The 277,500-nt window shown below is 44.7% G+C and overlaps 1 protein-coding gene and 2 long non-coding RNA genes across 11 annotated transcripts; 2 read left to right on the forward strand and 1 right to left on the reverse strand.

Moving 5' to 3' along the window:
• The first annotated feature begins 39,650 nt into the window (after nt 1-39,650).
• LOC135178900 (uncharacterized) lies at nt 39,651-41,480 on the forward strand. 2 transcript variants are annotated; one of them, XR_010303780.1, is made up of 4 exons: nt 39,651-39,683; nt 39,847-39,986; nt 40,279-40,335; nt 40,917-41,480. It is a non-coding gene; the product is annotated as an uncharacterized LOC135178900 (long non-coding RNA). The 2 variants fall into 2 exon arrangements; XR_010303779.1 differs by lacking the exon at nt 40,279-40,335.
• Nucleotides 41,481-57,163: 15,683 nt separating this feature from the next.
• LOC135178899 (cadherin-19-like) lies at nt 57,164-206,225 on the reverse strand. 8 transcript variants are annotated; one of them, XM_064150293.1, is made up of 12 exons: nt 206,104-206,225; nt 147,761-147,984; nt 141,354-141,648; nt 137,317-137,436; nt 136,439-136,603; nt 134,697-134,881; nt 132,862-133,119; nt 129,101-129,233; nt 124,656-124,777; nt 119,834-119,951; nt 117,758-118,009; nt 57,164-57,221 (listed from the first exon to the last, which is right to left on the reverse strand). In XM_064150293.1, the coding sequence occupies exons 2-12, from the start codon at nt 147,953-147,955 to the stop codon at nt 57,199-57,201; spliced, it is 1,866 nt and encodes a 621-aa protein (XP_064006363.1). In that variant the 5' UTR covers nt 147,956-147,984; nt 206,104-206,225; the 3' UTR covers nt 57,164-57,198. The 8 variants fall into 8 exon arrangements, with proteins under 8 accessions (XP_064006363.1, XP_064006364.1, XP_064006361.1 ...); XM_064150294.1 differs by lacking the exon at nt 57,164-57,221 and adding an exon at nt 93,318-93,479; XM_064150291.1 differs by lacking the exon at nt 57,164-57,221 and adding an exon at nt 93,318-93,521.
• Nucleotides 107,549-108,709, forward strand: LOC135178901 (uncharacterized). Its single transcript, XR_010303781.1, has 3 exons — nt 107,549-107,728; nt 108,019-108,075; nt 108,657-108,709. It is a non-coding gene; the product is annotated as an uncharacterized LOC135178901 (long non-coding RNA).
• Nucleotides 206,226-277,500: the final 71,275 nt, after the last annotated feature.

The following is a 277,500-nucleotide window of genomic DNA, read 5'->3' on the forward strand; positions in this document are numbered from 1 at the left end:
CAATAATTTGGTAGTACAGTGGCTTGTCAGGCAGATCTGATTAAAGGTCTTTCAGGCTTGAGGGACCATTTCCAACCATTGATTTCCAACAGTAATTTCTAATCTGTATAGATAGGGCTGGGTAAAGGAGTTGAAAGGTTCCTGATTTTTCTGTTTGTTTGTGTTTCAACCTAGATCCATTTATTGACAAAATAGTGTCATGGAGTTTTTATTGCCATGAAAAGAGAGGAGGAATGTTTTCAAGCATCTGTGATAGAGGGCTCAGGAAGTTGGCAATCATCTGCAGTTCTGGCACAACCTTTTGTGCATGATCCCTTCTCTTCACCTTAAACTGAATTTCTGAGGACCTGCAGCATGAAAATCAGCATTATCTAAACATGACAATGATGTTGCACTCATATTATTGTGTTTCTGGCTAGATGATGAGATGATTTGCTAGTTCCTCCATTTCTCACTTTAGATAAAGGTTAATTAATTCACATTTAACTCCTCAGTTGTTATTTTGTCTTAATTGCCTCATTCAATCACACTCTTCAATGTATTTGTTTGCCATATTTAAAGTGTGCTTACAGACTGTATTGAAACTGGATAAACAATTCCATTTTCAAACGTGGGGAAATGTTCACTAAATGTTGAGATTAAGCCAATAGCAGGTAAATAAATGAAGCATTCTCATTCCCCCCCCCCCCCCCCCCCTTTCTTTTCTTTCTAGTCCTGATAATAGACAAGATGAGCTAAGCATCAAGAAATTGCCTTAGAGGATGAGCAATTATTAAAGGATATTTCTCAAGTTAATGTGTTTCAGGTTATGTGGGATAAAGTAAAGCTTTCTCTTTCCTTTCCCCCCCTTGCTATTGTAGTTGCAGTATTAAAATCATTAATGTCTTACTGCAGAGTTTGTGAAGGGAATGGTAAATTGAGTTCCATTCAGAACAGCTTTCCTCTCTCAGGTGTTTGTTAGCCCTCACACACCTTTTAAATGCATTTGAATGGGAAGAAATAGATGACTTCAACTGTCAAGATTTTCCAATCAAAGGTTATTTGGGATGAAACTCATAATGGTCTTCAAAGTTCAAGGAAAACATACTTGATTCTCACATGATTGTGCAGGAAACTTTATGGATGTTAGTCTCTCTGCTAATTGATTGTATTCCTTGCAAGAATGACTCCTAATACCCTGGCTAATTAAATTAAAAGCAAAAAGCTTCCTTTTCAGATTGTTTTCCATTATCTGAAAGCTGGGAAAAAAAAAAAAAGTACTTACAAATCCATACTAAAAATGTTTTCCTTTTTGGAGGAAATCACAAAGAGAGTGATTAGCATTGGAATGGGCTGCCCAGGGAGGAGGTGGAGTTGCCATCCCTGGAGATGTTCAAGAAAAGCCTGGATGAGGCACTTAGTGCCATGGTCTAGTTGGTTGGCTAGGGCTGGGTGCTAGATTGGACTGGATGAGCTTGGAGGTCTCTTCCAACCTGCTTGATTACTCTCTCTCATCCCTCTTTCCATGCTGGTTTGTGATATGTAGTTACCAGCAAGATGCAGGGTATCATACAGCAGCCAGGTCACACACCACCTAGGTGGTGGTGACATGGAATGGTTTAGGTTGGAAGGGACCCCAGATCATCTAGTTCCAACCTCCCCACCACAGGCTGGGACACATCACAAGTAGACTTGGCTGCTCAAGGCATCATCCAGGCTGGCCTAGGACACTTCCAGGGAGGAGGCAGCCACAACCTCCCTGGGCAGCCCATTCCAAAGCCAATCACTGTCTCTGCCAACAACTTCCTCCTAACACCCAGCCTAGACCTGCCCTGGCACAACTTGAGACTGTGTCCCCTTGTTCTGTCATTGAGTGTCTGGGAGAAGAGCCCGATCCTCACCTGGCTCCATCCTCCTCTCAGGGAGCTGTAGAGAGCAATGAGACTCTCCAGGCTGAATGACCCCAGATCCCCCAGCTGCTCCTCAGACAGATGTGTTCATCCAAAAGCTATCAGGCACTTCTAACTGAAGAGACACTGAGAAGACAACACCCAAGTGACAAATAAAACCACCACTGCCTGTACTCTTCTTTCAGGCACCAACAAGTAAATATACTTGCCATGACCATAGGTTTTCCAAAGGGATAAAGTGTCAGATAACATAGATAAGTTGACAGGATCTTGCCCTTCCTGAAGCATTTTGTACTTGTAAAGCTACTTTACAATTGATAAGGCTTGCTGCTTGGCAACCTTCTCTAAAGAAACGATCATTTATCATTCCAGATATATCTAAGGTCAGTGTTCTCCCATGACAAGCCATGCATGAGGTAAGGCATAGATTTTTTGCTGAGATAGTCTCCAGCAGCTAGCAGATAGCACTACAAAGATTGTCTGCAGCAAAGCTGTATGCACTCCACTTCGTGAAATTGAAAGAGTTGTGGCCTCTGTTTTCTTTTGTCTCCATCATTTGGCTTGGAAGTCTGAGGGAGGTTCTCCTCCCCCTCTACTCTGCCCTGGTGAGACCCATCACAGTTCTGTGTTCAGTTTTGGGCTCCCCAGTTTCAGAGGGACAGTGATCTGCTGGAGAGAGTCCAATGGAGGGCTACAAGGATGATGAGGGGACTGGAGCACTGCCTGATGAGGAAAGGCTGAGAGAACTGGGGCTGCTTAGACTGGAGAAGAGAAGACTGAGAGGGGATTTAATCAATGTCTATAACTCTCTGAGGGCTGGGGGTCAGGAGGGGGGGACAGGTTCTGCTCACTGCTCCCTGGGACAGGACAAGGAGCAATGGGTGTAAGCTGCAGCACAGGAGGTTCCACCTCAACACAAGGGGGAACTTCTTTCTTGTGTGGGTCCCAGAGCACTGGAACAGGCTGCCCAGAGAGGTTGTGGAGTTTCTTTCTCTGGAGCCTTTCAAGGCCTGTCTGGATGTGTTCCTCTGTGATCTGTGCTAGATTGTGTGGCCCTGCTCTGGCAGGGTGTTTGGTCTCAATGATCTCTTTGGGTCCCTTCCAAGCTCTACCATCCTGTGATCCTGTGAAGTCAATCAGGTGTACATCTCTGCAAAGCAGCACAGAAAGCATTACAGGTAGAGACTATTTAGAGACTGACAAATTAAGACAGCTTTCAAGGAGTGTTTTCCTCCACCTGAATATTGCTAGACTGATGTTTCCATCTTCATTTATTTACTTTAGTCTCAAATCTGGGAGAGTAGAGAGTCCTGAGTGAGTTTTGGTGTCTGACATCAGAATAAAAGATCCATTTCTCCTGAGGTTGCTGCTGGGGTATCCGAGATCTAGGCTGCAGCACAGAAATCTGCTGATAATGCAAGGAAGAGGGAACTGGTTTGTGTTGTCTTAGCTTCTGACTGCTGCTCTTCGTGGAAGTGATGCTTCTATTTCCACTTTGAATTTGTGTCCTTCCTTGGACTGCTTAACTGCAGAACAGCTTTCTCTGCAAAATGACTATCCTGAAGAGATACATCCTAAAGGGAGCCTGAATATCCTAAAGAGAGCCTGTGAGCCTTTAGCGTTTGCAATAGCAGGAACAAGGTCAAAATGCCCAGAAGGGATATGTTAATGAGCTGGTGCTGGTTGCAGCCCTGGGAATTGTTTTGCTGCTGCATTGCAGCAAACATTTCTGGTGTAAGTTTTTGGTTAGTGAAGGTAGAACATTCTTACACAGCATCTTCTTCTAGAGCTGTACGAGCACAGCCAGTGGGATGATGACATAAGTGACACTGTAGCTAGGTGGAACAAAAGCTCTTAGCAAAGATTGTATTTTATGAAGTGTCCTCTTTATTCTTTGCTTTCCTCTGGAATATTTTAATGCTTTCTTCCTTTTATGCAGCACTCAGATGCATAACTCACCAGTGTAAGACTGCATTTCTGCATGACAGAGGTTTACTTGGACACCGCCTGCCACAACAAGCTCCTGGCACAGCTGGCAGCTGGTGGCTTGGACAGATTCATTCTGATATGGGTCAGGAACTGGCTAGAAGGCCGAGCCCAGAGAGTGGTGGTGAATGGTGCCACGTCCCCTTGTAGAAGGGACCACAAGGATCAGCCAGTTCCAACCCCCAGGGACACCCTACCCTAGAGCAGGCTGCACACAGCCTCAGCCAGCCTGGCCTTAAACACCTCCAGCCATGGGGCCTCAACCACCTCCCTGGGCAACCCATTCCAGCCTCTCACTACTCTCATGCTCAACAACTTCCTCCTCATGTCCACTTTGAACCTACCCACCTCCAGCTTTGCTCCATTCCCCCAGTCCTGGCACTCCCTGACAGCCTAAAAAGTCCCTCCACAGCTTTCTTGTAGCCCCTTTCAGACCCTGGCAGGCCACAAGAAGGTCACCTGGGAGCCTCCTCTGCTCCAGCCTGCACAGCCCTAACTCTTTCAGTCTGTGCTCACAGCAGAGCTGCTGCAGCCTCTGAGCATCCTCCTGGCCCTGCTCTGGACACTCTCCAGCATCTCCACAGCCCTCTTGTAATGGAGGCTCCAGAACTGGATGCAGGACTCCAGGTGTGCTCTCAGCAGAGCAGAGCAGAGGAGGAGAATCCCCTCCCTGGCCCTGCTGGCCACACTTCCCCTGCTGCAGCCCAGGCTGTGGTTGGCCCTCTGGGTTAGAAAGCAGAAGGATTAGTTACACAGAAAGCAAGCGGGGGGGGGGGGGGGGGGGGGCGGGGGGAGAAGTACAGAGAGCAGCTGCAACAGAGAGCCACTGCAGCTGTGCTATCTTTGTTTTGTGTTCTTGTTTTTATCCATCTCAGCAAGCCTATGAGTGAAGTAGACATCACCACTTTTTCCCTTCCACAGCCTATAATCTAATTTCTCTCACTAAAATATTTCAGCTAGCCTCAAGATAGCACCTGAGGGAACTGGCAGGGATCACATAAGTGCTTATAAATACTTAATGAGTGATATCAGGATAACAAAACCTGTCTTAATTCAGTGGCACCTGGTGAGAAGACAAGGAGTAAGGGGCTCAGACTTGTGCATGAGGAGTTCTGTCTACAACTACCTGAAGGGGCATTGTAGCCAGGTGGGGGATGGCCTCTTCTCCCAGGCAACCAGCAATAGAACAAGGGGACACAGTCTCAAGTTGTGCCAGGGTAGGTATAGGCTGGATGTTAGGAAGAAGTTCTTCACAGAGCGAGAGATTGGCATTGGAATGGGCTGCCCAGGGAGGTGGTGGAGGCACTGTCCCTGGGGGTCTTCAAGAGAGGACTGGATGAGGCACTTGGTGCTATGGTCTAGTTGATTGGTTAGGGCTGGGTGCTAGGTTGGACTGGATGATCTTGGAGGTCTCTTCCAACCTGCTTGATTCTATGATTCTATGATTCTATGATTCTATGAGGAGGAACTTCAGGACAGTGAAACCTGTCTTAGTTCAGTGGCACCTTGTGGCAAGATGAAGGGCAATGGGCTCAGACTTGTGCATAAGGAGTTCTGTCTAAACACAAGGAGGAGCTTCTTTAAGGTTCATGGAGCGCTGGAACAGGCTGTCCAGAGAGGTGGTGCAATCTCCATCTCTGGAGACATTGAAGATCTGCCTGTACATGGCCCTGTGGGACCTACTTTAGGTGAACCTTCTTTAGCAGAGGAGCTGGACTCAAGGATCTTCAGAGGTCCTTTCTAAGCCCTACCATTCTGTGATTTCAGGCAGGTGGCTGTGAAAAAAAATCAGACGAGCATGTTAGAATCTCTGCCTCAGAGAGAAGGGAATGCTAATACCAAGCAGCTCAGCTCAGCTGCAGCTTGCATAGATCAAAGCTGGAAAATGTGCAATCATCTAATATGAGTGAATAAGAAGGATCACACAAAAGATCACAGAACACCAGAACAAGACAGCAACACGAGCAAAGAAATTGCTCTAAGTCCTGTATAATGAAAATGATCAAGCAAGGCATAATATAGTGAAGTGAAGTGCTTTACTGTGCCTAGTAGCACTGAAATCCATCAGGAAACTTATCTTTACACAATCACAGGCACCAAAACAGAAGGTATCAACATGGAATCATAGAATCAGTCAGGGTTGGAAGGCTTCCTCAGCCTCTCCTCACAGGGCTGTGCTCCAGGCCCCTCCCCAGCCTTGCTGCCCTTCTCTCAACACCTTCCAGCACCTCAACATCTCTCTGCAATTCAGGAGCCCACAACTGGACACAGCACTCAAGGGGTGGCCTGAGCAGTGCTGAGCACAGGGGCACAAGAACCTCCCTTGTCCTGCTGCCCACACTGCTCCTGAGCCAGCCCAGGATGCCATTGGCTCTCCTGGCCACCTGGGCACTGCTGCCTCCTCTGCAGCTCCTCTCTGCCAGCACCCCGAGGTCCCTTTCTTCCTGGCTGCTCTCAGCCACTCTGTCCCCACCTTATAGAACTGTTTGGGGTTGTTGTGGCCAAAGTGTAGAACCCTGCACTTGGCCTTCTTCAATCTCATCCTATTGGCCTCTGCCCACCCATCCAGCCTGTCTAGGTCCCTCTGCAGATCTACTTAACCTGGAATGCACCTGTGGATGGAAAAGGAATAAAGACAATCTAGGTATGCAAAAGAAAGAAACCATGAATTTAGGTACCTCCTTCAACTCAATCCATTTTCAGCACTTTTCTAACCCCCAGTCCCAAATGTCAAATGTTTTCCTTCACACTCTCAAGTTTTTACTCTAGCATTCAGTTAAGTGAGTTCTTCTGTTAGACATTATCAGACCTCCAAATCGATTTCATTCTCAGCAGTTCTGAGAATCACATAATTTTGATGGATCTTGCTGTGAGAGCAGCTAACCAGCTGCTTGAATGTATTGATTTCTAATCAGAGATTTCCCTTTTCTCAGTTTCTCTCCTGAAAAGAATTAATATGGACTTCCACTGCAGTGCCTTATCAAGTCAAAAGGCAAACCAAATGAAAACAACTAAGCAAAGTACTGCAGAATCATAGAATATGTGCCCAAGGAGGTCTAGGCTGGATGTTAGGAGGAAGTTGTTGGCAGAGAGAGTGATTGGCATTGGAATGGGCTGCCCAGGGAGGTGGTGGAGTCACCATCCCTGGAGGTGTTCAAGCAAAGCCTGGATGAGGCACTTAGTGCCATGGTCTGGTTGACTGGATAGGGCTGGGTGCTAGGTTGGACTGGATGAGCTTGGAGGTCTCTTCCATCCTGGTTGATTCTATGATTCTATGTCCCTAAGCACCCAGTCCACAGGGTAGTGAAAATGATGGAACAGGCTGTCTAGGGAAGTAGTTGAGACCCCATCCCTATGATCTCTAGAGGTCCCTTCCAACCCCTGTGAATGAAGTAGCTAGTTAGAAAACACAAAAGAAAATGAAAAACAAAAGTATTAAAAAAAAGAACTGAATCCTGAACTATTCAAAATGGTTTTCCTTTTGTCAAAGAACTGCTCCAGCACAGAAATTATAATGTACTTGCATGCAGTGCCCTTGCCAAAGCAACAAACACCAAGAAAGCCAAGACTGTATGAATAATTTCAAAGAGAGAAGCTACAGAAAAATAGCCTAGGGAGTTAAAAAAAATGCAAAAGGAAAATATCATGATTAAATTGCTGAGTCAGGGGGAAAAAAAAAGATTTAATTCAAGAAGACAACATCAGAAAAAGGGAAATTGTCTGCAGCCAAAGAAAATGAAAGGAACAACAAACTCCAGCAGGTTGACTGTAAAAGGCAGGCCTGTAAATGAGCTGGAGAACAACTTTCAAACAGCATAAAAAACCATTAATAAACTCTTTCCCAAAGGCAACAGAGGCAGGAAACCTGAACAGATAGGAGAGGACAAAAAGTAGCTCCTCTCCAACCTCATATTGGCAGCAGCAGAAAAACTACATTAATAGTTTGCATCCAACTCCCTGTTGGAAGAAATTGGAGAAGTTATGATTGGCTTCTTAACAGGAGTGTCTCTGAGGGCTGAGGGTTGGCAGAAGGGTTTAGCAAACTGGCAAGGTGGACAGAAAGATGTTGCCCTCTTGGATGCAGTACTCCAGGTGGGCTCTCAGCAGAGCAGAGGGGGAGAATCACCTCCCTGGCCCTGCTGGCCACACTTCTCCTGCTCTAGGGTAGGTTGTCCCTGGGCATGGCAGGGGGGGTGGAAGTAGCTGATCCTTGTGGTCCTTTCCAATCCTGACTGATTCTATGATTTCTGTGATTGTTTTAATTGAAGAAAAAAGAACTGGTTAAATAGTAAAGCATTAATTAAAGGAAAGAAGAAATCCACTAGAGGAGAAACAGGCATTTTAAGAACTACTTACACTGTCAAAACTTTCTCCAGAGTCACTTAGCTTTCATTTCCTCATTATATTTAGAGTTTCTAGATATTTCTGCTGTATAGTTTTGAAAGCCTCAGTTTTTAATGGCCACAGAGATTGAAGCACTCAGCTACGTTCATATTGAGTCTATTGGAAGTGAAGTGAGAGGTGACAGAGGTAGGGCAACTATTATACCAAAAATAATGGCTGCAGTAGCTATTCTTGAGACTACTTCTGTTGCCTCAGCATAGCCTTTTGCCATTGGGATTCATTTTTAGAGAGAGAGGGAATAAAATCTGGTTGCAAATAGCAAACAATCAGCTCCTAGCTTGATCTTCCAAGCCTTGCATCCAGCAGTTAAAAAGTCACATCACTCCAAAGTAGTATCACAGTATCACAGTATCATCAGGGTTGGAAGAGACCTCACAGATCATCAAGTCCAAATAATCAGTGCTAACTTTGGTATCCAGGTGAAGATTGTTAATAACCATGGAAGTAGTTTGTTAACATTAAACCTCACTGGAAAACTTTTTTGCAGTGTTCAAAACTCACAGTTTGGATATTTATACACACAGGGAACAGGCAAAACTGGAATGCTTTAAGGAATATCTAGCAGATGCAAGCATTAAAACTGGAAAGAGGTTCTTAGTTTGAGTTACACACATCTATACACACAGGGAACAGCAAAACTGGAATGCATAAAGGAATATATAGCAGATGCAAGCATTAAAACTGGAAAGAGGTTCTTAGTTTGAGTTACACACATCTATACACACAGGGAACAGGCAAAACTGGAAAGCTTTAAGGAATATCTAGCAGATGCAAGCATTAAAACTGGAAAGAAGTTCGTAGTTTCAGTCACACACATCCATACACACTGGGAACAGGGAACACTGGAACACTTTAAGGAATATCTGGGAGATGCAAGCATTAAAACTGGAATGAAGTTATTAATATGAATTTTGGTATCCAGGTGAAGATTGTTAATAATTATGGAAGTAGTTTGTTAACATTAAACCTCGCCGGAAAACTTATTTGCAGTGTTCAAAACTCACAGTTTAGATCTTTATACACAGAGGAAACAGGCAAAACTTGAACACTAAGGAATACTAGCAGATGAAAGCATTAAAACTGGAAAGAGGTTCTTAGTTTCAGTTATACATATTTAAACACACAGGGAACAGGCAAAACTGGAGCACTTTAAGGAATAGGTAGCAGATGCAAGCATTAAAACTGGAAAGAGGTTCTTAGTTTCAGTTATACATATTTAAACACAGAGGGAACTGCAAAACTGGAATTCTTTAAGGAATAGCTAGCAGATGCAAGCATTAAAACTGGAAAGAGGTTCTTAGTTTCAGTTATACATATTTAAACACACAAGGAACAGACAAAACTGGAATGCTTTAAGGAATAGCTAGCAAATGAAAGCATTAAAACTGGAAAGAGGTTCTTAGTTTCAGTTATACATATTTAAACACACAGGGAACAGGCAAAACTGGAGCACTTTAAGGAATAGGTAGCAGATGCAAGCATTAAAACTGGAAAGAGGTCCTTAGTTTCAGTTGTACTTCTTGCTCATCAGGGGAGTCAAGATGTTCCTTTCTGCTACTAAGGCATGCAGGCACAATAGAATCTAGTTATAGAAATTCTTAGAGAGAGACTTTGAATATTTACCCAACAAATAGCATCAGACAGTGCCCAAAACTTGAAGGGAATTCTTTTGCTACCTTGAGAGTCATTGCAGGCAAAGCAAAGCATAACATGGCAGAACATCACCTTTGCTTCCTTTTCCCAGCCCATAATCTAATTTCTCTCACCAAAATATTCCATCTAGCCTCAAACCAGCAGGGGAGGGAACTGGCAGGGATCACATAATTGCTTGTAAGTCCTTCCACCCCTCTACCTTATCCCAGACTTTGCCTTATGTTCAAGGTGAGTTTGGACAATCAGCCAGGGGTGTTAGGAAGCACAGGGACTAGTTACACAGATAGCAGGTTAGGGAAGAAGTGCAGGCAGCCAGAGACAGAGAGCAACTCTGCTATCTGTATTTATGTTCTTGTTTTCATACATCTCAGCAAGCCTCTGAGTGCAGCAGACATCACCATTGCTTCCTTTTCACAGCCTAGCATCTAATTCTTCTCATCAAAATATTCCAGCTAGCTTCAAACTGGCACAGAGTCATGCAGCATTTGAATGGTGAAAACCACATTGCACTACTCAGGCAGGTAGAGTCACTGATACCTCCTAGAGCATGGTGAATAATGCAAAGAAACTTGCAATGTAGTTGGCAAAGAGGTATCCCTTAGGTAAATGCAGGTCACTCCAGCCCTCTTAAAAGCACAAAATGTCTAGTAGCAAACCTTGCAACAGAACACAAGAATGTCCTTAAAGCACTCAAAGTAAGGATTAGCACATTTACAGCCCCTTTTTGCCACTCTCCTTCCACAGTAGGAGGGCTTCAGTAACCTTCCTGAACTTCCTCAAGAGGTGCACAAATCATTAACACAGCAACACAGATGTAACTTTAGGGAACTGAATATAGAATCATAGAATCAAGCAGGTTGGAAGAGACCTCCAAGCTCATCCAGTCCAACCTAGCACCCAGCCCTAGCCAGTCAACCAGACCATGGCACTAAGTGCCTCATCCAGGCTTTGCTTGAACACCTCCAGGGACGGAGACTCCACCACCTCCCTGGGCAGCCCATTCCAATGCCAGTCACTCTCTCTGCCAACAACTTCCTAACAACATCCCTCCCCTGGCACAACTTGAGGCTGTGTCCCCTTCTTCTGGTGCTGCTTGCCTGGCAGAAGAGCCCAACCCCACCTGGCTACAGCCTCCCTTCAGGTAGTCATAGACAGCAATGAGCTCTGCCCTGAGCCTCCCCTTCTGCAGGCTGCACACTCCCAGCTCCCTCAGCCTCTCCTCACAGGGCTGTGCTCCAGACCCCTCACCAGCTTCATTGCCCTTCTCTGGACATGTTCTTGTGCCTCAACACCTCTCTTGAATTGTGGAGCCCAGAACTGGACACAGCACTCGAGGTGTGATCTGACCAGTGCTCAATGCAGGGGCACATGATAAGCTTAACAATGCATAAGTGAAGAGCATTGGAGAGCTCTTGCTTAGCCAGTGTTACTCCTCCTAAGCACCTCACTATGAGCTGCAAGTTTGAGTCTATCAGCTTTTGGGAGTAAAAGGAAATTAAGTTTGAAATGTGTGAACTGAACCAGACCATATGGACTCCTCCAGAATATTTTCCTTAACAGGCACACAGTTTTCATCTTCCTTGACAACTGAGAAGCAAATATGTTGGTTCCATTACCACCTAGGAGCAGTATACAAAAAAATGTAACAATGACAATGTGTAAGTAGTTCAATTGTCAGCTTCAGAATCACTCAAGAAGGTCACTTTTCCTTCTGTCTCTTACAGGACATCTGGAGAACTTGACAGTAATTTTTGAGGAATGGGCATAGGTCAAGTCCATAGAATCAGAGAATCAATCAGGTTGAAAGAGATCTCCAAAATCATAGAATCATAGAATCAATAAGGTTGGAAGAGACCTCCAAGGTCATCCAGGCCAACCTAGCATCCAGCCCTGTCCAGTCAACCAGGCCATGGCACTAAGTGCCTCATCCAGGCTTTGCTTCAACACCTCATTGATCGCAATCTGTTTGTTTCCAAGATTCCTTTTAAGGAGGTTCTCTGCAATATTGTCTTACACTTCTTCCCTTGAAAAAGGAAATCATTAATCATTATACATATTTATCATTATATTTATCATTACAGGGAGGCTGTAGCCAGGTGGGGTTGGGCTCTTCTCCCAGACAACCAGCAATAGAACAAGGGGACACAGTCTCAGGTTGTGCCTGGGGAAGTCTAGGCTGGATGTTGGGAGGAAGTTGTTGGCAGAGAGAGTGATTGGCATTGGAATGGGCTGCCCAGGGAGGTGGTGGAGGCACCATCCATGGAGGTGTTCAAGAAAAGACTGGATGAGGCACTAGGTGCCATGGTCTAGTTGACTAGACAGGGCTGGGTGCTAGGTTGGCCTGGATGAGCTTGGAGGTCTCTTCCAACCTGGTTGATTCTGTGATTCTAGCTGAAGTCATTCTTGAACTGGGGGGGCCCAGAGCTGGACACACTATTCCAGATGCAGCCTCACCAAGGCAGAGTAGAAGGGGAGGAGGACCTCTCTCAACCTATTAATCACAGCAACTTAGCAATCTATGAGTTAAAGAAGAACGCTTCCAAGCAAGAATGTCAGCATCTGAGTGTAAGCTCTCTGCTTGCAAGCACACTGTAAAATTCAAATGAAGATTTGCAAAACACATATTCTCCAGTGTGGTTCATGACTGAGCCTGAGGCATGTTTTCATAGCATTTGCTTCTGTTACAAAGTATTAATTTTAATTCACTGTGATCACTTAAATTAGTTTTCAAGAGGAGAAAAAAATGCCCTTTAAGGAAAGTTTAGGAGTTTTTGCTTAGGCATATTGTACTCTTTCTGACAAGTGGTTTGCTGCTTTGGAGGAATCTTTGTCTTTGTGCTGGAAAGCACAACAAAAATAGCCTGTGTATTACTGGGGGGAAAGAAAAGTGCTTTAATAATGGAAGATCTCATAGCAAAACTTAGATATTCCACATTAAGAAGTCCTGTGGTGATAATGGACTGAAATAGTGACCTCCAAGCTCATCCAGTCCAACCTAGCACCCAGCCCTGTCCAATCAACCAGATCATGGCACCAAGTGCCTCAGCCAGGCTTTGCTTGAACACCTCCAGGGGCAGTGACTCCACCACCTCCCTGGGCAGCCCATTCCAATGCCAATCACTCTCTCTGCCAACAACTTCCTCCTAACATCCAGCCTAGACCTACCCTGGCACAACTTGAGACTGTCCCCCCTTGTTCTGTTGCTGCTTGCCTGGCAGAAGAGCCCAACCCCACCTGGCTACAGCCTCCCTTCTGGTAGTTGTAGATAGAAAACTCTCCCCCATCCCCTATCCCTGGAGGTGTTTAAGGCCAGGCTGGATGGGGCTTTGAGCAATCTGATTTGGTGTGAGGTGTCCCTGCCCATGGCAAGGGAGCCAGATCTAGGTGGTCCTTGAGGTCATTTCTAGTCCTGGCAGTTCTCTGATTCTATGCAAAAGCAGAGGCCTTGCTGTGACAGCTTGATACAGGCAGCTCAGCCATGTGTATATCTCACATGAAATATGAATCCAAGAGGATTTTTTCCCCATGTAAATCTCAGAGATTATCTGAGATTATAAAATAAATCAGGAATTCTTCCTGCCTTTGATTTCCAATCTATGTCTGAAACTGGGAAGATAACATTGAACAGAATATCCTGAAGTTGATGTTTTTGACCTCTCCAGCATGCAGAAATAGATAATCCTTCAAAGAAAGCTTAACAGAGGATTTCCTAAAATACCTGCTACGTTTCTTAAACTACCAAAAGTTGATCTTTGGAGGATTTCTGTTTGTTTTCTTGCTTTGGTTTGTTTTCCATATGAAAGTGGAAGGTATTTTTAGGTCCTTTCATGCCAGGTCAGATCAGATTATTTTGTTGATCACTATACAACCTCTTTTAGAGGCAGTTATTTTGCTCATGTCTTTTGCATACTGATGAGTTGTTGTTTCTTGTACAAGGTCTTGGTTCTTGTATATTTACAAGGTCTTGGAATGGATGAGGAAAGGATGAGGAGTAATGGGTTTAAACTGGCAGAGGGGAGATTCGAACTAGATATTAGGAAGAAGTTCTTTCCAGGGAGGGTGTTGAGACACTGGCACAGATTGCCCAGGGAGGTTGTGGATCACAGAAGCACAGAACATGATCGAATGTGTGACCTGCACTGGATTCTCTGGTCCTGCTCTGGCAGGGGAGTTTGATTTGATGATTTAGCCCCCAGCACAAGACAGACATGGAACTGTTAGAGTGAGTCCAGAGGAGAGCCATGAAGATGCTCAGAGGACTGCAGCAGCTCTGCTATGAGGACAGGCTACAAGCACCCAGCCCTAGCCAATCAACCAGACCATGGCACTAAGTGCCTCATCCAGGCTTTTCTTCAACACCTCCAGGGACAGCAACTCCACCACCTCCCTGGGCAGCCCATTCCAATGCCAATCACTCTCTTTGCCAACAACTTCCTCCTCACATCCAGCCTAGACCTCCCCAGGCACAATTTGAGACTGTGTCCCCCTGTTCTGTTGCTGGTTGCCTGGCAGAAGAGCCCAACCCCACCTGGCTACAGCCTCCTTTCAGCTATAATATTTCATTTGATTGTTATTATTTCCCTACAGCTGCTATAGCTTTGTTTTCTAATCCACATCTTTTTCCTTTATCATCCCCTTGGGGAAATAATAGTGTTAATGGTACACAGTTTCAGTTGTGCTGGGGGAGGTCTAGGCTGGATGTTAGGAGGAAGTTCCTGGCAGAGAGAGTGATTGGCATTGGAATGGGCTGCCCAGGGAGGTGGTGGAGTTGCTGTGCCTGGAGATGTTGAAGCAAAGCCTGGCTGGGGCACTTAGTGCCATGGTCTGGTTGATTGGGCAGGGCTGGGTGCTAGCTTGGACTGGATGATCTTGGAGGTCTCTTCCAACCTGGTCAATTCTATGATGCTGTGATTCTATGAATACAGAGTGTATGTCATGCCCTTAGTGTTCAGCCAACCCTTAACCCTTGGAAGCCTCCTACCTCTGGTCCTCTGGATTCCATGCCATATACTTCTGCCAGGGATTGAACTATACTAGTTTACTGCCACTTGCTTCTGTTGTGATTAAAGCAAGCAAAAGATGCTAACTGGAGACAAAAGTAGGAGTAGAATCAGATTGTTCCATTTGAATCAGAATCACAGAATTACAGAAGCATCCAGGTTGGCAAAGCCCCTCAGGATCACAGAGTCCAACTGACAAACCTACTCTACAAGATTCATCTTAAACCACATCCCTAAGCACCACATCCACACAATCCTTACACACATCCAGGGTTGGAGACTCCATCACCTCCCTGGGCAGCTCATTCCAGTCCCTGACCACTCTCTCCTGAAAAACTTTTTCCTAATATCCAGTCTAAAACTACCCAGTCTCAGCTCCAGGCCATTCCCCCTTGGTCTGTCTCCAGCTACCTGTGAGAATGGATCAGCACCAGGCTCTCCACAATGTCCCTTCAGGTAGCTGTAGACAGTATCAGGTCATTCTTCATCTTAGAAGAGGCATTTTTCTCAAGTTTAAAGTTTTAGTCCTCCTCCAGTTCTTAAGGACCCTGCTGACCCTTCCACTGTAAATCACCCTTTCATCTTTGGCTGTCTTGATTTCCCTGCTGTAATCTCAACTCACTCTGCCTTATGCTTGCAGAGCAAAACCAAGTTTTACAGTGATGGATTCTGTAATTTACAATTCCTTTCTCTTTTTACATCTTCAGTTCACATTTCCTGTGAAGCTTCATTAGCCCTAACACTTTTTATGGTGTTTCCAATCAATTATTAGACACTTGGAGACTCAATGAATTCATTCAACTTCCCCACTCCCTCACGACTTCAAGTGGGAATATCAGCAATATTAAGAGTACTATTTTGGGTACAAGAAATAAATTCTTTCACAGAAGGAGAGAGCCTTTCGAGAAGGAAAATGAATTTTTGAAGAGAAGTGGGCTGAAATGAAAGGATTTGTTTGCAGATGACACCAAGCTAAGAGCAGCTGTGGAGCTGTTGGAGAGTAGGAGGGCACTGCGGAGGGACCTGGCCAGGCTGGATGGGTGGGCAGAGGCCAATGGGATGAGACTGAACAAGGCCAAGGGCAGGTTCTGCACTTTGGCCACAACAACTCCAAGCAGCACTGCAGGCTGGGGACAGAGTGACTGAGAGCAGGCAGGAAGAAAAGGATCTGGCGGTGCTGGTAGAGTGTAGCTGAAGATGAGGCAGCAGTGCCCAGGTGGGCAGCAGAGCCAATGGCATCCTGGGCTGGCTCAGGAGCAGTGTGGGCAGCAGGACAAGGGAGGTTCTTGTGCCCCTGTGCTCAGCACTGCTCAGGTCACACCTTGAGTGCTGTGTCCAGTTCTGGGCTCCTCAATTCAAGAGAGATGTTGAGGTGCTGGAAGGTGTTGGAGAAGGGCAACAAGGCTGGGGAAGGCCTGGAGCAGAGCCCTGTGAGGAGAGGCTGAGGGAGCTGGGGGGGTGCAGCCTGCAGCAGAGGAGGCTCAGGGCAGAGCCCATTGCTGTCTATGACTACCTGAAGGGAGTGTCAGGGAAGGTAGTTTGGGAGGTTGTGGGGGAAATCCGTGGAGACTCACTTGTGGATTTCAAGTGGTTTATTGCTCAAACACAGAGATCCCCTCCCGAACTAAACTCCCCACCTGAGTTCTTTTGGATTGAAGTTGTAGAACAACAGTTCAGAAAACAGCAGCTAAAGGAGAGTCTGTGACTTCTTTAGAGTTCTTTTGAGTCTTTAAAGTTACTCAGTCTCTAGGTGAGGAGTTCTTTCTCCCATTTCCTCACTGTTCTGCAGTTCAGTGAGCAGGGTTCGAGGTTTGGGCGGTGTCCCTTTGTTCGTCAGGATCGGGCCCAAGCAGCTTCAGGCCTCTGCGGGGCCCTCGTCGGGCAGGGCCGGTCAGGAGCGAGAGGTCACCGCGGCAGGAGCCAGGCAGGCAGGCAGGCAGGCTGGTGAGAGAGCAGGCAGGCAGGCAGGCAGGCTGGTGAGAGAGCAGGCAGGCAGGCAGGCTGGTGAGAGAGCAGGCAGGCAGGCAGGCAGGCTGGTGAGAGAGCAGGCAGGCAGGCAGGCTGGTGAGAGAGCAGGCAGGCAGGCAGGCAGGCTGGTGAGAGAGCAGGCAGGCAGGCAGGCTGGTGAGAGAGCAGGCAGGCAGGCAGGCAGGCTGGTGAGCGAGCAGGCAGGCAGGCAGGCAGGCAGGCTGGTGAGAGAGCAGGCAGGCAGGCTGGTGAGCGAGCAGGCAGGCAGGCAGGCAGGCAGGCTGGTGAGCGAGCAGGCAGGCAGGCTGGTGAGCGAGCAGGCAGGCAGGCAGGCTGGTGAGCGAGCAGGCAGGCAGGCAGGCAGGCTGGTGAGAGAGCAGGCAGGCAGGCAGCCAGGCAGGCAGGCTGGTGAGCAGCAGGCAGGCAGGCAGGCTGGTGAGCAGCAGGCAGGCAGGCAGGCTGGTGAGCAGCAGGCAGGCAGGCAGGCTGGTGAGCGAGCAGGCAGGCAGGCAGGCTGGTGAGAGAACAGGCAGGCAGGCAGGCAGGCAGGCTGGTGAGAGAGCAGGCAGGCAGGCAGGCAGGCTGGTGAGCGAGCAGGCAGGCAGGCAGGCTGGTGAGCAGCAGGCAGGCAGGCAGGCAGGCGAGCGAGCAGGCAGGAGCAGGCACCAGCAAGCTCAAGCCAGCATCGATCCAGGCCGGCACACCATTTATAATGTTCAAGAGGTGTAACCCTCCAGCCCAGGCTATCCTATGTTATTCTTACAGCTTGGCACAAATTATAACCAATCCATACAATTGGAGAATTCTTACCAAAACCATTTCTAAGACCACCCCAAGCTCGGCCCACACCAGGTGTGGAGCGGGCATGGGAACTGCCTTTCCCCTAGCCAAAACAGTGGCCCTTGTTTGCCTTTTATCTCGACCAGGGAGAGACTTTCTCATGGGGCTGAAGGACTGTTTTGATTTTGCGAGGCTCCTGGCATTAATGTGAGACACTGTAACCTTCACAACAGGGAGGCCTGCTAAGGGCTTCTGCTACCCTCCCTGACAGGGAGGCTGCAGCCAGATGGGGTTGGTCTCTGCTGCCAGACAAGCAGGAACAGAAGAAGGGGACACAGTCTCAGATTGTGGTGGGGGAGGTCTAGGCTGGATGTTAGGAGGAAGTTGTGCCAGAGAGAGTCTAAATCTCCCCTCTGCCAGTTTAAACCCATTACTCCTCCTCCTTTCATTACAAGCCTTTGATCCTATCACCTCCCTGGGCAACCCATTCCAGGCTCTCACCACTCTCATGCTGAACAACTTCCTCTTCACATCCAGTCTGAATTCCCCACCTCCACCTTCGCTCCATGCTCCCTAGTCCTGTCACTGCCTGAAACATATATTTTACACATCTGTGTCTCTCCCACTTTTCAGTGAAATTCAACTTCAGGGGGCAGAGGATGGGTGACAGGTAAGGAAAGAAAGTGCCACCCAGCTTTAATGAAGTGGCTTATAAAAATAAGTTTCTGTATCTCTGAAAACTGCTGCCCTTTACATATCCTTATTTTAGACATGCTTACATCCACTTGCTCATTTGCTCTGCTGTTGCATGCAAGTCTGTCTCAAGGTGACAGTTAAAGCAATGTCTATTAGGCTCTCTTCCTGCTAAAGCCTGTCTTAGGCTATGCTAGACTAAGCTGATAATTGTGGGCACTAGGAGTACACTAAAGCTGTAGTAAACATGATGGTACAATCAAAAGTGCTTACTAATTGGGAACCCTCAAGAGTTCCTGCTGGTAAATCAAGGACCTTGCTTGCAAGAAGGGTGAAATTGCACTAATGGCAACTGAGTAAATCTTCAGGGTACGCTGCTGCACTTTCAAATGCATTACCTATTATGATGAGGGAGAGGCAGTTTAACTTGCACTGGATACACTTTAGTCTTCATTTCAGTGGGCTTTGAAACTATCGTAGGCTAATCACAGGATATTAGGCCAGAGCAGGACCACACAATCTAGCACAGATCACAGAGGAACACATCCAGACAGGCCTTGAAAGGCTCCAGAGAAGGAGACTCCACAACCTCTCTGGGCAGCCTGTGCCAGTGCTCTGGGACCCTTACAGTAAAGTTCCCCCTTGTATTGAGGTGGAACCTCCTGTGCTGCAGCTTACACCCATTGCTCCTTGTCCTATCCCAGGGAGCAAATGAGTTGAGCCTGTCCCCTCCCTCCTGACCCCCAGCCCTCAGATATTTATAGACATTGATTCAATCCCCTCTCAGTCTTCTCTTCTCCAGACTAAGCAGCCCCAGGTCCCTCAGCCTCTCCTCATCAGGCAGTGCTCCAGTTCCCTGATCACCCTCGTAGCTCTCCACTGGACCCTCTCCAACAGATCCCTGTCCCTCTGAAACTGGGGAGCCCAAAACTGAATGCATTGTTCAAGATGAGGTCTCTCCAGGGCAAAGTAGAGGGGGAGGAGAACCTCCCTTGATCTGCTGGACACACTCTTCTTCATGCATCCCATCATCCCATTGACCTTGGCCACAAGGTCACATTGCTGTCCTATAGTTACCTCCTTTTCCACCAGGACTCTCAGGCCGCTCTCCACAGAGCTGCTCTCCAGCAGATCACTTAATGATCATTTAATATTGTAGATAAGAAATTAATTGAAACTATCTTCTAGTTACTTTTGTCAAGAGCACTGAAAATGAGCTGCACCTTAAAAAATATGGTACCTATGAGGGAAGCTTCACCTCATCTTGAATCATAGAATCAGTCAGGGTTAGAAGGGACCACAAGGATCATTTAGTTCCACCCTCCCTGCCATGGGCAGGGACACTCTACCCTAGATCAGGCTGGCCAGAGCCTCATCCAGCCTGGCCTTAAACACCTATTGTGGAGAACAAAAGAAGTTCAGCTGAGGGCCGCCCCCAGTTCTCTGCAATGCAATGCTCATGCAATTTAACATGCAATGTTCTCTGACTAATAAATTAATCTTTGACTATGGGGGGGAAATAAAAGTGGTATTTGCCACCCACTCTCTAGTACTCAGATTTATTCTGAAGAGAAAGTGGACATCAGTTCAGCATTGCAGGTAGCTCCTGCTCTGTTGCATGACCAAGCAGAAACACTGATCTCTGGAGTTATTAAAGACTGTGGAAGTGCAGTTAAGCAGAAAGGTTTCACAGCATTTCTTAACACTTATTTCTTGATGCTGATTTCTTAGTTGATGCCTTTCTCTTTTTTTTTCAGGAGATGGAAAAACTGAGAGGGAGAAGAAATTATTTTGGGAAGTGAACTTCACTGAATGGTGACATTTTGGGGCAGCTGTAACAACATCCCTGATGCTTTATTAAGCAGTGCTCTGACTTAATCCCAGCTGTGACAGAATTCATTTTTTTTTCAGGACATACACTGAGAAAAGTATTTCTCTGGGTTGCATCTGGGTACCAGGAAGCATCTATTTAAATGGAACCATTTCTTTAATCTAAAAACATGAGCTGCATTTTACATTCAGTCATTAGCACAGTTGCACATTTTCCAGGGAAAACAGAATTTTGCACTTGAAATAAATATAAATTGTGTCTTGGAATAAGAAAAATGGAAGGAAAACAGCCTTAAAGAGAACCACTCAACTTTATGCTTCAAATGAAAGAAGAACCCAACATTTAATGTGTCCTTCAACACATGGAGGACATGCACCAGAAGCTCGAATCTGTGCTATTGGAACAGGTTGCCCAGAAAAGTTGTGGAGGCTCCAACCCTGGGGATGTTTCAAGCCAGGTTGAATTATGCTTTAAGCAGCCTGGTCTGCTAGGAGGAGTCCCTGCCCATGGCAAAGGGGCAGGAACTAGATGAACTTTAATGTCCTTCGCAAATTAAAGCATTCTGTAATTCCATGATTCTGTGATGATAGATATTGCACTTGTTGATGCCTCAAGATAAATAAATGCTCCTGCAGGGAAATCAAAACATATCTAAGAGCACTGACAAATAGCAGAGCTTGTGGACATATTCTTATTTCAGAAGAAGACTGGATGAGGCACTTGATGACATGGTCTGGTTGACTGGATAGGGCTGGGGGATAGGTTGGACTGGATGAGCTTGGAGTTCTCTTCCATCCTGGTTGATTCGATGATCTTGGAGTTCTCTTCCACCCTGGTTGATTCTATGATTCTATGCTAAGTGTATTGCTATATAATTCAGGCACCATTCTATGAATCTCTGACTATTCAATTGTCACCCTGCAGACATTAACAGCCAGGTCACAAAGGTAGTTCCCATTGCAGGAAGCTGATAAACAGACAAGCAGATCTCTTGAGCATTTGAAATACATCCTTAGGTAATATCAGATGGAGAAAGAAATATTTAGTTCCAACCCAGAATCACAGAAAACATCTCACTGGAAGAGAGCTCAAAGATCATCTATGTCCTACCTGGACCCATTGGAGGGTCAATCCTAAACCAGGTCCCTAAACACAAGCTCCAGAAGCTACTAAAGCACCTCCAGGGATGGCCCCTAACATCCTGTGACCCTGTGACCTCAGGTGTTTGCTAATATTGTTAAGAGAAATTCACACTTAACTGTGTTCAATTTCCTAACTGAAAACTAATAAATGTGTAGTGGTTTGGGTGTTATCTGCTCCCACACACCCACACTTTGGGAATCACTCAGACTAGACTCAGTCAGCTCTGGAAATATGAATGAAGCTTGTATTTACAGCTTAGCTCAATATACAAGCAGAGATTTACAGTATATATACAGTTATAGACAGAAATATACAAGGTAAAATGTAATACAGACACACAACTCCCCTCCCAGAAACCTGAGGTTAAATATTTAACTGTGTGGTTAACCCAGACTAGACTCAGTCAGCTCTGGAAATTGAATGAAGCTTATTATTTACAGCTTAGCTCAATATACAAGCAGAGATTTACAGTATATATACAGTTATAGACAGAAATTGACAAGGGAAAAGGTAATACAGAAACACAACAGCCCTCCCAGAAACCTGAGTGCCCAGGAGGGGCTCCCAACTGCTCTTCCATCTTCTCCCCATTCTTCTACCTTACCCCAGACTTTGCCTTATGCTCAAGGTGAGTTTGGAGGGTCAGCCAGGGGGGTTAGGAAGCAGATGGATTAATCAGGCAGCAAATTGGGTTAGAGAGAAGTTCATACAGCCCCAATAGACAAAGAGCTACTCCCTTTTCTATGTTGTTCTTGTTCTTGTACATCTCAGCAAGCCTGTGAGTGCAGCAGACATCACCATTGTTTCCTTTTCTCAGCCCTACCATCTAATTCTTCTCACCAAAACATCCCAGCTGGGCTCAAACTAGCACACACTCTTTTCAAGTCAATTTTCTCCAGACTTTGGTGCAAAACCTTCAGTGGGAAAGCTGCAAAGCATGCTGCAGTGCAGCTCTGCACTCTGAGCTGTTCTACTTCCCCCCAAAAAAGTAAGGGAAGAATGATATTATTTACAGGAACCTATTTATAATGATTAATGCATAGGTCTGGCTGAAGAAAGACTTAAGGCTTTCCTTGAAAATTGTGTTCACATTGTGCCAGCTTTTTCCTGGAGCACTCTGCTGAGGCTTCTCCTCCAAGAGCTGTTGCTTAACTCTTTTATACCAAGGGATTTTTGACATGAGGTGTTTAATATCTCTTCCTCTCTGTCCTGGCTTGATAAATTATTGTCCACATTCTCAATTACCCTCAGCTCTACTTCAACCCCTGCAAAAGTTTAGGGTATATTTTTCCTGGCTATGTTAAATACATACAGCCTGTCTTTCACCACCTTAATTACCATCCCCTAATTGCAATCCACACAGCTCTTCAATCACAATTTCTGCACTGTCTCTTCTTCTTTCCCATTATCTTCCTCTGTCACCTTTCTTAAGCTGAAAATTAACTTGCCTCTTCATATTATCCTCTTACACCCATTTATTTGTCTTATTTCCTCCTGCCTGCTATCCTCTTTGCTGCTTTTGTTGCCATCCACATAACCCTGAAGTAATTTACCCATCATGGTTGTTCTCCAGAGGATATTTGGTTACTTTTCCCTGTTTATGACAATCTCTATATTACCAAAACTAGCAATTCTGCAGAATTCCCAAGCCACAATGCATAAGTCAGCCAATAATGAACTTGATAATGAGATGATGTGTAAGTAAATATCCCCAGATCCTTCAGAGAGATGAAATTTGGATATCAGGAGAAAAGGAGGAAGGAGTCAGAATAGTAATGCTTCCATTCCCTTTTTTTTTCCTCTCAAAATTTGGATTTACAGCTGCTCATCAGCATCTACATCCCATAGGGGAAAACAAACAAACAAATAAATCTATTAATAGAGAGACAATTAAACAAACAGCTTTCTGGTGCAACAAAAAAGTCAAGACCCAAGCTTCTAAGCCATATGTTTTCTGTAGCCCACCCTCCAGACTGTTTACTGTTTTCTCTATGCATTTGTTTCTTGATGGTTCCCATCCACCTCTGTGTTTTCTCCCCTTAGTTCTCCCCTCCAAAAAAGCTTAACAAAAGCCAAAGCACGAAGTGCTTAAGTGCTTCAATCTTCATTTTCAAAGGAATGATCATTCTTGTCATGCCCTGTCAAGGATGTTCTGAGAGATTTGTGATGTGTGAGCATTTTCTGCTAGTCAGCTGCTTGGCGTGAGATGAAAGGAAAGCAAAGCTAATTCTTGCTTAGGAAAAACAGGTTCCCAGTGGTGAAGGAAAGCTACACTTACTCCACTGGACCAGCAGTTATTGAACCACTGTCCATACTCAACGGTCAGATTTGGAGTGCTGGCATGAAGCAGAATCCATCCAAATGGGAAGAAAGAAATCATATAGTTCATAAAGCATTGATCCAAGACTGTGGCATCCTGATGAGGAGATAGATACTGCGAGGCAAAGTTGGCTTTCCTCCAAACCTGGCCAGAACTCTCAATAGCTTGTTCTATGCTGGCACAAAAGTCTCATCCTGAGGAGTTTTTGGCATTCCAACGCTGTTAGGTAGCTTGGGGATGGATCAAGGGGACAGCACACAACTTGTCTCAAATGGTGCCAGGCACACAGTTGATAGGATTCAGCCAGTTAGAACTAGTTTGCTCAGTGCTGGTATTGGATGCTGAGAGCGTAGGAAGAATTCAAGATCCCAGGGGCACCTGTCCCAGGCTTCTGTTTCACAGGTCTGGTATATATAGATTCTCCCCTTCTTAAGCATGAGAGACTACAGCACCCCCACTCCTCTGGGGGTAACTCTTGACTCCCTCTTCACTCAGCCAACGCTGGCAAGACATTGACATTTCCATAGGGCATCTCAGTCATCTTTCTTTGGCAGGTTTCTCCTTTGCATTACATAACCCAGTCTCATTAAATCTTCCCTTTGCTGGAATTTCTTTGACAGCTCGGCCTTCTTGTGCTGCCCCTGCAGCTGTGGTCTCTCTGCCACAGTGAGAAGGAAAGCAGAAGGGATATTCATCAGATGATGAATCATCCTATTCACAGTTCTTACTCAAACAGTCATCCCTGGAGATGGTCAACAAAGGAATGAGTCTGTGTCTGCACTCCTTACAGAAATCTTTGCCCTTGAGAGTCAGGGGGGCTGTGGAGAGGCTGTTGAACAAGCAACAAAGCAGCTCATTGTATTTTCACACATCTTTAAGGCTTTTTCATCCCTCCACATATTTTTCTGGTCATAAAGGAACTGTTGCACTGCTCTTCCCATCCAATCTCCTCCCTGCTGCAGGAGAAATTGGAAAGAGAAGACAGTCAGGCCATCTGTCCCGTGTCTGCCCTGGAACACGAAGTCAAGAAGGTAAAGCCAAATCAACTAAGGCAATGAATAACAGAGCAAAGCAGACCATAATATTTCCAGGTACTGGAGGGCTGTTGAGGTGCCCAGATGGAAAAATGTCAGAGACCTTTCAGGTTGCATGACTTAGACTTTCCTAAAGAGGCTCCTGATTTGCATCAAGAGTTGATTTACCTCTTAGGGCTGTTGTTACTCTGTGTGTGTGTGTAAGAGCCACTGCAGCCAGCTGGTTACTCAGCTCTGATGAGGAATTCTGTGCTGGCCTTTTGTGGGAAATCATTGCCTCTCCCTACACTCCTACCACATCTGCATTCTGCACTGCCAAGGGCTTTGCAAAAGGCTACCTTAGCATTGCTGCACAAGTAGGGCATCAGCTCCAACTCTGCCAGTAACAGTTGACCTACAAAAGATCATAGAATCATAGAATCAAACAGGTTGGAAGAGACCTCCAAGCTCATCCAGTCCAATCTAGCTCTCAGCCCTGTCCAATCAGTCAGATCACAGCACTAAGTGCCTCATCCAGGCTTTCTTCAACACCTCCAGAGATGTTGACTCCACCACCTCCCTGGGCAGCCCATTCCAATGCCAATCACTCTCTCTGACAACAACTTCCTCCTAGCATCCAGCCTAGACCTCCCCCAACACAACTTGAGACTGTGTCCTCTTGTTCTGTTGCTGCTTGCCTGGCAGAAGAGACCAACCCCACCTGGCAGAGTTGGAGCTGATGCCCTACTTCTGCTGCAATGATCACATTCTGTGCTTCTGTCATCCACAACCTCCCTGGAGGTGTTCAAGGCGAGGTTGGATGAGGCCTTGAGCAACTTGTTCTAGTGGGAGGTGTCCCTGCCTGTGGCAGGGGATTGGCACTGGATGATCCTGAGGTCCCTACCCAGTCTAAACCATTCTATGGTTCTATAAAGTCACCAATTCAAAATGGAATTTTCCCCCCCCCCCCCATGTATGAACAGCAACCCTAAGATTATTTCTCCTGTACATTCTGAAGCTCTAAGACCTAGGCTGAACCTGAAAGTAGAGAAAAGGGAGATTAACATTTATGCTTAACCTTAAAATGTAAATCTCACAGCACATGTACACTAAATTCATTCTAACTCAGGACAGAACATTTTTGATTCTGACCCTTTGCTTTGTTAAAAGACTTTGTTTTGGTGTAGTCTCAATCAAATCAAGTCAAGGGGATAAAAAGAAAGGAAAAAGAAGTGTCCGGTGGTGCTAGTACAAGGATAATTCCTCTGTATGCTGCTGTTGTACCTTTGGAGGCTGCAGACTATTAAACAGCACTGATTATACCTGTTACCCTCATGCATTATTCATGCCATTGGCAGCACAGCATCTTCAAAAAGTCTGTCATTTTCCATCACTTCCCATCCCAGCAGCCACATGCTGCTCCCACAGTATATTGATACCAGGGCGCACCCACAGCAGCCAGTCACACAGAAGCACTCTCTGCTTTCAGATGAGTTTTTCAGATAGGCATTATTAACCACTACTTTTAATAAGCATGTCTGATTATTCAGTGCTTAAACTATGAAATTTCACCAAGAAGAGCTCCTGATGACTGCTCTCTCTGTGGGGAAAACGATGCTGTTCTCACAAACAGGTTGCCCTTCAGTGGAACGGCACTACAAGATATTTTAGCCAGAATGCTGTTCATTAGGTTTTGTTTTGAAGCTTTGGTGCTCAGCCATCTCTCAATTACAGCTTGAATATCTAAGAAGCAGTGCTTCATTAAGAGAAATCAGCCCTTAAAAACAAAGGGGTTCAGGAAGGTTGGACTGACTTCAAGAAAGAACTCCTAAAGGCACAGGAGCAGCTGTGCCACTGTACTGACAGACGAGCTGACGAGGGAGGCAGCCAGGCTGGATGGGCAGGGAGCTGCTGAAGGGATTGAAGATAAAACACAAACCCTATGAGGAGAGGCTGAGAGAGCTGGGGGTGTGCAGCCTGCAGAAGAGGAGGCTCAGGGCAGAGCTCATTGCTGTCTGCAGCTCCCTGAAGGGAGGTTGTAGCCAGGTGGGGTTGGTCTCTTCTGCCAGGCAACCAGCAACAGAACAAGGGGACACAGTCTCAAATTGTGCTGAGGGAGGTCTAGGCTGGATGTTAGGAGGAAGTTGTTGTCAGAGAGAGTGATTGGCATTGGAATGGGCTGCCCAGGGAGGCAGTGGAGTTGCTGTCCCTGGAGGTGTTCAAGCAAAGCCTGGATGAGGCACTTAGTGCCATGGTCTGGTTGACTGGATAGAGCTGGGTGCTAGGTTGGACTGCATGAGCTTGGAGGTCTCTTCCATCTTGCTTGATTCTATGATTCTAAGTAGAAGGGTTAGGTGCTAGGTTGGACTCGATGATCCTAAAGGTCTTTTCCAACCTGGTTAACTCTGGGATTCTGTGACATGAAAATCAAACTGAAAATGGGAGGTGTGGGGCACCATTTGTCTCCACACAGAAATATTTGGAACAACAATGCAAAATGCTGAATGTTGTGTACAGTAGAAATGGATCTGCATGCAGCCCACTAGACTGAGCTTGCTCCTTTAATTCAAGGCTGACCTACCCTGTTAAGAGCTTCAAGACATTGTGAAAGACACCTCCTGGAGTGCCCTTCTTGCTATTATCACACATGTTCTATTCTGAACGCAAGAGATGCTTTTGTTTTTGCATGCCAAAGAGGTCCAGTTGATAGCTGGGAAATGCATGCACTTCAGCTGCATCTGAATGAAGATAGGAGCCTGGTCATCTGTTATGTTCCCTGAAAACCCATTTACATTAGATGCAGTAGATTGGTTGTATTCTCATGTTTAATACAGTCTGTATTCAAGACATCCAATTTTCTCCCAGCACTTTGCTCTTAATGGAACTTCTCAGAGACACAGATTTATTTCTCAGGCAGTCTTAGCTCTCAGTGCTTTATGCCTCTGCAGGCTTATGATGCACAGAAACAGTTTCTACATGAACTAATAATCAAGACTAACTGATTCACATTCCCATGAGTCATCAAGTGATAGGGTCACACCTCCTACTTTCTGCTTCCAGTAATGAAGAATATTAGGCTGTCTGTAAACCTCCCAGAAGGAAGAACTTTGGAAACATTTAAAACTACAATGAGGAAAAAGTTCCAATCTTGTCTTGATCAGAAAAGAAGTCACATGTCAGGGTCCAGCATGCACCAATGAGCTTTTCAATCTCTTTCCTCTCACCAGAGCTTCTCTTCTCCAGACTAAATAGTCCCAAGTCTCTCAGTCTCTCTCTTTAGGGGAGATGATCAAGTTCCCCAGGCATCCTTGATGGCTCTCCACTGGACTCTTTCCAGGTAGTCCCTGTGTCTCTTGAACTGGGGAGCCCAAAATTGGACAGAGTTCATAAGGACACTAATATCATTGAGTTTCAGAGAAGGTAGAATCATAGAATCAGTCAGGGTTGGAAGAGACCACAAGGAGCAGCCAGTTCCAACCCCACTGCCATGCCCAGGGACACCCTACCCTAGAGCAGGCTGCCCACAGCCTCAGCCAGCCTGGCCTCAAACACTTCCAGCCATGGGGCCTCAACCACCTCCCTGGGCAACCCATTCCAGCCTCTCACCACTCTCCTGCTCAACATCCTCCTCCTTGTATCCAGTCTGAACCCACCTACCTCCAGCTTTGCTCCATTCCCCCCAGTCCTGGCACTACCTGAAGGTGTGCATGCTGCTGGCATTTCTGCACTGCCAAAAGGAGTCCCATGCCAAATCATAAAATGAGCAGCTTTACTTGGGGGACTTTGATTGAATTTTCTCAACACTTTCACAGCTGAGGATGTGGCAGATGCATCTCTCTGTATATCCTATCCTTGTTTTATTTTGTGTGGTATAATTTTCCTTTCCCCTTTTTCTTCTCCTTATGTTTGATAACATCAGCATATGCTCTCTGCCATAGCAGATGACCTTTAATTGTATCTCCTGTTGTGAGGCTGATGTTCTATGACTAAAGATTTACCTTGAGAATGTCTCAGTAATGTTTAATGGGTCAGTCTTAACCATTCATCGTATTTAAACTGTCCATACAAAACGCTTCTGGGTGGCTGGTTGTGTGATGTATGTGCCAGATGTTTGGTGCAGATCAGCTCACAGGAGCCTTGCTCTGTCACCAGTTACTTTGAGACTCACTATTCAAGACATTTAACCATTTAGTACCAAGAGTATGAAGAGAGCTGATGGGCAACTGGATAAATCCTTCCTTGTCCTGCTGCCCACACTGTTCCTGAGCCAGCCCAGGATGCCATTGGCTCTGCTGCCCACCTGGGCACTGCTGCCTCCTCTGCAGCTATTATCTACCAGCACCCCCATCTCCCTCTCTTCCTGCCTGCTCTCAGCCACTCTGGCCCCAGTCTGTAGCTCTGCTTGGGGTTGCTGTGGCCAAAGTGCAGAACCCTGCCCTTGGCCTTGTTCAGTCTCATCCCACTGGCCTCTGCCCACCCATCCAGCCTGGCCAGGTCCCTCTGCAGGGCTCTCCCACCTTCCAGCAGGTCAACACCTGCTTGGTGTCATCTGCAAACTTACTGATGCTGGACTCAATCCCCTGGTTCAGCTCATCAATAAAGATATTGAACAGGTCTGGACCCAGCATTGATCCCTGGGGCACACCATTAGTGCCAGCTGCCAGCTGGATGTGGCACCATTCACCACCACTCTCTGGGCCTGGCCCTCCGTCCAGTTCCTGCCCCATACCAGAGTGAATCTGTGCAAGCCACTAGCTGCCAGCTTTGCCAGGCATGATAAAGTAAAATTGATCTAGAATATTGCCTTACCTCTTCCCAGTTTAGGTTAAAAAAAATATATCTTACATTTCACCTTTGCTGCCGAAATTTGCCATCTTCAAATGACTTTGACTTGATTGGACAGCAATTTCTGCAGATCTTTTCATGGCATCTCATTGCTAATGAATTTAGTTAGAGGCAAGGAGGATACACAGACCTTGACTTTACTCTCTGAACTTCCATGATTCTGCCTGTGAGCAGACAATCATGTCAGCCTGGTATTCACCAGTCACTTTACCTTTAGGGAGAACTCTTTCAAACAGATTCTGCTGATTATTATTCCATCAAGGACATCTCCCAGTACCTGAAAGGAACAACAAACCACAGTGGTTTTTTCCCTGTCTCTATCATGCTTGTAGGGATAGATGACATTTCCATTTCAGACTCCCCACCTATTGCCACTTTATTCCATGTGGTGATTACTAGCTGCTTTGGTGTGAAAAGAAAAAAAACCCAAGCCCATGTCCCTATTTAGTCAGAATTAGAATTATCACTGACTTTACTGGCAGCCACTGCCTTACCCTGAAGCATCTGGATAATGATTTCAAGACTTCCTGATACAGCACTCCCAGATGATCCTGAGCTGGTTGCTGTGGAACTCAATCTAATGCTATTCTAGTTACAGCAGATTGACAGTTTAATAAATAATGTGCACTGCAGCTGAAACCTCTGATGAGGTGCTACATATTGCTGTTCAGGACTTTTCATTCCAACTCTCTCTCCTCAGCTTTGTTCAGTCATTGAATTATAGCTGTGCCTAGGGATCAAGCTAGGCATCTGCTGGTTTAAATATTTCAGTGCTGAATCCTTCCAGGAGTTTGATTTTACTTGTTTTGAAACCATTCGACAGTTATTGACATATGACTCTTTTAATCAAAGTTCAGACCAGGAATCTTCTCCATGTTTAACTTCTTAGGGAGAAAATGACTCAGTAATAATGTCCCTGCAGGGACCTTGGCAGGCTGGAAGAGTGGTTAGAGACCAATGGGATTAGATGCAATAAGGCCAGGGGCAGGGTTCTACACTTGGCCACAACAACCCCAAGCAGCACTACAGGCTAGGGACAGAGTGGCTGAAAGCAGCCAGGAAGAAAGGGAGCTGGGGGTGCTGGGAGAGAGTAGATGAAGAGGAGGTAGCAGTGTGCCAGCAGGACAAGGGAGGTTATTTTACCTCTGTACTCAGCAGGCAAGCAGGAACAGAACAAGAGGACACAGCCTCAAGTTGTGCCGGGGCAGGTCCAGGCTGGATGCTAGGAGGAAGTTGTTGGCAGAGAGAGTGATTGGCATTGGAATGGGCTGCCCAGGGAGGTGGTGGAGTTGTGGTACCTGGAGGTGTTGAAAAAAAAGCCTGGCTGAGGCACTTAGTGCCATGGTCTGGTTGACTGGCTAGGGCTGGGTGCTAGGTTGGACTGGATGAGCTTGGAGGTCTCTTCCAAGCTGCTTGATTCTATGATGCTATACAGCACCAGATTTTGGAAAGGACCTTATTTGACATAGATTTTTTTAAATCAGACAAATATCAGTCTTAGAAATGAAATTGAATGTTTTCTTTGGCTTTTAAGAGCACTGTAGAAGGAATACTCAAATAATATTCAGCTTTACAGTCTAACTGGTAAGAAGGACAAGTTGTCAGTCTCTTCACCAGCAGGCAGTGACTTGGCAGCAAAAAACTCTTCCCCAAGAGATGGGCAAGACAGAGTTTTTTCACCTGAGTTTCACTGTGTGCCTTTATTTAGGTCTCAGCCCTTCACAATATTGTAAATGTCATTTTCTGTGCTTAGGTAGAAGTGTAGCTGGGGACTTATGGCTTTTGATTGACATGCTACAGCACAGGCAAACAAAAGGCTGTGCCTATGTGACATATGATAGATTTAAAGATGCTTTTGGGGGCCTTTTTTCATGTTTTAAGGAGTAAACATATAAACATATGAAAGAAAATAAGTTAAGCTTAATATATGTCCTTGTGTAGGTGCTTAAAACACATGGAATAAAGTATTTTGTTCTGCTTTTTTGGGGGGGAAATATGAATATAGTTGTCTTGTAAGATAGAGAGGCCCTTTCCATTATGGCATTCAATCATTGTCCCTGCAGGATAATATGTTTTATTAAACTCCAAAATAACTTTGCTTAAAGCTAGCAGCAAATAGACCTGTGAGGAGTGGGACAGGTTCTAAGCATATTGATTGGTAATTGCAAAGCTTTAGGAGTTGTGCTGTAGTCCTGACAAAAGCATTTTTTTTGTTCTCTGAGACTTGAAGCCTGTGAAATGAAGACAGGAAAGCCATGTGCTTGGATGCACAAGAGGAACTCATTAAGAAATAACTCTATGTGGGAGCCTGTGTCTTTACATTGTTTTGAGTGGATGCATAGAATCATAGAATCACACAGGTTGGAAGAGACCTCCAAGATCATCCAGTCCAGCTTAGCACCCAGCCCTAGACAATCCACTAGACCATGGCACTAGATGCCCCATATAGTCTTGTCTTGAACACCTCCAGGGATGGCAACTCCACTACCTCCCTGGGCAGCCCATTCCAATGCAAATCACTCTCTCTGACAACAACTTCCTTCTCACATCCAGCCTAGGCCTCCTCTGGCACAACTTGAGACTGTCCCCTCATTCTGTTGCTGAGTGCCTGGAAGAAGAAACCAACCCATACATGGCTACAGCCTCCGTTCAGGATGTCAGGAGGAAGATGTTGGCAGAGAGAGTGACTGGCATTGGAATGGGCTGCCCAGGGAGGTGGTGGAGTTGTGGTCCCTTGAGGTGTTAAAGCAAAGCCTGGATGAGGCACTTAGTGCCATGATCTGGTTGACCGGACAGGGCTGGGTGCTAGGTTGGCCTGGCTGAGCTTGGAGGTCTCTTCCAATTTGCTTGATTCTATGATTCTTTGATTCTGTGAACTCTTCTGTCTTACTCTTTCTGAGCCTAACCTCCTCTCTTCCATTTTCCAGAAGGACACTGTATAGGATCACTTACCCAGCAATTAATCACAAGTCATTTGTAAACCAATTTCTTCCTGTATAATTAATGAGCCTCAGTCTGCAAATATTGTGTTCAGCAGATGAAAGTGTAGGCTTCCTATTCCATCAATGAACAGAACTGTGACACATGTAAAATAGTGGAGGTGTGAGAAAATCATAGAATCATAGAACCGGTCAGGTTGGAAGAGACCTCCAAGCTCATCCAGTCCAACCTAGCACCCAGCCCTATCCAGTCAACCAGACCATGGCACAGTCAACTAGACCATGGCACAATGGACCACCAGTGAGGAAATTTTGAACTTGATGCTCTTAAACACGTTAGAAAAATATGATCAATAATATCTGGAAGGGAAAAAAAAAAGGAGAAGGGAAAAGAAAAAGAGGTTGGAAATAGATGTTTTTAAGGAGGTAGGAAGTTCCTTTTCCCAGAAGTCCTGAAGCAAATTCTTCTTCACTTCCAGCATTACAGTAAGCCATTCATTCTAAACACAACAGGAAGAGAGTATCTATCACTTGGAGACTTTTAAACTGCCTCCCCTAATATATTCCTGGTAAATGAAGCATTGTGGGGCCAAGTGAAAGCTCTGTTGTCCTTGCCTTACCTTTAATCTCCGACTGCAGATGCACAGATAGCCTTTGTTCCTTGGGATGAAAAGTTCCTTTCTCACTAGGCTCAGCTCATTTGCTTTGAACAGCACAAATGCAGCCACATATTTACTTTTGTTCTTTTTCCTCTGAGGTTTTCATCAAAGCACTTATCAAGGAGAAAAGGCATTGACCTTCTGCTCCTTTAGCATTTCACCCACACTGAGGCACTGCGTAAGTCGCGTTGGGGTTGGTCTTAATTATGTCAGAGCCATATTTGGCTAAAGCCTGTGCTATCAAAATGCAGCATTTTGGAGCCACTTTTCTGCTCCTGGAGGAAAGTTAATGAGTAGTTAACTTAATAAATGACATAATAGGAGTAAAACTTGGAAAGTGCTTCTGAGCAGTCGTGGTTACTGGAAAATGTAACATTTATCATGGCTTTGAAATCTGGTGTAAATTTTAACAACTGGGTTTGAAACTTGACTGGTCAAAGGGCAGATGGAAAATGTACCCCAAGAACTCCTCTTTAACTGCCAGAGGGACTCCAGCCAAGGAAACAAAACCCACTTCAGCAGGCAGAACTATCGTCTTTCATTTTTCATGAGCCTGGGATTTGTGCAGAAATCATTACTTCATTAAAGAATTTTTTTCCCAGCTCTTTAGATGCACAAATCTGAAAGAGGACAAAATAAAATATATATTTTACTTGGCATTACATCCAGCCTACATTTCCCCTTCCAAGGTGATTTATTTCAAGATGGCATTAGTTCATATGAGAATTCCAAAGGTTTTCAGAAGGTAAGAGTCATACTTAGAACAGTCTGAGGAGCTCAGGAATGGTGCCTAAATTATACAGCAATGCACTTGCCATAGCACGACAGAATAAACCAGATTGGAAGAGAACATCAAGCTCATCCAGTCCAACCTAGCACCCAGCCCTAGACAATCAACCAGACCATGGCACTAAGTGCCTCAGCCAGGCTTGTCTTGAGCACCTCCAGGGATGGTGACCTGGTGACAGAGAGCTGTGCCCCTTTCACTCCACAGGAGTGTCTCTCTGTCACTTGTTTCTTGCTGAAATGACTGAACAGTGACCTCCAGCACCCAGCCCTAGCCAATCATCCCACTGGCCTCTGCCTACTCATCCAGCCTGTCCAGATCCCTCTGCAGGGCTCTCCTGTCTTTAGATCCATCCATGTCTTTGACCAAAGAAATGCTAGGAGCTACCTCATCTGCAAGGTTGCTAATAGCACATTTCTGGTGTTGATCACATAATACTGTGTAATAAGCAGGATTAAACACTTAGAAATTAGTGTTCTTTTAAATGTCACTATATTAGTTATTAGCACTTACAGTGCCATGAATGCTATATTCAGCCAAAAGTTTGGAATTTATCACAGATGAAGTTATTCCTACTTATGTTTAACTTCATTCTCAATGCCATTTAATTAGATCATCTTCTTTCCTTGTCCTTTTTAAGGCCAGAAGGCTGCTTAAATCAGAAGCCTGCCATTTAAGGTGGCTAATTGCACTGCAGAATGGTGAAGATAAATAAGTAGAATGTGGTGCCTAAAGACTCCTCAGCTGATTCTTAGGTTCTAGTACCTTATCAGTTATTAGTTACATTATGTTATTAGTATGTTATGAGCATTTTTGTTATTAGGACATTATGTTAGTAGTACATGATGAGCATTTTATAGGAGAGAAGCAGTACTTTGTCTTTCTGACAGCAAACTGACCACTACAACAGCAGCCAGGATGCATACCAGGGCAAACTTTTTTGCATGTGTTTAAAAAAGAAACCAAGAAGAGAAAAGTCATCACCTTCTCTGCACATGCTCCAGCACATCCACAGCCCTCTTGTCCCAGGGGCTCCAGAGCTGGATGCAGGACTCCAGGTGGGGTCTCAGCAGAGCAGAGCAGAGGGGGAGAATCCCCTCCCTGGCCCTGCTGGCCACACTGCTGCTGCAGCAGCCCAGGCTCTGCTTGGCTTTCTGGGCTGCAAGTGCACACTGCTGCCTCCTGTTGGGCTTCTCGTCCACCAGCACCCCCAAGTCCATCTCCTCAGGGCTGCTCTCCAGCCAATTGAAGGCTGTTCTCCAGAAATACAATTGAGGCTGAGTAACCATTATGTTAAATATCAACCCTATATAAACCTTAAAAGGTCTGGGTATTAGGCAATACTCTTTTAAAACAGCTGGGATTCCACATCACTTAACACTGAGGGTTTATTTCTTCCTTCTTTTCACTGCAACTACTTTTAAAGAGAAAATAATAGCCCACAATGTAAATTGTAATCCTTGTGGTATATTCATCAAGTGCTTCGCGGGATAACCGCAAAGAGCATTATTGTGATTGCTACGTTATGATCAAGTTCACCTCAATTCTCATCAACTGCTCAGGTTAAACCTTTCAGAAAGGTTCTCAGGCTTGCAGCTTACACTATAATCTAAGTCACAGAGGAGAAAAGTCTGGGATTTCTCCCTGATTTTCACATCAGCAGCACATGTAGAATACCAACTTCAGCAGCGCAAGCTTAATATTTGAATCCTGAGGCTGCTCTGGAATAAGCTGTGCTTAAATAATTTCAGGTGTTAGGACTTTCAGGGTTACTTTTCCACATGAATTACAATTTTCTTCTGAAAACAAACAATGTAAAGAGAGACAAAAGGAATCCAATTGTATGTAGTTGGCCGAATCATAGAATCAAGCAGGTTGGAAGAGAACTCCAAGATCATCCAGTCCAACCTAGCACCCAGCCCTGTCCAATCAACCAGACCATGGCACTAAGTGCCTCATCCAGGCTTTGCTTGAACACCTCCAGGGACAGCAACTCCACCACAGTTAAGGGAAAACTGAAACCTGCTGGAATTTTGGGCTGATTGCATCCTCTGTCTTAATTTAAAAGCACTTCATGATGCCAGTTCAGAAGATGAACTTAGTGCCATGGTCTAGTTGATTGGACAGGGCTGGGTGCTAGGTTGGACTGGATGATCTTGGAGGTCTCTTCCAACCTGCTTGATTCTATGATTCTAAAATAAGAGGGGAAAAAAATTAAAATAATACCCACAACCACTTCTACTTCAATGTGATACTGAAAATAAAGTGTAATCAACTTTAATCACTGTGTAAATAATGGTTCTTGTCAAATCAAAGAGGCAGGGTACTTGAAACAATTCACATTATCATTTTACTAAAGCATCACTTTCAAATGTTGGGGTTGTGAGCATGAGGCAGGAATGGACTGTAATTTAATTCCAATTGCACTTAAGATGTCAAAAAAGCTTAGGCTTCCTTGTACTAAATTCATAATTTAATAACAGAAGGCAGCTCAAAGTTAAATCTGAGCTAAAGAGATAACACAGAGCAGGAGAAAAAGAGAAACCAATGTAGAGGCAGATGAAATTGAATTTCCCCACAGTACTTTTAACCAGAGGAGATAGAAGTGAAATTCATTTAGTTTATCACACCCACCACTTGTCTGTAATTAGTATGAAAGTTGGAGGAAACTTAGAAGAGTGGTTTTTATTATTTTCTGTACATTTATAGAGGAATAAAAATATTGCTATAGGTAGATTTGTTTCAGCATCATTTCCTATTTAAATGCTATGCAGAATCAGATAAGTAATCGTAGGATCATAAAATCATAGAATCAAGCAGGTTGGCAGAGACCTCCAAGCTCATCCAGTCCAACCTAGCACCCAGCCCTGGCCAATCAACCAGACCATGGCACTAAGTGCCTCATCCAGGCTTTGCTTGAACACTACAATGGTCACAATCTGTTTGTTTCCAAGATTCCTTTTAAGAAGATTCTCTGGAATATTATCTTACACTTCTGCCCTTGAAAAAGGAAATCATTAATCATTATACATATATGTCATTATAGTTGGAAATCACACTGTCCTCCTCACTGCTCTTTAGGGCTGGCCACGCAAATTAAATAGGAGTTACAATCATAGAATCAAGCTGGTTGGAAGAGAATTCCAAGATCATCCAGTCCAACCTAGCACCTAGTCCTGTTCAGTCAATTAGACCATGGCACTAATTGCCTCAGACAGGCTTTGCTTGAACACCTCCAGTGGTAGCAACTCCACCACCTCCCTGGGCAGCCCATTCCAATGCCAATCACTCTCTCTGACAACAACTTCCTCATCACATCCAGCCTAGACCTCCCCCAGCACAGCTTGAGGCTGTGTCCCCTTGTTCTGTTGCTGCTTGCCTGGCAGCAGAGCCAAACCCCACCTGGCTACAGCCTCCCTTCAGGTAGTTGTAGGCAGCAATGAGGTCTGCCCTAAGCCTCCTCTTCTGCAGGCTGCACACCCCCAGCCTCTCCTCACAGGGCTCTGCTCCAGGCTTCTCATCAGCTTTGTTGCCTTTCCAGCCCCTACCATTCTGTGGCTCTGTGATATTAGAAAGGCTCTTACATAACATTAAGAAGCACACAGCCAATCTAAACTAAGAAGCACACAGCCAGTTTAAACTAAATTTCTGCATCAAATCGCTTATTGTAATTAAGTTATTGCTATTATGACAGATAAAAGTGACTGCACATAAATAATGCTATAGGTTCAGCATTTATTATTCATGTTTGACATATGCATGCAGGAAGACTTAATTGTGCATTCCATTCCCCTGTGGCAAGATCTAAAAGTGTCATAAATTAATAACTCACAAATCATTGTACAAATTAAAAGCAATCACAGACGTTAGTCTCTTGACTTGTAGCTGGACTTTGCAGGCTCTTAGACATTGTCAGCTGTGATAATCCTCAGTATGTCCTTCTGTTGAACGAGCAGCCCTCTTGTATGCACATGATTTAATAATTCATGCAAACTGCCATGCTGCTTGTTGTGATAGCATTTTTTATCTCTGCATAGTGGGAGCAGATGAGGACTTGCATTAGTGCTCAGTTTATTCTTACCCAAGAGTTCATGACATTTACATCGGTCTGCTGTGATCATTAACGTGCCAATCCAACAGTTCTTCCCAACCATCCTTTTGGATGATTGGCACACTGGCTGTGGAAAAATTCCTTCCACATACATTGAAGGCAGCAATATCCAAATGGATTGCTGGGTGGTATTGAATTTGTGATGAAGTCCAATTGATTGGTCAGCTGCTCGCAGATACTCTTTGTTTATCTCTTACTAGGTGACGGTCTCAGGATCCAGCATCAGAACTGGTATAATTTGGGTACTGATTCTCAGTCAATGGTCATTATCATACAAATACAGGAGGAATAAATTAGTTGCTAAGCAGAAAGATGAAGACTCAATGATTTATTCAGTTTGGCTTCTACTTTTTTTTTTGTTTGTTTGTTTGTTAATGATATTGAATTTCCATTTAAAAACTTTGACCAGAATCAGACTCTTCTCTTTTAGAGAGTCTCTTCCAGGCTTTTCTTGAACACCCCCATGGATGGTGATTCCACCACCTCCCTGGTCAGCCCATTCCAATGACAATCATTCTCTCTTCCAACAACTTCCTCCTAACATCCAGCCTAGACCTCCCCTGCCACAACTTGAGACTGTGTCCCCTTCTTCTGGTGCTGGTTGCCTGGTAGAAGAGCCCAACCCCACCTGGCTACAGCCTCCCTTCAGGTAGTTGTAGATAGCAATGAGGTCACCTCTGAGCCTCCTCTGCTGCAGGCTGCACACCCCCAGCTCCCTCAGCCTCTCCTCACAGGGTTTGTGCTCCAGGCCCCTCACCAGCTTTGTTCCTCCTGTGGACACCTTCCAGTACTGCAACATCTCTCTTGAACTGAGGAGCCCAGAACTGGACACAGCACTCAAGGTGTGGCCTGACCAGTGTTGGGTACAGGGGCAGAATATCCTCCCTTGTCCTGCTGGCCACACTGTTCCTGATACAGGCCAGGATGCCATTGGCTCTCTTGGCCACCTGGGCACACTGCTGCCTCATGTTCAACCACTATCTAGCAGTACCCCCAGGTCCCTTTCTGCCTGGCTGATCTCAGCCACACTGTCCCCAGCCTGTAGCACTGCTTGTGGTTGTTGTGGCCAAATCTATGATCTTCCACATACATTTTTTTTTGCTGTAGATATTGTAAACACCTACTTGTATATTGTGCTAAACTGTGAATGCAAAGCTGGAATCTTAATTCCCAGCTCAGCTGAGTCTCATCTGGGTGATTTTCTTTGTGTGTGTGGGTGGGTAACACCCAAACCATCACAGAGACCTGTTCCAGAGTCTCACCACCCTCATGGTGAAGAACTTCTTCCCAACATCCAATCTAAATCTACTTCTTTCTAGCCTGGGACACTTATCAACAACCACCAAAAGTTGTGCACAGAAGCAAAGCAAATCAAGAGATTTGCTGACTGCTTCCCATTGCAGTCAGGGTTGAACCACTCCCTGGAGGCAGGATTCATGACAGGCAATTAGGACTTGAGAACAAAACCACCATCACCTTTCTCACCCCACCCCATATTTTTAACTAAACCCAGAGCATCTGAGTGCAATTGGAGTCTCCTCCCACCCCAGGTGGGGCCACTTTGCCCTCCCCACCCACTCCCCTATTTAATGAGCCCTAGGGAAGGCAGAAGCCCCAAGTTTGCCCATTGTGGGCAGAGGGATCCTCCTCGCATCCTTGCTGGTGAGTACCCATGGTGTGCACTGGTGAGTGGTGGAGGTGATCTAAAGGCCGGGGGGCCTGTGTGGCCCCCCGGCTAGCTAGGGCGTAGGCTTCAGAGTCCTTCTAACAGCCTGCACGGTGGTGGTTGCACATCCTCACTTAGGTTAAGCTTCTCTTTGTTTAGCTGCTCCTTTCTGCTCACTTGTGAAACTGCAAAAGGAACAGGGATGGACCTGTGAGATGTTGGAAGAAGAGGAACAAAAAGAAGAGAAAGAAGATGATGAAGCATGGAGCAAATGTCTGAGAATCCCTAACAAGAAAGAGGTAAGAAAGCTCCAATCTTGTTAGCACTTTTAGGTCAGAGTGGCTAAAACTCTGTCTTGTTACTGAGCTGAAACACTCATTTCTTTCAGTGCAAGGTGAGAGCCTGACTGTCTTAAGCCAGGTTTGGGGCAGAGAATGACTATGGTGGGGTTCAGGATTTTACCCTGTTAAGCTGCCTGACAGCCAGAGGCTTTCACAAATGGTTATCTCCAACCATATGTGTTTCTGTTACAACTTGTACTCCTTTGCATGTGGACTAAGTAATCTCATTTCACACCACTCTGGCTGCAAGCTGCCATTCTTCAGATGCTCAGTGGGTTGGCTGAAGGAGAGATGGAGTTGTGCCCAGGTGGGTAAAGGTCTAAAGGTACTGCACTGGTTGTACCCCAAAGTCTGTAAGTACTGCACTGGTTGTACCCCAAAGTCTGTAAGTCTGTTTGTTAGCACTCTCCTGCACTCTGTAAGGTAAGAGGTGAGCAATAACAGCAACAAGAACACCTGTTAGGTGCTTAATCACAGTATTGGCAGGTCTGGAAGGGACTTGAAGGGTTATCCAGTTCCAACTCTCCTGCTATACACAGGGACACAGGATGTCAGAGGTTGGAAGGGACCCAAAGATATCATCGAGTCCAATCCTCCTGCCAGAGCAGCACCATGCAAGCTAGCTCAGGTCACACAGGGGCATATCCAGACAGGTCTTGAAATGCTCCAGAGAAAGGGACTCCACAACCTCTCTGGGGCACCTGTGCCTGTGCTCTGGGACCTGCAGAAGTTCCCCCTTGTGTTGAGGTGGATCCTCCTGTGCTGCCACTTAAACCCATTGCTCCTATTGCAGTGAGCAAGTGAGCAGAGCCTGTCCCCTGCCTCTTGACCCCAGCCCTCAGAAATTTATATATGTTTGTTAAATCCTCTCTGTCTTCTCTTCTCCAGATCTAGCAGCCCCAGGTCCCTCAGCTCCTTATCAGGCAGTGCTCCAGTCTCCTTGTAGTCCTTTGCTGGACCCTCTCCATCAGTTCCCTATCCCTCTTAAACTGGGGAGAACAAAACTGCCTGCAGTTGTTGAGCTGAGTGACAAGAAGGAATGCTCCTCAGCTTTATGATAGTGAAAAACCTGCTTTGTGCATTACAAAACGAAAATCAAATGAAAACATTTCATTTGGAGTGAGTCCATGAGCAGGCTCCACTTTCCCAGTCACTTCAATGAGTCTGCAGCTCCAACCTGCTATCAGCTGCATTTATGCTTTGCTGTTTTTAACTTGAACCACCTGAATGCTAAGCATTTGTTAATCTGTGCATAGTCTTCATTCCCTTGGCTTTTAAATGACAAAACCAATAACACAAACTCTGGATGAGGACTGAAAGAGGAAACCAATCTTCTCTCTCTGCTTTTTAAGCTGCCTCATTACTATATTGTGGAACAAAGGAAATGTAAAGGACAGTCTCCTCAAAGCAGTCTTACAGGAAAACCAGTCTGTGTTGTCATTCTTCCTTGGACCAGTCAAGAAGTCTTCCTTGTATCCCCTCAGGCATGTTATGAACAGCTGAATGTATATTTGCCTGCTGGTTCCACATGTGCACTGCTTGCTTCAGCCAATAGTTCAGCAATTTGTAGCTGCTATTGAGTTTTAGAAGATAAAGATAATGGAAATAAAGATAAAAGATCAAGGTAATGGAGTAAAAGTGTGCTAGTTTGAGCTTAGCTGGGCTGTTTGGCTGAGAAGAACTAGATTCTAGGCTGTGGAAAGGAAACAAAGGTGATGTCTGTTGCACTCATAGGCTTGCTGAGATGTACAAAAACAAGAACACAAACATAGATAACAGAATCTCTAGGGCTGCATGAGCTTCTCTCTAACCTGTTGCCATCTGTGTAATTAATCCTTCTGCATCTGAAGCCCCCTGGCTGACCCTCCAAACTCACCTTGAGTGTGAAGCAAAGTCTGGGGTGAAGTGGAAGGGTGGCTGGGAGCCCCTCCTGGGGATTCTGGTTTCTGGGAGGGCTGCTGTGTTTCTGTATTACCTTTTTAACTTGTGTATTCCTGTCTATAGATGTACCTGCTGTAAATACCTGCCTGTGTATTGTGCTGAGCTATAAATATAAAGTTTCAAACAATTTTCTGAGTTTGGGTGATTTTTCTCAAGTGTGGAGGGGGTGGGTGCATAACAACCAAACCATCACACAAGCCCTGTGAGGAGAGGCTGAGGAGCAGAGGGTGTTCAGTCTGGAGAAAAGGAGACTTAGGACAGACCTCATTGCTCTTTACAACTACTTAGAGGGAGTTTGTAGTCATGTGGGGGGTGGTCTCTTCTCCCGGGCAACCAGCAACAGAAGGAGGGGACAGAGTCTCAAGGTGTGCCAGGGGAGGTCTAGGCTGGGTGTTAGGGGGACGTTGTTGGCAGAGAGAGTGATTGGCATTGGAATGGGCTGCCCAGGGAGGTGGTGGAGTTGCCGTCCCTGGAGGTGTTGAAGCAAAGCCTGGCTGGGGCTCTTAGTGCCATGGTCTGGTTTACAGGATAGGGCTGGGTGCTAGGTTGGACTGGATGAGCTTGGAGAATTTAAGGAGGAAAAAATAGAGAAATAAAAAAGCCAAACGTGAACCAAAGCAAACTTAACAGCTCTCAAATAAAAGAAGTCTTCTCACATAAAAGTTCTGTAGTGTTTGCTACAATTTCAGTTCCCTGAAGCAAACCAAGGAGTGCTTTGGCAGGGGGGCTGGAGTTGGTGATCTCCAGAGGTCCCTTCCAGCCCCTGCTGTTCTATGGTTCATATGCTTATTTTTACATCAACCTATGCCCTTGTCAGTAAGTTCCACATGAATAATGCCCTACAGTGGATCTTAAATGATCTTTAACTGAAAAGAAAAGCATATGATGGTGTGTGCAGAAGAAAGGCAGAGGTTTTCTTTCTCCTAGCTGTTATTGGGCCACATCCTATTAGGTTCCTGGTATTCAATCTAAGTCAGACCTGTCAGGTTTCTTTCTACATGTGAGAAAAGGGTCACTGAACTGATGGAGCAAATTCACACTTCTTTTGGTTCAAGGGACTGGAGTTAATTTAGCTGAACTATGTCTGCAACAAGATTTTGGAGAAGAGTCTGCTTCTTGCTTGGAAAGAAGTGTTGTGAGGAAGTCAAAAAGTCGATGTAGAGATACTATGATAATTGAGAGTATGAAATTATTCAAAGACAATTCCCAGGGCAGAGCTCCTGATGAGATCTATTCAGCTGGGAAGTAGTTTTCCCAAGAGGGTTTTCATTAAGTTTTTGTGGTAAAAGACTTCACTCTCTGAAAATACTTCTTGTATGTGCACAAGAATCATAGAATCAACCAGATGGGAAGAGACCTCCAACATCATCCAGTCCAACCTAGCACCCAGCTCTGGCCAAGCAACTAGACCATGGCACTAAGTGCCTTATCCAGGTTTCTCTTGAACATCTCCACAAATGGTAACTCTGCCACCTCCCTGGGCAGCCCACTCCAATGCCAATCTCTCTCTGCCAATAACTTCCTCATCACATTCATCCTAGATTTTCCCTGCCACAGCTTGAGACTGTGTCCCCTTGTTCTGTTGCTGGTTGCCTGGCAGCAGAGTCCAACCCCACCTGGCTACAGCCTCCCTTCAGGTAGCTGCAGACAGCAATGAGCTCTGCCCTGAGCCTCCTCTTCTCCAGGCTCCATGCCCCCAGCTGCCCCAGCCTCTCCTCACAGGGCTCTGCTCCAGGCCCCTCCCCAGCCTTGTTGCCCTTCTCTGGACACCTTCCTTCACCTCAACATTTCTCTTGAATTGAGGAGCCCAGAACTGGACACAGCACTCCAGGGGTGGCCTGAGCAGTGCTGAGCACAGGGGCACAAGAACCTCCCTTGTCCTGCTGCCCACACTGCTCCTGAGCCAGCCCAGGATGCCATTGGCTCTGCTGCCCACCTGGGCACACTGCTGCCTCCTCTGCAGCTCCTCTATACCAGTACCCCCATGTTCCTGTCTGCTTTCAATCACTCTGTCCCCAGCCTGTAGCACTGCTGGGGTTGTTGTGACCAAATCTGTGATCTTCCACATGCAGTCATTTTTTGCTGTGTGAAGATTACTTTTCAGAGGTTTGTCCCCATTGCAAGGGAAAGATAGAAATTAAGGTAGTGGAAGTGCATGTGAAATATTGACCTAATGCTGTTAATTTTGCAGTATCCAGTCTCAAAACTCTTAAGGTGGTTCTTCTCATCAGAAATGAACTTGAAAATGCAGCTATTTTTAATCATTTGGACAGACAAGACAGGAAAAAAGTGATGTAAAGCTGACAACAGTTCTAAGCTGAATCAAGAGGATGACTTCAGTAGCTTTGATCAAATAAAAACCCACTGGGATTTGGTGAAGAAAAAAAAAAGTAGGTTCAATATCAAAAGAAGTAAATTCTTAGTTGTTCCAGAATTGCAGAAGGAGATGTAGAAAAAGGCTTGCAAAGAGGTAGAAAATTTTGCTTTGGCATGTGGCTGTAGAGGAAGAAAAAGATTCATTGCATTTTGAGTTACAAGTCCCACAAAATGGACTGGCAGGAAATGGAAACACATCTCAAAGCTGGGAAGAGCAAACGTGGTGTAGTGGCTACCAACCCATTCAGCTCCAACAAGCTAGCAGAGAACAGGATGTGGGAAGGAAAAGTCATTCTCTGTACTGAAAGCAAGTTAGCCCCTGAGTACAGGAGGGAGGGGATGCATCATGACACCTCAGTACTGAAGGTACTAATTCTTCCCAGCTCTTCACATGCAAAATCCCAGAAGATGCCTGTCAAAATAAATAAAATGAAAATCAAAGCAGGTTATTATTTATGTATAGGGAATGGTAGAGGAAGTTTATCAAGGGCAGCCCATTCTCCTGGCACGACAAAGCTCTCTTCTTTCCTGGCAAGAAGCAGAGTGGGTTATCCTCTGGAGAGTGATTCTTTTCCGAGAAGAGGATTTTCAAGATATGTGGGTTTCTGTAATATCCTTCTGGGACCTTCCCTGCTTTAACCATATTCCAGTTCTACATTTTGCAGAGAATCTGAGCAAGAGGGAAATATTAAAGAAGAGCTAAGATTAGTGCAGGTGTGGATCTGTTGGAGGGTAGGAGAGACCTGCAGAGGGACCTTGACAGGCTGGATGGGTGGGCAGAGGCCAATGGGATGAGACTGAACAAGGCCAAGTGCAGGGTTCTGCACTTTGGCCACAACTGAATCGTAGAATCAGTCAGGGTTTGAAGGGACCACAAGGATCAGCCAGTTCCAATCCCTCTTCCATGCCCAGGGACACCCTACCCTAGAGCAGGCTGCACACAGCCTCAGCCAGCCTGGCCTGAAACACCTCCCTGGGCAACCCATTCCAGCCTCTTACCACTCTCCTGCTCAACAACTTCCTCCTCACCTCCAGCCTGACTCTCCCCACCTCCAGCTTCGCTCCATTCCTCCCAGTCCTCTCACTCTCTGAAAGCCTAAAAGTCCCTCCCCAGAGTTTTTGTACCCCATTCAGATGCTGGAAGGTCACCTGGGAGCCTCCTCTGCTCCAGCCTGCATAGCCCCAACTCTTTCAGTCTCTGCTCACAGAAGAGCTGCTGCAGTCCTCTGAGCATCCTCCTGGTCCTGCTCTGGACACTCTCCAGCATCTCCACATCCTTCTTGTAATAGGGACTCCAGAACTGGATGCAGTACTCCAGGTGGGGTCTCAGCAGAGCAGAGCAGAGCAGAGGGGGAGAATCCCCTCCCTTGCCCTGCTGGCCACACTGCTGCTGCTGCAGCCCAGGCTCTGCTTGGCTTTCTGGGCTGCAAGTGCACACTGCTGGCTCATGTTGAGCTTCTTGTGCAGCAGCACCCCCAAGTCCTTCTCCTTAGGGCTTTTCTCCAGCCACTCACTGCCTAGCCTGGATTGGTACTTGACATTGCCTTGATCCAGATGCAGGACCTAGCACTTGGTCTTGTTGAACCTCATGAGGTTGGCTTGTGCCCAGTTCTCCAGCCTGTCCAGGTCCCTCTGGATAGATCCCTTCCCTCCAGCATGTCTGCTGCACCTCATAGCTTGGTGTCATCAGCAAACTTACTTAGGCCACATTCAATGCAAGTTGAGTTTGATGTTTCTAACATCAGGCCTTATTTCCAGTGGCAGCTGGAATGATATCATGACAGAGATGGAGAAAGTTCTGTAAAGAGTCCAAGACAGCCAAAGACACAGCCAAAAGACACAGCTTTGATGTCAGACATCAGGAGCAGTGGCAAGAGAGCAGAAAGATATTGCAACATCTAATAGATGTTATCTCAATGCTGCGCTCACCTCAGACTTTGAAGGAGAGCCACTAGTGCTGTTGAACATGGTATTTGTGGTCTTGAATGGTCTGGATGAAGATGCACAGAGGCATAAGGAGTTTGTATCTAAACATGGATTACTCCAAGATTTATGAGCTGTAAATGTAACCACAGTTCCATCATGGAGGAATAGGCTCCATCAAGGCATGATTCAAGGGTTGACTTAAGGAGCAGGGAGCAGCCAGTGGGCTGGATGTTTAAAGCAGTACAAACACAGTTCCTGTGCCAAACTAAACCTCCAGTCTGTTTGCAAACAGCACAACATTTGACATTCCCTGTTAACCTCTCCTCAAAGTGTGCTTTGGTGGCCAATCTCGCTCCTGCTCCTTTGAGTTCATCAGCTGCTCTGTGCTGGCAAATCTGTTTAAAGAAATCATGCCTCAAACTACTCCATTTACTGAAACTGGATGAAAAGAGAGCTGAGATGGGCACAAGATGCACTTTGTTGCACATTCAATTTGAAAAGCTTTCTTGTTCAGAACTGCTTAGCTTTATGTTACTACACTTTCAATTTCCTCTTCAGCTCTGTTCCACAACAAAAATACATGGCAACTTTATATGCCAATATATGGTCTGGATTCATAATAAGTTTCCCCTTGCACCATCTACAATATGTATTTATCTCTCAGTCAGCCTACAAGTTGTAAATTATGTCCTTTTCAGTGAAGTATTTCAGCCACTAAGTTCCATCTACCTTCTCATTCTCAGATGGAGTTTGTTGACTTTCAAATACCATAAGAAAACATCTTTTGAATGTGAATAAATCTCTTATTCTGATTCTGCATCAGAAGTCTCATCTTCTTCCAACATATGCCAACTGTGTGCTGGGCTGCAGCAGGAGCAGCAATCCCATCAAGTCTGACCAGCAAAGAGACATCAGATTTGCACTTCTCACTTTACTCTGCTCTCCTCAGACCCCACCTGGAGTCCTGTGTGCAGTTCTGAAGCCCCCAACACAAGCAGGGCATGGAACTGTTGGAGCAAGTCCAGAGGAGGCCACAAAGATGCTGAGAGGGCTGCAGCAGCTCTGCTCTGAGAACAGGCTGAGAGAGTTGGGGCTCTGCAGCCTGGAGAAGAGAAGGCTTGGAAGAGACCCTGCAGATCCTCCTTCAAGGCTGTAGTAGCCTTCCAGTATTTGAAGGGGATCTATAGGAAGGTTGGGGAGGGATTATTTACAAGGTCTTGTAATGGCAGGAGGAGGGGTAATGGGTTGAAACTGGCAGAGGGGAGATTGAAACTGGATGTTAGGAAGAAATTGTTTGCAGTGAGGGTGGTGAGACACTGGCACAGGTTGCCCAGGGAGGTTGTGAATCACAGAATCACTGAATGTGATCTGGAGCCCCTATTCCAAGAGGGATGTGGAGATGCTGGAGCATGTCCAGAGAAGGTTCACGAGGATGCTCAGAGGGCTGCAGCATCTCTGCTATGGGGACAGACTGAAAGAGTTGGGACTGTTCAGTCTGCAGAAGAGGCTCCCAGGTGACCTTCCAGTATCAGAAAGGGGCCTCCAACAAAGCTGGAGAGAGGCTTTGTAGTCTCTTAGGGAGTGACAAGACTGGGGGGAATGGAGCAAAGATGGAGCTGGGAAGAGTCAGCCTCCATGTGAGGAGGAAGTTGTTGAGCAGGAGAGTGGTGAGAGGCTGGAATGGGTTGCCCAGGGAGGTGGTTGAGGCTCCATGGCTGGAGGTGTTTGAGGCCAGGCTGGATGAGGCTGTGGGTAGCCTGATCTAGGGTAGAGTGTCCCTGGGTATGGCAGGGGGGTTGGCACTGGCTGATCCTTATGGTCCCTTCCAACCCTGACTGAGTCTATGACTCTAAGGAGCCCCATTTCCTTCAGTCTCTCTTCATATGGAAGATGTTTCACTCCATCATTTTCATGGCTCTGTGCTGGACTCTCAAGTAGTTCCTTGAGATCCTTCTTACACCGGGGTGGGGGGGCAGAACTGGACATGACATTTCAGACACAGCCTTACCAGGGCAGAGTAGAAGGGGAGAAGAACCTCTTTCAACCTTCTAATAGACCCCAGAATGTCATTGGCCTTCTTGGCTATGGGAGTGTATTGCTGCTGGCTCATGACTCTTGTGTGCAAGTGATTGGAATTCTACAAAGATAAAAACCATTCTTAGGCACTTCCACAATTTCTCTGAGCAGATACAAAACACACCAGCAACTGGATATGGTACTCTTGTTAGTAAGTTTATTCCACCTTAGAGAAATCACATTGTCCCTGCAGTCATGTGGAGGGGAGGGAACCCAACCAAGAAAGACTACCTCTGAGAATTAAACTGGTAATTGCTAATTTAGTTTGTGATGATCTAAACTAAAATGTGAGGGTTTTTTTTTTTGGCATGCATGCCTGGCAAGGATATATTTTTATAGCTACAAAAGCTATCATTAGCTGCAAGAGGGTTTATAACATCTAATATATCTTGTCACAATGGATGGCAGCTTTTACTGAAACACTTACTAATGAGACCATTGGGTTTTTTTGGATTCCTTTCCCCAACACTCTAATTGCAGCTGACAAAAAGCATCTTAAACTTCTTCCAGTCAAGGTGTCAAAGTAATTTGCCTTCATTCCACCTTCACCCAGACTTTTACTCCCAATGGCAAAGGGCAAGGGAAAAAAATAAAAACAAATCAAAGAAATAAATCTCTGCTGGAACTACCTGAAAAATGTAGCTTACTTCTTAAAGTTGCATTTTGTGCTGGTTTGAAGCCAGCTGGAGTGTTTTTGTGAGAAGAACTAGATTATAAGCTGTGAAAGGGAAACAAGGGTGATGTCTACTTCACTCATAGGCTTGCTGAGAGGTATAAGAATAAGAATCCAAACATAGATAAGGCACTTTTGCTTGGGAGCTCTGAGCTGCATTTCTCTCTCTAGCCTCTCTGCCATCTCCCTGATTAATCCACTTTGCTTCCTAACCCCCTGGCTGAACCTCCATTCTTCCTTGGGACTGGGGTAAGGTTGAGAGGGGTAGGAGAAGGTGGAAGGGCAGTTGGGAGCCCCTCCTGGGGACTCAGGTTTCGGGGGGGGCTGTTGTGTTTCTGTGTTACCTTTTCCCTTGTCTATTTCTGTCTATAGCTGTATATATACTGTAACTATCTGCTTGTGTATTGAGCTAAGCTGTAAATAGAAGCTTCATTCAGTTTCCACAGCAGGCTGAGTCTAGTCTGAGTGATTCCCAAAGTGTGTGTGTGGGGGGCAGATAACACCCAAACCACTACACATTTATTAGCTTTCAGTTAGGAAATTGAACACAGTTAAGTGTGAATTTCTCTTAACAATATTAGCAAACACCTGAGATCACAGGGTCACAGGATGTTAGGGGCCATCCCTGGAGGTGCTTTAGCAGCTTCTGGAGCTGGTGTTTAGGGACATGGTTTAGGATTGACCCTCCAATGGGTCCAGGTAGGACATAGATGATCTTTGAGCTCTCTTCCAGTGAGATGTTTTCTGTGATTCTGGGTTGGACTAAATATTTCTTTCTCCATCTGATATTACCTAAGGATGTATTTCAAATGCTCGAGAGATCTGCTTGTCTGTTTATCAGCTTCCTGCAATGGGAGCTACCTTTGTGACCTGGCTGTTAATGTCTGCAGGGTGACAATTGAATAGTCAGAGATTCATAGAATGGTGCCTGAATTATATAGCAGTACACTTAGCATAGAATCATAGAATCAACCAGGGTGGAAGAGAACTCCAAGATCATCGAATCAACCAGGTTGGAAGAGACCTCCAACTCATCCAGTCCAACCTAGCACCCAGCCCTAGACAATCAACCAGACCATGGCACTAAGTGCCTCAACCAGGCTTGGCTTCAACATCTCCAGGGAGGGCGACTCCACCACCTCCCTGGGCAGCCCATTCCAATGGCAATCACTCTCTCTGACAACAACTTCCTCCTAACATCCAGCCTAGACCTCCCCTGGCACAACTTGAGACTCTGTCCCCTTGTTCTGTTGCTGCTTGCCTGGCAGAAAAGATTGACCCCCACCTGGCTACAACCTCCCTTCAGGTAGTTGTAGACAGCAATGAACCTGAGCCTGCAGACATCAATGTGCTCTGAGCCTCCTCTTCTGCAGGCTGCACACCCCCAGCTCCCTCAGCCTCTCCTCACAGGGCTGTGCTCCAGGACTCTCACCAGCTTCATCACCCTTCTCTGGACAACCCCCCTGCCAGAGCTGGGCCATAATCTAGTGCAGGTCATGCAGTCATAAAAGATAGTAAAACAATATTTATATATTTATAAGGACATTAAATTTGTATCCTACGATATTAAACAGTTCCTTAACCTCAAATTATCATTAGTTTGTGAAAAGTGCCCGAGGTATTTGAAAGTCTGGACTCAGTTATTGCAATTATCTACATTTGCTCTATTTTATTGACTAGGTTTGCTTTGAAATGCATGATCTCTGTTGATGGTAGACCTAAGAGGCACTTATTTTCATAATGGTTTGCTTTTTCTGTGCCTGAATTGTTGAATCCTGTCACTGACAGCCCTCGGACATGTTGTCATTGCTCTGACTAATGAGGGGCAAAGTCGTGCAGCTTCAGGTTGCTTTATTAATTATCAGCCAAGTGTTACTGCTGATGCCTTTCATGGAAACAAGGTGTAGTTTTCACACAGAAACTTCCTGATACGAAGAACTGAGCTAGAAATGATTTTGAACCAACCTTTTAAGCCCACACGACTCGGCAGATATTTGAATGGAGCAAAAATATTGCTTGTTTCTACCTTGACTTTCAGCCATCCTCCCCACAGCGTGTGAAATCACAACTAATGAGTGCTGAAAACAACGTGTCAGGGTAGCCACAGGTCTGTTTATGCTGCAGCATCGTGTGGACAACACAGGCTGAGACTCGTTTGGATGGTGGTAGGCTGATGGGGAAGGAAAAGAAGGGCTGGGTTTTACTACGACACAGGCTGAGACTAGTTTGAATGGTGGTAGGCTGATGGGGAAGGAAAAGAAGGGCTGGGTTTTACTACCACACAGGCTGAGACTAGTTTGAATGGTTGTAGGCTGATGGGGAAGGAAAAGAAGGGCTGGGTTTTACTACCACACAGGCTGAGACTAGTTTGAATGGTTGTAGGCTGATGGGGAAGGAAAAGAAGGGCTGGGTTTTGCAAATCCTTCAGAAAGCTTAAAACCCCACCATGAATATATATAGCTTCATCTCCTCTGGCAAGGCTACAATGTGGCACACAAAATGAAGCATGGGATTGTCTAGTTTAGAGGGGTTTGGGGTGAGACACGAGGCTGATTTCACAGCATCACAGTATCACCAAGGTTGGAAGAGACCTCACAGATCATCAAGTCCAACCCTTCACCACAGAGCTCAAGGCCAGACCATGGCACCAAGTGCCACGTCCAGTCCTGCCTTGAACAGCTCCAGGGACGGTGACTCCACCACCTCCCCGGGCAGCCCATTCCAGTGGCCAATGACTCTCTCAGGGAAGAACTTTCTCCTCACCTCCAGCCTAAATTTCCCCTGGCACAGCCTGAGGCTGTGTCCTCTCGTTCTGGTGCTGGCCACCTGAGAGAAGAGAGCAACCTCCTCCTGGCCACAACCACCCCTCAGGTAGTTGCAGACAGCAATAAGGTCTCCCCTGAGCCTCCTCTTCTCCAGGCTAACCAATCCCAGCTCCCTCAGCCTCTCCTCGTAGGGCTGTGCTCAAGGCCTCTCCCCAGCCTCGTTGCCCTTCTCTGGACACGCTCAAGCATCTCAATGTCCCTCCTAAACTGGGGGCCCAGAACTGAACACAGCACTCAAGGTGTGGTCTAACCAGTGCAGAGTACAGGGGCAGAATGACCTCCCTGCTCCTGCTGACCACACCATTCCTGAAGCAGGCCAGGATGCCACTGGCTCTCTTGGCCACCTGGGCACACTGCTGGCTCATGTTCAGGATTTGAAGGTTATTAATTAATATATCAATATATGCAAAGAGGATTTCCCCCAAACTTATATACAGCTAACCCACACAAATTCTTTGTACGTGGATGGTGAAACTACTTTACAGAATGTCTACTTATAGCTGAATTAAGCAACTTGGTGGAGGTATAAGAAATGCCCTGGTCAGAGAGTCTTGTGGCATAAAGTGCCACTGGTAAAGTTAGTAATACTCCCTAGCAACTTGAATCAAGAGGGTTCAAATACTCACTAATTGGAAGTCTCAGAATCTGTGGTCCCCAAAATATATATATAGTGAAAGCCATGGGGTTGGTTCTGGAGCTGACAGTTCAAATCCAATTTGGGGTGCACTGTTGTTGTGCAGGCAGGGAATTAATGTGGCCCAGTCAGGGATGTATATACCAAGAGAGGTATTTTATTTTCCCCAAAACCTGCCCCCAAAACTAGATAGAGACATTCATTTAGTTTTAATTACCAGATTCAGCTCATTTGAGAAAAAAATCCACAAGGATACCATAGATCATTTGACTGCTTTGGAAGTCAGAAGTTGGAAAAGGCTTTTAGCTGTTAAATTATAGTGTTTCCACTTCATAGTAAAGCTGAGCCAAAATAACTCACAGTTGGGCTGGCTGAAAAGGGTGGTCCAGCTGCTTGTCCTCTCGGGTCTCTTCCAATCTTAGGGCAATGAAACTGGTGAGGGGCCTGGAGCAGAGCCCTGTGAGGAGAGGCTGAGGGAGCTGGAGGTGTGCAGCCTGCAGCAGAGGAGGCTCAGGGCAGAGCTCATTGCTATCTATAACTACCTGAAGGGAGGCTGTAGCCAGGTGGGTTTGGGCTCTTTTACCAGGCAAGCAGCAGCAGAACAAGGGGACACAATCTCAAGTTGTGGCAGGGCAGGTTCAGGCTGGATGTTAGAAGGAAGTTGTTGGCAGAGAGAGTGATTGGCATTGGAATGGGCTGCCCAGGGAGGTGGTGGAGTCAGCATCTCTGGAGGTGTTGAAGGAAAGTCTGGCTGAGTCACTTAGTGCCATGGTCTGGTTGATTGTCTAGGGCTGGGTGCTAGGTTGGACTGGATGATCTTGGAGGTCTCTTCCAACCTGCTTGATTCTATGATTCTAAGGAAGGGTCTGAGTGACAGTTTGGACTGGATGATGTTGGAGGTCTCTTCCAACCTGCTTGATTCTATGATTCTAAGAAAGGGTCTGAGTGCTATGTTGGACTGGATGATGTTGAAAGTCTCTTCCAACCTGCTTGACTCCATGAATCTAAGAAAGGGTCTCAGTGATAGATTGGACTGGATGATATTGGAGGCCAAACAAACAAAAGGTAGCCTAAGGTGAAGTATTTCTGTTAGCAAACAGCAAAGTTAAGTGCAGAGAGTTTTACAGGTTTCTGCTGGAACAAAATATTAAGATCTTTTTTCCCTCCTTACAATGTAATAAGAGGAATGCTGAAATAAATCAACAGATATATACTGGGAGTAATTCATGTACCACAACAAAGCTAAATCTGGACTTTACAGAACATTCTGTGTCTGGCTTTCTAGTGTCGCCTTGTTTTGGAATCAAATTGAAGGTTAATTGTGTACAGCATCTTGACTTTTACAGAACAGACATTTTATGTGATTTATCAGTTAAAGGCTCATTGAAAAAACAGTTGGAGACAGAAATCTGAGTAGATGTTTTTCAGAGTCTCAATAAATATTTGGAAAGATAACTCTTACTGAAATGAATGGAAATTGGATCTCTTAAAAACACTGAGAATGTAAGGCATGGATGTTTGGATGCATTGGATAGAAAAAGAGGGCATTGCAAGGTTGGTTGTGTGTGCTGGTAGAGAGTAGCTGAAGATGAGGCAGCAGTGTGCCCAGGTGGCCAAGAGAGCCAATGGCATCCTGGGCTGGTTCAGGAGCAGTGTGGGCAGCAGGACAAGGGAGGTTCTTGTGCCACTGTACTCAGCACTGGTCAGGCTACACCTTGAGTGCTGTGTCCAGTTGTGGGCTCCTCAATTCAAGAGAGATGTTGCAGTACTGGAACATGTCCAGAGAAGGGCAAGAAATCTGGTGAGGGGCCTGAAGCAGAGCCCTGTGAGGAGAGGCTGAGGGAGCTGGGAGTGTGCAGCTTGCAGAAGAGGAAGCTCAGGGAAGAGCTCATTGCTGTCTACAACTACCTGGAAGGAGGTTGTAGCCAGGTGGGGTTGGGCTCTTCTGCCAGGCAAGCAGCAACAGAACAAGGGGACACAGTCTCAAGCTGTGCCAGGGGGAGGTTTAAACTGGATGTGAAGAGGAAGTTGTTGGCAGAGAGAGTGATTGGCATTGGAATGGGCTGCTCAGGGAGGTGGTGAAGCCAAGCCTGGATGAGGGACTTAGTGCCATGGTCTAGTTGACTGGACAGGGCTGGGTGCTAGGTTGGACTGGATGAGCTTGGAGTTCTCTTCCAACCTGCTTGATTCTCTGATTCCATGCAGAAGTGGCTTTGTATTACAGAGTTAAGCAGCCCTCCTCAGACACATTCAAATCAGAAGTGCTGTGAAATACATATTCAGTAATTTGATGGGGAAAAAATGATAGCTAAGTCCTCTTGACCTTTTATGCAGCCCATTAACACAGTCCACTCACACCTGCTTTGTAATTAATGTGCTAATCAAGGCAGCAGGGTTCACCAGTTACCAGGTTTCCTTACAGCTTTCCAGCTTTGTTGCCATGCTGCTACCTCGATTAGTCTGCAGCCTCCTCCTGCAGGAAGAAAATTGGTTTTAGATGTGAATGCTCCATAATGAAGCAATCCCTTAATGTATGGTGAGCATCCTATGCATTGTGTTGACACTGATTTTCCTTCCTCTGGAAGTATATGTGTGCTTAAAACTTAGATGCAGAACAAATGGTATTCAGATCTGTCCCAAAATGAGGTATTTGGGAATAGTTTCCAACCAACAGGCAGACAGCTGAAAAAGCTGTTCACTCAATATGCTGTTTGCTTAGGTTCTGTCCACAAACAAATCACTTTATGTCATATATTTCATGTCCACTTGCAATATTAATACCCTTAGAATTACTGAAATGTCACCTGGAAAGCAGAAAAGCATTTGAAAACTGTCATGTGGAGAAGGTTCCCATGGAAACCAATTTCCTTGATATCCATGTGTTCAATATATAACTGCCTGGAATTTTGTTTGGATACTCATGACAAAACAAAGCCAAAATGAAATAGCTGTAACCATAACTTGGAAATCATCTACCCCACTTTAAAACAGCACCAAAATATTCCCTGAGTGTTTCTGTGTGGCTCATGCAATCACATGGCACTAACCTGATCGTCCTTTAAGGTTTGCCATTGGAGAGGGCTGCCCAGGGAGGTGGTGGAGTTGCCATCCCTGGGAGTGTTCAAGACTACATGAGGCACTTAGTGCCATGGTCAGTTGATTGGACAGGGCTGGATGCTGGGTTGGACTGGATGAGCTTGGAGGTCACTATTCAGTCATTTCAACAAGAAACAAATGACAGAGAGTCACTCCTATGGAGTGCAAGGGGCACAGCTCTCTGTTAGCTTAACACAAGTTCCAAGGCAAGCTACACATACAGGACTATTGCAAGCAATGAGATTATTGAGTGACTGCTTTTATATCCCATGTTCCTAGGGACAGATGCTTCAATTCTTCCCTTGTCCTGCTTACAGGATAATACATTTGTTCTCTGTGGGCAGGAGCAGTGGCAATGATACAGCCCTCAATATATGGAGGAGAAGGTTTATTTGGTTTGGTTTTACTTTGATAAGTAAAGAGGGGTTGGGCTCTTCTGCCAGGCAAGCAGCAACACAAGTGGACACAGTCTCAAATTGTGCCAGGGAAGGTCTAGGCTGGATGTGAGGAGAAAGTTGTTGGCAGAGAGAGTGATTGGCATTGGAATGGGCTGCCCAGGGAGGTGGTGGAGTCACTGTCCCTGGAGGTGTTCAAGAAAAGACTGGCTGGGGCACTGGAGCAGCTCTGCTGTGAGCACAGACTGAAAGAGTTGGGGCTGTGCAGGCTGGCGCAGAGGAGGCTCCCAGGTGACCTTCTTGTGGCCTTCCAGGATCTGAAGGGGGCTACAAAAAAAATGTAGAGGGACTTTTTAGGCTGTCAGGGAGTGCCAGGACTGGAGGGAATGGAGCAAAGCTGTAGGTGGGGAGATTAAGAGTGGAGGTGAGGAGGAAGTCGTTGAGCATGAGAGTGGTGAGAGGCTGGAATGGGTTGCCCAGGGAGGTGGTTGAGGCCCCATGGTTGGAGGTGTTTGAGGCCAGGCTGGCTGAGGCTGTGTGCAGCCTGCTCTAGGGCAGGGTGTCCCTGCCATGCCAGGGGGGTTGGAACTGGCTGCTCCTTGTGGTCCCTTCCAACCCTGACATATTCTATGATTCTACTGCAAGAGCATCCTGAGAGATTGTCAACAGGAAATAAAAGTGATGTGCCAACGAGTGCTGTTCCTTTAAGAAGAGGATATTCCTCCTATGTTTATTTCCCAGGCTACTGAACATCAGTGAAGCCAAGCTCTGGATAACTCTAAATAGCTGTTTTGTCTGAATCCTCACTTAGAGCAGAGTTTCAGCCACCAACCATCCACTCAGGCTTGCAAATTCCATTTTCCCACGTGTTTTTGTATCTTTTTGATATCCCTGTTAGGTTCCATCTGGCCATCCAGAATTCTCAACTTCACCACGTGTGCCTCAGTTAGATTAAAAACCCAATGCAAGAGGAAAGAAGAGGGGAAAAAAAGGTCAAGGAGAGAACTGGCCACATAAAGTCTTTTGTGTCTCAGCCTCGTAAGCTCTGCAGTTCTACTGATTCATCATCCAAACTTAATTTCAAGTGACTGGGCTGATGCTACGTTGGCTGCTGCACAGGCTCCGACTGCTGCTGCTGCTGCTGTGTGTCATTAGAACAGCTCCTGCCGGACAGAAAGATGTCACTGCTGCTGGCTGCCAAAGGCTTAGCATGGGGCATGTCTGTCTGCTACCTGGGGAAAGGATTTGTCCCTGAAAACAAACCAGCAGAGAGTAGTAAAATGCACTGAAAGAAAAGAAATACAATATAAATGTGAAAATAGAAGGTAAATAAATAGGAATAAATAAATAGAAATAGAAATAAATAAATAGAAATAAATAAATAGAAATAGAAGGTGAATAAATAGAAATAAATAAATAGAAATAGAAGGTAAATAAATAGAAATAAATAAATAGAAATAAATAAATAGAAATAAAAGGTAAATAAATAGAAATAAATAAATAGAAATAAATAAATAGAAATAAAAGGTAAATAAATAGAAATAAATAAATAGAAATAGAAGGTAAATAAATAGAAATAAATAAATAGAAATAAATAAATAGAAATAGAAGGCAAATAAATAGAAATAGAAGGTAAATAGAAATAAATAAATAGAAATAGAAGGCAAATAAAGTAAAATAAAAGATAAATAAAATAAAAGGTAAATAAAATTAAATAAAAGATAAATAAAATAAAAGGTAAATAAAATTAAATGAAAGATAAATAAAATTAAATAAAAGAGAAATAAAATTAAAATAGAAATAAAATAAGATTAAAATAAAATAAATGCAATAAAATAATTTAAAAATGTAAAATATGAAACAAAATAAAACAAAGCTAAAATAAAAAATAAGACTAAAGCTGAATATAATGAAGTGGTTTTTTAAATTGAATATAAAAAATAAACTAAAAAAAACTAAAGTAAAATAAATGCAATAAAATAATTTTAAATTTAATTATAAAATAAAATAAAACTAACAAAAAATAAATAAGACTAAAAATTAATATAATAAAATATTTTAAAAATTAAATAGAAAAAAACTGAAATAAAATAATAAAATTAAAAAATAATAAAATGAATATTTAAAATTAAATATATAATAAAATAAAAATATTAAAATAAAATAAGAATAAAATAAAATAAAATAAGACTAAAAATGAATATTTAAAAAAATTAAATACGTAATAAAAAAAGATAAAATAAGACTAAAATAAAATAAAATATGTCTAAAAATGAATTTTTTAAAAATTAAATATATAATTTTAAAAAAAGATAAAATAGGCTAAAATAAAATAAAATATGACTAAAAATGAATATTTTTAAAAATTAAATATATAATAAAAAAGATAAAATAAGACTAAAATAAAATAAAATATGACTAAAAATGAATATTTTTTAAAATTAAATATACAATAAAAAAAAGATAAAATACGATTAAAATAAAATAAAATATGACTAAAAATGAATATTTTAAAAAATTAAATATACAATAAAAAAGATAAAATACGATTAAAATAAAATAAAATATGACTAAAAATGAATATTTTTTAAAATTAAATATATAACAAAAATAAAATAAACAAATACTGACTAAATCAAATCAAATCAAACTAGGCTGAACTGCAATAAAAATTAAATTTAATAAAACAAGGCTAAAAATGAATACAAAATATTTTTTACCTTCAATATAAAATAGAATTTAAAATTAAGATAAAACAAGACTAAAATTAAAGAATCAACTTATACTGAACTTAGGAAAAAAGACTAAAAATTAATAGAACTAAATAATGTTTAAAATTAAAGTAAGCCTGTGGCAGTGTCTCACCACCCTCAGTGGAAGGAACCCTTCCCTAACATCTACTTCGAATCTCCTCTTGATAGAATAGAATAGAATAGAATAGAATAGAATAGAATAGAATAGAATAGAATAGAATAGAATAGAATAGAATCAGCCAGGTTGGAAGAGACCTCCAAGATCATCCAGTCCAACCTAGCACCCAGCCCTAACCAATCAACCAGACCATGGCACTAAGTGCCTCATCCAGGCTTTTCTTCAAGACCCCCAGGGATGTTGCCTCCACCACCTCCCTGGGCAGCCCATTCCAATGTCAATCACTCTCTCTGTGAAGAACTTCTTCCTAACATCCAGCCTATACCTACCCTGGCACAACTTGAGACTGTGTCCCCTTGTTCTATTGCTGGTTGCCTGGGAGAAGAGGCAAACCCCCACCTGGCTACAATGCCCCTTCAGGTAGTTGTAGACAGTAATAAGATCACCCCTGAGCCTCCTCTTCTCCAGGCTAAACAGGCCCAGCTCCCTCAACCTCTCCTCATAGGATTTGTGCTCCAGGCCCCTCACCAGCTTTGTTGCCCTTCTCTTCCAGTTTAAATCCATACTTTTCCTCTCCCCTACCTAGCTAGGATAGAGCAGCTCTGGTGGGCACCTGGTGTCCATCTGGGCTAATTCAGCACAGCATAATATCATTTTATCTAATGACACTGAGAGATGTGACACTAAGCACCCCTGGGCAGATTTTTCTGGAGCACTGGTGCTATCCAAAGTTCAGCTTGTGTTTGTGTATAACCCATTTTCTGACTCTGCATACAGCTTAGGCACGTTAGACTGAAAGAAAGCCTCGCCACCCAAAATAGCCTTCCCAGCAGGTATGAATGTAGCCCATCATTAGTGGAAGAAAAAGTATATTTATCCAAAGCAAAAGATGTGCTGGGTTGAAGGCATGTGGCAGAAAGTTTTTAAATGGCTGCACATCTCTGGAAGTGGCACATTTTGTACTGGCAGGAGCAGGAGCAGGCAGGAACAGACTGCGGGATGGGAAATTGCTTAATGAGGTTCGAGGGGGAAGTTGTTATCGTGTCTGGTCCAAAATGCACCAAAATCAACTTGGCTTTCTTTTTTATTTATATGTATATGTATATGTATATGTATATCTATATCTATATCTATATCTATATCTATATATCTATATCTATATCTAGATAGATATATTTATTCATTTATTTCTTTTCCTCACAGGCTGTAGCAGGTTTTCTGTCAGGGTTTGCACTCCATTCGCTATAACACATATGCGATGGAGGGGATAAAACAAGGCAAGGTTAGTGTGGGTGTATAATACTGACAGAAAGTGCAGAAGTCTTGAAGGCAATGAAAAAAAAAGCCCCAAACCTAGAGAGTTTCTCTACAGTTTTGTCAACAATCACAGTTTGTGGCTTTCCTGGCTGTGACTGATATGCAAAAGGAAAATAAACAGTGATCTGTGTATTGTTTTTTAGGTTAAAAAGTTGAAGAAGAGGCAGATTTCAATTCAAAGTCATTAATATTATTTTTATCCCCTCAAATTAAGATCTGAGTCGACTTCAAATGAGAAAGTGCTCAGAAAGCTTTGAATGGAGAAAGATTTTGGAGTGTAGCCAGGTGGGGTTGGTCTCTTCTCCCAGGCAACCAGCAACAGAACAAGGGGACACAGTCTCAAGCTGTGCCAGGGGAAGTATAGGCTGGATGTTAGGAAGAAGTTCTTCACAGAGAGAGTGATTGGCATTGGAATGGGCTGCCCAGGGAGGTGGTGGAGTCACCGTGCCTGGAGGTGTTGAAGAAATGCCTGGCTAAGGCACTTAGTGCCATGGTCTAGTTGACTGGATAGGGCTGGGTGCTAGGTTGGACTGGATGAGCTTGGAGGTCTCTTCCAACCTGCTTGATTCTATGAGATAAGATCTTGGAGTGGAGAAAGATCTGGACACAAGGAGCCCAGAACTGGATACATGAAGTGCTTTGGTTTGGTTTGGTTTGAATTTTGTGGTGACATTTCTCCCCTAGACATTATTCCTCCCCTAGACACTGTTCCTGTCCTAGACACTGTTCCTCCCTTAAACACTGTTCCTCCCCTAGACACTGTTCCTCCCTTAAACACTGTCCATCCCCTAGACACTGTTCCTGCCCTAGACACTGTCCATCCCCTAGACACTGTTCCTGCCCTAGACACTGTTCCTGCCCTAGACACTGTTCCTCCCTTAAACACTGTTCCTCCCCTAGACACTGTTCCTCCCTTAAACACTGTCCATCCCCTAGACACTGTTCCTGCCCTAGACACTGTCCATCCCCTAGACACTGTTCCTGCCCTAGACACTGTTCCTGCCCTAGACACTGCTCCTCCCCTAGACACTGTTCCTCCCCTAGACACTGTCCATCCCCTAGACACTGTTCCTGCCCTAGACACTGTTCCTGCCCTAGACACTATTTATCCCCTAGACATTCAAGATAAATCCATGATGTTTTGAACCATGAATTTTCTGCTCTCAGCTGCTGTAGCACCTTGTATCAATAACCTGCAATGTCACCTGGCTGCAGCTGACTGATTGTGCATTATTCTCCCTGTGGAAGGGAGATTTTTAGTGCTGTGCAGCCCGAGAATGTGTTCGACACACAAAGCCCCTGACCCTAAGAAATACTTCTCTGCCTCAGATAAGGAAAAGAGGGAAATGGCTCTTTGTACATCTTGACAGGGCTGTTAGCTTTGTGGGTAGATTTTTAGAGCCACGGAGTGTTAGAAGGAGACGAAAGTAAGCTGAGAATCAGTGAATGCCTCTCTCTGGTTTCACCCTTCTCACCCATACTGTTGTGGAAGGCTTTGATAGGAGTCTTAGCAGCAGGGAGGATGCTAAGAAAGCTCACCACTCTGATGTCATCATATACACCTCTAAGACCACTCTGTGGTCCAGAGGAGAGTCTATTGCACTTCTGCTTTTCAGCCCTTGTAACTTTGGTATAAGGAGTCAGAGGTAACATTCACTCTGACAGTCTAACAGACACAAACTTCACTGAAAACCTTTCAGAGCTGAGCAAAAACTTCAGCAATGCCACAACTTCAGAGGAGTATCTTTCTCAGGATGAGAATGGTCTTTGCAGAAATCTGAGTGCTTTAGAAAGGTGTATTTGTGAGCAGGGGGGAAAACTACATCCAAGAGGCTTTTTTTCCAGGTGTTTCTTAGCTCTTAGTCTTCACTCAACGTGATCTAATTCTCACCATTCTTGCTCTCATTATTTTTACTTGTAACAGTGTACACTGACAGCAAAGTTTAGGTTTTGGTTTTATTTCTCAGCTGTATGATGAAAAGAAATATCTGGGATGTAGAATAAACCTGGACTGGAAAACAGCAACAAAAAGAAATAGAAGGTAGGTAGGTGCTTAGTTAGTGCTGATGTCTGGGATTCTGTTCCCTTTGTTATCAGACCTGGAAGGAAAGCTGATAGGAAAATCTGCTTGCTTTACAGATCACTGGTTGAACTCCAAGGAGTCATCTGACATGTAAAGTTTTTGAGCTCAGAAAGAGACTTCAAAGAACTTCTGATCCATAAAAGTGTTATTAAAACTCCAAAATGAAGTGATCTGCAGAACATTTCCAACCAGAAAGAGTTGGGCTAAAGATTTAAAAATCCAGGCTGGGCAGTGAGTTTCTGGAGAGCAGCCCTGAGGAGAAGGACATGGAGATGCTGCAGTGTGCACTTGCAGCCCAGAAAGACAACCAGATCCTGGGCTGCAGCAGGGCAAGTGTGGCCAGCAGGGCCAGGGAGGTGATTTTCCCTCTACTCCATTTTGGTGAGACCCCACCTGGAGTACTGCATCCAGTTCTGGAGCCACTATGACAAGAGTGATGTGGAGATGCTGGAGTGTGTCCAGAGCAGGGCCAGGAGGATGCTGAGAGGCTGCAGCAGCTCTGCTGTGAGCACAGACTGAAAGAGTTGGGGCTGTGCAGTCTGGAGCAGAGAAAGCTCCCAGGTGACCTTCTCGTGGCCTGTCAGTATCTGAAGGGGTCTACAAAAAAGCTGGGGAGGGACTTTTTAGGCTGTCAGGGAGTTCCAGTGCTCTATGACCCTTACAGTCAAGAAGTTCCCCCTTGTGTTGAGGTGTCTTAATAGGGCACACCACCAAAAAAAGATTGTCCCCATGCACTTGACACCCACCCCTCAGATATTTAAGCACATCGATCAGATTCTCTCTCAGTCATCTCTAGGCTAAACAGCTCCAACTCTCAGTCTCTCGTTATAGGGGAGATGCTCAAGTCCCCTAATCATCTTTGTGGCTCTCTCTTGGGCTCTCTCCAGCAGATCCTGTCTCTCTTTAACTGGGGAGCCTAAAAATGGGTAGATTACTCCAGGTATGGTCTCACAAGAAGAGAGTAGAGAGGCAGAAGATGCTCCCTTAGACCTGCTTGATACACTTGTCTTGTTGCACCCCAGGAGGCCATTGGCTCTCTTGGCCACAAGGGCACATTGCTGAACTATGAACCATCAGAAAAAGAATTTTGGAGTGCTTCTAAGAAAAAAAGATCAGCTCTTAGCTGGTTGTCAGTGCCCAGTCTTGTATATGGAGGGTTGGGGGTGGAAATCATTGACTGATGCTTCAGCACAGCCTGTCAGGAGGAAAAAAAAGCAAAGGAAAAAAGACCCAACCCCAAACTTTCAGAATTTGGGGTTTATTTTTAGAGAACAGAGTTATTTGGTTTCTAGAAGAACATAAAAGTGAGTTTAAAGATTAAATCTATAACCTTTCTATCCAAATAGATTTGTCTGGTCCCTTCGTAAGTCCCTTTAGCTGCTACAGAGGATTCTGGCTCCACATGATGAAGGAAATCCTCTGGCATCCAGGTGCATGTCTGAACCTTCTTCAAGACAGGAAAGAAGAACTTTGTTGCTGTAGCTGTGAGGAATTATTCTTAGTATAAGAATTCTGAGATGACCTTTTGTTTTGAGATGGCTTCAATCAAGTTCAGTTCATCTCCTTCCATAGCTGCTAAGAGTAGAGACTGCAATACAATTTTCAGCCGTATATAAAGGTGTTGGGTTTGTGAGAAGGTGTCATGGTTCCTATTTCTGTGGCTTCCTTCAATGCTATTACTTTGTTTTCCTCTCATAGGAGCTCTATAAGATGTTAAAGGAGACTAAAAAAAAGAACCCTTGATAACTGTACTGGGATTAATTCATTGCTGAATGAAAAGAAAACATGGACTTCACAGAAGACCAAAAAGAACCACAACACAATAAAACCTAAAACCAAAACTCAAAAACCAAACAAAAAAAAAAAACCACAACAAACCCCCAAAGTAGACCAAAACCAAACCAAACCACAAAAAAAATGAACCAAAAAAACCACTCAGCAAAACAGACAAGCAAGGAAACCCCTCCAAAACCCAACCCAAACCAAAAAATCAACCAAAAAAAGCCACTCAGCAAAACAGACAAGCAAGGAAACCCCTCCCAAACCCAACCCAAACCAAAAAATCAACCAAAAAAAGCCACTCAGCAAAACAACTGAGCAAGGAAACCCCTCCAAAACCCAACCCAAACCAAAAAATCAACCAAAAAAAGCCACTCAGCAAAACAGACAAGCAAGGAAACCCCTCCCAAACCCAACCCAAACCAAAAAATCAACCAAAAAAAACCACTCAGCAAAACAGACAAGCAAGGAAACCCCTCCAAAACCCAACCCAAACCAAAAAATCAACCAAAAAAAGCCACTCAGCAAAACAGACAAGCAAGGAAACCCCTCCAAAACCCAACCCAAACAGAAAAATCAACCAAAAAAAGCCATTCAGCAAAACAGACAAGCAAGGAAACCCCTCCAAAACCCAACCCAAACCAAAAAATCAACCAAAAAAAAACCACTCAGCAAAACAACTGAGCAAGGAAACCCCTCCAAAACCCAACCCAAACCAAAAAATCAACCAAAAAAACCACTCAGCAAAACAGACAAGCAAGGAAACCCCTCCAAAACCCAACCCAAACCAAAAAATCAACCAAAAAAAGCCACTCAGCAAAACAGACGAGCAAGGAAACCCCTCCAAAACCCAACCCAAACCAAAAAATCAACCAAAAAAGCCACTCAGCAAAACAGACAAGCAAGGAAACCCCTCCAAAACCCAACCCAAACCAAAAAATCAACCAAAAAAAGCCACTCAGCAAAACAACTGAGCAAGGAAACCCCTCCAAAACCCAACCCAAACACAGCACTCCAGGGGCACAAAATCTCTCTTGAATGGAGGAGCCCAGAACTGGACACAGCACTCCAGGGGTGGCCTGAGCAGTGCTGAGCACAGGGGCACAAGAACCTCCCTTGTCCTGCTGCCCACACTGCTCCTGAGCCAGCCCAGGATGCCATTGGCTCTGCTGCCCACCTGGGCACACTGCTGCCTCATCTTCTGCCTACTATCGACCAGCACCCCCACATCTTTGGCAGTGCCATGGACAGAGGAATCAGTGCACCCTCAGCAAGTGTGCAGATGGCATGAAGCTGTGTGGCACAGTCGACTTGCTAGAGGGCAGGGAGCTATCCAGAGGGACCTGGGCATGTTGGAGAGGTGGGCACAAGCCAACCTCATGGCATTCAACAAGGCCAAGTGGAAGGTCCTGTGCCTGCATTGGCACAATGCCAAGCACAGCTCCAGGCTGGGTGGGGAATGGCTGAGAGCAGCCCTGAGGAACAGGCCCTGAGGAACAGGCCCTGGGGGTCTGGGCTGATGCAAAGCTCAGCAGGAGCCTGCAGTGGGAGTGCAGCCCAGACACAGCCCTGTGCTGGGTGCAGCAAGAGCAGTGTGGGCACAGGGCAAGGGAGGGGATTCTGCCCCTTGGCTCTGCTCTCCTCACACCCCACCTGCAGCCCTGGGGGCAGTTCTGGAGCCCCCAGCACAAGCAGCACATGGAAGTGTTGGAGCCAGTGCAGAGGAGGCCACAAAGTCGCTCGAAGGCCTACAGCAGCTCTGCCATGAGGGCAGGCTACAAGAGTTGGGCCTCTTCAGGCTGGAGAAGAGAAGGCTTCAAGGAAAGCATAAAGCAGCCTTTCACTGTCTGAAAGGGGCCTAGAGGAAGGCTGGGGAGGGACTATTGACAAGGTCTCTTAGTGACAGGATGAGGGGTAATGGGTTTAAGATTTATCTAGATGCTAGGAAAGGATTCTTTGCAGTGAGAGTCTTGTGGCTGCTCCCTCCCTGGATGTGTTCAGTGCCAGGTTGGATGAGGCCTTGAGCTACCTGTTTTAGTGAGATGTGTCCCTACCTGAGGCAAGGGTTTGAAACTGGATGATCTTTGAGGTCCCTTCCAGCCTAAGCCACTCTATGATTTTATGCTTCCATGCTTTATTCTATGACAGTTTATGATGGGGGCTGTGGGATGGGAGGGACAAAGTTCTGGCTTTGCTCAATATGGTGAAGCCTGGCAAAGTGCCATTCCATTTGGCTAATCTATGCCCAATGCCCCATTAGTCTTGGGCTGGATATTGATAAAAGGGATAAACAGGTAGCACAGAGCTGCTGCTGCCTCATTTTGCATCCCGAGTTTGCCTGGAGAGCTCACAAGGGACAGGCTCCAAATGCCTGCATGCAGTTGGCTTGCATAGCCCCCAGCTGAGACTGCACATGGCAAGGCATCCTGCCTGCACCTGAAAGTCTTCCTGACAAGATTGGAAGTCCTGGAGATACACAGCTCATCCAGAGGAGCCAGGAGACAAGGTCAGAGATTGTCTGCCTCCTTTCCCCAAAAGTCTGGGAAGAATCAAGCCTCAGCAGCTGACAAGACAGAGCTCCCTGGAGGCATTTGGGTGCTGCTTGGGACTGTGGCCAGCCCTGTGAGTAAATACTTAAAAGCCTCTTCCAGTATAATCTTTGTGTTTGCCACTTTAAGAAACAAGTGCTGTGCTTCTGCCTGTTCTCTGCATGCATAAACTTCCAACCTGTGCATTCTTGAACCTGTGAATAAGTTTTCTGCTGAGTTTCAGTGCAAATGAACATTTTGCATAGTTATTAACCATCATCCCTTGGATAGCAAAATTAATACAGATGATTAATTGTGCATAATCCATCACCCTTAAACTGCCTCCCACACTTTGCAAGGTGCCCTATACCAGATATGGACACTGTACAAGGGAGTTCCTGACATAGATTTCTTGATCTTGGTGATCAAGACTGATGATAAACTTTACTGTGTGACATTTCTTAATGCATCCTTTGAAAGGCTAAGAAGAAGAAGATTGTGCTATCTGTTCTTATTATTTTTGGACTGTGTCTCTGATAGAAAGAAAGATTTGTCTGCCAGGTTGTCCCCTTGATATTTAGCAGTTGTATTCTCTGTCAAAATACGAGCATTGTGCTCTGAGTTCCTGTGCAATGTGTTATGGGGCTAGTAGAGAGGTGCTAGGCATACAGTACAAGCAGGAGAGGATTTTACTTTCCATAGTTTACAGAACACATATTACTCATGGGTGTAATAGTTGGGCACAGTTGAGGCTTCCTTGAAGGGGTTTTCCTTGACTTTGCCCTCCTTCCACGGCTGGGGGTTGGAATTAGATGTTCCATGCGGTCCCTTCCAACCCTGACTGATTCTATACTTCTGTGACTGAAGTCAACCCTCAGGTGGCTGAGAGGCAACCTATGACCTCATTGCTGTCTACAACTACCTGAAGAGAGGTTGTAGTCAGATGGGGGTTGGTCTCTTTTCCCAGACAACCAGCAATAGAACAAGGGGACACAGTCTCAAGCTGTGCCAGGGCAGGTCTAGGCTGGATGTTAGGAGGAAGTTGTGCAGAGAGAGTGATTGGCATTGGAATGGGCTGCCCAGGGAGGTGGTGGAGTCACCATCCCTGGAGGTGTTGAAGCCAAGCCTGGCTGAGGCACTTAGTGCCATGGTCTAGTTGACTGGCTAGGGCTGGGTGCTAGGTTGGACTGGATAATGTTGGAGCTCTCTTCCAACATGGTTGATTCTATGATTCTATTCTATGACTGTTGTCTTCAGTGACATGCCCTAAGAAAGTTTCCAAGGCCTTTCTGGCTTGAAGAGAACACAAGGTAAAAAGCTTTTAACATTTCAGTGAGCAGGCACAGTATTTTCTTTACAGCTTTGAATTTCCTCCTTGGAAAAGATTAAAAATATGTTAGCTCTAGGAAAGAAATAAAGCATAATTAATATGGTCCAAAAAACCCCAGTGAAAATACAGCTAGGGAAGGCTAAAAGAGCATTTATGCCATCAGAGTGGAATTTATGGGATGGGATGGGAGGAGGGGGAATGTAAGTTCTACGTGCAAATTGTTCCCAGGCGAAAGCTGTCAATCCATCTTAGTCTCCATTATATAAATACAGCAGAAGTGATGCACAGGGGGCAAAGAAAGGAGGATTTACTTTTCCTTTTCTCTTAATGCATGTCCAGAGTGGCAATGAAATTAAATGCATCTAAGAGCTCCTCAGGTGCCCATACTTAATTCCTAACAGCTGTAATTTATTCACTCCCTAGAAAAATGCATCTTTATTATGGAAGCTGAAAAAAAAAAAGAACCTTTGAGGAAGAGTCAGGGTTTTAAATCCAGAAGTCTGTTATAGATTTACTTCCTGAAGTGATGCCTGATTGTATTTAAAGCTTGCTGGTTAACATGGGGAAGTCATTGTTGAACCATTTTGAAGTCATTGGCTAAGCTTGGTAATAAAATCAGCCATGATTAATTGACTTAACAGTAATGGGGTTGTCAGAAATGCTCATAGAGGATTTACAGTGTGAAATCAGCACTGAGGGCTGGATGCTTTGCCCTCAACATTTTTGGATTGAGGACAGATGTGAGAGTTCAGTAAGCAGAGAAAAGAAGCTTTATATTGTCTTTGAGATCAGGGTTGGGGTTTTCATTTGGTTGGTTGATTTGTTGTTCTTTTTTTGTTTAATGCTTATTTATAAATGGTAAGTTGGGATATTATAAAAGCAGGAAATCTTTTTTTTTCAGGAGTGCAGCAAGTAAGGAAACATTTTTGAGGGTAAATAATATTTGTAGGTTCATAGAATGGTTTGGGTTGTAAGGGACCTTAAAGATCATCTAGTTCATAGAATCACAGAGCCATAGACTCATAGATCCATAGAATCATAGAATCATGGAATCATAGACTCATAGGTCCATAAAATCATAGAATCACAGACTCACAGATCCATAGAATCACAGAATTGTAGACTCATAGATCCATAGAATCATAGAATCACAGAATCATAGATCCATAGACTCATAGATCCATAGAATCATAGAATCACAGCATCATAGATCCATAGAATCATAGAACCATAGAATAATAGAATCACAGAATCATAGACTCATAGACTCATAGAATCACAGAATCATAGAATCATAGACTCATAGATCCATAGAATCATAGACTCATAGACCTATAGAATCACAGAATCACAGAATCATAGAATCATAGACTCATAGATCCATAGAATCATAGACTCATAGACCCATAGAATCACAGAATCATAGAATCATAGACTCATAGATCCATAGAATCATAGACTCATAGAATCATAGACTCATAGACCCATAGAATCAAGACTCATAGATCCATAGAATCATAGAATCACAGAATCATAGAATCATAGAATCACAGAATCATAGATTCATAGACCCATAGAATAATAGAATCACAGAATCATAGACTCATAGATCCACAGAATCATATCATCACATTGCTCCATTAGATGAGGTAGTGTTTAGCACAGATAAAGTTCCAGACCCTCCACTTCTGGAAGGTTTAAAAACATGATGAGGTTCTGGCCTTTCAAGGAAGCATCTGATTTTGAAGCAGTATTCTTTTGAACCCATTTGAAAACTGCATTTTATTTCTCTTTCTTTTTTTTTTTTTTGTTTTAACTTTCTCATTTTATTTCTCTGTCTTCTCTTTTTATTTCTCTGTTCAATTTCTCATTCTAGTTCTCTTTCTCTCTTTTCTTTCTCTTCTTTCACGCTCTCTTTTCACTGAGCATGAAAGATAGCTGTTATTTAATGTTAGCACTCTTAGCCCCATGCAGCTCTTATCACAGCCTTTAAAAGAAATAATGGAAAGAGGCTTAATCTAAGGACAATTTATTGTTTATGGAATTCTGTTAGCAGTTGTTAGTCTGCTGAGCTTGAAAGGGAATAGTCACTGCATTTAAAATTAAACAGGGAAAACAGGCAGGGGCAGGGAAAATAGGCAGGGGGGAATGCAGGGAAAAGAGGAGAAAAGAAAATAAATTAGGCTTCTCTTGTCACAGTCTCCTGCAGTAATTTCACTTAGTGAAAAGCAGAGTTTTGGGGTTTTTTTCAATCAAACAGAAAACCATTTTGAAAGAAGATCTGCAAAAAAAAAATTAAGCATTGTCCATTTAATTCCTACATATAATGAATTGTGACATTTCTTTCAGTGCTGCCCAATTGTCTCCTGCTCTTTCACAGGAAGCCTATTCAGATGAATTGCCAAAGGCAATGCTGAGGTCAAGGAAACAAATTCTGCAGACTCCTCTTGAGTATCCCATTGATTTCCACATCTCTCTGAAATTCCTCACTTATGCTTTTAATTCATTGGTTGTTTTCTCTATCAAGGGAAAAAAAAAATACTGAGGAAAAAAAATATATGAATAGGTAGAATTATAGAACCACAGAATCAGTCAGGGCTGGAAGGGACCACAAGGATCAGCCAGTGACACCCCCCCCTGCCATGCCATGAGTCTGATCTAGTGTGAGGTGTCCCTGCCCATGGCAGAGGAGTTGGAACAAGATGATCATAGAATCAGCCAGGGTTGGAAGGGACCACAAGGATCATCTAATTCCAACCCCACTGCCATGCCCAGGGACACCCTGCCCTACATCAGGCTGCCCACAGCCTCAGCCAGCCTGCCCTTAAACACCTCCAGCCATGGGGCCTCAACCACCTCCCTGGGCAACCCAGTCCAGCCTCTCACCACTCTCATGCTCAACAACTTCCTCCTCATCTCCACTCTGAATCTTCTCACCTCCAGCTTTGCTCCATTCCCCCTAGTCCTGGCACTCCCTGGCAGACAAAAAGTTCCTCCCCAGCTTTTCTGTACCCCACTTCAGATCCTGGAAGGCTAGAAGAAGGTCACCTGGGAGCCTCTTCTTCTCCAGACTGTACAGCCCCAACTCTTTCAGTCTATCCTCATAGGAGAGGTGCTCCAACCCTTTGAGCATCCTGTGGCTCTTCTCTGGACACACTCCAGCATCTCCACAACCTTCTTGTAATGGGGGCTCCAGAACTGGATGCAGTACTCCAGGTAGGGTCTCAGCAGAGCGCAGTAGAGGGGGAGAATCCCCTCCCTGGACCTGCTGGCCACACTTCTCCTGATGAATGGAATTGCATCATGCAAGAGGCTAAACTCTTCAACAGCAGCAGAGCTCAATTCTATAACAGGAAAAAAGAAAGTGATTTAATGATCTGTGGTTGAAGCAAGCAGAACGTTAAGAAGAGTTTATCTCCCTCAGTGTAACTGCTCAGCTGTAGCACTTCTGTGTCCCTCTTTCCCATCTATCTTTCCCGAATGCTGACCGAATGTGAGCATTCCTTTTGCTTGCAGCAGCAGAACCTCCTGGGCAGCCCTTCTGGGGATTCTGAAGCCCAAAGGTCAAACTGTCACGTTGTTTTGGGCCTGCTGCAGCTTACACTGGCTATTGATGATGTTCATCACTGCTCTAAGTGTCCAGGCTTGTTGAGATCGATGAGTCAGAAGGTCAGGCTGCCACACTGCCTCGGGAGGGTAAAATCCCTTGTAGCTTTTGATGATTTCCACTGCTTGCACTTGGAATCTCTATCTCCTGCAAGAGTTTCTAAGATTGAGAAGGTCATCCTGTCAGAAAGTGCTTACAATTTCAGAACTTCTGTGCTTCATTGCAGGGCTTTTTCTCTCGTGCCTAGCCGAACTTGCTCATCAGTGCAATCACTGAGCTTTGGAAAATGCTTTCTTCAGCGTCTCCTAAAAGCATCTGCAATCGCCAGAGAAAGGTGGTTGTGAGAAATTATCACCTTTGTTCTAGCCATCATTCCTTCTTAATGCCTTGAGAGAATGGACTCACTTTGTGCTATCTCCTGGCCTCATTAGAGTTTGCTGGTCGGGAAAGGGAACTGGGAAACAAGCACATTTTAGCCTTTGAGTTACACAAGAAAGGTCACAGTCAAATGGTTTCATAATGCATGTCAAACAGTAGCAGATAAATGTATGCCAAGGCTCTTAGAAGTGATGTACTTAGTGTTGGAATCACAGTGAGTCCTGTTTTCAGATGCTGACCTTTTCTGGAAAGAAAACATAACTTAGTACATCTGAGACATGCAAAAAACCAAATGGTAAATCTAAGGTGGGGAGGGAGAAAAAAAAAGGCAACTTGAAAGAAAGAGTGGGTGTGTGAGAGTGATACAAGCTCAGAAATATACATGTAGCTGTGAAAATATTTGTTTGTGGTTTCTATCTGACACTTATAGCTGCATGAGTTCCCTTACAAGGATGAAAGCTAGCCTAACAGAAACCTAGCTATTTTTCAGTTAGAGGTGCTGAGAACTGCTGTCATAGGGTATTGAAAAACTGAAATAAAGGGAACCATGCAGTCCACAGCCCTAGCCAGTCAACCAGACCATGGCACTGTTCATCCAGTCTTCTCTTGAACACCTCCAGGGATGGTGACTCCACCACTTCCCTGGGCAGCCCATTCCAATGACAATCACTCTCTCTGCCAACAACTTCCTCCTAACATCCAGCCTAGACCTCCCCCAACACAACTTGAGACTGTGTCCCCTTGTTCTGTTGCTGGGTGCCTGGCAGAAGAGCCCAACCCCACCTGGCTACAGACTCCTTTCATGTAGTTGTAGACAGTGATGAGGTCTGTCCTGAGCCTCCTCTTCTCCAGGCTAAACACACTGCTGGCTCATATTCAGCTACTACCTACCAGCAGCCCTAGGTCCTTTTCTGACTGGCCACTCTGTCCCCAGCCTGTAGCACTGCTTTGGGGATGTTGTAACCAAAGTGCAGAACCCTGCCCTTGGCCTTTTTCAGTCTCATCCCATTGCCTCTGCCCACCCATCCAGCCTGGCAAGGTCCCTCTGCAAGGCTCTCCTACTCTCCAACAGATCCACACTTGCTCCTAGCTTGGTGTAATCCGCAGACTTGGTGATGATGGATTCTTATAGCCTAATCAAGTTGTCTGCACTTACACACACACACAAAGTAAGTCTTTGTCCTGCCCAAGGAAACACAAAGTGAAAAGCTAGCCTGGAGAGTTATCACTTTGTTTTAAGTCATGCTCTCAAAGCTGAAATCTCCCACTGATGCAAATCAGTCAGAATTCCTCTCACATGAGAACTAGATGAACACTGCATACAGGACTCGATTTTAGGTGCAATATTCTTTTGCAAGAGATACAGCTCAACTGGCTGTTGTCATCATAAAACACAGGCACTGGGATGAAAACCACTGACCAAAGTGATTTGCCTCTCATTTCTTGCAGAAAGGTTTGCATGAGGAAGTGATGGAAATCCTTGAGACCAGCTGTGCTACCAGACTGCATCAAGGTTGTTTCCTGCTTTAACACAAATTAGAATCATAGAATCAGTCAGGGTTGGAAAGGACCACAAGGATCATCTAATTCCAACTCCCCTGCCAAATTATTCTAGCCTCTCAGAGAAGCACACTGAAATATACCCAGAATATAGGCATCACTTCCACTAACCTCCCACGGGGAAGCCATGGAGTGAATAAAAACATACAGAGAAAGTAAGGGCTGTTTGTCTTCTCTTCCTTCAGTGGAGGTAGGGGATTGCTTGTCACTTGCAGATTAGCTGCTCACCTCCTGAAAAACATCCTATGCTTCTCCTGACACATCACAGTTTCACAACACACAAGTGTGTGACTAAGAGGTACAGCAGAGCACAACACACAAGTGTGTGACTAAGTGGTACAGCAGAACACAGCACACAAGTGTGTGACTAAGTGGTACAGCAGAACACAGCACACAAGTGTGTGACTAAGTGGTACAGCAGAGCACAGCACACAAGTGTGTGACTAAGTGGTACAGCAGAGCACAGCACACAAGTGTGTGACTAAGTGGTACAGTAGAGCACAGCACACAAGTGTGTGACTAAGGGGTACAGCAGAGCACAGCACACAAGTGTGTGACTAAGTGGTACAGCAGAGCACAGCACACAAGTGTGTGACTAAGTGGTACAGTAGAGCACAGCACACAAGTGTGTGACTAAGTGGTACAGCAGAACACAACACAAAAGTGTGTGACTAAGTGGTACAGCAGAGCACAGCACACAAGTGTGTGACTAAGTGGTACAGCAGAGCACAGCACACAAGTGTGTGACTAAGTGGTACAGCAGAACACAGCACACAAGTGTGTGACTAAGGGGTACAGCAGAGCACAGCACACAAGTGTGTGACTAAGTGGTACAGCAGAACACAGCACACAAGTGTGTGACTAAGTGGTACAGCAGAGCACAGCACACAAGTGTGTGACTAAGTGGTACAGCAGAGCACAGCACACAAGTGTGTGACTAAGTGGTACAGCAGAACACAACACACAAGTGTGTGACTAAGTGGTACAGCAGAGCACAGCACACAAGTGTGTGACTAAGTGGTACAGCAGAGCACAGCACACAAGTGTGTGACTAAGTGGTACAGCAGAGCACAGCACACAAGTGTGTGACTAAGTGGTACAGCAGAGCACAACACACAAGTGTGTGACTAAGGGGTACAGCAGAACACAGCACACAAGTGTGTGACTAAGGGGTACAGCAGAACACAGCACACAAGTGTGTGACTAAGGGGTACAGCAGAGCTCTGTATTAGTTTCCTACCAGAGTTTCAAAGTGTTTACATCTCTTTCCTGAGGTTTATCACTATGAGTTGTGTATCCTGGCCTTGATCAGGAACAGTGTGGCCAGTAGGATGAGGGAGGTTATTCTTCCCCCACAGTCAGCACTGGTCAAGCCACATCTTGAGTTATGTGTCCAGTTCTAGGGTCCTCAATTCAAGAGAGATGTTGAGGTGCTGGAACATGTGCAGAGAAGGGCAGCAAGACTGGTGAAGAGCCTGGAACACAAACCCTATTTGGAGAGGCTGAGGGAGCTGGGGGTATGCAGCCTGGAGAAGAAGAGGCTCAGCGGGGACCTCATTGCTGTCTACAGCTACCTGAAGGGAGGCTGTAGCCAGGTGGGGATTGGTCTCTTCTCCCAGACAACCAGCAGTAGAACAAGGGGACACAGTCTCAAGTTGTGCTAGGGCAGGTCTAGGCTGGATGTGATGAGGAAGTTCCTGGCAGAGAGAGTGATTGGCATTGGAAAGGGCTTCCCAGGGAGGTGGTGGAGTCACCATCCCTGGAGGTGTTGAAGCAAAGCCTGGCTGAGGCACTTAGTGCCATGGTCTCGTTGATTGTTTAGGGCTGGGTGCTAGGTTGGACTGGATGAGCTTGGAGGTCTTTTCCAACCTGGTTGATTCTATGATTCTATGAAATAGTGTGGAAGGATGAATTAAAGCAACAAGAACAAAAAAGTAATGGGTTTGGTAATCATATATAAGAGATCTTAATACTATTCTGCTTCCCTGCCCTCCACCCTTGTCTTCCTCGCACACGCTGAAGAGATTGGCAAGTGTTGCACACAGCAGATGGAGATGCTGTGGCATACACAGATTCTCAGTGCAGTCCTGGCACGCACCCTTGCTGCTGAATTTGCTAGCTAGCAAGGACTCCAGCAGCAGCTGTTTCCCAGCAAATGTTGTTCACCATCACTGTATTAAAAATAATTAGGCCAAGAAGAATCAATGAAACCAAATGAAGCAACCTTAGATCAAACTGGGTGAAGGGTTTTAATACGCATTTCCACACCTTGATTTCTTTTGCTTCTTTGTCTGTTTTAAATGGGATATATATCACCAAAAGGAATTCAGTTCTCATCCCAAATCCTCTGTTAAGGTGCTTACTCTCTTTGGAAACATCACTTACAGCTCTGGTAGGTTCTGCTTGCGTTGGGAGGACAGTCTCAAGCAAATAGTAGCAACAGGCTGCACGGGCAGATGCAAAGAGCTTTTGTCACTGTGTCTTGTGTGTTCTGAGGACTCAGTGCTGGCTCCAGTCCTGTTCAATATCTTCATCAATGACACTGTTGAGGAGACAGAGTTTGCTCAGCAAGTTTACAGATGACACCAAACTGAGAGGCTTGGCTGATACAGCTGCAGGCTGTGCAGCCATCCAGTGAGACCTGGACAGACAGAGCTGGGCACAGAGGAATCAAATGAGGTTCAAGAAGGACAAGTGCAGAGTCCTGCACCTGGGGAGGAATAATAAACTGCACCAGTACAGGCTGGGAGGTGACTGCTGGAGAGCAGCCCTGTGGAGAGGGAGCTGGGAGTGTTGGTGGAGAACATTCATTCACAACAGCAATGTGCCCTGCTGGCCAAAAGGGCCACTGGGATCCTGGGGTGTATTAGGAAGAGTTTGTCCAGCAGATCAAGGGAGGTTCTCCTCCCCTCTACTCTGCCCTGCTGAGACCTCATCCTGAATACTGCCTTCAGTTTTGGGCTCCCCAGTTTAAGAGGGACAGGGATCTGCTGGAGAGGGTTCAGCAGAGGGCTACAAGGATGATTAGGGGACTGGAGTGCATGGCTTATGAGGAGAGGCTGAGGGACCTGGGGCTTTTGAGTCTGGGAAAGAGAAGACTGAGAGAGGATTTAATAAAGGTTTATAAACATCTGAGGGGTGGGGGTTAGGAGGGGTGGACAGGCTCTGCTCACTGCTCCCTGGGATAAGACAAGGAGCAATGGATGTAAGTCTGGGTGATTTCATAAGTGTGAGAGGGCAGACAACACCCAAACCATCACAACACACCTACCTAAAAGGAGGTAGGCAAAGGTGTCCTTGATTCATCCTATTATTTCTGCTATCCAACTAACTGAGCAACGTGGCACAGAATAAAGAGATTTCCTCAAGAGTGCTAAAGAGTGTTAAAGCCTGGATGAGGCACTTAGTGCCATGGTCTAGTTGACTGGATAGGGCTGGGGGATAGATTGGACTGGATGATCTTGGAGGTCTCTTCCAACCTGCTTGATTCTATGATTCAAAAATATTTTGTTATTTAAAGGCTGGGAATAATGAAATGTGGAGGTAAGAAGAAAGCATTGTATTCCCATCATGTCTTTCCTCCTTGGATGCTGTAACAGCTATCTAGTCTCAACAGATTGTAGTTTTTGCTTGGTAACAGACAAAGGTGATACTTGATATTAAGATCTCCTCATTAAATGCAGTGCACCCATGTGTGCTTAAATTTGTAACTCAATCCCACTGTAATTCTTCACTTGCAACATGTCAGGGTTTGACCCTTAACTGGTGATTAGTGTATTGATAATTGCCCAGATGATTGACAGCCTTGGAGCATCTCTCTGAAAGCAGCTGATAATCAAAGATCATGCTCCTGGCTCTTCCTCTAAACCCTGACTTTATTTGTGCTCCATTTAAAATGCACTAAATTGCTCAGGTGCTTGTTGCATAATATCTCCTCACTAACTACATACATTTCAGCTGTAATTTCCTACTGAATGCCAATAGCTCTGGAGTGAAGAAAATGACAATGCAATTACCTTGAATTTAGGGCTAAAGGTAAGCATTCCGGCATTGCAGCGTTAAAGTTATTGCTGTTAGTAGCTGTCTTCTTCCCAGCTGCTCAGGGGACTTTCTCTGACTTTGCTACTTAATACCACTGCAAGTTTATTACCTGGAGAACTACTGATTGCCTTGCAGGGGAGAGAAATTTTCGTGTGCCTGATATTCCTCCCTGTGCTGCTGTAACAGGATTATGCTTGTAGTTCTCGTTGGAAGTTGACCTGCTGACCTCAGCCTTATTTATGCAAAGCATGTGCTGCTACCCATGTAAAGAGCTGCAGGGGACTCCTGTTCTTTAGCACATAAAACAGCCAAGGAAAAATCCCACTGCACAGCCTTAGAATCATAGAATTAACCAGGTTGGAAGAGACCTCCAAGATCAGTGTTTGGCCAGTAGGACAAGGGAGGTTTTTCTGCCCCTGTGCTCAGCACTGCTCAGGCCACACCTTGAGTGCTGTGTCCAGGTCTGGGCTCCTCAATACAAGAGAGATGTTGCAGTACTGGAAGGTGTCCACAGGAGGGCGACAAAGCTGTTGAGGGGCCTGGAGCACAGCCCTGTGAGGAGAGGCTGAGGGAGCTGGGGGGGTGCAGCCTGCAGCACAGGAGGCTCAGGGCAGAGCTCATTGCTGGCTACAACTATCTGGAAGGAGTTTGTAGCCAGGTGGGGTTGGGCTCTTCTCCCAGACAACCAGCAACAGAACAAGGGGACACAATCTCAAGTTGTGCCAGGGCAGGTCTAGGCTGGATTTTAGGAGGAAGTTGTTGGCAGAGAGAGTGATTGGCATTGGAATGGGCTGCCCAGGGAGGTAGTGGAGTCACCATCCCTGGAGGTGTTCAGGAAAAGCCTGACAGAGGCACTTAGTGCCATGGTCTGGTTGATTGGCTAGGGCTAGGTGCTAGGTTGGACTGGCTGAGCTTGGAGGTCTCTTCCAACCTGCTTGATTCCATGATTCTAATGTTGAAGTCTGTTCCTCCACTGCCAATTACTGCACTGCCTGCATGTGAAGTTACACAAAAGAAACTGCCCTGATTTGCAGAAGCTGAGTTGCTTTTCACTTAGATCAGCACAATGATTGGAAGGCATTAGCACAAAGACTAAAAGGTGAACATGGCTGGTTCAGTTTGACTAACTAAAGCAATAATCTGATCTGCAGGCCTCAATCTGAGCTGACTGAATGAGTGCAGATTTTGGAGGGGCAAGAGGAGGAATCTGGTGAATGGGAAACCAAAAACTATCACTTGTTAAAGGCAAACTAATCCCTGAAATTAGTATAGAGTCATAGAGTGGTTTAGGTTGGAAGGGATCTCAAAGATCACCCAGTTCCATCCCTTGTCCATAGGCAGGGACACCTCCCACTAGAAGAAGTCACTCAAGACCTCATGCAACCTGGTCTTAAATACCTCCAGGCAGGGAGCAGCCACAACCTCCCTGGGCAACCTGTGCCAGTGTCTCACCACCCTCACTGGAGAGAACTTCTTCCTAATATCTAGTCTAAATCTCCCCTCTGCCAGTTTAAACTCATTACTCCTCATCCTGTCATTACAAGGCCTTGTTAATATTCCTTCCCCAGCCTTCCTGTAGGTTCCCTTCAGATACTGGAAGGCTACTCCAAGGTTTCCTCTTCTCTTCTTCAGGCTGCTGAGCCCCAACTCTCATAGCCTGTAGATCACTTTGCTTTATACTGTATTTGTATAGCAAAACTTTGTACTTTTCCACTGTTTTTCCTCTTTTGACATCATAAAGAACAGCATCACAGGTGAGGTCCCTGCTCACACTCTACTACTTTGTTACTTACACAACTTTCTTTAGGTCTGGATTGCACAGCAACATTTGAGACACTACTGCAACTAGTAACAACTATTCCCACAGCATTACAGCACTATGTGTAGAAGGTTAGAGTAAATCCCTTCCTGAGTAGAGTATATGTAGAGGGTTAGAGTGAATCCCTCCTGCAGTAGAGTAAATTTAGAGGGTAAGAGTGAATCCCTCCCTGAGTAAGGTAAATGTAGAGGGTTAGGGTGAATCCCTCTCCTGGTAGAGTAAATGTAGAGGATTAGAATGAATCCTTCCCCCAATAGAATAAATGTAGAGGGTGAGAGTGAATCTCTCCCTGAGTAGAGTATATGTGCAGGGTTAAAGTGAATCCTTCTCCCAGTAGAGTGAATGTACAGGGTTAGAGTGAATTCCTCCCCCACTAGAGTAGATGTAGAAGGTTAGAGTTAATCCCTCCCCTGGTAGAGGAAATTCACTACAAATCAGAATTCTTGGAAGCAGAGAAAAAAATGAAGTAGCATTTTCTGTACAGTTTAAACTAAATATAACAGTATGAAGAGAATTAATTACTACAGAATATCCCCCTTAATTAATTACTACAGAATATCCCCCTTAAAGAAGATGGGGATGGGAGCAAGTGGAGATGAAGCAGCAGCAGCCAAAACAGTGGTGTGGGAAGATGGCAATGGGCCAAGCAGAAGCAGCAGAAGCAGTAAATGGGAAGATACAAGTTGTGCTTCCAGACATAAAGCTTTTGATGCTCCAATGAAATGATAATGACTTACCCATTGTTGCTATTTTATGGCCCATCCCTGGAATGTTCACCTCTCCACTCAGAGACTCCAATATTCTTAGAATCATAGAATCACAGAATCAAGGTTGGAAGAGACCTCCAAGATCATCCAGTCCAACCTAGCACCCAGCCCTGTCCTATTAACTAGACCCTGGCAAGAAGTGCCTCATGCAGGCTTTTCTTGAACACCTCCAGGCACAGTGACTCCACCACCTCCCTGGGCAGCCCATTCCAATGCCAATCACTCTCTCTGCCAACAACTTCCTCCTAACATCCAGCCTAGACCTCCCCTGGCACAACTCGAGACTGTGTCCCCTTGTTCTATTGCTGCTTGCCTGGCAGAAGAGCCCAACCCCACCTGGCTACAGCCTCCCTCCACGTAGTTGTAGACAGCAATGAGGTCACCCCTGAACCTCCTCTTCTCCAGGCTAAACATCCCCAGCTCCTTCAGCCTCTCCTCACAGGGCTGTGCTCCAGCCCCCTCACCATCTTCATCACCCTTCTCTGGAGACACCTTCCAGCACCTCAACATCTCTCTTGAATTGAGTGGCCCAGAACTGGACACAGCACTCAAGCTGTGGTCTGAGCAGAGCTGAGCACAGTTCCACTTCCAAGTTTCTCTGTTCCAAATTTTTCAATGGCTGAGCTAGAAATCTAGCTCAGCCAGCCACACTATGTTACCTGGTGTCTAACTAAACTACTGGGACAGTTCTTTAGCCTGAGAATGCATTCAGACTTTAAAGAAGGCTTTGTGAAGATTTATGCCTCATGCCAAAGCACAGCAGCTTGTCTCAGGAGTCTTGGAAGCGCAACTAAGCATGGAAGCATTGAAGACAAAGAAAAATACAGCTAGGTGGCCCCAAGTGGAATAACAGCTACATCTCTCCTGACATAAATCACCCACATGGCATGGCAGACTATGGGAAATGAATAGGAGAAAATATAGATCAGTAAATCAGCAGAAGTTCAAGCGGTGTTATGCTGAAAGGGAATTCAGAGAAGCAGCTGACACACATAGAATTAGAGAATCATAGAATCAAGCAGGTTGGAAGTGACCTCCAAGATCATCCCATCCAACCTAGCACCCAGCCCTAGCCAATAAACCAGACCATGGCACTTCTCACCTGTCAGAATATTGCTGCCCTTCTTTATTTGAAATTAAGACTCTTTTAATTGCAGTTTTTCAATTGCAAGCACAGACAATTAATGCATACCTTGTGCTAAGTGACTTGAAGTGATAGCACTGATTGCAGTTTAGCTATAGAAATACTGAGTGGCTGGGGAACTAGGGAAAAAAATCCAGTGATTTAACTCAGAATAGTCCAGGAAACAAAAAGTGTTTCCAATCAGACTTATGTTATGAATACCAGTAATGTGGTACACAGGGGCAATTGCAGAGGGGAAGGGAAGGGAAGGAGAGGAAAAATAAATGAAGAGAAGGAAAGAGAAGAGAAGAGAAGAGAAGAGAAGAGAAGAGAAGAGAAGAGAAGAGAAGAGAAGAGAAGAGAAGAGAAGAGAAGAGAAGAGAAGAGAAGAGAAGAGAAGAGAAGAGAAGGAAAGAAAAGAGGAAAGAAAAAAAGGAAAGAAAAGAGAAAATAAAATAAAAGAGAAGAAAAGAAAAGAGAGAAGAGAAGAGAAGAGAAGAGAAGAGAAGAGAAGAGAAGAGAAGAGAAGAGAAGAGAAGAGAAGAGAAGAGAAGAGAAGAGAAGAGAAGAGAAGAGAAGAGGAAAGAAAAAAAGAGAAGAAAAGAGAAAAGAAAAAAGGAAAGAAAAGAGAAGAAAATAAAAAAGAAAATAAAAGAGAAGAAAAGAGAGAAGAGGAGAGGAGAGGAGAGGAGAGGAGAGGAGAGGAGAGGAGAGGAGAGGAGAGGAGAGGAGAGGAGAGGAGAGGAGAGGAGAGGAGAGGAGAGGAGAGGAGAGGAGAGGAGAGGAGAGGAGAGGAGAGGAGAGGAGAGGAGAGGAGAGGAGAGGAGAGGAGAGGAGAGGAGAGGAGAGGAGAGGAGAGGAGAGGAGAGGAGGAAAAGAGGAAAGAAAAAAAGAGAAGAAAAGAAAAAAGGAAAGAAAATAAAAGGAAAAAAAAAGGAAAGAAAGAAGACAAGAGAAAAGAAAATAAAAGAGAAGGAAAGAAGAGAAGAGAAGAGAAGAGAAGAGAAGAGAAGAGAAGAGAAGAGAAGAGAAGAGAAGAGAAGAGAAGAGAAGAGAAGAGAAGAGAAGAGAAGAGAAGAGAAGAGAAGAGAAGGAAAGAAAAGGTAAGAGAAGGAAAGAAAAGAAAAGAAAAGAAAAGAAAAGAAAAGAAAAGAAAAGAAAAGAAAAGAAAAGAAAAGAAAAGAGAAAATTAAGATGAAAGAAAAGAAAAAAGAGAAGAAAATAAAAGAAACAATAAGGAAAGAAAAGAAAAAAGATAAGTGGAAAGAGAGAAAAGAGAAAAAGAAATAAAAAAGGAAAGATGAAAGAAAAAAGAGATGAAAATTAAAGAAAAGAGAAAAAATAAAAGGGAAAAGAGAAGAAAATAAAAAAGAGAAGTGGAAAGAGAGAAAAGAGAAAAGGAAAGAAAATAGAAAATAAAAGACAAAAGAAGAAGAGAATAAAAGAAAATTCAAAATCAATGAAATGAAATGCAAAGCAAATATCTCTTTGCAGTCTTCGTCTTTTGAGCCATCTTTGCAGAACTGACTTCAAATGCCAGTGAACAACCCCAAGAGCTTAAGGAACATTTCCAGCAGTTTGCTAATGCCTACTGCTGAAGGAGGATTGCCCAGGAACTTGTGAAAGCTTCCTTACATCCCTTGATAGTCCTATCACAGCTGTAGGGACACCAAATAATGCAATGGTGCCATCTCCTCCTTGATGGCAAGTGACAGGACCAGAGGAAATTGTTTCAAGCTGTGCCAGGGGAGGTTCAGCCTGGATGCTAGGAAATATTCCTTCACAGAGAGGGCTTTCAAACGCTGGAATGGTCTGCCCAGGGCAGTGATGGAGTTATCATCCCTGGAGGGTTTTATGCAGCCTGTGGAGCTGGTAATTAAGGATGTGATTTAGGACTGACCTTAAACTGGATTGAAGGTTAGATTGGATGATCTTTGAGATCTCATCCAAAGAGATGTTTTATGTGAGTCTGTGATCTAGTCAGAAATCACCTGTGCCAGCTGAAGGTACATGTTAGAGCTGCCAATGTTTGCAGCTTTGACCTCTAGGTTAGGCTCTTACCATGAGCTTTCCAAGAGGACCCTGCAGATGCTGCAGCTTGGGCAAAATGGTACCATCAGAATTGTCTTCTAAGTGGCCTCAGCATGCTGGTTATATCCTGAGGGGAACACACTGGCTCCCTGTCAAACATCAAATTGCTTTTCAAATTGCTTTGATGGCTTCTAAGGCAGTGCAGCTCGAGAAGTGTGTGTTTATCAGAATTGCTTCCTCTGCATGAGCCCAGTCTCTTTTTGAGATCATAAAAGGCAAGCAAATTGGCAATTCTGGAATGTAGAGTCAGGTAAAAACTTAGGAACACATATTTAGCTGCTTTACAGCTCTAGTTTGCAGTTGGTTATCTGACCAGAGTCTGTAAAGTGACTTGATCTACTCATATTTATGCAGTATTTCAGACACCTGTAAACGATGAGCAGTGTTTCATTGTCTCTACATTGGTTCCATGACCTAAACCAGCACACAGGAACTGCCTCTACAACACACTTCTCAGAGAAGACAGCTCTTTGGAAGAATCTCTTATAGTTGAAAAGGAAAGGATGGGCAGCTGTACATGCTGGAGATTCTATGATTGCAGCTGACCTGTGACGTAGAGAGGACACTATTTCATGCCTAGAGAAAAGCACATATGCACATGCTGCACACAATGCTTTGTGTATGTGCTGGCAGTGTGAGTGCAGCCCAGCCAGCACCCTGTGCTGGGCTGCAGCAAGAGCAGCATGGTCAGCAGGGCAAGGGAGGGGATTTTCCTCCTCTAGTCTGCTCTCCTGAGACCCCACCTGGAGTTCTGTGTGCAGTTCTGGAGCCCCCAACACAAGAAGGACATGGAACTGCTTGAGACAGTCCAGAGCAGGCCACCAAGATGCTCAGAAGGCTGCAGCAGCTCTGCTATGAGGACGGGCTACAAGAGTTGTGGCTTTTCAGCCTGGAGAAGAGAAGGCTTGGAGGAGACCATATAGTAGCCTTCCAGTATCTGAATGGGGACCTACAGGAAGGCTGGGGAGAGACTATTGACAAAGTCAGTAATGACAGGACAAGAGCCACCATCCCTGGAGGTGTTCAGGAAATGCCTGGATGAAGCACTTAGTGCCATGGTCTAGTTGATTGTCTAGGGCTGGGTGCTAGGTTGGACTGGATGAGCTTGGAGGTCTCTTCCAACCTGCTTGATTCTGTGATTCTACGATATGCAAAGTGAAAGTCAGGAAAGCAAAGAGCATTGTCAGCAGAATGATCTGTTTGTGGATAAGGGAGGGTTAAACTGTGAAAACTGTGTAAAATAAAAGCAGATTCCCACATACTGGAATTAATTATCAGGGAATTAGTAAATCCAGTGTAATCCAGTGCAATATTGTACCCACTAAGTGCCCCAGCCAGGCTTCGCTTGAACACCTCCAGGGACGGCCACTCCACCACCTCCCTGGGCAGCCCATTCCAGTGCCAGTCACTCTCTCTGACAACAACTTCCTCATCACATCCAGCCTAGACCTCCCCTGAACTCGAGACTGTGTCCCCTTGTTCTGTTGCTGCTTGCCTGGCAGAAGAGACCAACCCCACCTGGCTTCAGGTAGTTGTAGACAGCAATGAGCCTCTTCTTCTGCTGGCTAAGCATCCCCAGCTCCTTCAGCCTCTCTTCACAGGGCTGTGTTCCAGGCCCCTCACCAGCTTCATCACCCTTCTCTGGACACCTTCCAGCACCTCAAAATCTCTCTTGAATTGAGGAGCCCAGAACTGGACCCAGCACTCAAGGTGTGGCCTGAGCAGTGCTGAGTACAGGGACCATAGTTACCAGGCTACATTCTGGCTTGTACTCTGTTTCTGACTCCTCTAAGCTAAGCAAAAGCTTCTGAAGAGCACAATTTTGCCTGCTTGCCTCTTCCTGACTTTTTATTTCACCACAATAAATTGTGAGCTCTGATGATGTGTTTCTCTAACAGTTATGCAGTACAAGCTGTTGGTCTCAGCTGAAGGAGCTCAATAATTATAACAATAACTATTTTCTCAACATTTCAAAACAGAGATCTTGCCAGCCAGGTAAAATTGCTTCTGAATGGTGTTCTTGCTTTTTAATAACAAACACAAAGGCTCACGCTGACATTTTCAATGTGATTATCAATCTCCTTCGTTACAATTAGTTGAAGTGCTTTGAACTTTATAATGAGAGGGTCGCAATTGCAATTAGATTAGTTGGTGTATTATCTTAACAAGCTGCTTGGAATGAAGTTGAGGTGGGGGTAGGGGGAAATAAATATCTTCTGTTAAAGAACATAAGCATCAATTACAGTGCCAGCAAAGCATTTCAATACAGCAAAATTAGAAATAAGGAGTTTTGGGTTGTAGTGTTGCAGTGATATTATCTCTGTGATCATAGAAACACAGAATCAAGCAGGTTGGAAGAGACCTTCAAGCTCATCCAGCCCATCCTAGCACCCAGGCCTGGCCAATCAACCAGACCATGACACTAAGTGCCTCATCCAGGCTTTGCTTGAACACCTCCAGGGATAGTGACTCCACCACCTCCCTGGGCAGCCCATTCCAATACCAATCACTCTCTCTGCCAACAACTTCTTCCTAACATCCAGCCTAGACCTGCCCTGGCACAGCTTCAGGCTGTGTCCCCTTGTTCTATTGCTGCTTGTCTGGGAGAAGAGACAAACCCCATCTGGCTACAGCCTCCCTTCAGGTAGTTGTAATTGGTAATGAGATCACCTCTGAGCCTCCTCTGCTGCAGGCTGCACACCCCCAGCTGTCTCAGCCTCTCATCACAGAGCTTGTGTTCCAAGCCTCTCATGAGCAGCCCTTCTCTAGACACAGTACTCCAGGGGTGGCCTGACCAGTGCTGAGTACAGGCACAGAATAACCTCCCTTGTCCTGCTGCCCACACAGCTCCTGAGCCAGCCCAAGATGCCATTGGCTCTGCTGCCCACCTGGGCACTGCTGCCTCATCTTCACCTCCTCTCTACCAGCACCTCCAGGTCACTCTCTGCCTGGCTGCTCTCAGCCACTCTGTCCCCAGCCTGCAGTGCTGCTTGGGGTTGTTGTGGCCAAAGTGCAGAATCCTGCCCTTGCCCTTGTTCAATCTCATCCCATTGGCCTCTGCCCACCCATCCAGCCTGGCAAGGTCCCTCTGCAGGGCTCTCCTACCCTCCAACTGCTCCACACCTGCTCCTAGCTCGGTGTCAATTGCAAACTTAGTGATGCTGGACTCAATCCCCTTGTCCAGATCATGATGTATTTATCTTGATAAATACTTCATTCCCCAGTTCTATATTTGTATATAGAATATAGAAGATGCCTTTCACTCTGAACAGAGAAGATGCAGGCCCTGCAGTTGTGATTAGAACCTATTTATTTGCTGAAGACAATGTCAGTCGGTTCCATCTGAGGTTAAGTCAGGCAGCTGACTGTGCAATGGTGCACACATTGACCTGGGGGACACACAGGCCAAGTATCAAACAAAGGGTAATGATAGTCATGTCCACTTAAAAGTGCTACAAAGCCATTAGCAAGCACCATGAATAGACTGGGTCCAGCACTTCAAGCTCATTGTTTGAGTTGTACAAATCATGCAATTATAACCTTGGAAAGGGCTTCTGCATCCTTTTAAAGAAGGACTTCATGATGAGCATTCACTAATCAGATATTTTCAAAGCTGTTTTCAAAAGAAATAAAGCAACCCCCCCCCCTCCCCCCCCAATATTTTGGTCAGGAATTGCAATCCCAGAATGCAAATCAGAGTGACTAAAGGTGCACATCTTTTGTAAGACACTAGAAAACAATGACAAAGTGTTCTGGAGATGTTACTGCTGCACCTTTGCAGTTAGTTCCACTTAAAATAATTACACTGTGGCATTTTTGTATGTTTTACCAGAGCATGAAAAGCTCTCAGCTGAGATGAGTCTCCTCTTTTGATAGAGAACGTGCCAACACATAGGTGGAGGAAATTATTCACACCCCATGGACATGAACTCAATCTCATAGGCAACTAAATGCACAGGGAGGTGGTGGAGTCACCATCTCTGGAGGTGGTCAGGAAAAAACTGGATGAGGTACCTGGTGCCATGGTCTGGTTGATTAGACAGGGCTGGGTGCTAAGTTGAACTGGATGAGCTTGGAGGTCTCTTCCAAGCTGCTTGATTCTATGACTGGACAGGGCTGGATGATAGGTTGGACTGGACGATCTTGGAGGTCTCTTCCAACCTGGTTGATTCTATGATTCTATGATTCTTGCTTGCCCAAATCCATCAATATCTTTAAGCAGGACCTATAGCAATGTTATAAGCCCCAACATGCAGCTTAGCGTCAAAAGAAGGGTGATGTGAAGTAACCTGTCCTGGTGGCTGTAGAAATAAGAAGCAAGCTGTTGCCATGAGATAAAGAAGGCTTTGATAAGGTTGATAAGATCTATCTTCTGCACGCTACAAAAGCAGTAAATCAATGACTCAGCCAGGAATAGGATCCAGATTTATAGACTCGCTGTCCTCGCTTCCTAAACTAAGATGTGACGTCTGTGCAGGTGCAAAATAATGTTCTCATTAGCACACATTATGGTGCCTGGGCTCAGAAGCTTATTGTGTACAGCCTAGAGATAGTATTATTTTTTAATCATTTTTTTCCTCCATAACTAGCTCTGATTCTGTGGGAAATGAAGGCACGCCATATTTTTAAAGGGCAAAACTAGAAAGAGAAGTCTATAGGCTATAACTTCTATAGGCTGGAACTGGAGAGAAGCCAGGAAGAAAGGGACCTGGGGGTGCTGGTAAAGAGTATCTGAACATGAGGCAGTAGTGTGTCCAGAGCACAGCCCTGTGAGGAGAGGCTGAGGGAGCTGGGGGTGTGCAGCCTGCAGCAGAGGAGGCTCAGAGCAGAGCTCATTGCTGTTTATAACTACCTGCAGGGAGGCTGTAGCCAGGTGGGGTTGGGCTCTTTTGCCAGGAAACCAGCAAATGAAGGGGCCAGTCTCAAGTTGCACTGGGATTTAGGGTGGATGTTAGGAGGAAGTTGTTGGCAGAGAGAGTGATTGACATTGGAATGGGCTGCCCAGGGAGGGGCTGGAGTCACCATCCCTGGAGGTGTTCAAGAAAAGCCTGGCTGGGGCACTTAGTGCTGTGGTCTGGTTGATTGGCCAGGGCTGGGTGCTAGGTTGGACTGGCTGAGCTTCGAGGTCTCTTCCAACCTGCTTGATTCTATGATTCTATGATTCATGAGACATGAACCAGCATTCTTCCAGTAGAACTGTCCTGATTTATACCTGCTGAAATACAGCCTCATTAAAGTTCCTAACCAGTGAGTGGATGTTGGTTGTTTTTTTTTAATGAATGAACCACTGTCAGATTTGAAAATCCTCTATTTTACTTTGACAAAGTATGTTTTGGGCAAGAGAGCACAATATGGTGACCTACACTATTAATACTGCTGAAATCAAGGCCTCCAATTTGAAAACTTCAAATCAAGCATTTAAAAATGTATTTAAAGCTATCAAGGTCTCATGTTTGAAAAGCACATATTAAGTGACTCAAATGCATTTAAAACTACCACAAAACATTGAATCAATTAAGCCTAAATAACTTAGAAAATCCTAAAATAGATGGGAATAGGTTTATCACTTCAACATCTATTCTCTCAGCAGCCTTGATGTTGATGTGTAAAGAAAGTAGAGTCATAGAAACAATCAGGCTGGAAGAGACTTCCAGCCCAGAAAGCCAAGCAGAGCCTGGGCTGCAGCAGCAGAGGTGTGGCCAGCAGGGCCAGGGAGGGGATTCTCCCCCTCTACTCCACTCTGCTGAGACACCACCTGGAGTAATGCATTCAGTTCTGGAGCCCTCATTACAAGAGAGCTGTGGAGATGCTGGAGAGTGTCCAGAGCAGGGCCAGGAGGATGCTCAGAGGCTGCAGCAGCTCTGCTGTGAGCACAGACTGAAAGAGTTGGGGCTGTGCAGTCTGGAGAAGGCTCCCAGGTGGCCTTCTTGTGGCCTTCCAGTATCAGAAGGGAGCCTATAAAAAGCTGGGGAGGGACTTCTTAGACTCTCAGGGAGTGAGAGGAGTGGGGGGAACGGAGTAAAGTCAGAGGTGGGGAGATTCAGCCTGGATGTGAGGAGGAAGTTGTTGAACACGAGAGTGGTGAGAGGCTGGAATGGGTTGCCCAGGTGAGGTCCCATGGCTGGAGGTGTTTAAGACCAGGCTGGCTGAGGCTGTGGGCAGCCTGCTCTAGGGTAGGGTGTCCTTGACCATGGCAGTGGGGTTGGAACTGGCTGATCTACAGAATTCCTGTAGAAAACTCTGATTTCTGAAACACACATAATTCATTCTAGACACTGACAGTGGTTTGGTTTGGTTTGGTTTGGTTTGGTTTGGTTTGGTTTGGTTTGTCTTGTCCTGTCCATTCTTTTTACTGCTCATTTTGGGTTCTTTGGGTGATTTCAGTTTGCTTTGGCTGTTTTGGTTTGTTTCATTGCTTTTGTTTTCTTCTGTATTGCTTTGTGTTTTGTTTGCTTGTTTATTTTGTTTTGTTTTACACATAAAGGCTTTTTCTTTTTAAACTCAGACAACAGAAGCAGGTAATGAATAATGTGCTGTGAAAGGACACACTAAATAATTAGTAAACACAGTAAATTAGCAGCAAACAGAATTTGGCAGGAGAGTTTCTCATCACGGCAGAGATTAACCTTCTGTCCCTTGGCTTGGTTTCAGAGCTGCAGCACAGGAAATCTGTGTGCATACAGAGAGTCCTACACTCCAAATATCTTATCCCCAGACTGTGACAAAGGAAATGCACTCCTGAATGTGAAATCTAAAGAGCTCTAGGTGGTAAGGAAAACATCCCTGCAGCACAGGCTGTGATGGAGGCAGGGAATTAACAGAGCTAAGGCAGGAATTCTAATCAATAGACTTATTTTATTTTCCTGGAACTCCACCCCCAAACTATCTACACAAATTGGTTTGTTAACAGATTCAGTTCCCTCAGGGAATTCCTTCCAAAAGGACATTATAGATCAATTGAGGTATTTAAGAAGTCTAGGCTGGATGTTAGGAGGAAGTTGTTGGCAGAGAGAGTGATTGGCATTGCCCAGGGAGGTGGTGGAGTCACCGTCCCTGGAGGTGTTGATGCCAAGCCTGGATGAGGCACTCAGTGCCATGGTCTAGATGACTGGCTAGGGCTGGGTCTTATCTTCCAGTCCAACCTAGCACCCAGCCCTATCCAATCAAACTGGACCACAGAATCATAGACTCATAGAATCAGGCAGGGTTGGAAGGGACCACAAGGAGCAGCCAGTTCCAACCCCCTGCCATGCCCAGGGACACCCTACCCTAGATCAGGCTGGCCAGAGGCTCATCCAGCCTGGCCTTAAACACCTCCAGAGATGGAGCCTCAACCACCTCCCTGGGCAACCCATCCCAGGCTCTCACCACTCATACTGAACAACTTCCTCCTCATGTCCAGGCTGGACCTACTCATCTCCAGCTTTGCTCCATTCCCCCTAGTCCTGTCCCTCCCTGAGAGCACTCAGTGCCTCATCCAGCCTTTCCTTGAACACCTCCAAGGATGGTGACTCCACCACCTCCCTGGGCAGCCCATTCCAAGGCAAATCACTCTGTCAAGAACTTCCTCCTGTTGAAGGGTTGTGCATTTGGTCCTGTACCCCTTCTTCTGAACTACAGAAGGTTCACTGACCCATTCCCTCATCTGAGGATGAAGTGGATGCTTCCGAGGGAGTGTTTTCATTCTAGCCATGAACTCTGCAGCAAAAGATGCATGAAGTAGCAATATAACATTAATAAGCTTGCACATAGCTATTTTGGATGGCAGGAAAATACCATACCAGTATTCCTCACAAACTGTTTCAAAACCAATGCTATATATTTATCTTCAGAGAGATAATTATCTGCTCTTTTATTTTTACTCTTTTACAACTGTTATTTCTCTGACTATTTCAATCCATTTCTGCTTTACAAAATAGAAGCAAATTAATGGCACTATAATTTAAACACACACACCACACACAAAATGTCTCTAGGCACTATTTCTGTACCCTTTCTCTGGAGAGAAATCCTTAAAGTCCCAAGAAATGCTCATTTGCTACAGCTGCCTATAATTAAAATACAAGAATAGCTAAAAATATCCTATTATCTCAAAAAGAAGGGAGAATTCAATTTCAGAAGCTGAGTGGAAGGAAATGTGGTATACTCTCTGACTTTATTCTCAGTAAATCTCCTGTGCATTGCAGAAGCATTAAAATGGATCAGCTTTATATTAAATGACTCTGTGCAAATATTCAATCACAGATAGATTCTTTTTGCTCCTATAAAGCTAGGAGAAAAGCTGTTGTTTCTTGCCCCAGCAGTTATTAAGCTAGTAAAGTAGGTAACAAAATAAATAATCAAAGAAAACCAACCCAGGCAACCAGCAACAGAACGAGGGGACACAGTCTCAAGCTGTGCCAGGGGAGGTACAGGCTGGATGTTAGGAGGAAGTTGTTGGCAGAGAGAGTGATTGGCATTGGAATGGGCTGCCCAGGGAGGTGGTGGAGTCAGCATCCCTGAAGGTGTTGAAGCAAAGCCTGTATGAGGCACTTAGTGCCATGGTCTGGTTGATTGGCCAGGGCTGGGTGCTAGATTGGACTGGATGATCTTGGAGGTCTCTTCCAATCTGCTTGATTCTATGATCCTATCGTTCAGACACCCAAACAGCAAAACAAAACAGAGAAACAATGCTGAGAGTGTTGTTACTGTGTAGTCAAAAAAATTTCCTTATACTCTTAAAAGAGAGCCAAAATGTTAGGAATGCTTGCCTAAGTAGGAAGAACATTAGCAATTTTTGTGGGAAAGGACTTCATCCTCAGAAAACATTTCTTGTATGTGTACAGGAATCATAGAATCAAGCAGGTTGGAAGAGACCTCCAAGATATCCAGTCCAACCTAGCACCCAGCCCTATCCAGTCAACCAGACCATGGCACTAAGTGCCTCATTCAGGCTTTTCTTGAGCACCCCCAGGGATGGGAACTCCACCACCTCCTTAGGCAGCCCATTCCAATGCCAATCACTCTCTCTGCCAGCAGCTTCCTCTTCACATCCAGCCTAGACCTGCCCTGGCACAACTTGAGACTGTGTCCCCTTGTTCTACTGCTGGTTGTCTGGCAGAAGAGCCCAACCCCACCTGGCTACAGCCTCCCTTCAGGGAACTGTAGATAGCAATGTGGTCACCCCTGAGCCTCCTCTTCTGCAGGCTGCACACCCCCAGCTCCCTCAGCCTCTCCTCACAGGGCTGTGCTCCAAGACCCTCACCAGCTTCGTCACCCTTCTCTGGACATGTTCCAGCACCTCAGCATCTCTCTTGGAGGGGCCCAGAACTGGACACAGCACTTAAGGGGTGGTCTGAGCAGTGCTGAGCACCGGGGCACAAGAACCTCCCTTGTCCTGCTGGCCACACTGCTCCTGATTCAGGTCAGGATGCCATTGGCTCTGCTGCCCACCTGGGTGCACTTCTGGCTCATCTTCAGCTACTATCTCCCAGTACCCTCGGGTCCTTTTCCTCCTGGCTGCTCTCAGCCACTCTCTCCCCAGCCTGTAGCACTGCAATCACCCCTAACAATATCTGATTCTTATTTTTTTTCCCCAGCCTTTGCTGGACATCATCTGCTCATTAATGCAGATTAGCAAATGAGAGTTCAGGGCATGGTGTTTAAGGATGACATATCTAGGACACTTTTGAGAGCCACGGTATGCCCAACAGTGTGGGCATATGTTAAGTGCTAAAAATGTTGAACTTCCTCATTTCAGGGATAGTGCAGGTCAAAAACCTGCCTGGGCAAACAACAAAAGGGAAGATTTCTCTCTGCATATGTACACTCATTTTTGTTATCTTTCTCCCCTGACAGAATATGGAGATATTTGATGACAAAAGATGCAATTCTGTTTTTCATATAACCTGATTAAACAAAAAAGAACCCCAAACTTTCTCTTGATTTTATCTGAGTTGGCCTCTGTGGCAAATGCAATAAATTAATTTGCTACACAACATAATCTATTACAAAGACTATACTGCAGCTACATCAGCTACAGTTAAATATAGCCACAATACACTTTCTGTTCCTTCATCTTCACTTGGGGTTCAGATGCATTATGATATCTTAAAAACCAGTTATTCTTGTCCTCATTCTTTCAGCAGATCTCCAGTTGTCTTGCAGCCTACTGTGTCCACAGTCCTGAGAAAACAGCCTTGATTTCTGATCCAATTTCTGTGGAAGGTCACTTGCCTTGATACAGAGAAACAAAGGCCAGGTTGAAGTACCAAATATCTGTAAGCAAAGACAAACCCTAAGCAAAGCTTGAAAAGGAGTTAGTTCAGGTTGCCAAATAGAGACATCAGAAAACTGATTGCCCATAGGTCCATGAGCTTTGAGGATGCACACCTGAAGGAGCTGTTTCATGTCATTTCATGGCCACTTGCACCAAGCTTTTCAATGACTGCGGTAATGCAGAGAGGCTGAAGATGAGGCTCAGGGCAGAGCTCATTGCTGTCTACAACTACTTGAAGGGAGGCTGTAGCCAGGTGGGGTTGATCACTCCCGGGCACACAGCAACAGAACAAGGGGAAATGTCTGGTGCCAGTGTCTGCTGGAGTCTGTCAGCAGGATGGGCAGTTGGGGTGTATGAGGAGCAAACCTTCAGTGCAAAGAGCTGCAGAAAGCCTGCCTGTGGACAGGGCTGGGTGCTAGGTTGGACTGGATGATCTTGGAGGTCTCTTCCAACCTGGTGGATTCTATGATTCTATGGCCAACAGGCTAGAAATAACTTCCTACTATTGTTTGGTCATTTTTGAATGATTAGCTCACTGAAGAGGTGAATAAAGTCCTACCACATCTAGTCTGCTCGTATTCAAACACTGTTACAGGCAGCCGCATCACATCATTTGTTTTCCACAGGTATCTGATGCTTCACCCACTGCTGCTCTCCTGTAAGCTAACAGCCACATGCATCTGCATCCACACACTCTAACAATTAAAATTGGCATCTAGAAGCATCCTGAGATGAAATCTTTTAATTGACAGGCTGAGACACTAGCCAAAGGGAGTATGCTTCTGGGCAATCCCTAGGCTGAAACACTGCTGGTCTGTCAGCTTCTGAAATTATTGGCAATCTCCTAGCCTGCATGCAACAGCTGAGAGGAAGCTGTGCCAAGCAATGGCAGGCTTCAATAGGTTTAGCAAAGCCATCAGTGTAATTGTCATCTTTAACACTGGAAAGTGCTTAGATGCCATTGTGATAAGTGTGGTCGAAACTGTGTAAGCAGCAAGAGCCAGGGAGTCTTGGAAGAGGCAGATGCATTTACTAACCCCCACTGCTTCCAGCTGCCCAGAACCAGAATGCTTGAAACAACAGACAAGTAACACATCCCATCGAGTCCAAAGCTTTATGAGAGTGACCTCAGTGGATTGCTTTGGTTGTCTCTTGTCCTGGGGTCACTGGCATAGAATCCTAGGCAGCCATGGTTTGCAAGCTGTTAGCAGTTTGGAGTCAGTAAGGGCAGCTGACCTGAGCTGCCTACAGATGTATGACAAGATGAGAAGTTTGAGGAGGACAGGGACTCCTCCTCCTTCTTTCTCTTTTTTTGCTTCTCCCCATCTCTGAAAGGGTTTGCTTACCATTCTGCTCCCAGGGATTGCACTCCTGTTTATTGGGACCATTGTACACTGGGCTGAGTATAACTTCATATAGTCTCCCTCCCTGGAGATATTCAGAACCTGCCTGGAGATGTTCTGGCACAGATGTCCCTGCTCTGGCAGGGGGGTTGGACTAGATGATCTTTTGAGGTCCCTTCCAGCACCTGACATTCTGTGATTCTGTGTGATTCTGTGATACAGCTCATGCTGGTATTAATTTTGCTGTTACATTTGATCTCCTTTGATTTCAAACCTCAGGGGTAACCTCATTGCTTTATGCAACTACCTGAAGGGAGGCTGTAGCCAAGTGGGGTTGGGCTCTTCTGCCAGGTACCCAGCAACAGAACAAGGGGACACAGTCTCAAGCTGTGCCAGGGGAGGTCTAAACTGGATGTTAGGAGGAAGTTGTTGTCAGAGAGAGTGATTGGCATTGGAATGGGCTGCCCAGGGAGTTGGTGGAGTCACCATCCCTGGAGGTGTTGAAGCCAAGCCTGGCTGGGGCACTTAGTGCCATGATCTGGTTGGTTGGACAGGGCTAGGTGCTAGGTTGGAGTGGATGAGCTTGGAGGTCTCCTCCAGCCTGGTTGATTCTATGATTCCTGAAGGAAGATTTGCAGCTAACACACAACTCTATCATAATTATATAATCAAAAGTATGCAAACCAACACAAGCAAGAAAGAAATACTAAGCCTCTCCTGGAAATCAGTTTATTTTGTAAACCCTGCTGAGTTTCATGCTGGGTAGAAAGGGGTGGTTAAAATAACCTAAAATATTCAGATGCCTCAACATGGCTTAGCAGTTAAAGGAGGCAAAAATAAAGCAAATAAAGACAAGAAGAGAACTTGAAGATTAATTTTGTGTGAACAATCATTTGCAATTCTGTTTCTTTTTAAAAGGATAATCTGTGCAAAGGAAAAAGGAAAAACCACAAAAGCAAGGAGATGAATAAGAACAGTGATAAGCCAAGATGATTATAGTATTTTGAAAATTGATTTCTGGCACTTTCTTCCCTTTATATGTTAGAAAGGAAACCTGTAATTATTTGTCAGTAGACTGGAAAGCAACAGTTTGCAGACATTTGACACCAGCCTGCCTCATACATTCAGAATGAAGCTGTTATGAATGAGTACGAGAAGTTAATGACCCCACTTGGTAATTCTGGGGTCATGTGGAGAATGTATGTATGCACCAGAAAAAAATTGGGTGGGAAAAGGACAAAACACTATGCAAACAGAGAATAGAGTGACAAAACACTATGCAAACAGAGAACACAGTTAAAGGTGTCTTGTGACTACTGTCGTTATCATTTTCCAAAGGCAATTCTGCTTCTAGTCAGAGGTGTCCCTGCCTATGGTGAGGGGGTTGAGGTACTGGAATGTGTGCAGAGAGGGGCAACGAAGCTGGTGAGGGGCCTGGAGCACAGCCCTGTGAGGAGAGGCTATCATTACCAGACCTTGTCAATAGTCCCTCCCCAGACTTCCTTTAGGCCTCCTTCAGACACTGCAAGGCCACTCCAAGGTCTCCTGGAAGCCTTCTCTTCTCCAGGCTGCACAGCCCCAGCTCTCTCAGCCTGTCCTCACAGCAGAGCTGCTGCAGCCTCTGAGCATCTTGGTGGCCTCCTCTGGACTTGCTCCGACAGTTCCATGTCCTGTTTGTGTTGAGGGCTGCAGAACTGGTATTTTTGAAGTAATAACTACTACTGCCTAGAAGTGTCAGATGTTATTTGTGGCAAGCCAGGAGAGAGAAAAGAAAACTTATAAAAACCCATCCACCCTCCACCCCTCAAAAAAACTCCTTCTCTCTGCTCTTGTTATTTATGGTGGTGGACAGGCAAAAAAAGAGAAAGTGCTCCCAAAAAAAACCCCACTTTGAGTAGTAGGCAGGATTTGATATGGAAAGTGAAGATAGACAAGCCTTCCATCAAATTCATTGTCTGGAATTTGTACATAAATCACTGCAAACTGCCCAGCTCCTCTGAAGACCATTGATGTGCCAAGCTCTCCTGTTTTAGACTTCGATGCTGAGATCTGATTGCCAACACGAATTTGGAAGCTGCTCTGTGAAATCAATGCCTTTATAAATGACTGGAAACACATTTCAGTGGGTGCCAACTTGCAGCTAATTATTTTCTTGCTCTGATATCCCAGCTAAGTTTTCCAGAAATCTGTTAAGCTTGGCCTATGCCACTTCCACAATCCAGCAGCTACAGAAAAGTGTAGCCTAAATGTGTGGGGTTTACTTATTATTACAGTGTGCTATTTTGGATCAAATTATACAATCAATTAATAGTGTAAGGATTGATGAAGCTTTTCCAATCTCCAGGCAGAAAATAACAAAGGATTTTACAAACCAATTCTAAGCCAAGAGCTGATTCTAAATAAATTTATTCTCTTCTATATTGGAGGAATGTAGGTTTTTTAATCCCTATTTACAGGTAGGAAAATCAATCCTATTTGTCTCAAAGTCACTTGTACTCCTCTAGGCTCTTGAAAATTGACTTGTAGGAGATTTTAGTGTGAGGCTGGCATTTAAATACAGTAGAACATACAGCCTATACAAAAGGTAGCATCCTAGAACAAATTTCTAGGCATATCAGAAACATTAATGTTGTAAAAGACCCTCAGGATCACCAAGTCCAACCAATATCCCTACTCTACAAGGTGGGGAAGTGTAGGTTGGATGTTAGGAGGAAGTTGTTGGCAGAGAGAGTGATTGGCATTGGAATGGGCTGCCCAGGGAGGTGGTGGAGTCACCATCCCTGGAAGTGTTCAAGCAAAGCCTGGCTGAGGCACTTAGTGCCATGGTCTGGTTGATTGGCTTGGGCTGGGTGTGAGGTTGGGCTGGATGATCTTGGAGGTCTCTTCCAACCTGGTTGATTCTATGATTCTTTGTATCTATGGAGCTGATATAACAGCTGTAGGATCACAGGATGTTAGGGACCCAAGGACATCACCCAGTCCAACCCCCCTGCCAGAGCAGGACAATCCTATCTAACACAGATCACAGAGGAACACATCCAGACAGGCCTGGAAAGTCTCCAGAGAAGGAGACTCCACAACCTCTGTGGGGAGCCTGTTCCAGTGCTTTGTGACCCTTACAGTAAAGAAGTTCCCCCTTGTGTTGAGCTGGAACCTCTTTTATTGCAACTTACACCCATACCCATAAACCATCTCACTCCAGAACCCTCTACTAAGAAGACTATGAATACAAAGAAGAGTAATTTCAGTGAAGCTAAATGAGCTGTGGTAGCTGGTAATAAAAATCCTGTCACATAGTGTCTGTCCTGGGATATCAGCCAAACAACCTGATGGACTCAATGGACCCTTCATGTATGATTTTGTAGAGCAGGATAAGGGGAAAAGCTGCCAGCTGCAGGGGAGCATCTATCAGAATTTTCTTGCATGGCATTTTGGAGTATTTGGGATTTTTTTTACTCCCTTTACACAGTAGAGTACAGGCAGAGTTCATTATGCTCTAGGGCAGTTTAGTCTGGAACCATGTTCCTTCTGGCTATCAGTTTGACTTTTTGTTCTCTAGGTTTGGGGGTTTTTAGATCAATCATTGAGCTCAACTTAGAGACAGCTGGGCAAACCATCATGCAAGCAGGGAGGTTTATTCAGACAGCCTAAGGTCACTAGGCTAAATAATCCCTCTTCTGTTGCCCAGCCTTTCTTAGTGGGCAAAGCACTGTGTGTAAAATGAACAAATAGGAATCTTTGTATCTGAGCAGTCCAAAAGACATTCCTGTATTGCTAGAAAACACAATCAATGATCTTCTTATAGAGCACAGATGGGGAAACTTGGAATCAGAGAATCAGAGCATCAAACAGATTGGAAAAGACCTCCAACATCCTCCAGTCCAACCTAGCACTCAGCCCTGTCCAATCAACCAGACCATGGCACTAAGTGCCTCAGCCAGGCTTTGTTTGAACACCTCCAGAGACGGAAACTCCACCACCTCCCTGGGCAGCCCATTCCAATGCCAATCACTCTCTCTGCCAACAACTTCCTCCTCACATCCAGCCTGTACCACCCCCCCTCACCCTAGATACACATAGACAAGGATATCTAATTCATGTGTCTCTTGCTTTATAGGATGAGTCTTGTAACAAGCTGCCCCTCTGTGCTCTGGTGCCATAAGAATGTGCATTTGTGTTCCCCATGGAAGATGCTGCTCAGAGCAAGGCATTTCCTATAAGCTTTGACTTCATTAACAACAAGGAGGAAGAGATGGGTGCTTCTTGCCAGTCCTATGCTCTTCATCCTTTAAGGAGAGCTGTTTCTTTCATTTATAGTTGCCCTTTTCTGGCCTCCCCTATAGGAACAAGCACAGCCCCCAAGCAGCAGGAGATGCAGCATGGTTGAGAAAGAAAGCTCAGTTCAGAAACCTTTTAAGCTCTTTTATTATAAAAATCTTTTCTTCATCTTCTCTGAGATCTTTTTAAGCAATGTTCTCTCTTTTCCTGGTTTCTCAGTTTGTGCACTTTGCCAAAGCTCTCCAGTGAGTGGCTGAGAACAGACCTGAGGAGAGGGACTTTGGGGTACTGCTGTACAAGAAGCTCAACAGGAGCCAGCAGTGTGCACTTGCAGCCCAGAAAGCCAAGCAGAGCCTGGGCTGCAGCAGGAGAAATGTGGCCAGCAGGGCCATGGAGGGGATTCTCTCCCTCTACTCCACTCTGCTGAGACCCCACCTGGAGCAATGCATCCAGTTCTGGAGCCCCCATTACAAGAATGATGTGGAGATGCTGGAGCATGTCCAGAGCAGGGCCAGGAGGATGCTCAGAGGCTGCAACAGCTCTGCTGTGAGCACAGACTGAAAGAGTTCAGTCTGGAGAAGAGGAGGCTCCCAGGTGACCTTCTTGTGGCCTTCCAGGATCTGAAGTGGGCTACAAAAAAAGCTGTGGAGGGACATTTTAGGCTGGGGGAATGGAGCAAAGCTGGAGGTGGGGAGAGTGAGGCTGTAGGTGAGGAGGAAGTTGTTGGTGATGAGAGTGGTGAGAGGCTGGAATGGGTTGCCCAGGGAGGTGGTTGAGGCCCCATGGCTGGAGGTGTTTGAGGCCAGGCTGGCTGAGACTGTGTGCAGCCTGCTCTAGGGTAGGGTGTCCCTGGGCATGGCAGGGGGGTTGGAACTAGGTGATCCTTGTGGTCCCTTCCAACCCTGACTGATTCTATGATTCTATGATCTATAGCAACAACATTTTCCCACTGGCTGGGATCATTTGTTCTCCACTCTTTTTATCCAGCAATGATAATGACCAAACAAAAGAAGCATTTGCACAACTGCAGTAAATTAGCTGGCTGTCCATGCTCTGTGCTGAGTCAAAAATAGCTGAAGTTCATTTCAGAAGTGGAAGATTCTCAGGCTATATTCTGCCCAACATGAGCACTGCTCAAAGGCAAAATTTAACCTTTGGGTTTTTTTTTCATGGGTGGCTTGAGGAGCTCAACTATTCATCCTTAATTTTCAGCAATTTCTGGCCCTGAGTCTCTCTAAATCTTATATAACCAATTCATTAGGCAAAATATACAGAGCAGCACTTGAGAACCAAGTGACTGATAAAGGAAGGTGCATTTCTGCAATTTACATTGTTATTGGATGCTGCTAGAAGAGTTAACTCACAAAATACTAATGCTTCTTGCCTTGAGAAGCTGCTCATTTGAATTTGACCTCTAATAGTATATTAATCCTCACAGAATAAGGCAAGGCTAAGCTAATATTAAAGAACCTCTCTGCAGAGAGGTGCAGATGTATCAAGGAAGCCACAAGGCTGAGGACAGACTGAAAGAGTTGGGGCTTTTCAATCTGGAGCAGAGGAGGCTCCCAGGTGATCTTCTTGTGGCCTCTCAGTATTTGAAGGGGGCCTACAACAAAGCTGGGGAGGGAATTTTTAGGCTTCCTTGTCCTGCTGGGCACACTGTTCCTGATCCAGGCCAGGATGCCACCTGGGCACTCTGCTGGCTCATGTTCAGCTACTAGCTAGCAGCACCCCCAGGTCCCTCTCAGCCACACTGTTCCCTGTAGTGCTGCTTGGGATTGTTGTGGCCAAAGTGTAGAACCTTGCATTTATCCTTGTTCAACCTCATCCCATTGGCCTCTGCCACAGAATAATAAGGAGAGGAGAGGAGAGGAGAGGAGAGGAGAGGAGAGGAGAGGAGAGGAGAGGAGAGGAGAGGAGAGGAGAGGAGAGGAGAGGAGAGGAGAGGAGAGGAGAGGAGAGGAGAGGAGAGGAGAGGAGAGGAGAGGAGAGGAGAGGAGAGGAGAGGAGAGGAGAGGAGAGGAAAAAAAATTAAAAGTATATCAAATCACTATCTCATAAGCAGAGAGCAGTCACCTTTTACAGACTCAGTGCCTCAGGCTGTTGTTGGGGCTGGTCAGATTGGGGTTCAGAATTCAACCCTTGGAACTAGAGGTGTTCAAGAAAAGCCTGGATAAGGCACTTAGTGCCATGGTCTAGCTGATTGGACAGGGCTGGGTGCTAGGTTGGACTGGATGAGCTTGGAGGTCTCTTCCAACCTGCTTGATTCTATGATCCTAAGTGGACTTTTTTTTTTGAGCCTGATGGTTCTTAACACTCTAATGTCCCAAAGTAAATAACAGGCTTTAAGCAAATCATTTCCCCAAACTGAAACATGACCTTCAATAACTCTCAAGTCTTTGTTATTTACCATTTTTCTGCATTCCTCCCCTAGCTGAACCCATACAGGTAAGCCACAAGCAAGCCTTATTTGCTTGACAGTGAATCAAATAGTTATATGTGATTTGATGGGGAAAAAAGAGCCACTTGGAAAGGAAAATCAATGTAATATTAAAGTTTGAAAGCCTTTGAAACTAATCCTTTAAGAAAGAATGCGAATTAGTTGCAGGATTGGTCTGTGAAAAGAGAAGGAAATAAAAGAAGAGGAAGTAGAATCAAGACATTTCAGTGTGAGCACAGCACATATCTAACCAAAGTGTTCAGCTGATAACCAACAGAAACTTATTAAACCCTAGAATTAGAAAAATCCCATCCTGCTACCAGAGAAAAGTTAATCACAGTGTAAAGGTAATCCTGGATATTAGGATTTTCCCACCAATAAGCTTTGTGGTATATAATGCAGACCCTACTGTAGCATATTCATGCTTTACATGCTAAGACCTGAACTCATATGAACCATCTTAACTCTAAAAAGAAATTAAAAAAGGAGAAAGAAAGAAAATGTAAAAATAAGAAGCACAATAACCAGCATTTGAGTTAATATAGGAGCATGAAAGGATGCACATAGTCATCTACTTTGTGGAAGCTGCTTGGGGAGTGATTCTCAGGTCACCTGTAAAGCAACTGGGCTAGTTTGAAGCCAGCTAGAATGTTTTGGTGAGAAGAACTAGACTACAGGCTGTGAAAATGAAACAGTGGTGATGTCTGCTGCACTCATAGGCTTGCTGGGATGTGTAAGTAGAAGAAAAGAATGTACATACAGATAATGCAAACGTTCTTTGGGCTTTGTGGGCTGCATTTTCTCTCTCTAACCTAACCTAACCTGCTGTCTATGTGACTAATCCACCTGCTTCCTAACCCCCTGGCTGACCCTCCAATCTTCCTTGGGCACAAGGCAACATCTGGAGTAAGGTAGAGAGGGGTGGGAGAAAGTGGAAGGGTGGTTGGAAGCCTCTCCTGGGGACTCAGGTTTCTGAGAGGGCTGTTGTGTTTCTGTATTACCTTTTAACTTTTATGTTTCTGTCCATAGCTGTAGCTATTGTAAATCTCTGCTTGTATCTTGTGCTAAGCTGTAAATATAAAGCTTCATTCAATTTCCAGAGCTGCTGAGTCTAGTCTGGGTGATTTCCAAAGTTGGGGGGGGAGGCAGGGAACACCCAAATCATCACAGCAATAAAACCTCACTCCTTAAATAGCTGAAGAACTCTTTTCTGCAATCAGCAAAGTAATAAATGAGTAAGTAAAGCCAGCAGGCCAGCTAGAGGTCATGAGGATTGTTTCAATAACTTTGCCAAGTCAGTCCCCATTCAAAGCCCAGCAAACTGGTATGGATCATGCCTGACCCAGTCCCCATCCGAAGCCCAGCAAACTGGTATGGATCATGCCTGACCCAGCCCCCATTCAAAGCCCAGCAAACTGGTATGGATCATGCCTGACCCAGTCCCCATCCGAAGCCCAGCAAACTGGTATGGATCATGCCTGACCCAGCCCCCATTCAAAGCCCAGCAAACTGGTATGGATCATGCCTGACCCAGTCCCCATCCAAAGCCCAGCAAACTGGTATGGATTATGCCTGACCCAGTCCCCATTCAAAGACCAGCAAACAGATATGGAGGATGCTGTAGCCAGAAGGGGGTTGGTCTCTTCTGCCAGGCAACCAGCAACAGAACAAGGGGACACAGCCTCAAGTTGTGCCAGGACAGGTTCAGGCTGGATGTTAGGAGGAAGTTGCTGGCAGAGAGAGTGATTGGCATCGGAATGGGCTGCCCAGGGAGGTGGTGGAGTCACTGTGCCTGGAGGTGTTGAAGCAAAGCCTGGATGAGGCACTTAGTGCCATGGTCTAGTTGACTGGATAGGGCTGGGTGCTAGGTTGGACTGGATGAGCTTGGAGGTCTCTTCCAACCTCCTTGATTCTCTGATTCTGTGAAAGTGTGGTTCAAAATGACCTACCAAACCAGAACACAGCAGCTGAGGTGAACATAGCATTTCATTTTAAATCACTTTGTTATTCACCAAGGCAGCAAAAGCAGAGCTTGAAAAGCCTGCAAGCAATCTGGGGAACTGGGAAGTGAAGTAAATATTTCAGGCTCTACAGCTTGTTTCCAGCTCAGGAGCTGAGCAGCTACATGAATCATTTGACCTACCTTGGCCTTAATTTCACATCTCTTTCTCTGCATCTCCTAAAATTTGTGATTGCAGAATAGATATCTCCACAAGGAGATGACTTGGAAACGTTTTGCTGTTAGTAGAGTACTTTAAAGCAGTAACAATCATTTAAGACTGACAGAAACTATTGCCAGAGGTGAAAAAAAATGATTAGCTTTTAAAAATAAACCTAAATGTAAACACAGATGAGAAGCAGCAGCAGGATGCTTATACCTCTAGCAGTTTGGGGAAAGGAGATGAAGCTTTGGGAGTGATTCATTAGTAGGTTAGAGGCTTCAGTAACATGAAGGAGATGCATTAGCAGAAGTTCTTTGCTGTGGAAGATCTACCATGCCCACATTAGTCCAAGGCTGCCCCTTACTTTTCTGTCCTGAAGTTCTTGGATGTCTAAAGGAGTGGCAACACAGGATGGGAAAGAAGTTAATTGACTTATGTCAGGGTTTAGGTAGCTAAGGCTGGCTGAAATAAATTGCAGTGGATGCAAATGCTTTCAAAAGCTAATTTTATCTATTCAGAGATGAAAAAACAGGGTAAGATTTCCTGTGAGGTTCAACTACTTTGATAACAAGATGTGATGGTTTGGGTGTTCCCTGCCCCCCCACACTTTGGAAATCACCCAGACCAGACTCAGCTGGCTCTGGAAATTGAATGAAGCTTATTATTTTCAGCTTAGCTCAATACAAGCAGATATTTACAGTATATATATCATTATAGACAGAAATATTCATGGGAAAAGGTAATACAGAAACACAACAGCCCTCCCAGAAACCTGAGCCCCCAGGAGGGGCTCTCAACCACCCTTTCACCTTCCTCCTACCCCTCTCAACCTTACCCCAGTCCCAAGGAAGAATGGATTAGTCAGAGAAATGGAGGGTGATGTTAGAGAGATGCAGCTCAGAGCTTGCCAGCAGGAGTAGTGAGTTATCTATGTTTTGATTCTTGTTCTTATACACCTCAGCAAGCTTACAAGTGAAGTAGCCATCACCACTGTAAGGTCAAAGTCTTTCAGAAAGAAAAGAAGCTGTCAAGTAAATAAACAGGTAGTCTAATCCCAATCTAATGCCAGGGTCATTTCCTGCTGTCCACTGTATTGTCTAGCACAGCTTTTGTTCACATTTGAGTACTTTTCTGCCTTTTCTGGGCTGAATCTTGTTGGCAGTTCATAGTTATTTGTCACAGCTGTTTAATTGCTGCCCTGGGTAAGGGCCCAGTATAACAGCAGAACTATTTCCAGAGTGGATGGTGGTTCTTTCTGCCATCATATTCAATCTATTTTCTATTCTCCAGTCTTCAAGGCCATCCAATTCTTGCTTATGTCATAGCTAGCCTCACTATTAATGACGGGGGATACTTTTGACATTTGCAAATCTAACATAAAGAATCAGCATATAAAAAGTCATTCTTACAGCTCCTAAGCTACTAAAACTGTTGTCCAAGTAAAGTCTCTTTTCAGAGGAAATTGTGATGACAGAGATTAATTTAACCATAACAATATCAGAAGAGATGTATCAAATTTCTGTGAGTAGCTTTGTGTCCTTTTAAGTTTCAATCCAGTCATTTCTGATGGATCCTTTTGCTCAGATACCTGTATGTAAATGTTATTACTCTACCAGCCCTTCCACTTTCCTCTCAGTCTCTCCCAGTCCAAGGAATAAAACTCCAGGTCAGAGTGGCTAAAACTCTGTGTTGCTTCATAACTAATTTAAAACTCACTCCATTCAGTACAAGGTGAGATCCTGACTGTGTTAATCCAGAAATAACAGATGGTACTTCTCTACCAGCCAGTTCTATTTGAGCCTCCATGCCAGGTGTTGTCTGAATTCTGACTTTTAATGCTGTTAAAGCATTATCTAAAACACAATTCAAATGTTTGGGGAATTAAAAGCTGTTGCTATACTGTTCTGGATTCTGAAAAGGGAGAGATTTGTGAAGCAGAGGTAGTTTCTGATTGTATTTGCTCTTAGTGTCTTAGATCTGTATTTGCTAGCAGACATCCTCTTGACTCTTAGGTGTATTTGTGACTATTACAATTGCCTCTCTGCTGTGACTAATTTGTTTCCTGTGAATCTAAGCAGCTTCTCTGAATGTATGTTTAGTCCTTCTGAGATTTAACTATCAATCTTATGTCTTCCTTGGACTCTGTATATGAGGCTCATGTAGGCCCATATGCTAACACATTTTGTTGTCTTGAAAGCATCCAAATTACTATTAAAAAATGGGATGACTTTGTATTATTTTTTCCCTAAGTATTAATCCACTCTATTTTTCTTTATAAACCATAAGTTTATCAATCTTCTTGTAGAAAAATCCTACAGACTTTACTGATAGCTACTAATTTTATCTATCTATCTATCTTTCCATCCATCTATCTATCCATTCATCCATCCATCTATCTATCTATCTATCTATCTATCTATCTATCTATCTCTCACACTCTATCTATGTTTGTCTATCTATCTATCTATCTATCTATCTATCTATCTATCTACCTGTCCACGCATATCTCTCTCTGTGTCTCTTTAGCTATTTATCTCTCCATCTCTCTATCCATCCATTCATCCATCTCTCTATCCATCTCTCTATCCACGTATCTCTCTATCTCTCTATCCATCTATCTCTCTATCCATCCATCCATCTATCCATCTCTCTATCCATTATCCATCCATCCATCTATCTATCCCTCTACTCATCCATCCATCTCTCTATCCATCTATCCATCTATCTATCCATCTCTCTATCTCTCTATCCACCTATCCATACATGTATGTCTCTATCCATCTATCTCTTTATCTATCCATCCATCCATCCACCTCTCTATCCATCTATCCATCTCTCTATCCATCTATCTTTCTCTCTCTCTCTCTATCCATCCATCTATCTATTTATCTATCTATCTATCTATCTATCTATCTATCTATCTATCTATCTATCTATCCATCCATCTATCCCTCTCTCTATCTCACTCATTCATTCATTTGTTTATCTATTTCATATAACTTCTACTCTATTTATTCACATTCTGGGTCAAAGATAAAATGCTCCTGGCAACTCTGATTTCTGGGAGGGGTATTTTGTTTTTGCATGACTTTTAACTTGCATATTGCTGTCCAGAGCTGTAGATATTGTAAACACCTACTTGTATATTGTGCTAAGCTGTGAATGCAAAGCTTAAATCTTAATTCCCAGCTCAGCTGAGTCTCATCTGGGTGATTTTCTTCGTGTGTGTGGGTGGGTAACACCCGAACCATCACAGAGACCTGTTCCAGAGTCTCACCACCCTCATGGTGAAGAACTTCTTCCCAACATCCAATCCAAATCTACTTCTTTCTAGCCTGGGACACTTATCAACAACCACCAAAAGTTGTGCACAGAAGCAAAGCAAATCAAGAGATTTGCTGACTGCTTCCCATTGCAGTCAGGGTTGAACCACTCCCTGGAGCCAGGATTCATGACAGGCAATTAGGACTTGAGAACAAAACCACCATCACCTTTCTCACCCCACCCCATATTTTTAACTAAACCCAGAGCATCTGAGTGCAATTGGAGTCTCCTCCCACCCCAGGTGGGGCCACTTTAGCCTCCCCACCCACTCCCCTATTTAATGAGCCCTAGGGAAGGCAGAAGCCCCAAGTTTGCCCATTGTGGGCAGAGGGATCCTCCTCGCACCCTTGCTGGTGAGTACCCATGGTGTGCACTGGTGAGTGGTGGAGGTGATCTAAAGGCCGGGGGGCCTGTGTGGCCCCCCGGCTAGCTAGGGCGTAGGCTTCAGAGTCCTTCTAACAGCCTGCACGGTGGTGGTTGCACATCCTCACTTAGGTTAAGCTTCTCTTTGTTTAGCTGCTCCTTTCTGCTCACTTGTGAAACTGCAAAAGGAACAGGGATGGACCTGTGAGATGTTGGAAGAAGAGGAACAAAAAGAAGAAGAGAAAGAAGATGATGAAGCATGGAGCAAATGTCTGAGAATCCCTAACAAGAAAGAGGTAAGAAAGCTCCAATCTTGTTAGCACTTTTAGGTCAGAGTGGCTAAAACTCTGTCTTGTTACTGAGCTGACACTCACTTTTTTCAGTGCAAGGTGAGAGCCTGACTGTCTTAAGCCAGGTTTGGGGCAGAGAATGACTATGGTGGGGTCCAGGATTTTACCCTGTTAAGCTGCCTGACAGCCAGAGGCTTTCACAAATGGTTATCTCCAACCATATGTGTTTCTGTTACAACTTGTAGTCATTTGCATGTGGACTAAGTAATCTCATTTCACACCACTCTGGCTGCAAGCTGCCATTCTTCAGATGCTCAGTGGGTTGGCTGAAGGAGAGATGGAGTTGTGCCCAGGTGGGTAAAGGTCTAAAGGTACTGCACTGGTTGTACCCCAAAGTCTGTAAGTACTGCACTGGTTGTACCCCAAAGTCTGTAAGTCTGTTTGTTAGCACTCTCCTGCACTCTGTAAGGTAAGAGGTGAGCAATAACAGCAACAAGAACACCTGTTAGGTGCTTAATCACAGTATTGGCAGGTCTGGAAGGGACTTCAAGGGTTATCCAGTTCCAACTCTCCTGCTATACACAGGGACACAGGATGTCAGGGGTTGGAAGGGACCCAAAGATATCATCGAGTCCAATCCTCCTGCTAGAGCAGCACCATGCAAGCTAGCTCAGGTCACACAGGGGCATATCCAGACAAGCCTTGAAAGGCTCCAGAGAAAGGGACTCCACAACCTCTCTGGGGCACCTGTGCCTGTGCTCCGGGACCTGCAGAAGTTCCCCCTTGTGTTGAGGTGGATCCTCCTGTGCTGCGACTTAAACCCATTGCTCCTATTGCAGTGAGCAAGTGAGCAGAGCCTGTCCCCTGCCTCCTGACCCCAGCCCTCAGATATTTATATATGTTTGTTAAATCCTCTCTGTCTTCTCTCCTCCAGATCTAGCAGCCCCAGGTCCCTCAGCTCCTTATCAGGCAGTGCTCCAGTCTCCTAAGTATCCCTGTAGCCCTCTGGTGGACTCTCTCCATCAGTTCCCTATCCCTCTTAAACTGGGGAGAACAAAACTGCCTGCAGTTGTTGAGCTGAGTGACAAGAAGGAATGCTCCTCAGCTTTATGATAGTGAAAAACCTGCTTTGTGCATTACAAAATGAAAATCAAATGAAAACATTTCATTTTGAGTGAGTCCATGACCAGGCTCCACTTTCCCAGTCACTTCAACGAGTCTGCAGCTCCAACCTGCTATCAGCTGCATTTATGCTTTGCTGTTTTCAACTTGAACTGCCTGAATGCTAAGCATTTGTTAATCTATGCATAGTCTTCGTTCCCTTGGCTTTTAAATGACAAAACCAATACCACAAACTCTGGATGAGGACTGAAAGAGGAAACCAATCTTCTCACTCTACTTTTTAAGCTGTCTAATATATTGTGGGAAAAGGGAAATGTGTAAAGAACAACGTCCTCAAAGCATTCATACAGGAAAACTTCATACTTCCCTGGACCAGTGAAGAAGTCTTCCTTGTATCCCCTCAGGCATGTTATGAACAGCTGAATGTATATTTACCAGCTGGTTCCACATGTGCAGTGCTTGCTTCAGCCAACAGTTTGGCAATTTGTAGCTGCTATTGGCTTTTTAAAGACAGTGGAAAGTAAGATGAAGGTAATGGAGTAAAAGTGTGCTAGTTTGAGCCTAGCTGGGATATTTTGCTGAGAAGAATTAGATTCTAGGCTGTGGAAAGGAAACAAAGGTGATGTCTGCTGCACTCATAGGCTTGCTGAGATGTATCAAAACAAGAACACAAACATAGATAACAGAATCTCTCTCTGGGGCTGCATAAGCTTCTCTCTAACCTAACCTGCCATCTGCATGACTTCTGTGTCCTCAGCCCCCTGGCTGACCCTCCAAACTCTCACTGAGTGTAAAGCAAAGTCTGGGGTGAAGTAGAGGGGTGGGGAGAAGGTGGAAGGGTGGCTGGGAGCCCTTCCGGAGGACTCAGGTTTCTGGGAGGGCTGCTGTGTTTCTGTATTACCTTTTTAACTTGTGTATTCCTGTCTATAGCTGTACCTGCTGTAAATACCTGCCTGTGTATTGTGCTGAGCTATAAATATAAAGCTTCAAACAATTTTCTGAGTCTGGGTGATCTTCTCAAGTGTGGAGGGAGGGGTGGGGGGGCAGGTAACACCCAAACCATCACAAAAGCCCTGTGAGGAGAAGCTGAGGGTGTTTAACCTGGAGAGCAGGAGGCTCAGGGCAGGCATCATTGCTGTCTGCAACTAAGTGGAGGAAGGTTGTAGTTAAGTGGGGGGTGGGGGGGGTGGTTGCATCTGCCAAGCAACCAGCAACAGAACAAGGGGACACAGTCCACAGTCTCAACCTGTATCAGAGAAGGTTTAGCCTGGATGTTCAGAGGAAGTTCTTGCCAGAGAGAGTGACTGGCATTGGAACGGGCTGCCCAGGGAGGTGGTGGAGTTTCCATCCCTGCAGGTGTTAAAAAAAACCCTGGGTGGGACACTTAGTGCCATGGTGTAGCTGACTGGCTAGGGCTGGGTGCAAGGTTGGTCTAGATGGTCTTGGAGGTCTCTTCCAACCTGCATGATTCTATGACAGAATTTAAGGAGAGGAAAAAAGGAAAACAGACCAAAAAAAAACCCAAAGCAAAAAAGAACAAATCCAAAGCAAACTTAACAGCTCTCAAATAAAAGAAGTCTTCTCACATAAAAGTTCTGTAGTGTTTGCTACAATTTCAGTTCCCTGAAGCAAACCAAGGAGTGCTTTGGCAGGGGGGCTGGAGTTGGTGATCTCCAGAGGTCCCTTCCAGCCCCTGCTGTTCTGTGGTTCATATGCTTATTTTTACATCAACCTATGCCCTTGTCAGTTAAGTTCCACATGAATAATGCCCTACAGTGGATCTTAAATGATCTTTAACTGAAAAGAAAAGCATATGATGGTGTGTGCAGAAGAAAGGCAGAGGTTTTCTTTCTCCTAGCTGTTATTGGGCCACATCCTATTAGGTTCCTGGTATTCAATCTAAGTCAGACCTGTCAGGTTTCTTTCTACATGTGAGAAAAGGGTCACTGAACTGATGGAGCAAATTCACACTTCTTTTGGTTCAAGGGACTGGAGTTAATTTAGCTGAACTATGTCTGCAACAAGGTTTTGGAGAAGAGTCTGCTTCTTGCTTGGAAAGAAGTGTTGTGAGGAAGTCAAAAAGTCGATGTAGAGATACTATGATAATTGAGAGTATGAAATTATTCAAAGACAATTCCCAGGGCAGAGCTCCTGATGAGATCTATTCAGCTGGGAAGTAGTTTTCCCAAGAGGGTTTTCATTAAGTTTTTGTGGTAAAAGACTTCACTCTCTGAAAATACTTCTTGTATGTGCACATGAATCATAGAATTAACCAGATGGGAAGAGACCTCCAACATCATCCAGTCCAACCTAGCACCCAGCTCTGGCCAAGCAACTAGACCATGGCACTAAGTGCCTTATCCAGGCATTTCTTGAACACCTCCACAAATGGTAACTCCACCACCTCCCTGGGCAGCTCACTCCAATGCCAATCACTCTCTCTGTGTAGAATTTCCTCCTAACATACTGCCTAGACCTCCCCTAGTACAACTTAAGACTGTGTCCCCTTGTTCTGTTGCTGGTTGCCTGGCAGAAGAGGCCCAGCTCAGCTGCCTATAGCCTTCCTTTAGGTAGTTGTAGACAGCAAAAAGATCTCCCCCTGAGCCTCTTCCTCTCCAGGATGCACACCCCCAGCTCCCTCAGCCTCTCCTCATAGGGTTTGTGCTCCAGACCTCTCACCAAATTAATTGCCCTTCTGTGGACATATTCCTGTACCTCTTGAGTTGAGCCCACAACTGGACACAGCACTCAAGGTGTGGCCTGAGCAGTGTTGAGTATAAAGGAAGAATAACCTCCCTTGTCCTGCTGCCCACACTGCTCCTGAGCCAGGCCAGGATGCCATTGGCTCTGCTGCCCACCTGGGCACTGCTGCCTCTTATTCAGCTACTTTCTACCAGCACTCCCAGCGCCTTCTCTGGCTGCTCTCAGCCACTCTGTCCCCAGCCTGTAGTGCTGCTTGGGGTCATTGTGGCCAAAGTGTAGAACCTTTGGCCTTGTTCAGTCTCATCACAGAGGCCTCTGCCCACTCATCCAGCCTGTCAGGGTCCCTCTTCAAGGCTCTCCTACCCTCCAACAGATCCACACCTGCTCCTAGCTTGGTGTCATCTGCAAACTGACTTGATATTCATTACAGAATATCTGCAAAGAAAACACAGTGAGGAATTAATTTTGAAGTCTGTCTCAAGCCCCACAGAATGATCCAGGACCACTTCCAGAAGCGGATTAACATTAAGACATTTTATTATCTTATTATCTAACGTGATACATAAAGTTTTAAAACTACCAAGCTTAGTGTTTTAAAGATTCTTACCAGGGTTCTAATAAACCTGCCTAGGGCAGATAATTTTATATTCCATTATAAAAAAATAAATCTTTGCTGGTAAATCACTCAGCCTTTAAACTCTTAATAAAAGGGTGTTAAAAAATGCCTATATTTGGGCAGCAATTTGCTCTAAGTGCAGTAATACATAACGTGGTCCACTGCAGTATTTACATTTCATATTGATTTTCACTTGAATGGCTTTTTCTCTATCTCCCTTCCCCCCCTCCCTATCTTATTTGCTCAATTAAAAATTGGTTTCAGCAGTTTCCAGTAGCTCCCTTAAAAATACTAAGCACTTAGTGATGTTGTGATAGGCTTTTGGTTTTGCACTGATAGGAAAAGATCAGGTCACTTTCCCTCTCCCCCCGAACATTTTATCCCCCCTAGATCATTTTTCACCCCCAAGATCATTTTTTTCCCCAAGATCATTTTCCCTCCCAGATAATTTTTCCCCCTCAGATCATTTCCCCCCTCAAGATCATCATCCCCCCCCAGATCTTTTTATCTTCCCCAAATCATTTTCCCCTCCACATCATTTCTCCCCCCCAAATCATTTTTCCCCAAGTTCATTTCCCTCCCCAGATCATTTTATTGTCTCCCCCAGAATTTTTCCCCAAGTTCATTTCCCCCCCGCCCCCATCATCTTTATCTTTCCCCCTTATCTCCCCTAGATTATTCCCCCCCCCGCCCCAGATCATCATCCCCCACAGATCTTTTTATCTCACCCAGACAATTCCCCCCCCAAGATTATATTTCTCCTCAGATCATTTCCCCCCTCCAAGTGTTTCTGTCCACTGGTCATCTTTTCCTCCCCTAGATCATTCCCCCTCCCCCCCAGATAATTTTTTTTCCCCCCCTAGATCATCTTTTTCCCTTAGATCATTTTATCTCCCCCAGATTATTTCCCCCCCACTAAATCATCTTTCCTCCCTAGATCATTTTATCCCCCCCAGATCTTTTTATCTCCCCAGATCATTTTCCCCCTCCAGATCATTTCCCCTCCTCAAGATCATCTTTCCTCCCCAGATTGTTCCCCCTCCCCAGATCAAGTCTTCCCCCACCTAGATCAGGTTTTTCCCCCCAAATCAGTTCCCTGTCCCCCAGGTCAGGGTTTTCTCTCCCTCCCAGATCAGGGTTTGTCTTCCCCTAGATAATTTTTTCCCCCTAGATCATTCCCTCCCACCCCCAGATCATTTTTCCCCTCCTAGATGATTTGTTCTCCCCCCCCCCCCCCCCCCCCCGATCACTGTTTTCCCCCTCTGGATCATTCTATCATCCGAAGAGCAATAAATAGAGGACTTAGTGAGCCCTTCTGAGAACTGTATTAGAGGATCTTAGGGTCTGTTTTTCCACGCAGGGGTTTCTGTATCATACAAGTCTGCACATAGGACTTTGGTTAACGAAGGAATTTCACTGCCACAGCAAAAGTCCTTCTTGACTTTGGCAACGGTTTAAAGCGTAGAGAGGACAGAATGTTTATGGCATCCACTTATGGCTTTAGATTCCTTTTGCACTTGCAGGATCCAGGTTTTCAATATGCTGGCACAGGCCTGGCTAGGCAAAGCAGCAGAGTTTGTGTCGGGACACCTAAAGAGCCACAAGGTTTTCGAACGAGTCTCTCCATCCCTTCACCTTGCCACACATCTGGTGTGATTCTTCCAAAGATCTTTATATCCAAGGAGAAAAATCCAATCTTGGCCTTGCTTTTGCCATGCTTAGATGTGGGATGGTTCCTCCTCAAAACTCCACAGCTGTTTCTGGTGGCTGGGATTCAGGGTAAGCAAAGGGCAGGTCCCAAGGTGACTAATCCCCCCCGAGCCTGTCGGAAGTGTACATGCCCGCAAGCTGCTGGAAGTGAGGTCCCCAGTCTGTGAGGTACTCGTAACTCTGATCCACGTCTGACAAGTGTGACCCCAAAGAGCTGAGCGACCCTGCCAAGGAGCCGCTCCCCTCAAACGCGTAGCTCTGAAGGGAGTCGTAGGGAGGGACGCTGGGATCCGTATTTGCTTCGTGAAGCTTCTCCGAAATGAACTGCCTGAAGACTGCGCTCTCGGGGCCAACCTGCAGAGACTGCCGGTAGAGGCTGTGGATCTCGGCGGGGACCCTGCGGCGCGGTCTGCGCGGCCGCATGACGGCGCCGGGCCTCAGCGCCCACAGGTCAAAGGCTTCCGTGTCCTCCTCGCCGCCGCCTTCGTCGTCGTACCTGACAGTGTTCTCCCGGAGCGCCTCCACCTTCCCGGCAAAGGGAGGCTGCTTCCTCTGCTGCCTGACGGCTGCGACCGCGGAGAAGAACACTGACGGGACAGGGGCAAGGGGAAAGGGGAGGCGGGGAAGGAGAAAGCGCAGAGGAGGAAGGGGACGGGGGGAAAGGAGAAGGGGGAAGGGGGAAAGGTCAAAGTGGAAAAGGAGAGCGGGAAGGAGGGAATGGAGGAAGGGGAAGGGGGGAAAAGGAGAAAGGAGAAGGGAGGGAAGGAGAAGGGGAAAGGGGAAAAGGGGAGAGGAGAAAGGGGAGGGGGAAAGGAGAAAGGGGAAAGGGGGAGAGGAGAAATGGACAGGGAGAAAGGGGAAGGGGGAAAGGTCAAAGTGGAAAAGGAGAGCGGGGAAGGAGGGAATGGAGGAAGGGGAAGGGGAGAAAGGTGAAAGGGGAAAAGGAGAAAGGGGAAGGGGGGAAAGGGGAAAAGGAGAGAGGAGAAAGGGGAGGGGGAAAAAGAGAAAGGGGAAAGGGGGAGAGGAGAAATGGACAGGGAGAAAGGGGAAGGGGGAAAGGTCAAAGTGGAAAAGAAGAAAGGGGAAGGGGGGAATGGTGAAGGGGGGAAGGAGAATGGGAGAGGGGGGAAAGGAGAAGGGAGAAATGGGAAAAAGAAAGGGGAAGGAGAAAGGGGAAGGGGGGAAGGAAGAAAGGGGAAAAAAGTGAAAGAATAAACATACTTTGAATGTGCTCAGAAAGACTTTTAAAAGGTAGTGTTTCTTAGCATGGATGCAGTAGTGAAGTGCAGCTGTGTGCACAGACGTACAGAGCTGCAGGCCCGATGTGTTTGCTGGCTCTGATGAGCAGGGTAGGCGGTGGGAAAATGGCTGCAAAGGCACTTAGGAAAGAAATGAGTGAAATGGAGCAGCTCCTTCGGTAGATGTGAGACTGAAATTGGTGGAGACACAGGGTCTGCTTTGGGAAACTGTTTTGGTTTGTGACCTCATATGTCGATTCCACGTTCTGACCTGGAATCTTGGGCTCACACTGTCTCTCACATCACCGCTCCAGGAAAACCGAGGGGGAAACATGGCCCTGATGTCCTCCTCGTCTGGGTGAATTATTCGGTCCCACACTCAAGGCTGTAGTTTGCTTATTGCCGCAGTGCTGCTTTGGAAATTTGAAGGCTATGATTTTAGCACTACGTTTTGTACCACCACAGAAAACTTCCATTTGGAAGAGACCTCCATCATCATCCAGTCCAACCTTCAACCCAGTTCAGGGTCCGTCCTAAACCATGTCCATAAGCACCAGGCCTACAGGCTGCTTAAACAGCTCCACAGGTGACAACTCCACCACTGCCCTAGGCAGATCATTCCACTGTTTGATAACTCTCTCTGTGAAGAAATATTTCCTAGCATTGAGCCTGAACCTCCCTGGGTAGCTTGAAACCACTTCCTCTAGACCTGTTGCTTGCCACCAAGGAGAAGAGGCTGCCCCCTCCTTGCTCCAACCTCCTTTCAGGTAGTTGTAGAGAGCAATAAGGTCTCCCCTCAACCTCCTGTACTCTGAACACTCCCAGCTCCTCGCAGGTCAGTTGCTGCAGGCCCTCTCCAGTCCTGTTGTCCTTCTCTGAACATGTTCCAGAACCTCAACATCCTTCCTGTAGTGAGTGGCCCAGAACTGAACACAATCACAGAATCAACCAGGTTGGGAGAGACCTCCAAGATCATCCAGTCCAATCTAGCACCCAGCCCTAGCCAATCAACCAGACCATGGCAGTAAGTGCCTCATCCAGGCTTTTCTTGAACACTTCCAGTGACAGTGACTCCACCACCTCCCTGGGCAGCTCATTCCAATGCCAGTCACTCTCTGGCAAGACCTTCCTCCTAACATCCACCTCCCTGTTCCTGATGACCACTGTGTTTCTAACAGAAGCCAGGATGCCATGAGAGCAAATTCTTCCTCCCATACATGACAGCTTTTTTAAGTTTTGTTTTAAGCCATGGTATTTTTTAATCCTCCCTCACTTATTTTTAGCTGAATGATCTCTCTGAAATAGCCTCTGCCTTTCACAGAGATTAATGATTTCAGCTGCTTTTTTTCCCCCCTGAATCTTACTGCAGTTCTATTTAATAAGTGCTTTGTGCACTGTGATTTTTTTTGCACAGGTCATAACGTGATGCAACGACTAACAATGAGAGGATTTTAACTCATTTGGAGGTGTGAGTGACCTGAAGAAGTTAATTTAATTCCTACCTATTTGCTCTGCACTCTTTCACTTGATTGCTCTGGCTTTAAGTGCTGTGTGCCAACTATGCATGGCAGTTTGCAGGGCCAGAATATTTTCACAGCATCATAGAATGGTTTAGGTTGGAAGGGACCTCAAGGATCATTCAGCTCCAACCCCCCATCATAGGCAGGGACACCTCTCACTAGAATAAGTCACTCAAGGCCATATCAAACCTGCCCTTGAATACTTCCAGCGTGGGAGCAGACACAACCTCCCTGGGCAACCTGTGCCAGTTATTTCCTCACTGGAAAGAACTTCTTCTTAACAATCTCCTCTCTACCAATTTAAACCCATTACCTCTCATCCTGTCATTACAAGACCTTGTAAATAGAATCACAGAATCAACCAGGTTGGAAGAGACCTCCAAGAATTTTGAAACATTCAGACCTGCTTTTGACAGCTGCAACCTCCTGAATGTAATGGACATTAATTTGGTGCCCCATGAGTGGAGAAAGATGTCAGGAGGAAACAGAAAATAAATGGGACACTTGCTTTGCCTTACTGTATTTTGTTCCTCAGTTGCACAGTACTTAAACACAGTACAGATACTGGAATGTGCCCAGAAAAGGGCAGCAAGGCTGGGGAGAGGATTGGAGCACAGCCCTGTGAGGAGAGGCCTGGAGCAGAGCCCTGTGAGGAGAGGCTGAGGGAGCTGGGGGTGTGCAGCCTGCAGCAGAGGAGGCTCAGGGCAGAGCTCATTGCTGCCTGCAGCTGCCTGAAGGGAGGCTGTAGCCAGGTGGGGTCAGTCTCTTTTCCCAGCAACAGAACAAGGGGACACAGTCTCAAGTTGTGCCAAGGGAGGTTCAGGCTGGATGTTAGGAGGAAGTTGTTGGCAGAGAGAGTGATTGGCATTGGAATGGGCTGCCCAGGGAGGTGGTGGAGTTGCCATCCCTGGAGGTGTTGAAGAAAAGCCTGGCTGAGGCACTTAGTGCCATGGTCTGGTTGATTGGATGGGGCTGGGTGCTAGGTTGGACTGGATGCTCTTGGAGGTCTCTGCCAACCTGCTTGATTCTATGATACTTGCAGGCTTACAGTCAAGGCGACAGATTTGTTGCTTAATTGAGCCTACTGTGAGAAGGAACTAAAGCAATTTCTCTTACTCATACTTACCTAGAAGTATTAGTATGCAAGCCAAAACAGCAACTAAAGCCTCTGTGCTGAGACCCATGGCATACATGAAGGCTCTGTATCGACAGTAGACGATCTTAACTTCGGTGTCACAGTCACAGACAGTGACAGTAAGCGTATTTGTGCTTGTCAGTGGTGGGGTTCCATTATCCAGAATGATGATTGGCAAGAAGAAAGCAAACTCCTCTTGCCTGCTGAAGCCACTTTTTGCTGTGAAAATTCCAGCTGTGTTGTCTAGAAGACAAATTGTTATGCATGATAGGCACTTATCACTCTTTTTAGCGGCCACAGTAAAGCTCCAGTGGAGTCTGACCTATTTGGAAACAATGGTACTGTGCAAAGCTACCTATTCTCAGACTTAAAGGTGAAAGTAGGCACTAACACGTGGTGTGGGTTTTATTTTTGTGTCAGTCATGAATAATTGCTTCTTAAAAAGATGGATATATATCAGGGGACATAACCAAATGTGATACAGGAGCTCCTGTTTGCAATATTCAGAGCTGAAAGTCCCCCACCGTGTTCTGTACCTGACATCTGCTCAGCCTTTCTAATTGGTTTAGAGCACAGCTCCATGCAAGCAGCTGCTCTCAGTCCAGCGGTTCACAGATGAAATAGAGACAGTTTACCATTCAGAAGGCTTCAAAAGTGTATCTGGCAGCACCCAGAGAAAGCAGGTGACAAGGGAAAGAAGCAAAAAAGAGAGGAAAATGTCCACTAAAATAATGCTTTATGTCGTTCAAGGACTCAAAAACTGGAGATAGCTCAGCTCCTGCTATGTAAATTAGGCAAAAGTTGCTAGAGGCTCTCCTTGGATTTGCAACTACCAGAGTTCAGCAATCAGTTCTATATAAAACTCAGTAAGCATCTTGAAGTTCAGCTCTTAGAATCATAGAGTGGTTTAAGTGGGAAGGGACCTCAAAGATCATCCAGTTCCAACCCCCTGCCATAGGCAGGGACACCTCCCACTAGAACAGGTTGCTCAAGGACTCATCCAACCTGGTCCTGAACACTTTCAGGAAGGCTATGGAGCACAGAATCACTGAATGTGAGCAAGTCCAGAGGAGGCCACCAAGATGCTGAGAGGGCTGCAGCAGCTCTGCTCTGAGGACAGGCTGAGAGAGTTGGGGCTCTGCAGCCTGGAGAAGAGAAGACTCCAAGGAGACCTTGGAATGGCCTTGCAGTGTCTAAAGGGGCCTACATGAATGCTGAGGAGGAGCTATTGACAAGGTCTTGTAATGACAGGATGAGGAGCAATGGGTTTAAACTGGCAGAGGGGAGATTTAAACTGGATGTTAGGAAGAAGTTGTTTGCAGTGAGGGTGGTGAGACACTGGCACAGGTTGCCCAGGGAGGTTGTGGCTGCTCCCTGCCTGGAGGTATTCAAGGCCAGGTTGGATGAGGCCTTGAGTGACCTGTTCTAGTGGGAGGTGTCCCTGCCTATGGCATGGGGTTGGAACTGGGTGATCCTTGAGGTCCCTTCCAACCTAAGCCATTCTATGAGGTGACAGACTTACAGAACAGCAATGTTCTGTTTCTGACTCTTGTTTCTTTGAGAAATAGATAATTTTTCAACATGAGAGCTGCAATCCCCTGCCATATCATACAGTGAGAGAAGTAGTTTCAGGGAATAGAGTTGTATTTTCTATCTATCTAACCAACTTTTTATTTCCTTGAAAGAAAAAACTGTCGTTTGCTGTTTATGCTAAAAAGGTGTTTAACAAAAATAAACTCTCTGATTATTACTGAATTGCTGCTTTGAGAGGCACCTCCTGACACATTCACATCCTGTATGTGAGGTTTGTGTGTTACCCACCCCTCCTCACACTTCAGAAAATGTTCTTACACATCTCAGCAAGCCTATGAGTGCAGTAGACATCACCCTTCTTTCCTTTGCACAGCCTGTGACCTAATTCCTCTCACCAAAATATCCCAGCTAGGCTCAAACTAGCACACTACAACAACAATTTCTATCCAAGTGGAAATGCTTATGGAATTGGTGATGTGAGGAGCACTATGTGTGTTTTATCAGGCTGGTCTTAAAGAGATACATGAATGGCACCTTGGTTATCTTTGACAGTAAAACTTGAGTTGCTTGCAGCTTCCTGAGCCAGTGAGAAGTGAAAATGGTGACCTTGTGGTGAGTCATCTTTATCCACAGCGCTGATGCTTTGAATGAGCTGGGGAAAAGACAGGAAAAAAACAGGATTGCTGGAGAATGAAAGTATTTGCTTGACCTTTAAAACAATAAAAAGACATCTCAAGCATGTTAAACTGTTGATGTAGAGATGTGATCCATGAATACATATTGAGTGCATGTCAGGCAGTCACAAATAAGTGTATACCTCTCATACACAACCAGTTTCCTTGAGACACGTTTTGCAAACACTCTGCTTTGGGTTTTCATGTGCTTCAGAGAGGAAGACATCAAAATCTTGGGGAAATACTAAAGATTTTTTTGGATCAAAAGACAGGAGGCAAATGGAATTTACATACATGAGAAGAGTAGGTTTATACACACACACACACACACGTGTATATATATATGTAATCATTGAATCAAGCAGGTTGGAAGAGAACTCCAAGCCCATCCAGTCCAACCTAGCACCCAGCCCTAGCCAATCAATTCAGGGAGTGAGAGGACTGGGGGGAATGGAGCAAAGCTGGACATGGGTAGGTTCAGACTGGACCTGAGGAGGAAGTTGTTGAGCATGAGAGTGGTGAGAGCCTGGACTAGGTTGCCCAGGGAAGTGGTTGAGGCTCCATTTCTGGAGGTGTTTCAGGTGGATGAGGCTGTGGGCAGCCTGATGTAGGGTAGGTTGTAGGGTTGGAAGTAGATGATCCTTGTGGTCCCTTCCAACCCTGACTGATTCTGTAATTTCTCACTCTATCACTTCTCTTAAGATTCAGCAAAACACAGATGAGGCTATAAAATATTCAGATAGAAATAGGCAACTCTGATTCTGCTGACTCTAAAGGGAGAATCATCCAGAGACAAGGAAACTGTCTCCACCCCCCCTTTTCTAGTTTCCTAGGCTTTTGTACAGCTAACCTAGGAGATTTTAGCTTTTCATCAGGGAAACTGGCATCACAGACTGAGAAACTGCACTTATTGTTGGTGACTCAAGGTTTTAAAACCTCCACACACACATTTTAGTGTGCAAAGAAAATGGAGTGACTGCTGTGCTACTTCTGCAAGGTTCTAAGAGCTGTTGTATTGACTGGGCTGAAATTTAATTGCTGTCTAATTTATTTCTCATCAATCTAGGTGCTTCAATAATCCAGCAGTCCTTCTGAAAATGTTCAGTTCTTTAAAACTGAGATTAATTCACTTGATCGGTCATGAAAACCTGATTTAAGTTCATGGTAGGTGAGCCTCATTCACTCTTTCTTTCCTAGAAGGTTGGGATCACTCCTGGGAACAGCAGGAGCTCTTTTGATCAAAGGTCACAAGAAAGATGTAGCTTGATGCTCTCAGCTTCCCCCATCCATCCAATCCATCTGCACTTTCAACTTTTAAGTATCATCTGTGAGGGACTTTCAGATATTGGTGGCACCTATGATTTACCATTGATTAATTACTTTGTAAAGAAGGGAATTTCTGCAAACTGTTCTTAACTGCATTCAGTTCTGGAGCCTCCATTACAAGAGGGATGTGGAGATGCTGGAGTGTGTCATGAGAAGGGCCACAAGGATGCTCAGAGGGCTGCAGCAGCTCTGCTGTGAGCACAGACTGAAAGAGTTGGGGCTGTGCAGGCTGGAGCAGAGGAGGCTCCCAGGGGATCTCATCGTGGCCTCTCAGTATCTGAAAGGGGGCCTACAAAAAAGCTGGGGAGGGACTTTTTAGGCTCTCAGGGAGTGACAGGACTGGGGGGAATGGAGCAAAGCTGGAGGTGGGGAGATTGTGACTGGATGTGAGAAGAAAGTTGTTGAGTGGTGAGAGGCTGGACTGGGTTGCCCAGGGAGGTGGTTGAGCCCCATGGCTGGAGGTGTTTAAGGCCAGGCTGGATGAGGCTGTGTGCAGCCTGCTCTAGGGTAGGGTGTCCCTGGGCATGGCAGGGGGTTGGAACTGGCTGCTCCTTGTGGTGCCTTCCAACCCTGACTGATTCTATGATTCTGTGAATGGCTGTGGGAGTGTTATTTGTCTTGCAAAATTTTCTTTACAAATTTGTCAGTATACAAAAAGCTCTTTAGTTGTGGTTAGTGTACAGCTGCCCTGGGTTCTAGCAGAGTGGAGGTAGTGCAGTGAGAGTGGTTTGTCAGTGTACAAAAAGCTCTTTAGTTGTGGTTAGTATGCAGCTGCCCTGGGTTCTAGCAGAGTGCAGAACCATAACATGAAATGGATAGTGAAAAATCCACTCAAAACATTTAATGAATGTGATGAGTCAATACAGAATGATGCCAAAACCTACCTATCCATCTTCCTGACTTCCAATTTTATTGTCAAACTTCCATTTATAGTTCCTTAGACAAAAATGTAATGCTATTGTTTGAGTCTCTTTCACAGGCTAAGCTAAATGTGCCTGTAACCCACACAAAACCTCTCTACAGGAACATGAAGGTCAACACACATCAAACAAAAAAAGGCAAAGGACTTCTTAATCATCTTCTGGAAAATCTGAACCATTAAAACAAGCATTCTGCTCTAGGTTGAAGCTACTATCAACTGCTTCTGAGTCTGGATAATTAGGACAACAATTAGTTTTATTCATGATATGCTTCACATTCTTTATCATAGCCAAGTGTATTCCAAGGCTATAAAAAACAACTGCTTTTGCCACATGGCTCTATGTTGCTTTTACAGTAAAACAGGAAGGCATCAAGAAAAAGGAACCTTAATTTCCAACAGTATCTTTCCTTCTGAAGTGTTTTTCCTCCTTTTCCCCCAATCACTATAAACCAGAGGTTGTAAACAGAGCATTTGACAGAAGTGGACAATTCAGATGAGAACAGAGAAGTAAGTGAATTGCAGAGCTGTGGCACATAACTGAGAATGCCTCTCAGGGTATAATTTCCAGCTAGATGGATTGAGAAATTGAAATGTTATAGAGTATCATACAAACTTTGATCTCAGTTTGTAGCACGTAAGCAGTCTCAAGTTGTGCCAGGGGAGGTCCAGGCTGGATGTTAGGAGGAAGTTGTTGGCAGAGAGAGTGATTGGCAGTGGAATGGGCTGCCCAGGGAGGTGACAGAGGTGTTCAGGAAATGCCTGGATGAGGCACTTAGTGCCATAGTCTGGTTGATTGGCCAGGGCTGGGTGCTAGGTTGGACTGAATAAGCTTGGAGGGCTCTTCCAACCTGCTTGATTCTATGATTGCAAAAATATGGCTAAGATAAAAAGGTTATGCAGTGTCCTGATTAAGCCCTTCAACTGCTTAAATGTATTCTTCTGAAATGTAAATTGTATTATTCAGTGGACAATCAGAACAGCTCTAAAATAATTTTTCAACTTTTGGGCTTCTTAATGATGAAAGTGAAGATTCTCCCCCTACTGTGAGTTAAAAGTAATAAAATACCCTGAACAAAACCAAAGAAAGAAACAAAAATCAGCCAACCAAAACAGCATAATATCACTGAAGGAGTTCACTTATCAATTCTAAGTCACAAATATTGAATGAAAAGCTCATGAATGTTGGCTGTGATAATTATGCATTTTAGTAGCAATTTCCTGATGCTCTTCTTAAGATCATCTATCAGTGAGAAGATAATTTAACATTAGAGTCGAAGTGTACAATAAAGATGTCTTTGGTTCTGTAGCAATGAAAAGGTAAAGGAAAAAAAAGGTTAAAACCTGTAACTATGAAAAACTAAAGAAAAAATAAACAAAAGCAAAACCTGCAGCAATGAAAAACTGAAGGAAAAAAAAACCAGCAAGCCCAAAACCTGTATCAAATAAAAACTAAAGGAAAAAAAACCAAACAAAACCTGTAGCAATGATAAACTAAATAAACCCAAACCCAAAACCTGTAGCAATAAAAAACTGAAGGAAAAAAAAAACAATCAAACCCTGCAGCAATGAAAAATTAAAGAACAAAAAGCCAAAATCAAAACTTGCACCAATGAAAAAGTAAATACTAAGAAACCCTAAATATCAAACTTGTGGCAATGAAAAGCTAAAGAAAAAATAAAAACCAGAACCAAAACCTGTAGCAATGAAAAACTAAATAAACTCAAACCCAAAACCTGCAGCAATGAAAAACTAAATAAACCCAAACCCAAAACCTGCAGCAATGAAAAACTAAATAAACCCAAACCCAAAACCTGCAGCAATGAAAAACTAAATAAACTCAAACCCAAAACCTGCAGCAATGAAAAACTAAATAAACCCAAACCCAAAAATTGTAGCAAAGAAAAACTGAAGAAAAAACCCCAACAAAATCAAACCCTGCAGCAATGAAAAACTGAAGAACAGAAAAACCCCATATCAATCAATCAATCAATCAATCACATCCAATGTAACATTTTGCCTGCCTATAAAAAGGTTAAACCAAAATATCCTGCTTTGTCCTCATTCAGGTAGCTCAATGTTAAGCAGGAATAGTTCTGTATCTTGTGTTCAAAGCATTTCATTTTTTACATCATTGTCCTTCTTTACAGTGCCACTTTCTCCACTGATCCTCTCTTTATATTCCACTGATCCTCTCTCTATATATGTATATACACAGTATCACTGAATCATAGAATCAGCCAGGTTGGAAGAGACCTCCAAGCTCATCCAGTCCAACCTAGCCCCCAGCCCTACCCAATCAACCAACTTTAAAAGCAGGCAGAAGCAGAGTTTGTGCTAACAGTAATGGAGCAACAAATCTGAAAGGAAATAGAAACCCCTCAGACCAAATCTTCTTAGTGCTGAGAAAAGTGAGAGCTGACTCCTTCACACTTACCTGGCCAGAAACTGCATTTTCACAAACAAAAGTTTCATAATATTTAGGGAATTCTGGGGCATGATCATTGACATCCAGAACTTGGATATACACAGTGGCTTCTGAAATCATTTCAGGATTTCCTGAGGGTTAAAAAGAAGAAAAATAAAAGAACAAAAAGAAAAAAGCAGTCATGAGAAGTTGTAATCTACTTGAGGAAATTCTGTTACTCTTCCTCTTCTTTAACGTTCTGATGTGTGAAGCTCTGAGAGAGAATTTCACCAAAACTCCAATGCTTTCAAAATGTTGCTATCATTCATTCTACTCCTATGAGGAGTGGCTGAGGGAGCTGGGCTTGTTTAGTCTGGAGAAGAGGAGGCTGAGAGGGGACCTTATTGCCCTCTACAGCTACCTAAAAGGAGGTTGTAGTGAGGCACAGGTCTGCCCTGAGCCTCCTGTTCTCCAGGTTGCACACCCCCAGCTCCCTCAGCCTCTCCTCTCAGGGCTGTGCTCCAGTACCCTCACCAGCCTTGCTGCCCTGCTCTGGATACCTTCCAGCACCTCAACATCTCTCTTGAATTGAGGAGCCCAGAACTGGACACAGCACTCAAGGTGTGGCCTGAGCAGTGCTGAGTACAGGGGCAGAATAACCTCCCTTGTCCTAATTTTCTTGAATTACTCATGTGGACCTTTAAGAGGGGAAAAAAAAATCCTCCTTTTTGCCTTACTTTAAACTGTCTGGGTTTGGTTGGTTCTCACATTGTTTTTTTTTAATGTATAATTCACTAGTTGCTTGGAGCTAACATTTGTTTTCTTGGATCTTATGGCATTTGTGCTGATAACTTTGAGTCTCTCCCCAATGGAAATGGCAGCAAAAGCAGCTACCACAGAGATAAAGGGCTTGCTACTCAGCAGTTTCACAGTGCTGGTCCTTCTGTGATATCATTAGAGCTGTTCTAATTTACTGAAGTTTATGAACTGTCAGAGTCCTTTCAAAACACTGGACAGGGCTGGGTGCTGGTTTGGACTGGATGAGCTTGGAGGGCTCTTCCAACCTGGCTGATTCTATGATTTTATGATTCTGTGATTAAGTAAGTACTGAATGATCCATGATTTCAAAGACCTGTAAGTTCTGTAGTCTAGTAGCTGGGCTAGAACCAGCTAGAAAATGTCTTCCACAAGATTCAGTGAGAAAATTGGGGTTGTCTCCTGTGGGTAAGTTTGCTTATGAGTGGTTGTGAACTTTTCCAATAGGCATGTGGAGAAATGAGGATGAAAATAAGCTCAAGGCAGTTGCTATCACTGGGAATTTTTTCTTGGTCATCTGTAGTTCAAGGAGATATTTCTCTCCTAAATTAAATAATTGCCAGTCAATCTTCATCTGACTCAGTAAGTCAATGTTAAGCAAAGATGATGATTTAAGGATTTATTGCTTTCATCTTGGCTAGAACAGTCTTTGTGCTTCAGCCTTGTTTTAGGTGGAAGCTGACTGCAACCAGGTGAAAACTGATCCAAGGAAACTGATTTCTCTTCACCTAGAACCAGTTTAGGCGTAAAGTGGAATATGACTCAATAGGTTGTAACTTCTGCCTGCTGGTGTTTAAGTTGTAATGAATTAGGTCTACTTCTGGGTACCTTTAAAACATTTTGCCTCCATGGTATGAGGATTGAATGATCCATAACAAAGTCTGGACCTTGTCATTTCAATAGAGGCAAAAGTTTTGTGTCTTTTATGAATGTCAGGACCTCAATAGACCTCTAAGGATGCTGTTCCTGCGGTGTGGTTTCAACATATATCTTAGCTGCAATGAATATCTTGTGTGGATGGCATTTTGATTTGGTTTCAGGGGAGCCACAATGTCATTCACCAAATGTCTCATGCACAGTGTATGTCATGTCTGTATTTCAAGGCATAAAATGCATACTGTAAATCATTTCAGGTATGTGCAGACCAAGGTGACCTAACTTCAGTGCGTTTCAGTAGAGTGTTATAGACAGTGACCATATCATCATTAAAGAAGTAAAGAATGAGAATGTTAGGGTAATAAAGGCTCTGCTTCTCCATAAAGAAATTCATTACTGTGAAATGCTTCCTTTTTCTGCAAGAGACACTTGCCCACTTGTAACATTTGGTTCTTTCCTGTTTTATTATTTAACTAAACAGAAAACTCCAGGACAAAAATCATCCTGCTGTGTTTCCATAGCACATGGCAAAAATCATGCCAGAGATCAATTTTGCCTACACCTGCCTGCTGCCCAATGAAAAGAGAAATAAAGGCATGCTTAAAAAATCACAGAGAAGCTGGAAAGGAAGAAAATCCAATCAATTCTCAAGTACAAAAACATAAAGACTTCAATGGAAGTGGACACCAGCTATGCTGTATTAAACTACTAGCAGTAATACCTTGCATATATACAGGGAAAGCTCCCCTTAGGGTACAGTGCAGTTTTCTGTTATGTGTTTAAAGTACTCTATTGTTTATGCTATAGACTACATTTACTATATAGACTATAGTATAGACTACAATTGGTTATACTGTAGTCTATAAACAACTATATAGACTATACTATAGAGTGGATAGACTATAGTATAGACTACTATTGTTTATACTGTAGTCTATAAACAACTATATAGACTATACTATAGAGTGGATAGACTATAGTATATACTACTATTGTTTATGCTGTAGTCTATAAACAACTATATAGACTACACTATAGAGTGGATAGACTATAGTATATACTACTATTGTTTATACTGTAGTCTATAAACAACTCTATAGACTATAGTATAGACAACTCTATAGACTATAGTATAGAGTGCATAGACTATAGTATAGACTACTGTTGGTTATACTGTAGTCTATAAACAACTCTATAGACTATACTATAGAGTGCATAGACTGTAGTATAGACTACTATTGGTTATACTGTAGTCTATAAACAACTCTATAGACTATACTATAGAGTGTGTAGACTATAGTATAGACTACTATTGGTTATACTGTAGTCTATAAACAACTATATAGACTATACTATAGAGTGGGTAGACTATAGTATGGACTACTATTGGTTATACTACAGACTGTAGCCTATAAACAACTATATAGCCTATACCATAGAGTACATAGACTATAGTATGCACTACTATTGTTTATACTGTAGTCTATAAACAACTATATAGACTATACTATAGAGTATATAGACAATAGTATAGACTACTATTGTTTGTACTACAGACTATAAATAACTGTATAGACTATAACATAGACTACATAGACTACTATTGTTCATACTATACAGTCTATAAACAACTGCATAGACTATATCACAGATTACATAGACTATATTATGGACTACTATCGCTTGTACTGTAGACTATAGTCTGTAAACAGCTATATAGACTATACCACAGACTATATAGACTACAGTATAGACTGCTATTGTTTATACTGTGCAGTGTATAAACAACTATATAGACTATAGTATAGACTACTATTGTTTATACTACAGGCTATAATCTATAAACAACTATGTAGACTATACCATAGACTGTATAGACTATAGTATAGACTACTATTGTTTACACTACAGACTATAGTCTATAAACAATAGGTAGCACTTAAATGAGATCCAGAATTAAAAGTAAATAAAAGAAGAATAAAAGTAAGCCCAAAATCAAAGAGGAAAAAAATCAACCAAACAGAATCCCCAGAAAATGCTTAACAGTGTTTGGCAAAACCTGTCTGATTTATTGATTGGACTCTAGTTTCATATGATTTTTGATCCTTTCTGAGGATGAATGTGATTTGTTTTTTCAGCACTATCCCAAAAATCTTGCTATATTACCTCATAAAGCAGCAGCTGCTAATTTTCTAGAGCGTTGTCCCAGAGGTAGGGCAATCAGATCACCAAAAGCACAAACAGAGGCAATTTGCATTTGACTTTCAAATGGCAGTGACAGGTGAAATCTACATAAAGGGTGCTTCACAAATGCAGTTGTCACCAAAGAGAAGCCTAGCTGATTTAGGCCTTACATTCACAACTAATGAGCCACCAAGTTTCACACTGGTGTTAAATTAGACCCTGGCTAATTTCACACTAGTCAAAAATCCAGTGTGAAATTAACCAGGGTCTAATTTAACATAAGATCTTGCACTCCAGGAGCAATTCATATGCTTCAGTGTAACTTGAAGGCGTCACAGTCTCCATCCTATTACAATCTCCTTTCTCTTTTTTTTTTTTTGTAAGGTCATCTTTTATGAAGGAGCACAGAACCTTGGAGCACAAATACATTCTAGTTCTATTTTACTAATCATTTTAATAATGCTTCTTAATGTAGCAAGCAACAGAAACATAATGAGAAAGAAGTGTGTATTCTTTCCCCCACTAAAAGAAGGCATATTCAGAGGATAATTGCAGCTCACAGCACATAAAACACAGCCTCCCTTAAATTTCTTACTCACTTGTTTCTGTGGCTGTAACAGTTATGTTGTGCCAAGAAGCTATCTCTCGGTCCAGAGGTTGAGTTGTGAGGATTGTTCCATTGTGTTCATCGATGCTGAACAGTCTGTTGAAATGCATGCCCTGAACAATGGAGTACCTGCAAAAAAGAAAAGAGAAAGGGGAGGAAAAAAAAAGAAGCAAGGAGATTCCCTAATAATGAAATACTCTATTGGAAGCAAGGACATAGAAAGCTATTGTCAGCTGAGAAAACAGAAGTGTGCATATATACATATAAATGTTTGCTGCAATAACTCAGAAATCATGAGAAGTGTACTCTTATAAACATGTAAAATTCACTGCTGCCAAGATCAAAGCTCTTCTTTCTATACAACTAAATAGGCCTCAGATCTATATTAATGTGAGCTGAATCTGAAATGCATTATTCATTCTTACTTCTAAGTCAGGCTCGCAGCAGGTGAATGGCTCTGTTGAAAAGAAGCAGCCAAAGTGCCACTTGTGGAGTGAATAACACTAACAGCTAAGTGGAGGTGTAATGGCAAATCTATTTTATCATTGCTGACATGCTCTGACAGCGAGGGAATGGGCATTATACAGAAAGACAGACAACCAGCTGCAATGAGGTGATGCCTGGGCAGCATACAAAATCCTAATGCAGGAGGTGATTGCAAATGAGTTCAGCATTCCTGAGTCTTGCCTGGAAAGGCTCTTGGTGTCCACGTGTGGACATTGCACATGCACATACATACATACCATCCAAATTGTTAAACTCTAACCACTGGTCACAGGCCAGAGATGGACTGAAAAAGACACCAGAGATATTGGTTCAAATGGAAAGAGGATTTGCTAATGGTTTTCATGACATATATTAAAAAAAAAAATAGGAAAGAGACTGAGTCTCACAGTTCCCAGCACAGTCTTTAGCCCAGAAATAAAACCTGTTTGAAGAGTTGAAAGGTTCTTACCACTCCATTCCCACTTGCAACCATTCCCTCTTTTATTGTACCTTTAACTGTGCTCAGCAAAGTCTTTCTATCTCCTGCAGGCACTTAGGACTCCGGCTCAGATTATGTGCCAGCAGTTGGATGAGTCTCTAACTTGTTATTTATAGTCACATTTTGTCTGTTTTGAGCATCAGTGAGAGGATAAATCAAGGAAGCAACAAAACACAGTCAGTGAGAGTTCTTACCACTTGAGCTACAGATTTGACATTTATAAACCTCTGGTTTAGGGATTTACAATTCAATTTTGGTCTTTTTTTTTTTTGTTGTTGCATGATTGCATTGTTAAACATAAGCATTCCTCATCCTTTGCATCCCAAGGCAGTTCAGGGGTTTGTAACATTGCTGTTTTGTATTCCTAGTGGTTTTTATTCATTTCCATTGTGGTTCTTGATGGATAAGTTTTAGGAAATCTATTCTGACTATTTTTACATCTTTATGTTTTTTTTTTGGTCGTTATGTTTTTATCATTATTATTTCTTTATCATTTCCATCATTATTTTTTATAAGGTTTTGTTGCATGGTTGGTTTTTGCTTTGAAAAACTGTGGTTCACGAGACAACAGAGCTGGCTCTGTATACATGCAATTGTTATCATTGAATGATAGCCATGGGGTCAAAATCAGCCTCATATGCATGACACTGAGCCCAATACACTTTAAAAGTGACACAGCCTGTTTTAAGGAAGCTCAGTGATGCAATATATGCGTCACTGGGTTGAGGAGGTACTGGTAGATAGTAGCTGAACATGAGGCAGCAGTGTGCCCAGGTGGCCGAGATAGCCAAGGGCATCCTGGGCTGGCTCAGGAGCAGTGTGGGCAGCAGGACAAGGGAGGTTATTCTTCCCTTGTACTCAGCACTGTTCAGGCCACACCTTGAGTGCTGTGTCCAGTTCTGGGCTTCTCAATTCAAAAGAGATGTTGAGGTGCTGGAATGTGTCCAGAGAAGGGCAACAAAGGTGGTGAGGGGCCTGGAGCAGAGCCCTGTGAGGAGAGGCTGAGGGAGCTGGGGTTGTGCAGCCTGCAGCAGAGGAGGCTCAGGGCAGAGCTCATTGCTGCCTGCAGCTGCCTGCAGGGAGGCTGTAGCCAGGTGGGGTTGGGCTCTTCTGCCAGGCAAGCAGCAATAGAACAAGGGGACACAGTCTCAAGTTGTTCCAGGGGAGGTCTAGGCTGGATGTTAGGAGGATTTTTTTCACAGCAAGAGTGATTGGCATTGGAATGAGCTGCTCAGGGAGATGGTGAAGTTGCTGTCCCTGGAGGTGCTCAAGCAAAGCCTGGATGAAGCACTTAGTGCCATAGTGTAGTTGTTTGGCTAGGGCTGGGTGCTAGGTTGGCCTGGATGATTTTGAAAGTCTCTTCCAATCTGGTTGATTCTATTCTGTTCTAATCTATTCTATCCTAATCTATCCTACTCTATTCTATCCTATCCTATTCTATTCTACTCTACTCCTATTCTGTCCTATCCCTATCCTACTCTAATCTACTCTATCCTATGATTCCATGCATACACATTCACTCTGTAGCATGTTCCATCAAAGTATTTCAAACTAAGAAGGTTACAGATAAACACTAGGTTTAAATGTTTCACAGGAGGTGTTGCAATCATCTAAACAAAGCACAAAACAAGGCTTTTTTTTTTTTTTGGGGGGGGAGGGAAGGAAAAGAAGGCCAAGTATATTTTACTTATTCTTACTCACTTTAACCTACACCTAACTTAGTAAATAAATGAATATAAAATCATAGCATATGGCCTTGCTCTGACTAAACCCCTGAAACCTAACTATGTGTATATATAGATATATATGTGTGTGTATGCTATGATTCTGTGACATTCTGTGATTCTATTCTATGTTTCTCTCTATATATTTCTGCTAATAAGAATCTAAACCCCACAGATGATTTTTATGTCGCATCCATTTGTGCCTGTGTCTTAGCTTGCCTGAATTGCACGGCACACAGTCACATCAAATAACTCAAGGAGCTATTTTAATTACAAGCCTCATGTTAAAGACTAATTACCTGTTTTCTCCCTTAAGAAACAGCAAAATCATTTTTCGGGATTAAAAGCCTGGGGGACTCTTTTCATATAACATCTCTGTGGGGCAATCATGATAGACGTAGGAAACTGATAAATTTTGGTCATGGTGAGCTGAGCAGATGCCAGTGGAGCTGTTCTCTGTCTGCCTCCCAGCAATGAGTCCATCTCTTCATATCTCCAGAAGTTATTGGGCACAGACTGGAAGCCCTCCAGACACGTACAGGTTTGGCTGTGGTACCCTAGCTCAGCTGTTAGGCACAGCCTTTTCCAGGTCACTGTTTAAGATCTTAACCCATCTCAAAGTGTTTGCCAAGATGCACATTTGGGGCTAGAGGTGAGAATTTAAATGTAGTGTGCTGCTTTGGGCTGGAAAAGAGTTAAATTTTCTTCTCAGTGGCTATATAGTAGGCTACATTTTGGATTTGTGCTGGGAACAGTGTTGATAATACAGGGATGTTTTCCTGGGAGATCTGGAGACCCTTATAGTAAAGAAGTTCCCCCTTGTATTGAGGTGGAACCTCCTGTGCTGTGGCTTACATCCATTGCTCCTGATCCTATCACAGGGAGCAAGTAAGAGGAGTGGGGAAGTGACTCTGTGGCCACTTGCCACAATACCTAGAATCACATGGGCTGCCACACTGAATCCTTGGCCAAGGAAAGGAGCAGAAACAGCTCTTGGACATCCCACCTACATGTGTATTGAGGCCTGTTCACATTTTAAGTTAGGTACCTGACTGGGCTGTCATCATTGTCTGGATCTCTAGCAGTTACCATGCCCACCACTGAGCCACTCACAGCCTCTTCAGCAATCTCCATCACGTAGTTTTCCAAGGTGAAGACTGGAGGTTCATCAGCATCTTCCACGTCGATTTTGACAATGGTTTTGTCTTCAAATGGTTCTGCTTCCAGAAAGCGCTCATCAGTGTGCCTGTTCACAACTTTGGCTTGAATGCTGTGTCTCCTCTTGCTCTCATAATCCACTCTCTGTTAAGAAAGAGAGAGATGTGGGTTTGAAGAGTGATGTGGATTTGACTTGAATGCAGTTGTGATGGTTTGGGTGTTACCTAAAACCCCCAAACACCCTGGAGGTGTTCAAGCAAAGCCTGGATGAGGCACTTAGTGCCATGGTCTGGTTGATTGGCCAGGGCTGGGTGCTAGGTTGGACTTGCTGAGCTTGGAGCTCTCTGCCAACCTGCTTGATTCTCTGATTCTCTCTAAAATCCAATTAGAAAACAAACCAACCAAATGACTCCATTTATTGCATCCAGGATCCTGTATTTCACTGGAGACTCAGACTCTCTCATCATTTCAGATGATGGCCTCAGTGACCCTGAAATCTTCCTGTGTGCTTCTAAAACCAATCACAAAGAATCAAAGCCTCTTACATATCTTAATACATGAGCTGCTGTATTTTTGAGTGTATTTAGTGTTTGTTTGTTTGTTTCAAAGTTATGTCCTAATAAAATCTCCACTGTCAATCTAAGACTGTGCCACAACCTAGCATCAGTTAACAGGAAGTGTTGGGAACTAGGAAATATCATGTGCAAAATATCCATGAAGGTACAGGATGCATGGAAGAGGTTTTCTCACTACGAGATGCACTGTGTTGCACAGCTAGGGATAACATTAAGATACTTCAATCAGTGCATCCAGCAGGATTGGAGAAGTGGCCAACCAGCAAACCAAAGAACAGGAAGAGAAATATGTTTCCTTTTATCCCCTTGATACACCAAATCAAAAATCCTGAAGAAGGAAGGGGAAAAAAACTAATAGGATCCAAAGAAGTGAGCCCTTTTTAAACTGGCAGCTTGCCTGAGGAGTCCTCTTTCCAGTTGTGATGGTTTGGGTGTTACCTGCCCCCCACACTTTGGAATATCATCCAGACTAAGCTGGCACAATCTACAAGCAGATAGTCACAGTATCTACAGCTACAGACAGCAATATACAAGTTAAAAGGTAATACAGAAGCACAACAGCCCTCCTAGAAACCTGAGTCCCCAGGAGGGGCTCCCAACCACCCTTCCACCTTCTCCCACCCCTCTACCTTACCCCAGACTTTGCCTTACAGTCAAAGGTGAGTTTGGAGGATTGGCCAGAGGAGTTAGGAAGCAGAAGGATTAGTCACACAGATGGCAGGTTAGGTTAAAGAGAAGTTCATGCAGCCCCAAGAGACAGAGAGCTATTCCCTTATCTATGTGTGTGCTCTTGTTTTTATACACCTCAGCAAGCCTATGAGTGCAGCAGACATCACCTTTGTTTCCATTTCACAGCCTAGAATCCAATTCTTCTCACCAAAACATTCTAGCTAGGCTCAAACTAGCACAGTTAGTCACACAGATGGCAGGTTAGGTAAGAGAGAAGTCCATGCAGCCCCAAGAGACAGAGAGCTACTCCCTTATCTATGTTCTTGTTCTTGTTCTTATATGTCTCAGCAAGCCTATGAGTGCAGCAGACATCACCTTTGTTTCCTTTTCACAGCCTAGCATCTAATTCTTCTCACCAAAACATTCTAGCTAGGCTCACACTAGCACAGCAGCATTGGAAGGTTTCTGAGATCTCACCTTTTTCAGTAAGATAATTCCCTCTTGGGTCTCATTGTCAGTAATGATGTCAAAGAAATCCAAGCTGTCTCCTTCAATGGAATAGTTCATGGCTGCGTTCTCGCCGACGTCTGCATCTTCTGCAGAGACTCTGCCCACAGTGGTGCCCACAGGAGCCTCTTCAGAGATACTCATAGAGTAGAGTTCTAAAGAACAAAAAATTACTGCCACAACTCTGGTGACCCAAGGCTCTCAGAAGCTTGTGTCAGGGAAATGGATCGAATACAGCAATGGTCAGACCCTGGGAGCAGAGGATGACAATCGTTCTGCTCCCCAGTCTGCTCTTAGCCTCACTTCAGCAGTGAACAAAAAGCTGAGTAGAACCAAGGAAAATCACTTCCCAACTGCATGTCACCACTCCTTCCTGGCAGCCCAGCTAGCAGCTCCTGTGTCTGCTACAAACTCCCTGGACTGTGAAGGTTGCACTGTTTGCTGAAAAGTTTGTGCAATCTCTCTGCAAAGAATAAAAAAAAAAAGGGGGGGAGGACAAAAAAGGTGAGGAAAAATGATACTAAATGAGTCTGGTGTTGTTCAGTGTCTTCATCAATGACATTGACAAGGGGATGGAGTCTGCCCAGCAAGTTTGCTGATGACACCAAACTGGGAAGCTTGGCTGAGACAGATGAAGGCTGTGCTGCCATCCAGAGAGACCTAGACAGACTGAGGGCTGGGCACAGAGGAACCAAATGAGGTTCAATGAGGGCAAGTGCAGAGTTCTGCACCTGGGAAGGGATAATAAACTGCACCAATACAGGCTGGGAGGTGATCTGCTGGAGAGCAGCCCTGTGGAGAGGCATCTGGGAGCCCTGGTGGATGACATCCATGGGACAGCATATAATACACCAGAGAAATGCTGGGATGTATTAAGAAGAGTCTCTTCAGCAGATCAAGGGAGGTTCTCCTCCCCTCTACTTTGCCCTGGTGAGACTTCAGCTTAAGTACTGTGTTCAGTCCTGGGCTCCCTGGTTTAAGAGGGATGGGGAGCAACTCAAGAGAGTCCAGTGGAGGGCTAGAAGGCTGATTAGGGACTGGAACAGTGCCTGAGGAGGAGAGGCTGAAGCACCTGGGGCTGCTTAGTCTGGAGAAGAGAAGGCTGAGAGGGGATTTAATAAATGTCTATAAAAATCTGAGGGCTGGGGGTCAGGAGGCAGTGGGGACAGGCTCTGCTCACTGCTCCCTGGGATAGGATAAGGAGCACTGGATGTAAGTTACAGTACAGGAGGTTCCAGCTCAACACAAGGGGAACCTATTTCCTGTAAGGGTCCCAGAGCACTGGCACAGGCTGCCCAGAGAGGTTGTGGGGTCTCCTTCTGTGGAGCCTTTCAAGACCTGTCTGGATGTGTTCCTGTGTGATCTGTGCTAGATTGTGTGGTCCTGCTGTGTCAGGGATGTTTGGCTCAATGATCTCCTTGGGTCCCCTCCAACCCCTGACATCCTGTGAGCCTGTAAATATCCCATTGCTAAGATTTAGGCTGAGGTAGAGCAAACTCTAAGCAAAACAGTTTAGCAAGTCGTTTCTCTCCAAAGCCTAGCCATGAAGCCAGCAGGTCTGAGGGCTTTTGTAAGGACAAGTTTTCCTCTTCATTTTTGAGCTTTAAGTCTGTGTGATGAAAGTAAAAATAATACCCAATCCTGTTGTGAAAAGATCTGTCACTGTCCAAATTTCCTCAAGACCTCAACTCCTGGAAGTAGCCTAAACTCACCTTGTTGAAACTTAGGTGGGTTGTCATTGACATCTGACAGGTAGATGGTAACAGTGGCTGTTGCTGAAAGTGCCTCTGCTTGCCCAACCATATCTTGGGCTTGGATGATGACAAAGTACTGATCTGCTGTTTCTCTGTCCATTCCAGAAGCCATTCTGATGACCCCTAAAAAGTAAAAGTAGAAGAAAATAGCATCTAATAGTCTCATTTGTTTCAGCCAACATCTGTCCATGTAGTATGGGTGTAAAATGCATCATTTGAGGCAGTTATGGAGTTGCATTCTAGATCACAGAATCACAGAATCAAGCAGGTTGGAAGAGAGCTCCAAACTCATCCAGTCCAACCTAGCACCCAGCCCTGGCCAATCAACCAGACCATGGCACTAAGTGCCCCAGCCAGGCTTTGCTTCAACACCTCCAGGGATGGTGACTCCACCAACTCCCTGGGCAGCCCATTCCAATGCCAATCACTCTCTCTGACAACAACTTCCTCCTAACATCCATTCTAGAGCTCCCCTGGCACAACTTGAGTCTGTGTCCCCTTGTTCTATTGCTGTTTGCCTGGGAGAAAAGACCAAGCCCCACCTAGCTACAACCTTCCCTCAGGTAGTTGTTGACAGCAATGATGTCCCCCCTGAGCCTCCTCTTCTCCAGGCTAAACACTTAGTGCCATGGTCTGGTTGATTGCACAGGGCTGGGTGCTAGTTTGGCCTGGATGAGCTTGGAGGTCTCTTCCGACTTGGTTGAGTCTATGATTCTGTGATCTCAAAGTACAGAGTGACAGCAGCTGATCTTTGTGTTGAACTGAACAAAGGCATTTTTGCTTGCATGCACTTTGAGTTTGAGAATGCTTTCAAGGTGCAAGGCCATGTGCAGTACCTGTCTTTGGCTCCACAGAGAAATAGGGCTGTCCCTGAAGGAGGCTGTAAAGCAGACGGGCGTTATTCCCATAAGAAGGATCATCTCCATCTGTAGCTGTTACCTGTATAACAGAAGTATCTCAAGGAAAACAAAAGATAACAAAAGGAGCAATGTTTATCATCTACTTGTAGAAATCATCCCTTAATTACAAACCATAAACTTTTCCCAAAGCCTTTTAACAGATGAGCAAAGAGTAGTGATAATTTACAGGAGTGAATTCCACCTTCCAAAGGTTGTTGCTAAAAAGGGAAGTTATTTGTTTGGCATTCACATCATCAGTTCAAATGAAAATGAAGTGTGTGTGACTTCTCAGCACTGCATTTATGTTGCTTGATGTGCTACACAGCTGATGATGCCTTTCCTCCTAATTTCTGAGCAGCAAATTGTTTCTCCTCCCTTTGTATATTCATCAGAGGATTTTATGGGACTTTCCCCTGACAGTAAGAAAACACAGAGACTTTAGCAGCAAAAGGCCCACTGGTGATAAGGAAATGTATTGTTTGCAAGCAAAGCAGTCAAGAAGTATAACAAGCACAAATCCTGCAGTGCAGCCCTGAGGAGAAGGACTTGGGGATGCTGCTGGAGGAGAAGCTCAGCAGGAGCCAGCAGTGTGCACTTGCAGCCCTGAAAGCTAAGTAGAGCCTGGGCTGCAGCAGCAGCAGTGTGGGCAGCAGGGCCAGGGAGGGGATTCTCCCCCACTGCTGTGCTCTGCTGAGACCCCACCTGGAGTCCTGCATCCAGTTCTGGAGCCCCTGGGACAATAGGGATGTGGAGATGCTGGAGAGTGTCCAGAGCAGGGCCAGGAGGATGCTGAGAGGCTGCAACAGCTCTGCTGTGAGCACAGACTGAAAGAGTTCAGTCTGGAGCAGAGGAGATCCCAGATGACCTTCTTGTGGCCTTCCAGGAACTGAAGGGGGCCTCCAAATAGCTCTGGAGGGACTTTTTAGGCTGTCAGGGAGTGAGAGGACTGGGAGGAATGGAGCAAAGCTGGAGGTGGGGAGAGTCAGGCTGGAGGTGAGGAGGAAGATGTTGAGCAGGAGAGTGGTGAGAGGCTGGAATGGGATGCCCAGGGAGATGGTTGAGGCCCCATGGCTGGAGGTGTTTGAGGCCAGGCTGGCTGAGGCTGTGTGCAGCCTGCTCTAGGGTAGGGTGTCCCTGGGCACGTCAGTGGGGTTGGAACTGGCTGCTCCTTGTGGTGCCTTCCAACCCTGACTGATTCTATGATTCATTTTTCTAACTAGAACTTAAAACACATAGAAACATTACAGACTGATCTATTACTGCATCTGACCCTTAACCATTCCATCAGCTGTACTGCATTTGTACAAGTTTAATAGTTAAATGGAAACCATTTCATGTAAAATGATAGCAAATGCCTGAGGGAAAGCCCAAGTCCTATGTTCTCAGAAGAGAGTCCATTTGCTGGCACACTTTTCATTTGCTGTGACACTTGCATAGGAAATCCTAATGAAATTCAATATTGGAGAGAAAAGAGAGCTAAGGAAGAAGTAAAACATATTCTGATTAGTTGGTGTATTAGGATATATATTTACTGGCATTTGTAGAACCATAGAATCAGTCAGGGTTGGAAGGGACCACAAGGATCATTCAGTTCCAACCCTCTTGCCATGGCAGGGACACCCTACCCTAGATCAGGCTGCCCACAGCCTCATCCAGCCTGGCCTTAAACACCTCCAGGGATAAGGCTACCACCACCTCCCTGGGCAACCCATGCCAGCCTCTCACCACTCTCATGCTTAACAACTTCCTCCTCATGTCCAGTCTGAATTTACCCTCCTCCAGCTTTGCTCCATTGCCCCCAGTCCTCTCACTCCCTGACAGCCTAAGAAGTTCCTCCACAGCTATTTGGAGGCCCCCTTCAGTTCCTGGAAGGCCACAAGAAGGTCACCTGGGAGCCTCCTCTGCTCCAGACTGAACTCTTTCAGTCTGCCCTCACAGCAGAGCTCCTGCAGCCCTCTGAGCATCCTTTGGCCCTTCTCTGAACACACTCCAGCATCTCCACATCCTTCTTGTAATGGGGGCTCCAGAAGTGGATGCAGTACTCCAGGTGGGGTCACTCTCTGCTAGTAAACCATGACAAGCAGTAAGAGGAGTTTGTCCATAGTTATCCTGGCCTTAAACACCTCCAGGGACATTGTGCTTAACTTAAGCTAGAAATATCTATGCCTATTTTCTGCTTCTCTGTTCTGGTTTGGGTTGGAGCGTTTTTTTCTGAGGCTCTCTGAGGTGAGTGCCTGGCTGTGAATTATCCTCTCCTTGCTTTCTTAGTTGCACACAAAATGTTTACCGAGTCTGAACTGTTTTCCCAAGTACTTCACACGCTCCCTGAGCTTGTTTTCTGTGAGGAAATTGCTAAGAGCTCTCAGGTCTAGCATCAGTGAGTTGAATTGCTGCTAGAGAATTCTGAAAGCTAAGGCCAAGTCTCTCTATTGCACTGTGTCATTTGAAAGCAGTCTGGTGTAGATCCCTTGCTATACAAGAGGATGTTGTATTTTACCAGGGGAGAAGCACTGATTTACTAACCTATCATGGTGCATGCTAAACATTTTGGTTGGCTACTGTGAGGTTAGACATTTCCTTGCAAGTATTTATTCTTTGGGATGCACAGTGAAAAGTTGTTTGGCTGCAGAAATGCAGCTCCTACCCTTCAAGAACATGTGGAGAAGGACTTGAGGGTACTGACAGCCAAAAAGCTGGATATGAGATGCCAATGTCTGCTTCAGTCCTGAACAGCAGCCACAGCCTCAGCTTTATCCCAATTGGTATGGACAGCAGGTTGAGTGAGCGGGTTCTGCCCCTCTGTTCCTCTCTAGTGAGACCCCACCTGCAGTGCAAACAGGAGTAGTGTCTTAGTGTCTCCAAACTAGAGTGAGTTAACGAGATGCAAAGGCTGGAAGTGACCTCTGAAAAAGCAGCAGAAGGGAGTCTGTAGCCAGGTGGGGTTGGGCTCTTCTGCCAGGCAAGCAGCAACAGAACAAGGGGGGACAGCCTCAAGTTGTGCTCGGGGAGATCTAGGCTGGATGTTAGGAGGAAGTTGTTGGCAGAGAGAGTGATTGGCATTGGAATGGGCTGCCCAGGGAGGTGGTGGAGTCACCATCCCTGGAGGTTTTCAAGTGGAGACTGGATGAGGCATTTAGTGCCATGGTCTGGTTGATTGGATGGGGCTGAGTGCTAGGTTTGGACTGTCTGAGCTTGGAGGTCTCTTCCAACCTGCTTGATTCTATGATTCTATGATACAGGAAGGCTGGGGAGGGACTATTTACATGCTCTTGTAATGACAGGATGGGGAGTAATAGCTTTAAACTGGCAGAGGAGAGATTCAAACTTGGAAGTCTCAGCTCCCTCAGCCTCTCCTAACAGGGCTGTGTTCCAGGCCCCTCACCAGCTTCATCACCCTTCTCTGGACACATTCCAGCACCTCAACATCTCTTTTGAATTGAGGAGCCCAGAACTGGACACAGCACTCAAGGTGTGGCCTGACCAGTGTTGAGGACAGTGGAAAAATAACCTCCCTTGTCCTGCTGGCCACATTGTTCCTGAGCCAGCCCAGGATGCCATTGGCTCTGCTGCCCACTTGGGCACTGCTGCCTCCTTTTCAGCTCCTTTCTACCAGCACCCCCAGCTCCCATATTTCAAATGACAATGCTATGTTTTTAAAACAAGTAGCAGTTTCACCTTCCAATCATTCTGGGGAAGCCAGATCTGCCTAGGTTTGAGCCAAGCATCTATCCAGTTCTGTCACAGGACTTGGATACAGGCAGGCACCTAAATATTTAATGTTAAGCAGAGGTACACACAACCTTTACTTCAAGCCTTGGCAAATTACCAAGCCTGTCAAATAGTTTGCTTTCTGCTCATGAAAGACAGTCTATAAAATATGCTATTAAGATTTTATATCAACACAGCTACCTTAAGAAAAAGGAAAGAATTAAAAAGAGAGCTGGGGAAATAGTTTGGTTCACAGTGTGTGGTACCTGCGGGTGACATCTCTGGCACAGTGACTACATAAGGTCCATCCAAGAACTGTGGTGCATTGTCATTGATATCTCGAACCTTGATAATAAATTCTGATTCAGGTTCAACTGGAAGCTGTGTTTTCCTGCTGATTGCTTGAGCTCTCAGCACATAGAAAGGTTTCTTCTCTCGATCCAGCTTCTGCTTCACGTAAATTTTGCCGCTGTATTCGTTGATGCTAAAAATGGTTTCAGCTCCCTCCCCGGTCAAAATGTATTTTAGGTTGCCATCCTGCTTCTCTAAGTCTGATTTCAGCTGCAAGTGCAAAACAAAAAGAAACAAGTCGCATTTTGAGAGGAACTGAGCTTTGGGGTATTCGTTTTAAGCTTCGTGTGTCTGTGTTCTACAGAGAGCCCTGTCACTAGTCAGCCTTTTTGGGTAGTACTACTTAAAGAGGGCACTGTCACACTTTCAGCTCACTTAAAAGCATTGAAACAGCAGACATAGAATCACAGAATCAACCAGGTTGGAAGAGACCTCGAAGATCATCCAGTCCAACCTATCCCCCAGCCCTATCCAGTCAACCAGACCAACTAGACATATAAATAGATGGTAAACCTGGACAAAAGGATGCTTCAGCCACTCTGAAACAAGGACAACAAGTATTGGGTTCTCCTTAAGACTGACTCTCTAGTGGGTCATGATACATTGCTAAAGTTGTCTTGCTCATTTTGGAGGCTCATTTGCTGTTTTGTGTGGCAATAACACACTGAGCATCTCTGAGGTCTTTGAGACTTTATTCAACAACCCTTAGAGCAATTAGGATAATTGGGGAACTTGAGTAGCAGGAACAGTGTGGGCAGGAGGACAAGGGAGGACATTCTGTCTCTGTACTCAACACTGGTCAGGCCACACCTTGAGTGCTGTGTCCAGTTCTGGGCTCCTCAATTCAAGAGAGATGTTGAGATACTGGAGTGTGTCCAGAGAAGGGAGATGAAGCTGGTGAGGGGCCTGGAGCACAGCCCTGTGAGGAGAGGCTGAGGGAGCTGAGACTGTTTAGCCTAGAGAAGAGGAGGCTCAGGGGGGACCTCACTGCTGTCTACAACTACCTAAAAGGAAACTGTAGCCAGGTGAGTTTGATCACTTCTGCCAGGCAAGCAGCAACAGAACAAGGGGACACAGTCTCAAGTTGTGCCAGAGGAGCTCTAGGCTGGATGTTAGGAGGAAGTTCTTGCCAGCAAGGGTGATTGGCATTGGAATGGGCTGCCCAGGGAGGTGGGGGAGTCACATCCCTGAAGGTGCTCAAGAGGAGACTGGATGGGGCACTTAGTGCCATGGTCTAGTTGATTGGACAGGGCTGGTTGACACGTTGGATTGGATGATCTTGGAGGCCTCTTCCAAACTAATGGATTCTATGATTCTGTGATTCTATGAAGAGAGATTGAGAGCCTTGGTAATGTTTAGTCTGGAGAAGAAAAGACCCAGAGGAGATATTACCAACGTAAACTCATATCTGAGGAGTGGAGGTCAAGTGGATGGAGCCAATCTCTTTTTGGTGGTGTGCAGCAATAAGACAAGGAGCAGCAGCTACAAACTGCAACATAAAAGTTTCCACCTCAGCATGAGGAGAAACTTCTTAGTGGTGATGGTGACAGAGCCCTGGAACAGGCTGCCCAGAAAGGTTATGAAGTCTCCTTCTCTGGAGAGACTTTGAAAATCCTCCTAGATGTGTTCCTGTGTGAACTACCCTGGGTCATCCTGCTTGAGCAGGGAGGTTGGATCTCTGGAGGTGCCTTTTCACCTCTAATATTCTGTGCTTCTGTGAGTGTATCTACTTCAGTCCACTGCTTTATCATCTTCCACAACCTTCCCCTAAAAAATGATGCTCAGGTCATTAAACATTATGCAAAGTTTTATTGCTAGAAGTGCACAAATATCCTTTGTAAGTTTTACATACATTTTTGTGCTCAGCAAAACTCCATGTAAATATGAGAGATGGTGCTCTCTTGCTGCTGAAATATTAAAGAGAGGAGATAAAAAGCCACTCTGTGGTTTAAGCCTCTGTTATTTATTCTGAAATAAATTGATGGATGCTTTCCATTTCCTCTCAGGATGATCTGCATCCTTTGTTGTCTTGCTAAGATGAACTTTATGATAATGATTCCTCTGATGAAGCTGAACCCTGGAGACCACTGCAGTCCAAATGCATTTGTTCCTGCCAGCAAAACTGTTAGCAATGTGTAACTGTACTGTTTTAATAACAATATCAATTTAATTTCTTAACATGTCAGGCTTCCAGAGTTGAATTTCATGGAAATAATAATTTCCCTTGTGGCATTAATTCTTTACATTGTTTTATTTACTTTGGATTTAGAACAAAAGATGTCAACATCTCTACAAGACTGGATTAGGATGAGATTTAACAAGGCCAAGTGCAGGGTCCTACACTTTGGCCACAACAACCTCAAGCAGCACTACAGGCTGGGGACAGAGTGGCTGAGAGCAGGCAGGCAGAGAGGGCCCTGAGGGTGCTGGAAGAGAGGAGCTGAAGAGGAGGAAGCAGTGTGCCCAGGTGGCCAAGAGAGCCAATGTCATCCTGGGCTGGCTCAGGAACAGTGTGGGAGCAGGACAAGGGAGGTTCTTCTGCCCCTGTGCTCAGCACTGCTCAGGCCACCCCTTGAGCGTTGTGTCCAGTTCTGGGCTCCTCCACTGCAGAGAGATGTTGCAGTACTGGAAGGTGTCCACAGGAGGGCGACAAAGCTGTGAGGGGCCTGGAACACAAACCCTATGAGGAGAGGCTGAGGGAGCTGGGGGTGTGCAGCCTGCAGCAGAGGAGGCTCAGGGCAGAGCTCATTGCTGTCTGCAACTCTCTGAAGGGAGGTTGCAGCCAGGTGGGGTTGGTCTCTGCTGCCAGGCAACCAGCAACAGAACAAGGGGACACAGTGCCTGGAGTTGTGCCAGGGCAGGTCTAGGCTGGATGTTAGGAGGAAGTTCCTAGCAGAGAGAGTGATTGACACTGGAATGGGCTGCCCAGGGAGGTGGTGGAGTTGCCATGCGTGGAAGTGTTAAGAAAAGCCTGGCTGAGACACTTAGTGCCATGGTCTGGTTGATTGGCCAGGACTGAGTGCTAGATTGGACTGGATGATCTTGGAGCTCTCTGCCAACCTGGTCAATTCTATGACTATTCTATGACTATTGAATAAATCAATTAAAAGAAAACTAAAATCTTCACTCTCTTTCTCCTACAATGCAGCAGGTTTAAAGTGCAAATAATGCATCTCCTTGTTGACTTCACTCATCTCACTCTTCTCCTTCATGTTTTTTGACCCTATGGCTAAGTGGAGGATATAAAGCCACAGAATGAGAAAGAAGTAACTATTAGATATAAAGAGCACATTGCCCTGCTGGATCTACTCAATGTATTTTGGAATAGGTTTTGAGGTTGCAAAGATCCTTCTAAGTTTTGCCTGGAACAGTGTCCCTGCATTTGGAAGATTTTCATTGTGCATAATCATTTGCCAGCATCAAATGGGTAGTTTGTTCTGAATGTCAGCAGGACACTGCTCTGATATAAGGGAAAGTTTTGAGTTCATGCTCTTGTCAGAGCATTTAAGCCCCCAAATGAAACAGATTTAATTCCTTTTGGCAGCACAAAAGAGAAAAATTCAAGGCTGGGAAGTTTAGACTCATTAAAGTAGTTGTGTGCAAAACCTAAAGCAGGTTCATCCCTTTATGAATGGCCTGATCGAACCCTCCAATTTGACATCTGCCTAAGGGGCACTACAAGATCTTTTTGATCCATAAATCTTGGTTTCTTTGTCATGAACCCCATGGAATGGGAAATGTGATGAATATCTGGATCTTTAAATGAAGATGAGGTTCAGATGTGATCTCAGAGTGGGAGCTGGGAGCTGCATATCTCTGCCTGGCTGTTTAGCCACAACATGTATTGAACCACTTGGTGCAGAATCATTTATCCCAGGAATAATTCCATGCCCTTGGCTATGAGAGATATCTTAGAGGTGACATTTGCTGAGAGAGTATACTGAAAGTTCTCAGCTTGCTTGTTTTATGAAGTCAGAAGAATAAATGATCTTTTCACTGTAAATAACTGAGAAGAAGAATTTATGTCCTTGCCTTCACAGTCTTCCATTGCAGTGCTGATGGACACATTTCTTTTTCTTATATATCAAGATCAACTGCATCCACTGCTCTAAAATCATCTATCCACCTGGTTATGTCCTCATAAAAGGCTATCAGCTTGGTCAATCATGAACTCCCCTTGGTAAAAGCATGTTGACTGCTCCTAATCATAGAATCAAGCAGGTTGGAAGAGACCTCCAGGATCATCCAGTCCAACCTAGCACCCAGCACTGTCCAGTCAACTAAACCATGGCCCTAAATGCCTCATCCAGGCTTTGCTTGAACACCTCCAGGGATGGCAGCTCCACCACCCCCCTGGGCAGCCCATTCCAATGGAAAATCACTCTCTCTGTGAAGAATTTCCTCCTAACATCCAGCCTAGACCTTGAGACTGTGTCCCCTTGTTCTATTGCTGCTTGCCTGGCAGAAGAGACTGACCCCACCTGCCTACCACCATACATCCATATCTGAGTCCATGTTAAATGAAATCTGAAGGTGGAGCTGTGAATATGACTGCAAAAGAGACAACCTTTGTATTTTTATTGGTTCATCTTCCTTCAGGGCCTTAGTTACTGATAATTTGACTGCTGATCACAGTTCATTTGCATTGCAGTGCATATTCTGCTCGATAAAAAGGCACAGGTAAATGTGTTGGATTAAATAATGATTAGACTGCACTAACTTACTCATAATATGTAATAAAATTTCCCTGTAGTTTGCTTGTGTGAATTATAAGGGCAAGGTTATGAGGTTTTTGTGAAGCTGTATGAAAATCTACAGCTTTTAAAAAGTTTCTTTATGGGAAACTGGTTTCCAGCTCTGGGATAAGTAATAATCATTTAAAACTGAGTCTCTCTACCCCTGTCCTTTCAGAAGTGAGACATCACACTTCCATGGTAGGTACTTTAGAGGGGGCTGTGAAAAAATAATTAATGAGTTTTGAGCACTTCACCCTTTGGGCCCAATTAAATTTAAGTGCTGGTTAATTAGCAGTGAAACTTATTTTGCTTCATTCAACTCGAAAGTGCCTTGAAGAAAAAGCAAACCAGATCTGAAGATGAGAATAGGAAAATAATAATTAATAGTTATAATAACAATAACAACCAAAAAATCAAGTCAGAGAGGGAAAATAGGGAACATACAAAGCCTCATCAAGGCAGTTATCTTAAAGTGCCTTTTTTAAAGGGGGGGTGGGGTGGTGAAAAATAATTGCTCGTTGTGCTAAACCTATGTTAATCTAATGAACCATGCAGATCCCTGTAGTTTCTCAGTGGTAAAAGGACTTAGTATGAATCTGCTTCATCAAAAATTAATGAGGGGTAAATCAGCTGCTACTTAGTGCAACAGAAAAAAATCATGCTAAAGACTGTTTGTAAACTGTGCTGTGCTCAGAATGGCTGCGTTGATGCAGCACCAAAAATAGCACAAGCAAATTGCCAGATGTTGATAAATGAGTCCTTAAATTTCCTTCAGAAGACTGAAAGAAACTTCTCAGCTTGATTGCTTCATCTGCTGTGTATGAAGGTAGTTTTAGGAACTGACTGAATGTGGAGTTTCCTTAACAGCAGACCTAGGTGAAGGCAGGTTCTTGTTGCTGTAATGAATCATGGAATCAAGCAGGTTGGAAGAGACCTGCAAGCTCATCCAGGCCAACCTAGCACCCAGTCCTCTCCAATCAACTAGACCATGGCACTCCAAGATCATCCAGTCCAGCTCTTGGAGTGCTGTGACTCTGAGTCAGGTGACAGGACAGGAAAGATGCTGTGCTGCTCCCTGAGCTGCTTTTTCTTCCTTTCTCAATGTTTCCAGGTCCCTGGAGCTGCTTCATCTTCCAAGTCAAGATTGTAAACTGCTAATCAGAGCATTAAGTCTAGCTTCAATTTGTTCATAGAATCATAGAATCTTAGAATTATAGAATCAAGCAGGTTGAAAGAGAGCTCCAAGCTCATCCAGTCCAACCTAGCACCCAGCCCTAGACAATCAACCAGACCATGGCACTAAGTGCCTCATCCAGGCTTTGCTTCAACACCTCTAAAGACAGCGACTCCACCACCTCCCTGGGCAGCCCATTCCAATGCCAATCACTCTCTCTGCCAACAACTTCCTCCTAACATCCAGCCTAAACCTCCCCTGGCACAACTTGAGTCTGTGTCCCCTTGTTCTGTTGCTGCTTACCTGGCAGAAGAGCCCAACCCCACCTGGCTACAGCCTCCCTTCAGGTAGTTGTAGACAGCAATGAGCTCTGCCCTGAGCCTTGAGGTTCTTAAATCCTTACTTCTCATACCTGTCCAACATAGACCTCTGTTGCTGTCTGTTCCTCTGTCACATAAAGAGGCTCCCACACCCAGCCACGTTTCACTCTTCGCAGCGCTGTGACAGGCTGCTCCGTGTTCGGAGTGCCGCTGTTCCGCGGGCTTGTGGAGCAAGGCCAAGGTTGCACCAGCACCAGGATGAGGGATAGCCACGTGGAACAATTCATGCTGAACCCTTCTTTTAGTCAATTTTCATCTGTGGAAGAGAGGGAAAAACAAACCAAAGAAAGAAGCAGAAGTCAACCAAAAAGCTCTGTGACAAAGCATCACTGTTTCCTTTCCACTGCCACATACTGATCCTGCGCTAATGCGAGAGCTCATCTGCAGTGTTACAACCTCCTCCCCTCCCCAGAAGGAAAGAGCTGAAACAAAGGCTCCTTCTGATGAGCACAGAGATTCTCTTAGACACTCTGCAATGCAAGTCAAGTGCTCAGCTTTCTTTTATGGTTTTCCTTTCCAGGGACTTCTTATTCAACAAAAGGAAAATCACCCTTCAGTTAATTCATCTTGCAAATTAAGCTGGGCAATTGTTTTGTGTAGCCTAGGTGTAATTTGACTGAGGCAATTGTATGCTTCTGCTTAGGGCTCATTTTGAGCTGCAGCCACAGAGCTGCCTGACTGGTGACTGTCTGGCCCTAGTGGCCCTGATGCTTGACAGATGAAACAGAGCAGTGCAGATAATTTTCACAGAATCACAGAATTTCTGAGGTTGGCAAAGCCCTTCAAGCTCATCCAGTCCAATCATCAGGTTCACACTGACAAGTCCTTGGCTAAATCAAATCCCTCAGCACAACATCTAACCACTATGAATTGCTATGGTTGCAAAGGGCCACCAGGAGCATCCAGTCCAACCTTCATCCCAGCAGCCTTCATCACCAGACCATAGCCTCAAGCACCACATCCACTATCCTTTTAGACACCTCCAGGGATGGCAACTCCACCACCTCCCTGGGCAGCCTGTGCCAGTGCCTCACCACCTGCTCAGGAAAGAACTTCCTCCCAACAGCCAACCTAAACCTCCCCTTATGCAACTTGAGGCCATTTCCTCTTGTTTTATCATTAGGAATTTGGGAGAAGAGACCAGCTCCAGCCTCACTACAGCCTCCTTTTAGGTAGTTGTAGAGGGCAATAAGATCCCCTCTCAGTCTCCTCTTCTCCAGACTAAACACCCCCAGCTCCCTCAGCCGCTCCTCACAGGCCATGTTTGCCAGACCTCTCCCCAGCTTCATCACCCTTCTCTGCACTGCTCCAGCACCTCAGTGTCCTCCCTATACTGTGGTGACCAAAACTGGACACAGTACTGGAGGTGTGGTTTCTCATATATATATTTACTAAGAAAAAAAACATAAAGGAGTGATAGTAACGCATCCAGGATTTTAGATGTTAATGTGTCATAGAATCACAGCATCATAGAATCAGTCAGGGTTGGAAGGGACCACAAGGATCATCTCGTTCCAACCCTCCTGCCATGCCCAGGGACACCCTACCCTAGAGCAGGCTGCACACAGCCTCAGCCAGCCTGGCCTTACCTCCAGGGATGAGGCTTCAACCACCTGCCTGGGCAACCCTATTCAGGCTCTCACCACTCTCATGCTGAAGAGCTTCTTCCTAACCTCCAGTCTGAATCGACCCATTTCTATCTTTATTCCATTGCCCTCAGTCCTAGCACTACCTGACAGCCTAAAAAGTCCCTCCCTAGCATTCCTGTAGCACCTTCAGACACTGAAAGGTCACAATAAGATCACCTTGGAGCCTTCTCCTCCCCAGACATGATGTGGAACATGATCTTGTTGCAATGTAATTCACATATATATATTTACTGAGACAAAAATGATGAAGGAGTGATAGTAAAGCACACAAGATTTTAGATGTTAATGTGTCTGTTTCAACTTCTTCACATCTTCTGGGTGTCATCTGTAACTGTGCAAGCTGAGACTTGAATGGAGGGAGTGTAACTCAGGTGCTCTCTTGCTTCAGTTATTTTGCTGAAGCTGCAATACCATTTGTGACAGGGAAAACAAGGCCAGCAAAGCTCAGCTTGGCTCTCTAAATGGAGCTTGAGTGAGGTATAAAAACTCTCCAGGCCTTGCAGAGTCTCTCTGTACAGATGCACTCAATGCTAGGCAGTGATTTGCACAGAACCTGAGCTAGCAAATGGACATTCATTTGATTGCAGTGCATGCCTAAGGGCAGACCACTGCAACAATGAAAACTGAGTAGTCAAAAAGACCTTTCTGAGGAATCATAAAGGAATTTATTGCAATCACTGTCTAAGCAAGGAGAAGGATGTTGAGTGTGGGCCACAGCAAATGCTTCTGACTACCCTCCCCACCCACGGCTGGTTTGGCTGCTTATTCTGACACTGCCTGCCTTGTGTTTTGGGCTTGTGGGGAAGTATTTCATGCAGAGTGAATGTCAGCCCCACACTCCTTATCAAGATCAGCTGGCAGGCAGTGTGTATACATCCACACAGTGAGTATGACTGTGCTGGTCTACTGCTGGGCACCTTTCAGCAGTGCACTTCTCAGTGATCTGAGGGGACTGAGTCCTGCAACAGTGAGTTTGCAGGTGACACCAAGCTAGAAGCAGGTGTTGATCTGTTGGAAGGTAGGAGAGCCCTGCAGAGGGACCTGGCCAGGCTGCATGGGTGGGCAGAGGCCAAGGGGATGAGACTGAACAAGGCCAAGTGCAGGCTTCTGCACTTTGGCCACAACAACCCCAAGCAGTGCTACAGGGCTGAGAGCAGCCAGGAAGAAAGGGACCTGGTGGTGCTGGCAGAGAGGAGCTGCAGAGGAGGCAGCAGTGTGCCCAGGTGGGCAGCAGAGCCAATGGCATCCTGGGCTGGCTCAGGAGCAGTGTGGGCAGCAGGACAAGGGAGGTTCTTCTGCCCCTGTGCTCAGCATTGCTCAGGCCACACCTTGAGTGCTGTGTCCAGTTGTGGGCTCCTCAGTTCAAGAGAGATGTTAAGGTGCTGGAAGGTGTCCAGAGAAGTGCAATAAAGCTGGTGAGGGGCCTGGAACACAAACCCTGTGAGGAGAGGCTGAGGGAGATGGGCTTGTTTAGCCTGGAGAAGAGGAGGCTCAGGGGGGGACCTCATTACTGTCTACAACTACCTGAAGGGAGGTTGTAGCCAGGTGGGGTTGGTCTCTTCTGCCAGACAATCAGCAACAGAACAGGGGGACACAGCCTCAAGTTGTGCCAGGGGAGGTCTAGACTGGATGTCAGGGGGAAGTTGTTGTCAGAGAGAGTGATTGGCATTGGAATGGGCTTCCCAGGGAGGTGGTGGAGTCACCATCCCTGGGGGTGTTGAAAAAAAGCCTGGATGAGGCACTTAGTGCCATGGTCTGGTTGATTGTCTAGGGCTGGGTGCTAGGTTGGACTGGCTGAGCTTGGAGCTCTCTTCCAACCTGCTTGATTCTGTGATTCTATGACTTAAAGAGCTTAATTAATATTTTGGTCCAGGTTGGTGTTTCCTCTTTACTAATTTATTTTACTAGGCTGTGAGACATGGATTCAAGTGTCATGTCTTGGGCAAATTAGAAGGCAATAAATGCTTTCAGATTCCAGCACATTGCACACTTCCATGTGGATAAAGAGAATTTAGCTTGAAAAAAAATAGAGGCTGAGCAAATTCCTGTTAAAGAACTCTTAAAGGTCTGCAATGCAATGAAGACTTGTGTGGATTTCTGGGCTCATCTCTGCTGTGTCAGCCATGCTCAATTGGCCTTTGCTTTCAAGACCTTTCAAAACACATTTACTTCCAATGCCTTCCCACTCACTTGGTGTTGAGACACTGCCTCCAGCCTCTGGTCAGCACATGCTGGCGTTCTTAATACATCCCATTGTTAGATCTCTTGTGAAACAACCACCTTCTGTCTGCTCCACAGACCAGAACTCACTCTCAAAAGCAGCTTGCTTTAAAATATCTGGGGAAGAATTTATTATTTCCTCCTCTTTTTCTGGTCTTTCTGTTAAAATTGGAAATTTCAGTTCAGGGGTTGGGGGGGAAAAGTGTTCACAGTGTTAAAAGTGATTCGGTGGCAGCACTGCTGCCTGTCTCAGCAGCCACTATTGCCTTGTTATTCTCTTGTACTCTGTCCTTCCCTATCCATCAGCTGTCTCTTGTTTTATACTCAAATCTTTGTAAATTAAATGACCTTGTACTCTGTGTTGTAACTACAGCATAGGGCAACAGAAAGGATTGGTAGGAAGGCAGAGCTTTTACGTGCCACACGACCAAATGGGTTTTAATAGAGTGAGCTCTCATTGGAACAAAAACCATCAGAGACTTATCACGACTGATTTCCCAAGGGAGTGAGAGAAATGAGAACCATTGTTCTCCTTCTGACCTGTTCCTCAGGAGGTACATCTCTGTCACTTGCATTGGCTTGCAGTAATAGACTGACACTTAAAATAAGGAGTGGTAGGACTCAGGTAGTGATAGGAATTCAGGTAGTGATAGGACTGGGGGGAATGGAACAAAACTAGAAATGGATAGATTCAGACAAGGGTCATCAAGTTCCAACCCCCCTGCCATCCCCAGGGACAGTCTACCCTAGAGCAGGCTGGCCACAGCCTCATCCAGCCTGGCCTGGAACACTTCCAGGCATGGAGCCTCAACCACCTCCCTGGGCAACCCATTCGAGCCTCTCACCTCTCTCATGCTCAACAACTTCCTCCTCATGTCCAGGCTGAATCTACTCAAGTCCAGCTTTGCTCCATTCTCCTTAGTCCTGGTCCTGTCTCAGGTCACCTCTTCTACAATATCTCTCAACTTATGTTTACCTGCTTTATTTCTTTCTATAACAAGTTTAGTAGTTATTCTTGGTGTAGTTTTAGCTGTCATTTATAGAATCATAGAAGCAAGCAGATTGAAAGAGACCTCCAAGCTCATCCAGCCCAACCTAACACCCAGCCCTAGCCAATCAACCAGACCATGGCACTAAGTGCCCCAGCCAGGCTTTGCTTGAACACCTCCAGGGATGGTGACTCCACCACCTCCCTGGGCAGCCCATTCCAATGCCAATCACTCTCTCTGCCAACAACTTCCTCCTAACATCCAGCCTAGACCTGCCCTAGCACAACTTGAGACTGTGTCTCCTTGTTCTATTGCTGGTTGTCTGGGAGAAGCGCCCAACCTCCACCTGGCTACAGCTTCCCTTCAGGTAGTTGTAGACATTTATGTGCCTACATATTCATATGTTTATTATATTCCCATGATAGCTCTATTTAATATTATTCTTTATGTTTTTATTATATCATATTTATATTGGCTATAAATATTTTCATTAACTCTTTTTCTGACCTTCTGCTCTTTCACACACATTTTCTTTGTTTCAACCAAGTTGGATTGCTGCCCCCAACAATTCTGGCTATCAACATAAGCACCTAAAATGTAATTATACCTTCAGCCAATTAATTAGAGCTCTATCACCAATAGATTGTTGCGCGACTGAAAGCTGCTGCTTAACTGTGGGAAGTGTCTTGTGTAGCACAGGTCTTGATGTGATGTTTGACCAAATTATTTGGACTGGGAGTGCATATTAACACAGGACAGCTGCGTGGTCCCTGCCAGTCACCCAGCACTTCTCATACACAGAGAGTAATTGCTCTAAATTCCACTTCATTCTAATTGCTGCATTATTTCCTTCGTTCTGTAGCTCTGCTGTTGTATCATTAAGGAAGGACTTCCAACTCTTATATGGAATTGAAAGTGTAATTATCTGTCAGTTAGACATAGTCAAAATAGCTTTTGAGAGAAATTAATTTGTTAGTTTGATTAGGGCCTTTAAGTCTGTGGATTTTAATTAGTGTGGAGCCGACAGAGTGGGAATCCTGGGACTCCTGTTGTTCTGTAATGATTTACTGATTGTCTTTCCAGGTAGCATACTGACTGAGCCCAGTTATTTTAGCAGGACAACTCTGGTGCTGTAATAAAATTCCAGATGACAGACCCCTGAGTCTTAGAATCAGTCAGGGTTGGAAGGGACAACAAGGATGATCTACTTCCAAGACCCCTTCCATGGGCAGGGACACCCTACCCTAGAGCAGGCTGCACACAGCCTCAGCCAGTCTGGCCTTAAACACCTCCAGGAATAAGGCTTCCACCACCTTCCTGGGCAACCCATTCCAGGCTCTCACCACTCTCATGCTCAACAACTTCCTCCTCACCTCCACTCTGAATCTCCCCAACTCAAGCTTTGCTCTATTGCCCCCACTCCTGTCACTCTCTGATAGTAAACTATGGCAAGCAGTAAGGAGGAGTTTGTCCATAGTTGTCCTGGGTTAGGGTGGATCCCTCCCCCAGGAGGATAAACTCACTACCACATGGATTTTGTTGGATTGTCAGGGAAAAATGGATTTGTATTTCTTACAGTTTAGATGTAACAGTAGAAAGAGAAATAAACTGCTGGAGAAATATAATAACCTTAACGAAGATGGGGAAAGGGTCAAGAAGCAGCAAAGCAGCAGCAGCCAACACAGCAGCGGGGCAAAGTAGCAGGAGCAGCTGAAGCAGCAGAAGCAGCAAGGGGAAGGTCCAAGCTGTGCTTATAGACATAAATCTTTTGATGCTCCAATGGTATTACATTAACTTATCCATTGTTGCCATCCTATGGCCTATCCCTGGAATGTTCACCTCTCTCCTCAGAGCTTCTACTTCTAAGTTCCTCTCTTCTGAATATTTTTATGTCTGAGCTAGAAATCTGGCTCAGCCACAATAGTGGAGGTCCATAATAATCAAAACCTCAGTTTCTAGCAATGAGGGGGGGAAAAAAAGTGAAAGTGAAGTAGAAGTATCTGCACCTCTTGTCTAAACACTGGTAAACAAATGATTGTGTTTAGTTCTTGTTCAGAGACTCTTCTGCCACACAGCTACACCCTGCTGCTTCAGCCCAGATGCTTCCTAGCTAAAGAGAATCATAGAATCAAGCAGGTTGGAAGACACCTCCAAGATCATCCAGTCCAACCTAGCACCCAGCCCTGCCCAGTCTACCAGGCCATGGCACTAAGTGCCTCATCCAGGCTTTTCTTAACACTTCCACGCATGGCAACTCCACCACCTCCCTGGGCAGCCCATTCCAATGCCAATCACTCTTGCTGTGAGGAACTTCCTCCTAACATCCAGCCTAGACCTCCCCTGGCACAGCTTGAGACTGTGTCCCCTTGTTCTGTTGCTGGCTGCCTGGCAGAAGAGCCCAACCCCACCTGGCTACAGCCTCCCTGCAGGTAGTTGTAGACAGCAATGAGCTCTGCCCTGAGCCTCCTCTGCTGCAGGCTGCACACCCCCAACTCCCTCAGCCTCTTCTCACAGGGCTGTGCTCCAGGCCTCTCATCATCTTCATTGCCCTTCTCTGGACGTGTTTCAGAATCTCAACATCTCTCTTGAATTGAGGGGCCCAGACCTGGACACAGTACTCAAGGTGTGGCCTGAGCAGTGCTGAGCACAGGGGCAGAAGAACCTCCCTTGTGCCTAGCTTTGTGAAAAATGATCTCTTCTGCACTCATTCCACAGCTTCAGCAGTTTCATTCTGATGAAAAATCTCATTTAGCAAGCAGATGCTGTGATGCTACAAGATTCAGTCATGCCAGTAGTTGAAGCACACTACACTCTCTACACTACAAATAAGTGAAGGCTCAGTTTTAATTGCAGCTTTCCTTAACTGTGACTATTATTTGTTTCCCAGCTAGTTTTGCACTATGTAAGATTGTGACTAAATGCTTGCTTTTGGCATAAATATTTTGCTGACTAAAAAGGCTAACACATGTACACGGTAAAAACAGAAATTCCAGCCTTCTGGCATTTGCTTTTTATTGTAGGGAAGCAGCAAATCCAATTACAAGATGTTTGATTCACTGGGCAAATGCTACTGGAACAGTTTCAGCTCTGCAGGGTACCACTCGGTACTGGAGAACCACTTGTCAGCGTAACGGTGTAAAGGACCACACTCTGTGATTCTCACTTGAATCTCTTTGCCAAATGATTTCCAGGGAAGGCTGAAAAATTCCCTTTAGGATTCAGGTTCCCTCTCTTTATTTTTTTTTTTCTTTTTTTTTTGGGGGGGGGGGGGGAGGGGAGGTTCGATTTTTTTTTCTTCCATTCATGGGGTTTGGTCTCTTCTCCAAGGCAAGCAGTAACAGAGCAAAGGGGACACAGTCTCAAGTTGTGCCAGGGGAAGTATAGGCTGGATGTTAGGAGGAAGTTGTTGGCAGAGAGAGTGATTGGCATTGGAATGGGCTGCCCAGGGAGGTGGTGGAGTCACCATCCCTGGAAGTGTTAAGAAAAGCCTGGATGAGGCACTTAGTGCCATGGTCTGATTGATTGTCTAGGGCTGGGTGCTAGGTTGGACTGGATGATCTTGGAGCTCTCTTCCAACCTGCTTGCTTCTATGATTCTATGATACCCTGCAGTGAAGTGATCCAGCCTATGTCAGTGGGAGAGCAAATACGAATTACTCTGCAGTGAAGTGATCCAGCCTATGTCATTGGGAGAGCAAATGAATTACCCTGCAGTGAAGTGATCCAGCCTATGTCAGTGGGAGAGCAAATATGAATTACCCTGCAGTGAAGTGATCCAGCCTATGTCAGTGGGAGAGCAAATATGAATTACCCTGCAGTGAAGTGATCCAGCCTATGTCAGTGGGAGAGCAAATATGAATTACTCTGCAGTGAAGTGATCCAGCCTATGTCATTGGGAGAGCAAATGAATTACCCTGCAGTGAAGTGATCCAGCCTATGTCAGTGGGAGAGCAAATACGAATTACTCTGCAGTGAAGTGATCCAGCCTATGTCATTGGGAGAGCAAATGAATTACCCTGCAGTGAAGTGATCCAGCCTATGTCAGTGGGAGAGCAAATATGAATTACCCTGCAGTGAAGTGATCCAGCCTATGTCAGTGGGAGAGCAAATATGAATTACCCTGCAGTGAAGTGATCCAGCCTATGTCAGTCGGAGAGCAAATATGAATTACTCTGCAGTGAAGTGATCCAGCCTATGTCATTGGGAGAGCAAATGAATTACCCTGCAGTGAAGTGATCCAGCCTATGTCAGTGGGAGAGCAAATATGAACTACCCTGCAGTGAAGTGATCCAGCCTATGTCATTGGGAGAGCAAATGAATTACTCTGCAGTGAAGTGATCCAGCCTATGCCAGTGGAAGTGCAAATATGAATTACTCTGCAGTGAAGTGATCCAGCCTATGCCAGAGGGAGAAGCAAATATGAACTACCCTGCAGTGAAGTGATCCAGCCTATGCCAGAGGGAGAAGCAAATATGAACTACCCTGCAGTGAAGTGATCCAGCCTATGTCAGTGGGAGAGCAAATATGAATTACCCTGCAGTGATTTGATCCAGCCTATGCCAGAGGGGGAGCAGACTGAAATCAGATTCAAATGCTTATGTTTAAGGAAACTTACTAAGATTCCTTTGCAAAGCAAATAAATAATCATAAACCCAGTCCCTTATGAGCATTTAAGGCAACTACACATTCACATTAAGGAAAGCAAGGACAGAAAAAAAAATGGTGATATTAAATTTTCATTATCTTGCTTTGTGCTCTGTTTATCAATAAAGAGCATTAAGGTAAATAAGGCAGGGGACAGTGAATTTTGCCAGTATCAAGAGCTTTCATTATAAGCTGGAGAATTTGCTCTGACACCCAATCCAGTTTAAAGATACAATTTAAATTCATGAGCAGAGTGTGTCTGTTGCATACATATACACATGCACAGTGCAAGTCAGTTGGAGTAATGCTGCAGTAAAGCACCTCTCAGAAAGTCTGCAGTAATACCAGGGAGGAAAGGGTAGCATTTGTCTGCTTTCTGATAGAGGGAGCAGACTGAAGAGTATTTGTTGCTTTCAGAATAGTGAGAAGCAGAGATGGAAAAGACAAGTGACTGAAAATTCCATAGTGTTCCTTCCTTTTTCACTCTCTTGCTCAAATTCTCATCTGATGAATCTTCCAATATCTCCTGCAATGCATTAACCTCACTTCGAGTTCTGCTTAGGTCCCAATGAGCAGGGACTTGTCTCTCTCTTACTCCTTTTTCTTCAACATTTTGCTGTTCAGCTACCAGAACTGCAATTTATCCTCCTTCTTCACTCATTCTATCAATTACTCTAAAGGCTAATGCCTTTTTTTCTCTCTGTCTCATAGACCCAAGATAAATTAATCCAATATGTTTCTCATTTGATTCCATTAAACTTTGCAAGCACTCTCCAGGCACTGAGGCATTCAGAACAGGAGAGGCACAGAGCATGAGGTGTCAGGAGCAGATATAAGTTGTTGTCTAACCAATTGCCTACCAAAAGGTTTCTGCTCTGTTTCAGGGGTGTGGAATAAAATATTCCAGGTTTAGTCTTAATAAACATCATCATGCTGATGAATTGTGCACTTGGAAAACTGGTTTAGTGGAATGACATTTTAAGGGAGCCATAAAAGTAAATCTTAAAAATAGGAAGCCTTTTCTGGCTATTGCTATTATATGCTCTAATATTTTGGGATGTTAAAGCTGAGTTTAAGGGATATGACTCACTTTAGGTCTTGCAGATGCTCCCATACTCACAGTATCACAGTATCACTCTAATATAAGAGTTTCAGGTAAAAAAAAAACCCAAAGCACTACATGAATAAAATAATATCAAATAACATATTTTATATTATAAAATAGTTGATCTTATAACATAATTAATTAATAATTAATACATGTTTTATATTAAAAATCATTAATTAATACATATTCTAACCTTATAACAAGATAAAGTAAACTAAAATGCAGGTAAATTAATTTAAGTTAAATAAAATTCAGTTAAATTAAATTAAGTTAAATTAAATTAAATGAAAACAAAACCTAACCAACTTTATCTTGTAGTATCTAGGACCTAATTTTGAATACTCTTCATTGTCACAGCATGAATTTTGTTTATTTTCATGCTTATCCATAAAATAAAGTACCACTTTCTCTTATCATTTTGCTGCTTGGTACATGCAAAATATCTCTTCCTGCAATATCTCTCTTCCTGCAGTGTCCTTCTTACTGCAGAGGGACCTGGCCAGGCTGGATGGGTGGGCAGAGGCCAATGGGATGAGATTGAACAAGGGCAAGTGCAGGGTTCTGCACTTTGGCCACAACAACCCCAAGCAGCACTACAAGCAGGGGAAAGAGTAGCTGGAGAGCAGCCAGGAAGAAAGGGAGCTGGGGGTACTGGTAGATAGTAGCTGAACATGAGGCAGCAGTGTGCCCAGGTGGCCAGGAGAGCCAATGGCATCCTGGGCTGGCTCAGGAGCAGTGTGGCCATGTATAGGGTTAACCCTCCAGGGGGAGTAACCTTGAACCTGACCCTAGGTGGTCTTGACCCCTCCCCAGGGGTGGGTCTGAACACCACCAGGTAATGGTTAGCCCACTCCCCCTTCCTGCCTAAAGATCCATAAAAGCAGGGGGACTTCCTGCCTCCCTGCTTACCACCATCACCATCCTGGTCCTGGTCCTCTTTGTTTCACTACGTGGCCATCACCCACGAGGCAGACAAAGCCACCACCATCACAATCAGGTTGTATTTATTCCTTTTGTATTTGCTTTTCTCTTCCCTATCCCTTTGTAACTTCTCTACCTCAGATACCTTCTATAAATTACTTCCAACTCGAGTGAGATTCATTCATTTGGGTGTGTTTACTTTTCTCCCTCTCCATCTAACCCCTTTCTTTTGGGAAAGAAGCGGGGAGAGGGAAGGGCACTCCATAAAAATTGTTATTGGTTCTATCAAATTTATTGCAGTCTCTGAACATTTAAATTAGAACCAAGACAGGCCAGCAGGACAAAGGAGGTTATTCTGCTCCTGTACTCAGCACTGCTCAGGACACATCTTGAGTGCTGTGTCCAGGTCTGGGCTCCTCAATTCAAGAGAGATGTTGAAGTGCTGGAAGGTGTCCAGAGAAGGGCAACAAAGCTGCTGAAAGGCCTGGAACACAAACTCTATGAGGAGAGGTTGAGGGAGCTGGGGGTGTGCAGCCTGCAGAAGAGGAGGCTCAGGTCAGACCTCATTGCTGTCTACAACTCCCTGAAAGGAGGCTGTAGCCCAGTGGGGTTGGGCTCTTCTGCCAGGCAAGCAACAACAGAACAAGGGGACACAGTCTCAAGCTGTGCCAGGGGAGGTCTAGGCTGGATGTTAGGAGGAAGTTGTTGGCAGAGAGAGTGATTGGCATTGGAATGGGCTGCCCAGGGAGGTGGTGGAGTCACCATCCCTGGAGGTGTTGAAGAAAACCTGGATGAGGCACTTAGTGTCATGATCTGGTTGATTGGACAGGGCTGAGTGCTAGGTTGGGCTGGATGAGCTTGGAGGTCTCTTCCAACCTGCTTGATTCTACAGTTAGACCTGGCCACCATCATGCCTGCTTTATAGATGTTTCCTTTCCTTTGGCAGGCTTTAGAGTGTTTTCTGGTTGCTATGCAGCCAAGTGGGTAACCTGAACCTCTATAAGTATACAAATATGCAACCCTCAAAAGCTGAATGCAAACTCTCAAAGATGCCATGAGTCACTAAATCAGATTGTTTCACTTTGGCCCCAGAAATAAAAGTTCTTACAACAGAAATTACTGAGGTGGGTTTCTATGGATATTTCACTCCTTTGAAGCTAGTTTCATCCACATAATTCCCTTTCTTTCAGGAGTCTGACAGAGTTTCTAACTTTAATTCATTGCAAGCCAGCTGAAATTGGGAAGTCCATAAAGTTGCCATAGTAACTGAATGGACAAAGCCTTCATTCACTGGTTTATATAAGCCAGAACTCATATCCTGCAGACACTAATGGGCTTAAATTATTTAGGTCTCTAAAGCCCACTGTTAATGGATTATATATATATTTAATAAACAGGTGTCAGTTCCTTAGTTAATGAAAAATGGGCTCTGATTGACCCATGCTGTCTCAAAAGTACTTTCAGGTTGGATAGTAAGCCATTCAAAAGGTCAAGGGGAAGCCAAAGGAACAAAAAGCTCAGGGCATGATTACAGGAGTGCTTTCCATCTTAAGAGAGACTGTTAGCTTTAAAGAACTTCCCCAAACTGAGCTGTTCAACTCCATAAAAGCTGTGTGGATGAAACACTGACAGAGGACAGCAGCCTTGGAATTTTACAGTCTAATGAAAACATCAGGACTGGACTCAGTTGTTCCTGTTCCCAGTCCTCAGCTATAATTTTCAGAGGCACTGCTCAGGTAACCATGAAGATGTGGAAGAGGAAGAATGAAGGAGAAGTCTCTTGAATAATGTGTTATGGCTCACATTATATTCAAGGTGAGGCTCACCAGGGTTATGGGTAACCTGATGTAGTTGAGGATGGCTCTGCTTACCACAGAGGGGCTTGGACTAGATGACTTTCAGAGGTCACTTCCATCCCAGAGCATTCTATTTTATCATGGACAGTGTGATTTATTTCAGGGCATTAAGTTCATAGAATCAGTCAGTGTTGGAAGGGACCACAAGGATCATCTAGTTCCAACCCCCCTGCTATGGCCAGGGACACCCTACCCTAGAGCAGGTTGGATACAGCCTCAGCCAGCCTGGCCTTAAACACCTCCAGGCATCCTCCTGGCCCTTCTCTGGACACTCTCCAGCATCTCCACATCCTTCTTGTAATGAAGGCTCCAGAGCTGGATGCAGGACTCCAGGTGGGGTCTCAGCAGAGCACAGCAGAGGGGGAGAATCCCCTCCCTGGCCCTGTTGGCCACACTTTTGCTGCTGCAGCCCAGGCTCTGGTTGTGTTTCTGGGCTGCAAGTGCACACTGCTGGCTCCTGCTGAGCTTCTCCTCCAGCAGCACCCCCAAGTCCTTCTCCTCAGAGCTGCTCTCCAGCCTGGCACTGCCCAGCCTGGGTTGGTGCTTGGCATTGCCTCACCCATTTATTTTGGATTAGAAGAAAGGTGTGGTGTAGTCAGCTATTGTACTGCTGTCAAGGTGAACATGGCAAAATCAAGTACCAAAAAGTAATTATGCTTCTGCTTAGCTCATGCAGCTCCCTGCTTCACAGCTCCTTGGTGGTGAATTGGAAATCTTTTCCTTTGGCTTGACTAACTCTGAGGATAATGTCTGTCTGTTTAATTTTGCCCTCCTTCCCCACACCTTTTTCTTTATACAACATTTGGCAGTTGGGCAGATGCAAAGCATAACCTGGGTGTGCTATACTGCAACTGTCCTAAAGAGCATTGGCAACTATTATAAGTATCATAACTACTCTTTTGTCTAAGTAAATGGATAGGGTTATTTTATTAATCAAAACTCCCTGTAACTGCAGTGTCTTAGAGGGATTTTTGTCCCTGTCAGGGTGACAGAACACTGGGACAGGCTGTCCAGGGGGCTTGTGGAGTCTCCCTCTCTAGAGATACTCAAAACCTGCCTGGATGCATTCACAGAATCACAGAATTTCTTAGATTGGCAAAGCCCTTCAAGCTCATCCAGTCCAATCATCAGTTTCACCCTGACAAATCCTTGGCTGAACCAAATCCCTCAGCACAACATCCAACCACTGTGAATCGCTATGGTTGGAAAGGACCACCAGGAGCATCCAGTCCAACCTTCATCCCAGCAGCCTTCATTACCACACCACAGCCTCAAGCACCACATCTCCTTTTAAACACCTCCAGGGATGGTGATTCCACCACCTCCCTGGGTAGTCTGTGCCAGTGCATGACCACCTGCTCAGTAAGGAATTTCCTCCAAACATCCAACCTAAGCCTCTCATGATGCAACTTGAGACCATTTCCTCTTGTCCTATCATTAGTAAGTGGGGAGAACAGACCAGCTCCAGCCTCACTACGACCTTTCTTTTTTACAGTTCCAGTGTGATCTGAACTAGGTGATCCTGCTCTGGCAGCAGGATTGGATTAGATGATCTTTTGAGGTCCCTCCCAGTCCTTCACATTCTGTGATTCTGTAATTATTTCTTCATAACTTCATTCCCTAGATTAATGAATCTTGTAGCCTTTCCTCATGAGCTTCCAAAGGATATCACTTATTCATTGTAATCCTGCAAGTGTGAAAAGAACAGCCTAGATGGGAACTGCCAGAACAGCTTTTATTGCATTTCATGTTGCTTTATTGCATTCTTTTCTTGTATTTTGATTCTGTGTCCAGCTTTCAGCAGGATGTTGAACCTGAAAGCTTCTCTTGCACTTGTAACTCCAAGAGCAGGCTAACATCTTTATGTTTAATTCTTTTGGCTGGGTGGAATTCCACTGCTCATGCTATCAGATTTGAGCACTACATTTACATTTGGTGTCATACCACATGGTTTGGGTCTTTTTATGGATTCTTGCCCAGGACATGGCAAGAGAGGAAAACAGGATGTGGAAAGCTACTCAGAGAAATAAAGGGAAGATTGTTAGCAAAAGTGAAAGAAAACAGAGAACAGTTGCATACTCCTCCCTCAGAGAGTTGCTTTGTTGTCCCACACAACAAGAGAAGGTTTGCAGTTTCTTTTTTAGAATCATAGAATGGTCTGGATTGAAAGAGACCTCCAAAGGCCATCCAGTCCAAATCCCTGCAGTCAGCAGGGACATCCTTAACGAAATCAGGTTGCCCAGAGCCCCCTTGAGACTCACCCTGAATGTCTCCTAACATCCAGATGAGATCTCCCCTGACACAACTTGGCACTGTGTCCCCTTCTTCTGTTGCTGCTTGTCTGGCAGAAGAGAATAACCTCCACCTGGCTACTGCCTCCTTTCAGGTAGTTGTAGACAGCAATGAGGTCCCCCCTGAGCCTCCTCTTCTGCAGGCTGCACACCCCCAGCTCCCTCAGCCTCTCCTCGCAGGGCTGTGCTCCAGGCCCCTCACCAGCTTCATTGCCCTTCTCTGGACATGTTCCAGCACCTCAGCATCTCTCTTGAATTGAGGAGCCCAGAACTGGACACAGTACTCCAGGTGTGGCCTGATCAGTGTTGAGTACAGGGGCAGAATAACCTCCCTTGTCCTGCTGGCCACACTGCTCCTGATCCAAGCCAGGATGTCATTGGCTCTGCTGCCCACCTGGGCACACTGCTGCCTCATGTTCAGCTCCTCTCTCCCAGCACTCCCAGTTCACTTTCTTCCTGATTGCTCTCAGTCACTCTGTCCCCAGTCTTTAACAGCATTATTTTTAAAGACAATAAATTATCTGTCCTTAGAACACTCAGAATTAAAAGTCTACTCTTGAACTCGGTGCTTAAATCACAGAAACACATTTAACTGCTTCCAGAAAGGACTTCACGTGCCAGTAGGGTGTTTTCCTGTCTGGGGTATTTGCAAAATACAGAGATCTTCTCAACTCCCCAGGGCTGAAACATCATTCAGTAGTTCATACTAATTTCAGTAGTGCTTTCTTTAAAAATCCCCAAGATTAAAGCATCCCTGTACTCTGCACTGGTTAGACCATGCCTTGAGTACTGTGTTCAGTTCTGGGCCCCCCAGTTTAGGAGGGACATTGAGATGCTTGAGCGTGTCCAGAGAAGGGCGACGAGGCTGGGGAGAGGCCTTGAGCACAGCCCTAGGAGGAGAGGCTGAGGGAGCTGGGATTGGTTAGCCTGGAGAAGAGGAGGCTCAGGGCAGACCTTATTGCTGTCTACAACTACCTGAGGGGTGGTTGTGGCCAGGAGGAGGTTGCTCTCTTCTCTCAGGTGGCCAGCACTAGAACAAGAGGACACAGCCTCAGGCTGTGCCAGGGGAAATTTAGGCTGGAGGTGAGGAGAAAGTTCTTCACTGAGAGAGTCATTGGACACTGGAATGGGCTGCCCGGGGAGGTGGTGGAGTCGCCGTCCCTGGGGCAGTTCAAGGCAAGGTTGGACGTGGCACTTGGTGCCATGGTCTGGCCTTGAGCTCTGTGGTAAAGGGTTGGACTTGATGATCTGGGAGGTCTCTTCCAACCCTGATGATACTGTGATGCTGTGACACTGTGATTTAGACAACTGGCTGAAAACCCATGTCGAGATAAACTGGGATTTCTCCGAGTTTTCCCATAAAGATGTACAAAAGAGCCCTAAAAACATTTCAGTTCTTGCTATTACCCACAGCTGTCAGCCAGGAAAGTAAATTCCGTACAGTTTCCTTCTCATTTCCCTTCAAATTACTTTAGTGACTTTCTTGCCCTCAACTGAAATGTGGCTCAAAATGTATGTCACTAATACTGATTATGCTATTGTGCGATTTCACCCTCGCGTGGCAACAAAGGAGTAGAACTAGGGACAGCCTATTGGCGTGGTGCTGTGGAATCTTAAGCATGGCACAGAAATCTCCCTCTCTGGGAAGGGGCCAAGGTTGTTATCCTCACTAAGAGCAGCAGCAGAACACTGTGAAAAACAAAACAAAAATTCCCTGCTGGGTAGAAAGTGTCGTTTCCCTGACAAATAAATACAAGGGTTTCGAGCTTCCTTAGGAGACCATGAGAATAAGCTCTAGTCTGTGGAGTAACCACTAAACCTAATGTGTTGACTCTGCTCCTTGCTGAAATAATGTCAAGAAGGATTAGGCAGTGCTAAAAGAAACAAGTGGATGAAACACACACACACAACCTCCAAAAGAAAAGAGCTACCAAGGTACCAGATACTGGCTTGCATCAGGAATGGTGTGGTCAGCAGGAGCAGGGAGGTCATTCTGCCCCTGTACTCTGCACTGGTTAGATCACACCTTGAGTACTGGATTCAGTTCTGGGCCCCCCAGTTTAGGAGGGACATTGAGATGCTTGAGCATGTCCAGAGAAGGGCAACGAGGCTGGGGAGAGGCCTTGAGCACAGCCCTGTGAGGAGAGGCTGAGGGAGCTGGGATTGGTTAGCCTGGAGAAGAGGAGGCTCAGGGGTGACCTTATTACTGTCTACAACTACCTGAGGGGTGGTTGTGGCCAGGAGGAGGTTGCTCTCTTCTCTCAGGTGGCCAGCACCAGAACGAGAGGACACAGCCTCAGGCTGTGCCAGGGGAGATTTAGGCTGGAGGTGAGGAGAAAGTTCTTCACTGAGAGAGTCATTGGACACTGGAATGGGCTGCCCGGGGAGGTGGTGGAGTCACCGTCCCTGGAGCTGTTCAAGGCAGGACTGGACGTGGCACTTGGTGCCATGGTCTGGCCTTGAGCTCTGTGGTAAAGGGTTGGACTTGATGATCTGTGAGGTCTCTTCCAACCCTGATAATACTGTGATAACTGCTGCTTTTGCCTTTGGGAACAACTCACCATTTGCTCTGCTTGATGCCAGGTGAGTTTCGCAGAGTGCACACAGTAGTATTTACAACAGATAAAGCAGGAGCTATTGCTTAAAATTCCTTTAAAAATTAAAACCCAAACCCAAACAAACACCCTACCTTGAGGAAATGGCTGAACTCTGAACTGTTTCAGAGCTGAACAGTTCCAAGCTGATTGAATATATGAACTAGTTTAATTTGAGTTCTAATTCGGTCAGGCAAAGCTTCACGAGGACACTTATCTGCAATTCTTTCATTTAGGAGAATCAGAAAACTGGAAAACTTTAGTCACAAAATGGCTTTGCCCCCCTTAATAATAGAAGGCAGCTTGGAGCCCTAGGGAATGTCTGTGCTACTCATGGAGGAGGAGTATAGAGTCATAGATTCATAGAATCAAGCAGGATGGAAGAGACCTCCAAGCTCATCCAGCCCAACCTAGCACCCAGCCCTAGCCAATCAACCAGACCATGGCACTAAGTGCCTCATCCAGGCTTTGCTTGAACACCTCCAGGGATGGTGACTCCACCACCTCCCTGGACAGTCCATTCCAATGCCAGTCATTCTCTCTGCCAACAAATTCCTCCTAACATCCAGCCCCTGGCACAGCTTGAAACTATGTCATCCAGAGACCAAGCAGGTTTTGTAAAGAGGCAACCTTAAAGCCAAATATGATCTGTTCTCAGGAGCCTGACAATTCAGACTGCCTGGATTTACAACCCCATCCTTGTGAAAACAGCAACTGGTTCAGCTCAGACACCGCCTAATTCACCTGCCATGAGAGCACTTCACCTTGAAGAGTGCTTTCTCACCTAGCCCACAGTTCAATGTTGTGCTATATTAAACATTCATTTCTTTTTTGTGCTAAATGGTAAATGAATTGTAAGAAATCCCCTTTTCACTCCCTTAGAGCACTACCTTGCTCCTCTGCAAGCCTCTTAAAGAATGGTTTATTATTCGTAGCTTACAGCCTGACATTAGTGTTTTCCACTGGCGCTATGACTTCAGGCTGACTCTTGCCTCTCTTCTAGCAGCAGCCACTTTGGCTGTCCCTGATGGTGGCTTCTTGTTTCTTGCTTGAAAAGAGACATTTTATGCTGTGTATTCAACAACAATAAAGAAAACCAAAACCAAAACAACCAAACCAAACAAACATTTTTTTAACCTTTGTCTTTTCTTCCCCCAGGATATTTACTGCTCATACAACAGAAGAGGAAGTTTGGCAGGAGAAGATGCCTGGGAATTCAGGAGAGTTTCATGGCATGTTTATAGCTTCATTTCCTTGCTGAAGATGCTGTTTCTCTTCAAGGCAAAGATTAATCCTTTATTGTGGTAAGTGTTCAGTTTCTGGTGTAAATTAATACATCTAAGAACTATTTCTCACCTCGTTTCAGCTAAATCCAAATTCTTGTTGCCCTTGAAAATATTTAGAATATACCCCCAACACAATGCTCTGGTTTGGTTTCATTTAGTTTGGTTTGGTTTTTCTATGTTGGAAGCTGAGAGACCAAAAGAGTTAAAAAATGATAATGGAAGATAATGGCTTTTTGATGCATAAATACTACAAAGATTGACTCAATACAAGAACCAGTGCAAAACAGAAAGGACTCACAACTTCACCACGTGGTTCCCCATCTGATAACCAGGATTCTCTCTGTAAAGAACTTCCTCCTAACATCCAGCCTAGACCTGCCCCAGCACAACTTGAGACTGTGTCCCCTTCTTCTGTTGCTGGTTGCCTGGCAGAAGAGACCAACCCTACCTGGCTACAGCCTCCCTTCAGGGAGTTGTAGACAGCAATGAGTTCTGCCCTGAGCCTCCTCTTCTCCAGGCTAAACAAGCCCAGCTCCCTCAGCCTCTCCTCATACGGTTTGTGTTCCAGGCCCCTCACCACCTTCTTTGCTCTTCTCTGGACACCTTCCATCACCTCTACATCTCTCTTGAATTGAGGAGCCCAGAACTGGACACAGCACTCAAGGTGTGGCCTGAGCAGTGCTGAGTACAGGGGAAGAAGAACCTTCCTTGTCCTGCTGCCCACACTGCTCCTGATCCAGGCCAGGATGCCACTGGCTCTCTTGGCCACCTGGGCACACTGCTGGCTCATGTTCAACTACTATCTACCAGCACCCCTAGGGCCCTTTCTTCCTGGCTACTCTCAGCCACTCTGTCCCCAGCCTGCAGCTCTGCCTTTCTTGTTTTGTATAGGAAGAGATCTTTAAATAGGTTGAGGTTAATGGAATAAACTGAACTCTTAAGTTTTGCTTTAGGTTATCAGCAAATGGCAAGTTAATCTCAAAAGATGGTAAAAGATTCCCTGCTGCAGTTGTGACCTACAAGAAGGTTACAAGAGGAAGATATTGTGATTACTTCTATTTTCTTTATCACAGTTCTAGAAATGGGGAAACTAGAGGGCTTTGTGAATATATAACATTTATATAACTCTATATATACAGAGAGAGAGAGAGATTAACTCATTTTTAGAAGCATTTCACAAGTTCAAAGTGTAAAATCATTTACAATACTAAAAAAGATGAGTTTGGTGTCACTGATGAGCTGCACAGTCTGCATGTGTTGAATTGATGCTGCACAGGTCTTCATAGAATCAATCAGATTGGAAGAGACCTCCAAGATCATCCAGTCCAACCCAGCACCCAGCTCTATCTTGACATCTAGACCATGGCACTAAATGCCTCATCTTGAACACCTCCAGGGACAGTATCAGTCTATTACTGCAAGCCAATGCAAGTGACAGAGATGAACTTCCATTTCCAGCTTCATTCCATTCCCCCCAGTCCTATCATTACCTGACAGCCTAAAAAGTCCCTCCTCAGCTTTCTTGTAGCCCACTTCAAATCCTGAAAGACCACATTAAGGTCACCTTGGAGCCTTCTCCTCTCCAGACTGAACAACCTCAGCTCCCTCAGTCTCTCAATTTAAATCTGGGAGGAAGTTAACTGATTTGTAGCTTATTTTGAAGTAATTCTGCACTGATTTGTTTTAACTAACCATTGAGTTGCTGCAGCAATGTATAGTAAGGCCAAGCAGGCTGTGACTAATGGAGCTCCTGTGATTTGTCAGCAGTGTAGCCAAAGCCTGCATGCCTGAGCTGGGTGATGTGATTGGCAGCAGGGCTGGGTTGGCTCAGCATCCTCATGTTATCTCCTTCTCCCAGCTGTGGGAAGCAGCATCCCATCAGCAGCTGCTGAGGCTGTCACCTCTGGTTCTCCCTTGCACCCAGCGATCGATGCTTCTGACAGGCAAACACCTTACATTGTCTCTTGTACAGATGAACTTGCTGCTGCTTGACAGAGTTCCAAGCTTTTACACCTATTAAGGAAGGAAACAATAATGCTGTCCTCTTCTCTCCAGGGGTTTCTGTATGCTACCTCTGACTGGGTCCTAAATGAATCAAGAAATCAATTTGCAGCCTCTCTGTCTCAGTTAAATCAAACTTCTGCACAGTTGCTGCTGAGTGAAAAACATCCACTGCTTCTCCACAGGTATCCACTGCCACTGATTAGACAGACCAGGTCCTTGGCCAAAATTGCCATGCCCAAAATGGTTCATTTGCTTTTTGTGTTTGGTTGGTTTCTTTTTAATTCAATTTCTTTTTTTTTTTTAAGCTTTCCTTGTTACTATATTTTTGCATTAATTTTTGAGGTGGAGCTGGGTGTGGCTCTGAGCATCTTGATCTTGAGGTGTCCCTGCTCATGGCACAGGGGTGGGAGCTGGGTGACCTTTGAGATGATAGAACCATAGAATCAAGCAGGTTGGCAGAGAGCTCCAAGCTCATCCAGTCCAACCTAGCACCCAGCCCTATCCAATCAACCAGACCATGACACTAAATGCCTCATCCAGGGGCTCCCAGGCTTTCTGAAGGCTGTGACATGACTTAACAGACTCCCTCAGCAGTCAATGGAAAGAGTAAAGCCTCTGTGTTTTACTGAATTGTATGACAAGTAACTAACCTGTGAAGCCTAAATCTCTCTTTCCTCTCTAGAGAGGACCTTGATAATTAACCTAAGCCAATAAATTACCTACAAGACACCTTCAAACAGGGCAGCTGAGTAGAATTCTTCATGCTGGTGCCATCTCCACAGAAATACTCTAATTTTGAGCATTTTTTTCCCACTTCAGAGTTCCTGTTAGTATTGGTGGAGAAGATCAAGGTGCCACTTGTTAAATACATTAGGGCTAATTTACCTCGAGCAGTCCAGCTCACAGTTCCTCTGCTAGCTATGTTTTGCATTTTAAGTAGAGATTGTAGTAAAGGAAATTAAAGCAGGACAAAGATGTTTCCTAGATGAAGTAGCTTAAGATAATGGTTGAAATCCTTACAAAAGGTACATTCTATCTTCTTGGTGCAAGTTTCTTTGCATTATAATCTAAGAGCTTCTTAGGAACCATTTTCTCTCTCAGTTGTACAAGACAACTTTATCCAAAGGACAATTCTTGTTGTGTTTTTCACTCTACTAGAGAGAAATAACTTCCAGGAAGCTTTTTCCTCTCATATTTTGAATTCCTAAGCACAGCTGATTGCCAGAATACTTTTCCCCTCCGTAATTACTATGATTTATGATCAAGTTGATCAAACTACCTGCAGGGAGGTTGTAGCCAAGTGGGGTTGGGCTCTTCTGCCAGGCAAGCAGCAACAGAACAAGGGGACACAGCCTCAAGTTGTGCCAGGGCAGGTCTAGGCTGGATGTTAGGAGGAAGTTGTTGTCAGAGAGAGTGATTGGCATTGGAATGGGCTGCCCAGGGAGGTGGTGGAGTCACCATCCCTGGAGGTGTTGAAGCAAAGCCTGGATGAGGCACTCAGTGCCATGGTCTAGTTGATTGGTTAGGGCTGGGTGATAGGTTGGACTGGATGATCTTGGAGATCTCTTCCAACCTGCTTGATTCTGTGATTCTGTGATTCTATGGTCTGGTTGATTGGCCAGGGCTGGGTGCTAGGTTGGGCTGGGATGAGCTTGGACGTCTCTTCCATCCTGCTTGATTCTATGAATCTATGACTCTATATTCCTCCTCCATGTGTAGCACAGACATTCCCTAGGGTTCCAAGCTGCCTTCTATTTTTAAGGGGGGCAAAGCCATTTTGTGACTAAAGTTTTCCAGTTTTCTGATTCTCCTAAATGAAAGAATTGCAGATAAGTGTCCTTGTGAAGCTTTGCCTGACCAAATTAGCACTCAAATTAAACTAGTTCATATATGTGTTGTGAACAAGGTTTTGTGGAAATGAAATAACTACAGGCTTGATAATGTCTGCCTTGTTAATTGCCCCAACTAAATCAAAGTCTGAGCTCTGTTTTATTGTAATACTTAGAAGAGGAGAGAAAAAGAAATGAGCCAGCAGTGTGCACTTGCAGCCCAGAGAGCCAAGCAGAGCCTGGGCTGCAGCAGCAGCAGTGTGGCCAGCAGGGCCAGGGAGGGGATTCTTCCCTTCTGCTGTGCTCTGCTGAGACCCCACCTGGAGTCCTGCACAAGCCTTTTGCTTGTGGGTGTGTTTTGTTGTTTTTTACTGTTTGCTTATTTGCATTTTGTAGTTTGCTTTGGGTTTCATTTGTTTGTTTCTTTGGGGGTTGATTGTGGAGTTTTGATTGTATTTTGTCTTGTTTCTTTTATTATTGGTGGTTGGTTTGTTTGTTTGTTTTTCCAGACTCAGAGGGTAAACATGACACAAAGAAATGTTTAAAGTATCAAAGCAAATAAAAGAAAGGACAATGATAAAAAGCAAAAAGCAGCTTAAACCATGGGCAACACTAAAATCTACCTCGGTAGCCTACTACATACTTCCTTCTTAGTTCAATAGCAGAATGTGCTGACCTTGCCTGACAGTTCAGAGCACTCTGAAACAGAAAGGAAGCACATTGAGACCATCTTAAAAATGTTCTACATCTCAGCAGTTCTGAGTGCAAAATCATGGAATCGTAGAATCAGGCAGGGTTGGAAGGGAGCACAAGGAGCAGCCAGTTCTAACCCCCCTGCCATGCCCAGGGACACCCTACCCTAGAGCAGGCTGCACACAGCCTCAGCCAGCCTGGCCTTAAACACCTCCAGCCATGAGGCCTCAACCACCTCCCTGGGCAACCCATTCCAGCCTCTCACCACTCTCATGCTCAGGAACTTTCTCCTCACCTCCACTCTGAACCTACTCACCTCCAGCTTTGCTCCATTGCCCCCACTCCTGGCACTCCCTCACAGCCTCAAAAGTCCCTCCCCAGTTATTTTTTAGCCCACTTCAGATCCTGGAAGGTCACAAGAAGGTCCCCTGGGAGCCTCCTCTGCTCCAGCCTGCACAGCCCCAACTCTTTCAGTCTGTGCTCACAGCAGAGCTGCTGCAGCCTCTGAGCATCCTCCTGGCCCTTCTCAGGACACACTCCAGCATCTCCACAGCCCTCTTGTAATGAGAGCTCCAGAACTGGATGCAGTACTCCAGGTGGGGTCTCAGCAGAGCAGAGAGATGGTATAAATGCTGCTATAAATGAAAAGCAGCTCTGCTTGGCATTCTTTTGCAACAGCTGGTTCTAAATCACACACTGTTAAAACCCCCCAATTCTATAATCCCCCCCCAAAAAAACCCATGCCATTCCTGACAGTTCCATCCCAGAATAACTCATAACAGTGAACGAGCTGAGAGATATTCAGCACTTTCCTAGCCAACCAGCAGCTATTACGTATCTCTGAGTTATATTCTACTGCCTCTTTCCTCAATAAAGTCTAATTGGAGGGTGGGAACCTGAAAAACAAATTCTGGCAGTGCCTCCTAGGATAAGGTTTATCTAAGCAGCAGGCAACACAAATAGTTTGATAACACACCCCCGGCACCGCTCTTTGAACATCTTATTGCAAAGCAAATTGCCACTTCACACTTCAGCACACCAAAAGGAGAGGAATTCCTTCTGCTGTGGCCTGAAAGACTTCGCAGTTGCTTGCTGGGAGATTACAAAGTGCGATAGTTACAGAAATGGGAAAGGAAAGACACTTTATTTATCTCTCTTTCTTTCTCTCTCTCTTGCTCTCTTTTTCTCTCTCTCTCTTTCTCTCTTTCTCTCTTTCCCTTTCTCCTCTCCTTCCTTCCTTCCTTCCTTCCTTCCTTCCTTCCTTCCTTCCTTCCTTCCTTCCTTCCTTCCTTCCTTCCTTCCTTCCTTCCCTCCCTCCCTCCCTCTCTCCCTCCCTCCCTCCCTCCCTTCCTCTTTCTTTCTCACTGCTATTCTCTTTCTTTCTTTTTTCTTTATTTCTCTTTCTTTTTCTTTCTCTCTTTTTTCTCTCTTTCTCTCCTTCTCTCTCTTTTATTTTTCTCTCTTTTTCTCTCTTTCTGTCTTTCTTTTATTCCTTCTTTCTCTCCTTCTCTCTCTTATTCTTTCTCTCTTTTTCTCCCTTTCTGTTTTTCTTTCTTTTATTCCTTCTTTCTCATTCTTTCTCTCTTTCTCTCTTTCCTTCTCTCTTTCGTCCTTTCTCTCTCTCTTTCTCCCTCTCTTCCTCTTTTTCTCTCTCTCTTTCTCCTTCCTTTCCTTTCCTTCCCTTCCTTCCCTTCCTTCCTTCCTTCCTTCCTTCCTTCCTTCCTTCCTTCCTTCCTTCCTTCCTTCCTTCCTTCCTTCCTTCCTTCCTTCCTTCCTTCCTTCCTTCCTTCCTTCCTTCCCTTCCTTCCTTCCTTCCCTTCCTTCCTTCCCTTCCTTCCTTCCCTTCCTTCCTTCCCTTCCTTCCTTCCCTTCCTTCCTTCCCTTCCTTCCCTCCTTCCCTCCTTCCCTCCCTCCTTCCTTCCCTCCCTCCTTCCCTCCTTCCCTCCTTCCTTCCTTCCTTCCTTCCTTCCTTCCTTCCTTCCTTCCTTCCTTCCTTCCTTCCTTCCTTCCTTCCTTCCTTCCTTCCTTCCTTCCTTCCTTCCCTCCCTCCCTCCCTCTCTCCCTCCCTCCCTCCCTCCCTTCCTCTTTCTTTCTCACTGCTATTCTCTTTCTTTCTTTTTTCTTTATTTCTCTTTCTTTTTCTTTCTCTCTTTTTTCTCTCTTTCTCTCCTTCTCTCTCTTTTATTTTTTTCTCTTTTTCTCTCTTTCTGTCTTTCTTTTATTCCTTCTTTCTCTCCTTCTCTCTCTTATTCTTTCTCTCTTTTTCTCCCTTTCTGTTTTTCTTTCTTTTATTCCTTCTTTCTCATTCTTTCTCTCTTTCTCTCTTTCCTTCTCTCTTTCGTCCTTTCTCTCTCTCTTTCTCCCTCTCTTCCTCTTTTTCTCTCTCTCTTTCTCCTTCCTTTCCTTCCCTTCCTTCCCTCCCTCCCTCCCTCCCTTCCTTCCTTCCTTCCTTCCTTCCTTCCTTCCTTCCTTCCTTCCTTCCTTCCTTCCTTCCTTCCTTCCTTCCTTCCTTCCTTCCTTCCTTCCTTCCTTCCTTCCTTTCCTTCCTTCCTTCCCTTCCTTCCTTCCCTTCCTTCCCTTCCTTCCCTCCTTCCCTCCTTCCCTCCTTCCCTCCCTCCTTCCTTCCCTCCCTCCCTCCCTCCCTCCCTCCTTCCCTCCTTCCTTCCTTCCTTCCTTCCTTCCTTCCTTCCTTCCTTCCTTCCTTCCTTCCTTCCTTCCTTCCTTCCTTCCTTCCTTCCTTCCTTCCTTCCTTCCTTCCTTCCTTCCTTCCTTCCTTCCTTCCTGTTGCTGCTGCAGAAGGAATAGAAACAAAGCCATGGAGTTTTCCCCCAGCGTTCCTGTAAAACAGGAGACTTTTTGCTTCTCTTGACACCACCCAGGGGGATCCTGAGCACATTTTAGCGAGGACGCCTGGCGTGAGCCTATAGATGCAGCATTCACAAGCAGCTTGACAGGGTGGGGGGCTTGGAAAAACAGAGTGCTAGCCAGCATGAGCTTCTTTTTCTATGCAAACCGAACACGAAACAGCCATAGCAGGAGTTTCCTCTGGCAAATCCGACTAGGAAAGCTGCATTTCCACAGCTGCAGAAGTCAGTCGGTGGGCTCTGAGGAAACAACAAAAGCAGATTCCTTCTTCTAGAGGTTTTGAGTAGCTTCTGGTTTAGATTTTGCCTGTTGTGGTTCCCTGTTTTGCACTGGAGACACTCAGCTCAGTTTGATTTTCCAAAGCCAGCAAAGAGAAAAACAAAATCGAGCTCTTACCTCCATAACCTCAGGACCTTCAAGGTATAAAGCACTGAGTACTGTGCAAGTGGGCTGAGACATCTGATGCAGAGAAGTAAGCAGTCCTTTTTCACTTCACAGCTCCTTGGAAAGCTTTAGGAGTTGCAGCTTCTTGCCAGCACAAGTCACTTGTGCTTGGAGTTTTGAAAACTCACAGTAGGACACTGCTCACTGCCTGCTATTTTGGGTGCCCCCAGTGAAAAATCTGAACACAGGCACTTTTGTGCAAAACCTCATAAGGCTCCTCTGATGTTCATTCAGAGGGCAGAATTAGGATGCAGAAGGCTCCAGCAAGCAAAATGCAAGCTGATTTTTTTTTTCTCTTTTTTTTTTCCTAGTGGAAAAATAAAAGTACTCCCTGGCAAGTGACCAAGGTGGAGGGAAGGTAATTCGTTTTGTGGGGGAGGGTTTTGCAAGTGAAAAGGGCTATGGCCTCTGTTTGGACATCAGGCTGGGAAATGAGGGAGTAACTTAGAGTAGTCAAAGAAGAGAGTTTCTGTAGTCAGACTTTGACCCTTAGTCAAAGAGGAGAGTTTCTATAGTCAGACTTGTCATCATAGGACAGGTTTATCACAGAATCAAGCAGGTTGGAAGAGACCTCCAAGCTCATCCAGTCCAACCTAGCACCCAGCTCTATCCAGTCAACCAGACCATGGCACTAAGTGCCTCATCCAGGCTTTGCTTGAACACCTCCAGGGATGGTGACTCCACCTCCTCCCTGGGCAGCCCATTCCAATGCCAATCACTCTCTCTGCCAACAACTTCCTCCTTAAAGAGCTTAGTTAATATTTTGGTCCAGGTTGGTGTTTCTTCTTTACTAATTTATGTGTCTTCTTTGATTCAGTATTTAACAATCAGCTTTTGTAGCTTCTGCATTCCCCTTCCCCCCCCCCCCCCATTTGATATCTTATGGAATCTTTGATTTTTTTTTTCATTTCCTTGTTTCTTTTTTCTTTTTTTTCTTTTTAACTCCAGAGAGGAAATAAGTTTAATGAATTGCAGCAAAGCATAATTACTTAAGATAAGTGTTTACTTAGTTGTATATATGAGAGGTCTGTGGAAATGGTGCATAACCTCCTTAATTAAAAGCCTGTGAGTCTCACACTGCAAGCAGACCTTTCCAAAGATCATTCCTTGCTCTTTTCCTTTGCTATTCCTCTTTTCTTTTTCATTTCTTTATTTTTCTCAATGAATATAGTTCATGGTTTGGAAAACAATAGACAGGCAGTTTATTTTCTTTCCCTGTTTATATTCCCATCACAAGGTGCAAATCAATAAGAGCCATTTCAGCTTGAATATTTTCAAGGTGATCCCCTGAGGGAATGCAGCTCCCATATTCTGTCACTGCTACACACTGTTCAGATAGAGATTGAACTAAATTGGGGATGTCACCTCAGCTCTGCCTTCAGCCCAAAGTCTCAGGCCAATAATCACATCCTAAGAAGTGCCTGAATTCAGCTGAATTCTCTAAATGACTACTCCATACTCTCCCACCTGTCTCCTGCAGATAGGACAGCAGCTGGTAGACACGGGTGAAACAGGGCAGGGAAGGATATGGCCATGGTTTGTTATAAGACATGCTGAAGACTTGCAAGGCAAATAGAATCATATAATTGACCAGGTTGGAAGAGACCTCCAAAATCATCCAGTCCAACCTAGCACCCAGCCCTGTCCAATCTACTAGATCATAGAATCATAGAATCAGCCAGGTTGGAAGAGACCTCCAAAATCATCTAGTCCAACCTAGAACTCAGCCCTGTCCAATCTACTAGATCATAGAATCATAGAATCAACCAGGCTGGAAGAGACCTCCAGAATCATCCAGTCCAACCTAGCACCCAGCCCTAGCCAATCAACTAGATCATAGAATCAACCAGGTTGGAAGAGACCTCCAAGATCATCCAGCCCAACCCAGCCCTAACCAATCAACCAGACCATGGCACTAAATGCCCCATCCAGGCTTTGCCTCAACACCTCCAGAGATGGTGACTCCACCACCTCCCTTGGCAAAGCACCACAAAAAATAACCCAAACCAAAACAACAAAACCAACCAACCAAAAAATAAACCAAACAACCACACACACAAAAAGACCAAACAAAAGCCATGAAGGTAGCATATTAGACTTATGAAATGCAAGCTCATAAAGTTCATCTGCAGCTGTGTGTGATCAATCCACTATGTCCTTGCATTGTGAACTCTCAGCACAAAAACTGATGTGGAGCTTGGTATGAGCAATGAGGTAGAGATTGAACAGCCCTTAGCAGCCTCATTTGGAAAACAGATTTATGCACAAATTTCCATGGCAGCAAACTAACCCTGCTGGATTAGTTCACCAGAAGTAAATTAAATAGCCTCCTGTCAGAAATGTCAAGGTGGTTTATGGGGCTTTCTCTCTGAAGCATTTCATAATGTCAACGTTTCACCCCATGTCCAACCAGCAAACCTAAGAAATAGCTTGGAAGACAGAAAATTGCCCAGTAACAAGACAAGGAACAAGGAAAAATCCACTTCAACCTGAGGAGAAACTTCTTTACTGTAATAGTGTTGGAGCCCTGGAACAAGCTACACAGGGAGGTTGTGAACCCTCCTTCTCTGGAGACTCAAAACTTTCCTGGATGTGTTCCTCTGTGTCCTGCCTTAGAGTATCCTGTTTTTGCAGGGGTGTTAGAGTAGATGGTTTTTAGAGGTCCCTTCCAGCTCCTAACATTTTATGGTTCTATAGTTTTGAAACTTGGAATCTCAAGTTTTATGTATCTGTCCTCCTGTGCACTTCAATTATTGCTGCTTCCATCTGCAAAAAGAAAGTACTTAGCAAGATGTTACCTTGTTCATAAACCACTGGTAGGGAGAAAAAATGGAAGGCAGAAGGAGGAAGGTTCAAGGCAGACCATGCCAGAACTTCTTCCTCAAAGTTCTTAAGTCTTCTGTCTTCTGGATATCCCAGATTAAGTCAGGTTTCCACTATTCCTTGCATCTTTACAGCTTTGTGGTGTAAACATTCAGCTTTCAAATCTGCTTTGGTACACTGGCATTGCATTGCTGTTGAAATGAAAGGAAGATTTAACCTTTCTGAGATGCTGAGGGTCCTGAGGCTTTTTTGGTCTGATGAAGAGAAGAATTATAAGGGATCTGATCAATGTTTATAAATATCTGAGGGATGGGGGTCAAGAAGGAGTGGGCAAACTCTTCTTGATTGTGCCCTGTGATAGGACAAAGGGCAATGGGTATAAAGCACTGCAGGGGAAGTTCCACCTCAACATGGGGAAGAACTTCTTTACTGTAAGGGTCACAGAGCACTGGAACAGGCTGCCCAGAGAGGTTGTGGAGTCTCCTCTGGAGAATTTCCAGCCCTGTCTGGGTGCATTCTTGTGTGACCTGAGCTAGATTTTATGTCCTACTCTGGCAGAGAGGTTGGACTCGATGATCTCTGGAGGTCTCTTCCAACCCCTAACATCCTATAGTCCTATGATCCTGTGACCTTTTGCAGCTCATAAAATATTCACATACAAAAAACCCAAGACACAGAGAAAACTTTTGCCTAATGGCCAAATGTACTATTTTGGGGCTGCAGTTTGAGCAGGACTTCAATTTGTCACATAGGAGCTGATGCAACATTAACACCAATAAATTGCACTGCTATCTACTAGGATGATCTTGGAGGTCTCTTCCAACCTGGTTGATTCTGTGATTCTATGACAAACTTCAGTGAACACTGAACAATATTTCATCTTTTTTTTTCCCCAGTGAAACATAGAGCAAACCTTTTAATTAGTTTGGTAGCAACAATAATATGAACACTGCTTTTAGTGCCTCTAAGCAGTAACCACGTTTCAGACTGGGCTTATAATAAATGCTCCTGGTGAAGACACTGGGCAGTTTGGGTAAATCATATTGCATTTCTTTTGCTCTTCAGGAGGCAAGGTACTTGGCCAAGGTCAAAACCAGAAAGCAGGGCTTCATTGCTTCGTAGCAAACGGCAGAATTCACATGCCTCTGTTGCATCCTCGCTAGAGGTAGCTTCCTGAATCCCTAAATGCTTTGTAAAGAGTAGAGTCATCCTGTGGCAGTGATAGTTCCCTCTCCTATCAGCCTTCTTCCTTGTGTGAAGCCTGTCTGATTGCACAGGAGGTGAAATGGCTCCTGAAGGCAGTGGCCTGACTGCTGCCAGAGTTCTTCTCCATCAGGCTGCGGGTGAGCTGGCCGGCACCCAAGGCAAGGCTGACCTTGCTCCTGGGCTCCCCACATCTTCATCTGTCTTGCATCTTGCTGTGCTTCTCATAGGTTGCTTTCCTCTTTCTCCTGACTGCCAGAAAAGCTGGTCCTTCATCTGGCTAGCCTCCAAGCCAATGCAGTCACAGTTTCTCCATCTGGTTTATTCTTGGAGAGATGAACTGGATATTCTTAATTTAGAATAGTCAATCTCTCCCTACCCTCTCTCCCCTACCTACTTGGTGCATTAACAACATGTTTAATTCTGGCTAGAGGACTACATAATTGTGAAGAGGAGATTGGGCTGTTTCCATCACTCTCTCTCTCAATCTTTCTTTTTCAGCTTCTCCATCTTCACACATCTTGCCTGTTTATTCTCTTCTGTTTTGTGAAAACAATCCACCCTCCCTCCCCCAAAATAGAACAGCTTATAATCCTTACTTTGTCATAGAACCATAGAATGGTTCAGGTTGGAAGGGACCTCAAAGGTCACCTAGTTCAAACCCCTCACCATAGGCAAGGACACTTCCCACTAGAATTTTAAACCATAGAATCATGGAATCAACCAGGTTGGAAGTGACCTCAGAGATCACCTAGTTCAAACCCCTCACCATAGGCAAGGACACTTCCCACTAGAATTTTGAATCACAGAATCATGGAATCGACAAGGTTGGAAGAGACTTCCAAGATCATCCAGTCCAACCTATTGTAGTTTTACTGTGTTCTCCTTACCCTTCTGGTAGACTGTACACATATATTCCTCCATCTCTCATTGATAAGCAAAACTCTACCATATATATTCACAGAAATTAATTCTGTAGGAACATCAAATATCCTTGGTAGTAAATGGCAAAATGAATAAGCAGATGATGGAGGCTCAGGGGTGACCTCATTGCTGTCTACAACTACCTGAAGGGAGGTTGTAGCCAGGTGGGGGTTGGTCTCTTCTCCCAGACAACCAGCAACAGAACAAGGGGACACAGTTTCAAGATGTGCCAGGGCAGGTCTAGGCTGGATGTTAGGAAGAAGTTGTTGTCAGAGAGAGTGATTGGCATTGGAATGGGCTGCCCAGGGAGGAGGTGGAGCCACCATCCCTGGAGGTGTTCAAGACAAGACTGGCTGAGGTACTAAGTGCCATGGTCTGGTTGATTGGCCAGGGCTGGGTGCTAGGTTGGACTGGATGGTCTTGGAGGTCTCTTCCAACCTGGCTGATTCTACGGTTTTAAAAGGAAGAGCATCCATGAATGAATCCCAGTGGAACTAGGCAGATTTTTCTCCTCAGCAGGAGGAGGATAAGCCTTTTTTATCACACAAAGTCTTGTTTGCTGGTTGAGTGTGCCCCTGACTCGTAGAGGTCAGTGTGCTGCCATGCTGTTACTCATGTAGCATTCACATCAGGGTCTCCAAGCTGGTCCAATTAGCATAGACTCCACAGCAGTTGATGAAGTTAGACAAGTTTGCATCTGCTCAGCCTGCTTGCAGATCAAACAGGAGCAATTCACAAGCAGCAGTTGCTCAGTTCTATCTATCTGACCTGTCTTGGGCATTTAAAGGTAAGACACATTTATATTATAGCAGCTACACATCTTCACAGCCATCCCTTGGATAGTTAGAGACTTGAAGAAGATCTCTCCTTTTTTTCACCTCAAGATTATAGGCTACTGTTTACCAAAAAAAAATCAACCCTAAACCCAACCATAACCATCTAGATTAAACTGCAAGCATTGAAGCTTTCCCACTCTGCATGGCAGAACCTCATTTACTTGAATATTTGTGCAGGATTTTGGATTAATCTTTCTTGGACAGTAATTCTACAGCTAATGCTTGGCCTGCTAGGCACAGAATCAGAGAATCACACAGAATCAGCCAGGTTGGAAGCGACTTCCAAGCTCATCCAGTCCAACCTAGCACCCAGCCCTAGACAATCAACCAGACCATGGCACTAAGTGCCTCATCCAGGCTTCCCTTCAACATCTTCAGGGATGGTGACTCCACCACCTCCCTGGGCAGCCCATTCCAATGCCAATCACTCTCTCTGACAACAACTTCCTCCTACTAAACTTTCCCAGCACAACTTGAGACTGTGTCTCCTTGTTCTGTTGCTGCTTGCCTGGCAGCAGAGCCCAACCCACCTGGCTACAGCCTCCCTTCAGATAGTTGTAGACAGCAATGAGCTCTGCCCTGAGCCTCCTCTGCTGCAGGCTGCACACCCCCAGCTCCCTCAGCCTCTCCTCACAGGGCTCTGCTCCAGGCCCCTCCCCAGCCTTGCTGCCCTTCTCTGGACACCTTCCAGCACCTCAACATCTCTCTTGAATTGAGGAGCCCAGAACTGGACACAGCACTCAAGGTGTGGCCTGAGCAGTGCTGAGTCCAGGGGCAGAAGAACCTCCCTTGTCCTGCTGCCCACACTGCTCCTGAGCCAGCCCAGGATGCCATTGGATCTGCTGCCCACCTGGGCACATGTTTAGCTCGCTCATGTTTAGCTGCTATCTACCAGCACTCCCAGGTCCCTCTCTGCCTGGCCACTCTGTCACAGTCACAGGTTTCCATCCTAATATTCCTGCTTAATATGTTTGTATTTTATTTGTGTTTCCTTCCTTCTAATAAAGGAGTCATTCCTGAATCTACAAGGAGAAAAAAAGACAAGAAGGGGGCGGGGGGGAAAGACTTGCATAATGTAATCCATACAAAAGTGCTGCAAATGGCTCATTTAGATGTAGTTTTTGACATATGGGCTAAATTAAGCCTTTAAATAGTGCAATACATCTTTTAATGCAAACGAAATAGTATAAATGGCACTCAATTAATGAGCGGAAAATGGAAAAGACATTCTGGAGAAGCTATAAATTGCTTACTAAAATAAACCAGCAAAATTAATAGATAATGACTCTTGCAGCTCACTGCCATGTCCTCTTAACCACAACATCCATCAGAAAAAAAAATAACCAGCCTTGCACCCACTTCTTTTACTTAGAGAAGCTGCATGGGTGAACACTCTGATGAGGATAATTGAGTCTCCTTAAATTGCCAGCACAGAAGTAAAGAGGGACTTCAGATTAAACATGAAAGTTAATCCTTCCTGAAAGTTAATCCTTCCAGCCTTCTGTGTTCACATAGACTCATGGAATCATAGAATCAGTCAGGGTTGGAAGAGACCACAAGGATCATCTAGGTCCAAGCTCTCTGCCATGGGCAGGGACACCCTACTCTAGAGCAGGCTGGCCACAGCCTCAGCCAGCCTGGCCTTAAACACCTCCAGGGATGAGGTTTCCACCACCTCCCTGGGCAACCCCTGCCAGGGTCTCACCACCCTCATGCTGAACAACTTCTTCCTAACATCCAGTCTGAATCTACCCATTTCTAGCTTTGTTCCATTCCCCCCAGTCCTATCACTACCTGACAGCCTAAAAATTCACTCCCCAGCTTTTTTATAGACCACTTCAGATACTGAAAGGCCACATTAAGGCCACTTCAGAGTCTTCTCCTCTCCAAACTGAACAGCCCCAAGTCCCTCAATCTCTCCTCATAGCAGAACATCTCCAGCCCTCTGATCATCCTTGTGGCCCTGCTCTGGACACCTTCCAGCACCTCCATATCCTGCTTGTAACACTGGATGAGGCACTTAGTACCATGGTCTGGTTGATTGGACAGGGCTGGGTGCTAGGTTGGACTGGATGAGCTTGGAGGTCTCTTCCAAGCTGCTTGATTCTATGGTTCTATGAATTGGATGCAGTGCTCCAGGTGGGGTCTCACCAGTGTGGAGTAGAGAGGCAAGATCACTTCCCTCACCCTGCTGCCCATACTTGTCTTGCTGCAGCCCAGGCTCTGTTTTCTCTCTGGGCTGCAAGATCACACTGACAGCTCATACTGAGTTTCTCATCCACCAGCACCCCAAAGGGCTGCTCTCTAAGTCAGTCACTGTCCAGCTTATATTGGTGCTTAGGATTGTATTAACCCAGGTGCAGGACCTTGCACTTGGTCTTCTTGAACTTCATGAGGCTGGCTTGTGCCCATCTTTCCAGCCTGTCAAGAGCTCTCTGCATGGATCCCTTTGAGAGAGTGATTGGCATTGGAATGGGCTGCCCAGGGAGGTGGTGGAGTCACCATCCCTGGAGGTCTTGAAGCAAAGCCTGGCTGAGGCACTTAGTGCCATGGTCTGGTTAATTGGATAGGGCTGGGTGCTAGGTTGGACTGGATGATCTTGGAGGTCTCTTCCAACCTGCTTGATTCTATGATTCCCTCCTGCCTGTCAGCTGCCATCTTGGTGTCACAGGCAAACTTGCTGAGGTTGAAGGATGATACAAGAGCATGAAGCTTATTTCGTGCTGCAGGTTTATCCATTTTAAATCAAAGACCTTGCACAACTCTTGGGTGCTTTTTTTTCCTGCTGGAAGATAAATAGCCTTGTGGCACTTGTCCTCAAGTGCTTTGCATCAACAAACATTACTGTCATAGGTATTGGAGTGATTTTTTTTACTTCACATTGGATTATTATTTATGTCATCCCTGAGATATATGACTCCTCCATCACATATCCTCATTAAGATTTAATAGGTTATTCCTAATGAGTTGGCTTCTATCTTGGCAGGGGTGGTTTTTCTCCCTGCAGTAACACTTCTTAGCAGAAAAAATCTTGTTTTTAAAAGAGTGCATCTCAGTGACATTATGGAGTGGAGAGTGTGTTTCTGAGCTCTTAGCAAAGCAGCACTTGGGAGGTGCTATCTCAGCAAGGTTGGGGTCCCCTCTATTTTTCATGTGGTCATGTAATAAGTGACAGGCTGGGAGGAAGGACCTTGAAGTGGTAAGTACTTGTGTAGAAATGAAAAATGGAGGAAAGAATTGGAGTGACCTTGCTCTGGCACATGTGTGCCATGCTCCCAGATCAATATCAATTCTAGCAGGACACAAGCACTTGCCTTAGTGACCTCAACTTGCTGCTGCCAGTGGGTGTCGGTTGCTGCCGCCGAGAAGAAAAGGAAAAGGTGGACTGATGATAAGTAGAAGAGAATGGAGGGGAGAAAAAAGGAAGACAGTTGGATAGAAATCTCCAGACAGCATGTATCCTTGGAGAAGGACCACTGGCCCAGAAAATGGCAGCTCTGCTGAGCTGCCCTTTTTGTTATCTTCTTTAGTGTGTGTTTATGTGGAACTTAATGGAGCTTTGTTCTCACGCCATAAGCTGTGTTTCACAGCTAGATACAGGCCTGCCCAGCTTTCTGCACTGGAGAACTAAGGATCAATCTGATGAAAGAAGAACTGAATTCATCTCTTCTGCCTGCCTAGCACAGATGTCAAAGACATAGCTCAGCATTGCAGAGCAGTGCTCTGCGAAGGAAAGGAAATTTGCTTTGCTAATTGACTAAAGATGATATCAGATGCAAAAGGAAGGAGCCAAACTCTTTTATTCTAGGTTGCTCTTGACTTTGATTATCCATTTATATATATATATATATATGTATTAGTAATATATAAATATGTAGTTATATATATAGATAGATAGATAGATAGTAATATTGTCAGGCAGATGAATGAGCAAATATTACCCCTTTTTATTTCCAGCCCAACCTAGCACCCAGCCCTGGCCAATCAACTATACTATGGCACTAAGTGCCTCAGCCAGGCTTTTCCTCAACACCTCCAGGGATGGTGACTCCACCACCTCCCTGGGCAGCCCATTCCAATGCCAATCACTCTCTCTGCCTACAACTTCCTCCTACTGTACTTTCCCAGCACAACTTGAGACTGTGTCCCCTTGCTCTATTGCTGGTTGCCTGGCAGAAGATACCAACCCCACCTGCTTACAGCCTCCCTTCATGGAGCTGTAGACAGCAATGAGCTCTGCCCTGAGCCTCCTGTTCTCCAGGCTGCACACCCCCAGCTCCCTCAGCCTCTCCTCACGGGGCTCTGCTCCAGGCCCCTCACCAGCTTTGTTGCCCTTCTCTGGACACCTTCCAATATCTCAACATCTCTCTTGAATTGAGGAGCCCAGAACTGGACACAGCACTCAAGGTGTGGCCTGAGCAGTGCTGAGCACAGGGGCAGAATAACCTCCCTTGTCCTGCTGCCCACACTGCTCCTGAGCCAGCCCAGGATACCATTGGCTCTGCTGCCCACCTGGGCACACTTCTGGCTCATGTTCAGCTGCTATCTACCAGCACCCCCAGGTCCCTCTCCTCCTGGCTGCTCTCAGCCACTCTGTCCCCAGCCTGTAGCACTGCTTAAAATAGATAAAAAGACATAAATTAAACTCCATAGCAGGGAATTTGCACCTCCTGTGTCCTGCTGATAGCTCATGGGACAGATCAGAATTGAACAGTCACTGTTAAACCATATTTTAATGTCCAGGGCAGGTTTTGAGATTATGAATGTAAAATCTCTTTGTGTTTTCAGCCTGCTTTATCCTTTGTCTCTGATGTCTGTGTTTTCATTCTCCTGGACATGCTACACAAGGAGAGTATTTTATTTCAGCATAAAGAAAAGCTTCCATTCTTGAACAGAATACCTATCCCTTTAATTCTGCTGTCTGAGTACAACCATAAAGCACTTGTTAAGTTTCTCTAATTGAGCAAATATGAATTAGCCTGAGCAAGGGGTACAGGCTACTTCTAGAATGTTCTTATGGGTGATTTGCACATCATGTCTCTGACTGTCACTTGCTCCTCTCTCTCTAGTGGTTATTCTTCATCTTCTGCCCTCACTGGGTACAAGCAGCATTAGGTAGCTCTGGGAGATTATGCCCTCTGCCAAGCAGCATATCTCTGCCCTGGAGGATGCTGAATAGTGCATTTGATCCGGATAGGAGGACAGATCAAAACCTAAGCCCTTGCTGGGTTGCCAAGGGTACTTCCATCCTCACCAAGCAGGGAAAGGCTTTGAGTATTTTCCTCTATTTTTTTGCCTTGTAATGGCTCTCCTCATGTGAGAGCTATGAGGATGTTCTGCCCTGTATTCAGTTCTGTCACCAACTCCTGTTTTGGTTAAGAGAAATAAGAGTTATGGAAATAACTTCCAAGACCTTGGCAATGTATAGACACACAGAGACACAGCCATGTGCATATACACAGGCACAGCTGTTTGCATCCAAAATCAATACTGCCAAGCATCTGGGTCAAGGCACTCCCAAGCACAAATCCAGGCTGGGCAGTGAGTGGCTGGAGAGCAACCCTGAGGAGAGGGACTTGGGGGTGCTGCTGGAGGAGAAGCTCAGCAGGAGCCAGCAGTGTGCACTGGCAGCCCAGAAAGCCAAGCAGAGCCTGGGCTGCAGCAGCAGCAGTGTGGCCAGCAGGGCCAGGGAGGGGATTCTCCCCCTCTGCTGTGCTCTGCTGAGAGCCCACCTGGAGTCCTGCATCCAGTTCTGGAGCCCCTGGGACAAGAGGGCTGTGGAGATGCTGGAGAGTGTCCAGAGCAGGGCCAGGAGGATGCTGAGAGGCTGCAGCAGCTCTGCTGTGAGCACAGCCTGAAAGAGTTGGGGCTGTGCAGGCTGGAACAGAGGAGGCTCCCAGGTGACCTTCTTGTGGCCTTCCAGCATCTGAAGGGGGCTACAAAAAAGCTGTGGAGGGACTTCTTGGGTTCTCAGGGAGTGACAGGACTAAGGAGGAAAGGAGCGAAGCTGGAGGTGGGGAGAGTGAGGCTGGAGGTGAGGAGGAAGTTGTTGAGCAGGAGAGTGGTGAGAGGCTGGCAGGGGTTGCCCAGGGAGGTGGTTGAGGCCCCATGGCTGGAGGTGTTTGAGGCCAGGCTGGCTGAGGCTGTGTGCAGCCTGCTCTAGGGTAGGGTGTCCCTGGGCATGGCAGGGGGTTGGAACTGGCTGCTCCTTGTGGTCCCTTCCAACCCTGACTGATTCTGTGACTCTATGATTCTAAGTTAGTTACCTCCTGCAAACAGGAGAGCAGAATTTTACACAGATTACCTTCAACATAGCAAAGATCAGATAACAAAAAAATGTGCCTTGAAAGCTCAGACACATGAATCAGGTGGGAGCTGAGCACCTTTATCATGGAAGTGGACTGCTATCAGTGCAAGCAGGCATCTGTTTGTGTTCACTTTGAGTTACTTTGCTGGGCTTCTTTACAGATGTGAAGCCATTTCACGAAGACAAAGCAAGTGGTAAATATAATACAGCAAATGCTCACTGTATGAGGAATGAAATGGTGTCAGGATCTTGCTGAAGAAGTAAAAGCCTCATAAAATAGAGTTTTCACCTCTCCTAATATGATAGACTGCCAAGACCCAAGGATGATGAAAAGCTTTCTGGAAAAGTAAAAGAGAAGCAACAAAGGTGCAAGAACAAGGGGAGAGGGATAGCCCTGCTGGGGTGAAGGTTCATCCCTCTCCCTCCTCAAAAAGCAGCTCAGCAACCCGTGGCAGATGTCACCCTGACAAGGAAAGTGGCAGGCAGCCATCTCAGCTCTGCTTGGAGCTTCTTTCACAAGAGTCAAGCTGCTTTTTCCACTCCATTCAGCATGTTTGTGAGTGCTGGGTTTGTTGAGGAGACAAAAAAGGGGCAAGAGCTCTAGAATTCAATAGAAGGTCAGAATGGCAATCTTCTTTGCTGGGTCGAGCCTCCTTTTATGCTGTGACATCTGGCACCATTATCAGAACAAATTAGAGCAATTCAAAGCAGCAGCAGGGGAAAGTAGGTTGTCTGCTTCTTCCTACAGCAGAGTTACCAATCTGGGCGCAGGAACTGGGGCTTCCTGATGACTCAGCGGAGCAGGAGATCTGCTCCACTTGTTTTACAGATTCATAGGGCAGCAGAAGCAATCAGTGGTTAAGTTAGAGGTGTCCATCCTTCAGCACGGCTTTCACAAAGCAGAAGAGAAGAAACAATGGCACTGATGAGTTTGCACTTCATTTTCAGCCTGGTGCAGCACCAAGCACCAAGCGGTTCCAAGGAGGCATGCTGCAGGAATACAGAGCACCCCTCCCCTTCTCCCATCTGATGTTTTAATAGAATCAGCATCTCAGAAAGGTTAAATCTTCCTCTCATTTCAACAGCAATGCAATGCCAGTATGCCAAAGCAGATTTGAAAGCTGAATCTTTACACCATAAAGCTGTAAAGATGCAAGAAATAGTGGAAACCTGACTTAATCTGGGAATTGTGATCTAGAGGTGACACACATATATATATATATATATAGATATATATAACAACTCCAAGATTATCCAGGCCAACCTAGCACCCAGCCCTAGCCAGTCAACCAGACCATGGCACCAAGTGCCTCACCCAGGCTTTGCTTCAACACCTCCAGGGATGATGACTCCACCACCTCCCTGGGCAGCCCATTCCAATGCCAATCACTCTCTCTGCCAACAACTTCCTCCTAACATCCAGCCTAGACCTCCCCTGGCACAACTTGAGGCTGTGTCCCCTTGTTCTATTGGTGGTTGCCTGGGAGAAGAGGCCAACCCCACCTGGCTACATCCTCCAGGTAGTTGTAGACAGCAATGAGGCAATGAGGTCTGCCCTGAGCCTCCTCTTCTGCAGGCTGCACACCCCCAGCTCGCTCAGCCTCTCCTCATAGGGTTTGTGGCTAATGTAATCAGCTTTTAGTCTGTATTCTAACAAATACTAATGCATCTTTTATTTTTTTCCTTCTAAATACCAATGTAGTCCCTCCAGACTATTTGGAACGTTAAACCAGCTCCTGATATTCAGCACTTTGGAATATTTGCCCATTTTCAAGCTTTAGTGTTGCCATTCTTCACCCCTTGCTGCTGTACTTAAAGAGAGCCACACTTTTATTTTCCTCCTTGCCTGCAAATGGGAGAGCTGCAGAGTTAATACATCTTCTAGGTACATTAGCTGCAGGCAAAACCGAGTCCTACACGTGCAATCTATACTTGTTAGTGGGACTCTGTTCACCAGTAAAACAATTTATTGTGTCAAATTGGACTGAATCTCACTTTCTGGGGAGTTTTACAGCTGCTGGTAAACTCTTTCCACTCTAAGAGTTCAGTTTTCATGGGGATTGTGTAAGCTTTCTTTACAAAACGTGCTGTGATCTTTCACTCAGGTAGAAAAAATGAGTCTTGATGAGGTGGAGCAGAATTGTAGATGCAGTACCAAGGTCCTGCTCCATTGTGCTAGTTTGAGCCTAGCTGGAATGTTTTGGTGAGAAGAATTAGGTTGCAGGCTGTGAAAAGGAAACAGTGGTGATGTCTACTGCACTCATAGGCTTGCTGAGATGTGTAAGAACAAGAGCAGAAACATAGATAACAGAAGTGCTCTCTGGCTGGGCTTTGGGGTGAACTTCTCTCTCTAACCTAACCTAACCTAACCTACCATCTGTGTGACTAATCCATCTGCTTCCTAACCCCCCTGGCTGACCCTCCAGACTATCTTGAATATAAGGCAAGGTCTTGGGGAACATAAATATTGATAACAGAGTTGCTCTTTGGCTCTGGCTGCCTCCCTTCTCTCTCTAACCTGCTGCCTCTGGAACTAATCCTTCTGCTTCCTAAGCCCCCTAACCAACCCTCCAAACTCACTTTGAACGTAAGGCAAAGTCTGGGGTAAGGTAGAGGGGTGGAAAGGAGGTGGAAGAGTGGTTGGGAGCCCCTCCTGGGAACTTTGGTTTCTGTATATAACTCCCTATATATATAAACTATCTGCTTGTATCTTGTGCTAAGCTGTAAATACAAAACTTTATTCAATTTCCAGAGCCACTGAGTCGAGTCTGGGTGATTTACAAAGGGGGGGGAGGGCAGTTAACACCCAAACCATCACATCCATGAATAGGATGTGATGACAACCAGCAATAGAATGAGGGGACACAGTCTGAAGTTGTGCCAGGGGAAGTATAGGCTGGATGTTAGGAGGAAGTTCTTCACAGAGAGAGTGATTGGTGTTGGAATGGGCTGCCCAGGGAGGTGGTGGAGTCACCATCCCTGTAGCTGTTGGGGAAAAGCCTGGATGAGGCACTTAGTGCCATGGTCTAGTTGACTGGATAGGGCTGGGTGCTAGATTGGGCTGGATGATCTTGGAGGTCTCCTCCAACCTGGTTGATTCTATGATTCTATTCTATGAAATATTATCATCTGGGTATCATAGGCATTTTGCTACCTCCTATGAAGGCAGAGTTTGTCAAAAATCCCCTTCAGGCAACAAAATTTCTCAGTTTCAGCCTCAGAACCTGTTGAGACACATCTCTCTCACCTTGCTGTTGGGTCGCTGGCCAGCAGATGATGCCTTTCACTTGTAGTGGTGAGCTACATAGACCTTAAATACACTGCACTGCTGCTCTCAAACTGCAGGTTGGTTGAGTTGGTTGCACTTAGAAAGGGCTCCTGAACACATGGATAACAGACAAAAACTAATCTCTTGAATATAGCACAAGCACCCTGGAAGCAGAGATAAGCCCTTTGTTCATGCTTTGGCATGCAAGAGCTGCATGCAGTGTAGCCTGTATAAGATCGAGGGACCTAAAAGTTGACTGCTAGTGGCACTGTGAAATTAACACATCATTAATCATGGAGTAATTAAACTAACTCTAAAGCAATAGAAACTTTTCTTTCTCTCTCTTTTTCTTGCTGTCTGTTTCTCTCTTTTTCTGTCTTCCTCTTTTTCTTTCTTTTTCTCTTGCAACTCTTTCTTTCTTTCTTTCTTTCTTTCTTTCTTTCTTTCTTTCTTTCTTTCTTTCTTTCTTTCTTTCTCCCTTTCTTTCCCCCTTTCTCTCTTTCTCTCTTTCTCTCTCTCTCTCTCTCTTTCTCTCCTCCCATATTTCTTTCTTGCTGTCTTTTTTTCTTCCTGTCTTTCTCTCTTCCTGTCTTTCCTCATCCCTTCCTTTCCTTCCATTCCTTCCTTCCTTCCTTCCTTTCCTTCTTTCTCTCCTCCCATATTTCTTTCTTGCTGTCTTTTTTTTCTTCCTGTCTTTCCTCATCCCTTCCTCTTCCTTCCCTTCCTTCCTTCCTTCCTTCCTTCCTTCCTTCCTTCCTTCCTTCCTTCCTTCCTTCCTTCCTTCCTTCCTTCCTTCCTTCCTTCCTTTCCTTCTTTCTCTCCTCCCATATTTCTTTCTTGCTGTCTTCTTTTCTTCCTGTCCTTCTCTCTTCCTGTCTTTCCTCATTCCTTCCTTTTCCTTCCATTCCTTCCTTCCATTAGTTTCTTTCCTTCCTTCTTTCATTTCTTTCTTTCCTTCCTTCCTTCTTCCTTTCCTTCTTTCTCTCTTTATATCCTACAGTTGGAATTTTCTCTTTTCCAGACCTGTGATCTCACACAACCCACCCCTGCCTTAGTGACTTAGTTCACAGGGGTCAGGGTGGAAGTCTTTCACCCTGCTGTGCATTAGCTCCTATCTGCCAGTGTTTTCTCATTACATCAGCTGCAAGCAGACATGATGCAGTTATCTCAGCACAGCCCTTGGGATTTTAGGCTATCCATCATCAAACAGACCAACAGCATTTATAATGCTGCAAATTTGTTTCCTATTAGTTAGATTATGAGGGAAAAAAAGTAATAATCCATCCAGAAGACCTCAATCACCCCTGTAAGATAAAGTCTTCATCTCATTGAAGTTCATAGAATAGAGGTTCATAGAATCAAGCAGGTTGGAAGAGACCTCCAAGCTCATCCAGTCCAACCTAGTACCCAGCCCTAGCCAATCAACCAGACCATGGCACTAAGTGCCTCACTCAGGCTTTGCTTGAACACCTCCAGGGACAGTGACTCCACCATCTCCCTGGGCAGCAAATCACTCTCTCTCTGAAGAACTTCCACCTAACATTCAACCTATAGATGAACACACACAACACTTTAGAAGAGCTGCATTTCACACAGCATGGTTTTTTTTTACCTAGAGGCACTCACTTAATGGAAATATTTATTTCAGAGTCAATATTCTTCATCTTGATTGTTTCATTGGAATACACAGATTCTGGCAAATAATTGATGCCAGCAAGCCCTGATGAAGAGCAATACTACATAGAGTCTCCTTTACAATAAATCTCATATGAACTCAGTCTAGGGTCAGTGTCAGTGTATACAGAATCACAGAATCAAGCAGGTTGGAAGAGACCTCCAAGCTCATCCAGTCCAACCTAGCACCCAGCCCTAGACAAACAAACAGACCATAGTCACTGCCTCATCCAGGCTTTGCTTGAACACCTCCAGGGACAGTGACTCCACCACATCCCTGGGCAGCAAATCACTCTCTCTCTGAAGAACTTCCCCCTAACATTCAACCTATAGATGAACATACACAACACTTTAGAAGAGCTGCATTTCACACAGCATGGGTTGTTTTTTTTTACCTAGAGGCACTCACTTAATGGAAATATTTATTTCAGAGTCAATATTCTTCATCTTGATTGTTTCATTGGAATACACAGATTCTGGCAAATAATTGATGCCAGCAAGCCCTGAGGTGAAGAGCAATACTACATGGAGTCTCCTTTACAATAAATCATTTCATGGCTTTTGACAGTGACAACTTCCTTGGAGAAATGATGTGTTAGGATGCTTGGTTTGTGGATTGGTTTGGCATTCCAAATGACATTGGTTTTCCTTTTGTTGCAGATAAACCCTCCACTTCTTCCACATGCTGGCAGAATGTGAATCAGGCTCAAGGTTGGCAACACCTTTTACTGTTCAAAATGCATATCAAGCAAGACAGCACTGCATTAAGTTCTTTCATCTAGCATTCTTCCCAGCTACTCCCTTTTAAACTACTGCCTTTTAAATGCTCTGTAACTAATGTTAAACAGACCTGGTTAGAGCAGAGGAAGAGCCTCTGATATGATTGATACCATGACACACATTTCTCCAAAGTTGAATGCAATGACCTGTGAAAAGTACTTTCTGCTCTCCATTTTTATAGCCTTGCACTTTTCCTTCTCAAGACAGTGAGAACAAAGTGCAACCTGGATGTAAAATGAAATGGTGCATCCATCAGTATCCAGCACTAAGCTTACTGACCCCTAAGTAGTTAATTCTACACCTCTGCTATGAGGACAGACTGAAAGAGTTGGCCCAGAAAGCCAACCAGAGCCTGGGCTGCAGCAGGAGAAGTGTGACCAGCAGTCCCTTACTCTCACTAGAGCACTGAAATTGCACATTTTACTGAGACTCAGGATTGTGAAATGATTTCAGGAATGTAATGACTCCCAACAGGGTTTTTTTTGGAGAGGTTGTTTTTTTGGGGAGAGTTATTTGCTTTTTGCTTGGTTGTTTTGGTTTGTTTGGTTGGTTGTTTGTTGGATTTTTTTCCCCTTCATTATATTCTCAGAGTGCATTGGTTTTCCCTGGAAGACCTAAAGCTGTGTGTCTTCACAACCAGAAACCTCTTCCTTATTCCCTAGGGTGGATGGCCAGGATTATCTGCAGGTAAAGGTAAGGGCTGGTGAAAAGCCAAAAGCAGGCAATCTCAGCTCAGATATTCAAGGGCAGGTCATCTTTCCAAGGGTAGCAACAATTCTCCTCTCCCCCTCAGGACTCAAACAGTCTTTCCCATGAGTTGGTTTCAGCAGGTTGCAATAGCCATTATTAAACTGACTTTCATGGGCAAGGAACAGAGATTCTGTAGTTCTTTGTTCTGTCTGTGCAAGAGGAAAAGTCATGCACTGTCCTCCTAAGAGAAGCCTGGCACAAAACCAGCCTAGTTTAACTGTGGGCTTGCAGCCAAGCATTTTTTGCAGGCCAAAAATAGAGAATGATTTCATAGGCACAGGGTCTGCCCTGAGCTCACCCAGAGGTTTGAAGTCATTCACGCCAGCAACTTGTTCCACTCTGTCCTTTCCCCCTTGTGCCCTTCACTGCCATCCAGACCACAAACCATCTTGACTGAATCCACTATTTAGAGGAAGCTTTTCCTTGCCTGCAACCAGATGATTTTTCCTGTCTTTAAATATTTAGTTAAAAACTCAGCAGGAAAAGCTGGAATGCTGTGACCCAACCTAATCAAAGCACCATGCACTTGCCAAATGGAATCAAACTATAGGAGCTGCTTCAGAATGGAGAGAAAACATTAACTGGCTGTGTTCAAGGGCATCCTGCTTTTAAAGGGGGGGTTTCAATGTCAGGTGAATGCAGTAAAGGTGTTGGGTACCATAAAAGACCCCCTTAAGCATTTAGCTCTCACCTGACAAGGCAGCTATGTGAATGCTGTGGTGAGTCATAGGGATCCTATTTAGAATCATAGAATGGTTTAGGTGGGAAAGGGACTTCAAAGCCCACCCAGTTCCAGTGCCCTGCCATAGGCAGGGTCACCTCCCACTAGAATATCCAACCTGAAATTGAACACCAATCCAGGCTGGGCAGGGAGTGGCTGGAGAGCAGCCCTGAGGAGAGTGACTTGGGGGTGCTGCTGGAGGAGAAGCTCAGCAGGAGCCAGCAGTGTGCACTTGCAGCCCAGAAACACAACTAGAGCCTGGGCTGCAGCAGCAGCAGTGTGGCCAGCAGGGCAAAGGAGGGGATTCTCTCCCTCTACTGTGATCTGCTGAGACCTCACCTGGAGTACTGCATCCAGCTCTGGAGCCCCTGGGACAAGAGGGCTGTGGAGATGCTGGACAGAGTCCAGAGCAGGGCCAGGAGGATGCTCAGAGGCTGCAGCAGCTCTGCTGTGAGCACAGACTGAAAGAGTTGGGGCTGTGCAGGCTGAAGCAGAGAAGGCTCCCAGGTGACCTTCTTGTGGCCTGCCAGGATCTGAAGGGGGCTCCAAAAAAGCTGGGGAGGGACATTTTAGGCTGTTAGGGAGTGAGAGGACTGGGGGGAATGGAGCAAAGCTGGAGGTGGGGAGAGTCAGCCTGGACACGAGGAGGAAGTTGTTGAGCATGAGAGTGGTGAGAGGCTGGAATGAGTTGCCCAGGGAGGTGGTTGAGGCCCCATGGCTGGAGGTGTTTAAGGCCAGGCTGGCTGAGGCTATGGGCAGCCTGCTCTAGGGTAAGGTGTCCCCCTATAGCAGGGGGGTTGGAACTGGCTGCTCCTTGTGGTCCCTTCCAACCCTGACTGATTCTATGGTTCTGCTTCCAGGGAGGTTGTGGATGACAGAATCACAAAATGTGTTCTCCAATCTTCTACATAGCAGGAAGGAAAAAAAACTGTGTTCATTTGCTTTATGGACTGACAAACAGTCCTCGAGGTTGTAGAATCATTCCTGTGATGTATCTCAGAGGGGAAAAGATAAGATTCCAAAGACAATGACATATATCCTGGTGTTCTTTTTTTCCACCCATACAATGCCTATGATGGAAAAATAAAGAATGTATTGATCAAATTAGATTTACAAACAGAAGATAAACTGGATTTGAATTCATTTTATTTGAAAGTTTTTGGTATGGTTCAATCAGAATCATAGAATCAAGCAGGTTGGAAGAGACCTCCAAGCTCATCCAGTCCAACCTAGCACCCAGCCCTAGCCAGTCAACCAGACCATGGCACTAAGTGCCTCATCCAGGCTTTGCTTGTGGTCTTATTGCTCTGAAGTGTTCTGGGATGGTTCTGGGAGGATACTCTTATGTGCACCCTTCCTTGCCTTAGTGGTCTTACTGTTCTGAAGTGACCTGGGATGGTTCTGGGAGTATACTCTTAGAATCATAGAATCAAGCAGGTTGGAAGAGAGCTCCAAGCTCATCCAGTCCAACCTAGCACCCAGCCCTGTCCAATCAACCAGACCATGGCACCAAGTGCCTCAGCCAGGCTTTTCTTGTGGTCTTATTGTTCTGAAGTGTCCTGGGATGGTTCTGGGAGGATACTCTTATGTGCACCCTTCCCTGCCTTAGTGATCTTATTGCTCTGAAGTGTTCTGGGAGGATACTCTTATGTGCACCCTTCCCTGCCTTAGTGGTCTTGTTCTGAAGTGCTCTGGGATTGTTCTGGGAGTATACTCTTATGTATCCTCTGCATTTTAAGAGTCCTGTAAACATCCAAGGTTTCTGCACATGTATCCTTTCTCTTTTCTTCCCTGCTCCTGTCATAAAGCAAATTCTGCCTCCTCTCTACCTCAAAACCAGTTTCCCAAATGCATGAAATCAATCATTTCCCTTTCTTTTACAAAGCTTTCTCTCCATGTTTGTAGATTTTGCCCATTTTGTCTTTTTGTTCCCCAGTGGTGTGGGTTTTGCCATTCTTTGTCTTACATGTTTTCACAGCTCAAGTTCTGGCCCCACAAAAGTTATATTCCCACTGAGACAGACGTTGTAATAATTCCTTTGAGACTATACTGACTCCCAAAGGCATTGCCATTGCCTGATGTGAACACAGGCAGGATGATCTCTTTGTTCCTGGCCCAAGAAAGATTTGTTTCAACTTCTCTCTGCCAGCAGGAGCTTCCACATTTGCTGAAATATTCAACTGCACAAGAGGTAAAAAGAAAAGGGATGGAACTTCAGAGCCTGTGTTTGATCTCATAAACTGTGTTGGCATATTGGTTTGGTTTGGTTTGCAGGGGGGACTGGTGGGGTGAGCTGAAATGTTGATCCCTGGGTGCTTCATCCTCTGAGATGTTTCAGTTGCAGCAGATGTGATGTTTCAAAATATGCCCTTGTGACACATCTGATTCCTGGACATGCAAATCAACAACTGGAAAAAATAAAGCAGCCAGATTTGATTTGTGTAAGGAAGTTTCAATGTTCTGCTTATTACTAAATCCACTCTAGAAGAGGAGACCTTTATGCTAGAAAGCACTGCCAAGGTTGTAGCCAGGTGGGGGTTGGTCTCTTGTGCCAGGCACCCAGCAATAGAACAAGGGGACACAGTCTCAAGCTGTGCCAGGGGAAGTCTAGGCTGGATGTGAGGAGGAAGTTGTTGACAGAGAGAGTGATTGGCATTGGAATGGGCTGCCCAGGGAGGTGGTGGAGGCACCATCCCTGGAGGTGTTGAAGCAAAGCCTGGATGAGGCACTTAGTGCCATGGTCTGGTTGATTGTCTAGGGCTGGGTGCTAGGTTGGACTGGATGCTCTTGGAAGTCTCTTCCAACCTGGGTGATTCTATGATTCTATGAATAATTAAGCACTGAAATCCTACAATCCATATGCTCTTGAGCTTGACCCCTGCAAGCCTTTTAAAAAGAAAAGGTAAAACTCCACCAGGTGTTATATGTGCTCAGATACCCCAATAGTAGGTCACAGTGTAAAGCCCTAAGATAAAAACCTATGGGAGAAAATCTCCCACCTTTACAATTCTAAAGGTTAGATGAAGTGACTGAAAGCTTTAATCTAGGAGGTTAGGTCTTGATTACAGAGTAAGGATGCCTTGCCATCTCTTTTTAACCTGGTCAGCCTTACCTTTGAAGAGAGTTGTAAAAGGGACTGCAGAAAATGCCCTCCACATGGTAAAAATAGGCTTTTATTTGGCAACAATGTGAGCCGCTACTGAGGCTGACCTCAAAGTAGCTTCTCAGCAAGAGTGAACAACTTCAGTGCTGAGATATCATTGCTCAAAATATCATAGATGTAACAAACATTTTTAATTCATCCACTTTCCTTCTTACTCTTGATTTTTCAGCTAGTTACTTTTTTACTTGCATAGTTTTCACAGAATCATAGAATCAAGCAGGTTGGAAGAGACCTCCAAGAGCATCCAGTCCAACCTAGCACCCAGTCCTGGCCAATCAACCAGACCATGGCACTAAGTGCCTCAGCCAGTCTTTTCCTGAACACCTCCAGGGATGGCAACTCCACCATCTCCCTGGGCAGCCCATTCCAATGCCAATCACTCTCTCTGGCAACAATTTCCTCCTAACATCCAGCCTATACATCCAGGTCTCATCCAGCCTGCTTGATTCTATGATTGCTGTCTCATGGAGAACTTCTTGTCCCCCAGGACTTCCAGGTCCTTGTTCATGGGGCTGCTCTCCAGCACATGGTTAGCTTTAGAAAGAACATGATGCTTGGCAAACTGGTACCACAGTGGTTTAGAAATGCTGTTTAGAGCATGGGACATAGTTGGCTTGAAATCCAATTCTTGGTTCTGAGTTTGTTGCTTATTATTCAGCTGGTGCTCTTTCAGTCCAACATCCAAAACCTGTAGTTGGATAATGACTCAAAGCATATTAGATCAATATTGTACACTTGTGTATACTTTACAAAAGACAAGATATCTTTATATTGAATTAGCATTATCATCAAGATTGAACATGGAAAAAGGACAAAGGAGGGAACAAGTGGATGCATTTGCAGTGCTGCCAAAGGAGAATGCAAATATGCTTTTTTTCCCCCCTATCATTATTTTGTATTTGGGATTTAGAATGTCCTGATGAAGCTTTTTGTCACATCATCCATCATCGCCTGGCACTGGAGAGGAGGGAGAGAGAAAAATTAAAACTCTACTTGTTACTGTAAAATAAAGAGCATGAACAACATCCATCAAAGAAAGACAGATGCAAGATGCAAAAAAAAAAAACCCTTAGCCAGAGCCAAGCTGATTTTCTTTTAAGCATTTGTTAACATGCTCTAAATGCAAACTATTTTCCTTTGCTAGATATTTATTGTTATTTCCTCTGACATGGAGTAGAAATTGCAGAGAGTGATAAATTAATTGCAAAGGTCTGTAATTTTACTCCTGCTCTTATGAATAAATGTACACCTTCTACTGAAGAGCTATTTTTTAGCACTGAATTAACAGAGGTGCATCCTGTTATCAGCTGTTAAGTAGGATGCTCTTTTCTTTACTGAGAGTTACAGGATGAGGCATGGCATTCGTGGAGGACAGATGCTGCACAAGGGACCTGATACAAAGCTGATTGCTGCAGTGGAAGGCTTTCCATTGACTCAGTAGGCTTTAGATCAAGCTAGAGACCAACTCCCCTGTACCCTTAAGGCATAAATATTTGAGCTAGTACTTATGAAGAAATGCAGCTGTTTACTTCTTAAGAGGTAGTCTGAATGCCACTCTAATTCCAAATAGCATGCAAATGTACCCTCAGATTTTGCAGTATCAAAAGTGAAGTCAGAGAATCAAGCAGGTTGGAAGAGATCTCCAAGATCATCCAGTCCATCCTAGCACCCAGCCCTGGCCAACCAACCAGACCATGGCACTAAGTGCCTCATCCAGGCTTATTTTGAGCACCTCCAGGGATGGTGATTCCACCACCTCCCTGGGCAGCAATGGATAAAAGCTGCAGCAAAAGAGGTTCCACCTCAACACAAGGGGGAACTTCTTTACTGTAAGGGTCACAGAGCACTGGAACAGGCTCCCCAGATAGGTTGTTGACTCTCCTTCTCTGGAGCCTTTCAAGGACTGTCTGGATGCATTCCTCTATCATCCATACTAGATTGTCCAGTCCTGCTCTGGCAGGGGGCGTTGGACTCAATGATCTCTTTGGGTCCCTTCCAACCCCTGACATCCTGTGAGCCTGTGAGAGAACTTCTCCTGCTTTGAAATATCAGTATGAATATTAGATGAAAAGATAAATGTACCCCTACTTCTGCAGAACCCTCTTCAGGTTTCAAGTGGTGAGTCAGAACTGAGCTTTCCAGTTTATGAAAGGACCTGGTGCCTGTTGGTGACAGGTTTGAAATCTGAAGAGCAGTTTATAGCATTAAAGATCTGCAAGTAAATAGAAAACTGGAATGCATCTCATACAGGAGATAATAAAGCCACAGAACATGGTTCAAGGAAACTAGAATAAAGGGAAGAGTATAAATGAGCTGGAGATTCCTAGGACACAATTGTTTCTCAGCAAGGAAAAGATTGATGGATATGATGAAAAGATGAACTGTGGGAACAAGATAAACCTTGAGGGGGAGCAGGGAGGGGGCGAGTTAGAAAAAATAAAGGACCACTCTGAGCTGCTTGGGCACTTTGTGTTTCTAAAGTGTCTCATGTTCAGTAACCTCTGATAGAATCCTTTATCAGTTTGCTCTGATGGTACTGCAGGGTGCACCGTGGCAGAGTTTTGCCAGAGCTGCCCATGGCTTCAGTGAGAGCTGTTAGCTAGGAAGGGCGATGCTGCCTTTAATTATTTCCCTTGAAATACGGAGCCCTGTGGGGTCTGTTGTGGATGGTTTTTGAATCAGGCTCCAGCCTTTGAGGAAGCCACATGTGGCTGAGTTTGCTGGGGCAGGCCTGGGCTTTTGGATGTTATTTTAAGGGACATCTTCTGCTTCTTCTTTTTTTTTGTTATAGGAAACTTAATGTGGCTTGGGTTTTATTTTGGCAGCCAAACTGTCTGGTATCTAGCAACCCTTCCATCTTTATTCAAGTAGTGCCATTGCTCTGGTGAAGTGGCATTATGGGGTCCATTTTCACAGTGACATAGAATCAAGCAGGGTGGAAGAGACGTCTATGATCATCCAGTCCAACCTAGCACCCAGCCCTAGCCAGTCAACCAGACCATGGCACTAAGTGCCTCATCCAGGCTTTGCTTCAACACCTCCAGGGATGGTGACTCCACCACCTCCCTGGGCAGCCCATTCCAATGCCAATCACTCTCTCTGCCAACAACTTCCTCCTCACATCCAGCCTAGAGTTCCCCTGGCACAACTTGAGACTGTGTCCCCTTCTTCTGTTGCTGCTTGCCTTGGAAAAGAGCCCAACCCCACCTGGCTACAGCCTCCCTTCAGGCAGTTGTAGCCAGCAATGAGCTCTGCCCTGAGCCTCCTCTGCTGCAGGCTGCACACCCCCAGCTCCCTCAGCCTCTCCTCACAGGGCTGTGCTCCAGGCCTTCCTCAAGATGTTTAAGGCCAGGTTGGATGAGACCTTGAGCAACCTGCTCTAGTGGGAGGTGTCCCTGCCTACGGTGGGGGATTGGAGCTGGATGATCCTTGAGGTCTCTTCCAACCTAGACCATTTTAAGATTATCTGCTTGCTTGTTTGTCTGAACACAAATGTCCCAAGACTTTAAATCACCTCACCCTTCTGAGCCTACAGTCTCAAGCTGTGCAGGGGGAAGTCTCGGCTGGATGTTAGGAGGAAGTTCTTCACAGAGAGAGTGACTGGCATTGGAATGGGCTGCCCAGGGAGGTGGTGGAGTCACCATCCCTGGAAGTGTTCAAGAAAAGACTGGCTGAGGCACTTAGTGCCATGGTCTGGTTGACTGGCTAGGGCTGAGTGCTAGGTTGGACTGGATGAGCTTGGAGGTCTCTTCCAGCCTGCTCAATTCTGTGATTCCATACCACATGAACTCTCTTTTATGAGAATAACTTTGCATTTTGTGAGCTCCCTCTGGAACAACACAGAGGAAAACTCTCCTCCCAGGTTGGATTTGCATTCAGCCAGTGCTGAGCACTGTGGCTGTGATCCAGTAAAGCCTTTAAGCTGCGTTTGTCTTTAATTCCATTGAAGTTAGTGGCGTGAGTTGAATACTTAGCTCAACCTCAGAGTTGAGTGTTTTGCTGTATCACAGCCAGAGCACTCAGTACCTTGAAGAGCTGAACTCTGGCTCTTCTTTGACATTAGCCTAAGGCAAGATACACAGAGATGTGTAAATATATTCTTTATAGTATAGAGGTTAAACACAGCATTATTCTCAGGATTGCTTCATATTCTGTTCAATAAAAGACATCTCCTGCTTGCTTATAACTCTTGCTGAAAGTGAGACCATTACAGTTCCAAAGGAGTCTAACCCAGGCTGTTGCTCTGCTTCATTTATTTATTTATTTATTTATGTTGGGATCATGCTGAAATTTATAACTGAAGAGATTCAGGTCAAGTTGGTGTTCTGAATGAAGGTAATTTGTTAACCCACATTTAAACCCCTGCAATGTTCTGCTGACAGAGGCTAACTTAATACGCAAAGGATTCAACACACCTCCGGAGCTGGTGTACACTTTAAATGAAAGCTTGGACTAGCTTGGCCCACCTGGGGCTGACTGAATGTCAAGTGCTTCAGGCAGGCAAAGTTAAATATTTCTATATGAGTTTGTTTAAAGCTGGTGTGGATGGTGAGTTCCTCTCCAAATATGGATGCTTGGAACACTTCTACCTCCGAAAACGTATCAGGCGCTGCAGGAACCAGAGTCGACCTCTCCTGGGGTGTGCTATTGACTTGGTGAGATATTTAGGAGGTGGAATTTTCATAGCTGCAAGAGTTATGAAATTAACCTGATTCGATGAGGAGAAAGCTGTGTGGAGTTCTCCTAAGCTCTGGGAGGCACAGGGAGTTGGAGATGTCAGTTTGCGCTGCTGGATTGCATTTGGTTCTTTTTGGCTGTTTGTTCTCAAGCAGCTGTCAAAGGAAGCCAGTGCACTGCCTCCATCAGAGCAAACTGATGCCTGGAAATGAAATGAAATTAGTGCTGAAAATAACTCTTGCACTGGCTGCATCACAGAATATTTCAGCTCTTAAGGCAGTCTAATATGAATCATAGAATCATAGAATCAAGCAGGTTGGAAGAGACCTCCAAGCTCATCCAGTCCAACTTATACTCCAGCCCTATCCAGTCAACCAGACCATGGCACTAAGTGCCTCATGAATAAGTTTGGCTGTAAATACAAATTAACTTTGAGAGTTGCTTTTCCCTCCTCTTCCTTTATATTTTCTATCTTTTTATTTCCCACTTCAGCATCTTTTTCCTTTCAAATCTAAAGTCCATATTCACTCTCTGAATATCAGACTTTTTATCTGCACAGACTAATGATAACGTTCCAAGTATTATTTACTTGATTATAAAGACTGATTTGATGGATACAATCACTTTTCTGTTCTCAATGACCCATTGCATGATGACATTACTCAGAATTCCATTTAGATGATTCAGATGACCTCATCAGCTTTGTCTTCTGCCATGGCAATAACTGGTCTCAAATGTCAAAGAAACTTTAGTAAACAAAATCTCTCTTTTTTATGTAGCTGTAATTACACCATGAGAAATAGAGAAATGTTAACGATGGGAATGATTTTGTTGCTTTCACTTACACTACACAGGTGCACACACCCATGCTCAGTTTGCATGTGTTCCCCATCCCCCCAGCCCTTAGGAAATATCACCCAGACTCAGCCAGATGGAAGTACTGCACCCAGTTCTGGAGCCCCCATTACAAGAAGGATGTGGAGATGCTGGAGTCTATCCAGAGCAGGGCCAGCAGGATGCTCAGAGGGCTGCAGCAGCTCTGCTGTGAGCACAGACTGAAAGAGTTGGGGCTGTGCAGGCTGGAGAAGAGGAGGCTCCCAGGTGACCTTCTTGTGGCCTTCCAGGATCTGAAGCAGGCTCCAAAAAAGCTGTGGAGGGACTTTTTAGGCTGTGAGGCAGTGCCAGGACTGGGGGGAATGGAACAAAGCTGGAGGTGGGGAGAGTGAGGCTGTAGGTGAGGAGGAAGTTGTTGAGCATGAGAGTGGTGAGAGGCTGGAATGGGTTGCCCAGGGAGGTGGTTGAGGCCCCATGACTGGAGGTGTTTGAGGCCAGGATTGATAAGGCTGTGTGCAGCCTGCTCTAGGGTAGGGTGTCCCTGGGCATGGCAGGGGGGATGGAACGAGATGATCTTTGTGGTCCCTTCCAACCCTGCCTGATTCTATGACTCTAAGCTAAGGAATGAAGTTCTATTTACAGCTTAGCACAATTTGCAAGCATATATATTGTGCTAGTCTGAATCTTACACTTACACAATGCTAGTCCAGTAGAATCATAGAATCAAGCAGGTTGGAAGAGACCTTCAAAATCATCCACTCCAGGCTAGCACCCAGCCCTAGCCAATCAACCAGACCATGGCACTAAGTGCCTCATCCAGGCTTTTCTTCAACACCTCTAGGGAATCCACCACCTCCCAGGTTGGACTGGATGATCTTGGAGGTCTCTTCCAACCTGCTTGATTCTACGATTCTATGATCAATGAGCTCTGCCCTGAGCCTCCTCTTCTGCAGGCTGCACACCCCCAGCTCCCTCAGCCACTCCTCACAAGGCTGTGCTCCATTCTTCTCACCATCTTCATTGCCTTTTTCCAGACATGTTCCAGCACCCCAACATCTCTTTTGAATTAAGAGGCCCAGAACTGAACACAGCACTCAAGGTGTGGCCTGAGCAGTGCTGAGTACAGAGGCAGAATAAACTCCCTTGTCCTGCTGCCCACACTGTTCCTGAGCCAGCCCAGGATGCCACTGGCTCTTCTGGCTACATAAGCACATTGCTGGCTCATGCTCAGCTCCTATCTACCAGCAGGATATTAACTTCTGCCTATGGTCAGCAGGTCACTTGGTAAAGCCTATTTAATTGTAATGTTTATGTATGCACACACACACATGAAATAATACTGATGTTAGGCACCCACAAACACTCTGAAACATTGACAGCACGACAAAACCTACTAAGCAGAGTAAAATTAACACTGATTGTGCAATTGAAAGGTGATCATCAACCTCATAATTATTGCATCTGTGATCTCTTAGCATATTTTTTATTGTTTCATGGCTGTTTTCCCTCCTCTCCCTTTTAGTTGCAATAGGAGTAATTAATTTGAAGATCCCAAGGAGTCTGCTACAACAGCCATGGGAATCAGATAATAAATGTTCTCCAGCAGCCAAGCCATCAGCATTATTTCACTGCAACTTAATGTTCTTTTTTTGCCATGAAGATCATTGTGTTTCACCTCCATAAAACTCTATCCACAAGCAATCCTACGCACTCCAGCTTTTTTCCTTGCCTTTTTCCTTCCTCACTCAGATGTTCCCTGGCTGTCCTTGGTGTTAAGTGTTTTAAAAGGAGTAGTAATCTTTTCAAAGCCTTAAGCAGAGAAGGAACAGATCAGTTGACTTTTGTCTGTTCACAGGAAAATCTGCTTGGATTCTCAACAGCTTTTATAGTCACATATGCCTGGGCTCCATCTGTTGTCACTTGGGTTGTTAATTTCGTGTTTGAGATGTAAAAGGAGAAGACACTGGGAGCATAAAGAGCCTTTTTACATTACTGGGATAGTTATATATGAGCATTCTCAAGACTCTTGTAGTCCTTGATTTTGCTAAGTAGGAGCTATGTGAGGAGTTTGTGATGGTTTGGGTGTTACCTGCTCCCCCCCACTTAAGAAAATCACCCAGACTAGACTCTTCCAACCTGATTGATTCTGTGATTCTATGATTCTATAATTCTATGATTCTACATATATGAACACACAGTCACTTAGTACTGCTTGGTTTAGGACCCAAGAGCAGAGTTGATTAAGGTCTATGATTTCCCTTCAAAACTCATTTTTGCTCTGGTTAGGTCAGAGCTGGTACAAGGAATTGCAAACTCTTTGATTCCTACTTTCACACTCTGGTGCTTCAGAGAGAATTATGCCTGTTCCAACTAAGAATTTTCCATCCTGATGTCAGTCTAGACTCTAATATTCATGTTTTCCCCTAAACAAGCCCTGACATGATACAGAGCCAAAATTCAAGCAGCTGAGCTTCTCTGCTAGGATGTGAGGATGGTTTCAAAGCCAGGTAATGAAGAATAGGGGCAGACAGGATTCATCATTGAAAGATAATGGCAGGCATTCATCTGTGAAGTGTATGTGTGCTTTCAATTAGTTGCAAATGTTCTTTACACAGGTTAGTATATGAGACAAGTTAGCTTAAAAAACCCACATAGCTTTTTGGAGAGGCTCAGCCAGTTTGACTCTGAGGAAAATACAGGAGCAAATAAAGTGAAAGAAGAGCAACAAACACCATGGTAGCTGTTATGATGGAGTAACTATTGTTTGGCATCATGATCCCTTCTGATTATAAAAGCTACCTCCTGAATGTGCACAGGAGTGCAGGACATCTTCACAACATCTCCTTTACATGTTGTTGGTCACCATCTGTGCCTCTAGGATGCTATAGACACGACTAAATAAGGGGTTTGGTGCTGTGAGAGTCAAGACTTTGCCTCAAAACAGGATACTCTGAGTCAAAGCCAAGTCCCAAAGTTCAAAGAGTAGGAGGAGAGATGTGCAAAAGGAAAGATAAACTACATACCTGTTCTCTTCATGACTTCAGTTATCTCTTGCTGCCAAGGAATTTCTCTTAGGTTGCCTTTTCTTTGTGTGCCTCGTTCCGTGCATCATTCATCAGCACCAGCGCCAGGAGCTACCCCAGCGTCTGTGGGATGCATGGAGCGTTTGGGGTGAAAGCTCTCCCTGTTACCTTAGACAATGCCAATTGTTCTCCAGCCCCAGTGCTCTGCACTCGTCTCTGGTGGTTAGAAACAGCCTGCCCAGCTGCAGTGGGAAGGGGGATTGAATAAACATCAGGCAGGCTACATGTGAGCTTTACATGAATTTATGCTTTAAACTAGAAATTGTCTAAGAGGAGAGATTTTTTATACACCTCTGAGTTCAGAGCCTACTTCAGTAACTGTAAGAAGGTGTCTAAGGAAAGATCATTATTGTCTTGGACTGGGTGATCTCCAGGGATGGTGACTCCACCACCTCCCTGGGTAGCCCATTCTAATGCCAATCACTCTGACAACAACTTCCTCATCATATCCAGCCTAGACCTGCCCTGGCACAACTTGAGACTGTGTCCTCTTCTTCTGGTGCTGGGTGCCTGGCAGAAGAGACCAACCCCACCTGGCTACAGCCTCCCTGCAGGTAGTTGTAGAGAGCAATGAGCTCTGCCCTGAGCCTCCTCTGCTGCAGGCTGCACCCCCCCAGCTCCCTCAGCCTCTCCTCACAGGGCTCTGCTCCAGGCCCTTCTCTGGACACCTTTCAGTATCTCAACATCTCTTTTGGATTGAGGAGCCCAGAACTGGACACAGCACTCAAGGTGTGGCCTGAGCAGTGTTGAGTACAAGGGAAGTGTAACCTCCCTTGCCCTGCTGGCCACAACGTTTTCTGATCCAGCCCAGGATGCCATTGGCTCTCTTGGCCACCTGGGCACACTGCTGCCACATCTTCAACTCTTCTATACCAGTACCCTCAGGTCCCTCTCTGCCTGGCTGCTCCCAGCCACTCTGGTCCCAGCCTGCAGTGCTGCTTGTGGTTGCTGTGGCCAAAGTGTAGAACCTGCCCTTGGCCTTGTTCAATCTCATCCCATTGGCCTCTGCCCACCCATCCAGCCTGTCAGGGTCACTCTGCAGGGCTCTGCTATCCTCCATCATCTCCACACCTGCTCCTAGTCTGGCGTCATCTGCAAACTTACTGACGCTGAACTCAGTCCCCTGGTCCAGATCATCAATAAAGATATTGAACAGGCCATGCAAGTAGTGGTAGTAGACACTTAAATCTTTCCCTGACCTGTTGACAGGACACAATCAAAAGTGGCAGCAAGTTCTGCAACCCACTTCAGTCCCTATGTCTCCCACCTTTGAGCTACATCCTTTGCCAAAAGTTTTGGCAAGTTCTTTAAGGTTTCAGACTCATTTATTGTCTGATTTATTTCAGACACTGTCAAGGGGTTTATTAATACTAAGCCTTGTGATTCTAAGTTCCATGATAAAAAGAGGAGGATGATAAGACAGACAAACAGAGAGGGCTTTATGCAGGGCTAGGAGGGCCTATTCCTAAATTAAGGTGCTTATGATTGCTCTGTAATCTTAGGCATTAAGAAATGATTCCCATCTAAAACATTCCAAATCCACTGCACAGAAGTGGATTTTGATGACTTCCAGCACAATTAAGATGTGGAATTTAAGTCTAATTGAGAAAATGGCTAAACCATTTCCACTGCCTGCATTATCCCTGCGTTTTGTTGGCATTCATCAACTCCTTTTAATCCCGTGTTGACCTAATGCTACTTTCACAGGGTATTCATATTTGCACAGTGAAATAATTTCTTTGCCTAGATGGGTATGTTAGCAAGGAAGAAAAGAGGTGAGCCTCAATTTCCCAAGGTATTCACAGAGATTATTAGCATCCATGACACAGATATTGATTGTTTGGTTGGTTTTGAGGTGGTTCTGCTTTCCTACTAAAAATGCTCTTTGGTGTTTCAGTGTTCTCACCAAAAAAAAACTCTTTGCAACTTCCAAAGGAAATGCACAGTGAAGACAAACTGCATTTTAGATTCTGCATGAGTGTGGTCTTCCATAAGGCCTCTCTGAGAAATCAACTAAGATGGGGGGGAGGGGGTGGAAAGAAGGTTTAATGAAGATGAAAATTCCAGTCTTGTCAGTGAAGCACAACCACCCCAAGCAGTGCTACAGGCTGGGGAAAGAGTGGCTGAGAGCAGCCAGGGAGAAAGGGATCTTGGGGTGCTGGTAGGTAGTAGATGCATACAAGCCAACAGTGTGCCCAGGTGGGCAGCAGAGCCAATGGCATCCTGGGCTGGCTCAGGAACAGTGTGGGCAGCAGGACAAGGGAGGTTCTTCTGCCCCTGGACTCAGCACTGCTCAGGCCACACCTTGAGTGCTGTGTCCTGTTCTGGGCTCCTCAGTTCAAGAGAGATGTTGAGGTGCTGGAAGGTGTCCAGAGAAGAGCAACGAAGCTGGTGAGAGGCCTGGAGCAGAGCCCTGTGAGGAGAGGCTGAGGGAGCTGGGGGTGTGCAGCCTGCAGCAGAGGAGGCTCAGGGCAGAGTTGATTGTTGTGTTGGAAGAGAATTCCAAGCTCATCCAGTCCAAGCTATCACCCAGCCCTAGCCAATCAACTAGACCATGGCACTAAGTGCCCCATCTAAGCTTTGCTTGAAAAACCTCCAGGGATGGTGACTCCACCACCTCCCTGGGCAGCCCATTCCAATGCCAATCACTCTCTCTGACAAGAACTTCCTCCTAACATCCAGCCTATACTTCCCTGGCAGAACTTGAGACTGTGTTCTCTTGTTCTGTTGATGGGTGTCTGGCAGAAGAGCCCAACCCCACCTGGCTACAACCTCCCTGCAGGTAGTTGTAGATGGCATTGAGGTCAGCCCTGAGCCTCCTCTGCTGCAGGCTGCACACCCCCAGCTCCCTCAGCTTCTCCTCGCAGGTCTGTGCTCCAAGCCCTTCTCTGGACACCTTCCAGCACCTCAAAATCTCTCTTGGATTGAGGAGCCCAGAACTGGATGCAAGACTCAAGGTGTACCCTGACCAGTGTTGAGTACAAGGGAAGTGTAACCTCCCTTGTCCTACTGGCCACACTGCTCCTGATCCAGGCCAGGATGCCATTGGCTCTGCTGCCCACCTGGGCACTCTGCTGCCTCATCTTCAGCTGCTATCTGCCAGCACCCCCAGGTAATAACAGTAACACTAATAACATCAATCCAGAATCTTCTCAGTTGTTCCTTACAAGCGATGCTGCAGCTCTCTGTGTGACTCCCAGTACAGGACCATGCCTTATTGTTCTTCTTTACTGGTAAGAAACCAAAACCCAAACAAACCCCAGGAGCCTTTTTTATCCTCTGTAGTGTCTCAAAGAGTCTGTCAGGTAATTGCATGGCACAGTTGTGATCACTGAGGCTACAGTCTGCTGGGAGCCTGGGTGTCAACAAGAATACTTCACTGTTTTCCTCATGATGTTCCTGGCCAAATGATTATTTGGCTGCCTGTGGCTTTAAATCTCCCCTGCCCAATGAAGGGGCTGCCACTTTTTTGTTGTGGTTGGGGGTTTTATTTCCCCCCTGATTTTATTTTTGGCTTCCAACCTTAAATTGTACTGTGGAGTATTTAGAAAGAGAACAGCAAGAACAGCCTTAGCAAAACTAAGATATGATTTCCCTCACTTATTGCTTTAATAGAGACATCAATCTCCTTGTCAGGGGTTTGTTGCTGTACTTTCAGAGCAAGCCTTGCTTGTTGGGTTTTTTTAGTATCTTTTTTTTATCTCCAGGCTGGTTTAGTTGTATTTTAGATTGAGGGAAACTAAAGGACTAAAAGAAAGGGAAAAAAATAACAAAGCAGAGGGATTTTAAGATGCTGCTCCCCAAATGGAACGCTAAATAGGAGCTGTTTCAGCTGGGAGAATGCTGTACTTAAAGGCACAGTGAACACCAAATACTCATTTTATGCTACTTATAAACTTCTCAATCCTTTGGTGTTTTGAACCCATTCACTTTACTGGACTGTACATGAAGCACTTTCACAGTCTCCCATTTTATACAGACTATATTCTATGTGAGAGCTGCTCCTACAGCCAGTTTGAACACAGTGATAAATTAAGGGGTAGCCAAAAGCTCATGGTCATCATACCTTGGAAACAGACACCATAACTTGAGAGAAATGATGGTTTTATTCTAAACACTTTGGCTTGAAGCTTTCTGTCTTTCCCCTGGATTTAATGGCTCACAGATCTTTGTTCTCTTTTACCTGAGCTTTCCTTTAGAGTTTCGAGAGTACTCAGGTGCTGCTGCTGCACTATGTTAAATCAAGGTGGTGGTTTCATGGAAACTCTTACTTTATGTTTCTCATGGCCTGATGATTCCCCCCAAATGATCACTCTGATGGCTTTTGAATTAATGGGAATCTACTGAAACATTCTCCATGAAAGATGGAGAGCAGCCAGGAAGAAAGAGATGTGGGGGTACTGGTAGAGAGTAGGCTGAAGATGAGGCAGCAGTGTGTCCAGGTGGCCAAGAGAGCCAATGGCATCCTGGCCTGGATCAGGAACAGTGTGGCCAGTAGGACAAGGGAGGTTATTCTTCCCCTGTACTCAACACTGGTCAGGCTACCCCTTGAATATTGTGTCCTCAATTCACAGTAAGTTTGCTGTATTGTACTCTTAATATTCCCCATGTCTCCAGAGGCATTCACACATTTATTTGTTCATTCTACTATCTGCCTTAGGAGCCCACAAGATTATTCACAGCTGATGTTCAGCTTCCTGTGTCAGTATTGCAAAGTCTTTTCTGTTCCCTTAGCTTCCCAAACTTTGGGTCTTTCTCTGTTAAAAATGGCAAATGCTTCATTTTTCTAGAGCTGCTCAGACATTAGGCTTCATCAACTTCAGAGCTAACAGAGAAATGGGAGAAAGCAAACTTGTTTTCAGTTCTGGGTGAGCTTCTGTTTCAGGACAACAAATGAGGCTGACATCACTTCCAGTAAAAGAACTGATAATTCTGGTCTTTTGCACAACTAAGTGTCAGTGCACAGGCAGATAGAGTCTGCTTCTGAGAATGGAAAGAAAGAAAGAAAGAAAGAAAGAAAGAAAGAAAGAAAGAAAGAAAGAAAGAAAGAAAGAAAGAAGACAGAAAGGAAGAAAGAAGACAGAAAGAAGAGAGAAAGAAAAGAGAGAAAGAACAGAAGAAAGAAAGAAGAAGAAGAAGAAGAAGAAGAAGAAGAAGAAGAAGAAGAAGAAGAAGAAGAAGAAGAAGAAGAAGAAGAAGAAGAAGAAGAAGAAGAAGAAGAAGAAGAAGAAGAAGAAGGAAGGAAGGAAGGAAGGAAGGAAGGAAGGAAGGAAGGAAGGAAGGAAGGAAGGAAGGAAGGAAGGAAGGAAGGAAGGAGAGAGAAAGAAAGAAAGAAAGAAAGAAAGAAAGAAAGAAAGAAAGAAAGAAAGAAAGAAAGAAAGAAAGAAAGAAAGAAAGAAAGAAAGAAAGAAAGAAAGAAAGAAAGAAAGAAGGAAAGAAGGAAAGAAGGAAAGAAGGAAAGAAGGAAAGAAAGAAGGAAAGAAGGAAAGAAGGAAAGAAGGAAAGAAGGAAAGAAGGAAAGAAGGAAAGAAGGAAAGAAGGAAAGAAGGAAAGAAGGAAAGAAGGAAAGAAGGAAAGAAGGAAAGAAGGAAAGAAGGAAAGAAGGAAAGAAGGAAAGAAGGAAAGAAGGAAAGAAGGAAAGAAGAAAGAAAGAAAGAAAGAAAGAAAGAAAGAAAGAAAGAAAGAAAGAAAGAAAGAAAGAAAGAAAGAAAGAAAGAAAGAAAGAAAGAAAGAAAGAAAGAAAGAAAAGAAGGCAGGCTGGCTGCTGGACCACCTTGTCTAGAGCATGCTTTTGCTATAAGGGTTGATTTAGATGCCTTGAGGTCCTTTACAGCCTGCTGTGTTCTATCATTCTTTCTGAAGGGATTAGTTCTTTAATTGTACTTCATCTCTCTTGCTAGGAAGAAGAAGTACAGCATGGCTGCTTTTCCTCTACTGCAAAGCAGATTTTTTTCTGGCCTCCTGTGGCTTTGACTGCTTAGGAAAAAAAAAATAGATTATGTTGTGGGTTTGGGTTTTATTATTATCATCATCCCTGAGTCCATTCTTATTTTTTTAGTGTGGGTATTTTTCATCTGCAGTTCTGAAGCCCTGGCAGAGATTGCTTGCCTGGGTTAGATAATATAATCAAATAGATCAGTGTCTTAAGGAATGCTATCACCTCCAAAATGACTTCTCTTTCAAAACCTTGTGCTCCCTCTTGTTATAACTTACAAAACACAGACAATATTTCCATGAAGAAAGGAGACCAGAGGATAATCTAATTTCTTTCAGTGTGTTTGCTCGATGCATTTCATAGCACTTTGTCTACAGACAGCTTCAGTTTCTTCTGTAATATCTGCTAGGCACAATCCCCTGCCTCTCTGTTTCTTTCATATTGGCAGAAGTCTTATTTTAGTTGGAAATCACCACTCTAAAATCACAAAAGGTGAAACTAGCTTATACAACACCTGATGATTCTATATGGAGAGAGATAGATATTGATAGATGAGGAATTATATAATCATAGAATCAAGCAGGTTGGAAGAGACCTTCAAGATCATCCAGTCCAGTCTATCATCCAGCCCTGTCCAGTCAACCAGACCATGGCACTAAGTGCCTCATCCAGGCTTTGCTTCAACACCTCCAGGGACAGCAACTCCACCACCTCCCTGGGCAGCCCATTCCAATGCCAATCACTCTCTCTGCCAACAACTTCCTCCTCACATCCAGCCTAGACCTGCCCTGGCACAGCTTGAGACTGTGTCCCCTTCTTCTGTTGCTGCTTGCCTTGGAAAAGAGCCCAACCCCACCTGGCTACAGCCTCCCTTCAGGCAGTTATAGACAGCAATGAGCTCTGCCCTGAGCCTCCTCTTCTGCAGGCTGCACACCCCCAGCTCCCTCAGCCTCTCCTCACAGGGCTCTGTTCCAGGCCCCTCACCAGCTTCATTGCACTTCTCTGGACACCTTCCAGTATTTTTATTTTTTCATTTTTTCCTCTTTTTCTCATTTCTTTATTTTTCTTATTTTTCCTTTTTTTTTCTTTCTCTTTTTTTACTTTTCTTCCTTTTTTTATGCTTTTACCTTTTTTCCTCTTTTTTCCTTTTTTTATTTTCCTTTTTACCTTTCTTCCTTTTTTCTACTTTTACCTTTTTTCCTCTTTTTTCCTTTTTTCATTTTCTTATTTACCTTTCTTCCTTTTTCTATTTTTACCTTTTTTCCTCTTTTTTTCTTTTTTTTCCTTTCCACTTCTTTCTTTTTTTCCTTTTCCCCCCTTTTTCCCTTTTTCCTTTTTTCTCTTTTTTCTTTCTTTCCCCCCTTTCCCCTTTTTTCTCTTTTTTTCTTTCTTTCTTTCTCCTTTTTTTCCTCCTTTTTCTTCCTTTTTTTCCTCCTTTCTTCTTCCTTTCTTCTTCCTTTTTTCCTCCTTTCTTCTTCCTTTTTTTCCCCATTTTTCTCTCTTTTCTTTTTTTTTTCCTTTTTTCTTTTCTTCCTTTCCTTTATTTCCCCCTCCCCCCCTTGTTTTTCTTTTTCCAGACAGCAGGAATACAGAGCACAGCATCCTGTGCTAACTGCCCAACTCTTGCACTAAAGATGTGGCAGGACGTATGTAGGTCATCTTATTATAGAACCAGAAACAAAGGACCCAGAGTTGCCAGAGATATACTTTATTAAAAGATACAGCCTCTGAGTGTAGCACAGACACCAATTCCTCTGCACTGTTTTATGAGGAAATCATTTTTTATCCCTTCATCATGTAGGCTTATTTGTCTCCTGGTCTTATAGTTTATCCATGCTGGAACAAAATTACAGGCTCATAAAAGGGCTGCAGTGGTATTCTGAGTGTGTAATTAGAATCCAGTGTGAAATACTGTAGGCTGTTCCCAAGAAGTGACTGTTTTGTTTAATTGCTGATTATAAAATAGTACTAAACACATCCATTGATAACACTTTTATAGGCAAGCATTGTAAATATGTGTGCAAATAATATGTGTGGTGTAATCATTGAGCATAACTATGAGCTTCTTTAATTTCAGCTTGATAAATGCTTGGAGGTTGTTGTTGTTTGGGTTATTTTAGAATCACAGAATCACAGCAACATCCAGGTTGGCAAAGCACCTCAGCATCCCCAAGTCCAACCTAGAGCCCTACTCCACAAGATTCACCTTAAACCATATCCCTAAGCACCATGTCCAAAGAACCCTTAAGCACATTGAGGGGGTGGGGACTCCACCACTTTCCTGGGCAGCTCATTCCAGTCCCTGACCACTCTCTCCATGAAAAGTTTTTTTCCCAATATCCAATCTAAACCTCCCCAGTCTCAACTTGTGGTCATTCCACTTTGTTCTGTCTCCAATTCCCTGTAAGAGCTCAGCAGAAGCCCCTCCACAATGTCTCTTCAGGTAGTTGTAGACAGCCATGAGGTCTCCCCTCAGCCTTCTCTTCTCCAAACTAATCATCCTCAGCTCCCTCAGTTGCTCCTCATAAGATTTATTCTCAAGGTCCTTCACATCTTCATTTCTCTCCTCTGGACCCAGTCCAGCACCTCCACATCTCTCTTGTATGGTGATGCCCGAATCTGAACACAACACTTGAAGTGTGGCCTCATCAAAGCTGAGTCCAAGGGGATAATCACCTCCCTGCTCCTGCTGGCCACAGCATTTTTAATCCAAGCCAGGATGCAATTGCCCTTCTTGGCTGCCTGGACACACTGCTGGCTCACATTCAGCTGCCTGGGCACACTTGGGACTAGACAGACCCAAGTCTCTCAGCCTCTCCTCATAAGCCATGCCCTCAAGTCCCCTCATCATCCTCCTATCCCTCCACTTGGACCCTCTCCAGCCGATGTCTGTCCCTCTTCAACTGGGGAGCCCAAAACAGAATGTAGTATTCAAGATGAGGTCTCAGCAGGGCAGAGGAGAGGGGGAGGAGAACTTGCCTTGGTCTGCTGGACACACTCCTCCTCCTCCCGTCATTTTGATGAATTGTAGCTTCTGTTCTGAATTCAGGAAAGATATTATTTAGCACAGATATGGCAGCTGCTCTCTTGGCTGCCATAATAGAAATTGAACCAATGAATTCCATTCCTTAAATCATAAACTATTACACTCCTAGCAAGATGGACAACATGCTGTTACCAGAGGCTAGAGGAAGTTGGCTATAGAAAGTTATATCCTCTGTGTAATAGCTCTGAAGGGTACTTGCAATGTAGCCTTACCAAAAGGTTGCTTATTTCCATGGGGAGGAAAAATAACAAAAGACTTAGAACATTGGAAAATGGATCTGGAGTAACTGTAATAGGAGTTTAGATGTCTTAGGGACACGTGGGAATGCATTTGTAAACACATAGACAAAGGAGTTTAAATTTGATGTTGGATAGATGACACCATGGCCTCTGCAGAGCTCTCTGAAGCCAGGAGCTATTCCCTTCCCCAGCTTCCCAACATGGGAAGAGATCTCTTTTAATCACTGGTGTTTTCTGTTATGTCTCTGTAGGAGCTTTCAGAGCCAGCTCAATGAAATGCTGCTGTCAGGAGGTAATCTATTGCAACTGAGACTAGATAGAACCTAGCACTTGCTTGTACAAGGTGAGGACTTCATTTCAGAGAAAATAAAAATAGCCTGGTCTGAAAATCAAAACAAGCTCCTGAGAAGACCAGGGAAGAGGTGGGGGGGGGGAGAGGATGATTGGGATTGGAATGGGCTGCCCAGGGAGGTGATGGAGTCAGCATCCCTGGAGGTGTTCAAGAAGAGACTGCATGAGGCACTGAGTGCCATGGTCTAGTTGGCTGGACAGGGCTGGGTTTTAGGTTGGACTGGATGAGCTTGGAGGTCTCTTCCAACCTGGTTGATTCTATGATTCCATGATCCATTTGTTTGCACCACATCTTGTTGCTCCTATCACAAGCCCTTTTCAGTGTAATTCTCCCCAGAGCCAAGGCTGGGTTTAAGATTCAGAATACTAAAAGTGGATGATCTTGGAGGTCACTTCCAACCTGGTTGATTCTCTGATTGTATGATTCTATACTGCAGGAACAGTAAGACCTCAGCACCACTTTGAAACCCATAAACAAGACCATGGCAATGAAACGTAGCAAATAGATTGTGGCGTAAAACCGTTAGCGGTTTATTACTGTTGAGTACTAATAAATAAAGAGCAACTACAGCTCAGCTCTCAGAGCTGAAGTAGAGCTGGCAGGAGACAGACAATTCAAATAGATTTTTTTTTTTTTTTGCTTCTACTTTGAGAATGTTTGATATGAAAATTGCTAGGAAAGGCAGTAAAAGATAGAATCCCTTTAAGTCATTTGCGAGTCCTGAAAAACATCAGTGGGAGGAGATGTCCTATAGGGGATAGATGTCCTGTAGGCAATACCATTTGTAAATGACTTCTGTGGGAACTATTCATAAATAAAATGAGTAGAGTTCAGAATAAAAATGATAAAACTGACTTTTTTTTCCCTTCTCCTCACTGAACTTGCCAGTTGGAGGGAAAGGTTCCCTAGCGAGCCATCTCTAATAATGAGGATACAGAGGCAAACGTTAATGAGAATAAATGCATTGGGAGCTTTTTGGAGGTTTCAAGTGCCAATAGATAATCTGCAGTTCTCCTTAACTGCAGGGAAAAAGGGATTCAGATCGATGGGGGAAAAAATGGGGCCCTCTGTTCCTTAAGTTCTCCACCAACCACCCTAGAAAAAGGGAAATTAGCACAATGGACAATAAAGAAATACAATCTCGACGAGGCAGGCATTTTTTTCCCTCCCTTTGCAATGATCAGAAAGCATGGGCTAGGAGTTTTCAACAATAAAATTAAATATAGAGCTATTGGGGGAAAAAAAGAATCAAATAAGGCCTCAGAGTTTCTGGTATTGACCCTCTTTCTTGTATAATAACCTTTAGAGGCTACCCTGTGCTAAACCTGATAAATGATTCTTTGGATGCTAGAACATTTCAGTGTCCACAGGCAGAAGCCCAAAGGGGCAGTAGCAAAGGGAGAGCTGCAAAATGAAGGGAGGATTTAAATCCTTCTGATAAAGCTTTCAAAAGACCTGCATTTCTTTCTCCTTTGCACATATTAGGGGAAGTTGGAACTTTGAAGAATTAAATGAGCAATATTGGGTAAGAGCAGAACCACCTGGATGACAGGGGAGGTCTAGACTGCATGTCAGGAGGAAGTTGTTGTCAGAGAGAGTGATTGGCATTGGAGTGGGCTGTCCAGGGAGGTGGTGGAGTCAGCATCCATGGAGGTATTCAGAAGAAGCCTGGATGAGGCACTTGGCACTGTGGTCTAGTTGATTGGCTAGGACCGGGTGCTAGGTTGGGCTGGATGATCTTGGATGTCTCTTCCAAGCTGCTTGATTCGATGATTCTATGATTTCAGGAGCAGCTTGGAGATTCTTTTTTTGCTAGTAAGAAAAAATCAAGAATCACAGAAACATTCAGGGTAGAAAAGACCCCCAGGGTCACCTAGTCCAGCTGATATCCCTACTCACAAAGGTTCACCCTAAACCACGTCCCCAAGCACCACATTCAAACAATCTCTAAACACATCCAGAGCTGGTGACTTGACTCTCCTTGGGCAGCTCATTGCAATGCCTGACCACTCTTGCTGGGAAAAATATTGCCCTAATGTCCAATCTAAACCTACTCAGTCTCAGCTTGAGGCCAGTCCCTCTCAGCAAGTGCAGGGTTCTACACTTTGGCCACAACAACCCCAAGAAGCACTACAGGCTGGGGACAGAGTGGCTGAGAGCAGGCAGGAGGAGAGGGACCTGGGGGTGCTAATAGATAATAGCTGAAGATCAGCCAGCAGTGCCCAGGTGGGCAGCAGAGCCAATGGCATCCTGGCCTGGATCAGGAACAGTGTGGCCGGCAGAACAAGGGAGGTTCTTGTGCCCCTGGATTCAGCACTGCTCAGGCCACACCTTGAGTGCTGTGTCCAGTTCTGGGCTCCTCAATTCAAGAGAGATGTTGAGATCATGTCCAGGGCAGGGCAATAAAGCTGGTGAGAGGCCTGGAGCAAACAACCTCACCTGGCTACAACCTCCCTTTGTGGTGTACGTAAGGTACAGGAAACCACTACACTGATTTTAATGCCACCAGTCCCCACTCCTGAGTAAACAGAGATATGGCAGAGAGAAAGGGAAAGAAAATGAAAAAAAGGAAAAGCAAAAGGAAAAGGGTAAAGGAAAAGAAGCAAAAGATGGAGAAAAAGAAAAAGAAAAAGAAAAAGAAAAAGAAAAAGAAAAAGAAAAAGAAAAAGAAAAAGAAAAAGAAAAAGAAAAAGAAAAAGAAAAAGAAAAAGAAAAAGAAAAAGAAAAAGAAAAAGAAAAAGAAAAAGAAAAAGAAAAAGAAAAAGAAAAAGAAAAAGAAAAAGAAAAAGAAAAAGAAAAAAGAAAAAGAAAAAGAAAGGGAAAGTGAACGAGAAAGGAAAAGGAAAAGAAGGAAAAGAAAGTAAAAAAGGATAAGGAAAAGAAGAAAAAGAAAAAGGAGGGGGAAAAAGAGAAAGAGAAAGAAAAAAAAAGAAGAAAAAAAAGGAAAAAAGAGGGGAAAAGAGAAAAGGAAAGAAAGAAAATTAAAAAGAGAAAGGAGAAGAAGAGGAAGAAGAAGAGAGAGAAGAAGATGAAGAGGTAAAAGAAGAAGGAGGAGGAGAGAAAGACAGAGAAGAGGAAGAGGAAGAAGGAGAGAAGAAGATGAAGAGATAGAAGAAGGCAGAGGAGAGGAATACAGAGAAGAGGAAGAGGGAGGAGGAGGAGGAGGGGGAGGAGGACAGAAGAGGAAGAAGGAGAAGAAGGAGAAGAGGAAGGAGAAGAAGGAGAAGGAGAAGGAGAAGGAGAAGGAGAAGGAGAAGGAGAAGGAGAAGGAGAAGGAGAAGGAGAAGGAGAAGGAGAAGGAGAAGGAGAAGGAGAAGGAGAAGGAGAAGGAGAAGGAGAAGGAGAAGGAGAAGAAAAGGAGGAGGAGGAGGAGAAGAAGAAGGAGAAGGAGGAGGAGAAGGAGAAGGAGAAGGAGAAGAGGAGTAGGGGATAGAAGAAGAAGAAGGAGGAGGAAGAGAGGAAGAAGAAGGAGAAGAGGAAGAAGAAACTAAAAAGAAATAAGGCTGGAAGCAAGAATGAAAAGAAAAAGGAAAAGAGAAGAGAAAGGAACAAATAAGAATGAAATAGAAAAAGCAAGGAACAGTCTGACAAAGAAAAGCAGCACATCTGAGTCACACTCAGAGAGAATTATTTACAACTGCCTGAAATTGCTGCTGCCTTAGATTGGAAACCCAGAATTATTGTCAAGGAGAGGGGACTTTTAAAGGCTCTCTCTATATCTATAAACACACACACAACATCATCATCATAGAATCAACCAGGTTGGAAGAGACCTCCAAGATCATCCAGTCCAACCTAGCATCCAGCCCTGTCCAATCAACCAGACCATGGCACTAAGTGCCTCAGCCAGGCTTTGCTTGAACACCCCCAGGTGTGGTGACTCCACCACCTCCCTGGGCAGCCCATTCCGATGCCAATCACTCTCTCTGTGAAGAACTTCCTCATATATACCCACAGACACACACATGCACACACACATGCACACACACACACACACACATATACACGTATAGAAAGTATTCACTTCTCTGAACCTTACCTTGCTTTAAGAAGTCAACATCTCCATCTGGAGTTCATAGAAGTATTGCTAAGTGGCTAAAAATTATTACTAATCCTCTTGTGTCTATGGAAAATATTGACAACATCTTATTGATTGCTCAACAATGGTCAGCTGAAAGATTTACTGCTTGTGCTCTAACTGACTCAGTATTTCCTTGGTGGGGAACTCAGGACTGACTCTTTGTAGTTACTTACAGCTATTAATGGCTTTGCTGGATTGCTGAATTTGTCCAAATGCAAGGAATTACAATTCTCTGCTCAGTTTTGGACATTAAGTGCTGTGCTACCTGCCTCACCTTTCAGGTCGTGGGCAGGGAACATGCAGGCAATGAGGAAAGAATTCTTTTCTCCTTGGAAAGAGAAAAGCTTAGGGGATTCCTAGCTTTGTGTTCTTGGCCACCCATTCATCATTTAGACCATTCAAACTAAAAATACTCTTGAGGATCATTCAAGAATAGAAAGGATCTAAAAATAAGGGAAGACACACTTCAAAAGGCTTCCATGAGTAATGACAGCAAGCACTCTGCTAAAACCTGCTGACATTATAGCCCAAGATGCTGACTTGAATTTAGCTCTTTCTGCTTTGCAGACACAGGAGTCTAGAAATGATAATGACCTCAGGCTACTTCCAGCCAAAAATCACTTCCCCTACAGACCCTCATGTTTCCTGCCAGGGTCAGAGGTCTGCCCACAGTAGAGACCTGAGGGTAAAATGTGTACAGCTTTGTGTCTCTCTTTGAAATGCAATGCAGACCCCTCCAGCTCCAGATGTCTTCTCGCACTCCTGGCAGCTGCTTCACCTGGAAACTGGAAAGAAAGTACCATGGCAGAGTAGAGTAAAGCTCCAGGGCATGGCACAGACAGGCAGAATGGGCCAGCTGCCATCAGGCTGCCAGTGCTGGGATGTTTCTGTGGAGCAGGGTAGGTGTGTGTGCCAGCACCAGGTATGGTGAAGCACTGACACTGAGATTTTTGCAGGGGTTGTTGAATTTGTATTTTAATAGCCCTATTAGGATGATTATTTTGTCCAAGGAAGGAAGCTGTCCAAGGAAGGACATTGTCCCACACCACATCCTGCTCTCCAAGCTGGTGACGCATGGGTTTGATGGGTGGATCAGTGGATGGATGAAGGACTGGCTTGATGGCTGCACCCAAAGAGAGCCTGTCAACTGGTCTATGTCCAAGTGGAGGCCAGGGAGAAGTGGAGTCCCTCAGGGATCAGTCCTGGGACCAGTCTTGTTCAACATCTTTGTGGGTGCCATGGACAGAGGCACTGAGTGCAGCCTCAGCCAGTTTGCCAATGACACCAGGCAGTGTGGTGCAGCAGACACTCTTAAGGGAAGGGATCCATCCAGAGGGACCTGGACAGGCTGCAGAGGTGGGCACAAGCCAAGCTCAGGAGCTTCAGCAAGATCTGCAAGGTCCTGAATTGGGCAAAGGCAATGCCAAACACAAATATAGGCTGGGCAGTGAGTGGCTGGAGAGCAGCCCTGAGGAGAAGCTGAGCAGGAGCCAGCAGTGTGCACTTGCAGCCCAGAAACACAACCAGAGTCTGGGCTGCAGCAGCAGCAGTGTGGCCAGCAGGGCCAGGGAAGTGATTCTCCCCCTTTACTGTGCTCTGCTGAGACCCCACCTGGAGTCCTGCATCCAGTTCTGGAGCCTCCATTCCAAGAAGGATGTGGAGATGCTGGAGAGTGTCCAGAGCAGGGCCAGGAGGATGCTCAGAGGCTGCAGCAGCTCTGCTGTGAGCACAGACTGAAAGAGTTGGGGCTGTGCAGGCTGGAGCAGAGGAGGCTCCCAGGTGACCTTCTTGTGGCCTTCCAGCATCTGAAGGAGACCTACAAAAATCTGGGGAAGGACTTTTCAGGATATCAGGGAGTAAGTGGGCTGGTGAGAATGGAGCAAAGCTGGAGGTGGGGAGAGTGAGGCTGGAGGTGAGGAGGAAGTTGTTGAGCAGGAGAGTGGTGAGAGGCTGGAATGGGTTGCCCAGGGAGGTGGTTGAGGCCCCATGGCTGGAGGTGTTTCAGGCCAGGCTGGCTGAGGCTGTGTGCAGCCTGCTCTAGGGTAGGGTGTCCCTGTCCACAGCAGGGGGGTTGGAACTGGCTGCTCCTTGTGATGCCTTCCAACCCTGACTGATTCTGTGATTCTATTCTATGATTCCAAGCTCCAGAAAAGTACACCATGAAAGAGCTCCTGGCACAAACTCTTGCCACTGGCTCCTCTGCTGTGCCAATCCAGCCCTGATACCATGCACATATCTGTTAGATTAGATTCTGACTCTATGAGGTTCAACCAATTCTGTTTCCCTTGTTTTTTCTTTTCGTCTGTGAAATGACTTGGAAGCTGCTATCATCCACAGGTCATGGATTTCAGGAACCAGAAAGCTTGTTTTAACAGTCTGGGTCTCTTCAAAGTAAAAAAAATCAAACCAAGTGTTCATTTTTTCCCCCTCACCCAGTCCAAAACTGCTAGCAGCTTTTCCTGGATTGCTGGGTTATTTGTTCCCATATTTACAGCCTTGTATAGTCTGCTGAACAAGGGAATGTGCTGCAACAAATCTCAGCTGTAAACATGCCTTTTCCTCAGAGCTGGCTGAGAGATTTTTGTTGCTGACACAATTTTCTCTGTCTTTCCCTCCTATCTTCCTTCTCTCTCTGAATATTACAGAAAATCTATATGAATATGCATATCAAAAAGGTAATTTCTTATAGCTTATGGCATTGTTAGCAGTGAGAAATGACTATTTTGGTAGAGCATCCAATGGGCTGCTTTTGAACACCATGCCAAGGAAATGTTCTGAAATGGGATGGTTTCCTTCACTCACTGAAATTGGAGTCACAAGGGTGATTGGGGGACCTGAGCATCCCCACTACAAAGTGAGGCTTGGGCTGCTAGGTCTGAAGAAGACTGAGAGGAGATCATCAATGTCTGCCCGGGGAGGTGGTGGAGTCACTGTCCCTGGAGGTGTGAAGCAAAGCCTGAATAAGGCACTTAGTGCCATGGTCTGGTTGATTGGATAGGGCTGGGTGCTAGGTTGGACTGGATGATGTTGGAGGTCTCTTCCAACCTGTTTGATTCTATGATTCTGTGCTTCTATGATTCTGTGATCTGAGGGATGAGTGTCAAGTGGCTGGGGCCCATCTCTTTTTGCTGGTCAGCAGCAATAAGACAAGGAGCAATGGCTACAAACTGGAACATAGGAGGTTTCACCTTACCATGAGGAGAAACTTCTTTGCAGTGAGGGTGACAGAACCCTGGAACAGGCTGCCCAGAGAGGTTGGAGAGGTTGTGCACCTGCTCCTGTGCAAACTACCCCAGGCGATCCTGCCTTGGCAGGGGGCTTGGACTTAGTGATCTCTGGAGGTCCCTTCCAACCTCTAATGTTCTGTGCTTCTGTCATCCTCTTTTACCTGTTCAACTTACTTCTTTTCTCAGTGTTTAGCTGTGAAATTAGTGTTCTAATTTCTGCTTCTAGAAATGCTGCCTTAATAAGCATTAACACCGCTAAGAGTAAGGCATTAATGTTTTGCTTTACATATAGCTTATTACAATGTCTGATATCAAAACAAGTCCTGGTGCCATTTCTGCTCAGCAGGAACTGAACGAAGCCAAGATCTGTCAGCTGCCTTAGCTCTGAGTAATTACAAGCTTATCCACCTCACAGCATATCTTCCTCCAGTAAGTGCTCACTGCACTGGCAAAAGGAGCCAAGCAGCCAACCTCAGTGACTAAACAGAGGCATTAGTTACACAGCAAGAAATGTTCAGGTGGTGACAATTTCTGGCACAAAAAGGTACGAGGGGCAATGGTGGAGCAGTGTAACCAGGCGTGTAAAACACAGACAGGCTTATCTGGCACACGTCTGCCTCCTCTCTTGACATCTTCTGTCAAAGTCAAAAGCAGAAGAGTGACTTGCTCTGACAAGTGAGCAGTGGCATCCCACAGCAATCCTCTTGGCAGGGAGGAAAATAATAAGGCTCAAGGCACGAGCAGGAAGCTGCAGGCTTTGAATGTTCCCTTGGAAGTCCTAGGCTCTTGCTTTATGTTACCAGAGCTACAGCTCACATTAGGCTGCTGATCCTGTTTGGAGCCTTAAATGTAGGTAGAATGCATCTGCAAAATTTGGGATGAGATTGAACAAGGCCAAGGGCAGGGTTCTGCACTTTGGCCACAACAACCCCAAGCAGCACTACACACTGGGGACAGAGTGGCTGAGAGCAGCCAGGAAGAAAGGGACCTGGGGGTGCTGATAGCAGCTGGAGATGAGCCAGCAGTGTGCCCAGGTGGCCAAGAGAGCCAATGGCATCCTGGGCTGGCTCAGGAGCAGTGTGGCCAGCAGGACAAGGGAGGTTCTTCTGTGCCTGTACTCAGCACTGGTCAGGCCACATCTTGAGTGCTGTGTCCAGTTCTGGGCTCCTCAATTCAAGAGAGTTGCTGGAAGGTGTCCAGAGAAGGGTGACAAAGCTGGAGAGGGGCCTGGAACACAAACCCTATGAGGAGAGGCTGAGGGAGCGGGGGGGTGCAGCCTGCAGAATAAGAGGCTCAGGGCAGAGCTCATTGCTGTCTGCAGCTCCCTGAAGGGAGGCTGTAGCCAGGTGGAGTTGGGCTCTTCTGCCAGGCACCCAGGGGCAGAACAAGGGGACACAGCCTCAAGTTGTGCTGGGGGAAATATAGGCAGGATGTTGGGAGGAAGTTCTTGACACAGAGAGTGATTGGCATTGGAATGGGCTGCCTAATCAACCAGTGTTGAGTACAGGGGAAGAATAACTTCCCTTGTCCTGCTGGCCACACTGCTCCTGAGCCAGCCCAGGATGCCACTGGCTCTCTAGTTGTGTCATAGAACTTCTGTAAATCCTAAACTGTATGGAATAAGGGCAGGAAGGTAATTACTTTGTTATCACAATAATGAGTGTAGCAACTGGAGGTTTTCTTTAGATTCCTTTCCCATTGCAAAGATAAGGACATCCTTTTTGTGTGCAGATAACAGAGATCAATAAGCTTTGTAGTACAGGTTTGCAGAACTTGTGGCAAATTGCAGGACATGATCTAAATTTAGAGACGATGCCACTACAAAGGATATTAATAGCATTTTAATGGCCCTTCTCTAGCCATGATAAAAGGGGGGATAAAAGCAAGAATTAGATGTGGACATAGTGAAAAAATCATTCCTGGCTTATATTTCTCACACAGAAGAGCACTTTCTGTGCTCTGCCTTTCCACCTTTATTCCCTTTAGTAGGCAAATATCCTAGAAGCCACCAGATCATAGAATCAAGCAGGTTGGAAGAGACCTCCAAGATCATCCAGCCCAATCTAGGACCCAGCCCTAGCCAATCAAGTAGACCACGGCACTAAGTGCCCCAGCCAGGCTTTGCTTCAACACCTCCAGGGATGGCAACTCCACCACCTCCCTGGGCAGCCCATTCCAATGCCAATCACTCTCTCTGCCAACTTCCTACTAACATCCAGCCTAGACCTGCCCTGGCACAACTTGAGGCTGTGTGCCCCAGTTCTGTTGCTGATTGTCTGGCAGAAGAGCCCAACCCCACCTGGTTACAGCCTCCCTTTAGCTAGTTGTAGACAGCAATGAGGTCACCCCTGAGCCTCCTCTTCTCCAGGCTAAACAAGCCCAGCTCCCTCAGCCTCTTCTCATAGGGTTTGTGTTCCAGGCCCCTCACCGGTTTTGTTGCCCTTCTCTGGACACATTCCAGCATCTCAACACCTCTCTTCTGCCAGGCAAGCAGCAACAGAACTAGGGGATACAGTCTCAAGCTGTGCCAGAGGAGGTCTAGGCTGGTTGTTAGGAGGAAGTTGTTGACAGAGAGAGTGATTGGCATTGGAATGGGCTGCCCAGGGAGGTGGAGGAGTCACCATCCCTGGAGGTGTTGAAGTAAAGCCTGGCTGAGGCACTTAGTGCCATGGTCTGGTTGATTGGACAGGGCTGAGTGCTAGGTTGGACTGGATGTTCTTGGAGGTCTCTTCCAACCTGCTTGATCCCATGAGCCTATGAGTCCATTCTATGTTAGGAGAAGACAGGTAGGTGATTAAATGAACAGACAGCAGAAACCCAAAGATGTCTCAGCCAGGCTCATTCTGCTCATCTTCAGCAGAAGAACTGAGCTGCCAGACTGATGGCTCTTCATAAATATCTGCATGGCAGTTGGTGCCAGCACTGGTGATGGCAGCCTTCAATAAAACATTCATTGTGATGCTTTGAGGTCTTCAGAGGTACTTAAAATAGTTCCCAAACTGCACATTAGAGGCAGCTTCCTATTACACGCTGCACAAAACGTCCTTGACATTCAAGAGTTTGCCATACATATTTTAACATGCATCACTCCAGGGTGTATTTGAAAATACCCTCCACTTGCCTTTAATAATAATGACTTGTCAAGTGGAATCCAGCTCTTGGTTAATCTAACATAATATGGACTTGATGGGTTTTATTAACTGTCAAATGGAGCCCAATAGCCGTCAGAAACATTTTTCCCTTCTGTCAGGCATTTGTTCCCAGCCTGTTTCATTTCTGACCACTGATGTAAAAGGTTAATCAACTGCAGTATTAAATGTCATTAATATTCAATATACATGGCAAGTGAATAATTTTGCAGGTTTTTTTTTTCCTCTCCTTTATTTTAAAGATGCTAGGACATTCTGTGGCTACTCTGCAGCCTTACAGAAGTGTAACCTGCAGCCTCTGTTGGCTGATTTTAATGTGAAGAGTCTGGGAAGCATCTCTGCCACATTAGCCTCTCTGCACCTCTATTAACATTCAAGTGGCTGCTTCAGAAATAGAAAGGGTTCATTTTATTTCCAGTTCTATCTCCTTCTTCCCTACTTTTCTCTTCTTCTGTCCCAGAATATCATTCACAGTCCCAGGGGTGACCTCACTGCTACCTGAAGGGAGGCTGTAGCCAGGTGGGGTTGGTCTCTTCTGCCAGGCAAGCAGCAACAGAACAAGGGGACACAGTCTCAAGTTGTGCCAGGGGAGATATAGGAGATTGTAGCCAGGTGGGGTTGGTCTTTTCTGCTAAGCAACCTACCTGAAGGGAGGCTGTAGCCAGGTGGGGTTGGGCTCTTCTCCCAGACAACCAGCAATAGAACAAGGGGACACAGCCTCAAGTTGTGCCAGGGCAGGTCTAGGCTGGATGTTAGGAGGGAGTTGTTGTCAGAGAGAGTGATTGGCATTAGAATGGGCTGCCCAGGAAGGTGGTGGAGTCACTGTCCCTGAAGGTGTTTAAGAGGATGGAAGAGACACTTAGTGCCATGGGTTAGTTAATTAGAAGGTGTTAGGTGATAGGTTGGACTCGATGACCTTAGAGTTCATTTCCAAGCTGGTTAATTCTGTGATTCTGTGATTCATTGATGCCTTCTTCCTCCTTTAAAGGACATTTCATGATTCAGATGTCCAGCCTGTTTGTGGCTTAATTAAAACCCAGTCCTTATTTAATACTGGGTCAACAGATTCAACATGATTTGAGCAAGAGCTCCAGTGAGGAGTGACACTTCCAGTGCAGATGATCACAAGAGAGTGTGTCAGTGCTCTTCCCTGAAGGAAGGTCACAGGATCACAGGATGTCCAGAGTTGGGCAAGACCCAAGGAGATCATCGAGTCCCCCTGCCCTTCCACAGCAGGACCAAACAGTCTAGCTCAGGTCACAGAGGAATGCATCCAGATAGGCCTTGAAAGGCTCCAGAGAAGGAGACTCCACAACCTCTCAGAGCTCTGGGACCCTTACAGTAAAGAAGTTCCCCTTCATGTTGAGGTGGAACCTCCTGTGCTGCAGCTTCCATCCATTGCTCCTTGTCCTGTCCCAAGGAGCAGTGAGCAGAGCCTGTCCCCTCCCTCCTGACCCCCAGTCCTCAGCTATTTATAAACATTGATTCAATCCCCTCTCAGTCTTCTCTTCTCCAGATTAAACAGCCCCAGGTCCCTCAGCCTCTCCTCATCAGGCAGTGTTCCAGGCCCTTCATCATCCTTGTAGCCCTTCACTGGACTCTCATCAGCAGATTCCCATTCCTCTTAAACTGGGGAGGCCAAAACTGAAGGCAGTATTCAGGATGAGATCTCAGCAGGGCAGAGTAGAGGGGGAGGAGAACCTGCCTCGATCTGCTGGACCCCAGGATCCCACTGGCCACAGTCAGCTAATCCTACACGAAAACTCATTTGCTCCTTGAATTACTGCTTACCAGAGACCACTCTGGGCAGACACAGCACCTCCAATTATTTTCTTTCATATACCTTATGGAAAAGGCAAAAAGCAATCCTGAACTCCTGTTTGGAAAAGATGCCATAATTGCTTTGTTACAAGATGGGGTAGCTGCATTGTATCATGTCCTATTGTGTTGTTAATTGGTTTTCAGAGGCATAAAGAAACCTCATCCTGCAGTGTGCTCCAAAGGCAGAGCTTTCCATACATTTGGTCTCATGTTATCACAGAAAGTGACTTCTGGTGACAATACACTGAGAGCTTGTTGCCAGTTTGCATTATTAGCCTCTGTCTCTGTGCTAAAGTGCCCTCTTCAATAGGAAGAAGAAGCCAGAAATTCTTTAATTGGGTCCTAACTATGTTGGAAGTGACACAAGGGAAGGAAGAACAGTAGTGGAAAAGCTGCAATTAGGAGAGAAGTTCTCAGAATGGATGAAAGAGATTTAAAGAGCATTTTAATGTTTGTGTTTGACCTGTTGGTATGTTTGTGTCTGATCATAGAATCAACCAGGTTGGAAGAGAAATGCACCTTAAATAACTATTTCTGGAACAGCAGGGAATCATAGAGTCAAGCAGGTCAGAAGAGACCTCCAAGCTCATCCAGGCCAACCTAGCACCCAGCCCTGCCCAACCAACCAGACCATGGCACTAAGTGCCTTATCCAGTCTTTGCTTCAACACCTCCAGGGACAGCAACTCCACCACCTCCCTGGGCAGCCCATTCCAATGCCAATCACTCTCTCTGACAACAACTTCCTCCTCACATCCAGCCCAGACCTGCCCTGGCACAGCTTGAGTCTGTGTCCCCTTGTTCTGTTGCTGGTTGTCTGGGAGAAGAGCCCAACCCCACCTGGCTACAGCCTCCCTGCAGGTAGTTGTAGACAGCAATGAGCTCTGCCCTGAGCCTTCTCCTTTCCAGGCTGCACACCCCCAGCTCCCTCAGCCTCTCCTCACAGGGCTCTGCTCCAGGCCTCTCACCAACTTTGTCATCCTCTCTGGACACCTTCCAGCACCTCAACATCTCTCTTGAATTGAGGAGCCCAGAACTGGACACAGCATTCAAGGGGTGGCCTGAGCAGTGCTGAGCACAGGGGCAGAAGAGCCTCTCTTGTCTTGCTACCCACACTGCTCCTGAGCCAGCCCAGGATGCCATTGGCTCTGCTGCCCACCTGGGCTCACTGCTGTCTCATCTTCAGCTCCTCTCTACCAGCCCCCCCAGGTCCCTCTCTGCCTGCCTGCTCTCAGCTACTCTGTCCCCAGCCACCTCTATGGTTTAGGTAAAGGATGTCTACACTTCAAAATAACATAGAAAGTCTTTCTAGAGGGAATGCTAAGGACATTACAACTCCTTCTGTGTTATTAAATGTCTGTCTTGGTTCTTCTCCCATGCTGATGGGCCCATGACACTCCTAGACCAGAGCTAGCTGCAATGTACTTGAGAGTAGGGGTGGATGGTAGGAGCTTCTGTGTGGCACACCTTCTGTGAACTTTTGTGGTGGTTCCAGTATGTGACACACTTGAAATCTTCAACAGATAAAGAGACAAGAAGCAGCTAAATGCTGTGTGTAATGCATTGCAGTCTAGTTAGTGTGATTAGGACAGAATGTTCTGTCACTTGAATACAGAGCAGCTCGGAAACAGAGAGACTCATCCTGATGTGCTGCAAGGGATTTACTCAGAGTAGTACAACAGGAAAAGAAGAATCTGACCTCCTGCTCCATACTGGTAATTTTCAGCTCCCAAGATTTAACTAAACTCTCTTTAAACATTAATGTTTTTGTTTCATACTAATCCTGCATGCAAACCCTTCAGAAAGAAACTGAAGCTGGCAGAAGAGCAGAACAGAAAATCTCATCCATTATTCCCTTCCCCTGTGGCCACTGACTTGGCAGTCAATAGGCTTTGTGCAGGGAGAGCTGAATCCCTCCCTTGCTGAATAAATGTCTAGGCTTTACAAAGCAGGACAAACTTGGTGTGGCTTAAAGCAAAACTGTGTTTTAAGTAACAACATGAAGAGTTTCAAAAGAATAGCATTTATTTTATAGCAGCAATAAGACACTCAAAAAAGGAACACACTCAGTGGGGGTAATTCACAGCCAGTTACGTTGATGGTGGCTTATCTGTCAGCTTCATAGCTAGCAGCAGCACACTACCTATGAATTAATGCACTACAATTTATGCCCTACCATGCCTTATTGCTTAATTAAAAATGAAGCAGTTTATTAAACTGGAGAGATGAAGCTTTACCCCCTGCACGCCTGAGTGAGTCTTTGAGCAGCACAAAAGTCGCTTTCAACTTGCCCCGTTCCAAGCCTCTCACAGCAACTGCTCACAGAGAGATTTGTTGACTGCTCTTGGATACAGCTGCTTCTTTCTTGCTGCAGTAATCCATGTCTTTCCAGGCTAATGAGTTGTAGGAGTGCCTAGATGCTGCACTCCTGCCTTTCTTTTAAGCTGTCATCCTGGCAAAATAGGAAATGCACCTTAAATAACTATTTCTGAACCAGTATGGAATCAGAGAATCAGAGAATCAAGCAGGTCAGAAGGGACCTCCAAGCTCATCCAGTCCAACCTAACACCCAGCCCTGTCCAATTCTTAGGACCTAAACATCCTCAGACCCTATGGTGAGTACACAGGTAGCAGGTTTGGAGGCAGAATTGAATCTGGGAAATAGAGTAAATCATAGAGTCAAGCAGGTTGAAAGAGAGCTCCAAGATCATCCAGGCCAACCTAGCACCCAGCCCTGGCCAATCAACCAGACCTTGGCACTAAGTGCCTCATCCAGGTTATTTTTGAACACACTTGAGCTCTGTGGTAAAGGGTTGGACTTGATGATCTGTGAGGTCTCTTCCAACCCTGATGATACTGTGATACTGTGATACTGTGATACCTCCAGGGATGGCGACTCCACCACCTCCCTGGGCAGCCCATTCCAATGCCAATCACTCTCTCTGCCAACAACTTCCTCCTAACATCCAGCCTGAACCTGTCCTGGCACAACTTGAGGCTGTGTCCCCTTCTTCTGTTGCTGGTTGTCTGGGAGAAGAGTCCAACCCCACCTGGCTACAGCCTCCCTTCAGGTAGTTGTAGACAGCAATGAGCTCTGCCCTGAGCCTCCTCTGCTGCAGGCTGCACACCCCCAGCTCCCTCAGCCTCTCCTCATAGGGTTTGTGTTCAAGGTCCCTCACCAGCTTGGTTGCCCTTCTCTGGACACCTTCCAGCACCTCAACATCTCTCTTGAATGGAGGAGCCCAGAACTGGACACAGCACTCAAGGTTCAGTTGCAGATCTCCTTGAACAGATTTGAGTAGACTGACTATATAGAGACTCAAGACAGAGTTTGTTTTTCACCAGCTCTTCCTTTTTTCCTACATTATTTTTTGTAACTCAAGGCCCTTTAGAAGTTTAAGCACTGGACTCAGATTTATAATTAACAAATTAATAATTTGTTACTGAATTCAGTGAACTGCAACCATGGGAAATAGTCCATTGCCAAGTAGTGCTTAAGCAAGGCTTGAGTCTATTTGCTGAAAAGCTTTTCAACACTTAACTACAAGCTGTGATTGTGGTGGTGCAGTGCTGAGCTGCATAAAAGTCTGAATCTGAAGATTGCTTTGGTTTAGTTTTCTTTTTTTTTACTATTAATATTTATATAATATTTTCATTTATATTATATCTATATTTATAGTTATATGTTTATGTGTACATTGTTTAATTATACTCTATTTCTATTTCTATTTCTATTTCTATTTCTATATAATTTGTACAATTATGTTTATATTTTATGTGCATATTTACATATAATCTGGATAATTACATTCTGTTTCTATTTCTCTATTTCTATGTAACTTGTATAATTTGATTATGCTTCTATTTCTATCTTTATATATCTATACATCTATATATCATTTGTATAATTATGCTACATTTATGTTTATCTTTATATATCTATGTATAATTTATGCAATTAGATTGTTTATATTTCTACATACATATTTACATATAAATTGCATAATTAGATGATGCTTCTATTTCTATATTTATATATGATTTGTATAATTTTATTATGTTTCTATTTCTATATTTCTATGTAAGTGGTATAATTTGATTATGCTTCTATTTCTATTTATATCATTATATATTTATATATAATTTGTATAATTATGCTATATTTCTATTTATCTTTCTATATCTATATATAATTTCTTTCTATATCTCTATATAATTTGAATTATTATACTATATTTCTATTCATCTTTCTATATCCACATATTTCTATTTATCTTTCTATATCTGTATATAATTTGTATTACTATGCTATATTTCTATTTATCTTTCTATATCTATATATAATTTGTATTATTATACTATAATTCTATTTATCTTTCTATATCTGTATATAATTTGTATTATTATACTACATTTCTATTTATCTTTCTATATCCATATATAATTTGAATTGTTATACTATATTTCTATTTATCTTTCTATATCTGTATATAATTTGTATTATTATACTATATTTCTATTTATTTTTCTATATCTGTAAATAATTTGTATTATTATACTATATTTCTATTTATCTTTCTATATCCATATATAATTTGAATTGTTATACTATATTTCTATGTATCTTTCTATATCTGTATATAATTTGTATTATTATACTATATTTCTATTTATCTTTATATATCTATATATAATTTGAATCATTACACTCTATTTCTATTTATCTTTATATATCTATATATAATTTGTATTATTATACTATATTTCTATTTATTTTTCTATATCTGTAAATAATTTGTTTTATTATACTATATTTCTATTTATCTTTCTATATCTATATATAATTTGTTTTATTATACTATATTTCTATTTATCTTTCTATATCTATATATAATTTGAATTATTATACTATATTTCTATTTATCTTTCTATATCTATATATAATTTGAATTATTATACTATATTTCTATTTATCTTTCTATTTCTATATATAATTTGTATTATTATACTATATTTCTATTTATCTCTCTATATCTATATATAATTCGTATTATTATACTATATTCATATTTCTATCTATATATTTATATATAATTTGTGCAGTTATACTATGATTATATTTCTATTTACATATTTACCTTTAATTTGCATAATTACATTATGTTTATATTTATATATAATTTGTATAATTATACTCTATTTCTATTTCTATTAATATCTTTATACATTTATATATAATTTCATTATTGTACTATATTTATATTTATCTTTATGTATCTATATAAAATTTGTATCATTATACAATATACTTCTATTTCTATCTTTATATATCATTTGTGTCATTATGTTTCTTTTTCTGTCTTTATATATTTATATATAATTTGTATTATTATACTATATTTATATTTATCTTTATATATCTGTATATAATTTCTATCATTATACTATATATTTCTATTTCTATCTTTATACATCATTTGTGTAATTGTTTCTATTTATCTTTATATATTTATATATCATTTGTACTATTATACTATATTTATATTTATCTATATATATCTATATAAAATTTGTATCATTATACTATATATTTATATTTCTATATATAATTTGTGTAATTATGTTTCTATTTCTATCTTTATATATGTATATATCATTTGTATAATTATACTGTATTTATATTTATCCTTATACATATATAATTTGTATAATTATATTATATTTATATTTATATATTTTTATATAATTTGCACAATTATATTATGTTTCTATTTACATATTTACATATCATTTGGATAATTACATAATGTTTCTATTTATATCTTTGCATATAACTTGTGTCATTACATTATGTTTCTATTTCTATCTTTATATATAACTGGTATAATTATACTCTATTTCTATTACTATATATTATATCTCTATAATTATTATATACTTTTATAATTATTTGCACAATTATCTAATATTTATACTTCTATTCATATGTCTACAGTTGATTTGTATAATTACATTTATATTTACATATTTATCTATAATTTCTATAACTAGTTTATAGTTATATATTTATATATCATTTGTCTAATTAAATTATGGTTTCTTTTCTGTTTATATACAATTTGTATAATTATGTTCTTATAATATTTATATGTTTCTATCTATTCTATAACTTTACATTCTATTTTTTTGACACAAATGTCTTTTGTCCTAAATCCAGTGAGAAACTGATGCATCCTAATGTGCTGATCTCTTGCAGGGTAGCAGAGCCCTGCAGAGGGACCTGGCCAGGCTGCATGGGTGGGCAGAGGCCAAGGGGATGAGACTGAACAAGGCCAAGGGCAGGTTCTGCACTTTGGCCACAACGACCCCAAGCAGCACTGCAGGCTGGGGCCAGAGTGGCTGAGAGCAGGCAGGCAGAGAGGGCCCTGGGGGTGCTGGCAGAGAGGAGCTGCAGAGGAGGCAGCAGTGCCCAGGTGGGCAGCAGAGCCAATGGCATCCTGGGCTGGCTCAGGAGCAGTGTGGGCAGCAGGACAAGGGAGGTTCTTGTGCCCCTGTGCTCAGCACTGCTCAGGCCACCCCTGGAGTGCTGTGTCCAGCTCTGGGCTCCTGAATTGCAGAGAGCTGTTGAGGTGCTGGAAGGTGTTGAGAGAAGGGCAGCAAGGCTGGGGAGGGTCCTGGAGCAGAGCCCTGTGAGGAGAGGCTGAGGGAGCTGGGGGGGTGCAGCCTGCAGCAGAGGAGGCTCAGGGCAGATCTCCCCTTCCCTTCCCCTCTTTTGTGCTGTATAATTTCACTTCGTGTGATTTCATGTCCCACCACCATTTGCTGGCATGCAGCTGCTTTGAGTTTCCCAGAGGCACTGCAAGGATCACAGTCTGCAGCTCTGCTGCACAAACTATTTCAATACAGCAACTTCTGAAGCAAAGACTCACTGGAATAACAGCAATTGTGTGAAGAAGCATTCTGAGCATGCTGCTAAAAGCTAGACTAGACTACATTGAGTACCTAAGTGCAAACACTCTCTCCCATTAGCACTCTCTGAGCCATTCAGCTATTAATATCCTTAGGAGAAAAATGAATGACTATGAAACTCTTGGCTCTGCAGCTGATCAGTTTTGCTCTTAATGAGTACTGATGTCAACCAGTTACAAGAAGGCAAAGGACAGCACAAAGACCAGATGCCAAACAATTTGCACTCCCTGTAGTGAGGCAATCATTCCCTTGGAGGCTCTTATCATCTCTATAGCCTGAATTCTACACGAGCTTCAAGTATACTTACTGCTTTCTACTGTGTTCCTGGCACTGCAGTTAATGCTACTGATACAGATTGCAGGGGAAGAAGGCTGAAACAAAGCTGGATCACAGACATGGCAATTAATAGACCATCCTGGCAACCTCAGACTCCTGCTTCTGAGAAAACTTGCAGGTCTACCAAAAAAAAATCTCTCCCTATGGAGGTGGGGAAGGGGAAAATACATTTTTGGTGAGACTCCACCTGGAGTACTGTGTCCAGTTCTACTGTGTCCAGTTCTGGAGCCCCCATTACAAGAAGGATGTGGAGATGCTGAAGAGCAGGGCCACGAGGATGCTCAGAGGCTGCAGCAGCTCTGCTGTGAGCACAGACTGAAAGAGTTGGGGCTGTGCAGGCTGGGGCAGAGGAGGCTCCCAGGTGACCTTCTTGTGGCCTTCCAGCATCTGAAGTGGGCTACAAAAATCTGGGGAGGGACTTTTTAGGCTCTCAGAGAGTGACAGGACTGAGGGAGAATGGAGCAAAGATGGAGAAGAGTAGGTTCAGAGTGGACATGAGGAGGAAGTTGTTGAGCATGAGAGTGGTGAGAGGCTGGAATGGGTTGCCCAGGGAGGTGGTTGGAGCCCCATGGCTGGAGGTGTTTAAGGCCAGGCTGGATGAGGCTCTGGCCAACCTGATCTAGGGTAGGATGTCCCTGTCCCTGGCAGGGGAGTTGGAACTAGATGATCCTTGTTGTCCCTTCCAACCCTGACTGATTCTATGACTCAGGCAGGCAGCAGAGCCAATGGCATCCTGGGCTGGCTCAGGAGCAGTGTGGGCAGCAGGACAAGGGAGGTTCTTGTGCCCCTGTGCTCAGCACTGCTCAGGCCACACCTTGAGTACTGCATCCAGTTCTGGGCTTCTCAATTCAAGAGAGATGTTGAGGTGCTGGAAGGTGTCTAGAGAAGGGCATTGAAGCTGGTAAGGGTCCTGGAGCAGAGCCCTGTGAGGAGAGGCTGAAGGAGCTGGGAGTGTGCAGCCTGGAGAAGAGGACGTTCAGGAGTGAACTCATTGCTGCCTACAACTACCTGCAGGGAGGCTGTAGCCAGGTGGGGTTGGTCTCTTCTCCTAGGCAAAGAGCAACAGACCATTTTCAACAACAGAGCAGTTTAAGCCCATTACCCCTTGTCCTATCATTATAAGACCTTGTCAGTAGTTCCTCCCCAGCCCTCCTTTAAGGCCCCCTTCAGATACTGGGAGGTCACTCCAAGGTCACCTTGAAGCCTTCTCCTCTCCAGGCTGAAAAACCTCAACTGTTGTAGTCTGTCCTCATAGCAGAGCTGCTGCAGCCCTCTGAGCATCTTGGTGGCCTCCTCTGGACTGGCTCCAACAGTTCCATGCCCTTCTTGTGCTGGGGGTTCCAGAACTGCACGCAGTACTCCAGGTGGGGTCTCAGGTGAGCAGAGCAAATCATAGAATCACAGAACTTCTTGGATTGGAAAAGACCTCCAAGATCATCAAATGCAATCATTAGTTTGACACTAAAGGGGCAGAATCCCCTTCTTTACCCTGCTGGCCAGACTTCTCTTGCTGCAGCCCAGGAGACAGTTGCTGTCTGGGCTGCATATTTAGTAGTCATCTCATATCTCACCTGCCAACTTTTTGTCTGCCTTCTGTGACTACTGGTAAGCAGCATTTGCAAGCAACATGCTCATGCTTTCAATTAGCGTTTACACCACAATGAGCTTGATACACTATTGATCTGTCTTTGCATGCTTGCCAAAAATCTCTTCACCAGAGCCATATCCTGTAATAGGAGTTGTACAGACAAGAAGAAGAAAGAAATGATCCCACTTGAGGGCAGCTAAAGTGATACAATACTTTAGCATCACTAAGCATATCTGATAATGCAATCACGTGAAGATTAATTCACGCCCAAGGCTTTACGATGGGTCTGCTTGCAGACAATATTGCTACCACCTGCATATCCTAGACATGTCTAGACATCAGCTGCTTTCCTTCCTTTGGGAATGAAATAAGTCACCCCTAGGTCTTGTTTAGTCATACCAAAATAGTAAGACTGGGATCTTGCTTTTCATTGTGGCTGAAATGGTATTTACTGTTTTGAAAGCTCAGAATTACAGTCTCTGATGGGGGCTGCAAACCCATTGTCACCAGAAGAACATACATACCTCCTCCTCTGCTCTGCCCTGTTCAGACCACACTTGGAATGTTGTGTCCAGCTTTATTATAGAATCTTAGAAACATCCAGGTTGGAAGAGACCTCAAGATCAGCCAGTCCAACCTAGCACCCAGCCCTGGCCAATCAACCAGACCATGGCACTAAGTGCCTCATCCAGGCTTTGCTTCAACACCTCCAGGGACGGCGACTCCTCCACCTCCCTGGGCAGCCCATTCCAATGGGCTCCCCAGCTCGAGAGAAACAGGGACCTGCTGGAGAGAATCCAATGGAGGGCCACAAGGATGATGGGGGGACTTGACCATCTCCCCAACACAGAGAGACTGAGAGACCTGGGGCTGTTTAGTCTGGAGAGGGGATCAATCAATATCTTTCATTTCAGTATCTGAGGGGTGGGTGACAAGTGACTGGGGTCAATGTCTTTTCAGTGATCCACAGCAATAAGACAAGGAATAATGGAACAAACTGGAACATAGAAGGTTTTACAGAATCACAGAATTTCTTAGATTGGAAAAGAGCTTCAAGCTCCTCAAGTCCAGTCATCAGTCTCACACTGACAAGTCCTTGGCTAACCCAAATCCCTCAGCACAACATCTAAGAATTATGAATTGCTATGGTTGGAAAGGACCACCAGGAACATCCAGTCCAACCTTCATCCCAGCAGCCTTCATCACCAGACCATAGCCTCAAGCACCACATCCACTCTCCTTTTAGACACCTCCAGGCATGGTGACTCCACCACCTCCCTGGGCAGCCTGTGCCAGTGCCTGACCACCTGCTCAGCAAAGAACTTCCTCCCAACATCCAACCTAAACTTCCCCTTATGCAACTAATGATAAGACATCTCCTCTTGTCTTATCATTAGTAATTTGGGAGAAGAGACCAGCTCCAGGCTTTCACTTCAACATGAGGAGACACTTCTTTACAGTGAGGGTGATGGAGCCCTGGAACAGTCTGCCCAGAGAAGTTGTGGAGTCTCCTACTCTGAAGACCTTCCAAACCCACCTAGATGCATTCCTTTGTGGACTACCCTGGGGTGACCCTGCTTTTGGCAGGGAGGTAGGACTCAATGACCTTTCAAGGTCTCTTCCAAGCCCTATTGTTCTTTGGTTCTGTGTGACATTGACACTGAGACATCTGAACCTGTCTTCCTGACATATTAGTGCCATTTTTCCTTAAGCATGATATTTGCATTTTCTGCATTGTTTTTAACATTCAACCCCTCCCACCCAGTCCTATAAGTCATGCTTCAGACAATGCCTTACTTGACCTTACATCTGTTCTGTGCTCTTTCATTACTATGTGTGGCACATTTGCTGTCAGAGTTGATTAAGACTTTACCATTGGCAGGGCACTCAGAATGTTGTTTGTGTCAGTCCAGCATAAAAAAAGTTACTTTAATTAAGAGCTTTCTATCAATTAGTTCCTTACATTTTTAATCTCTCACTCTACAGGAGGACTTGGAATTCTAAGGGTATCCATAGACTTAGTAAAATTGATTCAGAATGGGGGGGGGGTTGTCAGAATAAAAGTCAATCAACCCAAAAATGCTTTCTTCTATTTTTCTGTCCCTTCAAGATCCGTGTAACCCTTAATGTTATGCTTCTGGTTCCTTGCAAATGCTTTGGTATTCAGCTGGAGTAGCTGCACTTCTTGCAGGGCAGCATTACTGGACTCAAGCCTTTCCCTTCATGAATATCTGGGTAGCTCCACTGCATTGCAGGAGGTCATGCAAAGGAACAAAGCAATACAGACCTTGGTGTAATGCCATTAGGAGGGAAGATCTATACCTGTTTCCATTTAGTCCTTGGCAATGCTTCACAATAGCTTTGCTAAGCTAATACCTACTGTTTTTCAGTGCATTATGTGGAACAGTAGGAAGCATTAACACAAAGCCTCCCATAGACCTAGCTCATGAATTTGAACAGTAGGAAATGCTTCCTCCTCCTAGTTCTATACCAGCACTGCAATTTGGGTTGCGTGTTTCAATAGGTCTTAAATCAGAAAAAGGACTTTAAGCCCTAGTATAAAAAGAGGCAGCATGAAATGAAACATGGATTACTAAGTTTTTCTCACTCCAAGGCTGACCTAATCATAGAGATACAGGATTACTCTTAAGCTCTTTCTTTGACATACAAATTTGGTTTAGGCAGAAATGTATTTGTTGGATATATTAGAAGAGCTCCATTGCAACAATTCTCTGTGCCTCAACAGACAGGAGATACACGTTCAAATCATAGAGTAGAATCATAGAATCAGGCAGGGTTGGCAGGGACCACAAGGAGCAGCCAGTTCCAACCCCCCTGCCATGGCCAGGGATACCCTACCCTAGATCAGGCTGCACACAGCCTCAGCCAGCCTGGCCTCAAACACCTCCAGCCATGGAGGGGGCCTCAACCACCTCCCTGGGCAGCCCATCCCAGCCTCTCACCACTCTCCTGCTCAACAACTTCCTCCTCATGTCCAGGCTGAGTTCTGTTTTGTTTTTTTAACTAACAAATTTCAGCTTTTTTTCCTCTATCAGTCTTTGGTTTATCATTTTCACTGACTCACAGAATCAGCCAGCGTTGGAAGGGACCACAAAAATCATCTGCACGTGGAACTAGAGGATCCCTGTGGTCCTTTCCAACCCTGACTGATTCTGTGATTCTATGATCCAGTTCCAACACCCCTGCAGCTCTGCTATGAGGAGAGATGTGGCTCTGCAGCTGGGAGAAGAGAAAGGCTGGGGAGGGACAAGTGACAAGGTCTTGTAATGACAGGATGAGGGGTAAAGGGTTTAAACTGGCATAAGGGAGATTCAAAGTAGGTGTTAGGAAAGGGTTCTTCACAGTGAGGGTGGTGAGACACTGGCACAGGTTGCCCAGGGAGGTTGTGGCTGCTCCCTACCTGGAGGTGTTCAAGGCTAGGTTGGATGTGGCCTTGAGTGACCTGTTCTAGTGGGAGGTGTCCCTGCCTATGGTGGGGGTTTGGAACTGGATGGCTTTTGAGGTCACTTCCAACCTAAACCATTCCATGATTCTGTGAAGGCTGAGCAATATGGATGTTAAGCATGTACTTAATTTTCCTCATTAGCCTACTGAGGAGTGTCAGCTTTAATAGCAAAGTGCACTTAATTAAGCAAAGGTCTTCAGTCAGGACTCTGGCCCTCAGAATCTGCTTTGAAGTTGGTCATTTCTGTTCTTTGAGCCTTGCTTCATCAGTTTGAGGCAAAACAGAGCTGTGTTATCTCCACAGGACTCCCTCTTTGAACTCTGGCAGGCCAACTTCTTCATGCAACACAAACTGCTACTGATTGTAAATGGCCTTGGTCCCAGAGCATGCCAAATCAGCTTGCCTCCCTGTCCCACAGCAAGCCAGGTGCTTTTACCACTGTGATGGTTTGGGTGTTACCTGCCTCCTCCCCCCCCACACTTAAGAAAATCGCCCAGACTAGACTCAGCCAAGCTGGAAATGAAGCTTTATACTTACAGATTAGCACAATCTACAAGCAGAGATTTACAATAGCTACAGCTATGGACAGCAATAGACAAGGTACAAAGTAACACAGAAACACAGCAGCCCTCCCAGAAACCAGAGGTCCCAGGAGGGGCTCCCAAACACCCTTCCACCTTCTCCCCACTCCTGTACCTTACCCCAGCCTTATGCTCAAGGTGAGTTTGGAGAGTAAGCCAGGGGGGTTAGGAAGCAGAAGGATTAGTTACACAGACAGAGAGAAGTGCATGCAGCCCAAAGCCAGAGAGCAAACTCTGTTATCTCTGTCTGTGTTCTTGTTCTTATCCATCTCAGCAAGCCTATGAATGCAGCAGACATCACAACTCTTTCCTTCTCACAGCCTAGAATCTAATCCTTCTCCCCAAAATATCCCAGCTAGCCTCAAACTAGCACAACCACATCCTTCACTCTGGAGCTTTTCTCTCTGCATCCTGCAGCAGCAAGAACTTGAAAAGTTTCTGCAAGTGACCTTCTCCAAGGCACTTTCAAGGAGTGAAAAATGTGATTTCTGTCAAACTCCAAGAAGACCTCACCAGGTAATTCTCCAGGATTCCTTGAGAAATCCCATCTTAAATACCCTCCTCTTCAGAAAAAACAGTTCATCAATTATCCCTTCAACTCCTACTTGACATCTAGGGGGGGAAGAGAGGGCATTTATTTTAAGTTGACTCTATTGGGACTGCTACCTTGGCTTATTATCAGACACTTGACAGGAAATGGCAACAGCCCTTGGAGAGAGCAGTTCTGCACTAACTCACTTGGAAGGAACATCCCTGCCTATTTTTTTCCATCAGCCAACAGTTGCATTGCAGTTTCTGGTATCAAAAAGTCTTTTGAAAGACAAATTATTAACCAAAAAAAAAAAAAAAACCAAACCCCATATTGTGAAGTTTGGGGGTTTTTCTTTCAGTATCTATGAATATTTCTACCTTTTCAGTGATTTTCAGCTCTTGGTCTCCGTGGTATTATGCAGCAATTAGTGAATTAAATCACTGTCTTAGGCAGGATCTTCATCATCAGAGTAACTAAGTGCATTAATGAACACATTTTGACAAGATACACAGAAGAATTGTGTGATGTACAGAAGCAGAATCTTTGTCACACAGAGGACAGGGGGACACAAATCCTCTCTAGCCTGGCAGAAATTAATGGCAATTATACACCTAAGCACCTTTGAGAATCTGGAGCAAAGAGATTAAATGATTTGCTCAAGGTCGTTGCTCAAGGAGTTTGTCAGTGGAAAAAGGCTTTCTGAAATCCACAAATCTTTTGCCTTCATCTCTGGATTGGTTTCTCCTTGAATTTTTTGGGGCTAAAGCAGGTGGAATTAATGGAATACTGGAGGTAATGTCCTGGCTGAAACAATGGCATTGTGGTTCTTTACACCACACTTCTAGGGACTAAGGAAGACAGAATCATAGAGGCAGACAATCAACCAGGTTGGAAGAGAACTCCAAGATCATCCAGTCCAACCTAGCACCCAGTCCTGGCCATTCATCTAGACCATGGCACTAAGTGCCCCATCCAGGCTTGGCTTCAATACCTCCAGGGATGGTGACTGCACCACCTCCCTGGGCAGCCCATTCCAATGCCAATCACTCTCTCTGCCAACAACTTCCTCCTAGCATCCAGCACACTCATAGGCTTGCTGAGATGTATAAAAACAAGACCATAAATATAGATAACAGAGTTACTCTTGGGCTCTGGCTGCCTGCACTTCTCTCCCTAACCTACCCTCTGCCTGGCTGATCTTTCTGCTTCCTAACCCCCCTGGCCAATCCTCCAAGCTCACCTTGAACATAAAGCAAAGTCTGGGGTAAAGTAGAGAGGTGGGAAGAAGGTGGAAGGGTGGTTGGGAGCCCCTCCTGGGGACTCTGCTTTCCAGGAGGGCTGTTGTGTTTCTGTATTACTTTTTAACTTGTCTATTGCTGTCTATAGCTGCAGAGATTGTAACTACCTGCTTGTAGATTGTGCTAAGCTGTAAATAGAAAGCTTCATTCTTTAATTTCCAGCCTGGCTGACTCTAGTCTGGGTGATTTCATAAGAGTGGGGGGCACAGGTAACACCCAAACCATCACACACATGGTTCATGCTGATTTACAAAGTGAGGCATTTTAATGGATAATAGAGCTTGTGCAAATTGTGAGATGATATTGGAATGGGCTGCCCAGGGAGGTGGTGGAGTCACTGTCCCTGGAGGTGTTCAAGAAAAGCCTGGCTGAGGCACTTAGTGCCATGGTCTGGTTGACTGGATAGGGCTGGGTGCTAGGTTGGCCTGGATGATCTTGGAGTTCTCTTCCAACCTGATTGATTCTATGATATGAACCTGAAAAACAATCTTTTGATAAGGATATATACAACTATTTACATTTGTTTTTCTTCATTCTATAATTGCCAGCTTGGCTGAGTCTAGTCTGGGTGATTTCCTTAAGTGTGGGGGGCAGGTACCACCCAAACCATCACACCCAGCTACATAAGATCGCATCGGATGGATTTTGCCAGGCTTTGCTGTGTCATTTCTTTTGGTCTTCTGTGCACTCTGAACCAGATATTGAATCTTTCCTTAACTGCCTTCATCAATCCTCACAGAAGACTCAATCCTGCCAAGAAAGGATTTTTTAACAGTGTAGGTAAACAATAATAAAGCTGTGTAATATCATACTCTTACTGAATTGGTTTAGGAGATTGCAGAGCACTTCAGAGAGGAGTTTGCTACTCATTTCAGAGCAAAGTAACTAAGGTGCAGAGCAGTGAAAAGACACTCTCAGAGCCAGGCATGTGGAAAATAAATCAGCTAGGGGGTTTGTCTTTACATTTATTATTATCATTTTCTTTTGGTGTGGTGGTTTGGGTGTTCCCCACCCCCCCCACACCCACACTTTGGAAATCACCCAGACTAGACTCAGCCAGCTCTGGAAATTGAATGAAGCTTATATTTACAGCTTAGCTCAATATGCAAGCAGAGATTTGCAGTAGATACAGTTATAGACAGAAAAATACAAGGTAAAAGGTAATACAGAAACACAACAGCCCTCCCAGAAACCTGAGTCCCCAGGAGGGGCTCCCAACTGCCCTTCCACCTTCTCCCACCCCTCTCAACCTTACCCCAGTCCCAAGGAAGAATGGAGGTTTGGCCAGGGGGCTAGGAAGCAAAGTGGATTAATCAGAGAGATGACAGAGGGGCTAGAGAGAGAAATGCAGATGCAAGCTCCCCAGCAGAAGGAGCAGTGCCTTATCTACATTTGGATTCTTGTTCTTATACCTCTCAGCAAGCCTATGAGTGAAGTAGACATCAGCACTGTTTCTCTTTCATAGCCTGTGATCTAATCCTTCTCACCAGAACATTCTAGCTAGCTTCAAACTAGCACAGTTGGTGTGACATAAGCGTGGTTAGGTAGGTAACTTGGCATTTTGCAGGGTCACTGCATGTTCCAAAAGGGCTGTGACAGCTCAAGCATGACTTAACTTTGTTTAACTGAGGTGGATTGTGCTGTAATTACATCTCAGATAATGGTTTTTAGAATCAATGGTTGGGTTGAACAGCTGTTGGCAAACAAGTATTCAGATCTTGAGTCAAAAGGCTGACAATGTAATTTTACACACTCTGAGTTTATGCATACATTCTTATATGGGAAAAAAAATCATGATTTGATAATTGCTATAACTTTATTTCAAGCTGTATTGCAAGAAGATGAAGGTGAGTGGAAGGACAACAAAAGTCCTTCTCTTATAGGAAAGGTTTTCTACATAGACTGTAAAGAATGGAGCTGCCTCTTTAGGTGTTTACATGTCCCCTGGTCCACTGAATCTGGTCAGCCTGATGTAGAGTAGAGTGTCCCAGCCCATGGCAGGGGTGTTGGAACTAAATGATCCCTGTGGTCCCTTCCTACCCTGACTGATTCTATGATTCATAAAGAGATGAATAGATTGTGATGGTTTGGGTGTTCCCTGCTCCCCCACACTTAAGAAAATCACCCAGAATAGATTCAACTGAGCTGGAAATTAAAGAATGAAGCTTTATATTTACAGCTTAGCACAAGATACAAGCAGAGGTTTACAATAGCTACAGCTATGGACAGCAATAGACAAGGTACAAAGTAATACAGAAACACAACAGCCCTCCCAGAAACCTGAGTCCCCAGGAGGGACTCCCAACCACCCTTCCACTTTCTTCCCACCTCTCTACCTTACTCCAGACTTTGCTTTAAGTTCAAGGTGAGCTTGGAGGATCAGCCAGGGAAGTTAGGATGCAGACAGATTAGTTAGGCAGCAAGTTAGAGAGAGAAATGCAGGTAGCCAGAGACAGAGAGCAACTCTGTTATCTGTGTTTATGTTCTTGTTTTCATACATCTCAGCAAGCCTCTGAGTGCAGCAGGCATCACCATGGTTTCCTTTTCACAGCCTAGAATCTGATTCTATTCTTCTCACCAAAACATCCCAGCTAGGCTCAAGCTAGCACATAAATGACAGATGATGCATTCTGATATCAAGAATTTTGTTCTGAGTGGCAGTTGAAGTGAGGAAAGAAACTAAACCAGGTATATATTAACTATTATTTTGCAATACTATTTTTTCATCTAAAACATTAAAATAGACTACATAATAATTCATTTGTAACATAAAATGGAGTTCTGGTTAACAAGAAAAGCAATAAGAGAGACAACTTCATAATGACTGATTCTGTGATTCTGTAATAGTTAATTTATAACATAGAACAGAGTTCTGGTTAACAAAACAAGGTGTTAAGAGAGATAACTTCATAATGCCTGATTCTATGATTCTATAATGATTAATTTACAACAAGGAACAGAGTTCTGTTTAACAACAAAAGGTGTTAAGGTAGACAACTTCATAATGCCTGATTCTATGATTCTGTGATTCTATAATGATTAATTTATAACAAGGAACAGAGTTCTGGTTAACAACAAAAGGTGTTGAGATAGCTTCATGATGACTGATTCTGTGATTCTATAATAGTTAATTCATAACACAGATCAGAGTTCTGGTTAACAAAACAAGGTCTTAAGAGAAATAACTTCATAATGCCTGATTCTATGATTCTGTGATTCTATAATGGTTAATTTATAACAAGGAACAGAGTTCTGGTTAACAACAGAGGGTGTTAAGAGAGATAACTTCATAATACCTGATTCTATGATTCTGTGATTCTATAATCATTAATTTATAACAAGGAACAGAGTTCTGGTTAACAACAAAAGGTGTTGAGATAGCTTCATAATGACTGATTCTGTGATTCTATAATAGTTAATTTATAACACAGATCAGAGTTCTGGTTAACAAAACAAGGTGTTAAGAGAGATAACTTCATAATACCTGATTCTATGATTCTGTGATTCTATAATCATTAATTTATAACAAGGAACAGAGTTCTGGTTAACAAAAAAGGTGTTGAGATAGCTTCATAATGACTGATTCTGTGATTCTATAATAGTTAATTTATAACACAGATCAGAGTTCTGGTTAACAAAACAAGGTATTAAGAGAGATAACTTCATAATGCCTGATTCTATGATTCTGTGATTCTATAATGGTTTATTTATAACATAGATCAGAGTTCTGGTTAACAAAAGATGGTGTTAAGGTAGACAACTTCATAATGCCTGATTCTATGATTCTGTCATTCTATAATGGTTAATTTATAACAAGGAACAAAGTTCTGGTTAACAACAAAAGGTGTTAAGAGAGACAACTTCATAATGCCTGATTCTATGATTCTGTGATTCTATAATCATTAATTTATAACAAGGAACAGAGTTCTGGTTAACAACAAAAGGTGTTAAGAGAGACAACTTCATAATGCCTGATTCTATGATTCTGTGATTCTATAATCATTAATTTATAACAAGGAACAGAGTTCTGGTTAACAACAAAAGGTGTTAAGAGAGACAACTTCATAATGCCTGATTCTATGATTCTGTGATTCTATAATCATTAATTTATAACAAGGAACAGAGTTCTGGTTAACAACAAAAGGTGTTAAGAGAGACAACTTCATAATGCCTGATTCTATGATTCTGTGATTCTATAATCATTAATTTATAACAAGGAACAGAGTTCTGGTTAACAACAAAAGGTGTTAAGAGAGACAACTTCATAATGCCTGATGCTATGATTTTATAATGATTAATTTATGACATAGAACAGAGTTCTGGTTAAGAAAAAAAGATTTTAAGAGAGAGAGCTTCATAATGCCTGATTCTATGATTCTGTGATTCTATAATGGTTAATTTATAACATAAAACAGAGTTCTGGTTAACAAAACAAGGTGTTAAGAGAGACAACTTCATAATGCCTGATTCTATGACTCTGTGATTCTATAATGGTTAATTTATAACAAGAAACAGAGTTCTGGTTAACAAAACAAGGTGTTAAGAGAGACAACTTCATAATGCCTGATTCTATGATTCTGTGATTCTATAATAATTTATTTTTAACATAGAACAGAGTCCTAGTAAAAAAAAAAAAAGCAAGGATGAAGAAACCTCAGTGTGGTAAAGTGAAAGCTGAAAGCAAAATAGAGTTGAAGTAAATTAGAATCATAGAATGAGTCAGGGTTGGAAGGGACCGCAAGGATCTAGTTCCAGCATCTCTCTTGACTTCTTCCTACCGAGCCAGTTTCTGAACCTGTTTGTGACCAATGTGACTTCATTAAGTTCTCAAGTGCATTAGCTTCCAAATTTCCATTACAAGATGAACTTTCCAGATCCAGACAAGCATGACAGTAAGATAGGATGGGAGGATATCATCTGGCTCAGTATGTGGAACTGATATACCATAAAAAGCACATTTGTGAGAAGCAGCTGATAGAAGGGCCGAGATAGTCACAAACAACTTCAGAGAGAGCATCATAGCCCTGTGGAAAACAAAGCTTTGTGGCCACTCCATGGCATAAAAGCTACGTCAGAGAGGTTTTGTAATCAACATAAAAGCCTTGCAAGCTGTCAAGACACTGAAGAAATGCTCTGGTGAATCTCCCTCGAGGAATCTGTTCCCAGCAGACCACAGCATCTCAAGTTTCTCCCTAACATACTTGATGCATGCTAAGAAGCCACAACTGACATCTGCTCTCACCACCATCTGGCTAACTTCTTCCTCTAACTAACAATACAGATTCTCAACTTCCACAAGCTGCCTTCTAGCAGAGCAAAGAAGAGCTTTAATGGCTCTTGTAGACTCTCACTTCAGTCTGGCACACAAGGCATGGGGAACTTCAGCAGCCATGCATGCACCTGACAGATGGTAAGAAAAAGTGCATTTTTTCCCCCTATTAAAAGATAAAGTTTAAGAAATAAGATGCTGCATAGAAAGAATTAATGCAAGAATCACCTTAACATTAGGGTTTGCCTTTTTTTAGCCCCTACTGTAAGTGCAAGCTACCAGAAATGTAACTTCATATTAGTTCAGTTAAATTGAGGCTGGAGTAAAGGTTCAAGGCAGATCCCACAGCCATTAAAACTGGCATTTAAAGCCAGTTTAATCTTTCAAACAAAGCATGAATATATACCATGCTAAATGGGTTCTGGCTCTTATTGTGACCATTCTGTGGAGTACTACAGGTAGGCTTTTCTGTACCTGCTAAGCTTAATGATCATTCACTCCCATATTCTAGATGAAGTTTCCCACAAGGAAGGGTTTCTAATGGTGTTGGGTAAAGCTGTGCATGAGTGCAAGGCTGCTGCTATGAAGAAAGAAAAGGAGCAGAGAGACTTAGGTAGCTTGTAAGAGGAGGCTCCCAGGCGACCTTGGATGTTAGGAGGAAATTCCTGCCAGAGAGAGTGATTGATATTGGAATGGGCTGCCCAGGGAGGTGGTGGAGTTGTCATCCCTGGAGGTGTTCAAGAGGAGACTGTCTGGGGCACTTAGTGCCATGGTCTGGTTGCTTGGCTAGGGCTGGGGGACAGGCTGGACTGGATGATCCTGGATGTCTCTTCCAACTTGGTTGATTCTATGATTCTATGATGCTGCATTCCTCAATAAGACTAAACAGTGAGGCTCAATAACAGCTCTTAAAAGAGAATAGACAGAAAGACACATAAGCTGACTTGGAGACAGAAATGAGTTTGGGTCATAAACAAAATGTCCCAGGGCTGGGAACCATGACCTTCATAAAGATTAATAAGGAGACAGAGAATGTTCATCTCATTTGACACCTGGAAGCATTAACTTCAGCTGACAGGAAGGCTGTGACTGGTCCAGATCAAAAGAAGAGTTCAGGTTCTGTACAAATGGGCTTCCTGAAGTCAGTAGAAAACTGCATGTGGGCTTTGAAACTCCTGAAAACACAGAGGCAAGTGCCACAGCCATGAATATGTTAAACCAGACAAGTTTTGGTTGATCCCCATGATAGTCACTGAAGAAAATTAATTGCTTCTGAAGTTTGGTCTTTTGTTCCACGAGGAGTGCTGCAGTTGCATCAGGTCTTATAATAGATGTGTCCATCATTAAAGTTTGATTGAGTCAAAGGCATGACTGATTATTCCTTCTAGCCATTTGGGTCTTCCACTGGAGAAACAGCTGAGAGATGTGTCACTGGGTAGCTGTGGTGTTAGATTTATTTACTATTGATTCACTTGCATTAAGTAATGGCAATTTGTTGAAAGTCAATTAATCCTTATGGTTTAGTTAGCCTAAAAGTTAGTTAGTTATTTATAAGGAAAAGAGTGCATAGAACCTTGCAAATCCCATCCCTGAGGCTCTATTTTGAAGTTCCTGCTTCATAGCAACCAAAATTTAATAACTGAGGATGCTTCACTCTCTTAAAAGGCACAATTAAATTGCAAACATTTGTGAGGATATTGCATTATTCTCTGGGTGAATTAATTCTTTCTGTAGTCAGCTCATGCTGCAGCTCTGAATTTCTTAATGCCTGCCACACTAATGAATCACAGAATCACAGAACTTTAGAGGTTGGCAGGGACCTCAAGAGACCATTGAGTCACAGGGTAGTTTGCACAGGAGTGCATCCAGGTAGGTTTAGGACCTCAAGAGACCATTGAGTCACAGGGTAGTTTGCACAGGAATGCATCCAGGTAGGTTTAGGACCTCAAGAGACCATTGAGTCCAACCCCCCCCCCCCCCTGCCAACCAGGGTAGTTTGCACAGGAATGCATCCAGGTAGGTTTAGGACCCCAAGAGACCATTGAGTCCAACCCCCCCTGCCAACCAGGGTAGTTTGCACAGGAATGCATCCAGGTAGGTTTAGGACCCCAAGAGACCATTGAGTCCAACCCCCCCTGCCAACCAGGGTAGTTTGCACAGGAATGCATCCAGGTAGGTTTTGGAGGAGGAGACTCCACAGCCTCTCTGGGCAGCCTGTTCCAGTGCTCTGTCACCTTCACTGTAAATAAATTTCTCCTCATGTTGAGCTCCTTGGCTTGTTGCTACTGACCTCTGAGAAGAGATTGGCCCCATTGGCTTGATATACACCCCTCGTGTACACATGGATGGCATCTCCTCTCAGTCTTCTCTTCTCTAGACTGGGCAGCCCCAGGGCTCTCAGTCTCTTTTTGTAGGAGAGATCTTCAAGTCCCCCCTCGTGGCTTTGGGCTGGTCTCCTTCCAGCAGGTCTCTGTCTCTCCTGACCTGGGAAGCCCAAAATTGGACACAGCATTGCAGGTGTGGTCCTTACTGAGATAGAGGAGATGGGGAGAAGAACTTCCCTAAACCTACTGGGCAGACCTCTGCTGCAGCCCAGGATGCCATTGTTTCTTTTGGCCACAGGAGCAGAGGATATGAGCCATACCCTGTTTGTTTAAACAATATTTTAGTGCTATTTCCACTGCTTTGTGGATACTCAAGTTTATCAACCTGTTGGGTGTCCACAGATGCACATGAGCTGAAAACAAATGTCAAATAAACTCTCTTTTAGTTATTCTGGATTTATTAACTGAGTGCTTCATCAGCTGCCTAACACTTTCTTTCATTGGCTCCTACTGCACATCTCCTAATTTGTATGTAGATGATGCTACTTAATTACTTTACAGATTAGTGATCCAGGTATCTGTGATGCTCAGGTAATAATTATCATTAGTGGCTAATTTGAGACTAATATTTATTTTGCTGTCCTCATCTCAGTGAATGAAGTCAGAGTCGAGTGACCTGTTTGTAACATTCTAGGGAATTTCATTCTCATTCCTTCCCCTTTAAAAGGTATAATCTGAGATTTATTGTCATGTGAATATTCAGCAGGGGTTGGTTTGTGTGAATACTCTCCAGTGGTTTGACAGCTGCTACAGACAAGTCTGGTAGAAATACAGTGTGAGAGACTAAATCCTTCAGATTCAGATGTGATGCATTCAGAATGGTATCACACAGGCAACCACCCAACGGCAAATGACTTTTTGCCCATGTTAGAGGACATTATGTTAGAGGGCAGTGAGGCTGGGCTGAGGTCTGGCAAACATGGCCTATGAGGAGTGGCTGAGGGAGCTGGGGGTGTTTAGTCTGGAGAAGAGAAGGCTGAGAGGGGACCTTACTGCCCTCTAGAACTACCTAAAATGAGGTTGTAATGAGGCTGGAGCTGATCTTCCTCCCCAATTACTAATGATAGGACAAGAGGAAATGGCCTCAAGTTCATCAGGGGAGGTTTAGGTTGGATGTTGGGAGGAAGTTCTTTACTGAGCAGGTGGTCAGGCACTGGCACAGGCTGCCCAGGGAGGTGGTGGAGTTGCCAACCCTGGAGGTGTCTAAAAGGAGAGTGGATGTGGTGCTTGAGGCTATGGTCTGGTGATGAAGGCTGCTGGGATGAAGGTTGGACTGGATGCTCCTGGTGGTCCTTTCCAACCATAGCAATTCATAATGCTTAGATGTTGTGCTGAGGGATTTGGTTTAGCCAAGGACTTGTCAGTGTGAGACTGATGATTGGACTGGATGAGCTTGAAGGGCTTTGCCAATCTAAGAAATTCTGTGATTCTGTGGTTATTTAGCAAACAACCTTTCATCTCCTCTCCTTTCCTGCCCATTCTGCAGAAACCTGCATGCTATGCTCAAAGGAGAAACTCAGGAACCAGCACTCGAGCTGTGCTATCAAAAATCAGGGACCCAGCAGAGGTGTTCTGCATTACAGGATCAGAGGACCCTAACTTCATGGATCATTTTAGTGGTATTCCAACTTTATCAAAGCACTCCAGATGGGTCAGCAAGAACTCATGATGTTAAGGAGAGTCCTTCTATGAGTTTGAAAGAGCAAATATGTGAAATGGAGGGAAATCACTATAGAAAATAAATAAATGGCTCCACAAAGGCTTCAAAGTCACAGAATTAACCAGGTTGGAAAAGATCTCTGACATCATGAAGTCCAACCTAGCACCTAACCCTTCTTATTAACTAAACCATGGCACTAAGTGCCTCATCCAGGCTTTTCCTGAACACCTCCAGGGATGGTGACTCCACCACCTCCCTGGGCAGCCCATTCCAATGCCAATCACTCTCTCTGACTACAACTTCCTCCTAACATCCAGCCTGAACCAGTCCTGGCACAGCTTGAGGCTGTGTCCCCTTGTTCTGTCCCTGGTTGCCTGGGAGAGGAGACCAACCCCCACCCAGAGACACTCTCCCTTCAAGTAGTTGTACAGACTCTAAGGCAATATTCTGGTTAGATGTAGATTAAAAGGGACTGAAATTACTTTAGTCCTGAGTATATTTCAGCCAAAAGTGTATGGTTTCTCTTTACCCATGCTCAAAGCCACTGCCCTAAATTGGTCTGTTTAGGGTTATAAACTCCTCAATGCTTGCTGAAGTCTTCTGGACTATTGAGGTGTAAACAATTAGTTTTTTTGTCCTGCTCTTAAGTGCCAAAGGGATCCTTTGGTTAAGCATTACTGCAGGGTAAGCAGCATACTTGCTGCCTCAAACAAGCTTAGCACAGTGCAAGGCAGGATACACACCTTAAGGTAAGGCAACCATTTTACTCTTGAGCTGACAATCTGGCCACATATTTTCAATTAGCTGATTTCAAGATGCTAATTATGTAATAGAAAAGTGAACTTGCTCATTTCTGTGGAGTCAAACCTTGCTGAAGACAGAAAGCAGTGCAATAAATAACCATAACCTTTGCTTGGCGTAGGCATTGCTTATGTGAAGGCCAACTCCTTCCCCTGGGACTGCAGACTGTCTTTGTGCTAATTACCATCTCTTATATGAAATGTTAAGTGTCTAAAGACTGATGGAACAAATCTTGCCTGATCAGCTCATGTTTCAGGAGTTCTGTCATCCAGAAACATCTTAAATTGTTCTATGGGTAACTACTGGATTCAGAGAGCCTTTTAAGACAGTCTAGCTCTGGTTCTTTTCCTCCCCAGAGAATGTTGAGGTGAATAATGAAGGGATGTGTGTGGCTCTGTATTCTTCTGTTTGCCATGAGCCAGCAGTGTGCCCAGGTGGCCAAGAGAGCCAGTGGCATCCTGGCCTGCATCAGGAATGGTGTGGTCAGCAGGAGCAGGGAGGTCATTCTGCCCCTGTACTCTGCACTGGTTAGACCACACCTTGAGTGCTGTGTTCAGTTCTGGGCCCCCCAGTTTAGGAGGGACATTGAGATGCTTGAGCGTGTCCAGAGAAGGGTGACGAGGCTGGGGAGAGGCCTTGAGCACAGCCCTACGAGGAGAGGCTGAGGGAGCTGGGATTGGTTAGCCTGGAGAAGAGGAGGCTCAGGGCAGACCTCATTGCTGTCTGCAACTACCTGAGGGGTGGTTGTGGCCAGGAGGAGGTTGCTCTCTTCTCTCAGGTGGCCAGCACCAGAACAAGAGGACACAGCCTCAGGCTGCGCCAGGGGAGATTTAGGCTGAGGTGAGGAGAAAGTTCTTCCCTGAGAGAGTCATTGGACACTGGAATGGGCTGCCCGGGGAGGTGGTGGAGTCGCCGTCCCTGGAGCTGTTCAAGGCAGGACTGGACGTGGCACTTGGTGCCATGGTCTGGCCTTGAGCTCTGTGGTAAAGGGTTGGACTTGATGATCTGTGAGGTCTCTTCCAACCTTGGTGATACTGTGATACTGTGCTATTTTAGTGGGGACACCTCACCAAGGGCACATACTCAGCTCAGATTGGTGCTGAAGTGTGAGAACTGACACAGCATTAGCATAGAATCAGCTGGGTTGGAGGAGACCTCCAGGCTGCTCAGTTTGGAGAAGAGAAGGCTCCAAGGTGAGCTTATTGTGGCCTCTCAGTATCTGAAGGGGGCCTGCAAAAAAGCCGGGGAAGGACTTTTTAGGACGTCAGGGAGTGACAGGCCTAGGGGGAATGGAGCAGAGCTGCAGATAGATAGGCTCAGGCTGGAGGTGAGGAGGAAGTTCTTCGCCGTAAGAGTAGTGAGGCCCTGCAATGGATTGCCCAGGGAGGTGGTTGAGGCCCCATGGCTGGAGGTGTTTGAGGCCAGGCTGGCTGAGGCTGTGTGCAGCCTGCTCTAGGGTAGGGTGTCCCTGGGCATGGCAGGGGGTTGGAACTGGCTGCTCCTTGTGGTCCCTTCCTGCCCTGACTGGTTCTTAAACTGCTCTGAAATTGCAAAGACATTTGTTCCTGGTGCAGGTCCTTTCAAGGGCTGGACAAAGGGTCAGGGTGATTGTACAGTTGCCTGGCCAGAACTATCCTCTCTGTCAATACAGACTAGGGGATGAGGTGAGGGAAATCAGCCCTGCAGATAAGGACTTTGGGGTGCTAATCATAGCATGGTTTAGGTTAGAAGGGACCTCAAAGCTTATCCAGTTTCAACTCCCCACCATAGGCAGGGACACCTCCCACTGGAACAGGTCACTCAAGGCCTCATCCAACCTGACCTTGAACACCTCCAGGGAGGGAGCATCCACAACCTCCCTGGGCAACCTGTGCCAGTGTCTCACCACCCTCACTGGAAAGAACTTCTTCCTAACATCCAGTTTGAATCTCTCCTCTTATAGCTTAAAGGTTATGAGGCTCCTAGTTTCTTTGGGTCAGAGCAAACAACTATGGTAAGTGTGATGAAGAAAGAAGATTAACAACTGTAGAGAGGAAGGAAAAAGAATGACTGAGGAAGCATGTCAAGGTTTGGAAGTGTGGTAGACCTTGAACTTCTCGAGTGCTAGATTGCTAATACTGAATTCAGAGCATCTCCTGTGCCTGCTTCACAAAAATCAGTGCTTTAGATGATTTTGATACTTGTTATAATGAGAAAAATTTTAATTGCTATTCGAGTTCCTACTGGCTAAGGTTAATCAGTTGTTCTGTGGGCATTTCTCATCTGAAAAACATCTTTCAAACAGGTGATTTTTTTTTTTCCACCAACCATTGTGTTCTGACCAAAACTCCAGGAAATGTGAAAATTAAATTAGACATCAAGAAAATACTTCAAAGACCAAGGTCAATTAGAGATTGACACAATTTGCCAAGGGAAACTGGCTAAGCAGAGTCACTGAAGATAGTCAAGACTATCCTGGCAATATATAGGACTAATTATATATCACTGAGTGCTTTCAAAGTGCTGTACTGACACGAACTAATTAATCTGCTCAATACCCCTCAGAGACAGAGGAGGAAGCACTGCAAGTTTTAGCATCACCTGCCACAGTTTCTGGTGAAAGGCAGGGAAAAAGAGTATTGAATAAATACACTCAAATTGAATCAATCATGCCAGGGGAGGTCCAGGCTGGATGTTAGGAGGAAGTTCTTCCCAGAGAAAGTGATTTGCATTGGAATGGGCTGCCCAGAGAGGTGGTGGAGTTGCTGTCCCTGGAGGTGTTGAAGACAAGACTGGATGGGGCATTTAGTGCCATGGTCTGGTTGACTGGATAGGGCTGGGTGCTAGGTTGGACTGAATGACATTGGAGGTCTCTTCCAACCTCCTTGATTCTATGATTCTAACCATTACAGCCTTATAGATTTAGTCAGACATTCTAACTGGATTCATCCTCCCAAAGGTTTTCTGGCCACCTTAATGCCATATCAATACTGGTGCCTATTTTGTCACATATTCTGTGTCTAGAATGATAAACACAGCTTGGTCTGTTGTGTTTCTTTCTGTGTTTATGGGGTTTGTTGTTTTGTCCTTGCCAGAGAAAGTGATTGGTATTGGAATGGGCTGCCCAGGGAGGTGGTGGAGTCACCATCCCTGCAGGTGTTCAAGCAAAGCTTGGATGAGGCATTAGTGCCATGGTCTAGTTAATTGGCTAGGGCTGGGTGCTAGGTTGGACAGGATGAGTTGGAGGTCTCTTCCAACCTGGCTGATTCTATGATGTCTTTGGAGTTAGGACATTCTTACTACCAAAATAGCACTTACCCACAGCAGAAAAGAAAGACCAGCAGGACAGCCTGATCTAGGGTAGGGTGTCCCTGCCCATGGCAGGATGGGTTGGAACTGGCTGATCCTTGTGGTCCCTTCCAGCCCTGACTGATTCTATGATTCTGTGAACCTCATTTCTTCCAGAAAAAACTGTTAGCTATCATATTTGAAAGAAATCAAATCAGGCTTAGCTGATAAAATTTGAGACCAATGAAAATATTGTGAATAAAGCACTTTCCACAACACAAATTTTCCCCTTTACTGCAGATGCATTTTGACAGATCTGTGATCTGCCACTGCATGCTAAAGCTTCATCTGAAGGTTTTCTAGGGTGAGACATTTTGCAGGCTACAGCAGGCATAAATGATGGATATGAAATACCTCTGTGTGTATTATGTCTAGAGCACTCAGACAGCAATCCATCAGGAATATAGTGATAAAAAGAGGAAGGGAATACAGTAGTTGGCTTAGATATGTCAAGCTTCAGCCTAATTTTAATGTGCAGGAAAGTTTTTGGTTGAGTTTTTTTTTTTGGTGGGGGGGGTGGTAGTGTTCTTTTGTCACATATTAAAATGTTGAGGTCTAGGCTGGATGTTAGGAGGAAGTTGTTGGCAGAGGGTGATTGGCATTGGAATGGGCTGCCCAGGGAGGTGGTGGAGTAACCATCCCTGGAGGTGTTCAAGAAAAGCCTGGATGAGGCACTTAGTGCCATGGTCTACTTGACTGGATAGGGCTGGGTGCTAGGTTGGACTGGATGAGCTTGGAGGTCTCTTCCAATCTGGTCGACTCTGTGATTCTATGAGCTTGGAGGGCTCTGCCAACCTGGTTGACTCTGTGATTCTATGATCTTGGAGGGCTCTGCCAACCTGGTTGACTCTGTGATTCTATGAGCTTGGAGGGCTCTGCCAACCTGCCTGATTCTATGATTCTGTAAGTATCCATTCTAAAGTGCTCCCAGCCTGATTGAACTGTCAAGGCCCAAATGGCCTTAAAGAACATATAAGTAGACAAAACCTGTTGTAATGAATCAAGCTTCTGACTATTTATTTAATCTTCAGCAGCTAGGATTGAATGCATCAGGAAAAAAAAAAAAAAACAACACTAAAATCTCCAGCCAGGAAAAGAAAAATCTACCTAGAGGGAAAATTTCATCTGAATTCTTATTAGAATTCAAGCTTAGACTTGAAGGTTTGATGATTTATAGCCCTCACTTTTTAATCCAAAATAATGGAACCTGGCTCTTACTTAACACTTGGTCTTGCTTATACCTTGGGGAAATAAATTCAGTGGGTTTACTATGCAGTAGTTTTTGTTGGTTTGGGCTTCCATCCCTCTTTTGTTCTTTTTGGATTGGGGGAATAGAAAATGCAAAATGTTCTTGTGAACTCCTTTTTCCTCTAGGCTGATTCATGAAATGCTCTTCTCCTATCAGCTTTGGACACTAAATTTAAGGGGCTTCAATGTTGCAGCCAGTATAAAATGTGGTGTGATGTCATCTTTTCTCTTTAGGGTTCTAAAAGTAGACAATTGAGCATCATAGAATCATAAGGGTTGGAAAAGAGCTTTAAGATCATTGTGTGCAGCCATAACCCTACTGTCATCATCATTAAACCATAGCCTGAAGCATGCTGCTTGAACACCTCTAGGGATAGCAACTCAAGCACCTCTCTGGGCAGACTTTCTACCCCACTTCAGGACCTGAGAGACTAAAATGACATCTCTATAATCAAGACCATGCCCAAGATCAGATCATGGAATCATAGAACCATAGAATCATAGAATCACTGAATCAGTCAGGGTTGGAAGGGATCATCCACAAGGATCATCTAGTCCCAACCCCCTGCCATGGGCAAGGACACCTCACACTAGATCAGGGTGTCCAGAGCCTCATCCAGCCTGGCCTTAAACACCTCCAGGGATGAGGCTTCCACCCCGTCCCTGGAAGAATGTTTTCCTAACATCCAGTCTGACTCTCCCCACCTCCAGCTTTGTTTCATTCCCCTCAATCCTATCACTCCCTGACAGCCTAAAACGTCCTTCCCTAGCTTTCTTGTAGGCCCCCTCAAGATACTGAAAGGTCACAATAAGGTCACTTCAGAGCCTTCTCCTCTGCAGACTGAACAGGGCTGTGCTCCAGGCCAGTCACCAGCTTCATTGCCCTTCTCTGGACGTGTCCCTGTACCTCAGCATCTCTCTTGAACTGAGGAGCCCAGAACTGGACACAGCACTCCAGGGGTGGCCTGAGCACAAGAACCTCCCTTGTCCTGCTGGCCACACTGCTCCTGAGCCAGCCCAGGGTGCCATTGGCTCTGCTGCCCACCTGGGCACTGCTGCCTCCTCTGCAGCTCCTCTCTGCCAGCACTCCCAGGGCCCTCTCTGCCTGCCTGCTCTCAGCCACTCTGGCCCCAGCCTGTAGTGCTGCTTGGGGTTGTTGTGGGCAAAGTGCAGACCCTGCACTTAGCCTTGTTCAGTCTCATCCCCTTGGCCTCTGCCCACCCATCCAGCCAGGACAGGTCCCTCTGCAGGGCTCTCCTACCTTCCAACAGCTCCACACCTGCTCCTAGTCTGGTGTCATCTGCAAATCATATCAATCAAACAGTTTTTTGCCACACCATAGCTCTGAAAAATAACTAAACAGCAAAGAAACAAAACCAAACTAACCAACCACTGAGCAAGAAACAACAACAAAAAAAAGCCAAACCAAACCAGAAATCCACCTGGAAGAAAGCCCCTCCAAAAAAATCAAGACAATAAATATATTTAGTCTAAATAATAAATCTTCATAGTTATAGGCATCTACAAGTAGAGGGTAACCATTAGCAGAGGTTTTGCAGAGACTTAGGTGAAGATAAGTCACTGACAAATAGAAAGCTGCAGGAGATGCTGAGAATTCTCTGGAGGTCAAGAAAACCTTTTGCATGGTGAAATCTTGTGTTTACTAGAGGGGGACTAGGACTGCTCTTCCACTGAAACAAGGGAAAGATGCTCTCTCTCCAGAGATGGTAGCAGTCTTCCTAAAGTGACTTTTGGAGGGCAGCCTGGGCTCAAAAGTGAAATTTCTGGAAGGTGAGGCTTTCAGGGACATGCAGTGACTTCTTTTTCTCTTCTTTTTCTTCCTTTTTTAGTCTTTTTGCCTTTTCACCTGTACCTGAAGGCTTACGTTAATCCAGTCAGCAAAGCCAGTCACTTATTGAACACACAAGGACGGCAGCCATTTGGGTCATCTGTGTTTACTTTGCTTTTGTCAACTGCATTTAATGGAGAGTGATCTCCTGTGACAGCTCACCATAGGGAGCATGCCAGGAAAATCCTCTTCTTTGTGCTGCACAGATAGAGCAAGAGTGGCCCCAGCCTAATTACACATTTCTTTATGCTCATGCCACAGCAAATCCAGTCGAGGACTGCAGTAAAAGCTTCATGTAAAGCCCTGTAGGGAGGATATTCTGGTTTAATAGAAGTACCAACACATAGTACCACCAATGACTGCAAGACTGAGAGGGAAAAGGTTACTTTAGGAGATAATGAAGCTTGAGTTTAGTAATCAACAATTAGCAGTGGTGTTCTAGCAGTGGAAGCTCAGCATTTATGCTTATTTCACTCAGTCTCAGAGAAGCAGTCAAGAAAAGAGCAGATGATGGGATCACAGAATCATTTGGGTTGGAAAAGGCCTTAAAATCATTGAGTCCAACTCTGCATCAAGGTCAAAATTGTCATTTTCACAAATGATAAGGTGTTTATATGTAAAAATAGAATGGTTTGTGTTGGAAGGAACCTCAAAGATCATATATATATATAACAAAGATCATATATATATATATGCTATCATTGTTATCATTGAGAGATCATTGTTATCATTGAAATATCATTGTTATCATTGAGTTATCATTAAGATATCGTTGAGATGTTACTGAGATATCAATGTTATCATTGAGATATCATTGTTACCATTCAGTCATCATTGAGAGATCATTGTTATCATTGACTTACCATTGAGAGATCATTGTTATCATTGAGATATCATTGTTACCATTCAGTCATCATTGAGAGATCATTGTTATCATTGACTTACCATTGAGAGATCATTGTTATCATTGAGATATCATTGTTACCATTCAGTCATCATTGAGAGATCATTGTTGTCATTGAGTTACCATTGAGTTATCATTGTTATCATTGAGTTATCATTGTTATAATTGAGTTATCATTGAGAGCTTTTCCAAAAGTGGTATTTATATCCCTGGGCAGGCATGCAGCACACTTTTAGGGTGACTGCTCATAGAAACTGGAGTAATTACTCAGCTTAGGAGAAGTGAAAAGTATTTTTTAAGCAGGCCACACCTTGAGTGCTGTGTCCAGTTGTGGGCTCCTCAGTTCAAGAGAGATGTTGAGATACTGGAACATGTCCAGAGAAGGGCAAAGAAGCTGGTGAGAGGCCTGGAGCACAAACCCTGTGAGGAGAGGCTGAGAGAGCTGGGGGTGTGCAGCCTGAAGAAGAGGAGGCTCAGGGCAGACCTCAATGCTGTCTACAACTGCCTGAAGGGAGGCTGTAGCCAGGTGGGGTTGGTCTCTTCTGCCAGGCAAGCAGCAACAGAACAAGGAGACACGGTGTCAAGTTTTTCCAGGGGAGGTCTAGGCTGGATGTTAGGAGGAAGTTGTTGGCCCAGGGAGGTGGTGGAGTTGCCATCCCTGGAGGTATTCAGGAAAAGCCTGGCTGGGGCACTTACTGCCATGGTCTGTTTGACTGGACAGGGCTGGGTGCTAGGTTGGACTGGATGATCTTGGAGCTCTCTTCTAACCTGTTTGATTTTATGATGTGTAACAAAGAAATCTGATTTAGCAAAATGTGGACCTACCTGATGGAAATTGAGATTAATCAAGTGGTGCATGATGAGCCTATTGGCACAGGTCCAACATGAGACATTACTAAGACAGAACAGTAACTAACAAAGTTTCCTAAACAATGCTGCTCCAAATCCTAATGCTGATCAGTCTGGTCTGAGGTGCACATTTACTCATAACGCTTGTATTAGACTATCTGTAAGACTTCTATGTCACAACAGAAGACCTTGAGAACCTTTTGGTTGGGAGAATAATTTGATATTACAGTGTTAGGTGGGGGATTAATGCCCTCTTAAACACATACACTAAAGAGGGAAGTGTTTCTAGGGCCAGAATAATCTTTCTTTTGTTATTTCTAAAGCCTTTCTTGTTCTATCACATGTCTGTCTGCTTAGCTTTCACCACACAGAATACATAGAAGTGATCTGCTGGTGATGGATGAGTCACTTAAGTTCTGCTCAGAGAAATGAATGGTTCCATTCCCCTGCCTAGAAGATGATGGAAGAAGATATTTTTACCACTATGGTGCTTTAGTGGCTGGAGTGAGGGTGTATCCAGCAGGATCCAAAGGTCATACATCAATTGGGTGATAGGCAATAAAAAACATTGGTGTTCTCTAGCTACTTAAGGCATTCCCTTAAGGGAAATCATGTGTGTTTTGTAGAGCAAGGAGGTTTTTTCCTCACAAGAGACAACACAAACATTGAGCACATTTAGAATCATATCATAGTATCATAGTATCATAGTATCATAAGGGTTGGAAGAGACCTCACAGATCATCAAGTCCAACCCTTTACCACAGAGCTCAAGGCTAGACCATGGAACCAAGTGCCACGTCCAACCTTGCCTTATCATAGAATGGTTTAGGTTGGAAGGAACCTCAAAGATCATCTAGTTCCAACTCCCCACCACAGGTAAGGACAGGACCTCAAAGATCATCTATCTCCAACCCCCCACCATAGTTAAGGACAGGACCTCAAAGATCATCTAGCTCCAACCTCCTGCCATAGGCAAGGATGGGACCTCAAAGATCATCTAGCTCCAATCCCCCACTATAGGCAAGGACAGGACCTCAAAGGTCATCTAGCTCCAACCCCCTGCCATAGGCAAGGACACCTCCCACTTGATTTTAGACCCAAAAAATTCATTCCTTAGCAATCTTCAAAGCTTTATCCTAGGCATGTTTGCCTCTGGAAACCCCAAATTGAAATACTACCAAAAAGAACTTGGAGATGATGTTCAAAGAAAGTAAAAGAAAGAGAGAAAACTTTAAGTGAAGAAATAAAAAGTGGCACTTTCTTTGAGGAAGGTTTCTGAGACAAGAAGATTTCATCCAGAGCAGGAAATAAAGCCAAACTCTCCTACCAGGATTGGATTTTAAGCTTTCTGATTTGTTATCTGTAGGTGCAGGATATCAAGAAGTTCTTCCTATCTTCAGCCTCTGAAAGATGGATGTTATCTGCATCACAGAGCTTTGAAGACTTTAGAATGCCTTCTACAAGACTTCATCTATCTTGAGTAGGATTGCAAGTGGAAAAGGTGCTTCCTTTTGCTCTAATAAGCAACCCAGCATAGCACCAGTCACTAAAGTCACTGCAAACAGTGATGGTAACACTGCTGGAAAAGCCTGGATCAGTTTTAGTTTGTAGTTCTCAATCCAATTCACTCTGTTAATCCAATGTGCCACAAGATGAGAACCATTAAAGCTCTAATTCAGGCATGCCTCAAATTGAGTGCCACTGCCAGTGATTTCTTTGGCATATTTGCAGTCATCACATAGGAATGCCTTAAATATAAATTTATATAATATATAACTCTACTTCTTTTTTTCTTCTTCATCTCTCCTTCTCCATTGCACATTTAGATGCTTACAAAGCAGTGTGATTATTGTAAAGCTTGGACTACTGCAACACTGCAGCAAGACATAGGCTCCTGAAAATCATCATCGAATCAGAACCAATCAGGTTGGAAGAGACCTCCAAGATTAGGCTATAAGGTAGTGACAGGACTGGGGGGAATGGAGCAAAGCTGGAGTTGGGGAGATTCAGCCTGGAGGTGAGGAGGAAGTTGTTGAGCAGGAGAGTGGTGAGAGGCTGGAATGGGTTGCCCAGGGAGGTGGTTGAGGCCCCATGGCTGGAGGTGTTTGAGGCCAGGCTGGCTGAGGCTGTGTGCAGCCTGCTCTAGGGTAGGGTGTCCCTGGGCATGGCAGGGGGGTTGGAACTGGCCGCTCCTTGTGCTCCCTTCCAACTCTGACAGATTCTAGAATTCTATGATTCTATCATCCAGTCCAACCTATTATAGAAACATAGAATCAAGCAGGTTGGAAGAGACCTCCAAGCTCATCCAGTCCAACCTAGCACCCAGCCCTAGCCAGTCAACCAGACCATGGCACTAAGTGCCTCAGCCAGGCTTTGCTTCAACACCTCCAGGAACAGCAACACCACCACCTCCCTGGGCAGAAAATGAGTCGTATCAGGCTGAACCCCCAGTATAGCACTTTACATGTTCTGCTGGAAGGGATATAATTTTCCAGCCTCCCAAAAATAAATAAAACAGGGTAGAAAAACTTTATTCCTTGTTTTAAAAGTGGATTCCTACTATGTGTATGGACACAGTGTAAAAGTAATGCAATGCAAGTCATGGCACTATTAATTCCAGAGAATTATTAATAGGGCTGCATTTAGTAATGAGTGCTAAAAAATCTAGCACAGATTGTTTTTTCTTTCTCCTTTCTTAGAACTTTTCATGGGGATGAATCATGCTTTGGCACACCAGGAGGTTATTTGCCTTTATATCTTATTCTTGCAGATCACTGATCTGCTGGCTTGGCAGATTTAAACAAACCACACAACGTCAGTCTCTGTTGGCATCTCTTAAAGCTTCCTATTACTGCACCCTCTTTAATGCTATTTTTGTTTAGCTATTGGGGTTTTTTAAACAATATTATATTTATCTATTTTTATTATTATTGTTATATTAGGAAGCAATTCTGCATGATATTCCATATCCTGCTTCTGGCTAACCTTTCAAGGCAAGCTGTCTGCTAGTGATAGCCTTTCTCCTGCCTCTGAGTGCTCGGTAAGTATAGTGACTTGGGATGGAAACATTCAGAGTTGCTCTTTTATTGCCATCTAGTGTCAGAATAAAGGGGAAAAAATATATGTATGTATATATATATTTAAAATCCTTTATGTTGGGGCTTGGAAGTGAATTAATATTGGCTGTGTGAGATTATTCTTCTTTCTGGGCTTATATGTATATGTACATGGTATGAGGGTTGGAACTAGATGATTCTTGTGGTCCCTCCCAACCCTAACTGATTCTCTGATTCTATGATATATATATACATACACACACACACCTGAGGGGGAAGTTGTTCAGCATGAGAGTGGTGAGAGCCTGGAATGGCTTGCCCAGGAAAGTGGTTGAGGCCCTATCCCTGGAAGTGTTTAAGGCCAAACTGGATGAGGCTCTGGTCAGCCTGATCTAGGGTAGTGTGTCCTTGCACACGGCAGGGGGGTTAGACTTAATGATCTCATTGGGTTGCTTCCAACCCCTAATATCCTGTGATCCTGTGTGCTTAATACAGGAAATTCTGAATCATAGAATCATAGAATCAAGCAGGTTGGAAGAGGCCTCCCAGCTCATCCAGCCCAACCTAGCACCCAGCCCTAGCCAGTCAACCAGACCATGGCACTAAGTGCCTCATCCAGGCTTTGCTTCAACACCTCCAGGGACGGTGACTCCACCACCTCCCTGGGCAGCCCATTCCAATGCCAATCACTCTCTCTGCCAACAACTTCCTCCCAACATCCAGCCTAGACCTTGAGACTGTGTCCCCATGTTCTGTTGCTGGTTTTCTGGGAGAAGACACCAACCCTACCTGGCTACAACCTCCCTGCAGGTAGTTGTAGACAGCAATGAGGTCTGCCCTGAGCCTCCTCTTATCCAGGCTAAGATGAGCCAATGTGTACTAAACTGATACATGCTTAGCCTAACACCACTTAACCTAGAATCAGAGAGTCACAGAATCAGTCAGCGTCGGAAGGGACCACAAACATTTAAGGGAGGCACCACTGAGCCCAACTGACCATTGGCATATTCCATGCCATTTGACATTTTGCTCAGCAGTGAGGTATGAGGAAGAAAGAGGAAGAAGAAGGAAGAGGAGAAGTTTTGCTGTTTGATAGACTTTGCTTTCCTGGAGCTGGCTAAACACCTGCCTGCCGATGGGAAGTGGTAAGTGAATTCCCTCGCTTTGCTTTGCTTTCATGCACAGCTTTCACTCCGCCTGCTAAATTGTCTTTATCTCAGCCCATACTTTTTCTCACTGTACTCTTCATAGGAACATTAATTTAATCTCTCTGCTGTTTCCACAGTTTGTAGTAGCCATGATGTAGGCAGTTTGGAGGGCAGCAGGTATGGTATTAACAGCAGCAGCACATCAGTTCTGCTTAGGCTGTAAGATTCGCTTTGCAGTTGCACACAGGCAGCTTCTGGAAGCTGTAGCAGTTATCCTCCAAGCAATCTAGGAAGAAGCTTGCATAGTTGTAATGGTTCATTTGAAGAAATATTGCATAAAATGCTCCTGATTACAGCAAGAATGCTGCTGCTGGAGTGAACAGATAAGGTGACAGAATGACAGAACATGGAGTTACTTTGTCTGCTCTGTTCCTACCCAGTATCTATTACACTCAGCATTTTCAGCAGCTGAGAAATAGAGAAAGTAGCCAGAAACCAAAAAGCACTAAGACAGATTTTCTGATTTGTGCTGCACAGTACTTATGCTGAGAAGTTACAACTTCTTGCTCTACAATATATTGTTTTTATATAACCTGGTATTGCTGAAGAGAAATCCAGAACAGCTCATGCTTGATGAAGCACTTCTCAATGGAAATTTGATGGGGAAAAAAAATACAATAGAGCAAAACAGAAGAAAGAAGCAGAGAAAAGTATTGCTAGCCAAAAGCAGACAGATTTCAATTTACATTTAGTGTTAGCTCAGAACAGCTTGGTCCTGTAGGACATTTTGTTTTCAAGCTTATATGTGCAATAAAACACTCAGGGAGTGATTGATTAAATACTCTATAGACAGGCAGGCATTAATGTTGTATTGCACTGGCAACTGAGCTTTGGAATCAGCTTGCAGATCAGGTGGAAAATAATGCACATTAATAGAAACACAGAATCAAGCAGGTTGGAAGAGACCTCCAAGCTCATCCAGTCCAACCTAGCACCCAGCCCTGGCCAATCAACCAGACCATGGCACTAAGTGCCTCATCCAGGCTTTGCTTGAACACCTCCAGGGATGGTGACTCCACCACCTCCCTGGGCAGCCCATTCCAGTGGCAAATCACTCTCTCTGTGAAGAACTTCCTGTCCTACTTTAGCTCTCTTCTGCCTTTTAGACAACTAAAATTAGGCTAATCTCACTATAATGTTCCTTAAAGTGAGACTTGGTTATGCATGATTTGGATTCCTGTGAATTGGTGCTCATACTAACTGTTGTGAAGAAAGACAATGAGCAGAAGGTGTCAGCGAGACCTTATAACTACATTTCAGCATCTGAAAGGGACCCACAGGAAGGCTGGGGAAGGACTGCTTAGAAGGACTTGCAGTGACAGGATGAGGGGCAGTGGTTTGAAACTGCAGCAGAGGAGGCTTAAGCTGGGCATCAAGAGGAAGTTCTGCACAGAGTGGTGAAAGTTCTGGAGCCCCCCAACACAAGAAGGACATGGAACTGTTGGAGTGAGTCCAGAGAGGGCTACAAAGATGCTCAGAGGGCTGCAGCAGCTCTGCTATGAGGACAGGCTACAGGAGTTGAGGCTTTTCATTTGGAGAGAAGAAGGCTTCAAGGAAACCTTGGAATGGGTCCCCTGAGGGGGGTTACAGAAGGGCTTGGGAGGGACTATTTAGAAGGCCTTGTAATGATAGGATGAGGTTTAAAATGGCAGAGGAGAGATTTAAACTGGATGGTAGGAAGAAGTTCTTTACAGTGAGGGTGGTGAGACACTGGCACAGGTTGCACAGGGAGGTTGTGGCTGCTCCCTTCCTGGAGGTGTTCAAGACCAGGATGGATGAGGCCTTGAGCAACCTGTTTAGAGGGAGGTGTCCCTGCCTATGGTGAGGGGTCGGAGCTGGATGATGTTTGAGGTCCCTTTCACCTTAAACCATTCTGTGATTCTGTGGAATACTGAAACAGTATTCCACAGAGTATGAAACAGGGATGTGCTGCAGGCTCTCTTCCTGAAGACATCTAACATCACACTAGATGTGGCCCTGGGCAGCCTGATCTAGTTGGAGGTATCCATGCTGAAAGCAGGGGGTTGAACAAGATGACCTTCAAGGCTCTCTTTCTACCCAATGCAATCTGTGAATGTGTAGCATAATTTAACACTTCCTTTCACTGTGTCTTGCTAAAGCACATCATGGCTGGTGGCAGTGTTTCTGTATCAGTGTTCTGCTTTCAACCTCTCAACAGTCTCAAGTTGTGCCAGGGCAGGTCTAGGCTGGATGTTAGGATGAAGTTCTTGACAGAGAGAGTGATTGGCATTGGAATGGGCTGCCCAGGGAGGTGGTGGAGTTGCTGTGCCTGGAGGTGTTGAAGCAAAGCCTGGCTGAGGCACTTAGTGCCATGGTCTGGTTGACTGGATAGGGCTGGGTGCTAGGTTGGACTGGATGATGTTGGAGGTCTCTTCCAACCTGCTTGATTCTATGATTGATTAAGGACATCACTTGAACAGTTTTCAGTCAAACACTTCACTACATAGTGAAAGGAGGAAGGAAAAGCAAAAGCTTAGGAAAGATTCTTCCTTTATCTTTTTTGTTTGGTTGGTTTTGGTTTTGCTTAGTTTTTTTGTTTGTTTGTTTGTTTTGGTTTTTGGTTTGTTCTGGGGTTTTATTGGGGGGGAGGTGTTGGGTTAGTTTTGGGTTTTTTTTTTGTGGGGTGGTTGTTGTTTTGCTTCCCTTTCTTTTTTTTTCTGCTAGTATTTAATCAATTCTCTTAACACTCCATTTTGCTTTCAATTACAAGCATTTTCTACTGAAAGAAGTGGCTCTACTGATTTCTCTCACATCCTGCTGTGCTGTGGTATTGTCCTCTGCTGGCTGCTTTAGGTCATAGTGAAACCTATGATCACCAGGCTGAAATCAATACACTTAAAATGGACAAATTTGCCTTTAAGCAAATGTCAATATTCATTTCTAGGTGAAGCTAAAATATGAACAAACACAATCTTGGAGATACAAACTAATATTTCTCCTTTTTGAACCACTGAATTAATCCTAATGTGGTTCAATATGCAGATGAAAAACTCCCAAATCAGGAATTTGCATTTTAATTGAAGTGTAATTAATGAATATTTTGGATCTCAGCAGTGTCAAAGTAAAATTCTTTTTCAGGTGAACTGATAATGAGGCTCTCTCAGTTGTTGGTTTATTTTATTCCTTTTTAGCTCTCAAATTTAAGGCTTCTCAGTTTCCCATCCTGTGCTGTATGTGGGGTTTGATGTTGTCAATCTGCTTCTTTCCAGCATGAGGAGCAGGAGGAGGAGTCAGAGATGGGAGAACAGCAAATTATCCTGCTAATAATATATTATTGTGTTATGACATCTCCCCAAACCTTACTGAAGGAGCTATGTGAATATGGGAGGGCTTCACAATTAATGCTCTAGTGGTTTCAAACAATTTGTGTGTGAATTGCAGTCTTCTAGTGCTGTTTGCAGTGAAATGAGTGTCTGTTGACATCTGCACAGATGCAGTGCTGCTTTACATTTAATATCCCTGGAGATATTCAAGGTGAATCTCAATATGGCACTGAGCAACCTCATCTAGCTGAGGATGCTCCTACTGACTGCAGAGGGGATTAGGAGTGCCCTGCAGAGGGACCTAGACAGGCTGGATGGGTGGGCAGAGGCCAATGGGATGAGACTGAACAAGGCCAAGTGCAGGGTTCTGCACTTTGGCCACAACAACCCCAAGCTGGGGACAGAGTGGCTGAGAGCAGCCAGGAAGAAAAGAACATGGAGATACTGGTAGAGAGTAGCTGAAGATGAGGCAGCAGTGTGCCCAGGTGGCCAAGAGAGCCAGTTGCATCCTAGCCTGGATCAGGAATAGTGTGGCCAGTAGGACAAGGGAGGTTCTTCTTCCCCTGTGCTCAGCACTGGTTGGGCCACACCTTGAGTACTGTGTCCAGTTCTGGGCCCCTCAATTCAAGAGAGATGTTGAGGTGCTGGAAGGTGTCCAGAGAAGGGGAGCAAGGCTGGGGAGAGGCCTGGAGCACAGCCCTGTGAGGAGAGGCTGATGGAGCTGGGGGTGTGCAGCCTCCAGAAGAGGAGGCTCAGGGCAGAGCTCATTGCTGTCTGCAGCTCCCTGAAGGGAGGCTGTAGCCAGGTGGGGTTGGTCTCTTCTCCCAGGAAACCAGCAACAGAACAAGGGGGCAGAGACTCAAGGTCTAGGCTGGATGTTAGGAGGAAGTTGTTGGCAGAGAGAGTGATTGGCATTGGAATGGGCTGCCCAGGGAGGTGCTGGACTTGCTGTCCCTGGAGGTGTTGAAGCCAAGCCCGGCTGAGGCACTTAGTGCCGTGGTCTGTTTGACTGGACAGGGCTGGGTGCTAGGTTGGACTGGATGAGCTTGGAGCTCTCTTCCAACCTGCTTGATTCTATGATCTTTGGAGGTCTCTTCCAACTCGGACCATTCTATGAATCTGTGATCAGTCTTCAAGAAGCTGAGGGTAGAGTTGAGTAAGATCAGAAATGGATGCATTTCCAGGCTGGTTGTGTTAGCAGGTGTTAAAATCCTTGTGAAAGCTATCTCATTTTTCCCACACTGTCTTTTCATGCCATCATTGCTCTTGCTAAGATTGTACCCACACACAGTATTGTTATTATAGCTTCCAGTTCTGAGAAGCCTCTGTTGAGAAGCAACACATCTTCCCAGCAATCAGAGCATTTCCATTTCCTTTCTGTCACTCCACAATAGCCTGCAGGACAGGATGCAACCTGAATCTTCAGTGATTTCTCTACTTGATAGCCAGCAGCAAACTCTTTTAAGAGCAACACCATCCCAGCAGGTATCAAAAATCTTTACTGAATCTCCTCATAATTGCATTTTCTCTCCAAATCAGAACTGGAGCTTCACCTTCTGGAATAGTTTAGCACTGACAGAGTAGTTGGGTGTTTTTTCTTCCCTTTCTCATTTGAAAAGAAAGTTCAGCTAAGGGCACATCTACTTCCATTAAAATTTTATACTTGTTTGTGCTATTCTTAATGTTTGGTTTGTTTTTTTCTTCAGCTAAATGGATATAGGCTTCAAATTTTAGCTCTAACTATTAACCTCAGCATTTGTAATGGAAAAGCACTAGAATAGCTTGGACTGGATGATCTTGGAGGTCTCTTCCAACCTGGTTGATTCTACTATGATTCTGTGAATTCCTCCCACTGGGCTGCCTTATTGACATCTCATATCACAATTAAATGATTCATTCTGCAGTCCTGTCTATTTTGTGGAAGCATTTTCAGTTCAGCAGACTAATAGGTACTAATTAATAGGAGCCAGTCAGACATTGCAAGTTTTCACCTGTGAATTTCAGTAGGCAATTTCAGTGTGGCCAGTAGGACAAGGGAGGTTCTTCTTCCCCTGTGATCAGCACTGGTTGGGCCACACCTTGAGTGCTGTGTCCAGTTCTGGGCCCCTCAATTCAAGAGAGATGTTGAGGTGCTGGAAGGTGCCCAGAGAAGGGGAGCAAGGCTGGGGAGGGGCCTGGAGCAGAGCCCTGTGAGGAGAGGCTGAGGGAGCTGGGGGGGTGCAGCCTGCAGAAGAGGAGGCTCAGGGCAGAGCTCATTGCTGTCTACAACTACCTGAAGGCAGGCTGTAGCCAGGTGGGGGTTGGCCTTTTCTCCCAGGCAACCACCAACAGAACAAGGGGACACAGTCTCAAGCTGTGCCAGGGCAGGTCTAGGCTGGATGTGAGGAGGAAGTTCTTCACAGAGAGAGTGGTTGGCATTGGAATGGGCTGCCCAGGGAGGTGGTGGAGTTGCTGTCCCTGGTGGTGTTCAACAAAAGCATGGATGAGGCACTTGGTGCCATGGTCTAGTTGGCTGGATAGGACTGGGTGCTAGGTTGGATTGGATGATCTTGGAGGTCCCTTCCAACCTGCTTGATTCTATGATTCTATGGTTCTACATAGGCAGTAAACTGGTGAGATGCTCCTGGTTGATTTCCAAAATAAAAGGTACTAAAGAAGCTTTTACTGTTCAAGCATCCACCATAGCTACCCATGCAGGTTCTTCTCTCACCTCTGAGACTCATGTGGGTGTGAGGTAGGCAGGGAGCAATTCAAGTTCAGAACATAAAAATGAAGTACCGACCTAGAAGCAGTTCACTTTTTCTCTCAGGAAGAGAAGAAGAAAAATAAGTTAATGGAATGCATTTATTTCTCTTATTACACTAAATAAAAAGTAATTAAAATGGAATAGTGCATAATGAACAAAGGAGGACAATTAAAGCTCACTCAAGGATTCTCTTCCCCATTGATAGGAGATGAAAAGTGCAGAGCTAATGACTGTAATTATGATTAGCTCCACGAATTGTGTGCCTGGGCAACATTAATGTCCACAAGGTCTTTCTAATGTGTCTTTCATGAACAGAGATGCTATAGAATTCAGAAGAAAATGTTCAAATACCTTTTTCTCTCTTCTTTTTTTGGTAGATCACAGAGGGAATAAAGCTCCTTATATAGAATATACTGTCACATACCTCTGGAAACACATTGCCCAAAGAGGTGGTTGATGTCCCATCCCTGGAAATACTCTAGGTCAGGTTGGATGTGGTTCTGAACTGTCTGATCCAGTTAAAGATGTCCCTACACACTGCAGGAGGGTTGGTCTAGGTGACCTTAAAAGGTCACTTCAAGTCCAATGCATTCTATGATTCTATTTTTGGGGTCTTCTAAAAAGTTTATACCAAAGCTTATCTTCCCTGGCATGATTTTAAGGATCTCCTGGCTCCATTCCTAATTTGTACCACCTGTTAAAACTTTTCCCAATAAAGCCATGATGATTATACAAGAAACCCAAACACTGCATTCCTTCTGACCCAGCAAATTACTAAGTCTTCACAAGTCCCCTAAAGACAAGGCAGTATGAAGAGTCAAGTCTCATCAAAATCAATGCAGCAGTACCAGCTCATATCAGCTGTGGAATTAACTAATGACTTAGTCTTCTTTTACTTGGGATGGCCAGTATTGCCTTAAGACAATAGCTCAGCAGTGCCTCACAAGCCTCTGGTGTGGCCTAAATCATAGGATCACAGAATCAAGCAGGTTGGAAGAGAGCTCCAAGGACATCCAATCCAACCTAGCACCCAGCCCTGTCCAATAAACCAGACCATGGCACTAAGTGCCCCAGCCAGGCTTTGCTTGAACATCTACAGGGATGGCAACTCCACCTCCCTGGGCAGCCCATTCCAATGCCAACCACTCTCTCTGCCAGGAACTTCTAACATCCAACCTAGACCTCCCCTGGCACAGCTTGAGGCTGTGTCCCCTTGTTCTGTTGCTGGTTGCCTGGGAGAAGAGACCAACCCCACCTGGCTACAGCCTCCCTTCAGGTAGTTGCAGACAGCAATGAGCTCTGCCCTGAGCCTCCTCTTCTGCAGGCTGCACCCCCCCCAGCTCCCTTGGCCTCTCCTCACAGGGCTCTGCTCCAGGCCTCTCCCCAGCCTTGCCGCCCTTCTCTGGACACCTTCCAGCACCTCAACATCTCTCTTGAATTGAGGAGCCCAAAACTGGACACAGCACTCAAGCTGTGGCCTGAGCAGTGCTGAGCACAGGGGCACAAGAACCTCCCTTGTCCTGCTGCCCACACTGCTCCTGAGCCAGCCCAGGATGCCATTGGCTCTGCTGCCCACCTGGGCACTGCTGCCTCATTTTCAGCTCCTCTCTACCAGCACCCCCCGGTTGCTTTCCTCCTCACTTCTCTCAGCCACTCTGGCTCCAGCCTGCAGTCCTGCTTGGAGTTGTTGTGGCCAAAGTGCACAACCCTGCACTTGGCCTTGTTCAGTCTCATCCCCTTGGCCTCTGCCCACCCATCCAGCCTTAAAAGAACGATTTCACTTTGCTGACAGCAGAGTTAATTGTCAACAAAGAGGGAAGCATGCAAACAGGGACAGCATATTGAACAACAGACTGCAAACACACAGGGAAAGACAGACTCAGATCACAGGAAATAAAAATGTGTTTGCAGAATAAATTGCTGTAAACAAACATGATTTAAAGGGAAAAAAAATAAAACAAAACCAAACAAAACAACAAACCCCATAAACACAGAAAGAAACACAACAGACCAAGCTGTATTTATCATTCTAGACACAGAATATGTGACAAAATAGGCACCAGTATTGATGTGGCATTAAGGTGGCCAGAAAACCTTTGGGAGGATGAATCCAGTTAGACTGTCTGACTAAATCTATAAGGCTGTAATTGTTAGAATCATAGAACCAAGGAGGTTGGAAGAGACCTCCAATGTCATTTAGTCCAACCTAGCACCCAGCCCTATCCAGTCAACCAGACCATGGCACTAAATGCCTCATCCAGTCTTGTCTTCAACACCTCCAGGGACAGCAACACCACCACCTCCCTGGGCAGTCCATTCCAATGCCAATCACTCTCTCTGCCAGGAACTTCCTCCTAACATGCAGCCTAGACTTCCCCTGGCACAACTTGACACTGTGTCCCCTTGTTCTGTTGCTGGTTGCCAGGAAGAAGAGACCAGCCCCACCTGGCTACAGCCTCCCTTCTTGTAGTTGTAGACAGCAATGAGCTCTGCCCTGTGCCTCCTCTGCTGCAGGCTGCACACCCCCAGCTCCCTCAGCCTCTCCTCACAGGGCTCTGCTCCAGGCCTCTCACCAGCTTTGTCACCCTTCTCTGGACACACTCCAATATATCAATAATCTAATATCTACTAAGATGCTGCAGTGTCCTGGTTTGACCAAAGGAAAGAAAACAAAACCAAACAACCCAAATAGAACCCAAAGTAATAAATTCTAATGTTGTGGTAGTTTGGGAGTTTCCTTCCACCTTCTGAATTCAGTACCAGACCACCTCAGCCAGATGGAAGTTAAGGCATGAAGCTATATTTACAGTGTGGCACAAAATACACAAGCATACACACACAGATATTTACAACTCTATACTATTAGATACAAGTTAAAAGTAATACAGAAATTCCAAACCCCTCCCAAACAGCAGAAACTGCCCAGGAATGCTCTTAACCAACTCCTCTCCTTTTTCCATCCCTCTCTTATATCTGTAGGTTTCCATGTAGGGGTGAGATTGCCAGATAAGGAGTTAGAAGAAGAGTGATTAGTTTGGGTTACACAGGTTCAGGCAGAGATAGTTAATGCAGCAGCAGCAGCCAGAGATACTGAGTTTGTGTTTCTTTGGTTTATATCTCTCAGCAGAAGCTATGAGTGATATAGACATCACTATTATTTTCTTTCCACAGCCAATGATCTCATTTCTCTCATTAAAATATTCCAATTAGCCCCAAACAAGCACAAATGCAAAGAGAAGTTGTGCTTTTAATAGGATCCCAGTGCTGTGTTTTTACTGGTGTGCATACCCTTACAGCTCTGTTTGCGTTACCATTAAGTTTCATACCTCCAACACAGTCTGTCAGATAAATATTCCTCCTGTGAGAGCAGTAAACAGCAGCTTTTCTGAGGGATGGCAGCTCTGAAGAGTAGCTGAAATGAAGCAGTCACATCAGTTGATATGCAATGGCTAAGTTGTTTCATCCATGGCGCACTGCAACGCAGAAGATAATTCATTAGGGCGATTCCCCCTGCTTATTCAGACACGCAGCCGTTTTCATCCATCACTTATAAAGGATTCAATAACAGCCTAATAGAAAAGAAAAAAAGCCCTTGTCAAGGTGGCATGGATTCTTGTCTGATCTCCAGCTAACAGGAAGGAACAAGGTCAGAAGAGAAGCTGATTTGGCATGCCAATTTGAGCAGCGGCAGCGCGCTCGCAGCAAAGCACATTCCTTTTGCCTGTATGCAGCTGCACGTACCTGGGGGAAGCTCCTGAAATAATGTCTGTTCTTTAATGCTCCTCAACGAAAAGGCAACTTGTCATTTTTGCTCCAAGGCTGGGGAGCTGTACCCTGTTCCAGGTTGTCAGTGGTAGGCTGGGTTGCTCCTATCAGCAGCTTCTGTCAGGAGACATGAAGTACGTCTCTGTAGTAGACATAATTGTTTCCAAATGAGACACCCTCACCTGAATACCTGACAGCTGCTTGGGCTGTTGTCATCTACTTTCTGCAGCAATCAGATCTCTCACACCTTATGCAAACAAAAAGGAAGAGGTCACCATGGTAACTTTCTATCCCTAAACTTAGGAAGAAGGAGGCAAATCATCACATCACTTGGTCTTGGGTTTTGTAGTTGGAGTTTTTTTGGAGCTTTGTTTTGTTTTGCTTTGCTTGTTTTATGTTTTCTGGACTTGAGAGTCCATTAAACAGAAGCCTAGAAAATAGTCAGCAGCAGATTTATTTGGGTTTGCCTTTGTTCATTACAGACATCTTTCCTTTTCCATCTTTCTTTTCTACTAGAAATTCATATGTGCATATTCTATATATGTGTTTATATATTACATTATCTTATCATAGAAACATAGAATCAACAAGGTTGGAAGAGACCTCCAAGATCATCCAGTCCAATTATTTTGTTTTGTTTTGTTTTGTGTATTCTGTATTTGTGTTTGGGTTTTGTTTTTTTTTTTTGAGCTTAGCTTTGTTTTGCTTTGCTTTGCTTTGCTTTGCTTTGTGTATTCTGGGTTTGAGAGTCCACTAAGCAGAAACATAGGAAATAGTCAGCAGCAGATTTATTTGGTTTTGCTTTGCCTTTGTTCATTATGGAAATCTTTCCTTTTCCATCTTTCTTTTCTACTAGAAATTCTTATGTGCATATTCTATATATGTGTTTATATATTATATTACATTGTATTATATTGCATTATATTATCATAGAATCATAGAATCAAGCAGGTTGGAAGAGACCTCCAAGATCATCCAGTCCAATCTAGCACCCAGCCCTATCCAGTCAACCAGATCATGGCACTAAGTGCCTCATCCAGGCTTTTCTTGAAGACCTCCAAGGACGGTGCCTCCACCACCTCCCTGGGTAGCCCATTCCAATCCTATCTTTAGACATGCTTATGAAGAGTCCCTCTCCATCTTTCCTGTAGGTTCCCTTTGAGTATTGAAAGGCAACTATAAGGTCACAGAGAGAGTGATTTGCATTGGAATGGGCTGCCTAGGGAGGTGGTGGAGTCACCATCCCTGGAGGTGTTGAAGCAAAGCCTGGATGAGGCACTTAGTGCTATAATCTGGTTGATTGTCTGGGGCTGGGTGCTAGGTTGGACTGGATGATCTTGGAGGTCTCTTCCAACCTGGCTGATCCTGTGATTCTCCAGGCTGAACAATCCCAGCTTCTTCAGCCTCTCCTCATACCACACTCTCCATATCTATCCCTTTAAGAAAAGCAATAAAATAAAATGTCAATTAAGAAAGTATAAACTCCAGAGTTCATATAGTCTATGCTCTGCTCCAGATTGAATTTTGTCTACAACTTTCCTCAAAATACAGTAAAGATAGGGTCAGCCTTTGAATACTATCAATTTTAATTTGACTGGAAGAAGCTGGACTACAGTAAATTAAAGAGGAGCTGCATGAAATATTGAAGAGATTTTGATCATGCTATGAAATAGATATTAATTTATTTATGAAATGTGTTAATTAATTCATTAAGAACTCACTCATAAGCCTGGCTACAAGGCTAGATGAAGCTGCGAGTCTCATCTTTGCCTGACTGAGGGTGTCTGCCTCACTAGGTTGTTAAAGGGTAGAAATAGAGACAGACAGACAGACATGAAGATAGAGCTGCTGGCCATCTGTAATTTTTCTTTCTGTCTTAGTGAAAGAAAGTTCTGTCTTGGAGAGAAATCAGTAGACAGAGTCTTTGCCCTAATCTGGTTGGTCAAACCAAATTCATACAATCACAGAATCAGGCAGGTTGGAAGAGAGCTCCAAGCTCATCCAGTCCAACCTAGCACCCAGCCCTGGCCAATCAACTAGACCATGGCACTAAGTGCCTCATCCAGGCTTTTCTTCATTACTTCCAGGCATGGCAACTCCATCACCTCTCTGGGCAGCCCATTGCAATGCCAATCACTCTCTCTGTGAAGAACTTCCTACAATGTCAGCAATGCCACCAGAGAACACCTTCTTTTCTCCAGGCAGTTTGATGCCAGTCATTTCATACCCTCTGGCAGGGAAACTGTAAATGGGTACTGGGGGACAAAAGTTTCCTTGCCCAGAGGACTCCTCCTTTGCCCTCTGTTGGAGCACGTGGGTGAAGTGTGCTTGAAACTAGGAGTGACACAAATGAACTATATGGAGATTT

This window comes from Pogoniulus pusillus, chromosome 10, assembly GCF_015220805.1.
Source record: "Pogoniulus pusillus isolate bPogPus1 chromosome 10, bPogPus1.pri, whole genome shotgun sequence".
In the NCBI taxonomy this organism is placed as follows: Eukaryota; Metazoa; Chordata; class Aves; order Piciformes; family Lybiidae; genus Pogoniulus; species Pogoniulus pusillus.

Bases quoted from the DNA above. Each gene is read 5' to 3' on its own strand.
- LOC135178899 (XM_064150286.1), bottom strand. From the start codon at position 147,955: ATGAATTGTTCCACGTGGCTATCCCTCATCCTGGTGCTGGTGCAACCT. The intron at 124,778-129,100 runs GTGAGTAAGAAA...TTTAACCCTCAG, and splicing joins TGTTACAGCCACAGAAACAA to GAAATCCTGAAATGATTTCA. The intron at 114,461-117,757 runs GTAAGTATGAGT...CTGTCCCGTCAG, and splicing joins TTGCATACTAATACTTCTAG to TGTTCTTCTCCGCGGTCGCA.